General features: G+C 39.7%; 1 protein-coding gene, 1 long non-coding RNA gene and 2 pseudogenes across 27 annotated transcripts; 2 read left to right on the forward strand and 2 right to left on the reverse strand.

Moving 5' to 3' along the window:
• Positions 1-17,833: 17,833 nt before the first annotated feature.
• On the reverse strand, positions 17,834-206,580 carry LOC101726012 (uncharacterized). 26 transcript variants are annotated; one of them, XR_015445556.1, is made up of 12 exons: positions 206,362-206,580; positions 204,452-204,622; positions 177,666-185,517; positions 80,320-80,499; positions 78,429-78,488; positions 78,049-78,106; positions 63,122-63,228; positions 60,242-60,346; positions 38,365-38,400; positions 27,287-27,373; positions 25,714-25,783; positions 17,834-19,930 (listed from the first exon to the last, which is right to left on the reverse strand). It is a non-coding gene; the product is annotated as an uncharacterized LOC101726012 (long non-coding RNA). The 26 variants fall into 26 exon arrangements; XR_015445572.1 differs by having other exon boundaries at positions 25,714-25,827; XR_015445551.1 differs by lacking the exon at positions 17,834-19,930 and adding an exon at positions 23,143-23,228 and having other exon boundaries at positions 25,697-25,783.
• On the forward strand, positions 58,569-60,246 carry LOC110346226 (N-myc proto-oncogene protein-like; annotated as a pseudogene).
• A 1,052-nt stretch (positions 206,581-207,632) lies between the features above and the next one.
• Zcchc13 (zinc finger CCHC-type containing 13) lies at positions 207,633-208,825 on the forward strand. The gene has a single exon (XM_004867501.3). It carries the CDS (start codon positions 207,738-207,740, stop codon positions 208,245-208,247), a length of 510 nt encoding a protein of 169 aa, XP_004867558.2. The 5' UTR covers positions 207,633-207,737; the 3' UTR covers positions 208,248-208,825.
• Positions 208,826-241,958: 33,133 nt separating this feature from the next.
• LOC147822447 (U4 spliceosomal RNA) lies at positions 241,959-242,023 on the reverse strand (annotated as a pseudogene).
• Between the last annotated feature and the right edge of the window lie 46,335 nt (positions 242,024-288,358).

The following is a 288,358-nucleotide window of genomic DNA, read 5'->3' on the forward strand; positions in this document are numbered from 1 at the left end:
CTTTGCTACCATTTGTGCTTGTCTTGACCAATTCTTTGCTCAGGAGAGAAAGAACCTGGAAACAACCTTCAGGAAGAGACTCCAGTGTTCCCAAACACGATAACATTTGGAAAGCCAGCCAAGAGAACAGGTAAAGTCCATTGGGCACATTTTTGTTGCTGTTTTTTTCTCTCTTCCCAGGGCTGGGGAACCCAAGACTTCTAATGGTGCCAGGAGCTGTTTCCTGTGTTTTCCAGCATGTGAGGTGGAAGGAGAATGCATGGCCTCATATGTTTTTCTTCCAGCTGTAGGATGCCTACAGACATGCTTTAAGTTAATCTCCCCTTTTCTTTGTTTTCCCCATTTTTGGTCACTCATTGTGGATACAACTCAGTAAAGAAGAGCTAGAGAGCCTGTTATTAATCCAATAGCAGAACAGCACATTCAAGTACTAAGTGTGCAATCTAGAACTTAGTATGAATTTTTAATTTCATGTTTCTGTCCTCTATGATACTTTGCTCAGCTTTCTCATGCTTTAGAAGAAAAATAGCTGTTGGTGTCTTGGTAGCCTGCCTGAGTAGTCGCCTACCACAGTTTACTCTTTTTTTTTGAGTCAGGGTTTCACTATGAAATTCATACTGGCCTCAAACTCACTATGTAGCCCAGGCTGCCCTCAAACTCACAGCAATCCTCCTGCCTTGTTTCTCTCCATAGGCCCCAAAATGAAGCATTTGAAACCTCATAAACCACACCATGCAGATTCCACCAACTTTACCACTAGGTCATATCCTTAACTAGTGGGCAAAATTTCATCCTGCCAATTAAAAAACACACAGCTTTACTACTATTGTAATATAGCTTGGGTTCAATATGAACTAGGAAATGGTCAGAGATAGATATGTGAAGGCAGTTTAAATTATGAGACTATTTTTCAATTAAATCATTTTGGATTAAAACATAGAAGGTGGAGTGAAATCCCCAATTTGACACTTTTGTGACCCTTATATCAGGAAAAACCTAAAAGCTATGGAATTTAGAGTGGCCCCTGAGGAAGACATATCTTTAATGAACCTGCACTCAGATGCCCATCCGTCTCTAATGGGTGTTATGGCTTATGCCTAGAGTCCCCACAAAGCCTTTTGCAGTCATAGGTGGGGCTTTTCAGAAGTGACTCGATCTAAAGTATGTGACACAGGGATTGATTCATAGTGCAATGCTAGGATTAAGGATGCTAGGATTAAGGGTATGAGTGCTACTCACCTTAAGGGTGCATAGCCTGGATACAATATAAGGGACTGAAAGAGGCTTTTGCTGCTTTTGTTGTCTTCTGCCTATCATGAACTGTTTCTCCTCTGTTATGCCTCTCTGCCGTGCCACCTTGCCTTGGAGCCCACTGATTATGGACTGAAACCTCTACAAACTGTGAACCAAAATGAACCTTTCCTCCTTTAACTTTAGCTGTTGAGTATTTTGTCTCAGCAATGAGAGAAGTAACTAAGGCAGGGGAATATGGGCCTCTCCCATTTGTTTAATGAAGAAACTTCAGATGGGACACCAGACACCTATGACCCAATTGCTGAACATGACCTCTGCTGTGTTCAACAATGAAGATCTGGAGGAGGGTCAAAAGAGAAAATTTAGAATTATACCTGTTGCAATCAGCTGTGCTTTAAATTCATCCAAATCATCTAAGGGAAAACTCAAAATTGATCAAGTGCAAGAAGTCTGGACATTGGGCATGTGACTGCCCAAAGCCACTGCCCGGGTCCTGCTCTGAGTGTGAAGCAGCCAATGTGTTTGACTCATTGCACTAGAGAGTTGACTGTTCCTGCTCCCAGAGAGGGGCTAGGTCATTCAAAACCCTTGTTTCTTGGTCGGGGATTTAGCTCAGTGGTTTCTCCACCTGCTGCGGAAGCATAAGGACCTGAGTTCGATTCCCAGTACCAAAAAAACCCCCAAAACACCCTTGTTTCTTGATCTGAAGAGGTCCAAGAGAACTTACAATGCTCCTGTCCATGGATATTATCATCTCTTATGAGGAATCCTGGGTAACTCTGGATGCCATGGGTGAGGAAATTCAATATATTCTGTTTTGACTTTCTCTCTGGAAAACTTTCCTCTTGATCTATAGCTATTTTAGAGGTCAAGAGAAACTCCTTGTCAGAGATTCTTTACTCTTGCTCTGATGTGTCACTTTGAATGCCAACTGTTTAACCATGACTAATTGTCATGTGATGCCCTACTACCTTGCTAGGAAGAGATTTACTAGCAAAATTGGGGGCAATTCTCAAATTAGACAAAGGCCAAAAAGGATTTTACCTGTTGGGATTATGCCAGATCTCCCAGAACTAATTAGCCAACAATAGGTGGTTCTTACTGCATGGTATAATGGAATGCCTGATTCAAGGAAACCATTAATCCCCTACACATCATAAAAAAGATGAATTACTTTGGGTGTCTTGATCCAAATGCTAGGACAAGAACACTTCCCAGTGACATGCTTTCCCAAAACTTAGAGGAAATAGATGCTGGTTGGCCAGCCTGCCTGACAGCAATAGCAGCTACAGCTAACAGAGGAAGCTGCAGAACTAATTTTAGGACAGAAACTAGAAGTCATGACTCCTCATCAGGTTAGAGCAATTCTTTTTTTTGTTTTGTTTTGTTTGTTTTGTTTTTTGAGACGGTCTTGCTATGCAGTTCAGCCTGACCTTGAACTCATTATGTAGCCAAGGCTGGCCTCGAACTTGCAGTGATCCTCCTGCCTCAACCTCCCAAGTGCTGGGATTACAGGCATGTGCCATCACATCCAGCTAAAGCAATTCTTGAGATCAAAGATTACTTGTGGTTTACAGGGGAATAGCTTGTCAAGCATTAGGCCATTCTCTTAAAATCCCTAAAGTTATCATAAAAATTTGCAGTACCTTTAATACTGCCTCTTTGATGCCTATATTCCCAGAAGTTAGCCACTCTTGTAAATAAGTAATCTCTCAGACCTATGCAAGCAGACAGGGCATCAGTGTCCTGCCCCTCCAAGACCCTGAGGAGGTGTTGTTCACTGATGGAAGTAGCTTTGTCCTAGAAAGACACTGAAAGGCAGGTTATGCAGTTGTCAGTTTGCAACAGATCATTGAGGCCAAACAACTTAGCCCAAAGACCTCTGCTCAATAAACAGAGCTAATAGCTCTTACTGGGGCACTGATATTAGGAAAAGGCAAAAACCTAAATAGCTATACAGACTCCAAATATGCCTTTCTGGTGCTATATTTCCATATAGCAATCTGGAAAGAAATAGGCTTACTGACTAATAAGCAATCAATATAAAACACAAGCAAGAAATTCTACAACTCTTAGAAGTAGCAAGAGATCCCAAAGGGACATGTCTAAAGTCTCCCTGGGAAATCAAAAGGCTGATAGGGCAGCAAAAAGGGCACCCCTACCACCCCCTCAAGACCCTAGCATTATTCCCAGATCCTGAGGAATCATTCTGTTTCTTCCTCAAGGGATGCAGTGACAAGGTATAAAAATCCTACCTGGGAAATGGTCACTAGAATTTTCACAGGACTAAAAAAACAGGTATTCCTGACAACCTATGGAAGATCTGAGGCTCCTCTTCAGAAAGTGAGACTCCAGCATTGCTGTGAATACAGATGAGTACAGTCACTGATGACCCTAATTTGTCACAGTTTAAATAGGCACTTGTATTGAGGCTCCTGTTTTAAATTAGATCCATTACGTGGGTAATCTTGCTAACATTGTGGCTCTCAGCCTCTTGATAACTTATCTAACCTCTCTCTTTGCCATACTTTGTCCCCCACAAGAAGCATGAAAATCTGACATGCTTCTCATATTTGGGTTCTGCAGCCCCAACATAATAGTAACTTTCTTTCTCCCATCAAACAGATAGCTCAGTGATCATTAATTGTTTTCTCATTGTCTTCTAACATTTTTTTCTTCAACCCAGCCAGTGAGCCACAACATCCCAAGATAGTTAGAAAGCACATAAACCCCAGTGGGAAGGGTCTACAGCCTCTTCCAGCTGAAAGAAGAAGCTATAGAAGACAGAGGCCTCAGCTCCCTCAGCACCCCATACAGAATTATGGGGTTATGTATCTCTCAGAGGGAAATGAGGCAAAAAGATAGCATGACTAAAACTGACTGGGAAAGAAGACATAATAAGATCCTGGCACAAAGGCACCAAACAGTTCCCAAAGCCTTGCATGTGGACTTCTTGTGAGAACTCTAGCAGGTATTCCATAGGATGGCCTAATGAATTAGCCTTATGAATGGGTGATACAAAAAGGACAAAAGCAGAAGTATCCGAGTTTGATCCCCGGTACCAACAACAAAAAAAAAAGTAGCAAAAAGGACAAAAAAGGAGTTTTTCTACTGTGTTTTCTCCTGCATGGTTGCTCACCCTCAAACTATAGAGTGTACCTCTTTTCCTACTTTAACATGACTCAAACTTGCTTGGTGGAGCCTGTTTCTTTTCCCACCTTTAATAAAACTTTGCTAGTGTTTGTGCCTCTCTTGACCAATTCTTTGCTCTGAACAGAAAGAACCTAGAAACCACTTCTAAAATGAGACTCCAGCACTCCAAGACCTGATAACATGCTCTCACCCTGTGCAGTATACTTCTTTTCCACCTTCAATAAAACTACACCCTTGCTTCATTTTCTATGTCTTATCTAATTCTTTGTTTGGTATACAAAGGACTAGGAAAGAGGACCCCCAGGGCTCTCATGTGGTAACATATCCACCTAATTTAATTTTTTTTTGGTACTGGGGATTGAACTTGGGACCTTGCGCTTGCAAAGCAGATGGTGGAACCACTGAGCTAAATCCCTGGCCCAACCTAATTTAATTTTTAACAAGTTACCTCAATGTTGCCCACAAAACAATAAAACATATAAAAAGAACAAGGTAAAGTCCCAAACCAATTTTTTGGCTTATGTCATGTGGACTCAAAGACGTTTGGGATAATGACTAATCACTTTTTGGGACTGCATAACTCTGTAATCATAAAACTCCCCTAGCCCCAACTGTGATTGAATGTGAGTAAATAGATAAAGATGCTCATTAGCTCCCGGACACTAGATAAGATCTGTATCAGCCATAAGGTCCCAAAGTAGATTATGTAACTCTTTGTTCAAAAACTGATGATGTTCCGGACACCGCTATCTATAGAACAATCTACAAACATCTGCTGACCATCAGTACGTGTCAGCTGACCACTAACCTTTGTTCCTCTTCTGTAAATTTCACCTGTTAACTTCCCTGCAACCCCCTATAAAAGAGCCTCGGACTCTGGGCTAGTCGCCTCTCTAAGCTACTTTGCTTTGGGAGTGCCATCTGGCCAGACTAAGGTCTGTTTTACTTTCCAACTTGTCCAGTGTGTTCCTTCCCGGGTGTTCTTCGCTGCAGTCAGCTCCTCAGAGTGTTTGGTAAGGCCCTCAGTCTTACATCTTGGAGGCATCGCTGGGATCCCCGGGTGTGCTTCACTGCAGTCAGCTCCTCGGAGCATTTGGTAAGGCCCTCAGTCTTACACTTGTAATCTTACTAGTTGACTATTCTTCTGTCCCACCTTGAACCTGCCTCACCTCCTGGCTTTGTCCCATAAAACACCTTTGAGAAGTTGGATGACTGGGTAAACCATTTTCTGGTCCCTCTTCTGTCTCTCAGAAAGAAGCTATCTTTCTCTCAATAAATTTATCCTACTCTTAACCTCCATTGTTCCTAGAATTCATTCTTCAGTTTTCAAGAACAAAACCTCTCTCTTCAGATATCTAGCAGGTTTAGGAGTTGCATCTATTCCCCCTATATCAATAGCTCTTGGCCAGGGATTTACCTCAGTGGTTCCGCTGCCTGCCTTGCAAGTGCAAGGACCTGGGTTCCATCCTTGGTCCCCCCCCCAAAAAAAAGAGGATTTGGGTATGTAGCTCAGTGTGAAGTGTTCAACTGCTAGTAAAAAAAAAAAAAAAATAGTACATATCTATAGCTCTTAGTCAATTTTAAAATGCTCCTGTTCCATGTTTTAAGGCATTTCCCATTGTACTAAAATTTAGACATAGCTGGTCAGAAGTTTACATATCTTATTCTAGCTCTATGGGTCAAGGCCTCCAGTGTAGAAAAAGAAAGCAGTTTAGGAACAATTCTTCCCACTGAGGAGAACACAAATGCAAGCCATTTCTCCATTTTTCTAGTTGAGGAAGTAGAGGTGGGTGGAAAAGAAAATAACAGTGGATTTCCACCAAAAAGTTTAAAAAATATTTTGAAATACAACCAGTTTAGAATCAACCAAGGACTGTTAGCCAAAATGAGGGAAGTTTAAACCCCAATAAGAAACTCACCCACATTACACAAGTAACTGCATGGTCAGTGGGCTCTTGCTTATGCTTGTCACTATTCCAGAAAAGGTGAAAGAAGGCAGACATAGATATTACCATGGCCAAAGTTACTTTAGAAAATCTTAAAGACAGTTACATAAAATCAGAGTGCATGTTCAGTTATACAGACCATGTCATATCACAATAAAATCACCTTTTTTACAGCACTCTCCAAACATACCCCAATGTCTCTAGTCTCTTTAAAGTTTCTTAATCAAATTTTCTTCTAAGACAAACAGTTCAAGAGCCTTGAACTTCAGATTGGCTCCCAAAGAAGCCTCAGAATGGCTTAAAACCCAAAATGGCTCACCTATAGCACCAAATAGAATGAAAGAAAAGATGAGTTGCTAGTGTTCCTATAGGATGAATTTAAACCACTAATTGATATGGCCTTATGGGATATTGTCCTGCACTAAAATGGGAAGCTCCCTGGCCAAACTGATGCTCTACTGCATCTTGAAAAGTGAATCTTTAGGCCTTACATTTATGTGGTATGATGCAGCACCAGAGGCCCCTTTCATCATAGCTTCTGAGCTGCAAACTGGCTAGGTAGTGTGCAGTTTCTAGACAGTACTGAAACCCTGCTGCCCATCCTAAAATAAAGGTGGTCAGGAGAAGAGAAATATAAAAGAATCCAAAGCATACCAAACCAAAGGACCACTCCAAATGATCATGAACAACAGCATGAAATGCCTGTAAAATATGCTACCTCTCAATCTCTTCTCACACCAGTCAGTGGCATAAAATGTAGCTGGTCCAAATGGTATGGTGCTTACCTCATCTAAATGGCACTGAGAAGCAACCTAAGAGAAGGTCAAAATGGTAAGGGCAGTAGATCCCTAGAATGCACTTTCCAGTGGGAAAGCAGGTCGAGCACTTTAGCACTGCAAACAACTATGAAGAGGAAAGGTGGGAGAATTTCTGCATGCAAAAGTGTCCCTAGCAGCTCCTGGAATGTCCCTCAATTATTGATTATGGGTTCAGCTAGCCTGGATCAATCAGTTCTTTTTCCCAAGTGCCTACTGCCTCCCTAATAGGAAATAGGAGGCCCATTGATCTCAAAAGCCAGGGTTTAACTCCTGGTTACTGAAAGGGTCGCCAAAGATAGGGGCACACACGGGCGTTAAGCAGCAAGCCTTTATTGGGGGCGGCAGTCTGCAGCCTGCTGGGACTGACTCGCAGGAGGGAGATCAGCCACGGTATGGGCTGAACTGGGGGTTTATTTGGGATTTTGCAGGTGGGAGAGCACTAGTCCATTGGTGGGGGGTGAGTAATTGGGGGTGGGGTATGTAGCAACAGGTTTCCATCGAAGGGATGGAGTAATTGCTTTTGGGAAGCCCCTATCTTACTGGAACATCTAAGAATCCGGTGGGGCAGAAAGACCTTAACTAGGCAGAAAGTCACTGACAAAGGGAGGTCATGCCTTAGTTATGTGGAACTTCCCTGTTCCTTGTGGCCTGAGTGGGGCAAGGGGAAAGGAGAGGAGGGGGCTTGCTCTGTGGGGGCTCTGAAGTACCTAACAGTTACTAACACCAAAACTGTTAGTGGCAACATAGGTCTGTATGCTGAGGTTCCTTTGCTCACTGCTGGCCAAATCAAAGGAGACTCTTTATTATGGTAAAAAGAAAAAGGATTTATTCAAAGCTAGCTCCAAGTGGATGAGGGCCCTCTTCACCCACATCACCATCTCACCTTGAACAGATGTGTTAGGGCCTTATATTTAGCAAGAACAGTAAGGGGAGGAAATGCAATGAGACAACAGATATGTCCAGGATTGTTTCACTCCCTTCTAAAACCCAGACCTCTCCCTCCCTTGCCTGTGAAAATAATACTGGACTTGGGCTGGGGATTTAGCTCAGTGGTTTTGCCACCTGTTGCGCCAAGCGCAAGGACACGAGTTTGATCCCTGGTACCAAAAAAAAAGAAAAGAAAAAAGAAAATAATACTGGACTTTGACCTCCAGATGCCAGCACCTATATATTCTGTATATTCATCTGGGCTGAAAAGAGGTAGAGTGGCAGTTTGTGCCCCAAGTCTGAGGAATTTTAGAGAAGCCACTTGTCTCTAGAGAAAAAAAAAAAAATCTAACATTTAAAATTCCATATTTTTCTGCCTGTAACACAGATAGCAAAGGTAATGTTGGCATACATGTCAGCGCTTCAGTGGGACATTTAAATCTCCATCTAAAGGGAGCCAAATCTAAAAATTTGAAATACTTCATGATTTTTCCCAGTAGTGATTTCCTCACTAGTAGTTTGTTTGCAAACAACTTTTAAGCTATATGTCCTGATTTGAAAGTGTATTGTTCACAGGATGTCAGTTTATTTCACAATTGTAACATCAAGGCTGAGTTTGTGAAATTTACATTGACCTGTAGGCAGGCCTTGGATTTGGCAAACTATTATGGGTCAATTCCCTGTTTAGTGATGATATAGGGATGATATAAGGATCTCCAAATGATACAGGGGAAATATTGTAACTCCCAATCTGCTAAATGTCTGATTCTTCAAGTTTGTGTTCTCTAAAATCAAAGAATGAATTCTATGAACAACAGAGGTTAAAAGTAGGAAATATTTATTGAGGGATAGACAGCTCCTGTCTGAGAGGGACAGGAGGGGACCTGGAAAGTGGATTGCCCACGAGCCCACTTCTCAAAGAAGTTTTATAGAGCAAAATCACGAGGTGGGCATAAGGTGGGACAAAACTATAGTCAACCAATAAGATTACAAGTATACTCACTCAGATAATATCTATCCAATGGGGAAGTAAGTCATGTAGCAAGTGTACATGGAAAGAACAAAGGCCTTTCCTGGAAAGGATGGGTCAGGAGGCCTTGGTCCTCCACCCAAGGTGACTAATGCCTATTTAGAATATCAATCATTATCATTCCTTCCTTGGGGAAGTATGTAGGTGTAGTCATTTTTATCTTTATTTTAAGGACTGGCCTTCAACAAATGTACTTCCAGCCACAGTTGTAATGTGTTCTTATCTTCTACACTGACTTCTTCCAGGCCCTAGCCCTCTCTGACTGCCTATAATATTTCCAACTAACTTAGCTGTCTATAACAATATTAGACAAACAGGAAGGTACATGAGCCTCAGCATTTGTTATATCTGATTAAGAAAAATGGATGACTTGGCAGATCTTGTCCTTTAAATTGAAACCACCGCAAACATCCAGAGCAAGCAATGGTAAACAGACCACCAGCCTACAGACTGGTCTACAGCTGCACTTGGAAGACTTTTTGCTGGTAGGGTGGAAGTTGATGCTCAAATTGAAGGAAACCAACTTCCCGGATCCTGATCAGAGAATCCTCTAAACTGCCCCCTCCCAGAACAGCTGACCTGGGGACTCATAATATTATCAGCCCTGATATTGATAGTAGCCACTTCTCCCTGTCCTTTCCCAAGCCTTAACCTTGGGAAAACATTATTGCTTGTGCTGTCTCAAGCCTTGTTCTTGGCAGGTAGTCATAACCCCCTCCCCTTGACCCTACAAAAGACTCCATAGCCTGTATGAGAGTTGCTGGTCTGGTCTCTAGTGGAAGAATGGTCCCTCTCAGGTTTCTTCTGAAATAAAGCTATTCTATTGAGCTTGTGCCTCTGTTTCTTTTCCTTTTTCTTCACACAAATGGGTCTTTTGTTTGTTTGTTTTGTTGTTTTGAGACAGATTCTCACTCTGTAATTCAGGCTGGCTTTGAAGTCATTATGAGGCCTAGGCTGCCCTCACATTCACAGAGATCTTTCTGCCTCAGTCTCCTGAGTGCTGGGATTACAGGTATGTGCCACCATGCCCAGCTCAAATAGGCCTTCTTTCAGATGACCAGCTGCCTGGCCCAAGAGGCCACCCATGGTCAATCAGCCCTAGGAGATGAGATGGAGCCTTCTCCATGGCTCCAGCCCTCATGGGATGGGGTAAGATAGGGTTTGTAAAGACAGGGTAAAGCTCTAATAAAATGTCTCATATAGAAGATGTTATATACACAGAGGCCAGACATACCCCCTTTAGAACCAGGCAAGGTGGCACATGCCTATTATCACAGCACTTGGGAGGCTTAGGCAGGAGGAGTATCAGGAGCTTGAGGCCAGCCAGGGTGAAATAGTGAGTTCAAGCCCAGGCTAAATTACATAGTGAGACCCTGTCTCAAATAATAATAATTTTAAAAAGACATATTCTTAAAGTTGGTGTGAGGTGTGATTCAGCCAAAAGATTTTGAAAAGAGGCTTAAGCCCTGAGGCAAAATGGAGACTCATTGAAGGAGCCATTTGCCTGACATGAATATGAAAGGAAGTAATTTGATAAGACACTTAAATTCCTCATTTTAACCAGCTCTCTGGTACCTGTGAGGACAGTGAAAGCTCCACTGAATGCCTTCTCAAGAGCCCCACCTTGTATACTCAGAGAAGTAAAATGTGTGACTGGGTTACTAACAGTAATCACTGTAGCTCCATTGAGGCTAAGAAGTGCTCTGGTGAGGCATGGTACTTAAACCTCAGAATATGTGGATGCTTCTGTGACTTTGCTTTATCTTTTAGGTATCTGTGAGGCACTCTTTTTTTTTTTTTTTTTTTGGTACCAGGGATTGAACTCGGGTCCTTACGCTTGCGAGGCAGATGGTGGAAGAACTGAGCTAAATCCCCGGCCCTGTAAGGCACTCCTGACAGTGTTTTTTGTTTGCTTGTTTTTTAATTTAAAGGAGACAGTGTTCAAGTACTGTTGATAGTAGATGCATACATGAGAATATTTGTTGCCCAGGGCATCTAGTGCTATATCAAGTGTGTGATGTTTGGCAAAACATTTTGTTTCTTGCATCCCCTCCTTTATTGGGGACATACTAACTCAGGAATGGAAAGCACCAACATTTCAACAAGCTCCACCACAGATGATGGTTGGTTGTCAACTTGGCATGCTCTAAGAACTCCCAGTGAGACAGGAATGTAGGTGCAAGGCTAAAACTGACTGGGAAAGAAGACATAAAAAGATCCTGGAACATCTGGGCAGGGCAATTCCCAAAGCCAGGCACATGGACTTCTTAGGAGAACTCAAGCAGGTTTTTGATCATATGGCCTAGACCTGTCATCAGCCTGAGGAGCAGGTGACACAAAAAGGACAGTAGACACTGAGTTTTTGCTGCAGTGTTGCCACTTGTATGGTTGGTCCACCCTCAAGCTGTAGGGTATATTTCTGTTCCTACTTTTTTTTTTTGGTACCAGGGATCGAACTCGGGTCCTTAGCTTGTGAGGCAGGCGGTGGAACCACTGAGCTAAATCCCCACCTCACTGTTCCTACTTTTACTTGGCCCAAACTCACTCTGCGGAGCCTGTTTCTTTTCCTGCCTTTAATCCATTTTTGCTTGTCTTGACTAATTTTTTGCTCAGGACAGAAGGAAACCTCCTCCAGAGGGAGACCCCAGCACCCCAAAGCCAGTAGCATTATCAATATAAAATAAGCTAAAATTTTTAAAAAGCATACTCCTAATAACAAAAGTAATAACCACATAAGATAAGAAGACATGGCAATAGCAAATTTATATGCACATAAACCTCCAAAATATATTAACTCGGTTGCTATTCACCCTCCCTTGACCTCACTCCCTGCCTGTCATTGGCCAGTCCTCAATGAAGGGGTCTCTGATTTTTTTCCACTCTTGCCTCCTGGGCTACCAGCCCTCATCTCCTAGTTGAGCTCCATAAAAGAGGCCAGACTCAAGAGTTGTCATTTGAGCCTTTCAATTGAGAAGTTGAGGGTACTTTGTACAATTTCTGCCACACAGGCTATGTGTCTTTAGGGTGATAAGACCTATCACCACCCACCACCTCAGCAGCTATTATGTATAGTAGCTGCCCTCTTCCTATGGTGCCTTGCCCCCTCTCCTGTGTGACATCATGCCAAGATGGTTGCTCCCACCAAAGAATAAACCCTTCTTCCCAGCATGCCCCTGTTCCCACCTAGACAGTCACCTAATACTCACCTCCTACCACCTAGTGACATCACCGGCTCCTCCATTCCCTAGTCACTACCTCACTCAACCCCACCTCAGTCCCTACAAACCCCACCCCAGTCTCTATAAAAGACTCTCCCTGCCCTGGCCATATTGCTTTTGTCTCTCCTTTGTTCAGAGACAGCCTGGCAGATCTACTCCCCTAATAAAGGCTTGTTGTGTCCTGGTCTGGTCTTGGTCTTTGGCCCTTTTACCTGACATAGGGCACATTTGTAAGTGATGGCTGCCATCCTGAAGAAACTAGCCATTGCTGGTGAGAGAGTCACTGGACAGGGTCTGAGTTGCTTTTCCAAAGAGGCAATGGTAGACTCAACACAGACTGCCAAGCAGATTCTTGACTCCTTTTCTTTTTCGGGTACTGGGGATCAAACTTAGGACCTTGGGCTTGCCAGGCAGGCGCGGCGCCACTGAGCTACATCCCTGCACCCAGATTCTTGACTCTTGACACCGAAAAAATTCCAGGGCACATTAGTGAGAGTCATAAAGTTTATTCAGCAGAACTTCACATATCCACTCAAAGAAAACAGTGTGGGTGCCAATGTGGGCCCTATGGGCCCTCAAGAGAGAAGCAAAATATAGGCAATATTTTTGTGTTTTGAGGGTGGAAATCTGTGGAATTTGTGAATCTATAGAAATCTCAGGGTCGATTTACAGGTGAAAGGCACAGAAAAGTCTATTTTATTTTTAAAAAACAGATGATCTGCTATCCTCAAAAACATTTTTTGAAATCATTGAATCTGTTTCTCTATCTTAAAGGTTAGTTTTCTGCCCTTTAGTTTAACAGTTAAGCTAATTTATGGCTTTGTAATATGCTTAAGGGATTTTGGGTGTGATGGGCCTGGAAAAAAAAAGTATAAACAAGCCCATGGAGTAAAGGCATGAACTACAGATACGGATAACCTTAGGTAACTGATTCTGTCCTGAGGTTGCCGTACTATTGTATTAGAATATTTTTTGTTTTAGTTTTAATTTTGTTTTTTTGAGACAGAGTCTTGCTATGTAGTTCAGGCTTGTCTTGAACTCACTATGTAGCCCAGGCAGGCCTCGAACTCATTGCAATCCTCTTGCCTCAGCCTCCTAAGTGCTGGGATTACAGGTATGTGCCACTGTGCTCATGCTGTAAAATTTTTAAGTTACATTTTTCTTTGCCTCCTTTCTACTTATCTTTATTTCTTCTATCTTATTCAATAGAGATGTGGCAAGTCATAACTGCTCATAATCTTCAGCAAGGACCAGTTCCCACACTGAGACCTATTTGGCAGATTTCAAAATGGATAAAGAGCATGTTTTGTGAGACACGGGTAGGCAGGAAGATTATGATTGATTGACGCCCCTCTCCTGTCAGACACCAATATAATATTGATATATTTCTCCAACAACAACAATGATACTTTAGAAAACATCCCAGAAAAATGGATGTGGGAAGGCAAAGATTTCTGTTCCAATGTTCTCACAGGTGTCCCAGTTGACCTCATCTAGGTTGGGATGATCTCCCAGTAGGCCAAGCACGACAGGATCATCTGGGAGGGCCTCAAAGCCTGCTGATACTAGCCCAGTCCAGGGCACTGGATAGGCATTGTTCATTTCTGTAGTTGTTAAAGTCTTCGGGAGGCTGGAGGTGGAGGTGATAACAGTAAGACAATCTGACTTTTTAATTTGAATCATTAAGTGCTTTGACAGCCCTCCTAGGTGTTAGGCCCACAGAAGTTTGGGTCAGGCAATAGAGAGCCACAGAAGCCAGAGAAGGCAGCAGCAGAGGAACGGACGACATCAGAGCCACTGTGGCCAGCAAGGTGCTTTCATCTCTCAATGAATGGGCTTCCTTTCAGGGCAGCCTGAAAGGTTTATCCCCAGGTACTGCCTCATCAACTCAAAGTGTGGTCAGAGGGCACATCTGCCTCTTGCAATCTGCTAAGCCTTACAATGGCCCAGTATACACCCGGCAGCCCCTTGGTACAGGTTATCCCTTCTGTCTCTCAGTAAGAAGCCATTGGAGCCTGGGTGAGGCCTTTGAAATTTTTTTGGTACCTGGAATTGAACTCAGGACCTTGGGCTTGCCAGGCAGGAGCAGGCACCATGGAGCTACATGCCTGGCCCTATTTTTTTTTTCTGGTACCGGGGATTGAACTGAGGACCTTGCACTTGAGAGGCAGACACGGCACCACTGAACTAAGTCCCTAGCCTGTCACCTCTCTTGTCATACCAAGGCTGGCAACTGGTGGGAGCTGAGGAGAACTTGGAGTTTGTAGGAGCACTGCAGTTTAAGAGGGGATTTTGGGAAGCACTGGATTGAGACAATAGGCAGCAGTGCACAGTAGCACAGACACATTAGCCAGCCCTGTAGCCATCCATGTGGCGTGGTAGACAGGTAGGAGGCCCACATAAAAAGGCAATAGCAGTTGAAATGCATTTTGTTGTGCCCTCATGGTCATGACCACCCTACCTACCCTCCTTGATGTGTCAAATGCTGTATTTTCCTCTAATTTGATCTTGAGGTATCTCTGTGGAGAGGTCTACCTTATCTCATTGGAACTCTAGGAGTTGTGTTTTTGGCAGAAGTCCTTGTGTCTCTTGTCTGACCTGTGTCTTATTTCCTCGCACCAAGATACCCACCATATGAGAGAGCCCTGAGCAATAAGAGAGTTAGATTGGTATGGGGTTCTTCAATAAGGCAAGATACAAAGGAGACAGCAAAAGACATACAGTGACACACACATCAAAATGAAAGAAGCAGGTCTTATTCCTGAAGAGAGCACCACAATTTAGATGCCAACAGTAAAGAGGCAGTGGTCTGGGCCATGCTGAAAGCCAAAACTTCCATTGAGGTGAGGTCCAAAGTTGTTACCCAGGAAACTTTCTCAAAGGGGTCTCTGCTGGGTTTACATCAAGCAAGCAGGAGCGCCTGGAAGCTCACTGTCACACATATGCACCATCTTTGCAGAGTGTGGAGCTCTGCGGGTGAGGCAAATATGCTGCATTGAGCTGTCCACAGTGGGGGTGGGGGTCATACTGGAATGGGGGCTTCAAGCAGATTTCTAGAATAATCTCACTGAGGTACTGGGTGAGATGGAGAATTGGAAACTGTGTCAAAGGTGATGACACCTTGTTTCTGCCATTCAAGCTATATTTAATTCAGATGGTTAGACTACATTGAATTATCCAAATTCACCACATTATTTTCTAAAAAGGCTGCATGCTTTTTTCATTCCTACCACCTGTGCATGGTTTAAAATTCTCCACACCCTTGCAAATACTTGTGTATTTCTGTTCCTTTTTTTCTCTCTTTTGTATAGATGTTAGCCATGCTAATGTGTAAAAGATGGTATCTTCCTGTGGTTCTGTTTTGCATTTCTGAAAGATTTTTGATGTTGACGATCCGGTCATGTACTTTTTGGCCATAGGTATACCTTCTCCCAGGCAGGCCTTGAACTCACTATGCAGCTAAGGCTGGCCTGGAACTCAAGGAGATTCTCCTGCATCAGCCCCCTGAGTGTTGGGATGAAAAGTGTGCCCCACCATATTCAGCACCATCTTTTAGTATGTTTGGCTTCTTTTTTTTTTTTTGGTACCAGGGATCAAACTCGAGTCCTTGCGCTTGCGGAGCAGGCGGTGGAACCACTGAGCTAAATCCCGGGCCCAGCACCATCTTTTAATTATAGTGTTTGTCATTATTTTTTTGGAATTCTTTTTTTTTAATTTAAAAATAACTTTATTATCAAACACACCCACATACAGAAATTAAAACCATTCAAAGAAAAACAATGCAAGGGAAAAAACCTACAATAATATTGAAATACAGTAGAACTCAACCAAAACAAAACTGCAAAAGCACTTAAACATTTTTCCATATAACTTAATAAAACATCTCAAGCACCAACAAGACACCAGAGGATGTGATTTGTTTCAGAAAGATCCCCAAAACCAATATTGAACAAATAGTGGTCTGGAAAAAAAACTCCAGTTAGTTAGCAGATTCCACATAAGCCAAGCTTCTACCTAATTTAAATTTTGATATAGTCATATGACACACGATGGAAACACAATCCGAGAAATGTGTTATTAGGCCATTTCATCCGTGTGTATCCTTAATTACACTTTCAGTTTCTCATACTAGAGAAACTATTCAGTATTTACACATGTGTGTCCTATTTATTTCACTTAAAAGGATGGCCTCAATATGCATCCATTTACCTGTAAATGTCTCTAGTTTCTGGTTCTTTTTTTTTGGCACTGGGGATCGAACTCTGGACCTTGCGCTTGCAAGGCAGGCGCCAGAACCACTGAAATCCCCAGCCCCAAGTTTCTGGATCTTTATGGCTGAGTAGTATCCCATTTTATTAAAAAACCACATCTTCTTTATGCAGTCTCCAGTTGATGGACACTTGGGTTGTTTCCAAGCTTTAGCGATTACAAACTGTACCGCTATAAACATGGGTCCACATATATCACCGTGGTATGATTCTTTTAATTCTTTTGGGAAGATACCCAGAAGGGGGATAGCTGGGTCAAATGGAACCTCTAGTCCTAGTTCTTTGAGGTATCTCCGTACGGATTTCCAGTGGTTGCACCAGCCTGCACTCCTACCAGCAATGGAGAAGGGTTTCTTTCTCCCCACACCCCCGCCAGCATTTGTCATTGGTTGATTTCTTGATAGCAGCCATTCTTTCTGGGGTGAGGTGGAATCTCAGTGTTGTTTTCATCTGCATCTCTCAAATGACCAGGATGTTGAACATTTTTTCATATATTTATTTGGTGCTTTTACTTCTTTGTCTGAGAAATGTCTGTTCATTTCAGATCCCCATTTTTGAATTGGGTCTTTGAATTTGGGGGGTCTGATTTTTTTCAGGTCTTTATATATTCTAGATAGTAGTCCTTTGTCTAAGGTACAGTTGCTGAAAATTTTTTCCCAGATTGTAGGTTGTCTCTTAGCTCTGTTGGTGGTTTCTCTTTCAGTGCAGTTTTTTTTTTTTTTTTTTTTTTTTTTTTTTTTTTGTACCGGGGATCGAATTTGGGTCCTTGTGCTTGCGCAGCAGGCAGCGAAACCACTGAGCTAAATCCCCGGCCCACAGAAGCTTTTTAATGAGATGAGATCCCAGTTGTTGATTCTTTGTGCAAGTTCCCATGCCACTGAGGTTTTGTTCATAAAGTCTTTTCCTGTACCAATGTCTTCAAGAGTTCTACCTAACTTATCTTCCAGCAAATTTAGTGTTTCTGTCTTAATATTTAAATCCTTAATCCACTTCTATCTTAGTTTAGTGCATGGTGATAGGTATGGGTCTAGTTTTAATCTTTGGCAGGTTGAAATCCAGTTTTTCCAACACCATTTATTAAATAAGCTATCTTTCCTCCAATGAGGATGGTTGGCTCCTTTGTCAAAGATGAGGTGGCTAAGCATATCTGTAGTTGTTTCTGGATGTTCTAATCTATTCCACTGATCCTCGGGTCTGTTCCTTTGCCAGTACCATGCTGTTTTTATCACAGTAGCTTTGTAGTATAGTTTCAAGTTGGGGATTTTAATACTCCCAGCCATATCTCTGTTGCCTAAAATTTCTTTTGCTATTCTAGGTCTCTTCTGGTTCCAAATGAATTTTTGGATTGTTTTCTCTAGTTCTGTGAAATATATTGTTGGAATTTCAATTGGCATTGCATTAAACCTATATAATAGTTTTGGAAGTATGGCCATTTTCACTATATTGGTTCTTCCTATCCAGAAACAAGGGATGTCTTTCCATTTTCTTATATTCTGCTCAATCTCCTTTTTCAGAGTGCTATAGTTTTCAGTGTAGAGGTCTTTTGCTTCCTTTGTTATATTGACTCCTAGATATTTCATTTTTTTGGATGCTATTGTAAAAAAAGGAATTGTTTCCCTAATTTCTCTCTTAGTGAGTCTATTATTTGTACATAAAAAGGCTATTGTTTTTTTCAGTATTGACCTTATATGCAGCTACTCTACTGAATCTGTCAATTAAGTCTAGAAGTCTTTTGGCAGAGTATTTTGGGCCTTCTATGTAAAGTATCATATCATCAGCAAATAATGACAGTTTAACTTCTTCCTTTCCTATTTTTATTCCTTTTACTTCTTCTCTTTTTTAATTGCTGTGGCTAATGTTTCCAGAACTATATTAAACAGGAGTGGTGATAGTGGGCATCTTTGTCTTGTCCCCAATTTTAGCATGAATGTTTTCAGTTTTTGAGCATTTAGTATCACATTGGCTGTTGGTTTTTCATAGATAGCCTTAATCAAGTTGAGATAAAGACATTCTATTCCAATTTTTTGTAGGGTTTTTCAGCTACACATGGGTCATTCTCCAAAATAGACCATATGCTAGCTCATGGGACATGTCTAAGTAAATGTAAAAGAATTGAAGTTACCCCCTGTATATTATCAGACCATAGTGCAATAAAATTGGAGATCAATGACATAAGAAACTGCAAAATTCCCACAAACACATGGAAATCAAATAACACCCTCCTGAACAACCAATGGGTCACAGAGGAAATTAAAGAAGAAATTAGACAGTTTCTACAAGTAAATGATAATGCCAGTACAACATAGAGGAATTTATGGGACACAATGAAAGCAGTTCTACGTGGAAAATTCATAGCAGTGAATGCCCATATTAGGAAAACAGAGAGAATTCAAATAAATAACCTAATGCAGAACCTCAAGCTCCTAGAAAAAGAAGTGCATAACAAACCCAAAGCTCATACAAGAGAAGAAATTATATGTTGTTGTTGTTGTTGTTGTTGTTGGTACTGGGAATCAAACTTGGAACTTGCACTTGCGAGGCAGGAAATGGAACCACTGAGCTAAATCCCCGGCCCAAAGAGAGGAAATTATAAAGATCGGAGCAGAAATCAATGCAATCGAGACTAAGAGAACAATACAAAAAATTAATGAATCAGAGTTGGTTTTTTGAAAGAATAAATAAAATCGATAAACCCTTAGCCAACCTTATCAAAAAATGAAAAGAAAAGACTCAAATCCATGCAATTAAGAGTGAAAATGGGGAAGTCACAACAAACCCAGCAGAAATCCAGAGGATCTAAAAGACCTACTTCAAAAACCTGTACTCTAATAAAATGGAAAACACAGAAGTGGACAAATTCCTAGATACATATGAATTACCAAAGTTAAATGAACAAGATATAGAAATTCTAAACACCCCAATTACAATGAGTAAAATTGAAAATGTAATAAAAAATTTACCAACAAAGAAAAGCCCCAGGTCCTGATGGCTTCACTGCTGAATTTTACAAGACATGTAAAGAAGAAGTATCACCATCACTCTTTAAAGTCATCAAGGAAATTGAAAGGGAAGCAAAGCTTCCAAATTCATTCCTGGAAGCAAGTATTACTTTGATTCCAAAACCAGGGAAAGACACAACCCAAAAAGAGAACCACAGGCCAATCTCCCTAGTGAATATTGATGCAAAAATCTTCAACAAGATACTGGCAAACAGAATACAAATGGTCATTAAGAAGATCATACATCCTAAGCAAGTTGGATTTATCCCAGGGATGCAAGGACGGTTCAACATTCGTAAATCAATAAACATAATACACTATATATTAACAGAGTCAAGGACAAAAACCATATGATCATTTCAATAGATGCAGAAAAGGCATTCAAAAAAATCCAACACCCATTCACGATAAAAACCCTACAGAAAATTGGAATTCTTTATATAGTTTTTATAGTGATCTTTTTTTTTTTGGTACCAGGGATCGAACTTGGATCCTTCCGCTTGCAAGGCAGGCTGCCGAACCACTGAGCTAAATCCCTAGCCCCCAATAGTGATCTTTGTCAGATATATGATTGTCAAACATTTGCTCCACTCTCTAGTTGCCTTTTCATTGTTAGTTATGTCCTTTGATGCACAGAATTTATAAGTTTTGCTTTAGTCCTACTTCTGTATTTTTTTTTGCCTACATCTCTATAGCATAATCAAGAAATTATTGCCACTTTATTGTCATGAAGTTTCCCTCAATATTGTCACGGTTTATACATTTAACTGTTACATTTGAATATTTGATTCATTTTGAGGTCATTTTTGCACATGATGTAAGGTAATAACATTCTTGTGTATATGAGTATACTGTTTTGTCTACACCAACTTATGAAAAGATGTTCTTTTTGCCCATCGAATGGTCTTGACATTCTGTCAAAAGTTTTTTGACCATGTATGTGAGAATGTTTCTGTGCTATTTTATTGTTAGCTGATATGTGTGTTTTTATGCTTGATCATGTTTTATGGTAAAGTTTTTTTTTAATCCCTAAAGGCCCTGTTTTATCTTGCACAGTGCTGTGTTAACTATTTTCATGGGAATTTTGGGGTACAGTTATATAAAGTATATCATTTAACTCTCAAAATTTAAATTTAGTTTTTTATTTATGTTATAGCATAGGTCTCATACTGGATAGTTAGGATACTCATTTTTTTTTTTTTTTGGTACCGGGGATCGAACTCGCATTCTTGCACTTGCAAGGCAGGTGGCAGAACCACTGAGCTAAATCCCTGGCCCTAGTTAGGGTACTCTTGATACAGGGGGAATAGATGTAACTCCCAAACCCACTAGATATCCAAAACGCAAGTTGGTGTTCTCTAAAATTGAAGAATGAATTCTAGGGAAAGGGAGGTTAGGAGTAGGAAAATTTTATTGAGAGAAAGATAGCTTCTGTCTAAGAGAGACAGAAGGGGGACTGGAAAATGTGTTGCCTGCCCACCTTGTTTCTCAAAGGTGTTTTATTGGACAAAGTCATGAGGTGATGTGGGTTCAAGGTGGAACTAAACTATAGTCAACTAGTAAGATTACAAGTACACTCACTTAGGTAATAATGATCCAATGGGAAATCACAAGGCAGGTTTGAGGTGGAACAAAATTATGATCAACCAATAAGATAACAAGTATACTCATTTAGGTAATATTAATTAAATGGGGACCAAATGGGGAAGTGAATCATGTAGCAAGTGTACAAAGGATTTTCAGAAAAGGGTGGGTCAAAGACCTTTCCTGGAAGGGAAGGGTTAAGGTCTTGGTCCCCTACCCAGGCGATTAATGTGTATTTAGAATATCAATCACTGCTATTCATCCCTAAGGGAAGTACATGATGGGTGTAATAGTTTCTCTGCTTTCATAATGCTGAACTTTAGTGAATGTGTCTTGATTGTCCTTCATATTGACTCCTGGGTGGCTCCCCCCCCCCAACTCTCCAGGAGATATCTAATTAACTTACCTATCTACAATACTGAAAAGATTGACTGAGTATGTACATGCTGGCACCAGGAGGTGGATGCCCAGTTTTATTTCCTTAGACAAAAAAGGGAGAAGTTTTGTTCTATGAAGGGATGAAACAAGTTGGACATGTCTTATTAAAATAGTTAATTTCGTACAAATCTGAGTTCTTTGTGTCCTAAAATTTAAGAATAGATTTAAGGACAAATGGAGGAATTGAAGAGAGTGTTTATTAGGAATAATAAGGGAAAGCCACCAGGAAGATAAAGAAACTCAACATGCTTTCTTTGTCTTGGCCTTAATCAGATAGGCAGAGCACAGGGACTTGTTTCAAAGGAGATGAATTCAAAATAGTTAAAAAAGAAATGGTCTGTCTTAGATTTCTAATGTTTTCTGTTTAAACAGAGGTAGGGGAGGAGGTAGGCAGGAGGTGTCAACTAACTTAGCATACCTTATTCCTTGGTGGAAAGGTTCTTATCTCCCTTTTTATTGTATCCTTCCTGTGTTTGTCTTTGCAACTCTAAGCTTAACAAACTGCTTAAGTTAGTTTTTAAAGGTGCGCTATTTTCCTTTATGGGACCCTATAATCAAGCTGCTCTGACTGCATTCTCATAATAATAACTACTAAACTATGATATTTTTGTCTAATTTTATTCCTTCCCTCCTCTCTTCCTTGGTATAAAAGATCCTAATACACCAGCACACTGTGAGATGATGATCTGGGTGATGAAGCCTCTCCATCTCTTCAGAGCTAATTTTAAATAAACCGTTTTTCCTTTTTACCAAAACAAATGCCCTCTTTTTTTTTAACCAGGTTCCAGGATTCTATGGATTCTTTCTAGAGATTCTTTCTAGGGTCTTCCTGTCCTGAACAAAGAATTGGACAAAACAAGGGCAAATGGTAATGAGGTTTTGCATTTATTAAAGATAGGAAAAGAAACATGGCCTATAGAGTGAGTGTGGGCTAATTAAAGGTAGGAAAAGAAGTACACTCTCAAGGTGAGAGTGGACAATTGTGAAAAAGAGAACATAATGGCCAAGAGCTCAGCTCAATGGTGGCCATCTTTTATATCTCCTACTCCTCAGACTGATGTCAGGTCTAGGCTGTCTTATCAAAAACCTGCTTCAGTTTTCATGAGAAGAATTAAAGATAGCATTGTCTAATTGTTCTAATATGCAGGGCTTTGGAAACTTTTTCTGTGTATATCCTAGATCTCCATGATTGACAGAGCATGACCATTTGCTCAGCCAGTTTGCCACACCATAATTCCCTGCCTCATTTCCCCCTGAGAGACATAAATCCTCACAATTCTTTATGGGCTACTGAGGGTGTGGTGATCTCTGTAATCATATAGCTACTTCTAGCTGAAAGGGGCTGTAGGTCCTACCTACTGTGGATTATGTGCTCTCCAACTGCCTTAAGATATTCTGGCTCCCTGGCTGGGTTGAAAAAACAAAACCTATCAGAAGACAATAAGAAAGGAGTTAGTGTCCATGTGTGAGGGTTATTGAGCTGCCAGTTCAATGGGAGAAAGCTCGGTGAATTTGTCAGGAAAGTAATTTTATTGTTATGTCAGGGATGTAGAGCCCAAACATGAGAAGGAGCAGGTCAGATCTCTGTGCTTCCTGTGGAGGAGAAAGTGTGGCAAAAGAGGAATATTAGATAAATTACCAAGAGCCTGAGAGTAATACCCCTTGAAAGATTGCCCACATTATGGATCTAATTAAAAACAGGTGTCTCAGAGCTGGGGATTTAGCCCAATGGTTCCACCACCTCACAAGCACAAGGTCCTGAGTTTGATCCCTGGTACCAAAATAAAAAAAAACAAAAATTTCCCTTTGGGCTGGGGATTTAGCTCAGTGGTTCTGCCACCTGCCTTCCAAGCACAAGGACCAGAGTTTGGTTCCCGGTACCAAGAAATAAAATAAAAACAGGTGCCTCATTACCTCTCCCCATTTAAACTGTAGTATATTGGGGGGCATTAATGACTCTACTTATCTATGCTCAGCGCAAAAGTGGAGTTTTTTTTTAAAGAAGAGCCTCAGGTCTTCTAGAGGTTCACAGGAGTAGCTTTCGTCTTTTGGATGGTCTTTTTCCTCAGACAGTTCAAGTAGAAATGGTTTTATAATTGTCAGTCCTCCCCAGGATATATTCATCTCCTCTGCACAGGTTCTAACAAAGAAGCTGGTTTGAACTTGCCAGGGTTAGTGGCCAAGCTTTGTAGACCTGTCAGGAGGTCACCACTAGTCCTAGTCCTATGAAAATTTGAGTCACCATTTCCCATGTAGAGTTTTGTTTTTTTTTAAAGCTTTCTACTGTGTCCCTTGAGGAATGATCAGTGTACTGGTTTTAATGGTTTCTCAGAAACTGGGAATAAGGTTAGGGTTTTGAGGGGCCATATGGCTGCCCTTTTTGCCTCTTTCATTTTTTGATTTCCTAAGGAGATTTTAGACATGTTTTGTTGTTGTCCTTTGAAGTGAATGACAGTGACCTGCCTGGGAAGATAGAACTACTTCTAATATTACTAGTAAATCTCTTCCTAGTAAGGCAATAGGGCACTGCGGGACAATTAAAAACTCATGGCTGAGGGGTGGGGATTTAGCTCAGTGGCACTGTGTCTGCCTTGCAAGCACAAGGTCCTGAGTTTGATCCCTGGTACCAAAAAAAAAATCCTCATGGTTGATTGTTTGGTCTTTGAATTGACATGTAAGAGCAGGTGCAAAGAAGCTCCGACTAGGGCTCCCATAAACTCAAATTATGACGATAGATATACAGGAGGGTTTTCTACAGAAAAAAGCTAAAGCAGAGTAATTGAATTTGCTTATTCATGACATCCTGGGTCACCTGTGGTTCCTCACAGGAGATGGTGATAGCTGAGAACCCAGGTGGGGCATTGCAGATTGCCCCAGGCCCCTTCAATCTTCTTCTTCAGAGTGGAAGGTAAAGGTTTGGCTTGCCTAGCTCCTCTCTGGGAGCAGGGTCAATCAATCCTCCAGTGCCATGACTCAGGCACATCAGCCACCTGACACATAGAGGAAGGCCCAGGTGGTGGTTATGTGTCCAATGTCCAGTTTTTGTTTCTTTTTTTAAATAATTTTTATTGTTTTTTTCTTTTGTTTGCATTAATTTTATTTATTTATTTTGGTACCGGGGATCGAACTTGGGACCTTGCACTTGTGAGGCAGGTGGCGGAACCACTGAGCTAAATCCCTGGCCCAATGTCCAGTTTTCTTGCAGGCCTTTATTGGCCATGGGTTTTCCCTTGCATGACTTGTGTATGCTTAAAGCATTGCCAATTTGGACAGTCATAATTTTGCTGTCTTTTTTTTCAGCCCTTCTGCATTTTTCCTCATCTAGATCTCAGTTGTTGAATACAGAAATGGCTGTGTCTAGTAACTGGCTCATAGGGATCTGGGGTACATCAAGTGGTGAAAACAAATTGGATATCTTGCCATGAGATGTCCAAATCAAGGGTGAAAGTTTTTTTTTTCAAAGGGTCAAAGTTTGAAACTCCCTGAAAACTTACTAGCATCTGAAAATACTGGGTCTCTCTGTGCTGATAGGCTCTGGTAGGATTCCTGGGTCACATGAATGAAAGGGGACTGATTTACTGGCCTGAAAATTTTGAGGAGGAGGTCAAGCAGACCTCCCTGTAAGGTCATTTTCATTAAATAGGTGGGAGAGAACCATACACCCCTATGAGATAGGTGGGGATCTGAGGATGGGTTTATCATTATTGTCCTCTTTTTCTTTTGTACCAAGGATCAAACTTGGGACCTTGCACCTGCAAGGCAGGTGGTGGAACCACTGAGCTAAATCCCCAGTCCTATTATCCTCTTCTTGCTAAGGGGCCAGGGTAAGTACCATAGATTCTGGGTTTTTCCAGAGATAGAGACACAAAATCTTTAACATAAGGAATTTCACTCTACCACCTAAGCTTTTTGCAGAAATGATTTAAATAAAAAAGAATATTGCAATTTAATCTGCCATCTTGTACCCATCTCTCACCATTCTTTACTTCATACTTAACCCAAACCATATTGCAATGGTAGATAAGTTGTTCCTTTTTCAGATTGGCAGGCTCAAATCATACCCAATGTTGAAGGATACAGCTTAATGGTGACTTTGGTGGGATCTGTGGGGTGCAGTTCATGGTGATTCCCATAGCTCATCTTGGGACCTATGGAGAGAAGGAACTAGGTCTGTGGTCCTTTAGATGGTACCCTATGAAGAAGGAAGCAGACCAGTTGAGTTCACAAGTAGTCCCTTGTGAGACATAAGCACTAAACAGACATCTCTGTCTGAAGCTAGGTTGGTACCAGTGCCTTCCTAGAAGAGTGGAGTCCCATGGGGACACCCTTAGCCACTTGAGAAACAATACATTCTTAAGCAATCAGGATGGAGACCCCAGGGGGCTCCCTCAGGTAGTGCTCTTAAGAGAGCAAAGTATAGCCCCCACCATTCCTTAGCTGCTTAGGAAACAATATCTTATGTCTTACATTTATCCTAATGATACTTTTTTAAGACAGTAGGGGTAGAAATCTCTTTTGCAGTTGACAGAAGAAAAAAAAACTTTAAAAAGTTCTAAGTACAAGGATAACTCTACTTTTGCATGTTCACGGCCACTTGAGTTGTTTACTGTCTGTTCCTTTGTTCTGCACAGGCTCCAAGGCATGTTTCTAAATTACCTGAATTTCTGTTAGAAGAAATAAGGAGAGGATCCAACCTGATTCAGAAGAGTAGTGGGGAAGAGGCTCATATGTTTCCTAAAATCAGAGGCTTACCTCTGATCTACAAGGGTGAGATTTCCTGGTGTTCTTGAAGTCAGTTGAAAAAAAGAAAATTGCAAACAAATATGGCAGAACCACCTAACTGACCCACATGACCAACCCAAGTGGTCAACGTACATGATGCATCCATATACCTCACTTACATAATGAACCAAAATGGCCATCAAACATGGCAGAAAGGTGGGCTGGAATGAAACAAGGCCAAGAGAAAGCCACTCAATAAGGATGCCAGAGACAAAAGGCCATTGAGGGGGATAAGTGTGGATACGACTTTGAGCACAAGTAGGCTCCCAAAACAGTGAGAAAGCTGAACAAAGTATTGGAAAAAACAAAAATGTGAGGCTGAAAAAGGATATTAAACTCTAATTCACACATGTAAAATCTGAATGATCCATTCTGTGGTTGGTTTAATAAAAGGCTCTATGACAGCTCTTAAATGATTCATACCCACAATGAGTGATTGAAAACAGGAAAATGAAGCAGGTAAAAGGGTGATAAACTTGAGAGAGTCCTATGGTCCTCTCTTACTAGCTATGAGAAATACCAAGGCTGTGTGCTTCCTCTCCCCCATCCTACATGGTGGAAGATAATAGGAAACTGTTTCCAGAGCCAGAAGAAAGCCTCCTGAGTTCCTCAGCTTCCATTAATTTTTAACACCCTCTAGGTCCTGCCTCATCCCAAAAACCAACATCAGAAAAAAAGTTAAAAGATTGGAGCCCTCTGACAGATGAAAGGCCAAGTGGGGAAAAAAGGGGAGAAGGAGATCAGAGCTTTTGTAAGTGACAGAGAGAGGAAAAGGAAAAAAAAACCCAAAAGCTAAACCCATCCTTCTTGGCTTAAGTCCATAGATTTCAGAAAGGAAAGAAAGAAAACTGTGCCTAAAAGGGCCTTACCTGTTCCTGTTGGCTTGGCCAAACTATGTTATCAAGGTTCTGGGGTCACAGACTCCTTCTAGAGATTCTTTCTAGGTTCTTCTTGTCCTGAACAAAGAATTGGACAAAACAGGCAAAAAAGGTAGTAAGGTTTTACATCTATTAAAGATAGGAAAAGAAAAATGCTCTGCAGAATGAATATGAGCCAATTAGAAGAAAAAAGTATACACTGCAGGGTGAGGGTTGTACCACTGTGAAAGAGAGAACACAGTGACCAAGACCTTAATGGTGGCTATCTTTTGGTCTCCCAGTCCTTGGGCTGACTTTAGGTCTAAGCCATCCTGTCAAAAACTTGCTTGATTTCTTGTGAGAACTGCAGATAGCATTTGTTGATTGGTCCCAGATGTAGGCCTTTTGGAACTGTTTTGATGCACATTTCTTACATTTCCATGATTGACAGGTCATACCCAGTTGCTCAGCCAGCTTGCCACACACTAATCTCCTACCTCATTTTGATTTGGTCATTAGTGAGCAAACAAACCTGAGCATAGGAACCTAAGTGGCTGGTAACAATAAGTTCAATTTGTGCATTAGAAGATGTAGTTCATGGACCTGATCTGCTTTAGTGCGTACATTGAAGCTGACTGTGGCACAGTGTGCAAAGTCTTCAATATTGGGCTCATTGGTTTGTGTATGTCATATGAGACATTTTATTTTCTGCATGGATACCTACTCAGGCTGAGGCAGGTCTTGATTTTGTGATTGATTGATTGATTGATTTGATTGAGGCAAGGTCTTGATGTGTAGTTCAGGCTGGCCTTGAACTTACTATGTACCCCAAGCTGGCCTTGAAGTTGTGGCAATTCTCCTGTCTCAGCCTCCTGAGTGCAGGGATTACATATATGCCACCATACCTAACTGGTTAGGTGAATTATGATGGCACAATGGGTTTGAACTCCTTGTGTAATTAAAGGCAATGTTAGTCCTCTAGGCTTGCAAATTTCTTTTAATTCCAGTATCTTGGATACAGAGGGAGCAAAAGTGATGTTGGTGTAGCTAGAGCTACACTGTGTCAAAAACAGGCCAAAATACAGGTGGCCAATTTGCAATGTTTCTAGCAGTCTGAATTTTTACCTAGATGATGATGTAAAGAAATTGTTTGGAAACAGGTTTTAAATCAGTTATGTGTCAATTAAAACATCAAGGCTGGGACTGGAGATTCTGCATAGCCCTCTATTAGTCTATCTGCTATGGACCCTTTGCTTCTTCTTCTTTTTTTTTTTTTTTTTTTTTTTTTTTGTGACAGGCTAGCTGGTGAGGTTTTAGGTTGTAGGGCTTGTATTAGCCCAACTGGAAGGCAGATGAATCTCATAATTTGCCTTATCTGATTTATGAATTAAATGTGTTTCATGTATGCAGTATATTGTTAGATCTTGCTTCTTGATCAATTCTGCCAGTCTGTTTCTTTTCATTGGTGAATTGAGACAATTAACATTGATGGTAATAACTGGTATGTATTGACTTCTCCTTGTCATGTTATTTTCCTATTGTTGGTTTGCTTTTCCCCCCTCTGTTTAATTGCTTTCCTTGCCTGGTGGATTCATTCTGTTGGGGTTCATGCAGTTGTAGTCCTTGTTATCTCTTTCTAGAATGTCCTTCAGAACATTTTGTAGTGCTGGTTTGGTGGTCATGAATTTCCTCAGGTGTTCTTTGTCATGGATATATCTTATTTCTCCATCAATTTTGAAAGATAGTTTTGTAGTTTTGAAGGGAGCACAGAAAGAGTTACTCAGATTCATGTGACCAAAGTGTGACCTCTGTATGTGCCAGGCTTGAGGACTGGGTACCCTCCAAGAGTTTGTCCTTGAGGGAATAAACACCTTAATCTGGACTATTTGGTACAAGGACTCTGCCCTAGCTCCTAGCCAGATCCGAGAGCAGACTCCTTCTAAGACACATAGGCCTCATTAACAAGAGGCCACCTTTGTATGACATGCTATATAAGCTAGCAGGGAAAAAAAGCCAGCTTTGGTAGACTAGCAGAACTGCATCCAGGAATTCTGCCCAGCAGGACCCTGACCAACCACTGTCTCAGGATTTCCCCAGTTTTCCTCAGGTGTTGAGGCACTACCCTGACTGGTGGTGTATTACTTCTATCTGTCATACTTTCTTTTCAATATTCTTATTGATTATTGATTGAAACCTTGTACTAAAGCTATCTTTACTTTCACTTTCATGTGGCATGGTGTGACTTTTTTTTTTTTTTTTTTGGTACCAAGGATCGAACTTGGGACCTTGCGCTTGCAAGGCAGGCAGCAGAACCACTGAGCTAAAGCCCCAGCCCTATGCTGTGACTTTCATCAAAGATTGAGCCTCAATTTAACTAAGTGGTGCACCCGAGTAGCTTGGTATTAACCCTTGCTACAATAGGGTTACATCAATCTGTGTTGGAGGTTGTTTTCTTTTAGGCCTTGAAATACTTCACTCCAAGCTCTCCTTGACTTGAGGGTTTGTGTTGAGAAGTCTGCTGTAATTCTGATGGGCTTTCCTTTATAGGTGATTTGTTTCTTTTCTCTGACAACTTTCAATATTCTGTTCTTGAGTTTCTGGAATCTTGGCTATTATATGGTTTGGTGTAGGGTTTTTTATCATGGCTAATTGGAATTCTATATGCCTCGCTTATCTATATGTCAAATTCTTTTTCCATGCTTGGAAAGTTTTCTGCCATTACTTCTGTGAACAGGTTTTTTATATCATTTGTACTAGCTCCCATTTTTTCACTGACTCCAATCACTCTTAGGTTATTCTTCTTTGCATCATCTAGCAGCTGTTGGATTGAGTTTTGGTGGTCCCTTGCTATTTTTAAGAAATATTTCTTTTCATGATTGCTAATCACAATCCTGTCTTCTATATCTGATATTCTGTCCTCACATTGGTTCATTCTACTGTGTATACTTTCAACGGAATGTTTAATCTCTTGGATATCTGTATGAATCAGTTTCACAGATTCCATTTCTTTACCATGTTAGGCATTTACGGTTTCCACATTTTTTTAAGCTCTTCTATTTTTTTATCTGTATCTGCTCTAGAGTCACTAAGCATGTCTTTCATTATTGTCACCATCTCTGTAGTTATCTGAGAAATTATTTCTGATTTGATTTTTTCTAGAGCTTCATATCTGCTTTGTTACCTCTGCTGTTATCACTTTGGAGAGTCCAGATGGGTAGCTTTCAAATTGTTCCACCTCATTCCTCCCTGGGTTTGCCTTTGGTGAGCTGGAAGTCTAGGGTTGCATCTTGCTTCTGTGTCTTCTCATTTTCTATTTCTTTTTAGTTTAATTCCTGGGTTGATGCTTATAAATTGCTTATGTCAGTAGCTTTATTGCTAGTATTGAGAACCAATAGGAAATGACTACTTCTCAGAGACTTCTTCCAGGTGTAGCTGGCTTTTGAGTTTTGAGTCTGTTGCAAGATTCTACCTCCTCAATTTATTAGGGATGAGAAGTTGCTGCTACTTGGCCCAGCCCCTGGTTCTTTGGCCCTGGTATTATTTATGACCTTTAGACAGTCTCAGACTTGGCTAACCAGGAAGAGCAACTGATTAGAACAATTATCTCACTTCAGCTAAGGTAGCACAATCAGCAATAACAATAGCATCAAATGTACCCTAGAAAATAACAAACTATGCTATTAATTTGTCACATTAACTGTGTCAACTAGATTTTTGGTTATATATCAAAATCTACAACAAACCAGAAAATTGTATACAGTAAGTAAGTCCTCAGTATGGTAATTTTACCCTTAGGGGAAAAAAAATGGGGTTGGGGGAAAAATAGAGAAAAAGAAGAAGAGGAGGAGGAGGAAGGAGGAGGAGGAGGAGGAGGGGAAATTAGAAGCAAGGCTGAAGGCCACAGGCAGATTATAAGAACTTTGGGAAACTGATGAAGAAGACTGGAAGGAAAGAGAGTAGGAAGAAATAAAAAGAACAACAAAACAGAACAACAACAAAATTAAAAACAATGTTCACACTCATATAAAAACAAGAACAACCAAGAAAAAACAAAGCCAAACAAAAACAAGAAAAAAGAAGATAAGAAAAAAATGTCCACTTTAAAGTGTGTCTCTGCTGTCACTGGTATACAAAGTGGACAGACAGAGTCAAGATCCATGTTGATTAATCCTAGCAAGCCAGCCATAGGTTTACAGAAGGGTATTGAATAATCCCAGAAAGCCTGCACCTTTAGTCCCACTGAAGTTCAGGCTCATTTCTGGCTGTGAGAGTGGGACCCAATTTGTTTTAGACACTCCATGTGCCTCTTGCCAGATGGAACTCAGCTCCTTGGCCTCCTGCTGACTTAACTCAGCAGCCTCTCCCTGACACTGGGAGCTTCTAGATGGAGCTAGCCTGCAGTTGCTCTGAGTTCTGAGCTCAGTTGGCCCCTCTCCAAGACGGCTACTGGCCAATCGCCCTGTCCTGGGGGCATCTGAACCCAAATAACTCACCAGCCACTGCAGTCCACTGTATCCACCACTCTATTCAACTGGTGCATTTCTTTGTTGAGGCATCTGGGATCACCATTAATCACCATGTATCTGCAGGTTCAAGATGCCTCTCCCACACAGTGAGTCAGGGCTCAAGGGGAAAGCACTGCTTGCCATCTCTTTTCTTTGGGGGGGGGGTACCAGGGATTGAACTCAGGCCCTTGTGTTTGTGAGGCAGGCAGTGGAACCACTGAGCTAAATCCCTGGCCCTTGCCATCTCTTTTTTCATTGAAGTCTCTCTTTGCTCTCCCCATGGACTTCAATTCTCACTTCAGATCCTTCCTGGGTTCTGGGGACCCACTTCCTTTCTTGTCTTCCTCACATTGCTATATTCCAGCATCTGGACACCAAATCTTGGAGAAGCTCTTTCTCTGCTGTTCACCACTCTGTCATTTTCCCAGAAGTCCTTATCTGATTTAAATAATGAATTATTTGACATATTTTGTCCTTCAAATTGAAACCAATGCAAACATTCAAAGTAACCAATAGTAGCTGAACAATAGTAAACAGACGGGTTTACAGTGGCACTTGACAGCCTTTTTTGCTGCTGAGGTAGAAGTTGAGGCTCAAATGGGCCCTATTTCAGATGACTGGCTGCCTAGCCCAAGAAATAATCCACAGCTAATGGGTCCTACAACATGATGTGTTTCTGATATGGTTCCAGCCTTTGGAAAGTTCTTAAAGTTGGTGTGAGGCATGATATAGCCAAAAGATTTTGAAGTAAAGATGTTACTCTCCGGGGCTAGATAGAAACCCATTAAAGGAGGCATTTTCCTGACTTGTATTTGAGAGGAAGTAATTTGAGAAGATACTTAAGTCTCTCAATTTAACCAGCTTGGGCCAGGGATTTAGCTCAGTGGTTCCACCACCTGCCTCACAAGTGCAAGGTCCAGAGTTTGATCCCCGGTACCCCCCCTCCCAAATTTAACCAGCTATCTGAGACTTATGAAGGATATGAAATTTCTACTGAATGCCTTCTCAAGAGATCAGCAATAGCTAGGTGTGCTGATGCATGCCTGTGATCTCAGCTCTCAAGAGACTGAAGCAGAAGAATCACTGTGAGCTTGAGGCCAGCCTGAAGTACATAGCAAGACCCTGTCTCAAAACAAAACAAAACAAAACAAAACAAAACAGCTCAGCACTGTGTACTCAGAGGAATGAAATATGTGACTGTGTTACTGTCAGTAATCACTGTAGCTCCAGTGAGGGTAAAGGGTATCCTGGTAAGGCTTGGTGTTCAGGCTTTAGAATATGTATATGCTTCTGTGCTTTTGCTTTATATTTTGGGTATCTATGAGGCATTTGTTCCAGAGTCTATTTTTTTGGTTATTTAATAGTTATATACAGTGGTTTTGCCGTCTGCTGCGCAAGAGCAAGGACCCGAGTTCAATCCCCAGTACCAAAAACAAAAAAAAAGGAATCTCTCTTTGGCCTGGGGATTTAGCTCAGTGGTTTCACAGCCTGCTGCGAAAGTGCAAGCACAAGGACCTGAGTTCGATCTCTGGTACCAAAAAAAAAAAAAGAAAGAATTCACAATAGTTATATATTAATTTACATTAGTCCTATAATGATTACTTGCATAATACTGTACATATAAGTTATTCATAATTATAACTCACATATAAAGTATATGAACATGCATTATTTATATATAGTTGTCTTAGTCACTTTCTTTGTTACTTGGACACAACACTTGACACCCACAATTTAAAGCAGGAGAGGCTCATTTTGGCTCACATTTTAGACCATGGTCAACTGGCTCCAAAGAACAGCATGGCAGAGTGCGTGGAAGAGAAGTTGCTCATTTCATGGTGGTGGTTGAGAAGCAGAGATGAAGGCAGGAGCCAGAGAGTGAGATACACCCTTCCAGGCCATGCCTCTAGTGACTCACCTATTCTGACCATGTCCCACCTCCTTATTTAGCTATAAATTCATCAGTGGATTAATCTACCAATGAGTACAGGGTCCTTATGACCCAATTACCTCCCCAAAGCCATGCATATAACTGCATGAAGATTTGGGGGGACATCTAGATATGAGCCATAACAATAGTAATATGTGAAAATACAAATCATTGCATATAATATCTTATGCATTATATAATATGGTAATATATAATAAAGCATACTCTAGAATATATGAGTTATTTTTCAATATTTAATGTTTAATGTAGGGCTGGGGATTTAGCTCAGTGGTTCTACTGCCTGCCTTGCAAGTGCAAGGTCCCGAGTTCAATCCCTGGTACCAAAAATAAAAAATTTAATGTATATGTTAACTAATTACTAAAAATACAATTATATACCTTATATATAATAAAATTTTATGGAATATTATATCATTCATATAATCCTCCATATAAAGATATTTTACACAAATACATGTTATATGTAATATATAGTAATTATGTGTTATGATTATATATCATATGTGATGATTTTATTATATACTAAACATAAAAAATAATATAATAGTGTACAATTTAAAATGCTTCATAAAGTTACATATACATTTTTTGTTAGTATGCAAGGTTTGGGCTAAAGCCTTTGCAGTGAGCTACATCTCTAGCCCTTTTAATACTCTTTTTTTTTTTTTTGGACCAGGGATCGAACTCGGCTCCTTGCACTTGCACAGCAGGTGGCAAAACCACTGAGCTAAATCCCTGGCCCACCTTTTAATATTTTTAAATTTTGAGTCAAGGTCATAATTCACTAAATTTTCCAGGCTGTGTTCAAACTCAGGACCTTTCCACTTTACACTTGCAGTGTGTTAGGTTTATAGGTATGTTGCATCATGTCCAACTGAACTTTTATAATCATATATGTTGTATGTTTAATACATAAGCATCATATACAGTAGAAAGTATATATTTCACATGCAATTTTAAATATATAGTATATGTAATATGTGTTATATAATATGTAAAATATATGGTACATAGTTCAATGTGTTACATTGCATGTTCATATTTAATATATAACATTCAAATGTACAATTATATAATTATATGATAACATGATATTTAGTTATGGGAAATTATATGATTTAGGATATATTTTGAAAATTTAGTATATAAAATTACATATCTCTAATATGCACTTATCTATAATATCAAGACACTAATAAAATATATTATAGATTATATAGAATATCATAACATTTTATATAGTTTTCATATTTTTATAAGCATAATTATATAGTTATTACATATAGTACATTACATAGCTATGTATTGTTTATATCTTCAGTTACATATAATATACAGTTATGCATATATGACATATGAGGTATATATTATACATAGTTTCTAATATCACATGTAATATATAATTGTATTTTTGTAAATATAACATGCATGGTTACCTGCGATACAATGTAATACAATACATATAATTTATCTAATATTTAATGTATAATATAACATGCTTTGAAAAATAGAAACATGTATTTTTCTATAGAGTCAATAATATATACTATATAGTTATATAAAATGAAATGTTATATATAAGCATGTCATAATAAGGGATATTATATCACATGTATAATCAATTTATATAATATTTATAATTGTATAGTATACCACTATTGGGATTATATTTTTAAAATACTATTGTGAGTTATAAATGTCAGTTATATATTTCCTCTGCATCCTTTTTTTTTGGTACCAGGGATCGAACTTGGGAACTTGCGCTTTCGAGGCAGGCAGCAGAACCACTGAGATAAATCCCCAGCCCAGTTATATATTATACATGATGATTATATTATTATATATAATAATGGAAATATATCATTATTTTTAGATAGTTCTATACACAATAATTAAAATAAACTGTAGTTTATATGATATATATTTTCACTATATTTAATATTGGATGTCCTCCCAAAGCCTTATACCCTCATAGGTGGGGATTTGGGATGGTGGCTGGATCATGGGTGTGTGATATTGGGATTAAAGTTGTATTAGTCCACTAATTGGTTTAGCACGGTTCTGGGTGTAGATAATGGGAAAGCCCAACCTGGGTGTGAGCGGCACCATCAAATAGACTTGTAGCCTGTATGGGATAAAAGTCCAGGAGGCTCATTGCTTGGCTACTTTCTGCCTGCCTCACCGTGGACTGTTTCTCTTCTGCCATGCCACTCTGCCTTGGAGCCAGCCAACTATGGACTGCAATCTCTACAAACTGTGAGCTGAAATAAACTTTTCCTCCTTTAACTTCTGGAAGTCGGGAATTTTGTTCAGCAATAAGAAAAGTAACTAAGACATAGTTATACATAACTTATACATAGATATAATATTCAATAGATACATTACTACATGTTATATATAATATATAAAATATACATCATACATAATGCATAATTAATGTAATATATGAATTATATAACAGCTCATGTGACATATTGTATATTTATATGTAGCTATATATCTAATTATATTAAATGAATATTATTATTGTGTACTGATTATATGTTACATGCAATCTATATAAAATTTATATAAATGAATATTACACATGAAGATCATACTGGTATTGTAATATAATTATCATAGTTGTGTGAATTATATACTAAAACTAAATATTAATATAATATTGAATATAATATTCATGTATCACTATATATGACATGTAATAATAATGCTGTATAGTATCATATTAAATATACTTTTTTCCTAATACTGGGGTTTAAACCCAGGGCCTCATATGTTCTAGGCAAGAGATCTACCAGTGAACTACTATCCCAGGTCTTCAATTTTTTTATTTTTAAATTTTATTGCTTTTTTTTGAGACAGTTCTCATTAAATACTTCAGGCTGGCCTTGAACTCACAGTCTGGCCTCACACTTGCAGCAATACTATCTTAGCCTCCTGAGTACTGGGATTACAGGGATGTGCTACCAAGACTGGCTCTATTATTTTATTTTGAGATAGGATCTCACTAAGTTTCTCAGTCTGTGCTCAAACATGTGATCCTACTATTTCAGTTTCCTAGATAGCTTGTAATATACAGCTGCCACCATGCCTAGTTTACACCTATATTTTTATAACTGTATATTACATTATATATAATATATAAACATTATGCCAATAACATTGTTTACACAAATTATGTATGTATATTACAAAAATTATCTTTGATTATTTTGATATATACTTATATATTAAACTATATATTATTACATAGTATAAAATGATATATACTTCATATTCCTTATAGAATGTACAATATGATATATGTAAAATTATACAATAAAACATTATACATATGTAGTATATAACTATCTGCTTATATAAAATGTAGTTACATATAACCATGTAATGTTATATAATATGCTTTTGATAAAATCACATAAAATGTTGTATGTTATATGTGATTATAATTATTGCATACTATATATAATTATTTCTACTATACATAATATGTATATTAGAATTATATGCTATACCTTCTAATTATATAATATACAATGTAATGTAGAATGTACAAATGATATAAAATTACACTCTCATTATGATCTATAACATTTATATGTTTAGCCGGGGATTTAGCTCAGTGGTTCTGGCGCCTGCCTCGCAAGCGCAAGGTCCTGAGTTCGATCCCTGGTACAAAAAAAAAAAAAAAAAAAAAAAAAGCTGTAAACATTTATATGTTTGATCCCCAGTACAAAAAAAATTTATATGTAAACTTTATAGAATATAAAGTATTCCCATATGTTTTAGACATAACAGGCTCAATCACCAGCACCATAATAAATAAATAAATAAATAACATAAATATTATCAGTTTAATTAATATGTAAGGAAGCTGTGTAGTATTTAAAATATGTGGTATCCAATATATGTTATACTTGATACATGACTATAAAATATAAATCATATTTAACTTTATGGATATTAACTTTATACAAAATATAAATCATATTTAACTTCATGTGCTATATATTACATATTATTTATAATAGAAATTATCTAATTATATATAATAATTCATTTAAATAATGGTGTTTTATTACACTATATTTCTTTTTTTTTGGTACTGGGGATCGAACTTGGGACCTTGCACTTGTGAGGTAGGCGACAGAACCACTGAGCTAAATCCCCAGCCCCATTACACTATATTTCAATGTAGCTATTTTATTTATTATATATATGTAACTGTATTTTACCTATGAAGTCATCTTACATAAATTTCATGAAATATAAAATTTTGATGTAAAATTACATGTGATATTTGTTTCATATTTCATTATATGTATTTATTAGGCCTAATAGTATCTTTTATGTGTATTGTATGCTTGTATATTATGCATTTTTATATAATATACTTAAAATAGACAATATATATTTTATATATAAAGTCATATATAAACTAGTTTGCACAGCAATGTTTATATATTAACATTTATAATATATATAATAGACACTTAACATTTTGCTTCTAATATATATAATAGAAGATATACAATACATCTAAATTATATGTAATACATACCTCATAATTTATATTCTAGATATTTTTTATTCAGAGCACTTGGTGTATAGCTTAGTGGTAGAGCACTTACCTAGTGTGTATTGGGCTGTGAGTCCATTGTCCAGCACTGAAATCAAGCAAAGAAAGAAAGAAAGAAAGAAGGAAGAAGGAAAGAAACAAAGATTGATTCATCAATAATCACTTTCATTTTTTGCATGTTGAGAAACTGTACAACAGTTATATACTTCAAAAGTGTATAATGGGTGGATATAAGGCAGGGATATATGTGTTCATGAGCTTTTGTCTGCTAAAATAACATAGATTTTGCAATTTCCATCTCCAATTTTTCTGCACTTTTGTTTGTTGATAGAGGATCTTACTATGTACTTCAGGCTAGTCATCAACTCACAGAGTTGCCCAAGTTGGCTTCGAACCCAAGGCAGTCTTCCTGCCTCAGCCTCCAAAGTGCTGGAATTACAGAAGAGCACCACCACACACAGCTCTCTATCAAATAAAAATGACTTTGCTTAATATTTACAATCACTATATATGAATGAGATTATCTAAGCCATTGCAAAATAATAAAATGTATTTTTTCCATTAGAGACAAAAAGAAGTGTTTTTAGGGGCCGGGGATTTAGCTCAGTGGTTTTGCTGCCTGCTGCGCAAGCACAAGGACCCGAGTTCGATCCCCGGTACCAAAAAAAAAAAAAAGTGTTTCTGTTATGAACAAAATGACTGCTGCGCAACGGGAACAAATATGCTGGAAAAAAACATATTTGGATAGAGAAAGTTATAGAAAGAGACACTAATAGAACAAAAAAATTTATAAAATTTTCCAAATCTGATGCATGTTTGATGAAATTATTCATAAAGGACAGAATCAAATACTATATTCCAACAAACTTAGAATATTGGCTGTTCTCTGTGAAAATGACAAGTGTTCTCAGAGTATTGGTCTGATTTTATTTTTAATAGTTTTTTTTTTTTTTTTGGTACGGGGGATCTAACTTGGGTCCTTGGGCTTGCACAGCAGGCAGCAAAACCACTGAGCTAAGTCCCCAGCTAATAGTTATTTTTTTAAGACAGGGTCTCACTATGTAGTTCAGGTTGGCCTTGATCTCTATGGAGCCCAGGCTGGCTTTGTATTTGCAGCAATTCTCCTGGCTCAGCCTCCTGATTGCTGGGATTACAGGTCTGTGCTCACCATGCCTGGCTTGTTCTGCTTTTAAAAGGTGTTAAAAGCCAGGCATGGTGGCACAGGCCTGTAATCCCAGCAATCAGGAGGCTGAGGCAGGAGGATCACCTTAAGCTTGAGGCCAATCTGGGTTACATAGTAAGCTGAAGGCTGGCCTGGATTACTTATCAATATCCTCTCTATAAATAAATTAATGCCTGGGATGATGATGCATACCTGTGATCCCTCACTCTAGGAGGCTGAAGCAGGAAGATTTTAAGTTGGAACCAAGCCTGGGCAATTTAGGATTTAGTGAGATGCTGTCTCACAATACTGTACAAAATAAGAAAAGGCCTGGGTACAGTTTGTAATAGCTAAAGCTTGGAAACAGCCCAAGTGCACATCAACTGGAAACTGGATAAAGAAGATGTGGTTTTTTTTATAAAATGGAGTACTACTCAGCCATAAAGAATGAGAAACCAGAGTCATTTATAGCTAAATGGATGCATATTGAGGCCCTACTCTTAAGTGAAATAAATAAGACACACATGTGTAAATACCAAATAGTTTCTCTAATGTGAGAAACTGAGAGTGTAAATAAGAAATAAAAGGATTAATAACTAATGATTGATACTTGTGGGCTGGGGATTTAGCTCAGTGGTTTCGTCGCATGCTGCACAAGCGCAAAGACCCGAGTTTGATCTCTGGATCCAAAAAAACAAAAACAAAACTAATGATTGATACTTTGAAATAGGAAAAGGTCCAAAGGGATAGGGGTGGTGGGAGGGGAGGGGGAAAGGAAAGAATGGAAAGGAAAAATTATGAGAAAAGAAAAAAAAATGGAAACGAAGTACGTAAATAGGGAAGGGTTTAGGGGTGAAGGGCGCACAGGTAATGGGGAAAAAATAAGAACCAAGATACATCATGTACAGGTACAAGCACCCAAAGATAAATGTAAATGTATTTTATACCTAAAATGTACCCATAAACTTAATGAAAAAAAAAGAAAGAAAGAAAGAAAAGGCCTGGGTGAGTGAGAAGACCCAGTACTTCATTAAATTAATAAATATTTTAAAAGGTTGTTTAATGTTATTCTACATCATTTCCTATGGCTGATGCAACAAATTATCAGAAACCTAGTGGCTTAAAACAACACATATTTATTATCTCTCAGTAGGGATGTCAGAAGTCTGAGATCAGTTTCATTGGAAAACTGATTTACATGTTGACAGGTCCATACTCCCTCTGGAGGCTCTTGTGGAAGATCTGTTTCCTGGTATCTTCCAACTTCTAGAGCTGAATTGCTTGCATTATGTGGCCTTGCTTTTCCTTCCTGCTAAGTCCACAGTATAAAAGGGATTAAGATGCAATATGTCTATGCTCAAATTCCCCATGATGAATGTATTTATTATGTATTGCAAACATTCACTAATGAACAACTAAAGCCAGCAGTGTAGCATTTTTGCTTCAGGTCTCACATTATCTGTTTTTATAATCAAAAATGTCCTAAAATGCAGGCATGGCACCACAATTCTGTAATCCCAGTCCTACCAGAATGCTGGAGTCATGTCGCATGATGAAAAGGTGCAAACAAATTTATTTAAAAGATATAAAGGCAAGCAGGGGATTTAGCTCAGTGGTTTCGCTGCCTGCCTCGCAAGCGCAAGGTCCTGAATTCGATCCCCGGTACCAAAACAAAAAACAAAAAAACAAAACAAAATAAAAGATATAAAGGCAAGAAAGTAAAAGATAAAATGGTACAGAAGTAAAGCTCCTGCTAGCTGGGAGGAGGTCATGAGTAGGATGCCCAAGAAGGCTGTCTAGGAATTTTTGTCTAGGGTTTAGAAGGGAGCTCAGGCCATTATGTAAGCAATATAATCCCTATCTATAGGAGACTGCATAGTTTTCAGGGTCCAATCTATGCAGTGTTCATGCACCTTTGAGTCAACAGCCTGCCTGATGATGCTCTGGGGAGGTTACAGATAGTTGAAGGACACCTGGCAGATACTTTTTTTTTTTTTTTGGTACCGGGGATCAAACTCAAGACCTTGCACTTTCGAGGCAGGTGCTGGAATCACTGAACTAAATCCCCGGCCACCTGGCAGATACTTTTGTAAGATCCTTAGAGGGCAGAGACTCACCAGACTCCATTTTAGGCTTCCTGACTCCATTTTGGGGCCACTGTTCTTACTGTCTAACAGAATCCTAACTCCTGTCTCACTAATTCCTGTTACACTAGTACTCTGTGATCCTGGAGCAGGCAGACTGAAAGTTCAAGTCCAGTCTGGGCAATTTAGAGACTGTTTCAAAAAACTAAAATTAAAAGTGGCTGGGGATATGGCTCAGTGTGAAGGACCTGAGTTCAATCCCCAGTGCCACCAAAAAAGAAAAAAAAAACTGCCCTAGGCTGCCTCTTATCATAAAGACACTTGTGATTACATTAAGAGCCTACTTGAGAGCTGGGCATGGTACTGCACACCTGTAATCTCAGAACTCAAGAAGTTGAGGCAGAACTGTGAGTTTGAGGCCAGCCTAAATTACATAGTGAGACACTGTCTCAAACAAAACCAAATTAAACTTTTAAAAGGGCCCAGTGCACAATAATGTACACATCTGAAAAATTCATTTTACCATTTTCTTCCTCCATTTTGTGATGCTAAGACAAAATACCACAGATTAATTTATTATGAACAGAAATTTATTGGCTTACAATTATGGTGGATGTAAAGTTCAAGATAAAGGGGCTAGAATATGATGAAAGTTTTCTTGCTGCATATTCCCCTGGCAGAAAGACAAAGACTCAGGGAATGCAAAGGATTATGTTTTTTGGGTTTTTTTCAGTACCAGGGATCAAACTCAGGACCTTGTGCTTGCAAGGCAGGCAGCAGAACCACTGAGCTAAATCCCTGGTGCTGCAAAGGATTATATTTGACTCTTTTTAGGAATGGCATTAATCCATTCATGATGATGAAGCCACATGACCTAATCGCCTCTCATTAACCTCCCCATCCTCTCACTGTTTTACTGAGCATTAAGTTTACAACACATACTTTTGGGGGGACACATTCAAATCATAACAGCCATATAAAGAAAGATTTAAAAGCTCCACAGATGAAATATTGAATATCTTTGGGAAATCATTGTTCACCCTATCATCACATTTTTTTTTTTTGGAACTGGGGATCGAACTCAGGTCCTTGCACTTGCGAGGCAGGCGGTGGAACCACTGAGCTAAATCCCCGGCCCTATCATTACATTTTTTATGTAACTTGAACAGATAGCTAAATTCCATATCTCACAACAAAACACTTTGTTCTGACTTTATTAGGTTCATGATTATTCTCCTACAGTAGAAGACCAACAAAAGCTTTGCATTTCTGAATAACCTAGACACTTTTGTATTCTTACTTAAACATTATACTGAACTTGAGCTGTAGCTCAGTGGTAGAGCACTTGCCTAGCATGGCTAAGACCCTGGGTTTAATACCCAGTGCCACAAAAAAGAAATAATGGTGTTTTATCTTTACCTTCTAAAAATCAAATTGTCATTGAAAACCAAACCAAACAAAACATTTATAATATCTTTTGCACCTAAATCTTTTAGATGTGGTTTTTCTATACCATGGAGTACTACTCAGCCATAAAGAAGGATAGACTTGAGGCATTTATAGGTAAATGGATGCACCTTGAAGTTACACTCTTATGTAAAATAAATTGGATGCATGTGTGTAAATATTACATTGACTCTGATATAAGAAATTGAAAGTACAAATAGGAACCAAAATGTATAATAGACAATGTGAAACAGGAAAAAGTTGCTCAAAATGAAGGAGGAACTAGAAAGGGGGGAAGGGGAAAGGAAGGAAGGAAAAAGAAAAAAATGAGAAAAGAAAGAAAAAATGGAAATAGGGCTTCTGTAAATAAGGAAGGAAAACAGAGGTTGAAGGGAGGGCAGGGAAATGAGAAAAAAAAGGAATGAAGATGCATCATGTAATGGTATAAATTCCCTATGATGAACATGATCATTATGTAAATCTAAATTGTACCAATAAAATTACAAATTAAAAAAATTTATCTTTTAAATATCTGAGATTCCCTAAAAAGTTACAAAAAAACCTATTTTTACTTTATAGAAAAAATATGCCAAAAATAGAGTTCTTTTCTATCTTTTCTATCACAGGAATGGTACAGGAAAAATTGTCAAGTCAAAAGAGGTGGTCAAGGGCCAGGGATTTAGCTCAGTGGTTCTACCGCCTGCCTCGCAAGCACAAAGACCCAAGTTCGATCCCCGGTACAAAAAAAAAAAGAGGTGGTCAGCCTTCCCTAGATTACTTTCAGATATGGAAAATGTTATTGATGTTAATATTTTAAAAATTCTGTTCTATATTGGAAGTCCCCAGTCCTCACTGTCCATTATATATTTCAGTTTATCAGAGACTTGCTGGTGTTTTCCATGATTATCAGGGCAACAAAACTAAAGTCCTCAGTAATAAATTCAGGTTTTCAAAATACCTTATGCCAATCTTGGGGTTTTTTTGTTTTAATAGGCAAAATATAAATATATATATTTATTTTTGTGATGTACACGAGTTTTGAAATATATATACATTGTGAAACAGCTATATCAAGGTAATTTACATGTCTATTACCTTATATGCTTAAAATGTTGTTGTAACCAGAATACTTAAAAAATCTATTCTTTTTTATATTTTATTTTTGTTAGTACATGTTTGCAATACATGATTACATTCATCGTGGGAAGTTGGTACATGTATATAACACATCTTAATTCTTTTTTCATCCCCTTCCTCTCCCCTCTGTCCCCCTTAAAATCCATTCTTATATTGTTACTAACTGCAGTCACAATCATGTGACCCATATACAACTGAGTTCTTGAATTTATTTCTCCTATGTAACTGAAATTTTTCATATTTTGACCAATAGCTTCACAAGATCTTCACAACATCACCCTCAGTCCTTGGTAGCCTCCATTCTACTCTCTGCTTCCAATGAGTTCAATTTTTTTTATATTTCACATAAAAGTGAGATCATGTAGTATCTGTCATTTAGAGCCTGACTAGTTGAACTTAGCATAATGCCCTCCAGATTCATCCATGTTAAGAAATATGAGCGGGCTGGGGATTTAGCTCAGTGGTTCTGCGTCTGCCTCACAAGTGCAAGGTCCTGAGTTCCATCCCCGTACAAAAAAAAAAAAAAAAAAGAGCAAAAGTAAGAGAAAGGCTCTAAGACATTGACAATGATTTTTATGGATATGACCCCAAAAGCACAGGCAACAAAAACAAAACTAGACAAAGGCAATTGCAGAAAACGAAAAAGCTTCTACACTGCAATGGAAACAGTCAAGGGCCAGGGATTTAGCTCAGTGGTTCTGCCGCTTGCCTTGCAAGCTCAAGGACCCCAGTTCGATCCCCAGTACCAAAAAAAAAAAAGATTACTCATCTTTTGCCGGGGATTTAGCTCAGTGGTTCCACTGCCTGCCTCTCAAGCGCAAGGACCTGAGTTCGATCCCCAGTACCAAAAAATAAATAAATAAAATTTTAAAAAATGGAAACAGTCAAAAGATTACAGAGAACACCTATGGAATGGGAGAATATATTGACAAACCATATATCGGATATGTGTTATAACTAAAACATGTAAGGAATGCAAACAACCTAACAGGAAGAAAACAATAATTCAATGAAAAAAATAGGAAAAGACCTGAGTAGAAATTTCTCCATAGAAGATATATACATATACAAAACCAACAAGTATATGAAAAAATACTCAAGATCCCTAGCCATCAAGGAAATACAAATCAAAATCAAAATGTGATATCACCTCACATTTATTAGAATGGCTATTAATCCACACTCAGAATGACAATTCCAGTAATAAGTATGCACTCCAAGCATATACCAATAAAAATTTTTTAAAATTAAAAAGTAGAATGGCTACTATGAAAAGCAAAGAAATAAATTCTGATAAGGATACAAGAAAAGAGCAACTCTTACACACATTAGCAGGAATGTAAATTACTACAGCCATTATGAAAAACAATAAAGAATTTCCTCAAAAAAACTAGAAATACCCAGAACATAATCCAGCAATCATACCACTGGCTGTACATAAATAATGTGAAAGTAGTTACATCAAAGATATGTCTGACTTCTCATGTTGTCTGAAGCATTATTCACAATAGCCAAGACAGAGACAATGTAAATGTCTATGAATAGATGACTGGATAAAGAAATATATATATACAGTCTGCCCAAAAAATGTATACACATTTCAGGAAAAGAAAAACAGCATGATTTTTTTCAACAGATGGTGTTACTCTTCTATGGGGGGCCCTAGAGGATGTTGTATTTCACAGAAAGCCCACTACACTGCCAGCCCTTAAAGAAGAAATCAAAAGTGCATGTGCAGTGATCACAATCACCAAGATTACCCAAGCAGCAGTTCACTGTATTAATAAATGCCTGGACACTAATGGTCACCACTTTGAGTGCCTCTTGTAATTGTAGAGGCCAAAGGTAATTTGTATTAATTTCATGATATCTCAATAAATTTAGTATTAAAATATTTCTATAAACTTTTGTTTTCTTGATGTGCATACAGTATATATTTTTTAAAGAAAATCCTTTAATATACAACCTTATTTTAAAATTGGAAGGTAGCATCTCCTAGGCCTGTTTTTTACTTGAGGGTGCATATGAAACTTATTTGTGGATTTTTATGAAAATGAAAGACCTACTCAAGCCTTTTTTTCAGAATAGGCTTGATCATTTATGCTTATAGTTATTTTATCTGAAACTATATCTTTGGATTTGCTTTAAAGTATTATTTTGCATGACCAAAGACAAGAGACAGTCATCACCATAAAAACTACATAAACCACTCTCACACTTTAGTTTTCAACATTTGATTAATCTTATTTGTGCTGAGCTATAGTGTGTGTGTGTGTGTGTGTGTGTGTGTGTGCGTACTGAGGACTGAACCCATGGCCTTCACACTGAGCTACATGTCCAACTCTTTTTTTATTTTCAGATATTGTCTTTCTGAGTCCCTAAAGTTGCAATTCTCTTGCCTCAGCCTCCCAGAGTGCTGGGATTACAAGAGTGTACCACCACATCTGACTTGAGCTGCAGCCTTTAAATTAGCACAGCATTGTTAGGGGTTGGCATGGAAAATGATAAGAGTTAAGTAAGAGCCCATACTATTTCTTTTTTTTTTTTTTTGGTACCGGGGATTGAACTCAGGACCTTGCACTTGTGAGGCAGGCGGAGGAACCACTGAGCTAAATCCCCAGCCCCCCACACTATTTCTTACTATGTGAAAACTCTGATAAAATTTAGGAAATCAGATGGAGAAAACTCCCTACATAACAGACCTTGAGGCTGGAGCTATATCTGAATGGTAGAGTACCTAGGAAGTATGAGGCCCTGGATTAGACCTCCAGATTTTTTTTTTTAAAGCTAAAGAACCAAAAACTCATAATGCTAACACCTAACACCTCAACAGTACTTTACCATTTTACACAGCACTTTCATACAACACTATCTCATTTGATCCCTTGGACAAGTACATGACAATCAGCATTATCCCCAGTTTAGAGTTGATGAACTTGAGAATCAGAGAGATATGGGTCTTGCCCAAGGTACTAATATGTGGCAGAGCCAGGTGTGGTGGTGCATGTCTGTAATCTCAGTACTCGGGAGGCTGAGGCAGAAGGATTGCTGTGAGTTCGAGGCCAGCCTGAGCTACATGGGGAGTTCTAGACCAGCCTGAACTACATAGCAAGACCCTGTCTCAAAAAAAAAAAATTATGTGGCAGAGTAGGATTAGAATTTAGATCATTTTATTTCTATTTCCTGATTCTTTGCAGCATTAATTCCTTTGGTTCCAGGGCAGGACTGCATAGAGTTACCAGGGTAGATATTTGGAGGAGGGAATGACATACCAGCAATACATATTTCTTTTGCTTCAACACTTAGAAAACCTGGTAGGGGCACAACACTTTCCTGAGCTGATGTAATGCACTTTCTACCAGTGCATTCATAATTGAGTCTAATGTCAAATAGCAATCTTTTTATGAAACAATTTATGTAGTAAAAAAAAAAGCTCAAGTTATTTTACCTGCTGAAATAGGTAAACTGTGAAGTTAAACGTAATCTGATGAAAACAAAATGAAATAGAAAAAATCGTGAATTTACACAGGGTCAAAATATATTTAATATACACCTGACACACCATAAACCTTGTAATCTTCCTCCAGCAATTTCTTTTTCCCTGCTGCACTTTGCACTAGGTGCTCTGAAATTTCTTTAGAAAATAAAAGATTTAATAAATAAGAAACAAGTAAGATAAAAACACAGGAAATGTCAGAAAAACATTCAATTTTAATGGAAATAATAAAAATAAATTAAAAACCAGATTTGTTGGTTCAAATATCTTTTGGCGCACCCTTCCCATGAAGAGAAATTACAATCAAGTCATGCCATTCATTTTGTATCCTCCCTAAATTGGCCAGTCAGAATCTTTTTCAATATTTGAAGTTATTAGCTGGGCATGGTGGTGCATACCTATAATCCTAGCACTCAGCACACTGAGGCAGGAGGATCACTGCAAGTTTGAGACCAGCCTGGGCACCATAGTGAGTTTAAAATGAGCCTGGAGTATATAGTGAGGCTCTGTCTCAAAAAAAAATTGATTTGGAGTTATTTATTTTTCTAGCTATGACATTTTGTAGGAAAAAGTGGGAATGAGGCTAGTGTTCTGCTGTATAGCATTGTTACTAAAATCAGCTATGATGTATTTTATTTTATTTACTTTTTAAATTTTTGGTTTTTTGAGACAGGGTCTTGCCAGAAGTTCAGGCTGAACCTGAACTAACTACATATCCCAATCTGGCCACAAACTCAGAGATCCTCTTGCCTCAGCCTCCTGAGTGCTGGGAATACAGGCATGCACCGTCACACCTAGGTAATTATGGTGTATTTTATACATGAAATTTTGTTATGAGGCAGAGGAAGATGACAGTGTGAGACCAAAGCGACTCCATTTTGCTAAAATGCACCACTCTCCTAGTCTCTTACAAATTAATGGTTAAAATGTGCATGCTCTGGGACAAAAGACACAATCTGTACCAAAGCAAAGTTCCTAAGTTAATTACTCAACCATCTGTTTGCCTAGGAAAAGAATGTTCCGGGCCCCCTATCCATAGAACAATCTGTAGATGTGCTGACTGTCAGTACGTAATGGTCGTGACTAATAGTGTGTCTGCTGACCATCAGTACGTGACAGTCGACCACCAACCTTTGTCCCTCATTTCCCTCGTAAAACCTACATGTAACCGCGCCTCAACCCCCCCCCCCGAACCTAGCCAATCAGAAATGTACACTTCATGCTTGCTAAATGCTAACCAATCATGTAACTGCTAAGTGAAAAATCTCCAAACCTTGCTGTAATCTCTATAAAAACCCCTGGTGTTTTAGAGTCGGGGCTCTCAATCCTGATCCGCTGCGCCGGTGACGGTTGTGCGTCCCTGCTCGAGCTTGAATAAACAACCCTCGTGCGTTTGCATCGGAATCAGCTCCTTGGTTGTCTTTGGGGACTTCGCGATCTGGGCACAACAGCTGCTAGGTAAGATGAACCAGCCATCCTATCCACACAGACAATACCTTTATGAGAGCTACAGAAGTCAGATGAGATAATCTAATGCCTGGCATTAGTATAAAAAAGAAAAAAGATACACTGAAGTGGACTGGACAGAAAGAGTTGCAGGTGTCACCTCTCTCCCAACTCCAAGCAACACAGAGTAGGGAGAAATGGCCCAGATTGGGTCAAAAGAATAAAGTAAGACTGAGCCTTTTATTTAAAACCTTGTACCATGGCTGCCACTGTTAAACTCAGTGCCACGCAAAGCCCCACTACCCTACTGGCATCCACTGAACCCCTTAAACTGTATTAGCCAGACGGCAAAGAGACTGGCTCCACTACTCATTCTCTAACTCCAGGCAACAAGGAACAGGATGACACCAGCCAGAGTAGAACTAGAATGCTATAGTTTGAACCTGGAATGTCCCCTAAAGTCCTATGAGTTAAAGATTTGGTCCCTTCCCTGGTCTGTTGAGAGGTAGTGAAAAATTTAAAAAATGGTATCTAAAGGAGGCTTTAAGTCATTAGGGGCATACACTTAGAAGAGACTGTGAGACTTGGTCTCTTCCTCTTTCACTGTCTTTATTTTCCAACCAAAAGTGGAACACATGCACCACCACAAACTCCCCATTATATTGTACTATCTCACCACAGGCTCAAAACAACAGGGTTAATTAATCATGGACTAGATCCTCTGAACCATGAGCCAAATGAAATTTTCTCTTTATGAGTAGGTTACCTCAGCTCGTCACAGTAATGCAAACCTTTCTAACACCATAGTCTTACATTTCAAAGTAAATGCTGTGGCACCAAGGGGTGAACCATAGTGCACTTTAAAATTTTTACACTGCATTGACATCCTTTTTTTGGTACTGGAGATCGAACTCATGACCTTGCACTTGCAAGGCAGGCACAGTGCTGCTGAGCTAAATCCCCAGCCCAACATCCATTTTAAATAGAGTATAAATGCTGTACAAGACAGCATTCAGAGGACCAGTAATGTAGCCTGTTAAAATAATTTACCAATAGGCAACAAATGTAGAAAAGACAAAAGTTTATTTAGATTAGGATACACTGGCAAGGAAGACAGCAAGCAAGTTTCTAAAACTGGAATCCACAGTTAGGGTGAGAGATTTAGGTTTTTATGAGGGTTTGAGGGTATGAAAAAAGGTCTGGATGGCAAATGTAATTATCTAAGAATGTCTTTTTCCTGTATCATTTAGCACCTGGAAGATTTTCCATGAGCATCTGCATTGAGTTTAAAATTTTTACTGTTGCAATTCTGACAAGGCCACTCTACTCTGGCCAACAGAAGGATTCTAGCTTTACATAAAGAAGGTGTGGGCATATCTTTTAGTGAAGATGTGTTGGGATTCTTTGGGAGAAAAGAATGAGCCTGACATTAAAGGTTTATTGCTGTCTTTCAACCACCTACTGAGAGTGAGATGTCTTTAACTGGAGTCCCTTTGTTGTTGAATGACTTGAACAGTTCTGCCCTTCAGGTATTTTTCAAGCATTTTAATTTTATTGCCAATGGAAAGCTACTACATTTTCCCATGGACAAACCAGAAAAGCCATATCACTGACATAGAATAAAGTAGTCATATCTATAACTGTTTCAAGCTGAGTGGAGACAACTTTAAGAGCCCCTTGTGTTTGCTGATTGTTGGAATTGGTAGCCTATTTCCTTTGGCTGACAACTGAGATCTGAATTGGGCAATAAGCTCTAAATAGGGTCTTTCAGCAGATGTAGATGATGGTTAGTCATGTATCATTGGAACAGCTGAATTCTGGAAGAAATAAGTTGAAAAGGATAGTTATATAGGCATGGACTAAAGACAAGGATTATTATGACAATGATAATGATCATTAGCAACCATTTTTACCAACTCTTTGAAAACCAAACCAAGATAATGTTGGAAAATGTTGGAGTTGGGTTGGACATGGCTCTAGGTAGCATACATATAGAAAGCCTGAGGCAGGTAACAGAAAGTCTATACTCCTGCAGTGTGCAACCATGGTGGTGTAGAAAATGAAAGATTACTTGGAGATGAAACAGTTCAATCACTGAGAAGCACAGAGAGCTTGTTTAGCATAAGAGAGCTAAACAGGGAAACAGCCTGAACTGAAACTTCCATGGCTATTTATTTGTAACTCAAGGACCTTAGACCAAAAATGTGAAAGGAAACCCCTTGCAATATTTGTATAGGAGGTTTGGGCATGGGACAGGGACAGAAAGGTATAGCCTGTTACATGATGTATGTTAACCTAGCTTAAGCAAAATTTCAGGCAGGAAGCTTATTAGAGGGCAAGAGGAACACAATGACCACAGCAAACGTCTCTGAGAATAACCTATTATTGATTTTGCTCAGCTGTTGCCCTTGCAGATCTGTTCTAATCCTTAACTGTGCATTCCAAAAGCCTGGGAACTGTTGCTCCCAAGGTCCCTTCATCTTACATTTATATCAAGCATTCCTCTGGTCAGAGTTTCCCACATGTAGTGAATTAATTAATGGTCAACTTGAGTGAGAATGCCCAGCTGAATGGAGTTAGCATGGTTCTGAGCATAGAAGATTGTTGTTGGATTGTTGAGGATTATTGTTGGAATAGTATAAAAGGAGAACAGGAGAGAAAGATTTTGTGGCTGATTTCCCTCAGAGAAGCTTCACCTGTTTTCTTTGGCTGAGCTTGGGTCTTCACCTTCACTGAGGATGGCTGTTGTTCTCTTGGGAGGAGCTCTGGTCCTCACTTTCACCTTGAGCGTCATCTTCTGGACTTGGTACAGACACTTGAGCTGGGAGCTGTAGTCTTTTCTTTAGGCTTGGGCATCATCTGTTTCTCAGCATGGATAATTCAGCTTCCAACATCAGCCTTTCAGCCTGCTGGCACAGACCCTGTAACTGCTAGTGCTGGCCCCTGGACATTCCAACACAGATCCTTTAGTCTTCCATTGCAGATTCCTTGGCCTCCTGGTTCAAACTTGCACAGAACATTGCTGTGGGCTCTAGGCCTTCAGCTGGACTCATCTGGACATTGCCATGGGATTCAGGCCCTCAGCTGGATTTCTCCGATATCTAGGGCATGGACAGATTTCTTGCATTCTTCTACATTTGGCTCTGAGGGCAATTTTTTTTGGTACTGGGGATCGAACGCAGGACCTTGCACTTTAAAGGTGGCACCACTGAGCTAAATCCCTGGCCCCTGGGGGCAAATATTATATAGGCTGCTCTTGTAAATTTCTGAATCTTGTATTAAATCTGTTCTCTTATAAACACTGACTACAACACCACATTACCCTACAAAATTAATGTTTAGTAGCTACAATATTTATATTGGCATTTTATCCTATAGGCAGACCATAAGAAACCAAATTTTTTCCCAAGGGATACTTTAATGTACATCAAAATAACATACTGACAATACACAAAGACAGGGTGAAAGACACATTTGGAAAAGCTAGTGGACTAGTAGTTTGCATTTTTTTGGCTGTAGGTTAAGATGTTACAGGTATGGCTGAATTCTGTTAACAGCTAGTATGGTCCCTTCTTACATCTAATTTAGATCTGTTTTATTGCTATTATTACTTTCCTTTTTGGTTGTACTTTTCAGTTGAATGTTTAAGACCAAGTCAAAGTAAAATGTGTTCATTAAAATTAATCTACCTGTTTTAGTCACTCTCTTTGCTGAGACACAATACTCACCAGCCACAACTTTAAAAAGAAGAGGTTGATTTTAGCTCACCATTTGTAGAGGTTTCAGTCTATAGCCCACTGGCTCCAAGGCAGGACAGCATGGTAAAGTCATTAAGGGGATGCTCGTGTAATGGTGGCTAGGAAGCAGAGAGGGAATTAAGGAGTCCGGGAGGGAGATAAACACTTACAGGCCATACTTCCAGTAACCCACCTCTTTTGACCAGACCCCACCTCCTAAGAGCAAGTCAACTATAATTCCCCATGACCCAATAATCTTTCAAAAGCCCTGCCTATAAGTATATGAGGCTCCTGGAAAACATCTAGATATAAACCATAACACTACCTATATATGTTATGTATTTGTCAAGGACAGTTAAGGTTCCACAAGGTGTATTTTTGTGGCCTTGTGAGAAGCCTCTTAGTTCCTCTATTTTTTTTCTTTACCAGCAGTGTTGTCTGCCAGCATAGGTCACAATCTTATTTGCCCATATGGCTTCTCTTAGAAGCATCAGGGACATTTCCCTCTTTAGTGACCCTTCTTGTTGTAGAATGCACATTGGTCAGGACAATGTGTGACTCATTGGAGTTGTAGGGCCATTTTAGAAACTTCCTGTTATCCTGCTGGGTCTTGGCTGATGTTGGAGGGCCAAAGGTCAAAATATTGACTGTCCTCTTAGCCCTTTTATCAATTTTCATTTTGTCTCCAAGCCCCAGTTGTTAAATACCCAGAAAATCAATAACACCAGTCTTGAAGCGGGAGCAATAGATCTGAATCTTACTATAATTCTTTTGAATATCACGGTATTTTAAATATGAAGTAGGTGATAACCTATGTATATTGGTTAGTGTCTTAGTTACTTTCCTCATTGCTGAGATGAAATACCCAAAAGTCACAGGTTAAAGGAGGAAAGGTTTATTTCAGCTCATAGTCTGTAGAGATTTCAGTCCATAGTCAGTTTGCTCCAAGGCAGAGTGGCATGTCAGAGGGGCAGAAAAGTTCATGGCTTGACAGGCAGGAGGCAGCAAAAGCAGTAAACAGCAGCAAACCTCCCTATCCCTTTTTTTTTTTCTTAAATTCTTTTATTGGTACATTTTAGATATATAATACATTTATATTTATCATTGGGTGCTTGTACCTGTACATGATGTATCTTGGTTCTTATTTTTTCCCCATTACCTGTGCACCCTTTACCCTCTATATGATAATTTGAAATAGGAAGAAAAGGTCCAAAGGGGTAGGGGTGGTGGGAGGGGAAGGGGAAAGGAAAGAAGGGAAAGGAAAAATTATGAGAAAAGAAAAAAAATGGAAATGAAGTCTATGTATGCTATAAATGTCTCTAGTTTTTTTATGGCTGAGTAGTACTCCATTTTATAAAAGAACCACACCTTTATCCAGTTTCCAGTTGATGGGCACTTGGGCTCTTTCCAAGTTTTAGCTATTATAAACTGTGGCACTATAAACATGGGTGCACATATTTCGGTGTTCTATGATTCTTTTAATTCTTTTGGGACGATACCCAGCAGGGGAATAGCTGGGTCAAATGGAACCTCTAGTCCTAGTTCTTTGAGGTATCTCCATACTGATTTCCACAGTGCTTGCACCAGTCTGCACTCCCACCAACAATGGAGAAGGGTTCCTTTCTCCCCACACCCCGGCCAGCATTTGTTACTGGTTGATTTCTTGATAACAGCCATTCTTTCTGGGGTGATATGGAATCTCAGTGTTGTTTCCATCTGCATCTCTCGAATGACCAGTGATGTTGAACATTTTTTCATATGTTTCTATGCTGCTTTTACTTCTTTGAGAAATGTCTGTTCATTTCAGATGGCCATTTTTGCATTGGGTCTTTGAATTTGGGAGGTCTGATTTTTTTCAGTTCTTTAAATATACTAGATAGTAGTCCTTTGTCTGAGGTACAGCTGCTAAAAATTTTTTCCCAGACTGTAGGTTGTCTGTTAGCTCTGTTGGTGGTTTCTTTTGCAGTGCAGAAGCTTTTTAATAAGATGAGATCCCAGTTGTTGATTCTTTGTGCTAGTTCCTGTGCTGCTGAGATTTTGTTCATGAAGTCTTTTCCTATGCCAATGTCTTCAAGAGTTCTACCTAACTTATCTACCAGCAAGTTTAGTGTTTCTGTCTTAATAGTTAGATCTTTAATCCACTTCGACCTTAGTTTAGTGCATGGTGATAGGTATGGGTCTAGTTTTAATCTTTGGCAGGTTGAAATCCAGTTTTTCCAACACCATTTACTAAATAGCCAATCTTTCCTCCAATTAGGGTGGTTGGCACCTCCCTATCCCTTTTATTCCATCTAGGCAACAAGCCTCTTTGACAGTGCCACCAACACCCAGAGTGGGGCTTACCATTATCCACACCAAGAACTGCTAAACAAATTTAGTCACCACTCACCCTTAATCCCAATATCACACATCCTAGATCCAGCCAGCTCTAAAAAGCCTCACTTATAACCACCATAGGCTTTGAGGGGACATGTAGATATAAACCATAACATTCCACCCTAGGGTCCCAAAAGACTCATGTACATCCTTTTATGCCAAAAGCATTTAGTCCAGGGCCAGGGATTTAGCTCAGTGGTTCTGGCTCCTGCCTCGCAAGTGCAAGGTCCTGAGTTCATCCCCTGGTACCAAAAAACAAACAAACAAAAACAAACAAAAAGCATTTAGTCCATCTCTAAGAGTTGCCAAAGTCCTAACAGTTTCAACACTGCTGAAATGTACAAATCCAAAGTCCTCTCTGAGGTTTAAGGCAAATTCTTACCTGTAAGCCCCTGTACAAATGAAAAAAAAGTTAAACACTTCCAAATTACAATGGCATAAGATAAACATTTCCATTCCAAAAAGGTGCAAAGAGGGGAATAGAAAGGAATGAGAATAAAGCAAGTCCAAAATCCAGCAGGCCAAACATTTAAGTCCTATGGTTCCATGTCCAGCATCCCTGGCAATTTGAGGCAAGTAGTGAACTCCAAATGGTTTGGGTGGCTCTGCCCCTATGACATTGCCAGTGGTTGTAGCTCCTGCAGCTTCTCTCTTCAGCCGGCTCTGCTCCCTCCTTGCAGTTTTCCTCAGACAATCCATGTTCCTCACTTCTCCAAACTTCTGGGGTCTCTACTGCACCTTTGGCTTCACACTCACAGCTTCACATCCTTCCCTCTCAGGGCATATTGCCTGACTTCCCAGGCCTTCTTTAGAAATCTGGGTGGACGCCTTCCTGACCCCACAACTCTTGCATTCTGCATGTACCTAAAACCAGCACCACATGGATGATACCAAGGAATGCTGCCAGCTGGAGCAGTAGCTGAGCTTCCTTCTCTCTTGGCTATAGGGGTTAAGTGCCTATGAACCTGATTCCAAGAAACAACTTCCCTAGGCTGCCACCATTCTGGAACATGGTATTCTGGGGCACTCTTGAGGCAAAGTCTTTCACCTTTATAACTCTGAGTCTGCAAAGGCTGAAGTCCTGCTGATTCCTGGGATGTCTTTAGACCCTCTTTTCTGTAATCTTCTGAAATACTTGGCTTTTGTTTTTTTTCTGGTCTTTTCAGCAGCCAATCTCCCCTCGGTTCCATCTTTGTAGGTTGCAACTTTAATAGAGCTTCCTTTCTGGCCAAACTCACAACGCTGAATCATTTTGCTAGGCTCTTTGCTCTTGATTCTCAACATAAATCTGGCTAAAAGTCCCCAATAGTAGCCATGCCACCACCTCAACATTAGACTGCCTTGAAATTTTTTCTGCATGATTAGTTAACCCACCACCCTTAATCTTAGTCTCAGGAAAAATCCCTGGACACAAGCAAAATGCAGACAAACTTTCTGTCAAGCCAGAACACACATTGTCTGGACTTCAACAGTCAATGTAGTCCTTCACAGCAGAAAACTCCTGTATCATTTCTGTCAGTATTCTGGTCTTCTGATCTCTGACTAGACTCTCTCATCAAGTACAGCCGAAGGTGTTCCAGCTCTTTTTCAGTTGGCACCTCCAAACTTTTCCTAACTCTTCCCCTTCCCACAAGCCAGCTCCAAAGGCTCTTAATCTACGCAATCACGTACAGTCACAGCAAGAACCCCACTTCTCTGGTACCAAATTTTGTCTTAGTTACTTTTCTTGTTGCTGAGACAAAACACCTAACACCTACAAGTTAAGAGAGGAAAAGTTTATTTAGCTCACAGTTTGTAGAGGTTTCAGTTCATAATCAGCTGGCTCCAAGGCAGGGTGCCATGGCAGATGGGCATCGCAGAGGAGAAACAGTTCATGGCAGCCAGAAGGTAGCAAAGCAAGCAAGCAAGGGAGGGCCACAGTTCTTTCTATCTCTTATATCTTATCCAGGCTACTTAGGGTAGGTAGCACTCACACCCTTAATCCTAGTGTCCTTGATCCTAGCACTGCACTGTGAATGATCCCAGTGTCACATACTTTAGATCCAGCCACCTCTGGAAAAGCTCCACCTATGACTACATGAGGCTTTAGGGCAACATCTAGATACAAGTCATAACACCCCATTTTAGAGTATTAGTGAATCTCCTATATGAGGTGACTTAAAGGCTAGAAACTGAACCCTTAAAATGGACAGTAGCTGCTCAAGAGGCTTTCAAAGCCTTAAAACAGGCCTTAATGCAGGCCCCAGCATTAGGAATCTCAGACCTAACTAAGCCTTTTTCTCTCTTAATAGCTGAAAGACAAGGAGTGCTAACTCTATCATCTGGGCCAGAAAAACTGACCAGTTGCCTATTTTATAGGGTGGCCTAACTGCCTGTGAGAAATTGCCAATATGACAGTCTCAGTCCAGGAAGTTTCTAAAATAGCTCGGGACAAAAGCTTAGTGGATAAATAGAAACCATCTTGGAATATCTTCCAGCCTTGGGTCTCATTTGGTGGTCACAGCTTCCAGCAGCAGTATGGAGGCCTCCTAGGATACAGGTGACCTGGAGTACCCGGCAAAGCCTATTTCTAGCACCATAGGGTTTGGAGGATGAGAGTCTATGGGTGAAATTGTTGCAGACACCAGTGATATCTCCATCACGGGCAACATGTTGAGCATTGTGATGGTTGACTGATTGTGTCAACTTACTAAATCAGCTCAGCAATTCCACACCCTATGGCATAGAGGACCTGCCCTAGGGTGGCTCTTACATACCCTAGGGTGTAAGAGACGCACCCTAGAGCAGCTTGTGACCTGGAGGGTGTAAAGTGGAAATGAAGGAGGGATCTGCTTCTGTTCCTTCAGAGGAGCTCCAGTCTTTGCCTTGTATGTCATCTCCTGGCTTTCAGTGCACTCTTCGGCTTCAGGCATAGATCCTTCAGCCTTTCAGCATAAATTCTTCAGCCTTCCAGTGCAGACCCATTGGCCTTCTGATATGGACTCACATGGGACACTGCAGTGAGCTCCAGACCTTCAACTAAATCCTGAGGCCTCCAGTATGCAGACAGACCCTCTGTACTCTTCCTCATAAAACTCTGTGGGTGGCCATTGTAAGCCAATCTTGTAAATTCATGTATATTTGTATATCTTGTGTTATATCTGTTTCTCTAGTAAATAATGACTGATACAGGACTGATCTGTAAGAATACAGACCTCAAGTTCACCTCACTGAAGACCTGTTTCCTCCCTGATGAGGATGACTTCTACTTTGGTGGCACAACTCGAAGCTGCTAGGTGACGACATCTAGAAGTTCCAGCTGATGCCCACACTGCTGCTGTCACCAAGCTGCGCATTCCCAGAGACTGCAGACTGGGCCACCAAGATACAGCCTGTGGGGTGACCTGGCAAAGAATGAGGCATTGAGCCTTGCAGAGCTGAGCTGTCTCACCTTGAACCCTGTAATCCTGTAGGATTGCATGTGGAGCAACTTCTCTGTGAGAAGCTGTAGTGCAGGGAGAGCTAGATGCTGTTGCTTGGCAGCATGACCCTGATCCCTGGACTCTCTGACCTAGACCCCAGGAACTTGCATGGGGGGAGCCACCCACTGCATGGATCCAACCATGGTCTTCCCATTTGGGTAGAACCCCTTGTGAGCCTGAGTCCACGGCCTGCACTGGGGATCCAGCAAGGTGCAGCAGTGCTTGCTGGAGTCTCCGCAGTGGCCATAGACCCAAGGGCCACCTCCCCATACTCCAGAGTCCACCCAGACCCCAAGATGCCAAGCACTTCCCACAAGGACATGCTAAACAACTTAGATGACAAAGATGATGAAGAGGAGATCGACATGGTCACTGTGGAAAAGTGGGGATCCTTGTCCAGGGGCAAGGCAATCACCACCTTCACTATCATTGTGTACTCCAAGAATACCACCTTGGCCCTGGGGAAGTACAACCCAGCAAGCTGACCCTCAAGTGCTGTGGCCCCATCCACCAGCAGCACAACTGTACTAAGAAGATGAAGAGCAAAGCGTCACTGTACACCCTCAAGAGTACAGTTTCCCACAAGCCCAAGCATTCAAACCCACAGAACTCTGACTCTGAGCAACCACAACATGCTGGAGCACCAGCATCAAAATGACCTGCAACCTGACTTCCTCATGCTCAGGGATCATGTGCCTGAGCTGGTGAGGAATGAAAAGGCTGCCAAAGAGGTCATGTTAAAGAAGGCCCCTGAGTATGTGTACCCCCCTATAGGCTGAGGAGCACCAGCTGACATTGGAGAAAGAAAAACTACAGGCTGGGCAGCACTGGCTGTTAAAGAAGGTCAAGCTTGTGATGACTTGCTAGGCATCCCTCCAACTGAGGGGTGAATGGACACTCACTACCAAGTTTCTGCTTATTTGATTTTTATTTCTTTTTATTTATTTATTTTTGGTACTGGGGATCAAACCCAGGACCTTGCGCTTGTGAGGCAGGTGGCAGAACCACTGAGCTAAATCCCTGACCCTGATTTTTATTTTTAAATATTGTATTGACTTCAAGAATGTTGGTTTACTTTCTCCAATTGGTTTCCTTTTGTGTTTGGACCTGGGTGGGGCCAGGACATGTGGAGTTCTGCAGGATGTCCAAGAGCTCTCTCCCAGGATGTTGGGTGGCTTTGGCATCTCCTCCACTTTTCACCCCTATGGCAGCCTTGATGTTGTGACAGTTGGGAGCCTCGGGCTGTCCTCACCTTTGTTCCTTACAAGTTTTGTTCCTTCTTTTTACTATGGTGCTTAAATTTGAGCTGTTGCCACCATCCAGGTTGGCTGGTCAATTATTGCACTACCCCCATTTCTGTAAATACCGTTGATACTGTCTTTGGCAAATGTCCTGGGTTATGAAAGGTGGCTTTTGCCACCAGTATTAGATTGGAAATTCATGCATAAGTACTGTAATAATACCTAAATGTTGAGAAGCATGTTTTGTATATATATTGCTAAATTTTGTAATGTACTGTACTAATTCTTATACTGCCTGTATACTTTAGTATGACATGGATATATAACTAAATTTGATACTTACATTTTTGTATAAAAATGAATTGTAAAAGTTTTGAGTACAGGACCGGGGATTTAGCTCAGCACTTCCACTGTCTGCTTCGCAAGCATAAGGATCCAAGTTCGATCTCTGGTACCAAAAAAAAAAAGTTTTGAGTAGATATTACTTTATCACTTTTTGAAATAAGAAACTTTTGTAAAGAAATTATATATATATATATACACACACACACATATATATATATATATATGTATATATACATATATGCCTTTTTCCTAGCCTGTTTTCTCCCCTTAATGTATTTGTTCATGATTGGTACACAGAACAGGGTAAATGCACATCCTGTGTTGAATTTCTTCAAACTATATTATTTAGGACTACATCTTATAGCACTTTGAAATACCCTATGTTGCTGGGGATTTAGCTCAGTGGTTCTGCCACCTGCCTTGCAAGCGTAAGGACCCAAGTTTGATCCCTGGTACAAAAAAAAAGAAATACCCTATGTTTATGAAAATAAATAGCAACTAAATGAGAAAAAAGTTCTTAGTTCTAATCACACATCAAGTTAAGGATGAATGGAGAAAGGCTCACTAAATATCAGGACATTCTTATGGAAAACACAGATGTTTCTCTCCTGTCTTGCACTATTTTAAACCTAGCAAGCCTCCTCCCAACCAAAAAATAGATAAAACATGAGCGTAAATAGACCATCACCCAAAATTATGCTAGCTGCCCTGATCTGAGAGTCTAACCATTAACAGGGGTGGGTAGTACATGGTTCACTAATGGCAGTAGTTTCATAAAGGATGACATTAAGAGGGCAGGCTATGCCACAGTCAGCCCTACCCAGGTCACTGAAACAAGAGCATTCCCCTCTGGGACTTCTGCCCAAGAGGCTCTCCAACTTGCCCCAGGGCAAGAGGATCAAAATACATATACTCAAAATATGCCTTTCTGGTCTTATATGCACATATAACCATCTGAAAAGAAAGAGGACTTGTCCAGTTGCCAATCTCCTAAAAAACATGGACCAGAGATCCTCAACCTTCTCAAAAAAATTTCCTAAGTAAGATAACAGCTGTCCATTGCCAGGGACATCAAGCCTCCTTGAATCCTGTCACCAAAGCACTAAGAATTAAATATCATCACAATGCATGGAGACCCCAGTCATCAGGAAAGTTTGAGAGAGTCAATCAAACTCTCAAATGAACCTTAGTCAAGTTGTGTCAAGAATCTCACCATAAGTGGGTAGATCTCCTTTGAATTGCCTCAATGAGACTTCTGATAGGCCCCAGGACCAAGCTTAATCTTAGTCTATTTGAGATATTTTATGAGAGTCCTTTGTTGACATCTGATCGCTCACTGACAGTGAAATCATACAAGTTCAACATGTGACCCATCTAGAAACTTTCTAACAGGCTCTTCAAAAAAATGTAAGATATTCTCACTCCAAGGGGCTAATAATTGTCAGCTCAAAGTCCACCCTGGAGACCAGGTTCTAGTGAAGACCTGGAAACAGGGTGGACCCTAGGACCAAAACATACACAAATGGAAAGGCCCTTATCAACTCTATTAATCACTCCTTCTGCCATTAGTGTACAGGAATAGCTCAACTGCCTGAGACAGCAGAATACAAAGGAGGGACTACAAACCTCCTACACCTGTGAACAAGTAGATGGCCTCATTTCTTTTCAGAAAACACCAATCACTCTGTTGAAGTAGATCAGTTATATTGTTTGCTCACTCTAAGTAAATTGTGAGTAGTCTCACTACTGTCTTGTTGACTACACTTAAGTCTCTGTTCCAAGTTATAATGTGACTTCTTTTGGAGTTTTTTCTGTTTCTTTTGGGATCATCCTGGATTATTCAAAGATGCCTCTAATAGAGATAATAAACAGTGTTTACTTACAGGAGACCTTAAAGCTAATCACATTTTTCTCCTATCATCAAGAGCTACCTAAGAACTTGACAGATAGCCTAGACAAAACTGCCCAGAGTATTGCTTTCCATTAAGACCAGACACTCACTAGCAGCAGTGGCCATAAAACATCATAGGGGACTTGAGCATATAACAGCTAAAACAAAGGGATTATGTTTGTCCCTAAAAGAAGAATTTAGTTCCTACGTCAATAGGTCTAAAATAATAATAGACTCAGCACAGAAACTGGCTGACTGTGCTTCCAAGATCCATGGAGAACTATTTGAGTCATGGATGTCCTGGCCAAATATCTGGACTTGGGGCTTAGTTATTGTCCTGTACATGGCCTTTATTAATGCTTCTCATAAATTTACTATTTAGATCTTAAATACTTAACCTCTTACTCAAACTTGTTTATTCTTGTGTGACAGCCATCAAACTACTGGAGATGGCCACAACTTAAGACTACAACCTCCTTCCACATCCACAGTTTGTCAAGAAAACCTTGGAGGAAGAGCTCAGCTCACTTGAATTCATAGAACAGTCAGAATTCATAGAACAGGGCCAGAGTTCTTTGGTCTCCTCCAATGCCCATATTCAGTAGAAAGTAGCTATAGAAGATGGGACTTCCTCTTTCAACACCTATCAAAGATCTTTAGGGACTAGGGCTCTCAAGGAATAAGAGTATATTGCCTGGAAGCCACCTGCCTTGCAAATGCAAGGTCCCGAGTTCAATCCCCAGTACCAAAAAAAAAAGGGTTAATTTACCATCGCAACTAGAAGAGGTGAGCCAATCTCAGCACCCAGGAGGAGGCTGCCCCATGGCCATTCCACTGCTCCTAGGGCAGAGGAGGTGAGCCAATCCCAGCACCCAGGAGGAGGCTCCCCTGCGGCCATTCCACTGCTCCTAGGGCAGAGGAGGTGAGCCGCGTGGGTGCCAGCAGCACATCCTCCCCCCATGAAAATGAGAAGACACGTAAACAAACCTCAAAAATAGACTTCCAGATCACCTACGGCAACCCCAAACGGAAACGAGATGGAACAATCTGATAGTCAACCACCTGGACTCCCTGAACTGGCAACAAAAGAGGATCTGGAAAAAATGAAATCAGAAATAATTTCTCAGATAACACCAAAGATTGTGCCCATAGTGCAAGACATGATTAATAAATCTAGAGAGATGGGCCGGGGATTTAGCTCAGTGGTTTCACTGCCTGCTGTGCAAGCACAAGAACACAAGTTCGATCCCTGGTACTAAAAAAAAAAAATTATTGGGCTGGGGTTTTACCTCAGTGGTCTTGCTGCCTGCTGTGAAAGCACAAGGACCTGAGTTCGATCCCAGGTACAAAAATAAATAAATAAATAAATCTAGAGAGGACACAGATTTTAAAAAAAAGGAACTGAGAAACATGATGGAATCCCAACATAGGAAACAAATGGAATCCATAAAACACATGCAAACAGATTTCCGGGAGATTAAAAACTCCATTGAAAGTCTGCACAGCAGAATGAACCAATGCGAGGATAGAATTTCAGACATAGAAGATAAGATTGCAATTAGTGACCAGGAAAAGAAAAATTGCTTTTAAATTGTAAGGGACCACAAGAAAGCAATCCAGCAGCTGCTAGACGATGCAAAGAAGAATAACATAAGACTGATTGGAGTCAATGAAGAAACAGGAGAGAGTGCAGACGACATAAAAAAACTGTTCACAGAAGTGATGGCAGAAAACTTCCCAAGAAGGAGAAAAGAACTTGACATACTGATAAGTGAGGCATATAGGACTCCAACTAGCCTTGATCAAAAAACATCTACACATAGGCATATAATAGTTAGGATTCCAGAAACTCAACAGAAGAACAAAATCCTACAAGCAGTGAGAGAAAAGAAACAAATCACATACAAAGGAAAGCCCATCAGAATCACAGCAGACTTCTCAATGCAAACCCTCAAGGCAAGAAGAGCTTGGAGTGATATATTTCAAGTCCTAAAGGAAAACAGCCTCCAACCCAGATTGATGTACCCTGCAAAACTCTTTCAAAATTGATGGAGAAATAAGATACTTTCATGATAAACAGCACCTCAGGAACTTCATGAATACCAAACCAGCACTCCAAAAAATTTTAGACAATACCCTAGGAAAAGACAATGAGGATCACAACCCCAGAAAGCCCAGCAGAATGAATACATTGGGCATGACAAATTAAATGCAAAGGGGGAGAATCCAACAAAAAGTCATGACAAGGCTTTTAAAACTTTTAACTTCATCTCCCTAATGAGTGTATAATTCAATCTTGTTACTGTACTGATTAGTATTTTTCTGATTCTAGTGTTGCACATCTTTCCTTGTGCTGTACTGGCTATTTATCATCTTGTGTCTACTTTTTAATTGGGTTGTCTATTAATGAGCTGTAAGAGTTCTGTATGTATTCTAGTCATAGGTTATATGCATTGTAAATATGGTCTGTTTAAGGAGTACTTTTCATTTTAATGATGTCATTTAAAGTTCTAAATTTTGATGAAATCTCATTTATCAATTTTTTTCTTTTATACATCATGTTTTTTGTATCGTAGGAAGTTCTTGCCTACCCTAAATTCATAAAAATTTTCCTTTATAATTTCTTCTTAAAGTTTTATAGTTTTACTCCTTCATATTTAGGTTCATAGATCCCTTCAAGTTATTTTTATGTATGGAAATAAAGGGTTGAGGTTAATTTTTTATATAAGGATACCAGGTGTTCTAGTGCCATTTGATGAAAACACTATCTTTTCCTCAGCTCTTGAATTGAGTTTATATTCTATAAAATGTTAATGTTAAATAATCTTTCAAAACTCAGTGGACCATATATGTGTGGTTCTATTTCTAGATTCTGCTTTATTCCAATGATCTATATGTCTTTCCTTATACCAACACTGCCTTGATTACTGTAGCTTTAGAGGAAGTCTTAAAATTAGGCTCTAAACGTCTTCCAACACTGTTTTATTTTTCATTTTCTTTTTACTTTTCTAGGTCCTTCATACTCCTACTTAACTTTTAAATTTCAATATCCAATTCTTCATTTATACCAAGTATCCATAGACCTGAATTTTTATATATACCTTGTGTTTTCTAATCCTGCTAAATTCAAATACAAGTTCTAAGGGCTCCTAGAGATTTCTTAGTATTTTCTCTGTAGATGATCATTTCCTCTACATATAAAGATTTTGCTTCTACCTTGCCAATCCTATTCTAATTGTGTCATTTTATTGCCAGACTATTTTGGTTGGGCCTAGGTTTCAAAGTTTAATGGACAGGTGAAGAGTAGGCATATCTGCCCTTGTTACCCACCTTAGGGAGAAAGCATTGTATCTTCTCCATTCATATAAGGCACTTTTCCTGGAAGTATGGAGCACATGTCTTTAATCTCTTGAGAAGGTTCTGTTCTACTTCTAGTCTCCTGATAGCTTTTACCATGAACAGCTGTAGAATTTAGTCTGATACTTTCTCTCCAGCTAGTGACAGGATCATATGGCTTTTTCCTTTCCTCTGTTAAAATGATGACTTTTGGAGATGGATCTTCCAATGCTGAACCAACACTGCCATCCCTATAATGAAATTACTTTCTACATATTGCCAGATCTGACTTCTAATAGTTTGTTTTGTTAAACAAATTTCTATCTATGTTCATACTTTTTTCTTCTATTATCTTTATCCAGTTTTAGGATTAGCACAATGTTGATTTCCTACAATGAGGGGAGAAGTGTTCCTTTTTTTCTGCTTTAAATGTTTGATATAATTTATTGGTTAAAATGTATATGAGCCTGTGTTGTCATATAGGTAGGTTTTCAAGCTAGGAATATACTTTCTTTAATAGGTGCTATTCAAATTTTATATTTCTTCCAGAATTAGTTTCATTAATTTGTCTTCCAAGGTACTTCTTAGAAGTTGTCAAATTTATTTCAAAACAGATTTTTGTAATATGCTTTGTATATCCTTTTAAATTCTGTAAAATCTGTGGTAATGTCTCCTAGATCTTGATATTGTGTAATAGGAAGTAAAGGTCTAAAGGAGGAGGGGAAGTGGGAGGGGTAGGGGAAAGGAAAGAAGGGAAAAGAAAAAATATGAGAAAAGGAAAAAAATGGAAATAAAGTCTTTGCAAATAGGGAAAGGTGGAGGGGGTGAAGGGAGGGCAGGGGAAGGGGAAAAAAATAAGAACCAAGATATTCATGTAATGGTACAAGATCCCAATGATGTATGTAACTGTATTTTATACCTAAAATGTACCAATAAATTAAATGGGGAAAAAAAAAAGAGTATATTGCCTGGGATTTAGTTCAGTGGTTTTGTCACCTGCTGTGCAAGCACAGGGACCTGAGTTCAGTCCCCAGTACCAAAAAAAAAAAAAAAGAGATACTGGAATAAGAGTATAGTTAGAAACAATGGAGCAGAGGCAGTCACTCCCTGCACTCCATTTAATTTTAAACAGCGCCTTAGAGTTATTCCTGTTTCCATTGTCCTAATAGAGATAGAAAATAACATAACAAAAGTTTAGGAGATTGTCAATGCTCTATGTGACAGCATATGCATGTTGGATCTCCTAGCCTGACCTCCTGGTTATTGTTACCCTACTTCTACTTCATTACAGGCTCATAAATATATACTGTCTTATAAACATAATTAAAATCAGAGTGAATTCTGGGATGAGCATGCATACTAAGTGCCCCTAAGATGACTCAGCATCCTGTTAATCATTTCTGTCAATCACACTCAGAGATTCAGTATGAGGCACCTAACACAGAGGTATCTGGCCTTTAAATTCTGAAAGCCTGCATTATCACCCCACCCCCCTTTTGTCTGTTGCTGTTGCTTGTTTAGATCTGTGTGTAGTGGTTTTCTGTTGCCCTGGCACCTTTCTTGGTCTGTATTATACCTTTGTTGGCATGGCCTGGCCCTAAGCACAACTTCCCATGATCTTCAAAAAACATAGCTGCTTACTGCTTACTACTGAATGTACAGTTGGCAATTCTTTCCTCGTTGTACACAAGAACCTGAACTATTATTGGTCCATTCAACTGTAACAATATGTACATATATTTCCATATAAATATATAATAAATTCATATATAAATAGTACATAATTGAAGTAAAATAAATTTCCATTGTTTGATCTAGTTGGAAATTCAAAATTTATATACTAATTTATACACTAAAGACCTCTCTGTCTCTCTGCCACTTTCAGTACTGGGGACTGACTTAGGTCCTCATACCTGCTATGCACGTGCTCTACCACTGAACTACACACCCAGCCCTATATACAATGGTAGTTTGATTCCTGAACTTAATTCATTCCATGATTCTGGAAAAGATGGCCATGTTTGTATTTATGTGGGAAAGATGACCACAGTCATGTTTTGTCACCTGATGCACACTTCACAAATAAAAACAAAATTTTGCCACACACTTCTCTTTGAGAACCAAATTGTTTGCGATCAAAAGTGTTCAAGAACTGAGGTACCACTGTACTAAAGGTTTGTGGTTTTAAAAGTTTAATACAAGATATTGATTGGGTTTTGTGCCCCTACAACGTAAATTACAGTGTAACCATACATATTGGTAGTAAACTATACCAACTGACAAAAAGTCATGGGATTCATGGGGGCTCAAAGTGGGTATTACATAGTTATGACACAGTCAGAGACCACTTAAGGGACAAAGGACAAATAACCTCCCGGACCCTAAGTCTGTTACTTACTAAAAGCATACTTTGTGTTTTCTCTAAAGTCAGGGACTTGAAAGTTGTTTTACTACAAACCATGACTGTTCACTTGGGCTTACAAATGCCCAATAGGTAAATCAAAGTACAGCAAAGCTTAACCTTCATTTTGTAAAACTCTGGTTCTAGTCCTTCTCAACTATCCATACAAGCATGTTAGACATTTAGGACATATCTGTCTATGAATTGGTAAAACAAGGTGTATTAGCCCTATATCTATGTAGCCTATCTCATTGACCTTCATGACTGAGAACACCTACACCCAGAAATCTCCATTGCCCTAATGCCATGGTCAAATTCGATATCAGCAGAGCTTCACATGACTGAGACTGCCCTTCACGACTTGAGGATTCTTCCCATGGGAGACAACTTGCCCATCAAGTTGATGCAGACATGATATAGTCAGGAATTATGATGGGGACAGGCAAAATCCCAGACCCTTACCTGCTACTCATGAAAATACTGATTTATGTTTTCTTCTGGGTCAGTCAGGGACTTTAAAAAGCCATTTTTGCTAGGAACCTTGGCTTTCCACTTGGGCCTATAGATGCCCAATTGTTAACTAAAACAAGAACAAAGCTTGACTTCATTTTGTATCCTTTTTAAATATAAATTTTGGGTCAAATCTCTTCTCAGCTCTGCATAGGGCTATGTTGATCATTTAGGGACTGTCTGTCTAGGAGCTGCACTGACAGGTTTGATTAGCCATGAATTTACATAATCTCATCCTGAGACAAGATTACTGATTGGCAAAACTGGCTAGGGAAGTAGTTGTGACATGTTAATTACAAAATCCCAAGACACATGTGCAGAGCAGTTCCCATCTGAAGAACTTGAGCAGATTTTTGACAGGATGGGCTAGACCTGCTGTCAGCATGAGGTGTGGGTGATGCAAAAAGGACAATGCACATTGAGTTTTTGTCATTGTGTTATCTCTTGCAAGGTGGGCCACCCTCACACTGTACAGTATACTTCTTTTCCTACTTTTACTTGGCCCAAACACGTTCTGCAGAGCCTGTTTCTTTTCCTACCTTTAATAAAAGTTTGCTACCATTTGTGTTTGCCTTGACCAATACTTTGCTCAGGGCAGAAAGAACCTAGAGATCACCTTAAGAAGAAGACTGTAGCACCCCAAAACCCAGTAACAGCCAGAAGAACAGGTAAGGGCCTTTGGGCCCATTTGTTTTGTTTCTCTGAACTGTCATGAAAGTGGTGGTGGTGGTGGTGGTCGTCGTCGTCTTCTTCCTCTTCTTCTTCTTCTTCTTCTTCTTCTTCTTCTTCTTCTTCTTCTTCTTCTTCTTCTTCTTCTTCTTCCTCTTCCTCCTCCTCCTCCTCCTCCACCTCCTCCTCCTCCTCCCCTCTTCCTCCCCCCCTTCTTCTTTCCCTGTCTCTATCCCTTTAGTTAGGAAACTCGTGACACTCTTCTCATAGCACCAGGAACTCTTTCTTGCTTTTTCCACCAGGGGTGGGGGTAGGATGGGGAAACATGGTCTCTTTGTGTTTTTTCTAGCTGTAGGAGTCCTACAGGCCCACTTGAAGTTTATCTCCCCATTTCTTCTGTTTCATTTTTGGTCACTCATTGTGTATAGAAGCCAGTAAAGAACAGCCAGAAAGCTTGTTATTAACTCATTTGCAGAACAAATCACTCAAGTACCATGTGTGTTAAGTAGAACTTAGTATTGCCCTTTTAACCTTACGTTTCTCTTCTCTGTGATACTTTGCTCAGCTTCTTACTCTTTTTGGGGAAAAATAGCTGTTGGTAACTTGGTTGCCTGCCTGAGTACCCCTTACCCTAGTTTACTTCTTTTGAACTGAAAGTCCCATCTGTGCTTTTCCTCTAGATTACCATTTCTTTTTCAGGGTCGTCATCTTGTCTCACCACAGAACTGGCCACCATCTTGTATTATCACATGACTTGGTGCCATTCTGGATCGGCCACATGAATCCCATCATGTGTGTTTCTCTTCCTTGTTTCTTCTAACTAAGTACAGGTAATTTAGAAACATGCCTTATGGCCTGAACAGAAGAACAGCCAATAAAATTTAAATTCAAGTGACTGTGAGTCATTCTTAGGATTTTAAAAGGTTTTCGATTCAAAAAGAGGTTTCTGTCTCTAGTACCCTACACAAAGTACAAAAGTTTTTACTATAGGGGTAAATGCAAGAGATACTGTTTCTCAAGTGGCACTATTTTGCTTAACTAGATCCACCAAGTGGCACAGCATGGCTAAGGGAGTAACAGTGGGGAGGGACTCCACCCTGATCTCCTGGGAGTTTTGAAGGGCTAGGTAGAGACATCAATCAGGTCAATACCCCTCTCCTTAAGGAGTTAGTGGGCCCCCATGCAGAGACAAAATGCCTTGATAGAGCTTTCATCCCTGGCTCCTTTTATTTAGGACTAGTGATTTTTCCATCCCCCAATGGGGCACCTGGAAGTTGTCACCATCTGATTGGCTCTCTTGGCTGTCTTTGAATCTCTGCTCTCTCTCTTTTTGGTACCAGGGATTGAACTCAGGACCTTGTGCTTGCCAGGCAGGTGCGGTGCCACTGAGCTACATCCCTGGCCCAGCTATCTTTGATCGTAACTTGAACATGTCTGCTTACATTCTTTCTGCCATTTGATTTGATAGACAGGTAGCTTAGACTTAATGATTAAGTATAGGGGACATCTGTACATGTGTGTATCTGGTGCAATAATATAGTGATATTAAAGTGAGAACATACATGTGTATGGGCTTTGGCAATTGTTCTGCACATGTGTCCTGGGATTTTGTAATTAACAGTTCACATCTACTTCCCCAGCCAGCTTTGCTATGCTATAATATCCTGTCTCATTTCTCCCCGAGAGACACATGTCCCCATGGGATGCTGAGGAAGTGGAGGTATCTGTCTTCTATGCATAGCTTCTGGCTGGAAGGGGCTGTAGACCCTACCTACTGTGGAGCATGTGCTTTCTAAATACTTTGGGTTGTTGTGGCTCACTGGCTGGGTTGAAGAAATAAAATCTGTCAGAAGACAATGAGAAAAGTGTTATTGGCCTTTGGGTACAGTTTCATTTCTCTCTAGCTAAAATCTATAGTCAACAAGGGCTACTCTCTCTCTCTCTCTCTCTCTCTCTCTCTGTGTGTGTCTGTGTGTGTGTGTGTGTGTGTGTCTGTGTGTGTGTCTGTGTCTCTCTCCCCTAGGAAAGCTCAAATCTTCTCATCCCTTCTCCCCCAGAAAGGCCTTCATCCATCAAAGAGCTTGAATCTTTTTTGGCTATTGAGGAGAGGCACGAAACTAGAGGCTGGTAAAAATAAGTGGAAGCTGGGAAACTCACAGAGATTTCTTGTGGTTCCAGGAACAGTTTCCTATGGCTCCAGTTTCCTGTGGAACAGGGCAGGGCAAGCACATGGCCCTTGTATTTTCCCCAGCTGGTAAGAGGCCCACAGGTTCACCTCAAGTTAATCTCCCCCTTTATTTATTCCCTTTCCCTCATTTTTGGTCATTCATTTTGGGTATGAGTCAGTTAAGAGCTTCCAGAGAGCCTGCTATTAACAGTCATGGAATGGATCATTCAGGTTCCGTGTGTAGGACCTAGAATTTAGTCCCTGATATATTATTCAGCTTTCTCACTCTTTTGGGAGCCTGCTTGTGCTCAGTCTCATCTACACTTTTCCCCTATATGGCTTTTTATTTCAAGATATCCATAGTGAGTCACTTTCTCAGGGCCTTATTTCAACCCATTGCACCTTTCTGCCATATTTTGTGGCCATTTTGGTTCATCTTGTGGGTCACCCACATGGATTCTGTCATGTTTGTTTGCCATTTTCTTTTTTTTTTAACTGGACTCGTGGTCACTAAGAAATCTCACCCTTGTAGATAAGATCTAAGACTCTAACTTCAGGTAACACATGGATCTCCTCCCCTTTTCTTCTCTGAATAGGTTAGATCCATTCCCTGTTTATTTTCTCTAACAGAAATTCAGGTACTTTAGAAAGTTCAAGTGAGTTCAAGTCCAGCCTGGACTGCATGGCAAGACCCTGTCTCAACCCCTCCCCCCCCAAATAAAAGGTCTTTTGAATGGTAAACATCTTCTGATAGGCTGGACACAGCATACCTGAAGACTATCAAAGTCTGTAGTATAAAATAATTGGTGCTGAGGAGGGTAGCACAAGGCTATAATCCAAGCACTCTAGGAGGTTCAGGTAGAAGGATCTCAAGTTTTATCCCTGCATGGGAAACTTAATGATTTTCAAGACCCTGTCTCAAAATCTAAAATAATAATTAAAAAATGGGGCCGGGGATTTAGCTCAGTGGTTCTGCCTCCTGCCTTGCAAGTGCAAGGTCCCAAGTTCAATCCCTGGTACCAAAAATAAAAAATAAAAAAAATTAAAAAATAACAAGCCTCAAGATAGAGCTTAGTGTGAAGTTCCTAGGTTCAGTCTATAGCACTCAGACACACACACACACACACACACACACACACAAATTGGTGAAGCAAACAGGATGGATTAGCCTCACACTGGGATGACATGCAGTTTCTTGCTGTTTCTGGGAGTTGAAGGCTGAGGCATTAATTAGGAGCAGGAGGTCAAGGCCAGCCCAGCTACATAGCAAGTTCAAAGGAAGCCCAGAGCATAGCGACATCATGTCTCAAAAACAAAAAGTAGATGAAAAAAACAATACAAAAACTCCCTAGAGGGTTGGGGATTTAGCTCAGTGGCACCGTGCCTGCCTCAGAAGCACAAGGTCCTGAGTTTGATGCCCATCCCTGGTACAAAAAAAGAAACTCCCTAGAAACAAAGGTGTCACCTTGCTGCTGTTGAAATCCATCCAATGACACAATGTGTGCTGGTTGATTGATTGTTTCAACTTGAGTAAGTAATAGCCAACTAAATTGGCTCAGCATAGTTCTGGGTGTGGAAGACCCACCCTAGGAGGATTATAATCAGAATGGTATAAAAAGGGAAACAAAGAATGAAAGGTTGGTTCTGTTTTCTTCTGAGGAGCTCCAGTCTTGGCTTTCACCTTAGACATCTCCTGGCTTCTGGTTCAGACTCTTCAGCCTCCAGCACTGACTATTCAGCCTTATTGGAGACCCTTTGGCCTCCTGACATTGACTCACATGGGACACTACACTAAACTCCAGGATTTTAATTGGATCTTTCAGATTCCCAGCGTGCAGACAGGCCTTTTGTACTCTTCCACACCCAACTGTGGGGGGGCCATTGTAAGTCAATTTGGTAAATTCTTATATATTTGTATACCTTATATTAAATCTGTTTACTCTAGTAAGCACTGACTGATACACAATGGGTATAGGAAAACATACTCATTGTGGGAATTAGATAGAGAAGAGTAAATCCTTCCCTGCCTAATGATGTCCTCCCACTGAGGACAGGATGCAATTGATGTAAAGTACTTAATGAATTGATGCTCAAATAATGTGCCTGGACCTTAACTGAATGCTCTTGTTTACCTGCACACCAGGAGCCTTAAGCTAATGATCTGGAGCCCAAAATACTTTTGAGGTCATTGTTACAGTCCTGGAAAAGGATGCAGGCTTCCCAAGGGTCAAATGGAACACACCAGAGAGGGAGGCTGCCAGCCGGAGGCTGGGAATTCAAGAAACTACTTAAGGTTATGGGAACTGTTTCCTGCTCTTCCAAACATGTGGGAGTAGGGAAGAGAATGTATCACCTTTATTTTTTTCTTCCAGCTGTAGGAGACTTACAGGCTCACCCTAAATTTCTCTCTTCTTTTTTCCATTTGTGGCCACTCTGCCAGTATGAGTTATGTAGCTAGAGAACCTATTATCCCCTTTTGTCCTCATGCTTCTGCTCTCTTTGATATTTTGCTACTCTTTTGAGAAATTACCTTGGTCTCTGGTTACTCCACTTTACTTTTGGGGGGGGGGGTTACTGGGGATCGAACTCAGGACCTTGCACTTGTAAGGCAGCTGGCAGAACCCGACTTTACTCTTTTTGAGCTCAAAATCCCAACTGTTCTTTCTCCCTACATGGCCTTTTCTTTCTCAGGGTGCCATCTTAGTTGGGGTTACCATATTGTCTCATCACATGACTGGCTGCCAATCTATCTGGTCACATGATTGGGCACCATTTTGGGTCAGCCACTGCCATATTTATTTACCATTATTTCCTTTTTTTTTGGTTTTTTATCAACCTGCCTTATGCTCCCAGGTAATCTCACCTTTGTAGATAGGAGATGAGCCTCTGATCTTAGACAACATGAGGACCTTCTCCCTCTTTTCTTTTAAATTGGGCTAGATCTCTTCCTTGTTTCTTACAAAATTCAGAGCTATGCCTGAGCAGAACAAAATAACAGCCAGTAAAGCTTAATTTAAGTGACTGAGTACACAAAAGTAGAGCCATAATTGTTCTTAAAACCTTTTAAGGTTTTCTGATTTTTGTTTTTTGTTTTTTAAAAAAGGTTTCCCTCTCTACTGCCTTAAAGAAAGAATCAGAGTTTTTGCTATGGGGTATTGTTTCCCAAGTGGTTCTGAACAGAAGAAGCCTGTGGTGTACCTAACCAGTTAGCAAACAAAGGCTCCTCCTAGCTCTGACCCCTCCTGCACCTAAAACATGTCTGGGTCTTACCCAGACTTGCCAGGCATGTTTTCTTCCATTGTCCTTTGTTCTCAGTAGGGTTTGTGTGACCCCTGGTTCCCACCATATGTAAATAAGGTGAATCCTAGTGTACCTTTCTATCCAACTGTATAAGCTGAATGTATCTACCTCAACCAATGAACTAATGTTGAGTGTCTTGCCACTGTATCCTCACCCTCCTTTTCCCAAATCTATATAAACCCTGTTCACTGCCCAGACAAGGCTGATCACTTTGTGGAGAAGTCCTCAATCAGTCTGCTAGTGAAATAAACCTGCCCAAACTTCCAGGATGTGTGCTCAATTCTTCTCAGTCTGATTCTGTTATACCACCTAGAGCTACAACACTCTGAGTTAGATTTGCTACAATAGTTCCATCCTGCTTAAGCAGATCCATCAAGTAGCACAATGTGGCTAAGGAAGTCCCAGTGGTGAGGGACTCCACTCTGATCTAATGGGAGTTTTGAAGGGCTAGGTAGAGCCATCAAGTGGCTCAATACTCCTCTCTCTCTGAGGAGCTAATGGGCCCCCATATGGAGACAAAATGCTTTCAGTAGGACTTTCTTCTATGCTTCTGATAGCTCCTTAAGATTCTAGCCTTATTCTCAGTTCATAAGGAAACATACTTGGGAAGTCTATACTTCCCAAGAAGATAAATGGGCCTTAGGAAAAAGAGAAATGAAAAAGAGACTCTGCTGGTATTTAGAGAACAAAACAGGTCCTTCCTTAAGGGACACAGTAGAAGGCTATAAAAACCCTTCGTGATTTTTTTCTATCTGGGAAGAGATGCTACATTAGAAACGGTCACTAAAATTTTCGCAGGACTTGGACTGGTGGCAGCCACCCAAGAGGTCTTTAAAGCCCATTATGTGCCTATAATAACCATGGCAATCCCAAACTATCTCCTTTGTTAGAACTTATACAGAGAAGGACATACCCTGGGGAAGAATGGCAGTTAGACTTTACACACATGCCATCATGTGGGGAATTTAACAGATAGCAATCCTACTTGATACCTTTACAGGCTGGATTGAAGCCTTTCCTACTCCTTCAGAAAATGCTATAGTGGTAGTCAAGTTGCTTCATAAAGAAATCATCCTCCAATTTGAGCCTTCTTGGTCTCCCCTTCCACCTTTAATAAATGAGAAACCTTGCCACTGTTTATGCTTCTTTCATTCAGTTCTTTGTCCAGGACAGAAAGGGCCTAAAAGTCACCTCTAAGGGGAGACTCCAGTAGCCCAGAATCCAGGAATAGTCAGAATATAGTAGATAGGTAAGTTAGTTAGATATCTTGTAGGCAGTTAGTACAATCAAGGAGCTATCATGGAGGACAATCAGGAGCCAACATAGAGTACAATCAAAACACATTCACTGAAGGTCAGCATTGTAAAAGAAGACAAACTACTACACCTACATGATTCCCTATAGGGATGAATAACAGTGATTGGTATCCTAAATAGGTATCAATCACCTGGGTGGGGGACCAAGATCTTCCAGGAAAGATCCCTGACCCACCCCTTACTGAAAATCCTTGCTCATTCCTCCTACACTTGCTACATGACTTGCTTCTCCATTTGGTCCCCATTTAATCAGTATTATCTAAGCAACTATATATACCTGTTGTTATCTTATTGCTTGACCACAGTTTTGTCCCACCTCAAACCTGCCTCATGATTTCCCATTGGATCATTAGTACCTAAGCAACTGTACTTGTAATCTTACTAGTTGACTATAGTTTTGCCCACCTTGAACCCACATCACCTCATGGCTTTGTCCAATAAAACACCTTTGAGAAGCAGAGTGGGCAGGCAACACATTTTCCAATCCCCCTTCTGACTCTCTTAGACAGAAGCTATCTTTCTCTCAATAAAATTTTCCTACTCCTTACCTCCCTGTTCCTAGAATTCATTCCTCAATTTTAGAGAACACCAATTTGCATTTTGGATATCTTTCATTCTTCAATTTTAGAGAACACCAATTTGCATTTTGGATATCTAGCGGGTTTGGTAGTTATTCCTCCTATATCAAGAGTACCCTAACTATCCAGTATGAGACCTATGCTATAACATAAATGAAAAACTATTTAAAATTTGAGAGTTACACAATACACTTCATGTAACTGTACCCCAAGAAATCCCCATGAAGGGCTGGGGATTTAGCTCAGTGGCATCGTGCCTGCCTCGCAAGTGCAAGGTCCTGAGTTCGATCCCCCATACCATTAAAAAAAAATGCCCATGAAAATAGTTAACATGGCACTGTGCAAGATAAAACAGGGCCTTTGGGGATTAAAAAACAACTTCTAATATAAAAGACAATCAAGCATAAAAATACATATCAGATAACAGAATAAAATAGAGAGCACAGAAACAAATTCTCATATATATGGAGAAATGCAAATTAAAACAACACTGAGATTCCATCTCACTAGAGAAAGAATGGCTATTGTCAAGAAATCAGCCAATAAGAAATGCTGGCCAGGCTGTGGCAAAAACAGAACCCTTCTTCATTGTTGGTGGAAGTGTAAATTGGTACAACCACTATAGAAATCAGTATGGAGATTCCTCAAAAAACTAAAACTAGTGGTTCCATTTGACCCACTTGTGCCCCTTCTAAGCATCTTCCCAAAAGACTTAAAAGTATCATACCACAGTGATACATGCATACTTGTATTTTCATTTTTTTTTTTTGGTATCAGGGATCGAACTCAGGTCCTTGTGCTTGCAAGGCAAGCAGCAGAACCACTGAGCTAAATCCCCAGCCCCTTTTTTTTTTTTACTTGTGTTTATAGTAGCACAATTCACAATGGCTAAATCTTGAAAAAACCCCATGTCTATCAACAAATGAATAAAGAAAACATATTTATGTACAATGTAGTACTACTCTGCCATAAAAAAAAAGATAAAGGAGTGATTTTTAAGTAAATGGATGGACCTCAAGTCCATAAAGTTTAGTGAAATAAATCAGACATACAAGTTTAAATAACACATTGTTTCTCTTGTGTGAGAAACCCAAAGGTTAAATAAGGAGCAAACCAGAGGATAAGTATTGGGAAGTAGGTAAAACATATTCAAATGAAATGGGAAACAAGTGTGTGTAGGGGGGTGGGGGTGGAAAGGACAAAGGGATTTTAAAAAATAAAATGGAAGGGGAAAAATTGAAACAAAGCATTTGTAATGAGAGGAGAAGTGTTGAAAGGAGTGGAAGGGAATGGGAAAAAAAGAATTATGCACATTATGCACAGGTACAAATGCCCTATAATGAATGTGACCATTATTTATGGCAAATATGTAATAATAAAAAAATTTTTTAAACCCAGGCTTCAGTGGCTTCTTACTGATGGTAATCTCTGCCAATGAGCTGTCAGGGGGACACTGGGCTAGTATAAGTTTTAACAGATTGCAAGAGAAAGATATCCACTCTCACAACCCACTGACTTGGTGAGGCATTATCTGAGGATAATCTTGTAAATGGAGAAGATTCATGCCTCATTCACCAGGGAGATGAGGACATCTTGCTGGCCATAGTGACACTGGGATCATCCATCTCTTTTATTACCTTTGTGGAACTTGGTCAAGGAGTGAATGGTTAAACTGCAGGGCAAAATATGCAGGCTCTGTGAGAAATGAATGGTTAAACAACAATAAGTTTAGTGAAGTATGCCACGTCTGGTTGTCCTTCCCCTTTCCCCAAGAAAACTGCCTAGCCTTGAGATAGTTTCTTGCCAAAGTACTTTTCCTCTCTTTTTTCTCTTATACTAATATTCTAAATAAAAGCCTAAGAATTCTCAGCTTTGGTGCTACTCCTGGAAGTCTCCCTAACACTGGTTGCTCTTGGTTGGGATAGCCCCTCTGGGATTCTTGGTGATTGAACTAAGTCTCATCTCTGAATAATCTTTCATTCTCCACATGACTGTGGTTGTACACTGTGATAGTTACCTTTACTTGCTTCTGTGGTTCTGCATCCCATGGCTCATCTCCTTCTGGATCTAACTCCTCCTGTGAAGTGAAAAAGGATTTAATGAAATAAATTAGAAGATCAAAAAGTCTCACTGTCACTCCCTCTCAAAACTCTGGAGGAGGCTATCAAGTTATATAAAAGGTAAAATGCCTGTACAATGTCCCTAGAATCTGCTGAGAGCTCAGGTGACTCTGGGGCCTTCTGAAATGACTCTTCCACTAATGGAGGCTGATCAAAATCCAGATGCAGTCAGTTTGGACATGCTGGAGAAGAAGGCAATTCCCTATGGGTTGGTTCTATGGGAACCTCAAATTGAGGCCATTGCTCACAATAGGGGGTACTTGGAACTCCAGAAATTTACTGGGATACAAAAAGAGAAGACATTTTTTATGTGATAAAAACAACATTTTTACCACATAAAAATAGAAGATATTCTAAAGACTTTTCTATTAAAAACAAACAAACAAACAAAAACAGCCAGTGTGGTTGTTCATGCCTATAATCCCAGCACTCTGGGAAGCTGAGGTAGGAGAACTGCAAGTTCTAGCCCAATTTAGGCAATTTAGTGTGACCCTGTTTCAAAAGCGCTGCAGATGGAGCTAGGATGAAGGCCTTGGATTCAATCCCCAGTACTGAAACAAACAAAACAAAATAAAAACAACCAAACCAAAACAAAAAACCCTACAAAAATGGGCAGGGGAGGGAGTGATTAACCTGTCACTAGGCAGCCAGCTCCAGGAGTGGCTAATGCATAGATAGGCAGACCAGGTCCCATCATCCTCACCTTTTTCCTCATATCAACCAGAAAGCAAAGTAAGAACTGCTCCTACAGGCAGCTAAAAACTTAAAAAAATAGGAATAAAGTAAAATAAAAGAAAAAAATACTTCCATTTATAAGGCTACAGGTCCAAAAAGAAAAAAGAAAAAAGGAGGAAAAAAGATTAAACTTTAATAAACATCACATCCTATATGCACAATGTTAGGCCTACATTACTTTATAAAGCAATCACTAGAAAAAAAATAATAAAACTAGCCAGGTGCTACAGGACTGCACTCCTAGCACTCTGAGGCTGAGTCAGGAGAAGCATTAGTTCCATCCTTGAGTAGATAGCTAGGTGGTTTAGGGAGACTCTGTCTCAAAATAAAAATGAAAAATGGGCTGGGAATGTTTCTTGGTGCTAAGGCCCTGGTTCCTTCTGCAGGTAACCCCTCCCAAAGAAAACAAACAGTAAAATATAAATTACATATATGATATCTTAATGTAAATATATGACATACTGTGTATAGGTACAAATAATTTATAATGAAATGTAAAATAGATTTATATAATTTTATATAATTGGAAATACAAATTTATGTACTGCTTTATATATTAAATAATTTATAGACTGGAATCAAGAGGCTGGGTTCTCACACTACAAGGAACTGGACACATATTCCTTAATCTTTGGTTCATTGTGCCCTCGATGAAAGATTTCAGTCAAGACACAGGTAGCAGTGTTACCAGTCACTGAGTGCTACAGCCTGCATGGCTGAAAGGTCCAAGGAGTCAGAATCACAGCAGTGGGGGATTAAGAAAAAACAAAGACAAAGAAATACAAAAGAACAAAGAGAAACAAAGCTGGGGACAGGTGGGGCTCTTCCTCCTGATGGGAGAAAAAGACCACCAGGCAACTGCTGTGTGTTTATTTATAGTGGTAGAGATAAGGGAAGTGCAGGGGAAGGTAAAAACAGCTGGTCTGTAACTGGAGTCAGGAGAGTGGGAAGGTCTACAGAATATCATGCTTTAATAGCTTTGTGGGGAATGGATGAGGAGGAAGACACATCCTCTTTTCAGCCAGGCCTTGCTCCACCACACCCTCTTGTCACCTGTTCCTCTTCCATGGGTCCATGCTTCATCCATGGGAGGAGGCGAGTTAGGCCTGGCCATAGTGATCTAAAGTTCAGTGCTCCCAGGATCTCCCCCTGTTCTGTTTTGTAGCTGCAGCTTGTGATGATGCTGTCTCGAGGTAAGTTCAGTGAGTTGTCCTAGGAAGACTCTGCAGAGGACTAGTAAACAAATCATTAGTAGCAACAGGAAAATCAGAATTTCCAGGATCACAGCAATGCTATGTTTGGCCAAATTGAAAGGATTGAATCCATTTAACGAATCAAGAACTGATTTTGCCACATCCTCAGAGGTGAGGAAACTAACATGAACATGTTGAATGGACAAGATCTGCTGATGAAACTTTTGGAGATCTAGGCTGAAATTGGTATGATGAAAGATACCCATTAAATGTACAGCAACCTTTTCCCACTCCCACTATGACTCATTGTAACGAAGAGCAGTGATGAAAACCTGAGGGTATTCAGCATGGCACTGCAATCCTTGACAATATTATAGGGCTTTAACTTGATTACCAATCTCTGCACTGTAGCTTCTAAGGCATTAACCAGCACTTCCAATTTAACATCAACATCTTCCTAGGTCTCAAGGGCACAAGAGGTAATTTTTGCTAAATGATTGACAAACTGTGCATTCTGTACATTTTGTGCTAAGGCCATGGATGCAACCACGGTGGTGGCAAGCACAGTAACTAGAGACATAATTCCTAGGATAATAAGTCCTACCATCCAACGGGGGTGAATGAGCTGTCTGAGTATTTTTTCCAGTACTTGCAGTTCACAGTCATGATGTCAAGAGCCAGAAATGTTAGTGGGTATCATGAGAAAGGACAAGCTATATATTTTTTTTCCACCATTAAGTTTATTGGTACATTTTAGGTATAAAATACATTTACATACATCATTGGGATCTTGTACCATTACATGAGTATCTTGGTTCTTATTTTTTTTCCCCCTTCCCCTGCCTTCCCCTCACCCCCTCCACCCCTCCCCACTTGCAAAGATCCCGTTTCCATTTTTTTGCCTTTCTCATATTTTTTCCCCTTTCCCCTCCCCCCTCCTCCACCCCCCCCCAGACTTTTACTTCCTATTACACAATATCAATTACACATTTTTAAAATTAAAATATCAAGACCTAGGAGACATTACCACAGATTTTACAGAACTTAAAAGGATATAGAAAGCATATTTCAAAAATCTGTTTTGAAATAAATTTGACAACTTCTAAGAAGTACCTTGGAAGACAAATTAATGAAACTAACTCTGGAGGAAATATAAAATTTGAATAGCAAAAAAATAAAAAAAATAAAAAAATAAAATTTGAATAGCACCTATTAAAGAAAGTATATTCCCAGCTTGAAAATCTACCTATATGACAACAACAGGCTCATATACATTTTAACTGATAAATTATATCAGAGATTTAAAGCAGAAAAAAGAAGGGACACTTCTCCCCTCATTTTAGGAAATCAACATTGTGTTAATCCTAAAACTGGATAAAGATAATAGAAGAAAAAAGTATGAACATAGACAGAAATTTGTTTAACAGAACAAACTATTAGAAGTCAGATCTGGCAGGATGTAGAAAGGGGTTTTGTTATAGGGATGGCAGTGTGCCTGATGCATTACGGACAATGACTGTCTTTTCAATTACCTGAAGTGAGAGACAAAGGGAAGATGGGCTGAGACAGAGAGGAAGGCCCTCTGTTCTCCTGGTGTAATTACAGGTGGCAAATGTAGGAGAGATATGAGCATCATATTGGCCCCCCAAGACATCAGACTGATTAGTAAAAATAGGTACTGAAGCAAGTTTCCCAAGGAAATGGATGAGCCAAAGGCAGGTCTGAGTTTGTCCTCTGTAGGAACACAAGCATACTCTGGCTCCTATGTTATTAATTGCACTGAGCCATATTACCTTTTAGTTAGGACATCCTTTGACATTTGTGTCTAGGACATGTCTATAGATTTATCTTAGTATCAATGGAATTTTGATGGAGGATATTTACTTTCCATGAATGGATTTAAAAATTTTTAAGTGAAGGCAATTAGAGAAGGTAACAAAATCTAATTAAGCTTGTAGAGGTAGCTGTACTCCCCCTCTCTTGTTTATGTAAGTGTGTTTTTAGGGAAAAATGAGTACACCCAATAATGGCTTTTCTCTAGGGTTATAAGGACCTATAATCTGTTTAAATGGATTAGTTGTCTATAATAAGTTGTTTTTGAAAAGGCTGTCCCCAACTGTGGTTAGGGGAGAAGGGGCACAAGTTTCATCTAACTGCTTCGAGCTGAAAAGGGTCAATGTAGGGAAGACTGCAGTTAGGGGCTTTTTCTAGGAGCTAATTTAACAGGCCTTAAATAAAAATCATGTGGTAATTTAGTAATTATAAACTCTATAAGGTCAATCTGGTGGATTTTGGTAAAGAAAAATGTCTAGCACATTAATTATTGATAGTATCTGTATGAGCCCTTTTGAGTTTGGCAGCCTATAGGCAAGAATAAACAAAATTTTTAAAGAAATTAGAGCAGGTATAGTCAAGGTAAAAACACTAAAATAAAAAGGTGGTTTCGGGAAAGAGCTTTGTCTAGAAACTGTTTTTTGGAGACTAAAATAGTGAATGTAACTTGTAGACCCTCCACTAATGGAGATTATAAGTCTGATATTTTGTCATAATTTTAATTGTCGTTATAAAAAGACTAAAAAAAAATTTCAAAAAACAATTTGAGCCACAATATTTTAAAAACTATAGTTAAGTTCATATAAATTTCACCATGGTTTTATCCAATGACCCACAACAGTGGCTAGGTACCAGTGTATCTACAAACTGTCAGAAGGGGTCAGCAATTAGAGCTTCTTCTTAAGTCTAGCTATGTAACTATGCTCTTTTTTTTTGGTACCGGAGATCGAACTCGGGTCCTTGCACTTGCGCAGCAGGCAGCGAAACCACTGAGCTAAATCCCCAGCCTCACTTTGTTCTTGATTTTACCTATCTTTAGTTATACTTTTCTACTGGGTGTTTAAGACCAAGTTTCAGTGAGACTTATATTAAATAAAATTAACCTCTTGCTATCTATCAAGGTCAATTAGCTCTCCTCAGGCAATATCTCAGAACCATGTATAAAGCCTCTCAGCTTCTGTCAGTGTCAGGCATCGGGAAGTGTCATGGCCTTGCTTGACCAAGTTGCTTTCTGTGAAAGCATGGGAGATTTTTTTCCCTCCAGGTGACATTCCTTTGTAAACTGCAGATGTTGCTTTGGTGCCCAACAATCTCTCTGCTCAGGAGGTTGAGTGACTTACCAAAAATATAGAAAAGGTTCCTTCATGTCCTGGATCTTTGTTGACCTTGGAGGGCCAAGGCCACAATATTGGCTGTCTTCTTAGCCCAGTTACCTTTCTTTTTTTTTTTTTTTGGTACCAGGGATCGAACTCGGGTCCTTGCGTTTTCGGAGCAGGCAGCTAAACCACTGAGCTAAATCCCCGGCCCCAGTTACCTTTCTAGAGCTGGTCTCTGGATTTTGTTGGTTGAACACCCAGAAGAGAAGATCCATAACATTAGCATTACAATAGGAGTAATGAACTTAACTATTATAATTTTACCTGGATAGCAAGTATTTTGGAATCTAAAATGTAGTTAGAGGACTGTTATTTTTATCAATCATGGTTGTTCTAGTAGTTGAATTCCTGTAGAATATTAACAGAGAAAAAAAACTCCTCTAAATCAGGAGCCATACATAATACTTTAACATGACAATCATGATGACATTATCTTTGTAACACACTTAGATGTGTATTTTAGTATAAAATAGCCATTGTTAAATGTATTCACTCCCTTCAAAAAACACATAAAAAACAGGAAACTCTTACTTAAGTTATTAACTTTTGATAGGATGCTATCTAAGGAAAATGTATGGGCCTATAAATGTACCTGTTACCATGAGTAGCTGGAGCATAAGAAAAAGGTGAATACCTGGATCAAAAGGAGGTTATTACCATAAACAATATGTTGGAAGACCTGCAGAGTCAGAAGACATGAATACATTTTGTACACCAAAAAAGGAGCAATAATAATTATTACAATTATATGAAACCTCATGTCCTATAATGTAGCTTGGTACCAAAAGTATCCTTTTAATAACACCTTGTTCTTCCCATTGAAAATTTTATCTTTTGAAGATGACCAATACAAACATATCACAATAACATATTTAGAACTTAACCCTGATAGCCAATACATTTTATAATAATATATTTAAGCAATGTTTATTGGGGGTGTGTCTTCCCATAAGGCTATGAAAATTACTGGGGCTCCCATTAGTGAACAAAGACCAGAATAACTTTTTTCTCGGCAGCTGCTTCTTTATTCTTTAAGCCCGTCTTTATTCCCATCCAGCCTTCTCCCCAAACCTAAAAGTCTCCATTTAATTACCTTGACAATTTTTTTTTGTATTTAACCTGTAAAAACCAGATTGTAACAATTAACATATTATTTATAACCAATAAAAAATATTTTTGAGTTATTGAAGTAGACAGCAATATGCACTACAATCAAAATCAATCTTTGATGTCATTTTGATCAGCTAGCAACCTGAGAGAAAAGGAAGGCATGCCTTTAACTTTAATAACATTTATCTATAAGCCAATTTAAATTATAGGCAAATATCTTTTAAGAAAAAAATTTTAAGGGCAAAAAGGAAAAAATACTGTTGTTAGGCTCAAACAATTGGACAGACAAACACATAAAACAATTTATGAAGCTAGAGTGCACTCAAATATATTTGGCCAATTTGAATCATAACATCCCTTGTAATTAAGATCAGTCAAAACTTTTGCAGGTAAATTAACAGAGATCTCTTCTAATTAGAATCATAAGGAATAAAAGCACTTTATATCTGTAAGTGTAATCTTTTTCTTTTTCTTTTCTTTTTTTTGGTACTGGGGATCAAACTCAGGTCCTGGTGCATGCAGGGCAGGGGATGGAACCACTGAGCTAAATCCCCAGCCCTGTAAGTGTAATCTTTTATAACATGCTAGTAATAGAACAGTAGCATAATCTTGTGTTATAGTTATTGTCAGAAGTCTGCAAGCAGAAAGTAGAAAGAAGAGCTATTCAAGATTAAAATTCAAGAATTTGCAATGTAGAAGAAATGCTTTAAATACACCAGTTAAACATCTGGAAATCAAACACCAATTAAACATAACTTTACATTGGAGGTGCAAGGTACATTTGTCAATTAGTCAGAATTTATAATTTGATTTTGTTTGTTTGTTTGTTTTTATGTTTCCCTGGCCCAGCAGGACATCACAGCTGATTTTAATATAGAGCAAGCAGAGTGTAGCAGGCACTTGGCAGTAGCTTATGATTTGTTCTTTGAGCTCTGATCTTAACCATTACATTTTGCTCCAGGAAGCTAGATAACAAATACACCACCAATTCTGAGAAGCGTGAACTTATTCTCTCCGCCTCCAAATTGCTAAAGATAGCAAAACCTCCCCTCCCCTTTAAAGCCTTTGTTTTCTCCTCAAGGGCTGCTGACTCCCTTTTTGGACTCAGCTTGCTTTCATCAGAGAGAAATAGACAACCTTGTTGTACACACAAAGCCTGCCTGGGTGGTCTCCTTTCTGTACCTCTAACACACTTACCCAAAATCCAATATGATTAAAATTACTCATGCTGTTCAACTGACAATCAGCAGACATTTTCTTTTGGTTTTTTTTGTACTGGGGATTGAACTCAGGACCTTGAGTTTTCAAGGCAGGTGGCAGAACCACTGAGCTAAATCCCCGGCTCCAGACATTTTCTACTCTACATTTCACTACATTGTGTTCAATGCCTGTTTCAAGAGTCTTTCACCTACAGGTTACATCCAGGTCTAAAGACACAAAAGATATCTTTTCTAGGAAAATCATGATGGTAGTCAGCAGCTTTGTCATTATACACAATTCTTCCAGATAAGATCTTGATGATATCTACTTTTCTCCAGGAACATAGATGTTATATTAATGAATCCTCTTCCAAAGACTTTCATCCAATATGTTGACTGAATACATATGTGGTCAAATACTTTTAGTACTTTCAGGGTTTTGGTGGCAAAATATTCCTCATTTTATTTATTTATTTATTTTTGGTACCGGGGATCGAACTCAGGACCTTGTGCTTGCGAGGCAGGCAGTGGAACCACTGAGCTAAATCCCTGGCCCTCCTCATTTTAAAATTAAATTATAAATTAAAATCTATAGTCATTGTAGTTACTGCTTTTAAAAAATTCTTCATGGTAAAAGGCTTTGGTAACTATTTTCATTCCTCCAGGTGTCTCTGGACCACTCATGAAGTCTAACAGTTACTTTAAGAATTCCTATGCAAGAAGTTGCCCCTCTTGGTCCAATATTATACACTATCAAGGCATTAAGGGATGGATACCTGCTGGTTCTCTTGGAGAAGAAGCTTCTCCCAGACTCTGAACAAGACACCCTCCTTGTCATGGATACATCATCCCAAAGTCTTGCCTGAGGACTCCTTAAGGCCAAAAGCTCGGCCTTTGTTCCATCTGCAGGAAAGGGTGGCTTTTCTTGTTCTCAGTCACATACCAGATGCCATGATGCTGAAAGTCACCCCTAATCAGATCAGTTATCTTCCAAGTAAACACCTTGGGATTAATGGAGTAATCAGTACTGAGAGTTCATAGAGTATGCCAAGTTGACAGCCAACCATCACCTATGGTGGAGCTTGTTGGAATGTTGGTGCTTTCCATTCCTGAATTAGTAAGTATGTCCCCAGTAAAGGAGGGGATGCAGGAAACAAAATGTTTTGCCAAATATCACACACTTGATATAGCACTAGATGCTCTGGGCAACAAATATTCTCATGTATGCATCTACTATCAACAGTAGTTAAACACTGTCTCCTTTAAATTAAAAAACAAGCAAACAAACAAAAAACACTGTCAGGAGTGCCTCACAGATGCCTAAAAGATAAAGCAAAGTCACAGAAGCATCCACATATTCTGAGGCCTAGGTACCATGCCTCACCAGAGCACTTCTTAGCCTCAATGGAGTTACAGTGATTACTGTTAATAATCCATTCACACATTTTACTTCTCTGAGTATACAAGGTGGGGCTCTTGAGAAGGCATTCAGTGGAGCTTTCACTGTCCTCACAGGTACCAGAGAGCTGGTTAAAATGAGGGACTTAAGCTTCTTCTCAAAGTACTTCCTTTCAAATGCATGTCAGGCAAATGGCTCCTGCAAAGGGTTTCCATTTAGCCCCAAGGCTTAGCCTCTTTTCAAAATCTTTTGGCTGAATCACATCTCACATCAACTTTAAGAACTTTCCATCTTCCCATGGGAGGAAGAGGTGAATGAGATTGTATATGATCAAAATATATTATGCAATTCAAAGCCCCTGAAAAATGTGAAACTATGGAGGGGAGCAGGACAAGGGAAAGATGGGTGGGTAAAAATGATCAAAGTATGATATGTACCTGTATGAATCTGTCAAAAATGAAAAACATTAGACTGTTTATTCAATATTAACTAATAAAAATATGAAAATATGTACAGGAGGATACATAGCTTCCATTCAACTAAAAATCTCTGGAGAAAACATATGAGAGGTGGTCCATTAAATTCAGATAATAAACTTGATTTGCTTATATAATTAAAAACATATAATTTTAAAAGCTTCTCTTCATTACATAAACTTTTGCTCATTAGATGATTATACTGTTACTTGAATGTTACATATGAATATAATAGTCATTTTGAATCTACTGTCCCGAATTTAAAAACACTGGAATTTGTGGACATTTGTTCAAGTTGATCTTGTCTAGGATAAGTGTTTGCACATAATACATATTAATGAACACAGTATATGTTGAATGTCTGGAGATGGGGAAATAAATTTGGCAGCTTATTTTAAAATAAAAACAAAAAATATCTTTTTTTTTCAGTACTGGGGATTAAACTCAATTCCTTGTGCTTGCTAGGCAGGTGCAGCACCACTGAGCAATATCCCAGGCCCAACACAAAGTATCTTATTAAACATAATGGAAATAAACTAAAAATCAATAACAAAAGAACAACTGGAAAATTTGCATATATGTAAAAAAAACCCCACATTCTTAACAAATGGGTCAAAACAAAAGATTGCACAGGAAATTACAAAATACCTTGACAGCTAGGGATTCAGCTCAGTGTTAGAACACTTACCTAGTTGTGCAAGGCCCTGAGTTTGATACCCAGATAGAAGAAAATACTTTTAGGTGAATGAAAAGGAAAATACAGCATAACAAAACCTAAAGGATACCGCAAAAGCAATGTTCAAAGGGAAATTTATGACTATAAATACTAAATCTCAAGAAGATATCAAATCAATAATGAAACTTTGTATCTTATAAAAGTATAAAAAAGAGTAAAATAAAACCAAAGATAGAAAAAAATAAATATTAGCATGGAGATAAAAGAAACAGAGAAAGGGAAAGGAATAGTAAAATATATCAGCAAAACCTATGTTGTTTCTTAAAGAAATGCAACTAAATTGACAAATTTGTAGCAATATTGAACAAAGATGACACAAAGTACTTCACAAATGAGGATTGGGAAACAGTTACTCATTTTACAGAAATATGAAAGTATTGTAACAGTGTTTGGATTAAATTAAGTCATTGGGGTGCTCCCTTCGGCAGCACATATACTAAATTAAGTCATTGGGAATAAAAGCCCTATGATTCAATCCTAGTGGCTTAATGAGGAGAAAAAGCACATACACCAATTTCCCCTGTACCACTGTAACTGAGTTGAAAATTCCCTTTTCTTTATAGAGGAAACTGCCTTAAGTAATAGTAATAAAAAGCTAACTAATACACCATGTCTGGAACCTAGCAAACAAAATATTATTTATTTGTAAATTTTCTGTAATTCATCTAGAGATTTAACTCAATCTCAATACATAAAACTAGCAACGTTTTTATAAAATGTATCAAGATAATTCTAAAATGTATAAGCAAAGAACAACACATGTATACAATACCTGATTCCTTTAGTGACTAAAATAGTATAGTCTGGTGAACTGCAATGGAACAGACATATTTGATACACATATCTATATATCAATGGAAGAGAATAGGCAGCCTAGAATGTCCCCCACATATGACGAACAAACTTTTGGAAAAGGTATAAAAGCAATTCAATGAAAAACTGTTTTCAACAAATGGTACGATGACATAGTCATACTTTTTTTTTTTTGGTACCGGGGATTGAACTCAGGTCCTTGTGCTTGTACAGCAGGCAATGAAACCAATGTGCTAAATCCTGGGCCCAACATATTCATACTTTACAATTGAACTTGAACCAGAGCTACAACTTAATGAAAATATTTACTAAAAATGATTATAGCAGCCAGGCATGGTAGTGCAAGCTGCTAAGACCATCTACTCAGGAAGCTGAGGGAAGGAGGACCAAAATTTTGAGGCCAGCCTGGGCAATTCAGTGAGATCATGTCTCAGAATAAAATTTTAAAAATAAGGGGCTGGAAATATAGCTCACCTGTGAAAAACTTGCTTATCAAGCACAAGGCCCAGGGTTCAATCTCTAGCACCAGAAAAACAAAGTATCATAGATATAAATAAACACTATAATACTTTTAGGTGAAAATGATACAATCTTCATTACATTGAAATCAACCACCTGGGATTTAGCTCAGTGGTTCCGCCGACTGCCCTGCAAGCGCAAGGACCCGAGTTTGATCCCCGGTACCAAAAAAAAAAAAAATGAATGAGGATGCTTGGGCCGGGGATTTAGCTCAATGGTTTCGCTGCCTGCTGAGCAAGTCCAAGGACCTTCCCTGGTACCAAAAAAAAAAAAAAGAAATCAACTATACTTTTCATATATCATACCAAAAGCATAATTTATAATGTAAAAATATGATGTAATACATATGAGGCTACTAGAAATCTCATATATCAGGTGACAATGAAAAGTAATGCAAAATATTTAGAAAACCATTTAGTGAGACTTCTAGGAAGATGGCAGAATGATTAGCACAGGGAAACAACCTCTCTGATATTTGGAATCCAGACACTGGAATATAGCAATGTGAGGAAGAGAAGGAGGAGGGAAAAGGGTCCCCAGGGCACAACAAGGAGCTGAAGCTAGAATTGGAGACCATGGTGAGGGCAAAGAGAGGGAGCACAATGCAGAAGGAGCTGGTAAATGACACTTTCTCCCTGAATCCTGGCTCACGGCTTGAGAGAGGGGGCACATGGCACTTTCTCCCTGAGCCCCAGCTTGCAGTGGGGGCAGCTCAAACCTGCAGAGGCACAATGACTACTAGCTATCCCAGAGACCTCCGCAGACAAACACATCAATGAAACAGAGCAGTGGACACGGAGGACTGCAGTAGCTGGTGAGTTATTTGGGTTCAGACATTGCTCAAGAGAGGGTGATTGGCTGGTAGCTGCAGGTTGGCTCCAATTAGTGGCTCCAGGTGTCAGGGTGAGATGCAACCAAGTTCAAGCTGGCAGGAGGTAAGGGAGCCTTGTTCAAGCTGGCAGGACACACATGGAGTGTTATAGGCTAAACAAATTGGGTTCCACCTCACAGCCAGAAACCAACTTCAGTGGAACTAAAGGTATAGGCTTCCTGGGATTATTCACTGCCCCACCACAAATCTACAGCTAGTTTGCTAGGATTAATCAACACACATCTGGGCTCTATCTGCCCACTCTGTCTACCAGAGAAACCAGAGACATGCCCTGAAGTGGACATTTTTTCTTCTTTTTTTTCATTTTGGTTAATTTTTGTTACTTTGGTTTTTTCTTGATTATTTGTTCTTGTTTTTATATGAGTGAAAACTGTTTCTAGGTTTTTGTTGTTGTTCTTCTGTTCTGTTCTCTCTCTGCCTCCTGTCCTCTTCACAAGTTTCCCAAAGTTCACATAATCTTCCTTTGACACCCACCCTTGCTTCTAATCATTTCCAATCCTTTTATTTCTCAATTTCCCCCCTAACCCTTTTAAATTTTCTCCCCTGAGGGTAAAATCATAATTTTGAGGGGATATTTACTGTGTACAATTTTCTGGTTTGTATAGATTGTGTTATATAACCACATTATAGTTTCTATGGTTAAAGGTGACAAATTAATAGTTACTACAGTTTATCATTTTCTAGGCTGTGTTCAATGGTATCATAATTGCTAATTGCACAACCTTAGCCTAGGTGACATAATTGTTCTGATTAGGTGTTCTCCATGATATGCAAAGACTGAGATTGTCAAAGGGTCATAAACAATACTATAGGCCAGTGCCACAGAAGCATGAGATAGGCAGCAACTTCTCATCCCCAATAAATTAAAGTAGGATCTTCCAACAGACTCAAAATCCAAAAGCCAGCTACACCTGGAAGACATCCCTGAGAAGCAGTCCTAAATATTCTCATACTAGCAATAAAATTACCAGCCATAAGCAATTTACAAGCATTAACCCCGGAATTAAACTACAAAAAAATAGAAAATGAGAAGATACAGAAGCAAGATGCAACCCCAAAATTTCCATCTTGCCAAAGGCAAACCCAAAGGGCAATGAGGTGAAACATTTCAAGAGCCACCCGGCTGGACTCTCTTAAGCAGTAACAGCCAAAGTAACAAAGGAGATGAATCAGGATTTAGAAAAATCCAATCAGAAACAATTTCTCAGATAACTACAGAGATAGTGACACATAGTGAATCTAGAGGAAATACAGATTAAAAAAATAGAGGAGCCTAGGAAAATTATGGAAACCATGAACACCCAACACAGGAAACAAATGGAATTCATGAAACAGATTCAAACAGATATCCAGGAGATTAAAAATTCCACTCAAAGTATACATAGCAGAATTAGCCAATGTGTAGAATATCAAATATAGAACAGACAATCAGGGTTAGCAATTAGGGAAAGAAAGATTTCTTAAAAATAGCAAAGGACAGTGGGCATCCTTTTCTTGCTCCTGATTTTAGCATGAGAGTTTTCAGTTTTTGACCATTTAGTACGATGTTGGCTGTTAGTTTTTCATACACAGCCTTAATCGGGTTGAGATAAAGACCTTCTATTCCAATTTTCTGTAGGGTTTTTATCATGGATGGGTGTTGGATTTTGTCAAATGCCTTTTCTGCATCTATTGAGATGATCATATGGTTTTTGTCCTTCACTCTTTTAATATAGTATATTACATTTATTGATTTACATATGCTGAACCATCCTTGCATCCCTGGGATAAATCCAACTTGGTCAGGGTGTAGGATCTTCTTGATGACCCTCTGTATTCTGTTTGCCAGTATCTTGTTGAGGATTTTTGTATCTATGTTCATTAGGGAGACTGGCCTGTAGTTCTACTTTTTTGGTTGGGTCTTTCCTTGGTTTTGGAATCAAAGTAACAATTGCTTCTAGGAATGAATTTGGAAGTATTGTGCCCCTTTCAATTTCATTGATGAGTTTAAAGAGTAATGGTGATAGTTCTTTTTTTTTATTATTAAATTCTTTTATTGGTACATTGTAGGTATACAACACAATTACGTTTCTCATTGGGAATTGTACCTTTACATAATGCATCTTGGTTCTTATTTTTTCCCCATTCCTAGCCCTCCCTTCACCCCCTCCACCCTTCCCTATTTACAAAGACTTTATTTCCATTTTTTCCATTTCTCATCATTTTTCCTTTCCCTTCTTTCCTTTCCCCTGCCCCTCCTACTACCCCTACCCCTTTGGACCTTTTCTTCCTATTTTACATTTTCGATTATTCATTCTAATAATTGGTACATTTTAGGTATACAATATAATGACATTCATCATTGGAAATTTGCACCTTTACATAGTCTCTCTTGGTTCTTATTTTTCACCCTTGCCCAGCCCTCCCTTCAACCCCTCCAGTCCTCCCTATTTACAAAGATTTTGTTCCTATTTTTCCATTTTCTCATATTAATCCCATTCCCTTCTATCCTTTCCCCTAGCCCTCCCACTTCCTTCCCCTTTGCCCCTTTTCTTCCTACTTCACATTACCTATTATACATTTAGTCCTTATTTACACTTTCAGTTTCTCACACCAGAAAAACTATTACATATTTACACATGTGTGTCCCATTTATTTCACTTAAGAGTATTGCCTCAATGTGCATCCACTTAGCTATAAATGTCTCTAATTTCTCATTTTTTATGGCTGAGTAGCACTCCATTTTATAAAAAAAACCACATTTTCTTTATCCAGTCTCCAGTTGATGGGCATTTGGGCTGTTTCCAAGTTTTAGCTATTACAAACTGTGCTGCTATGAACATGGGCGCACATATATCACTGTGCTATGATTCTTTTAATTCTTTGGGGAAGATCCCCAGCAGTGGAATAGTGGGGTCAAATGGGACTTCCAGTCCTAGTTTTGTGAGGTATCTCCATACTGATTTCCACAGTGCTTGCACCAGTCTACACTCCCACCAGCAGTGGAGCAGGGTTCCTCTTTCCCCACAGCCCCTCCAGCATTTGCTATTGGTGGATTTCATGATAGCAGCCATTCTTTCTGGAGTGAAGTGGAATCTCAGCATTGTTTTCATTTGCATCTCTCAAGTGACCTGTGATGTTGAACATTTTTTCATGTATTTATTTGCTATTTCTACTTCTTTGTCTGAGAAATGTCTGTTCATTTCAGATGCCCATTTTCGGATTGGGTCTTTAAATTTGGGAGGTCTGATCTTTTAAAGTTCTTTATAGATTCGAGATAGTAGACTTTTGTCTGAGGAAGAGCAGGTGAAGATTTTTTCCCACATTGTGGGTTGTCTCTTCACACTGCTGGTGGTTTCTCTGGCTGTGCAGAAGCTTTTTAATGAGAAGAGATCCCACTTATTGATTGTTTGTGCTAGTTCACAGGCAACTGAGGTTTTGTTCATAAAATATTTTCCTACACCAATGTCAAGGGTTCTACCTAACCTCTGTTCCAACTGGTTCAGAATTTCTATTTCAATATTTAGATCTTTAATCCATTTTGATTTTAGTTTACTGCGTGGTAAGAGATACAGGTCTAGTTTTAATCTTTGGCAAGTTGAAGCCCAATTTTCCAGCACCATTTATTAAAGAGGCTATCTTTCCTCCAGTGAGGGTGTTTGGCTCCTTTATGGAAGATGAGATGGCTGAGTGTGTCTGGCATTGTTTCTGCATTTTCTAATCTGTTCCACTGGTCCTCAAGTCTGTTTCTTTGCCAGTACCATGCTGTTTTTATCACAGTCGCTTTGTAGTAGAGTTGCAGCTTGGGGATTGTGATACCCCCTGCCATGTCTCTGGTACCTAGAATTGCTTTTGCTATTCTGGGTCTCTTCTTGCTCCAAATGAATTTTTGGATTGTTTTGTCAAGGTCCCTGAAGTATGCTGCTGGGATCTCAATTGGAATTGCATTGAATCTATATAGCAGTTTTGGAAGTATGGCCATTTTCACTATATGAATCCTTCCTACCCAGGAGCAGGGGATGTCTGTCCATTTTCTCATATCATCTTCAATCTCTCTTTTCAAGAGTGCTATCGTTTTCAGAGAAGAGGTCTTTGATTTCTTTCATTAGGATGATTCCTAGGTATTTCAGTTTTTTGGATGCTATTGTGAAAGGAATTATTTGCCCTATTTCTCTCTCACTGAGTCTGTCATTGGTATAGAGGAAAGCTATTGATTTTTGTGTGTTAACCTTGTAACCAGCTACTTGACTGAATTTGGTTATTAAGTCTAGAAGACTTTTGGTGCAGTTCTTGGGGTCTTCTCTATAGAGTATCATGTCATTTGCATATAATGACAATTTGACTTCTTCATTACCTATCTTTATTCCTTTTATTTCTTTCTCTTGTCTAATTGCCGTGGCTAATGTTTCCAGAACTATATTGAACAAGAGTGGTGATAGTGGACATCCTTGTCTTGTTCCTGATTTGAGTGTGAAGGATTTCAGGTTTTAACCATTTAGTATGATATTGGCTGCTGGTTTTTCATAGATGGCTTCTATCAGTTTGAGGTAGAGACCATCTATTCCAATTTTTTGTAGGGTTTTTATCATAAATACATGTTGGATTTTGTCAAATGCTTTTTCTGCATCTGTGGAGATAATCATATGGTTTTTGTCCTTGGCTCTATTGATATAGTGTATTACACTGATTGATTTCCATATATTGAACCATCCCTGCATGCCTGGGATGAATCCCACTTGATCAGGGTGTATGATCTTCTTGATGATCTTCTGTTTGACATTATCTTATTAAGGATTTTTGCATCTATGTTCATTAGTGAGATTGGCCAATAGTTCTCTTTTTCGGTTGGGTCTTTCTCTGCTTTGGGGATCAAGGTGATGCTTGCTTCCAGGAATGAATTTGGGAGTATTGCTTCCCTTTCAATTTCATTGAAGAGTTTAAACAGTAGTGGCAGCAGTTCCTCTCTAAATGTCTTGTAGAATTCAGCAGTGAAGCCATCAGGGCCCAGGCTTTTCTTAGTTGATAAGTTTTTAATTACATTTTCAATTTCATTGGTTGATATTGGGTTGTTCAGAGTTTTTAGGTCTTCTTCGTTCAACTTTGGTAATTCATATGTGTCTAGGAATCTGTCCATTTCTTCTGTGTTGTCCATCTTATTGGCGTATAGGTTCTGGAAGCAGGTATTGATGATCCTCTGGATTTCTGCTGGGTCTGTTGTACTTTCACCCTTTTCATTCCTAATTGCATGGATTTGGGCCTTTTCTTTCCTTTTTCTGACAAGGTCGGCTAAAGGATTGTCAATTTTGTTGATTCTTTTGAAGAACCAACTCTTGGCTTCATTGATTTGTTGTATGGTTTTCTTAGTCTCCATTGCATTGATTTCTCCTCTGATCTTTACAATTTCCTCCCTTGTATGAGCTCTGGGGTTGTCCTGGTCTTTTTCTAGAAGCTTGAGGTTCAGCATCAGGTTGTTTAATTGGGCTCGTTCTGTTTTCCTAATATGCATATTCACTGCTATGAATTTCCCTCGTAAGACTGCTTTCATTGTGTCCCATAGATTCCGATATGTTGTATTGTCATTGTCATTTAATTGAAGGAACTGTCTGATTTCTTCTTTAATTTCCTCTGTGACCCATTGGTTATTCAGAAGTGTGTTGTTCAATTTCCATGTGTTTATGAAATTTTTCCAGTTTCTTTTGCTATGGATCTCTAATTTCATCGCACTATGGTCTGATAATATACAGGGGATAACTTCAATTCCTTTGCCCTTACTTAAATGTGTTCTTGTGTGAGTATGTGGTCTATTTTTGAGAATGACCCATGTGCAGCTGAGAAGAATGTGTATTCTGATTTTGTGGGGTGGAAGACTCTGTAAACATCTGTTAAGTTCATTTGTTCAAGAGTTTGATTGAGTTCTAGTATTTCATTCCTTATTTTTAGTCTAGTTGATCTATCTATTTGTGACAGTGGGGTGTTGAGGTCCCCCACTACAACTGTATTAGTGCATATATGACTTTTCATGTCCATTAGTATTTGTTTTATATAGTTGGGTGCATTAGTGTTTGGTGCATAGATATTTATGATTGTCATCTCTTCTTCTTGGATTGTTCACTTTAAAAGGATGTAGTGTCCTTCTTCGTCTCTCTTAATCAGTGTTGGTTTGAAATCTACTTGATCTGCAAAGAGGATAGCTACTCCTGCTTTTTTGGGGGGTTCCTGTTGCATGGAATATTGTTTTCCACCCTTTAACTTTCAGTCTATGAGTTTCCTTTGGAATGAAGTGTGTTTCTTGTATGCAGCATATTGTTGGATTTTGCTTCTTGACCCATTCTGCCAGTCTATTTCTTTTGATTGGTGAATTGAGACCATTAACATTGATGGTTATAACTGAAACGTATTGACTTGTCATTGCCATGACTTTTTCTTTTTGTTGGGTTCTCCCCCTTTCCATTTAATTTCTTGTCATGCCAGATGGCTTCATTCTGCTTCGCTTTCTGGGATTGTGATCCTCAATGTCTGTTCCTAGGATATTGTGTAAAATTCTTTGGAGTGCTGGTTTGGTATTCACGAAGTTCCTAAGGTGCTCTTTGTCATGAAAGTATCTTATTTCTCCATCCATTTTGAAAGATAGTTTTGCAGGGTACATCAATCTGGGGTGGAGGCTGTTTTCTTTTAGGGCTTGGAATATGTCACTCCAAGCTGTTCTTGCCTTGATGGTTTGTGTGGAGAAGTCTGCTGTGATTCTGATGGGCTTTCCTTTGTATGTGATTTGTTTCTTTTCTCTGCTTGGAGAACTTTGTTCTTCTGTTGTGTTTCTGGAATCTTAACAATTATATGCCTATGTGTAGATTTTTTTTGATCAAGGCTATTTGGAGTCCTATATGCCTCACTTCTCTGTATGTCAAGCTCTTTTCCCCTGCTTGGGAAGTTTTCTGCCATTATTTCGGTGAAGAGATTTTTTATGTCATCTGCATTCTCTCCTGTTTCTTCATTGAGCCCAATCAGTCTTAGGTTATTCTTTTTTGCATCATCTAGCAGCTGCTGGATTGCTTTCTCATGTTCCCTTATAATTTTGAAGCAATTTTTCTTTTCCTGGTCACTAATTGCAATCTTATCTTCTATATCTGAAATTCTGTCCTCACATTGGCTCATTCTGCTGTGTAGACTTTCAATGGAGTTTTTCATGTCCTGAAAATCTATTTGCATCTGTTTTATGGATTCCATTTGTTTCTTATGTTGGGATTCCATCATGTTCCTCAGCTCCTCTCTAGATTTCTTAATCATGCCTTGCACTAGGGGCACAATTTCTCCTGTTATCTGAGAAATTATTTCTGATTTCATTTTTTGAAGATCCCCTTTTGTTGCCGGTTCTGTGGGTCCAGGTGGTTGAGTATCAGAGTGTTCCATCTCATTTCCCTTTGTGGTTGCTGTAGGTGATCTGGAAGTCTGGTTTTGAGACTTATTTACATGTTTTCTCATTTTGACTGGGGCAGGGGGCTGTTAGCACCTGCACAGATTACCTCCTCTGAGCTGGGAGAGGTGGGACAGAGGCTGGGAGCAGCGGTAGGGATGGTGACCCAAAAGCCCTTTCCTGTGGGCTGGGAGCAGTGGGAGAGATGGTGGCGGGGAAGCCCCTTCCTCTGGACCAGGAGCAGTGGGATGGTGGCTCAGAAGCCCCTCCCTCTGGGCCGGGAGTGGTGGGAGGGATGGTGGCCCGGAAACCCCTTCCTCTGGGCCAGGAGCAGCAGGACAGAAGGTGGCCCAAAAGCCCTTTCCTCTGGGCTGGGAGCAGCAAGAGGGATGGTGCCCAGGAAGCCCCTTCCTCTGGACCAGGAGCAGTGGGACGGAGGCTCAGAAGCCCCTACCTCTGGGCCGGGAGCAGCGGGACTCAATACCTTGGCCTGGTCGTCTGGTGTCCTCTGCGTCTTTGTAGTGTGGAACCAGGTGGCTGCCTGTCTGCAGCGGGGTGATTCGCCGTGTTCTGTGCGACTCAGGACCTCAGTAGGGTGTCGATAGTTCTTCTTTAAACATCTTGTAGAATTCAGCAGAGAAGCCATCAGGACCTGGGCTTTTCTTTGTTGGTAAATTTTTTATTATATTTTCAATTTCACTCATTGTAATTGGGGTGTTTAGAATTTCTATATCTTCATTTACCTTTGGTAATTCATATGTATATAGGAATCTGTCCATTTCTTCTGTGTTTTCCATTTTATTAGAGTACACAGGTTCTTGAAATAGGTTTTGATGATCCTCTGGATTTCTGCTGGATCTGTTGTGACTTGACCTTTTTCATTCTTAATTGCACGGATTTGAGCCTTTTCTTTCCTTTTTTTGATAAGGTTGGCTAAGGGTTTATCAATTTTATTTATTCTTTCGAAAAACCAACTCTTCAATTTGTTGATTTTTTGTATCATTCTCTTAGTCTCCATTGCATTGATTTCTGCTCTGATCTTCATAATTTCCTTTCTTGTACAAGCTTTGGGTTTGTTATGCTCTTCTTTTTCTAGGACCTTGAGGTTCTGCATTAGGTTGTTAATTTGAGTTCTCTCTGTTTTCCTAATATGGGCATTCACTGCTATGAATTTTCCACATAGAACTGCTTTCACTGTGTCCCACAGCTTCCTGTATGTTGTACTGGCATTATCATTTACTTGTAGAAACTGTCTGATTTCTTCTTTAATTTCCTCTGTGACCCACTGGTTGTTCAGGAGGGTGCTATTCAATTTCCATGTGTTTGTGGGGGTTTTGCAGTTTCTTATGTTATTGATCTCCAATTTTATTGCACTATGGTCTGATAATATACAGGAGGTAACTTCATTTCTTTTACATTTACTTAAACATGTCCTATGAGCTAGCATGTGGTCTCTTTGGGAGAATGACCTGTGTGCAGCTGAAAAGAATGTATATTCTGATTTTGTAGTGTGGAACACTCTGTAAACATCTATTAAGTCCAACAGAACTAAGAGACAACCGACAGTCTGGGAAAAAATTTTTAGCAGCAGTACCTCAGACAAAGGACTACTACCTAGAATATACAAAGAATTCAAAAAAATCAGACTCCCCACATTTAAAGACCCAATTCAAAAATGGCCATCTGAAATGAACAGACATTTCTCAAAGAAGTAAAAGCAGCAAATAAACATATGAAAAGGTGTTCAACATCACCGGTCATTCAAGAGATGCAGATGAAAACAACACTGATATTCTACCTCACCCCAGAAAGAATGGCTGATATCAAGAAATCAACCAATAACAAATGCTGGCAGGGGTGTTGAGAGAAAGGGACCCTTCTCCATTGTAGGTGGGAGTGCAGACTGGTGCAAGCACTGTGGAAATCAGCATGGAGATACCTCAAAGAACTAGGAATAGAGGTCCCATTTGACCCAGCCATTCCCCTGCTGGGTATCATCCCAAAAGAATTAAAAGAATCATACCACAGCAAAATATGTGCACCCATGTTTATAGTGGCACAGTTTGTAATAGCTAAAGCTTGGAAACAGCCCAAGTGCCCATCAACTGGAAACTGGTTAAAGAAGATGTGGGTTTTTTTTTATTAAATGGAGTACTACTCAGCCATAAAGAATGAGAAACTAGAGTCATTTATAGCTAAATGTATGCATATCGAGGCCATACTCTTAAGTGAAATAAATAGGACACACGTGTAAATACCGAATAGTTTCTCTGGTGCGAGAAACTGAAACTGTAAATAAGGATTAAAATGAATAATTGATAATTTGAAATAGTAAGAAAAGGTCCAAAGGGGTATGGGAAGTGGGAGGGAAAGGGGAAAGGAAGAAGCGAAAGGAAAAATTATTAGAAAAGGAAAAAATGGATATAAAGTGTTTGTAAATAGGGAAGGGTGGAGGGGGTGAAAGGAGAACAGGGAATGGGGAAAAAATAAGAAGGAAGATCCATCATGTAGAGGTACAAGTACCCAATGATAAATGTCAACGTATCGTATACCTAAAATGTACCAATAAAAGAATTTTAGCAAAAAAAAAAAAAAAACAAAGGACCATGAAAAAAATCAATCGAACAGCTGCTAGATGAAAAGAAGAATGACATAAGATATATTGGAGTCAATGAAAAAACAAGATAACACAAATGACATAAAAAACCTGTTTACAGATAATGACAGAAAACTTCCCAAGCATGGAAAAAGAATTTGACATAGAGACAAGTGAGGTATATAGAACTCCAATTAGCTATGATTAAAAAAACCTACACCAAGTCATATAATAGTCAAGATTCCAGAAATTCAACACATAACAATATTAAAAGCTATTAGAGAAAAGAAACAAATCACTTATAAAGGAAAGCACATCAGAATCTCAACAGACTGTGATTTTCAAACCTTCAAGTCAAAAAAAGCTTGGAGTGAAGTATTTCAAACCTAAATAATAAAAAAAAATCATGCAGCCCAGATTGATGTACACTACTAGAATATCTTTCAAAATTGATGTAGAGGGCCGGGGATTTAGCTCAGTAATTCCACTTCCAGCCTTGCAAGTACAAGGTCCCAAGTTTGATCCCCAGTACCAAAAAAAAAAAAAAAAAAAAAAATGATGGAGGGCTGGCAATTCAGCTCAGTGGCACTGGGCCTGCCTTGCAAGCTCAAGGTCCTGAGTTCAATCTCTGGTACTAAAAAAAATTGATGGAGAAATAAGATACTTCCATGACAAAGAACACCTGTAACAGACATCCCTGGCCAGTACTAGCAGGCTATGAGTAGCACCTGCTTCTTGCTTTCCATAATTTGGCTATATTGTTTTATATCAGGATTCAGACCAAAGCTCCATGTGACTCAAATGGGCATGTCAGATGGTGGACTGGGCGAGTATAGCCCCTCCTCCAATGGCTGTCATGAAAACCTAGGCCCTGGTCTATGAAATGGCAGAGCTCTGCTGAGTTATGTGCAGCTGAGGTCAGCATGACCCCTATTAAAATAATTTCCCCTGAATAATGGCTTCTCACTGACACAATGTGTTGCTTGTTAATTGCACCCAGTCCCAGTACCTGTTTGTTCTATCTGAGCAAGATAAGCAGTGCTTACTCCCTAACAGCCTGCATGGTGTGACAGGTGTTTGGCAGTATTTCACTAGATACCTTCAAAGCCTATGTGGCTCCCTTTTCATTCCCATGATTATATTCAATAAATACTGGATGCTCTTGGGGGCCTATGCCTTTGCTGCCATCAGCAGCACTGATCAGGCCCTAATACTCAGCATCACTCTAAGTCTAGTTTTCTGTCTTTATTCTTTTGCCTTGTGCTTTGGTGGCTCACAGGTTCAGGGCCCATGGCACAGGTTCTGGCAATGTCCCTTTTCCTGTTCCCTACAAACACCTAAAGAAATTCATGACCACCAAACCAGCACTGCAAAATGTTCTGAAGGACATTCTAGAAACAGATAACAAGGACTACAAATCCATAAACAACAGAATGAATCCACCAGGCAAAGCAAGTAATTAAACAGAGGAGGAAAAAAGAGAACCAAGAACAGAAAAATAACATGACAAGGATAAGTCATTTTATATATATATATATATATATATATATATATATATATATATATATATCAGTTATAACCATCAATATGAATGGCCTCAATTCACCAATTAAAAAGAAATAGACTGGCAAAAAGGATCATGAAGCAAGATCCAACAATATGCTGCATACATGAAACACATTTAATTCAAAAGGAAATTTGTAAAATGAAAGTAGAAGGATGAGAAACAATATTCCATGTGACAAGAACCTGGAAATAAGCAGGGGTAAGCTATTCAATTTGCAGACAAAGTGAATTTCAAGCCAAGACTGATTAAGAGAAACAAAAGAAAGTCACTACATCCTTGTAAACTATCTAAGAGGAAGAGATAACAATCATAAATGTATATGCACCGAATACCAGCACATGCAACTATATAAAAATATTAACAGACATAAAAAATGAAATAATCACTAATACAAGTATAATGAGGGAGCTCCATACCCTACTGTCACAAATAAACAGATGAAGTAAATAAAAACAACAACAAAGAAAGATCAGAACTGAAACAAACTTTTTTTCCTTTTCTCATATTTATTCCTTTCCCTTCTTTCCTTTCCCCTACCCCTCCCAGTTCCCCTTCCCTTTTGGACCTTTTCTATTTCACATTATGTATTATACACTTTGATCCTTATTTACACTTTCAGTTTCTTATACCAGAGAAACTATTCAGTATTTAAACATGTGTGTCCTATTTATTCCACTTAAGAGTATGGCCTCAATGTGCATTCATTTAACTGTAAATGTCTCTAGTTTCTCATTCTTTATGGCTGAGTAGTACTTCATTTTATAAAAGAAAAAACACATCTTCTTTATCCAGTCTCCAGCTGATGGGCACTTGGGCTGTTTCCAAGATTTAGCTATTACAAACTGTGCTGCTATAAACATGGGGGCACATATATCGCTGTGGTATGATTTTTTAAATTCTTTTGGGGATGAGCCAAATGTTTGAACAAATGGATTTAGTGGATGTATATAGAATGTTACATCCCACAACATCAGAACATACATTCTTCTCAGCTGCACATGGATGTTCTGTAATATAGACCACATACTAGATCATAGAACATGCTTAAGTAAATGCAAAGGAACTGAAATTATCCCATGCCTAATGGAACAAAATTGGAAATCAATGGCAAAAGAAACCAGAAAAACTTCATAAACACATAGAAATTAAATAAACCCCTCCTGAACAACCAATGGGTCACAGATGAAATTAAAGAAGAAATTATACATTTTCTACAATTAAGAGACAACACCAATACAACATATTGGAACTAATGGGATGCAATGAAAGTAGTCTTATGAGGGAAATTTATAGCAGAAAGTACCCATCCCATATCAAAAAACAGCAAGCTCAAACAACCTAATGTTGAAACTCAAGGTTCTAGAAAAAGAGCAAGTCAAGCCCAAAGCTCATACAAGGGAGGAAACTATAAAGAAGAGAGCAGAAATTAATGCAATGGGGACTAATAAAACAATACAAAGAATTAATGAATCAAAGAGTTGGTTCTTTGAAAGACTGAATAAAATTGACAAACCTCCAGGGCCGGGGATTTAGCTCAGTGGTTTTGCCACCTGCTGTGTAAGCGCAAGGACCTGAGTTCAATTCCCAGTACCAAAAAAATTGAAAACCCCCTAGTTAAACTTATCAAAAAAAGGAAAGATTCAAATCCATGCAATGAGGAATGTAATGGGTAAAATCAGAACAAATGCTTCAGGAATCCAGAAGATCATCAATACCTACTTCGAGAACCTATATTCTAATCTATATTCTAATAAGATGGAAAACACATAAGTGGACTAGATACACATGAATTACCAAAGCTGAATCAAGAAGATATAAAAATTCCTAATAAACTAATATCAGTTAATTAAATTGAAGATATAATTAAGAACCTACCAACAATGAAAACCCAGGTCCTGATGCATTTGCTGTTGAATTGTACAAGAAATTTAGAGAAGGCCTAAGGCTGCTACTTCTCAAACTCTTTTAATGAAATTGAAAGGGTAGCAATACTCCCAAGTTTATTTCTGGAAGCAAGCATTACCCTAATACCAACACCAGAGAAGGATCCAAACAAAAAACAGAAATACAGGCCAATCTCCCTAATGAACATAGATGCAAAAATCCTCAATAAGATACTGGCAAACAGAATGCAGCAAATCATCAAGAAGATTATACACTATGACCAAGTAGGATTCATCCCAGAAATGTTTCAACATATGCAAATCAATAAATGTAATACACTATATTAATAGAGCCAAGGACAAAAACCATATGATCATCTCAATAGATGCAGAAAAAGCATTTGACAAAGCCCAACACCCATTCATGATAGAAACCCTACAGAAAATTGGAATAGATGGTCTTTATCTCAATCTGATAGAAATCATCTATGACAATCCAAGAGCCAACATCATATTAAATGGTCACAAAGTTTTTGCACAGTGAAAGAAACCAACAGAATGAAGAGACAACCTACAGAGTGGGGAAAAAATTTTGCCAGCTATTTCTCAATGGACTAATATGTGGACTATATAAAGAACTCAAAAAACTCAGACTCCCCAAATTTAAACAATCTGAAAACAAGCATCTGCAATGAATAGACAATTCTCAGATGAAGAAATAAGAAAGACGAATAAATATATAAAAAATAATCAACATCACTGGTCATTAGAGAGATGCAAATTAAAACAATGCAGAGATTCCATCTCACTCCAGAAAGCATGACTATTATCAAGAAATCAATTTTTTAAAAAACAAAACAAAAGAAATCAATCAATAGCAAATGCTGCAGGGTTTAGGGGGAAAAAGAACCACTCTGAACTGTTGGGAGTGTAGACTGGTGCAACTACTGTGGAAATTCTTCAAAAAACCAAAACTAGAAGTTCCATTTGAGCCAGCTATTCCCCTTTGTTATGGCTTGTGTTTAGCTGTTCCCCCAAATTTTGATGTAAATGAGGTAGGGCTTATTTTGAAGTGGCTGGATATGGAGTGTGTGAGGCTAGAATTGACTCATGGTGCAGTGTTAGGCTCAATGGAACTAGGATTCAGGGTGTTAGTGCTACATACCCTAAGTCTACATAAGATAAAAGGGCAGAAAGTGACTGTTAAGGGCCCCTTCCTTGCTCCCTTTTTGCTTTTGCTACAATGCAGGCACCAGGAACTGTTTTTCCATGTACCACTCTGCCTTGGAGACAGCTAATTATGAACTGAAACCTCTACAAACTGTGAGCTAAATAAATCCTTTCCCCCTTTAACTTCACAGGCCAGATATTTTGTGTCCGCAACGAGAGAAAAGTAACTAAGACACCCTTCTTGGCATCTTCCTGAAAGAATTAAAAGTATCATACTACAGTGATACATGCACACCCATGTTCATACCAGCACAGTTTGTAATAACTAAATCTTGGAGACAGCCCAAATTCCCATCAACCAATGAATGGATAAAGAAGATGTGTGTTTTTTAAATACAATGGAGTACTATTCTATCATAAAGAAGAATAAACTTGAGACATTTCTAGGTAAATGGATGCACCATGACACCATACTCTTAAGTGAAATAATGGGATACACATGTTCAAATATCACATGGTTTCTCTGGTGTGAGAAACTGAAAGTGTAAATAAGTACCAAAATGTATAATAGATACTGTGAAATAGAAAAAAATGTTCAAATGAGAAGGGGAACTAGGAGTGGGGAGGGGGAAAGGAAGGAAGGGAAAAGGAAAGAAAGATTAGAAGGAAAAATGGTAACAAAGCTTTTGCAAATGAAGGGAAGAGGAGTTGGAGGGGAGGGAAATGGGAAAAAAGAATCAAGATATATCATGGTATAAACAGGTATAAATTCCATATGATAAATGTTATCATTATGTAAATCTAAAATGTACCAATAAAATTAATTTTTTAAAAGTTAAAAAAATACTAACACACATTTACTGAGAATACTATTAACTTTGATGGCCAGGATGGAGATGTGAACAATGTGAGTGCAGAGAAACTCTCTTGCTGAGAGACCTGACACACATCCTTCTTATTGGTTAACTGACTTTATACTACAATTTGTATCAGCCTGTAAAAGCTATGTTTTAGGGACTATCACCCATCTGTTAACAAATCCCAGCCAAATACAAGATGGGGGTCAAGATATCATTTTAGTTATTAGATCAAATGCAATTATTAATACCTAGATCATAGTTTGGAGAAAACCAAGTTACTAAAACATTTTCGATATTTGAAATACATTTGGCCTGCAGCATTTCAGTGAAACCCTAAGAGGTACGATTTGGCCTTCTCCACATTAATCACAAAAAAAGTGATACTGAGTGGAAGTATTTTACTCAGAAGAAAAAAAAGAAAATAGTTTAGCACTTATTCTTGCTATTAGATATTTACCTTATGAAATAAACATTTGTGTTTATACAAATGAAATGTTTTAGATACAAAACCTGTATCTGAAAGTTTATAGTAAACTTACTTATAATCACTATAACCATAATTTGTTTTTTTCCAGTACCGGGGATCGAACTCAGGACCTTGCCCTTACAAGGCAGGCGCGGTGCCACTGAGCTAAATTCCCAGCCCTTACTATAACTATAAACATCTCAAATGTTCATCAGTTAGTAAATGAATAAGAAACTGTGGTCCATCCACAATGAAATGAAACTCAGCAATACAAAGGAATGATCTAATGATGCACAAAACAACCTGAATGAATCTTAAGTGCATTTTACAAAGTGAAGAAGCCAGACCAAAGTGTTCATATTAGCTGGGCATGGTGTGCACTGCTGTAATCTCAATACTTTGGAGGCTGAGGTAGGAGAATCACAATGAGTTCAAGGCCAGCATGGGATACATAGTAATTTTACAGCAAGCTTGAACTACATAGTGAGACGCTGTTTAAAAAAAAAAAAAAAAAAAAACTACAGCATTGTGCCTGCCTGGCAAGCAGAAGGTCCTGAGTTCAATTCCCAGTACCAGAAAAAAAAATCTACATGTAAGAAGATCATTTATATGACATTCTGGAAATGGCAAAATCATAGGGAGAAAAAATCAGTGGTTTCCAGGTTTGGGATTAGAAATAGGTTGAATACAAGAAGAGTTACTAATCATATGAAATCATTTAAGTGATAGAACTGTTCTGTATGGACAGAAAGATACATGATTACCCATTTGTCAAAATCCACAGAACTCTACACCATAAAAAATGTTAGGGACCAAGGATTTAGCTCAGTGGTGCCGCCGCCTGCCTCGCAAGCACAAGGTCCTGAGTTCAATTCCCGGTACCAAAAAAATGAATTTATTGTATGTAAATTAGAAATAAAAATGTTAAAGCAACAAACAACAAAGCTACATTTTTATCTTTCAAATTACTAGAAATTTACAAAAAGAAGAAATCATATTTTGATGAATGTATAAAGAAATACTTATTTATCCACTATGTAATTTGTACAATTGTATTGAGAACAATTCAAAAGCACATTTCAGATGCCCTAATAATGTTCTCATCATTCCAACAAAATAGTAACAATTTTTAGAAATTTATTCTAAAGAAATACATATAAAGATTACTGTAGAATGATGTTCATTACATTTAAATGTTATAAGCAAAGTTGGTAATATCAAAAATATTGAACATAGTATCATCAAAATAAATTGTTAGATCCATTAGTACTATGGATTAATTGATCCATATTAGTGATAAGTCATACTTAATATTATGTTTCTCAAAAGATAACAACATGGAAATACGTTTGTTAATTTTCAAATGTAAAGAACTGGAGATTAAAACTATATATACAAAATGTCAATATTACATAATTGTGTTAAAAGGAAAATACAACCATATGTCACGAGTTATTGTTTTTCTGGCTTATAAAATTATATATGTTCTTTAATTTTTTATACTTTTTTAAAGGAAGATCATATGTTACTTTTAAAGGAAAAGGGGAAAAAATCCCTTTACAAAAAGAAGTCCAGCCCAATCTTTCTAAGCCCTTTTTTTTTCAGTTGCTATCTTCACTCAAAAGCTACATTGTTATCCACTGAATATTCCTTTTCATTTTGTTCCTTCAGGTACTGAACTCACTGGTAATGAACACCTGACAAAATGAGAGGATGGCAGCATCACTTTAAGTTAAACTGGCCTAGTAAGCCAGATGCCAAAAGCTAAAATCAATCTCCATGACCCATATAGGGAAAAGCTTTAAAAGCTATGATGCCTATCTTATGTAATGGTGTTTCTCCTCCTCTTCTTTAAATCTTTTTTTTTTGGTACTGGGGATTGAACTTGGGACCTTGTGCTTGCAAAGCAGGCGGCAGAACCACTGAGATAAATCCCCAGCCCCTATTCTTTTTTTTTAACAGCATAATATTTTAACTGTGTAGGCAAATGGTTTTTGTGAAAATACTTATATGAAAAGCAATATATCATTTTGTTTTTACTTTGTCATTACTATCATTATGTTTTGATGAAAATGGAAATTTACAATAAAATGAAACCATATAGGATTGAGAATTGTGTACAATTCTGTGATCAGGTGATCTGTAATTTACCCAGTGTCCTGCTTAAAACAATATCTTGATTTCTTATTTCAATTGTTGCATATGCTGTTTGAGGAAGCAAAGAATACATGGATAGAGAGAAAAATAATTAAATGCACTGGGATAAATAATCCAGACTATTACAAAGAATATAAATAACAAACATAATGTATTACAGTACAAATAAGCAATGTCTTTAGTATAAAAATTGCATTTCAACAAAGAAGCTGTCTAGTAACAAATGATTACACAAAAACATGTCAAAGTTGTACAGGTCACATATATACAGTGTCACAGTCTATATAAAACTTGGCTGAGAATAAGTCATCTGAAGGTTCCATCCCCAGCAGAAGCTATCAAGGCTTTCAATGAAACCTCCTACTTTGGAACAGCTGTTCTTGATGACCCCATTATTTGACTTTTGCAAGACAAGCTGTAAGCGTCTCAAGAGGATCAAAATGTAAGACGGACGTAAAGATACTACTTAAAAAGGAACTTTTTTGTTGGCACAAAATATTTACATGAATACTCTCCAAAATGTTAGTGTCTCAGACAGGATGAGTCTACCATACATCTATAATACTGGCACAAGAAACAATGTAACACAGAGATGAAAGACAGACTACTCATACACAATAGCAAAAGCACAAGTACCTTTGTTTCTCTCACTTCACTCCAAAGACCACATGCTGAAATCTCAGGTTTACCCTTCTTTTTAACCTTTTTATCTCTTGAATGCTTCCCATCCTATAAAGCAATATACTGTACCAGCTTCATACCTGAAGGACTTACTAATAAATTCATATGTAAGTCTCCCTTTAAACAACATTTTAAAATCATCTACCCCAAAGATGTTACAGGATCAGTTCTGCAGACTAACATATACTCAAATCATGTAGCAACATCAGAGCTAACAACAAGGAGTTTGGGCCATAAAAATGTCAATCTGGACACCCTTGTTTACTTTTTACTCCAGTGGTTATTTTTGGCTGACAGGTATCATATTCACAAGATGAGGTTGTGAGTGCAGTTATGCAGTCCACAGCCTGTGAACTGAATAGGCCCTGTCCTTACCCATTCAAAGATTATACCTCCAAGGGAAAGGAAGAAGAGGAACTGTCTGTGCCTTGCTGTAGTATGAGATCTCCAAGCACACTGGCTTGGCTACAGATCTATCAAGAGAGGAATAATGAAAGATATCAACAAAAAGCTAATTTCTGATATTACTTAATGATAAGTCAGTCACCCTGCTCCAACTACCCTGGCCAATCCATTCTATTTTTTGACTATTCAGTACTACTGTACTTGTGATTCCTCCTGTCATGATCCCTTTAACACCCTGTCACAGAATCAGGGAATTACTTAAGTTGCAAAACCTTGTTCTGGGTTGTATTTCAATTAGGTTCACAGAAATCTCCACAAAGTCAGTAATTCTCACAAGTAGCAACAGAGGTAGTGCAGTGCAACTACTTATCTCCAATCCACTTTAAATAGTCTTGGATTTATGAAGTAAGCATCAGTGCTTGCTCCATCAATGTGGGATTTTACAGCCTCTCTCTTTTCCCCTCGCCCTCTCTCCATTCTTAAAGGCAATAAAGAGCTCACTCCTAAATTCACTCACAAACATCAGATACTTCAAGTTTGTTTCCTTTGTTTATGGAAGCTTCTAGGCCCAGCATCTACTACAAATATTTAAGCATATGTTACTCCACTATGACATACCAGAGCCTTCCTGTCCTTCCTCTCTGCCCTCCACTCGTCTTTCCTTATATCCAGAGAACAACATGGATGTTAGTCCCCACACTCATTTAAATTTCATTGCTTCATTTTTTTTCATCCATTCATTTTAATAAAGTTCCTCCTACATAAGGACTGAAGCTGATGAGGCCTAGGGAGAACCAAAGGAAAAGAGACCTGCTGAAACCCATCAGGGAGGGACAAGAAAAACAGAAGGTGGCTAGTGAGAGTAAGAAGTTCACTTGGACTTCAAAGAAAGGAAAGGAAAGGCAAGACCCGGAATAAGGCATCATAAGTTGTGACCAAGGGCATTTTAGTGACTCACTGGGAAAGTATTTGAAAAGCCTAAGAATTTCCACTTTTATGCCTTATCCCACCCAAACTTAATCATACTGATGTTTACTATTAACACATAAAACTTCTCTTCTTATATACCATATGCCTCAAGTCAAAAGGGGAGACTGGGTTGGGGAAAGGCACCCACTGCTATTTCAAGACCAATTGAAAAATCAGCAGTAAATCTGGGAACGGGGTTCACAGAGTTCCTGACCTTCTCTGTAACTTCTCCACTGACTGCCATGACATCACATAGGGACCAGACTGATCAATGTATTCCCCAGCTACAAATGCAATTATGACAAATTCAACCACAACTTTAGCATTCATACCTCTCTAGTCTTAACAGATAGGAAAGAAGTACTAACAAAAGGTGGTGACTCTCAATGGCATATACACAAAACAGACACATGCCAGTAGAAGAAAGTCATGGCTTTTTATTTGCTTTCATCAGTGAAATGTCTTAGACACAGAACTTAAGGAAAAAGAATATGAAAAAAAGGATTGGGCTTTTTTTCAAATTAGTCAACCACCCTCTTACCATGACATGGGGTTCTTTGTTGGTGAAACTCTGATGGTCTATATTGTAGCACTGAGAACACAGGGATTCTTGACTGTTGAAGGCCTAACAGAGAAAATATTCTACCAACTATTAGGAATTTTTTTTTTTGTTATGAACATGGGGAACTCTTTATGGGAAGTAACAGTTCATACACACATAACCATGAGAAAGGAAAAAAGAGAAGGCTAATCGTTTCATTGTAAACAAGCAACCTATAGTCTGGAGAAGGATCAAAGGATTGATCACTTTCTTGAGTAATGCTTTATGAAGCTGAGATCAAGAGAAGCTGTAGTCATCCCTGCTGCTTCTTTCCCTTTTTTCCCCTCTCACAAAAAGTCTTCTTATTCCAGAGGAACTATAAAGAAATCCCTACAGAAGCCCTGGCCACTTTAGCATAACCTTTGTTGAAATAGTGATTCACTTGAAGAGTATAAAAGCAGCCATGAATCTCCAATAAACTGCACACACAAGAAAAATCTGCATGCAGTGTTAGAAGTTTCAAAGACTCTCTTCTAATTTGTGTTGTACTCCAAATCATTAGGGCCATCTCCCTGCTTCAATTTCCAACTCTCTTCTCCAACAGCACAAAGAAATTCTACAAAATGAGCCACTTAACTGAAAGTATCCTGAACCTAGAATGGTTTTTCCAAAGCGGTTTGTTACTCACCTGTGGATGTGAGCTTTCTTTTGTCCATACTTAATCCTAAAAGCCAAATTACGTAATTCATAGAACTCTGTCTTGTTCTGGTTAATCGTTTTTAAAATACTGTACTTGTTTTTGTCACAGAGCAACACTAGTTTACTCCTCAACTCACAGGCTCAGAAGCCAAAATACATTATGAAACACAGCCAAGTAAAACTTGTTACATCTAATGAACTTAGTTCGAGGTAAAAAAAAAAAAAAATTGGATCCTAAATAAATCTTTTTATGATACTTTAAGCTCACTGGCTTGTTACATTTTCAAAGAATTAAGAGATAAGAGATGGCCATAGAACTCCAGAAGTGCTAAGGACCAGCAGTCCCTATAGCTGTCCTCAAGAGATTACAGCTCATTCTCACACATCTGAAATGTGACAGACCCAAAAGAGGTACAATGGATAGCATTTTGTGAAGTGTCAGGCACAGAGCAAGCACTCAATAAAGGATCGCCTGGATCCCACTACTTTTCTAATCCTCATACTACTATCCTACTACATCCTCTCTTCACCAGCGTTGATTAGTTATAACATGCCAACCTCCAAGTCATTCCTCAATTACTAAAGCCTTTTATATCTGGCTCAGTGTACATTCCCAGCCCACTTTCTATAATAATGCTGGGTAAGTTCAATATCTATGCACATGACATGTGATATTGTAGTTTCACAAGTATCATTTTTGTTGGTTTGGTTTTTTTGAGACATAGTCTCACTGAACAGTTCAGGCTGGCCTTGAACTCATTATGTAGCACAGGGTAGCCTCGAACTCAACAGTGATCCTCCTGTGTCAGCCTCCCAAATGCTGGGATTACAGATGTGCACCACTATATGTGGCTCACAGGTATCTTCACCACTCCAGTTTTGAAATCTTAACGCTGCAAAATCCATTCTAATTACAGGTCCTATAATTCCAATTTTCCAAATACTCAACATCTTGTTCACACTAATGCCTCTTTTTGAACCCAGACTAGACCACTTCTGCCCTTACTTTTTTTCCATGTCCATTCTGAATCCTCAAATCCACTTCTATATATCTCCTCTCTTGCTAACTATTGACCCCCTCCATCATTCGAAGCAACCAAATAGTATTTGTGATAAGGATCCAAAACCCATCTTATATTTTTTCTGAGCTTCCATTTAATTTCAAACTTGTTTCTCACTTCAATATATCATAAGCTGTCCTGTTAATTACCCCATTCCAGCCTTTTGGCCTGGATATTCCTCTGGTTCACACCCACCCTGTTTTTCTGTTCCGGAGCTTCATTTCCATAGTCCTGTAACTAGTTACCATACTTTCCATCATTCATCTTTTTTTTTTTTTTTTGGTACCAGGGATTGAACTCGGGTCCTTGTGCTTGCCAGGCAGGCGGCAGAACCACCGAGCTAAATCCCCGGCCCTCCATCATTCATCTTTACAATTACAAATCTTCACCATCCTTGCCAAGTTTTCTTTCTTATTATTATGCTCATCTCTATGCTCCAGTGAAAAGGCAGGTCCTCTCATCTAAAGCTAACCTCCATCTATGTTATACAACAAAAATTTTCACTCTCCTATCCCATCTATATCATCCTTCAAGATCTTACAGCTATTAGTTTGAAAACATACTCAATCTTCTCCCATATTAAAAAGATGTGCCAGGCATGTGCACTTGGGAGGCTGAGCCAGGAGGATCTCCACAAACTCTAGGTTAGCCTGGGATACACAGTGAGTACAAGGCCAGCCTGCACTAAAAATCAAGATACTGTCTAAAAAAAAAAAAGGTGATTATGTGACTCACTGTAAGGCCTTCATGAGGTAGTTTAACTTGTATTCTGGTAGTCATGTCTGCAAACAGAATGGCTTCTCATAGAACAATAAAAATTAAGCAGAGTAAATTTTAAAAAAGAACTAGGAGCTAGGCGTGGTACCACAACCCTGTAATCCCAGGACTCGGGAAGCTAAGGCAGAAGGATCACTGTGAGTTTGAGGCCAGCCTGGGCTACATAGTGAGTTCAAGCCCAGTCTGACCTACACAATGAGACCCTGTCTCAAAAAAACCAAAAAAAAAAAAAAAAAAAGGAATTAGGAGCCTCACAAGTGCTATATAGCAAAGTGGAGAACTATCCATGAATGCAGATTAAGAGGACTGCTACAGGAAAATTCAAATGGGAAAACTATAAATACAAACCACAGGAGCATACTGAGAACTGGGGGGACTGTGAGGATGAGGCTCTTGCTCAGTGATCATTCTGGTCAAACCCAGGCAGCAATTAGTAGCAATTTTAACCAGCAGCAACAGCCATTCAACATCTGCAAGTATTCAAGACTAAAATGCAGGCATATAAATGGAATATTTCATAGAAAACACAATATCAAATGTGACATACATGAGGTACTTGGGCTGCTATTCCCCCTTCTCCTATCCCCAGCAGATATTACTATACAGTTAGACTTTTACATGGAGATAAGACCTGGCTTTTTATAAAACATAATCATATCAATCAACTGGAGATGGTAGTTGAGATGATGTATATTTGCTATTATTGAACTACACAGAAAAGTCCTCAGCACAAGAATCAGAAGACAGTAGTAAGCTTCAGAAGTAAGCATTTTGAAGAGAGCTTGGACGTTGTAGGCAACTGGCAGGGACAAGCTGAGCCCATGGAGATCACAGAGCAGGCACCCAATTAATGTCTGTTGATGATTCAGATTTTCATTCAACAAACATTTAATGAGGCCTACAATGTGCACTGGATTAGGCACTGTGAATACAAAGATGAATAAGGTAGTATTCTTGCCCTTAAAGAATTTATTCTGGTAGACGAAAGCCATAGACTCGGACAATGATAATACAACCTGCTAAGTGCTAGGACACTTAGCAGGTTGTATTATATATATCCAAGTAGGATTTCTTCAGATGAGCACCACTCCAGGTTGCTGCTGGATCCATGAAGTCCTCCTAGGCACAGGGCCTGCTGTTGTTTCTGTCAAGCGGTGGCTATCCCAAGAACTAACAATAATAGCTGTAATTTGTAGAGTGCCTATAACAGATACTTTACATATGTCTTCATGGAAACCTTGAAAATTAATCATTAGATGAAGAAACTTGAGGTTCAATGAGGTAAAATAGCTAACCTGGGTTAGAACACATATCTAGCAAGCAGTTGAATTAACTTCAAATCCAGTTTTTACCATTTCCAAAGCATTTTTCTACACACTTTAAAGTGTAACATAACTTTTCAACAGCTTTCTACTTGGAACTGAGAGCTAAGGCAAGAAATCAATGATGAGAGCATGGACTAAAAGGCTCCATCTGGTTTCCTATTGTACTTGGCAGAAGAAAAAAAACTGGAAGTGCCTTCATACCAGTATATATTGAAAACATTGGGTTTTTTTGTTTTTGGTTTGTTTGTTTTTTTGGTACCAGGGATTGAACTCCGGTCCTTGCGCTTGTGCAACAGGCGGCGAAACCACTGAGCTAAATCCCCAGCCCGAAAACATTGTTTTTATTTTTCTCAATCTTAACATCATCATTAACCACTCAAAAGAGAAGTACTTCTACTCAACTCTCTCCTTTGAAAAAGGAACAACTATAGTCGATTCATTTAGCAAATTCCAAGCCTAACCTAGATAATTTACATAAATAATTTCAGTAAATCCTTATATTTCACAATCCCTCCTCAAATCACGGAAAGCAAATACTATTTCTCTTTTATGTAAGAGGGAACAAAGTTCCAGAGAGGTGAGTAATCCTCCTCAAGGCTACATTGCTAAATGTGAGAGCAGGTCTGAGCACATGTCCAAAATTTCACTCCATTGTTCAAGTCTTCCTTTCCCAACTTCTTCCCTATGTCCTCCAGAATGGCAAATTATATAAGGCCCTCTGAAAAACACTTAAATATAATCATTCTGGTAATACAAAGCCTTTCATCAGAAAATTTTAAAAACATTATTCTCAGATTTTTCATAATTGTATATAATTTTTATTTGCAGGTAAAACATTTTTAAGTCCCTAAAGAAAGTAAAACAGTTGAACCATTAACAATTAAGGCCATTTATTTCTCAAATGATATCAAAGCTTCTACTTTTGATAATTTTAAACTTAAAAAAAAGAAAAACACATAAATCTTTAGAGACATGTAATACCAAGAGAAAGTCTGGTCCTAATGACTAGGAATTAAGTAACACTTATGAAACGGCTGCTGTTACATCTCCTTGTGAATCAACATTTCATAAACTGCTGTTTCTAAAAAGGAATGTTGCAGAATCTGTGCAACCAAGTCATAATCCAAAATGTACTGACAGTACATCCATCCAAAGAACATAAAAAGATTTTTTTCAAAACTACAGTGGAAGTAATGAAGTACACACTCGCCAGAGTCAGAAAGCCTTGGGTTTTTGCTAATTTTACAGTAAATTCTACTGTCTCTATTTTCATAATGTCTTATCTAAAAGGTCATAACCTCTTTTGTACCCTCTTCTGGGCTTTGATCATCTCATTTTAGCCACTACAGTTTCCTTTTAACTCATTTCCCTGTCCAGATTTGAACACCTCCAGAACATACTCCACACTATCATCAAAAAACCCCCTCTAGGCTGGGGATTTAGCTTAGTGGGTGCCACGCCTGCCTCGCAAGTGCAAGGTCGTGAATTCGATCCCCCGTACCACACACAAAAAAGCCCCTTCTATAAACACTCATAATGAAATCAAAATTCCATGGCACACAGTATATAAGGACATATTTCCAGTTACAGATCTAGACTAATTTCATAAACTACATTCAGTTCCCCTAATGTCCATGCTTTTGGGAGAAAGTCCTCTGTTTTCTGCCCAATTGACCTTTACTTTCTTAAAGATATAACTCATACACATCAGTTACTCTAACCTCTGGCATCTTCAGAATCAGTAAAAGGAATCATACATGTACCTCACACATACCTCCACTGGAGAGCATACCACACTGTTGCAATTTTCTGTGTACATATTGATCTCTCACACTAGATCAAGAACTCCTTGAGGACAGGAACTGTGTCTAATTCATCTTTATATCCCCATTACTCAGAACAGTGCCTGATAGTACAAATGGCAACAGAGAAGACAGTAACTGAAGATGCAGGAGAAAATAAAGCAATATTCTTGAGTAGGGATACAATAGAAATATGCAAAATTAGTTGAAGCTATTAAACACATATTTAGCTCAATATTAAAAATGAGTAGAAAAAAAAGACAGACAAGATGACACAAGAAATTCCATTCCCCATCACTAAGTGAAGTTGGTCACAAGTTAACAGACCATTTGTTGCCAGGTGTGGTGGCACATGCCTATAATCCCAACACTTGAGAGGCTGAGGCAGGAGAATCTCCACAAGTTCAAGGCTAGCCTGGGTTACACAGTGAGTTCAAGGTCAGCCTGAACAACACACGGAGACCCTGCCTCAAAAATAAAAATAAAAAAAGACCATTTGTTGTCTATGTTACAAAGGGAATTGAGTTGAGGTCAGATTAAAATCTAGCAACCTATCTAGGGCAGTAGACTTCTAAAGTCCTTCTAATCTATTCCATCATCAAGGGAGTCATCATTCTGAGCCTGTAAGCACAGATCCATGAGTGAACAGTAGCTCCCACAATTCTGGACAAGGGCTCAGGCATCATTCTCATTTATATTTAACTGATTACAAACTTGCAACATAACCCATTCTCAGATGGCCTTCTTTCCCATTGACCCTTGGACCTGAAGTAGAAAATATTTTACACACATTCGAGGCCAACAAGGACCTCATCACTCAAATTTCTTCTACAGTATGCTAAGTAAAGCTTTGACTGATTTTCCTGATCCTTTTTATGCTAGATATTCCAAAGAGTTTATTTCCCACCTATAAATTAGATACACTCATTCTTCCTATTTCATCAAATTCTGGTAAGTCAAGTAAAACCATGCTTGTAAATGGTTTATAGACAATAAAGGGCTATATTTAAGGAATTACTATTAGAGATTAGGGTATATGGAAGGAAGGAGGCAAAAATATGCATTGCCTGTAATATGCTACCTTCTGAAACTTATTTTACCTCTCTAGGAAGCCTGAGAGATTCAGCCAATATAGCCTAAAGTTTTTTTTAATTACAAAATGAAAAAGAACTACTCTCAGTCAAGACAGCAAACATAACTGGAGCCACAAAGAAAAGGAGAAGAAAGAATATATGAATAATTGCCCCAAAACACCCAAATTTGATGCCAAAGTTTAATCAGTGAGTGAAAGAAAAACATATTCCCAAAAAACGATAACCTCAGACAATAAAAAGGGCTGGGAATGTAGCTCAGTTGAGGCTCTAGGTTCAATGCCCAGTGCAGGATTATTATAGAAAGTTAAGTTAATTAGATATTTTGTAGGCAGTTAGACAGGGCCGGCCCTCCAGGGGTCAATATGAGACAATCCAGATACATTAACTGAAGGTCAACATTATAAAAGGAGAAAAAGTACTACATTCACATACTTCCCCTAGAGATAAATAGCAGTGATTGATATTGTAAATAAGCATCAATCTCTGTAGCTCATTTCCTTTCTGGAAATTCCTTGTTTATTCTATGTACACTTGCTACATGACTTGTTTTCCTATTTGATCAACATTTAATCAATATTTCCTGGGTGATTGTACTTGTAATCTTATTGGTTGATCATAGTTTTGTCCCACCTTATGCCTACCTTATGATTTCCCATTGGATTTTATTAGTTGGCTATAGTTTTCTCCCACTTTGTACCTGTTTCACTTTGTGGCTTTGCTCCATAAAACCCCCTGGAAAACAGGGCCCCAGGCAACCCACTTTCTGGTCCCCCTTTTGTCTCTCTTAGACAGAAGCTATCTTCCTCTCAGTATATTTTTCCTACTCTTAACCTCCATTGTTCCTAGAATTCATTCTTTGATTTTAGAGAACACAAACTCGTGTTTCAGATATCTAGCAGGTTTGGAGTTATAATATTTCCCTTGTTTGGATTATTTTTGCTTATTTAGATTACTTGGTCCCCTATAACAGGATGGGGATGGTGGGGTGATGGGTAGGTTTATGGGATACAAAAAAAAACAGTGCTTATAGGGGAAAGTGTAACTGGAATCACCATCACAAATTATTATTTCAATAAAATAAGCTAGCCTTCCAACCTAAGAAATTAGAAAAAGAGCAAAGAAAACTCAAGTGAATCAGTAGAAAGGAAATAATTGGCTAAATTTGAAAAATAAAATAGAGAAAATCAAAGGGAAAACCTTGGTTCTTTGCAATATTGCCAGAATAAAAATGGACAAAACTATAGTTAAACTGAAGACAAAAGAGTAAAAACTTAAATAAATATGATTGTGAATAAGAGGGTGCATCATTTCATTACCAACTCCACATTTATGTGAAATGTTCATGCTAGAAAAACACAATCAAATCTAACACAAGAGGTTGAAAAATCCACATGGACCTCAGAAAAGACTGCATTACTTATCTATAAAATTTCCGTAAAGAAAAGACTTCCTTGGTAATGCTGCAAAATGTTTAAAGAATGAACATTAATCCTTCATATTACCTTCAAAAACAAAGGAGGAACATTAATCGACTCATTCGAAGGCCATTATAGTATTAACCTGATACAAAAACCACACAAAAAAAAGCCAAGAAAACTACAAAACAAGCTACCTTACAGGTATATAAAAAAAGAAAAAGTTCAAGAAAAAAACTAACCAAATCCAGCATCAAATACAAAGTTATACACAATGATCAAGCAGGATATATCTCAGTAAAACAATGGTGGTTTAGTATCCAAAAATCAATCATTAATACATATTTATAGAATAAAAATGAAATCTCATGCTTGTACAGGCAGATATATAGTAAGCATTAGACAAAACTCTACAACAATTCAGGACCAAAAAAATCATCAAACTAGGAACAGAGGAAAGTTTTAATCTTGATAAAAGACATCTATAAAAACTGTATAGCTAAGGACTAAAATATTGGGAAGTAGAAAGAAAATGTTCAAATGGGAAGGGGAACAAGAACAAGGGAGGAGGGAGAAGAAAAGGAAGGGAAGGGATTTAAAAAAAAAAAAGAATGGAGGGCCCGGGATTTACCTCAGTGACACCATGCCTGCCTCACAAACACAAGGTCCTGAGTTCAATCCCCAGTACCAAAAAGAAAAAAAAAAGAATGGAAGGAAACAATAAAAACAAAGTTTTGTAAAGGGAGAGGGGAAGAAGGATTGAGAGGAAGGGAGGGAAAATGGGGAGGAGATATTATGTACAGGTACAAATTCCCTATGATGAATGTGATCATTATGTATGTCAAAAGTATGCCAATAAGGGGGATTTAGCTCAGTGGTGCCATGCCTGCCTTGTAAGTACAAGGTCCTGAGTTCAATCCCCAATACCACAAAAAAAAGTGTACCAGTAAAATTAATTTTTTAAACTGTATAGTAAACTAAATGTATCACTGCTAATGTCAGAAACAAGAATAACTGCTCTTGCCACTTCCATACAGGGAGTTTTAGCCAATGTAATTAGACATAAAAAATAAAAATCAATGTAACTGGAAAGAAAAGCAATTATCTACATTTATATGTGCCATCATCTTAAACATAAAAATCCTATGGAGCCAGACACAGTGGCACACGCCTGTAATCCCAGCACTCAGGAGGCTGAGGCAGAAGGATCACTGTGAGTTCAAGGCCAGCCTGGTCTACATAGTGAGTTCAAGCCCAGCCTGAACTAAATAGTGATACCCTGTCTCAAAAAAACAAACCAAAAACTAAACCAATATCTATAAAAATGCAAAAATATGTTCTAGGGAACTCTTTGGTCTTAACATTTTGAAATTTGGAACATAACACATTTCATGGCATTGTTCATTGGAAACTTAGAAGGCACAGTTGGTAGCCTGTCTTGCATCACCTGCCATTGAGTCAAGGAAATATGTCTTATGAATGTGGATTGAACCCAGGGTCTTGGGCATGCTAAGCACATGATCTATCACTGAGCTCTACGTATCCTTGTCCTATGTGCTTTTCTAAAGAAAAAGAAAATAAAAAGTTAAAAAGTAAAAAAAAAAACAGGGCCAGAGATTTAGCTCAGTGGTTCCAGTGCCTGCCACGCAAGCGCAAGGTCGATCCTCAGTACCAAAAATAAAACAAAAAAAGTAAAAAAAAAATTTTAAATTAAAATTTTAAAAAATGCAAAAATATTGATCAAGTGCTACTGAAAATCTTCCAATGTACTCTTGGCTTACTACAGGATCAGGATACCATATTACTACAACCTCAATCAGATGAGTTGTAGACCGATTTGTCACAACACTATTTTCCAACAAAAATTTGTATCTAAGGCAGTAACACTGAGCAATATTAGGGGGGAATAATGAACATGCAGAGAAGCATAAAATCCATATGATTTATATTGGCTGAACATAACTTTTTTGGTTTTACGATGGCACAAAAGTGATACAGTGATACCTCAGTTGTTGAACAAATTTGTTCCAAATTCATGTTCAAACACTGAAAAATTCAATAACTGAACATATTTTCCCCTAATGGAAAAAAATAATTGATTGTGAGACCCAAAAATTACACTTTTAAATTCATTTTTCCAGGACCTTAATAAATTTTTCAATAATTTCTTTGTTTAACTCTATCATGGTTCTCAGAGTTTTCTTCTTAGCTTTACTGCTGGTATCACTAACTTTCTTTTGATCCATGGAGATGATGTTTTAAGAAAAAAAGCACAATTATGAATGTTTTAATACACTAAACACTAGCACTATACTGTATGTTGTCTGGGTGAGAGCAGCACTTAGACTAAAGTGTCACCTTTTTGTGTCCACAGTGAGATGTGACATGTGACCCACTCTCTGCCCATACAAGTTTTTGCATGTTGGATTTTTGGTTCAAGTATGGAACAAAGTTATAAACACCAAGCAGATTTTTTTTTTTTTGATCTTTGCTATTTGCGTAGTGGAAAGTTTGAAGTTGAAGCTGTTGGACAGCCAAGGTATCACTGTATCTGTACAATAGAAACTGTCCTTGAAAACTTTTCCCCTAGCAATATACTATACAAATAGTTTAATGATGCTGTATCAGGCCCCAGTCAGCCACGTGATCATCAGGGTAACCCAATATACTACAGTGTACTGGTTGGCTAAGATGTTAACTGGGTTAGGTGTATAAATACATTTTTAACCTACAGTGGGATTATTGGGACATAACCCCACCAAGAGTCAAAAAGCATCTGTAGGGGCCGGGGATTTAGCTCAGTGGTTTTGCCACCTGCTGCGTAAGCACAGGGACCTGAGTTCGATCCCCGGTACCAAAAAAAAAATTGTAGAACTGACCATCGCTTCTACAAGGCTCTTCGCTTTTGCAAATAGGAAGAGGACCAAGAGTTGGAAGGAGCAGGGAGAGATGGGAGGGGTGGTAGTGGTAGAAAAAAAGAGGATGTGGTACCTACATGTACCAACTCCCCACAATAAATGTAATCATGGGCTAGGGATTTAGCTCAGTGGTTCCACCGCCTGCCTCGCAAGCTGAAGGTCCCGAGTTCAATCTCCAGTACCAAAATAAATAAAATAAAAAAATAAATGTAATCATGATGTACTCCAAATATGTGCCCAAATGGGCCGGGGATTTAGCTCAGTGGTTCCGCCGCCTGCCCCACAAGCGGAAGGACCCGAGTTTTATCCCCAGTACCAAAAAACAAAACAAAACAAATATGTACCAGAAAAAAAGGATACACCTAGCTGGTCATGGTGATGCATACCTGTAATTCTACCACTCCAGGAGGCTGAGGCACAAAGATCACAAGTTCAAGCCCAAACTAGGCAATTTAGCCACTCCATGAGACCCTGTTCCAAAAAACTAGATCTAGAGATGCAGCTGAGCACAAAGGCCCTGGGTTCAATCCCATGTATACTTACAAAAAAAAAAAAAAAAGAGACGTATCTGATATTGTGGCAGGACCCCTCCCAAAGGAATACAGTGGGGGCCCTCTCAAAATAAAAAAAGACACAATTATTTTCTATTTTCTTTTTTTCTGGATTTATAGCTTCTAGAGATATTGTAAAATTAAGGGAAACATTACAATGGACTAATTACTTGTACACATTTAACATTTCACATGGTGACCCAATTGTTTCCTTAAGAAAATGAAAGAAAAACCTTCTTGAATATACAGTACTATTCTGAACTAAATTTGGCAATATTTGTTGATATCTATACTTTTCTCCAAACTTTAAAAGAAGATAGTTTCCCTTTTAAATATAGGAGATCTAGGGCTGGGGATTTAGCTCAGTGGTTCCGCAGCTTGCCTTGCAAGCACAAGGACCCGAGTTCGATCTCTAGTACAAAAAAAACAGAAAAATGAGATCTTTTTATCTGCAGTGCTTTAAAATAGTTTAATGTGATTCAGGAGATACTGCTTAATGCCATACTAAGGGCTCATGGGACAGAGCAAATAGAGGACTTCCTGTATTCTTTCATTGTGCTCTCTCTCATTATTCTGGCTCTATGCTAACAGCTTCACATGTATTCTTTCCTTCAATCCGCCTGCATCATTCCAGTATATCCTGGGCACAAAGTGGGAGGGACAACTCTCAGTGGATGAGACAGAATTCTGAGGGAGGAGAGTGAAATCATTCCAGGGTGTGGAGAAATGTTGAAGAATAGAATTTTTTCCAGAGGCATGAAGTGTAGAACGTGCCACCTTTGTAGAGTTTGAAAACTACAGTTAAAGACTTGAGTTCTTTTGTGTTACTTCTGATTATGTGGTTTTTGCCCTGTTAACTGTTACCCTATCTTTGAACCATGAGAAGGGGGTCAAGGATACACATGGAACCATGAGAGACAGCTCAAGTACGTGTATAGGCACCCAAAGTTGTTGCTGCAATAAGTGTGGTAAGAGAAGGAACAATTTGTAGGGCCGGAGATTTAGCTCAGTGTTTCCACCGCCTGCCTCGCAAGCACAAGGTCCTGAGTTCCATCCCCAGTACCAAAGATAAATAAATACAATTTGTTTTGGGTTTTACATATCTGTATTTACTTGTATTTCTCTGAAGTGTGCATTACATATGAAATTACTGAATTTAAAGATAGAACAACAAATAAATCATACCTTCCTTATTGAAAAAAAAACAAAAAAAGACAACATGGCATAAATAGCTGCTATGTACACAAGTGAAGTTTTAGTATAGCTCTATAATAGATTGTACCCAATTAAGCTGTAATTTGTGGGTTGTCATAAAAGAGCGACAAAGACACAATAATTATAAAAGACAAAACTTCTCCGTGCTCTGGGTTCAGCCTTTATATATGAATTTGCTGAGTTAGTGCAGACACGAATAAACATTACTTCCTAGAAGACTTGGTGTCCCATCTCTCTATGCAAAAATCCTGCTACATTTCTTGAGGACTTGCCCAGGAAGCAGCGATGGTGTTTGACCCCAATTGACATGGGGACACGAACCTCGGATTACTGGGAGAGGTGACCTCGCCTGGTGCCCAGTGGACCACTTGATCCACAGGAGACTAACCCCTCCTGGTACACTGGGGTGAGGGCTCCCACATGGACAAAGGAACTCAGTGAGGCCCAGGAACTACCTCAGGGAACACTGCTCGTGTCACATTGGTAAGAGCCCAGGTTCATTTTAGTATACCTACCTCTAAAAGGCAGGAGAACCTGATCACCTCCCAGGGTTGCCAAAGTAAGTTCCATCAAAACTGAAACCGCAACATAAGGTGTTGGGTGCTGGGCACTGGATGGCGGGTTGGAATTGTTTGCATGTTATTGAGATGGACAGCAGAAAGGTTCCAATCTGACCAAAAGGGCTGAAGGGAATGTGGAGTCTCAATTCACAGTGACTTCAGACAACTTATGGCAGCATCAGACTTCCTCAGGAGTCTGATTAGAGCCAGGGATTACTGAGCCAACCAATGCTAAGAGGCTCCTGAAATATCTCCATGAGGAGAGAGGATGGAGACAGACAAAGCAAGTATGTGTCCTCTCTGTATCAGCCCCTTCCTTCCCCCTTTTCGTCTCCTGTGAGTGAAAGTTGTCTGCTAGGGTGAGGAGATGGGTGGAAAGGAGAGTAAACCAATTCTCTTAGAGTGTATGTTAAAGAATTTTAAAAAGGAATACTCAGGTGACTATGGTGTTAAGCTAACTCCAGAAAACTCCAGACATTCTGTGAAATTGAATGGCCATCATTTGGGGTAGGCTGACCCTCTGAGGGCTCACTTGATAAGGAACTGGTTAGCCAAGTGTTTAGGGTCATTGTACACCAATTTCCTTACAATTACAGCCAATTTCCTTACATTGACTATTGGCAAGACTTAGTCCTGTCTGGGCCACCTTGGCCAAAAGCCTATGTTGAGGAAAACTACAGGGCAATGATGGATAGGGTAACAGCCACCTCCAAATGTCAGCCAAAGTGAAATAAACCGATTCTTTTGGAGAGCCAGATGTCCCACTTCCACATGACCCCCTGTATCGACTACTGCCACTGCTACATGCTGCCCCCCCACTGCAGAGGACCTACCAGAACTGGTCAGCCCCTCCAAAGATTGCCTGTTTTTCAGTGTCATGAGGCCTCCCCAGAGACCCCACCAATGGCAGCCTCCCCTGAGCCACACATTCTGATTGCTCACACACCTGTGGGGGACCCTTCTGGCAGCCCAACCCTCTGGCACCACTGAGATGCCATGCAGATGCCACTTCAAGAGACATGAGGACCCATTTACTATAACCAACAGAGGCAAATCCAGGGAGGTGAATGAGTGTTAGTGTACCAACCCTTTACTACCACTGACCTCCTTAATTAGAAGAATCAGATCCTTTTCATATACAGAAAAACACCAGGCAATGATTGACTTGATGTAGTCCATTATTCAGACTCACCAGCCCACATGGACTGATTGCTGTCAGCTCCTTCTGACCTTATTCAATACTGAGGAGAGTCGCCTGGTTACTCAGGATGTCCTATGATAGTTGGAAGAAAATGCCCCTGCTGGAAGGTTGGACCCCCAGGCTTACACCTGTGACCACTTCCCAGATGATTCCCAGTGGGATCCGAATGCAAAAGGGGGTCTCACCCTGATCAAGCAGTACCAGGAGGCATTCCTAAATGGTTTAAAGGCCAGAGGAAAAAGGGCCATGAACAAGAGTAAGACCTTGGAGGTATACCAGGGGCCAGAAGAAAGCCCAAACCAATTATTTGAGAGGCTATGTAAAGCGTTCTGTTGATATATCCCCTTTAACCTAGAAGTTACTGAGAACCAACAGATGGTAAATGTGGTGTTCATCAGCCAAGCCCAGGGAGATATCCAGCACAAATTACAGAAGCTAGAGGGTTTCACTGGAATGAATGCCAGCCAACTGTTGAGTTCTCCACAGAGGTGTTTATCAACTGAGATCAGGAGACTCAAAAGGAGGGTTGCAAAATTAAGAAAAAGGCAGACTTCCTAGCAGCCACCCTGGCAGAATGATTGAGACATCCCTGCGAGGACAATGTCCAGGGTTAAAAATCGAAGCCAGTGAGGAGGCCAACGGGGAAGCCAACAGAAGGGGCCACCCTACATGGGGACAAAGCTAGACTGAAACCAATGTGTCCGCTGTTGCAGGTATGGACACTAGAAGAGGGAATGCCCCTAATAGCTGAAAAACTCTCCACCTCCCCTCAAACAAGGGGACAGAGGTCAAGCAGTGGGGCACTGGAGGATGATTTTGTAAGACTGGCTGCCATGAGAAAATAGGAGGACTAAGACAGACCAGGCTCTATTTTGTTAGGCCCCCAACTGCCTATGGTCCAAATAAATGTGAGGGGGACTGGGGATTTAGCTCAGTGGTTTCACGGCCTGCTGCACAAGCACAAGGACCCAAGTTCAATCCCCGGTACCAAAAACAAAAGAACAAAAAAAACCCACCACAAATAAATGTGAGGGGCTGGCCCACTGACTTCATGGTGGACACCGTGGTGGAGCACTCTGTGGTGCCCAACTTGTAGTTCCCCTCTCACAGGCAGGCCACTATCTTGGGGGCCACAGGCAACCCAAAATGCTACCCTTTCCTGCTGCCCTGAAGATGGATTTTAGGGAGGAATGAAGTCCTTCACAAATTCCTATACCTCCCTGACTGTCCCATGGCTTTGATGGGTCAAGACCTATTAGGAAAGCTGCAGGCCCAAATAACTTTCAACTCCCACAGACAGGCTGTTCTAACTGTGTAAACCAGAAGCAAAAATCATGGCTCTTATGATTCCCCAAGGAGAAGAATGGCACCTCTACAGTCTCATAGAGTACACAACAAGAACCTAAGCTTCCCTTCAGAGTACGTGGGGGAATGGGCTAAAAACAATCTGCCCAGATTAGTCCAGAACATACCTCCAGTAATTGTAGAACTAAAGCCAAGGGCAGAGCCAATTTGCCCAAAACAATGTATCATCCCTCGAAAGGCACAGATTGGGATCCAAAAACAGCTGGAGAGGCTTCTAAATTACAGGATCCTTTCACTTTGCCAGTCACCTTAGGACATACTTCTGCCAGTCCAGAAGCTGGGCACAGACAACTATCTGCCAGTTCAGGATTTACAAGTGGTGAGCCAGCATCTGAGGGTGATCAATCCTCCAACTGCCTAGAAAGGAGGATGGTGAGGGCTAAAGAAAATAAGATAATAGAGACTTGCATAATTTCAAAGTATATGGGGGGGGGCAGTAATCAGAAGGAATATCAGAGGACTCAGAGGGCAGTGGTAATCCTAAATTGATGAGGATCTTATGCTGATGAGGATGGTGAAATCAGCAAAACATTTTTACAACAGTAGGTGGGACAGTTAAGCTGATAAGAAATTTGTCCCTCCCAAGGTGAATCCATTCTGCTTTTATTTATTACTAGGATCTTAGGTCGCTGAGGATCTTATGTTGATGAGGACAGTGAGAGGAGCAAAGCATTCTTACAATAATAAGTGGGAGGAAACAGCAGGCTAATAAGGAATCTGTCCTTCCCCCAGGTGAAACATTTCTCTCTCTTTTTTTTTTTTGGATCCAGGGATCGAACTTGGGACCTTGCAAGGCAGGCAGCAGAACCACTGAGCTAAATCCCCAGCCCAACATTTCTCTTTTTTTATTACTATTCGGTTCTCACAGAACCAGGATGTCTTCAGCTGATGTAATCTTGCCCTTGAGCACCACAGCATCACATGACCATTGAGGCTTCAGCTGTGACTGGAGGCAAAGTGGAGTTAAATTTCCTCATACCATAGCAAGCCCACAGCCAAGAAGACTAGGCCTCAGACAGCCCTAATCATAATTTAATTATGAAATGATTTTTCCCCAAAATTATATAGAATGGCTCCCAACAAACCAGGCTACCACCAACCTATACCCAGTTGTCCCAAACTCCTACACTGTCTTGGATCTCATCTCCACCAAAACTGCCTTACATGCCTAGACCTCAAGCATCCCTTCTGCATCCACTTGGCCCCAAAGAGCCAGCCAATTTTTGCTTTCCAGTAGGAAAATCCAGAAAACAGTGACAAGTCCAGCTAACTCAGGCAAGGCTGCCCCAAGGATTCAAAAATTCTCCAACTATCTTCGGCACATCACTGCCTACTGATCTAAAAGCCTTCCCAGCAGACCAACATGTCTGAGTCCTGCTTCAGTACACAGATGACTTGCTGCAGACTGGAAGGTCTCAGGAGGATTACATGAAAAAAACTCAACAGCTCCTTACTCTCCTGTGGGAGGCTGGCTACAAGGTCTCCAGAAAAAGGGCCCAAATTTGCCAGGAAAGAGTCAAATACCTCAGTTTTTAGGGACAGCGCCAACTTGGATCTGAGAAAAAGCAGGCAGTTTGTTCAATTCCAGTTTCAACAACCCAATGCTAGATCCAGGAATTCCTTGGGGCCACAAGTTTCTGGAGAATCTAGATACTTAACTTCTCAGTCCTGACAAAACCCTTTTATAAAGGCACAGAGGGAAGAAAATGAGAACCTCTGTTGTGGGAGCAAGTACAATAAAAAGCCCTTAAAGAGATCAAGCAGGCCTTCACTGGGCCTGGAACTTTTGGATGTGAATAAGCCTTTCTTGTATGACCACGAGTGTACTAGCATAGTAGTGGGTGTTTTAACCCAGGTACTGGGGTCATGGCACCATCGACTGGTAGCATACCTCTTCAAGCAACTCAACTCTGTCACTCAGAGCTGGCCACCTTGTTTGTGAGCACTTGTAGCTATAGCTCTCTTGGTGGCAGAGGCTGACAAACTGACTATGAGACAAAAATTAATAGTCTGAGTGCCACACAGTACTGACATTAATGGAATACTGGCTAACTAATGCCCGGATGGTCAGATATCAAGAGATGTTTGTGAACACTTGCACATTCAACTAGAAATAGTGCAGACCCTAAACCCAGCAACCCTGCTGCCTGTCAGGCTGGGCCAGCCAGATAATGACTGCATTGAGGACATAGCCAAGATGTTCTCCAGTCAGCCAGACTTAAAGGAACCCGATGCTAAGTATTTCACTGACACTAACAGCTTTATGAAAGAGGGAGAATGCCTTACATGGTACTCTGTGGTAAACATGAACTCCGTCGTTGAGGCAAAATATCTGCCAAAAGAAATGTCAGCATAAAAGGTAGAACTCATCGCACTAACCCATACCCTCCAATTAACTGGCAGTGGGGTTGTTAATATATACATAGACTCTAAGTAAGCCTTCACCATCCTCCACGTACATAGGCTTTATATAAAAAGGGTCTAATAAAATATGGCAGAAAAATCCTTCAACTCTTAGATGCTATACAGGCTCTTAAAGGAGTGGCAATCATACACTGTTGAGGACATCAAAAGGGAGACAACACACTGTTCAGAAAAACCATAAAGCAGACTGGGAAGCAAAGCTCAAGGCCTCCAGGGAAATGACAGAATCAATAACTGTGGCTGCTGTGCTGTTCCCTAATCCATTGGCAGAATGTGACCCTAATTACTCACAACATTAGAGTACTTGGTTTGAGACCAAAGATGAATGGTATCTCCCAGGCAGATGGTAAACATTTAATGACAACCGATAGCAACCTGAGGCCCTGGCTCCAGCTTTTGTCAGACAGCTTAATCAGGACACCCATATGGGCCAGACAGTTCTTGAGAACAGTGTAGGACATTTCTGTGTCCCATGGCTCTCAAGCATAGCCTGGGTAGTATGTGAGCAATGTAAAACATGTGCCCACAATAACCTAAGTCAAGAACCAAGGCTGTTCCTGGGGTACAGAATGTCAGGAGAGCCCCATTTAAAAATGGGGGTATAGACTTCATGAACTTCCCTGAATCCGTAGCTAAAAGTACTTGTTAGTCTTTCTATGTACCTTCTCAGGCTGGGTAAAGGCCTTCCCCACCTGCACAGAAAAGGCATCTGAGGTGGCCTGATTTCTTTTGAGGAAAATCATTCCCCATTTTGGAATACCCATTACCAGAGGGTCAGACAATGTGCCAGCATTCATCAGAGGTGGTGTAGCTGGTGGCCAAAGGACTAAAGATTACTTAATTAGATATGGCATACTGTTCCCAAAGGTCAAGAAAAGTAGAATAAATCAGACTAAAGCTACATCTGAGTAAACTGTCAAGCAACTTACCCACACTGAGTCCAACTCTTGCCAATAGCTCCACTGAAGATTAGGTCCAGCCCCACTAAACAGATGGGGTTTTCCCCCTATAAAATTCTCCATGGACAGCCCCTTCCCCTTATTAAAGGTAGAGGGGACTTAAAAGAACTGTAAAATCTCACCTTGAGGCAACAGATACAGGCATTAGGCTAAACCTTAGCCACTGTACACCAATGGGTTAAGAAATGATTGCCTGAAAGTGAGCTCTTTTTTTTTTTTTTTTGGTACTGGGGATCAAACTCTGGTCCTTGCACTTGTGAGGCAGGTGGAGTAAGCACTGAGCTAAATCCCCAGCCCTAAGTGAGCTCTTTTAAACCAGATGCTGTTTGAGTAAAGTAGGAAAATGTCCAACCGCTAAAATCCCTCTAGAGGGGCCCATACACTGTTATCCTATCCACCCCCACAGAAGTAGAGGTGGCCAAAACAGTCCCCTAGATTCACCACAGCAGAATAAAATCAATGTCTCAAATCTGGGAGTGTGTCCCTGACCCATCAGCGCCATGTAACCTAATAATCCAAAAGAGGCTGACCTTTTGGTCAGAGACACTATCAAGATGGCAGCCCTGCTCTAATCACTCCAGAGGCTAACTAGTCTACATATGGCAGAAGCCTCTGTTCCCAACAACTGGCAACACAAATGGATGGCATCCCTTTTGTGTCTGGCCTGTCATGTACTGCCATCTCTGGTTCTTAACTGTACTCAGGTTTCTAGCTCAGCTTTTTGCCATAGTCCTTGCTGAGACTGCCCCAGACAGCTAGAAATATGGTGAGCGATGCCTGCTAACCCTCACCTTTCTCTTGTGTGTAGGGTGTTTTGCTAGTATTAGCTGTTTTAACTAGGGGCCCCATTGGTAGACCTGAGCTCCCCATCATGTGATCCATATATTCACATAACCAGGTCAAGCCAGGGAGTCACTTGAGTCAATACTCTTGTTTCAACCCACAGTACTCCCCAATTAAGAATGGTTAGGGGTCCAACACTCCCAAGAAGAGAGACAATTAATTACCAAAACCCAGGTTAATAATCCCCATCTGCCAGTATTGCTTTTTGATGTGTGTGCAGCTATTAATAAAAACCCTTCACTGGTCCAAAATTGTAGGTCTACCATGGGAACAGAAATACAGGCTGAATGACAAGTATATGAGTAAATAGGCCTCATCCCAATCCACATTAGTGACCACTGGGCTTACTGCCCCTATTAGAGCTGTGTCTCATGGGCCATTTAGAAAGGTAAAGATAAGGCACCTCTCTTCCAAAAGGAGGCTCCCACCTCCAGCTATAAATTAAGAAACTGTAACCTTGTTAATTTTACTATCTTAAATCTAGGAGACTCAAAATGAAAAAAATGGCCTCAAGACTGGTATAAACTGACCCAAGAACCATGTTGTACTTCAAGAGGGTTACTGTCTCACTCTGAGCCTCAACTTACAAGGTCTTCAATTCCTTTCATGAGAAAAATAGATAGTAGCCCCCGCTTCCATTTCAATCACAACAAGAAACTTGTTTCTAGCCCTGGCAGACTATAGCCCAGACCCTAAAGGTCTCTTCTTGCTATATATGTGGGGAAACCAATATGGGAGATCAATGGCCACGAGAAGCTAGAGAACTAGATCCCTGCAAACCCTACAATAAAACAGGGTACCCTGGGCCGGGGATTTAGCTCAGTGGTTCCGCTGCCTGCCTCGCAAGCTCAAGTTCCTGAGTTCAATCCCCAGAACCAAAAACAAAAACAGGGTACCCCAGTCTTACCACAAGAATTTGGCATCTCAAAACCTCAATTATTGAAAAAAGCTGCCTTGCCTGGTGGGGAAAAAGGTTCATTATCCCCGCTAAAAGCTTAACATACCTAGGCCAAAGATTTTATAACTAAACCACCTGGAAAACCCAATGTTGGGGGTTCCCAGATCACCTTGAGCCAAATCCTCACCCCTTGTCCAACCTCTTTCATCTCCAGGTGGCCTGAGATAATGTTGACACAGACATCAAATGGCAGGCCCCAGGCAGGCCCCAGGCAGGCTGTATTAGGTATGCAGAAAAACAGCCTATACTGTACTCCCCCCAAACTGGTAAGGGTTTTGCGTGTTAGGGACTATCTGTCCATCTTTTTTCCTACTCCCTCTCACTGAGAGAACATCTGAGAGTCCAGGTACATGGGGACAGAGAGACCCAAAAAGATTGATGTGTCCTACAAACTGGCAATTATAAATGCCCTCCAGATCATATAATCCAATATTATGGCCCTAGCACCTGGACAGAGGATGGGTCCTAGGGCTACCATACCCCCATTTACATGCTAAACTGCATAATCCAATGGCAAGCAGTTGTAAAAAACTAATAAAACTGCCAAAACCTTTATTAGCAAAACAGCAAACAAAAATATACAATGCTATCAAAACCGCTTGGACCTAAATTACTTGCTTCAGAGAAGTTTGTAAAAAGTTTAACCTGAACACCTGCTGCCTACAGATAAATGATAAGACGTCATAAAAGAGATCACAGACTGGATAAGATTGCTCATGTCCCAGTCCAGACCTAAAAAGGTTAAAACCTCAGGGAGTTGTTAAAAAAAAAAAAAAAAAGGTTTTCGACCTTCAAAAGATTCAAAATCCTCATAGGTGTTCTGCTCTTAATTAAAAAAACTTGTTGGGCCAGGGATTTAGCTCAGTGGTTCCAGCGCCTGCCTCAAAAGCGCAAGGTCCCAAGTTCGATCCCCAGTACCAAAAAAAAAAAAAAAAAAAAAACTTGTCTTGTCTGATCCTACCCTGCCTAGCTCCTCTGGTTATACAGTCTGTCTCCAGCCTCACTGAGACATTAGTCTAAAAAGAGAACAGCCACGCATGTGATGATGCTGTAAAAATAGGGGATCTGAGCATCAAAGGGGGTAATGCGGCAAGACCCTTCCAAAGGAATGTGGCAGGGCCCCTCTCCAAAAAAATGTGGTGAAGGTCTTCTCAAAACAAAAAAAAAAAGACAACATGGCATTAATTAGTTCCTATGTACATAAGTGTAGTTTTAGCATGGCTCTGTAACATAGATTGTACCCAATTAGGATGTAATTTGTTAGTGTTACCATATAAGAGAGACAAAGAGACAAGAATTATATAGAAGGCAAAACTACGCCATGCTTGGGGCTCAGCCTTTGGATGTGTATCTGCTGAGTCAGTGCCCACACAAATGCTACTTCCTGGAAAGAGCCTCAGTGCCCCATCTCTACATAAAAATCCTGCTACAATATTACTGTCTTGATGCAATTGCAAATCAAAAAAAATTATAGAATACATTAATTTAAAAATTACCATATAAAACCTTATTCAGTGGGGCTTAGTGACACATGGCTTGTAATCCCAACACTCTGGGAGGCTGAGGGAAAACAATCACAAATTCAAGCTCAGCCTGGGAAACATCAATACTACATGGTTCAAACTGATTGTCACAGAATTTGTTAGGTACCATGTGTCTATAATTCAAATATGGAAAGGCTCAATTATATTAAAACTTGGGAAAATTGCACATTATCCTGGTATCCCGTTACTCTGAACGTAACAGATGGACATGATCCAGTATGAGTCAGGAAAATCAAGCTCGTATTTATAAATAAATTTACCTGTATGTATTTTGGTGGTCCAAAGTTTAAGAAAATATTTTGTCTGTAGGGCAAGAGTAAGAATCCTGTTAACTAAGACCAGATTCAGATTCTAAAGTTTAGGCTTTGTGATTAGCTAAGCACCAATGTTTTATAAAGAAATTTTGTAGAAAATTTCCCACTTACGGCCAGGGCATGTAGCTCAGTAAAAGAACACTTGCTTAGCATGTAGAAAACCCTAGATTTAATTCCCAGCATCAATGAATCAATTAAAAAAAATTCCTTTCACACTCTCCAAAGAAGCATGAAACTTAAAATGTGAAACATGACACGAAAAGTGTATACTACCAATACAGGGGTTGGGCTTGTTAAAAACATTATTTGCAAATTACAATGAAAATAAATCAAATATGGTTATAAAACGTTGCAGCTAAAAGACCAAACGTATACATACCTCTACATCTTGAAAAAAAAAAGTTGTTCCAGAAAATGCCTTTATTATTTAATTACTGGTTTTCAATGTTGCCAACAGTTCTATACTACAAAAAATTTTCATCATTCTTGAGTTCATCTAAAAAGTAACACTAGGAGCACAACTGGATTATGAGGATTCATGGTAGTCTTTTTTTGTAAAATACAGCACTAAGATCAATTACATGTGTTAGAAGTGTAGGATTCTACTTAACATTACCAAGAACTGAAAGGAAAATAATGGTGTCCCTCCTGTAAAAGAAATCAATATATATGTACGTAAATCTACAGAAATACATTACATTGATAGTTTCCTTTAAAAGTCTGTAATTGGCTGGGAGGCACTAAAGAAACCTACCGAAATGTGACTTGAAAATGTCAGACATTTGCACATAATGTCCCTAAAGGGGCAAATGAGTGGTTAAGAAAACTAATATATTGCATTCAGGTGGCTGAAATTATAGCTATATCATTAGTAATACAAAAATGACCATACAAATTTGGCAAAGTATAAACATTCAGATTGAAGGCAGATCTATTATTAATTTGCCTAAATACTTGAACACATGTCCCAGAGAAAATGAATTTCGGATTACAAAAGCTTTATTAGGGACTATAAATTTCCATATTTATGGTTGAACATTCCAAAATCAAGTGCCAAATTCTCACCTTGTTGGGAAAATTTATTGTTTCCGTGTCTATCTGCACAGGATGAATATAAACATCCCTATAAGCAAAGATGCATTGGTAACTGTAACAACAGTGCACCTAGAAAAAAACATGACTAGCCTATCACTACATATACACAAGCATAAATATGTATCACCTGGAACTAAAGCTCTAAGATGTTTTTTATTTTTCTTCATTATTAGCAGAATTTTCCTGCTAAAATTGCACTAGATAAAAACTTCAGAAAACCATTCTACACCAGGTTATTTCCAAAGGCTAAAGTCATGCATGCAACTGCATATGAAAAATTTCCAATGTTTCCATAGAAATCATAATGAAATGTAATGAAAATTCATTACAATCATATACACTCCAAAATACTCCATTTGCCAAGTTTACTTGTCAATTGGGCTTTAAATCTGATTTGAAAAATCAATGAAGCTAGAATATAGTAACTTTTATCTTACTTCAGAACAATCCTCCAAAGGTAGATGCTAGCAATGCAGCAACAAAGCATGTACAATATACCATGCACAGGAGAGTCAGATGTACAATAATTAGAAAAGGCTTGTGGGGCTGGGAATTTAGCTCAGCGGGCCTCACAAACACAAGGTCCCGAGTTCAATCCGCGATACCAAAAATAAAAAATAAAAAAATCAAAGAAAAGGCTTGTGGTATTACTACCTCTTCAAGCAGCCAAAATACTCCATAAACATTTATGAAAAATTAAGAAATCTTAGCTGCGCTACCAATGTTGAGATTCAATCTTAATTTAACCTTATGAAATTAAATCCTAGACAAGTTACTTGAAAATAGTAAGCAGCTAGATATATTAGGTCACTTCACAGAATAGCATTGTTTTGTTTTTTTTTTTGGTACCAGGATTGCGGGCCAGGTGGCGGAACCACTGAGCTAAATCCCCAGCCCAATAGCATTGTTAAATGATAAAACAAACCCAAGTCTTTCAGGGGGAAGGTAAAGAATTACCACAGAGGATGCCCAGTTGGCTCAAGTGGCAAAAAACTCTATTATTACTAAATAGCTTCTTTTTCACTTGTAGATGGCCTTTATATTGACTATTTCGCCAATGGGCAAAGATATAGTTCCCAAATAGTAGGGGTGCTATGAGCCAGCCAAAACTATCACAACTTCTTCAGGTAGTAAATAATTTGAAGATGGACATTAATCATTGAGAATCCCACCAACATAGGCTAGCCACAGTGACATGTGCTTGTCATCCAAGTTATTTGGGATGCTGAGGCTAGAGGACTGCTTGAACCCAGAAGTCAGATGTCAGTTTCAGCAATGCAATGAAAAGGAAAACAAAACAAAAACAAAAAACCAACCCAGCAAAATTCCAAATATACCTCCTCCCTGTACTGGGGATAGAACCTAGGGCCTTCACAATCAGTTGCATTACACCTCTCCTTGTGAAAAAAGGTCTTAGTCACTGAGTTGCTCAGGCTGGGCTTGAACTCTCCATGCTCCTGCCTCAGCCTCCCAGTGTGCTAGGATGACAGGCATATATCATCACGCCAGGCTAAAAAATCTAGCTTTTTAGAACTTAACTGTCTCATATTTGCTGTTAGTGATGGTAAACTCACATCTAAAGTGACCTTAGTTGACACTTTATTAATGCTGTAATTAGGCAATTCTGATTTTTTCTTAGTATTAAGTGCAATAGGAGGCACTTTATAGTATTCTCAGAGGTCCTAGAAAGCCCTTTCCTATGGAGAGTCTACATGTAGAGACTTTATGGAGACCTATGTGTTTCTATATTATATGCATTACCCCAAGGTAGGAAAGGACCAAGGACAGAAAACTAACCTTAATTTCCAACGATGTAAAATCTTCTATGCTGCAACGTGGGACTTCTTTGCATTAAGATAGCCAAATAGGGAAGTGTCCATGAATCCCACCCACAACCCATGAACACAGAAAAAAGTTTTTATTCCTCCCTTCTTGTGCAAAGCAATCCCAGTCTGTTCTTCCCCTATACATAAAACCCAATGCTTTTCACTTAAAAATAACACTATGTGCTGGAGTCTAAATTTAAAGATTCAAAAGATGCTTTTATTTATCTGTGCCAGTGTGTTACTTCTCTTTTTTGGTACAGGGGATCGAACTCGGGACCTTATGCTTGTGAGGCAGGTGGCAGAACCACTGAGCTAAATCCCCACCCCCCCACTATGTTACTTCTAAAGCTTAAACTAAACCATTCTTTTAACTGCTTTTAACATGCTGATAATGGCATTTGAACGAGCAAGTGCAGAGAAAGCTTTCAGCGCCAAGAACTAAGCATTACTTAAGCACCTCATCCCATCAAAGGACAGATAAACTCATTATAGAAAACAGAAGAAAAGGTACACTGGCCCTTTCTGCTGGCACTGATAAGAGATTTCCTTTCTCAATTGTTGCAGGTATCACAAAGCTGATTTGGGTATTCTTTTCATTGCAAACTTTTGCAGACATTCTTGAGGTCAATGCCCACAGAATCCTCCTGGCACAAAAATCATCACACTACATATTTTGCTACATGATCTTGCCCTACCACAAAATATGGAATTTCATAAATCTTATTTTGGAATCCTGGTAAAGACCCTCTGACTCAAAGTATATACTACACTACTATTAAAGAGCAGTTGTGCAGCAGGTCACTGAGATGAACTGAAAAAATCAGCATAACAGTATCTATCTGAACAGCCGGTCCTGCCAAGCAGAAGCCAGTGAAAAGCATGGTTAAATCAAAGACATCTTTTCTAATTCCTGTAAGGGACACCTGAAATTTCACCTTATATATAGACAACCAAAGGCCTTGCTTATATGGTATACTAGTCCCTGAGGAAGAAATGTTGGGTGTTGCTTATAATCTTGTGGAGGCATTCTCATCTTTTTTGAGTAAGAGTGGCTTCTTCTGTCAGGTGGAAAAAGCTCCGGAATCAAAATTTCTCAGTAAGTTTTTTCTTAACTATGTCATCAATGTAAAAGATGAAAAATAAGAAGTGCTTAAAGTCAAACTGATGGAGAAGATGGCTTCTACTCTTTGTAGTAATATTTGTTGCTTAAGTGTACTTAGCAAATAGTAAGATTCTTTGGGGCCTGTGATATCTACTAGAAATCTTTAGGACCTTAACACAAGTCCCTATTTTAGCCCCTATTCCATCACCCTAGAAATTGACCACAACAGCATGTACTACACTCAGGAAGCACTGGCAGGGCACAGGTGCCATCAATTCCAATAAGGCACTAGAACAGTGGTGGCGAACCTGTGGACAGCGTGCCACAGCTGGCTGTACCATTGAAAGCTCTAAAAGGTTCACCATCACTGTACTAGAAGCTACGGAAGGAGCAGAGGGGAAGCCTCGATATACTGTTGCCATAGCAAGTTGGGACATCTATATAAAGATAGGGGCCCATAAACTTCATTTTCACCCTAATGAGCAAGTTGAAGTAAAACAGGGAATTGCAAAGAAGTAATTTTTTCCTCAAAATCATTGCTAATAACCACAGTGGCTATTAATAGGTCTGCATAATGAAACAGCAGCCATCCCTGACTTGGACAGGAGCAATGGATGGGTTGTAAAAGTCTGCACCCCTTGGTTCTTACAGCATATGCACCCTTCTCATGCCATTCCAACCACCTCCTTTGCTGTGCCCCATCCCCTTGATGCCAGACCCCCATACCAAAGGAAACCACCCTTTCCACCCTGCTCTGGAGATCTAAATGAAGTGGTCCCTCACCCAGTATTTGAATTCACCTCCAAAATACACAGAGCCAGCATTAAGGGAGCAAAGGTGGGGCTATACTTTATCAACAAGGGGCAGAGGTGGGGGGTGATATGAAGATGGCTGATGATGTCACATTTCTTCTTACACAGATGATCAATTTCTTCAAAGGTTTATGCAATTTTTTTTTCTTCTTTGCAACAGATTTCAGATGGATCTTCTTTCCCTTTTACCCAAATCCCTCCAGCCCCCACCCTTAGTATCTCCTCTACCCCAAAATTTTCAAATAGAATTCTGGGAAACATCAATTTACTATCCCACTCCTACTATTTCCATATATATATATTTGGGGGGGGCGGGTACCAGGGATCAAACTCAGGACCTTGAGCTTGTAAGGCAGGTGAGGTGCAACTGAGCTAAATCCCCGGCCCTGTTTTCCTTTTATTTAGTTGATAAGAAGCCAAGACTCAGCTCATGGAGCTTATTTTAGTTCTCAGTCTAGCCCAGAGAAGCCTGGAAAACCCATTACATACATGCCCCACATATCAGTGCTCCTAGCTAAAACCTAATGGGCCTCAGCAAGTAACCACCTATTGAGCTCACACTTTAAAGACTATGGCATTGTATTCCCCCTCTCGATTCAACACACCCTACCTTGGGGCTCAGGAGGGGTACAGCCAAATCCAGAATAGTTCTTGACAGTACCAATAGCCTCAAAGGACTTAGATCAATTTTCTCAAGATGTAGCAGGTGTTCTGAAGCAGCAGCAGGTTGTCCCCCACGTGAAAGTCTAATAATGCCATATGAGCTCTTGTCCTACCACTTTGCCCACTATACCTCAACACACCTCCTCCAAGATTCTGCCTCGGGTTTGGTGTAAGTGGATATTAGGCATCCAATAGCAAGGTAAATGATTATAATCCCTGATACTTGGCATTGTTGAGGGTCCAGAGTGAAACAAAATGACTTCCTGGAAAAATACACTTCTGTAAGCATTTTGAAAATGAGAACATTGATGATGGGTCAAGGCTAAAGATAAATGGGGGAAACCTACAAAGAGCTCCCTAGATTCCTAAATCAGTATTTAAATATATACTTTTGCTAGGCAAAAACTGGGAAACTTTCAAGTGTGTGAAAGTTATTCATACTTCTTGAGTTAATTATATCATAAACAATTCAAAGCTTTCCATGGACTATGTAATATTTATTGAGCCCTTAAATTCAAATTTTAACTTAAAAAGTTTTCTGACCTACTTAAAGTTATTTTCTCTCTATTCATACTTATCTATACACTGTATGTGATATTAATACCAACAATAGTCATTTGAAGATGTAGGGACAGAATTTGGCATGGCCCAAAATAGATGATAATAAATAGAAAGATAGACTTAAGATGTCACCTGGTTTTAGAATTAAAACCAGGACGAATAGGAATTTAGCTCAGTGGCACTGTGCCAGCCTTGCAAGTGCAAGGTCCTGAGTTCAATCCCCCGTACCAAAATAATAATAATAATAATAATAATAATAATAATAATAAGGCAATCATACAATGTATTGAGATTTATAACTTACTCCAAAGCTTAAATGAATTAAAATTTTCACTTCTTACAGAAAAATAGCCCTCTTCAGACCAACATTCCAGATCATGAAATGGAATGACTCCTCAACTGACATCACTCTGCAATCCTCATTGGACAAGTTGGGAAATCAAAGAGAAGCTGAAGACCCGATGGCAGAGGGAACTGAACCTGTGAAAAACATCTATGGCAAAATAGTTGACTAGGTGACAGGTGGAACCTCAGAAATCTGACAGCCAGGTAAAAGAACAAAAAGTTGAGTCTCTATGTGGGAAGTCAATGAAAGGAGTACTTTGAAAAAATAAAAATAAAAATAAAAAAAGGAGTACTTTGGAACAAATCACACATTAAATGGCTTCTTCCATAGAATGTGGTTATATTGCAAAAACATGTCCATAATAAGGTTATTAGGACAGATACATCATGAAAAGAATCACCAGGTCAACGGTATCTATATAGAGAAGTATAGGATGTGGTGGCATATGCCTTTAATCCTAGCACTCAGGAGGCTGAGGCAAGAGGATTGTTTTAAGTTCGAGGCTAGCCTGTACTACAAAGCAAGACCCTGTCTCAAAAAACAAAAATAAACAAATGAAAGAAAGTATAAAGATGACACTGTAGAATAAGAAATAGGAGGAACAATTAACAGGTTAGGCTCTTATACCATAAGACATGGTTCAACAAGAGAAATTATAATTTACTAGGTGGCCATTTTTGGCCAAGTTCTGAACTTCTATCGGTTTGATGATTTGTCTTTGAAATGTAATAAAAACAGTAATATCACAGTTGGTAAGATTAGTGCATTAATTAGAACAAGCCAGAAGTGGTGGCACACATTTGTAATCCCAGCACTTGGGAGGCTGAGGAAGGAGGAACACCATGAGTTCAAGGCCAGCCTGGGATACATAGTAGGTTCAAGGAAAGCCTGAACATAGTGAGACTGTCGCAAAAAAAAAAAAAAAAGAATCAATTAGAAGAATTTATAAGTTTGGCTACCCCTAAAAAAATGAGGCAACATTTGGAGAAAAATGGCATTTTTAATGGTCATTTCTATACTGTTCCATTTTTCTTTCTAGGTTTGAAAATCAAATGTGGAAACAGGGCCGGGGATTTAGCTCAATGGTTTCACCGCCTGCTGCGCAAGCGCAAGGACCCAAGTTCGATCCCCAGTACCGGGGAAAAAAAAAAAAAAATGTGGAAGCAATGGTCACATCTTGGTCTCCTACTAGAAGACTGCAGTTAATCCTAACATACTTTTGCTATAAACTTTTCCATTTCTCTTGTGCTGATATTCCTAAAAGTACAATCATCTCTACATATTGAAAAGGGCCTCACTTTCACCTCCAACTTAAGTATCATTGATAATGAGAGTCTTCACTCTGACATTTCAAAGCAATGTCACAGAATGTAATTTACCTCAATTGCCCCATCTGGAAAATGTATAAATTTGAATTTACTTTCTAACTGTAGTAACTGGTAGTACACATGGAGAAGAGTGTGTAACATTTAGCGTGTGCACCCTTACAAGACTATTATAATAGCCAGGTGTGGTGGTGCATGCTATTCAGGAAGCTCAAGTGGCGGCATCACTTGTGCCTGTGAGTTTGAGACCAGCCTGGGTAACATAAAAGATACCATCTCTGGGCCGGGGATTTAGATCAGTGGTTCCACCGCCTGCCTAGCAAGCACAAGGTCCTGAGTTCGATCCCCGGTAGCAAAAAAAAAAAAAAAAAAAAGATGCCATCTCAAAAATAATAATAAATAAATAAATAACAAAAAACTAATAAAGAAAAAGAATACTATAAAAAGGACTATCATGTAGAATAGAGTAGATGAAAAGTCACTAAGAGGAATTTAAATGAGAAGGAATACATTTACATTTCATAGCAAAATGCTAAAAAAGCAGATTAAGAGGACAAAATAATCTAGGAGCCATTAAGTCATTAAAATTATCCAGTGAGGGCTAGGTATTTATAAAGCACAGTTGCTAAACCTTTGTCTACCTTGCATAATGCCTTGAGTTTAACCTCTAGCAGGTCAAACAGAAAAAGAGCGAGAAAGAAGCAGAAGGTGGGGGGAGAGAAAAAGAGAGAAAAAGAAAAAGTCATCCACCAAAAAATAAATACAGCCATGTCCTAGCATAAGGCTGAAAACAGCAAAGAATGGTGGATGGCAGCAGAGCATAGGAGGTGTTACTGAGAAGAATGAATAAAATGTGAAGCAATGTGTATATATTTCACTAACAGCTATTACTTAAACATGGGTTGAATTACTCACCTTTGTGTTCACATCAGCTAATCAAGAGATACAAATCAGGCAAAACAAAAACAAAGCAAAATAAAAAATCAATCAAGTCTCTAACAAGTTCAGCTTTCTTTTATTTTATTTATTTTTTTTTTTTGAGAAAGTCACTATGTAGTTCAGGCTGCCTTGAACTGTGTATCTCAGGCTGGTCTTGAACTTGTGGCAATCCTTGTGCCTTATCTTCCAGGGATACAGGTGTGTGCTATCATCTCTGGCTCAAGTTCAGGTTATAATAAAACATACTATTAGGGAAATATGCATACAAAAATGCTCCTGTCAGTATATTAATTGTAATTTCTTTTTGAATTTTACAAAAAATAAAATAAAAATACTTTTAATGTTTGAAAAGTACAGAAATGTTCTAAAATAGTCTAAATTGAGATTTCTATTTACTCATATCTAAAGAAACAAAAATATTCTTTAAGAGCCACTTAAAAATATTTTCAACTATGCTTTTTTTCAAACGAATACCAATGCCTTTTGTAATTTTTTAACACATACGATACTGTGGGAAAATAAAATGTTTCTTTGTAACCATGAGTGATAGAGTAAGGAAATGAATTTATTGCTCCCCTAAAGAAACTGAATAGAGGTTTTCAGAGAACATGAAAAGGACAGAATGGAAAAAAGAAAGAAAACAACAGATGACCAGGTGGTAGACATCAATTTTACACAACATAGTCAACATAATAGTGACTATGTTATGTAAAATTGATTAAAACCTGAGGGGGAAGACACCTGGGAATTGAACCCAGGGCCTTCACACCGACCTTTTCATTTTTTATTTTGAGATGGGGTCTCACTTAAGTTGCCCAAGCTGGGCTCAAACTTTTGGTCCTCCTATTTCAGTCTCCCAGAGTGCTAGGATTATACACATGGGCCATCCACACCCAGCAGGAAAATAGATTATTTTTCTTAAATAAAAAATTTTAATAAGGAATTAAATGTTAAAGTACATTTCTGGGGGCCAGGGATTTAGCTCAGTGGCGCTGCACCTGCCTTACAAGTGCAGGGTCCTGAGTTTGATCCCGATAACAACAACAACAACAAAATGTTAAAAAGAAAAAAAGTACATTTCTAAGCCAGGCATGGTGGAGCACACCTGTAATCCCAGCACTTGGGAGGCTGAGGCAGGAGAAGCACCACGAGTTCAGGGCCAGCCTGAACTACATAGCGAGATCCAGTCTCAAATCCACCCTCAGCCCAAAAAAGTACATTTCTAGCCTACTAGATGCTAGATAACATCTACATGTTTGTTATTTGTTCTACACTATCTGGAAGGCATAAACATTATATAAAACTATAACTATAAACCAAAGTGATTGTGATATAAAACTCATGACAAAACAAAAAAAACCGCTCCCACTCACGTTACTATGTCTTTTCTAAATGAGACATGTGAAATATCAGAATAAAAAAACTGTATTGTCATAGAAAAGAGTAATAGGCTGGGGATTTAGCTCAGTGGTATCGCCACCTGCTATGCAAGCACAAAGACCCAAGTTCGATCCCCAGTACCAAAAAAAAAAGAGAAAGGAGTAATAAAGTCAAGTTTTGGAATCTTTCTTTTATCAGAGTTTAAGAATTGAAAAAAAAAAAGAATTGAAAAAAAATCATTATGTCAAACACAAAATTTTAGCTAAAGCATTAATTTTAGCTATCATAAAAATACTATGACAAGACATTTATGGATACTATAAACTTGGGGAATAATAAATAAAGCAGAATTCATGGTTACCATGTTTATACATATTCTATGTTGTGTCAGTGCACTTGGAAGGCTGAGGCAGAAGGACCACTGAGTTCAAGGTAGCCTGACCTACATAGTGAGCTCAAGGTCAGCCTAAATTACAGAGTGAGACCCTGTCTCAAAAATAAATAAATAAAATAAAACTGGTGATACAGGTTTGGTTTGCCTTCTCTCATAATTTTCTACTGCCTGCCTTTCTTTCTATGTTATCCTTTTCTGAAGACAAAAGTCCTCTTTTCCTAGGACTCACCCATTATTCTTGAGTACTCTGCTCTTTCAAATCAATGGTTTTCCTATTATTCTTTCCTTTCTGAATTTGCACAAGCTCTGGTCTCTTCTTTAGGGATCTTGATCTTACTTGAGAATAAGACAGTTCTTCATTGTAAGCAATGCTATGATTCCTTAAAGTTCCACCACAGAAAAATTCATCCAGGCCATTTAACCCTACTGTTGATCTTGTAACACAAATACTGTAGACTGGGCAGCAGCCATACTACAGCAGGTCCCTACAATTCAGTCATCATGATCTACTCATTATGAAACCTGTACAACCAAAGATCTACAATTCTGGAAATACTATCTCTTTTCCTTATATCCTGAAGGTGTAGCTATCTATGTCTAGAACAGAGCTTAAACATCAGGGATTCAGAGTTTCAGCTTCAACCATGGAGACTACTACAAACTTACATTCTTTTAGCTGAGTTCTACTGGTGTTAAGACAGACAGGTTCCTGTAGACATGTTTCTTAATACCTTCAAAAGAGTATTTCACCTAGTATTTGAGTCCAAAGAGTCTGTATTTATCTACCATCATTGTTAATACACATATTACATTGGTGCTTCAGGTATTAATTATATGGTTATACTATCACTATGATAATTTGTTTTGTGGGTAAAATTTGTTAAGGGCACAGTGGCACATACCTGTAGTTCCAGCTGCTCAGGAAGCTAAAGCAGGAGGATGCCAAGTTCAAAACTAGACTGCACAGTTGGGCCGGGAATTTAGCTCAGTGGTTCTGCCACCTGCCTTGCAAGCGTAAGGACCCGAGTTCGATCCCCGGTACCAAAAACCAAAACAAAAAAACCCAAAAAAAACAAAACCAGACTGCACAACTTAAAGACAACCCTTCCACACTCTATCCCCACCACAGCACTTAGTCCAGTGGCCACCACGGCAGGAAGCTGACACTGGCACTTCCAGGTGGGTTCCCACCTCCCACTCCCGCCACTTCCCACAGCACCCACAAAAAATATTTTTAAAATCACATGAAACTGTTTTACTGAGTGTGATTATTTAATTTTAATCAAAGAAGGAAAGAATAGGCAATGATGAAAAGATATCATATCTAAAATAAGAAAACATTTTTATTTTTGGATAGCCTAAGGTAATATTATGATTGCCTCATAATTCCCATAAATCAATTGTATTTAATACTTAGAAGTCTTTCTAGATTTTTTACAATTCTCTATTGTACAATTTAATACAACCAAGTTAATTAACTTAATGAGATATGGAAACGACAAAAGCATTACATGTATGTTCTAGAGCAGTACTACCCACAGACAGACAACAAAATGTGGTATGTAAAACAAATGTATACTAATATCTATGATAGAAATAAAATAAAGTACATAAACGAATGGATAAAAAGTGGCACATACATACAATATTATTCAGCCATAAAAAACTGTTTTGACACATGCTACAACACAGATGAACCTCAAACATATTGTGCTAAGTTAAATAAGCCAAAAACCAAAGGACAAATACTACATGATTACAATTATATGAGATACACAGAATGAGCAAATTCATACAAAGTACTGTAGAGGTTATCAAGAGGTAGGGGTAAAGATAATGTGGCAAACGTACTACACTAGTATAATGGGAATTCTCTGTACTATTTTCATAACTTTTCCATAAATGAAACATTGTTGAGAAAAAGTTTCTTTAAAAAAAATTAATAAGAATGATGCCATCTACACCTCTCCAAAATTTTACTTATAAATAGGTTACCACACATTTTGATCTATGTGCTAAAAATTAGTCTTATTACAGATAAAACAAATTGAATCAGGTATATAATGTCCTGATGAGACCATTGGTATACAAGGAAAAAGTTTTGGAAAACCTGTTTTATGCTAATACAGGTTAAAAAACCCAATATTTCTGCTTTTATTGTTTTGCTGGTGGTGGTACTGGGGATTGAACCCAGAACCCTATGCAGGTTAGGCAAGCTCTCTACTACTCAGCTATATCCCTAACCCTTTTTACTTTGAGACAAAAATGTCACTAAGTTGCCAGGGCTGGCCTTGAACTTGCCACTCTCCTACCTCAGCTTTCTGCCTCAGCCTCCCGAGTGGCTGGAATTACAGGTGTGCTCCATTATACCCAGCAAGCCCAGGTTCTTTTATATTTTAAATTTTTTTCAGTACCAGGAACCAAATCCAGGGCCTCACTCATTCTACATAAGGTATCTAGGTCCAGCCCCTGGAAATTTATTAAGCAATCTATAAAAGGTTTAGCCAGGCATGGTGGCAAAGGACTCAGGAGGATTGTCACAAGTTCAAGGCCAGCCTGGACTATTCAGCGAGTCCCTGTCTCAAAAATAAAAGGAGGGGGAGGATAAGTAAAAATGTTGAATATAAATTCAAACATTTTTGGAAAGGCAACATGAGAGAAATCTTGATAAATAAAAACTGTTCAAATTTTTACCAATTTTTACAAAGTTTTTATCACATAAAAATTGTGTAGAAATACACAAGGATGAATGGATCCAGTTTTCAGTAACAGTATTTGTAAAAGGGATAACCTAAAGACGTGTTAACAAATAAACTATTAAGTGTTAACATAAATTATAATATCCATCAATTTTCATTTCAAATTGAGTCAAGTATTCTGTCACACAGTCCAGAGTCACATGTTAAATGCTAAGTTGATGTTAGTAAGAACATAAGAAACAATGATTTGTATATGAAAAAAGATCTCGTTTAAGCCCTGCAAAAACCAAAAGCAAGGCAGAGGGCTCTATGAATAATAGTTGTGATACACTCAACCAATAACAAAAACAATGTGCAATCATCAGCATGCAAGACAGCATATCATGAAATATTATCTGGTAATGTTTCTGATATAACTCTGCTATTGTTATGTTACATGCAGTTCGATAAAAATTCTCCTGAATATTAATTTTAACATATAAATTTTTCTGTAGCAAAGGTATATAAATGTATATGTACTATGTGACACTTTTATGAGGCAGCTGACAGAAATATGAGTAGTAGCAGGGCAAAATAAAAAACCCAAGTGGAATTAACACAAAAATAGAATTAAAAATAAACATTCAAGGTGGTGACTACACTAGTAAAATGCTAAAGAAGAGAACTCAAGAGTAACAGAGATAAATACTCATTATTGAAAATATTTTAAAAACAGAATTGAGAGGGCCAGGGATTTAGCTCAGTGGTGCTGCCACCTGCTTTGCAAGTGCAAGGTCCCGAGTTCGATCCCCGGTACAAAAAAAACAAAACAGAATTGAGAAATTATAGTATACACAGAATAGCATCACATAAATGAGTTGAAATATAGACAGGTAGTAAATACACACAATAAATAGTAAAAGACTTATAATACTTAATACAATTCAAGTAATTACATAATGTCATGGGAAAGGACAATTAATGACACAAACCACTGAGTCCAGATGTAAATCCAAATAAATGAAAATTTAGTATTTGAGAGATGTAATTTTATTTTATTTATTTTTGGTATCAGGGATCGAACTCAGGACCTTGCACTTTCCAGGCAGGCGGCAGCACCACTGAGCTAAATCCCCGGCCCGGATACATGTAATTTTAAATGACCAAAAGATGGATTTTCAATCAACAGTACTGGGACAACAGTCTAACCATTTAAAATCAAGATTATATAGCTGTTGAAATCAAAATAGAACCCAACTGGATCAATGTTTTTTGTGGGGGAGGGGGTTAGAGACAGGATCTCGCTATGTGTTCCAGGCTGGCTTTGAAATCACTATGTAGCCTAGGCTGCCCTGGAACTCATGACAATCCTCCTGCCTCAGCCTCCTGAGTGTTGGGATTACAGGCATACACCACTGCACCCAGCATCAATTACTTTAAAATACTGTAAAAATCATAAAAGTACTAAAAAGAAATTCAGTTTGTTGAGCTACACATGTGGTATTTGGTTCCAATTACCTAATCAGATTTCCTAAAATCAAAGCATCCTTATATGGTTAGTATGAACATTATTTGTTGTATAAATTTGCTCCTGGATTCTTGTCACCAATTCTTATATATACAATACAACCAAAAATGGGTCTACAGATTTTTCAATTTTTATCAAGCTATTATTTGTACAATATGCTAACTTCATAAGACTATTGTCATATGCAGAGTCTATCTTTGGAAAGTCACACATGAAATTACTGATAGTACTTGTTTATCTGGAAAGGAAATAAGAGGATTGAGGATTAGGAAACCAGTGGCAGAAAGACTTTTATCTAGATCAACTTTAATAAAAATTGAATTTTACACTATTACTATTTGAAATATTATTATTATTTTAATGTAATCTGGGGCCGGGGATGTAGCTCAGTGGCACAGTGCCTGCCTTGCAAGCACAAGCTCCTGAGTTTGATCCCCAGTACCAAAAAAAAAAAAAAAGTAATCTGTAAACAACAGTAAAGCTGGTATATTTTCTTTTCTTCTTCTTCTTTGGAAAAGTTTATTGGGGCACAGTAATAGATTCTGAGACAGGAAGGGTCTAGGAAGAGGGTTGCCCCAAACAGGTACATTTTCAAAAGGCAATCAAATGAATCAAATTTTTAGATTTGTATGTCCTTTACTCATTGTTATGGTTTGGGTCTAGATGTCCCCTAAAGCCACGTCTGGTCATAGGTGGGTTAATCTTGAGTGTGTGATGCTAGGATCAAGGGTGTGTGATTACTAAACCACTACATCCCAGTGATTGCTTTGGCCCCACCCTCATCCGAGTAATCTGAATAAGAAAAGAAGCAGAAAGATGCTGTTAAGTCTCTTGTTGCTTTTGCTACTTCTGCTGCCATGAACTGTTGCCCCTCTGCCACCCTGTCTTGGAGCCAGCTAATTATGGACTGAAACCTCTATGAACTGTAAGCCAAATAAACTCCTTTGAGTGTCAGGTATTTTTGTCTCAGCAATGAGAGAAAAGTAACTAACACACTCATGAATTTATCACACAAAATTATTAGCATAAATACCTAAAAACATGTAAGATAAAAGGGCTGGGGATTGACATCAGTGGCGCCGCGTCTGCCTCAAAAGCACAAGGTCCTGAGTTCGATCCCCAGTACCAAAAAAACAAGATAGTGTAAAAATATAAATGTGTAATTGTTTGCAGTTAGGGGATGATATATATAATATATGAAATGGAAAAGACTGATTATTAATGTTTATTCAACATTTGCTGGGCACCTACTATGTAGCAGAGATAGTTGATAAGAACTAGAGTCACAGCATTTTAAAAGGACAAAAATCTTCTGTTAACATCCTCTTGGAGTTTATATATTAGCAGCCACAACTAAATCGCTACCAGACAATCAATCAAGAACTATAGAGAAGCAAATCAATACAAGATGCAGACCCTTTTACATTATTCCAATGTAATCTATGCCCTAAATGTTAATGTACAGCAGATCTCTACAAATTCTAAAATATACCTTTGACCTCCACAACTACCCACTGGTTTTAAGAGGTTCATGTAATCTACTCAAAGTGGATATGTCTATACCCCACATTAGAGCAACGTCATTTCAAACCCAGGCTATAATGTTTATATAATACGTATATACGCCCATTGTTCAATCCCAGACACTGGTAGATATCATGTAGCCTCTTAACATAAAAAATAATGAATACAAAAGTATCACATTACCAATTGTGTATCAATCACTAAAATAATTACAAAATACACAGACAACTATATTTGGGATAACTATATTTGGTCTAATGCCAGAAGGACCATTCTAGGTCAGAGGAACCCCCAAGCCAAACTTAAATCAGACATTAACAACTACTTAAACAGATTTTTAAATTTCTACAAACTAAAAATATTCTGGAAATTATTCCAGGCTGTCAACATATCATGATTCCAAGACAGAAATATATGACTGCAACTTAGCATAGTATACGGGGGTGGGGGTGGGAGGGGAACGATGAAGAAAAAGAAATGAGAATGAACTACACTTATAGTAAAAATGGCAAATTTCGGGCTGGGGATTTACCTCAGTGGTTTCGCCACCCACTGCGCAAGCGCAAGGACCTGAGTTCAATCTCCAGTACCAAAAAAAAAAAAAAAAAAGGCAAATTTCATATTTTACCAAACAAAAAAGAAAAATGAGTCATTTCTAAATATATCAAGTCTACTACCACCACCCCCCATTGTACATAGAAAATTCTTGATTTTATCCTGGATATAACTGCCCTACTCTCCAAGAATATATAGGTTAACTACTTTCATACCTCAGCATTAATACTTTAAAAACATAACTGGACATGTACACTTTACTCATTTTCTTCCACTAAAAGGTCTATGTAGTACCTTTTACATGCCTTTTTTCAGTTAATATATCCTTGAAATTTTCTATCATTTCACAGACTGATTCTTCTTTCACTTTTATAGCATTCTAGGGGCTGGGGATTTAGCTCAGTGGTTCTGCTGCCTGCCTCACAAGCACAAGGCCCTGAGTTCAATCCCTGGTACCAAAAAAAAAAAAAAAAAAAATCACTTTTATAGCATTCTATTATATAAATGTACCAGTTGAACAAGTCCTTTATAGCTGGGCCCACTGAGTTATTTCCAATCTTCCATTATGATAAAATAATTTGCCAAGTTACATATGTAATTTGTTTCACACTTGTACACATGTAAAATAATTCCTAGGATGAGATCAAATAAAAAGGCAACTATAATTTTCATAAATATCTTAAAGCAACCTTCACAAGTATTGTATTATTTTATACTCTAACAATCTACAAGTGCCAGTTTTCCCACAGTCCTTCCAACAAAGTTCTGAAAACTTTCTGTAGTTTTCTTTTACCTTATAAATGAACTTAAGTATTCTTTCATGTTTAACTGTCATTTGCTTTACTATGAACTATGTTATGTCCTTTGCTCATTTTTAACTATGGTCTTTTGATTTTTAAAAAATGTTTTAAATATTAATGAAGATTAGCACTTATGTAGTAATATGGGTTAAAAAAAATGTTTTCCCCAGTGTTTCATCTTCTGGCTTCATTTTCAGTGATTTTTAATATGAAGCACTTTATTTCTTATACAGTTGCACTTATAAACCTTATAACTTTCTTTTTTTTTTTTTTTTGATCCTTACAACTTTCTATATGAAGAAATAGATAATCTTGGGCTGGGGATTTAGCTCAGTGGTTCCGCCTGCCTTGCAAGTGCAAGGACCCAAGTTCGATCCCCGGTACCAAAAAGAAAAAGAAATAACCTGAGAACAAAAGAGGAATTCATTAACAAACAGAATACATAATTAACCAACTAGACAAAGAAGTAAACCCTTTACACTTAAAAAAAAATTAGATCAAGCCAGGTACAGCTGTAATCCCAGCACCTTGGGAAGCTGAGGCAGGAGGATAACAAGACTGAGCTTACCCTGGGCAATTTAGGAAGGCTTCATCTTAAAAAAAAAAAAAAAGAAAGAAAGAAAGAAAGAAAAAAGGGCTGAGGGGCTGGGACTGTATCACAGTGTGAAGGCTCTGGCTTCAATTCCCATTATAATGCCAAAAAAGGAAAAAGACATTTTGATAGAATAAGAAAAAGTATAAAGCTAATATACCAATTTAGTCTCAGAATTTAGAATTCCTTTCAAAAACTAATCCCAAGTCAAATATTTAAATATGTTACATTCAGTACAACTTTGTTAAGACATTTATCAATCTTTTAAGAACTCTTCTGGTATTAGAAAAAAGACTGACATACTTAAAAGACAAACAGAACTTCCGAGAAGATGGCAGAGCAGTGACCAGTGGCAATTCAGCCCTTCTGAGATTGGGAGTGGGAGTCCAGACTTACTCCTAGCTCATTGGCAAGCTGAGCATTCTTCCTCACTCCCAGCATTCAGCCTGACAAAGGAGTCTTGAGCCTAAAGAGGTATGGTGACAGGGAACCCTAAAGGCCTCTAGGGGGAGATGCACCAGTGGAGCAGAAAGTAGATGCTGTGGGCTGCAGGGGCTGGTGACTTCGTTCCAAACATCCCCAAGAGGGGGTGATTGTCTGGACACCATTTTGAAGTGGGGCCAGCTGAACTCGGGGCTAGGAGCAGCCATGAGTTGGCTCCATCTCAGGGCTACCAGTGCCTGGGTGAGGTACAGCTGGGAGATATCCAGGGTTGGGGAGCAGAGATGAAGCCAGCAAGAAACACGTAAGTGTTGTAGGCTCAACAACTCAGGTCACAGGCCCAAAGTCAGAGACCAGGATCAGGCTGAACTTCGGCAGAGTTGAACCAGCACCCCACCCTATTCCTACTGCAGGCATGTTGGGATTATTCAGTACCCTGCCATAATCCTACTGCAGGTTTGTTGGGAACATACAACACAGATCTGGGCTCTGTCTATCTCCTTTGTCTACCAGTGACAGCAGAGACATGCTCTGAAATGGACACTACCACAAAACTGTAGACCCCAGAAAATAAACACAGGCTTGAAATCACAGAGAAAATCTATCTTTGTTTGTTTATTTCTTTTATGGTACATTCTTGTTTTTTCATGAGTGTGAACATTATTATTTTTTTGGTTTTGTTTAGTCCTTGTTTTTTTTTTGTACCAGGGATCGAACTCAGGACCTTGTGTTTGCCAGGCAGGCACAGCACCACTGAGCTACATCCCTGGACCTTCTTGTTTTTGTTTTGTTTTTCCATTAAGTTTATTGATACATTTTAGGTATACAATACAGTTACATTCATCACTGGGAACATGTACCTTTACATGATGTATCTTGGTTCTTATTTTTTCCCCATTCCCCTGCCCTCCTTTCAACCCTTTCAACCCCTCCAACCCCTCCAACCCCTCCCTTTTTACAAAGACTTTTTCATTTTTTTCCTTTCCCTACTTTCCTTTCCCCTACCCCTCCCACTTCCCCACCCCTTTAGACCTTTTCTTCCTGTTTCACATTATCTATTATACCTTTTAGTCCTTATTTACACTTTCAGTTTCTCACACCAGAGAAACTATTTGGTATTTACACATGTGTGTCCTCTTTATTTCACCTTTTCACTCAATGTGCATCCATTCTTGTTTTTGTTTCTTCCTTGCTTCCCTCTTGTTTTCTTCACCAGTCTCCCAAATCATACATAATACTCGTTTGTCCTTTAGTTTTGTTTCTAATCTCTTTCTTTTCTTCTATTTCTCTATTCTTTTTCTCTTATGCCTCTTAAATTTTCTCACCAGAGGGTAAAATGGCTCAATTGTGGGGATAGTTAATGTATATAAATTTCTGGTTTGTTATAAAACTATAAATCTTGTTCATATAGTTAATGGTGGCAAATTAATAGTCACCACAGTCTGTCATTTTCTAAGCTTTGCTAGATCCTATTACTACTGATTGTACTACTTTAGCCAAGGTGACATAGCTATTCTAATCAGTTGTTCTTACTTGTATGCCAAGACCGAGATTGTCTGAGGGTCATCAACAATACTATAATCCAGTATCAAAACACTAGGGGCTAGGCCAAATAGGCAGCAACTTATTCATACTAAATTGAAGAGGTAGGATCTTCCAACAGACTCAAAAGCCAAAATCCAGCTACCAGTAGAAGACATCTCTGAAAAGTAATGACTTCCTAAGGTGCCCTTGATACTATATTAAAGGTACCTATCATAAGCAATTTACAAGCAGCAATGCAAGCTACACATAGAAATTAAACAAAGCCCTGCTGGGTCACAGATCACATTAAAGAAATTAGACAGTTTCTATAATTAAAAAATAACGCCCATACAACATACCAGAACTTATGGGACACAAGGAACACAGTCCTATGAGGGAAACTTATAGTGGTGAATTCCCACATCAGAAAAACAGAACAAGCTCAAATAAACAATCTAAAGTTGAACCTCAAGCTTCTAGAAAAAGAAGAGCAAGTTAAACCAAAAGCACATGCAAGGGAGTAAATTATAAAAATCAGAGCAGAAATTAATGCAATCGAGACTAAGAAAATAATACAAAGAATCATTGAATAGTTGGTTCTTTGGAAGATTAAATAAAATTGACAAAACCTTTAGCCAACTTTATCACAAAAAGAGATTCAAAGCCATGCAATTAGGAATGAAAAGGATAAAATCACAACAGATCCTGCAGAAATACAGAAAATCAATACTTAACTTTGAGAACCTGTGTTCTAATAAGATGGAAAATACAGAAAAAAAGGGACAGATTCCCAGATACCTATGAATTACCAAAGTTAAATTAAAAAGATACAAAAATTCTAAATGACCTAGTATGATTCAATGAAATTGAAGATGACTCAGTGGTAAATTCTAGAAGAAATTTAGAGAAGACCTTATGCCACAACTCCTCAAACTCTTTAATGAAAGTGGAAGCAATACTCCCAATCTCAATCCTGGTAGAAAACATTACCTTGATAACAATACCAGAAAAGGATCCAACAACGCTGGGGATTTAGCTCAGTGGTGCCACCGCCTGCTGTGGAGAGCGAAAGGTTGAAATAACCTTGAGAGACCTCTGAGTCTCTTGAGAACATAATGAATCCTGGATATGCAGCTGGCACAAAAACAAGGATGGTTACTTGTAACGAGAGTGGTTAAATAGAAAGAGTTCGAATGTCTGCAGCGCAAGGGAACGTTATTCCCGGAGTTGTAAAGATACATTTGACCTTTTCCCTGGAAAATAATTAGTCGCCGAATTATGTACAGAGGAGGGGTTGGGGGTTGTGGAAAAGGTATATAAAGGGCAATAAAGTGGGAAGAGGGGTCTCTCCTCTGCCTCTCTCTCCTTTTTGTTTTCCTCAGAGGTTTTGTTTTTCTTTCATCCTCTCCCCTCCTCTCAGGTACTGTTCGACTGTTGACGGCTGGCACCGTCACAAGTGGCGCCCGAACAGGGACCTGAGCACGGAGGACAAGGTGAAGGACACCGCCAGATTGTGAGCTCGGATAAGTAAGTAGGGGGCAGTGATATAAGGTATAAGGACTACTAGTAGTCAGATGCTATAAGATATGGGGACTACTAGTAGTCGGATGCTGTTTGCTCAGATATTAAAAAGGATGCTTCGGTCCCGTGGAGCTAAGGTAGGGCAACAGCAGTTAGGTCATTTTTTAGAATTTGTGGAGAGTCTGCCCATGGTTTCCCGAGGAGGGATCAATTAATTTGGAACTTTGGCTAAAAGTCGGAAAACAATTACAAGATTATTATGATCAGGAAGGGCCTTCCAAATTCCCTGTTGATGTGTTTAGCCTTTGGGGTCTTATCAAGGAGAGCTTAGATCCTCGTCAAGGGACTTTAGTGGGTAACTCACAAACAGACGCGGTTGCCTCTAGTCCGGAGGGCATTCCAAATATAGATAAAGAAATTGAATGCCCTTCTTCAGCCCCCCCTCTTGTGGAAGGTTTAGATGAACCCCTCGACCCCTCTGGTGCCACAGATTTAGAGGAGGAGGCAACTAAGTATAACTATGAGGAATGGCCTCCCTTTTCTCTAATAGCTCTTACTGAAAAAATGAAAATAAAAGGTAAAAAAGATAAATCTGAAAATACCCATCCCTCAAATCCCTTAGATATGTTATGGTTTAATTGGAAATGGAAACAAAAGGAACAAGCGCTGTTGAAAAAAATGGTCACTTCAGCCCAGCGTCCTGGCAGGGCTTGACCCTTTCCCTGAGGTTGCCCACCCCATCCTCAGCTAGATTCCCCTCCAGTCCCACAACTCTCATCCCCAGCGCCCCACCCTCTCTCGGCTTTACAGGCTACCTTACAGGCAGCCGCCGAGAGAGGGGAATTTGGCTGGTTTCCAAATGGTCTGTCCTGTTTTTTGAGGAACCAGATCAACAAGGGCAAATGGTCCGTGTTCATAGACCTCTCCCTTTTAAACAACTTAAGGAGCTAAAAGTTGCTTGTGCTCAGTATGGCCCTACGGCCCCTTTTACCCAGGCCATGCTCGAGTTTTTAAGTTCGGGTGCTCTCCCTCCTGGGGATTGGAAACAAATAGCTAGAGCTTGCCTCTCTGGTGGAGATTATCTATTGTGGAAGACAGAGTTCGCTACTTCCTTATCAAGGACTTGGAGTTCTTTTTATATTTACAGGTATAAAAGCGCTTTCATTCCTTCTGATTTTAATTTCAAGAGATCTCTGTTAATTGACTATTCCAAAGTTTTTGACCAGTCACACAATTATAAATCTAATAATCATAAAAAGGATATTAAGATTCAATTTGGCTAAATATATTTGAGTGCACTCTTAATTTTATAAATTGTCTTATATGTTTGTCTGTTGTCTGTTGTTTGTACAGTTGAGCTCAATTTTTTTTTCTTTTCCTTTTCACCTTTTGAAAAAATTTTTTTTAAAAAAAGATATTCACCTATTGTTAAATTGGCTTACAGATAAATGTTATTAAATTAAAGGCATGCCTTCCTTCCCAGGTTGCTAATTGATCAAAGTGCCACTGAGATTTATTTTATAAAAGTAATGTGTATTGTCACCTACATGCAATAATCAAATTGCAATAAGTAGTTGTAAAATAAGAAGATATATATATATTCTTATTCCTTGTTTGTCAAAATAGATAGAGATTGTGGGTACTCCCTTTGGTGAATAAAGAAGTGGCCACCCAGAAAATAATTATTCTGGTCTTAATTCACTAAAGGGACCCCCCTAGTAATTTTTATAATCTTATGGGAGACACACCACAACAAATATTGTCTCAATATGTTGTTATAAATTGATTACATTGGTTATCATTGAAGTTTAAATTCTAAATATGTTATAAATTGATTACATTGGTTATTGTTGAAGTTTAAATTCTAAATATGTTATAAATTGATTACATTGGTTATCATTGATGTTTAAGCATTAAATATGTTATTGTAAAATGTTTACATTGGTTAAGTTCTAAATATGTTATTGTAATATGTCCACATTGGTCAGCTTCAAAAGCTTAATTTCTGTGTCATAAAAAAGAGAGTGTTATTAGAAAGATGGTTTTGGTACCAAACTACAGTGAAAAACATAAGGTTTTATGTAACTGTGATATTTATTACTGCTCCTTTTCTGGTGTTCAAAATGTATTCATGCCCTCTAATTACGTGGGTCTTCCAACATATTGTTTATGGTAATAACCTTTTGATTCGGGTATTTGCCCTTCTCTTATGCTCCAGCCACCTATGAAAATAGGCACACTTGTATGCTGATACATAAAACTGGTATACCCTATAATCCCCAGGGACAGGGGATTGTTGAAGGAGCTCATAATGCCCTTAAACATCAGCTTCAGAAAATAAAAAAGGGGGAGTTATACCCCTTGTCTCCTCAGAATCTCTTAAACCATACCCTTTTCATTTTGAATTTTCCAATGTATGAATAAGACACTCACCAATAACAGGATCATACCATGGGCCAGATGTAGAGTGGACCGGCCAGCCATCTATAACTTCACCGATCAACAAGAAGTGCTACAGGATTGGAGTGCCCAATTGGACAATTGTCAAGGTGGGGCGAATACAGAACAGCAGTTGACTGTGGGACTTTGGCGAGTGCCTTCTGGCCCTTTTCAGCCCATGATATGGAAACTTATGGTTGCTATGTGGGAGGAATAAAAAGGATTGGTGTGGGACCAGATTCCGGGTTGGAGGGAAACATTACGGCTTGTGTGCCCCGGCCCTATTTACTATTACTGGAAGGTTTTAAGATTGAATATGAAAATGGAACGCGTCGATTTAATGTAAAATGTGATAGTTGTACATTGTCAAATTGTGTGAAATGTGGGTATCAAAATGTTTTAAGAATTCATCAGCCCTCTTTTGTAATGTTGCCAGTTAACCTTTCAGAACCATGGTATGCAGAAAAAGGACTTCAAATATTGGAGAGTCTAAATGGTTTGTTTAAAAAGAGAAAAAAGGGTGGCCGGCATGATTGTAGCAGGAATTGTCACTTTTATAGCATTTCTGACTAGCTTATCTACCGCTGCAGTTGCTTTATCTCAGTCTGTACAAACCACAACTTTTGTAGATAATCTTTCAATGAATGTGTCTCAAGCCTTAGAGTTACAGGAAGACATTGATGTAAAAATGGAAAAAAAGTTAAATGCTCTTTTTGACACGGTAATATATTTGGGACGCTCCCTTGAAGCTCTCAAACATAGAAACCGTTTACAGTGCCATGCAGAATATCGTTGGATTTGTGTCACTTCACTAGTTTATAATGTGACAGATTATAATTGGCAAATGATCCAGGACCTTCTAAAAGGGGCATGGTCGCATGGCAATGAAACCTCCGACCTAGTAAAGCTCCATCAGCAAATATTGAGTGTCAACAAACAAGAAAAACAAGCCTGTCACCTGCACAGTTGGCACAGTCCCTTTATGACTACTTGAAAACCTTGGTGCCTTCCTCACTTTTTGCTAAACAAATAGTGATAGGCCTTGGGCTGTTGGCAGGTGGATTGTTACTTATGTAACAATCTTCTTTTCATTATATGTATCTTCTTTATATATATTATATATATATATATCTTTTCATTATATATATCTTCATTATATATATCTTCTTTTCATTATATTTGGCCAGTGTGTTCGATCCATGTTCTCAATGATGGCTGTCCAGTTGCATTATCAGAAATTGATCACCCCTAAGCAAGAGGCCGGTTAGTCAATGACGGGTTTGAGACCAGGAGAATCTCTTACCAACCTACGACAGGGAAGTTTCTCTTCCCAATGACGGGTAAGGTAGGATTCTGTCCTAGGATCTCACCTAAGACAGGCACGGTCATCTAATAAATAAAGAAGGGGGAGTTGTGGAGAGCGAAAGGTTGAAATAACCTTGAGAGACCTCTGAGTCTCTTGAGAACATGATGAATCCTGGATATGCAGCTGGCACAAAAACAAGGATGGTTACTTGTAACGAGAGTGGTTAAATAGAAAGAGTTCGAATGTCTGCAGTGCAAGGGAACGTTATTCCCGGAGTTGTAAAGATACATTTGACCTTTTCCCTGGAAAATAATTAGTCGCCGAATTATGTACAGAGGAGGAGTTGGGGGTTGTGGAAAAGGTATATAAAGGGCAATAAAGTGGGAAGAGGGGTCTCTCCTCTGCCTCTCTCTCCTTTTTCTTTTCCTCAGAGGTTTTGTTTTTCTTTCATCCTCTCCCCTCCTCTCAGGTACTGTTCGACTAGTGACGGCTGGCACCGTCAGCCTGCCTCGCAAGTGCAAGGTCCTGAGTTCGATCCCTTGTACCAAAAAAAAAAAAAAAAAAAAAAAAAAGGATCCGACCAAAAAGAGTTACAGACCAATCAGTGTGGAGATTCTCCAAAACAATAAAGCTAGAGGTTTCACTTGACCCTGCTATTCCCCTTCTTGGTGGTATCTTCCTGAAAGAATTAAAAGCATCATACCACAGAGATATATGCACACCATGTTTATAGCAGCACAATTTATAATAGCTAAATCTTGGAAACAGCCCAAATGTCCATCAACAGATGAATAACGATTTTTTATACAATGGAGTACTATTCTGCCACAAAGAAGGATAAACGAGATATTTCTAGGTAAATGGATGCACTTTGAGACCCTATTCTTAAGTGAAATAAATTGGACACACATGTCCAATTTAAATACCACATGGTGGCCGGGGATTTAGCTCAGTGGTTCCGCCGACTGCCTCGCAAGTGCAAGGTCCTGAGCTCGATCCCTGGTACACAAAAAATTAAATAAATAAATACCACATAGTTTCTCTCATGTGAGAAACTGAAAGTGTAAATAAGGACCAAGATGTATAACAGATATTGGAAAATAGGAAAAAAATGTTCAAATAGGAAGAGGACCAGGGGGTGGGGGGAGAAAGGATGGAAGGGAAAAGGAAAAAAAATAGAGATAAAAATGGAAGCAAAGCTTTTATAAATAAGGAGGGAATGAGGATTTGAAGGGAGGGTAGGGAACTGGGGAAAAAAGAATGAAGATATAGTACATACAGGTAAAGTAAATTCCCTATGATGAATGTATCATTATGTATATCTAAAATGTACCAATAAAATTAATTTTTAAAAATCATATATATATAATTTTTTTGTACTGAGAATTTTAAAAAAGAGAAACTGTTTAATGTTTTAGAGTTGTTAATCGTAATAAGCCTGTCCCTGCCTCTTGACTTCTATGGGAAAGTTCTCTGTCCTTAGCACAATTTGCTACTCTCAATTTCCAACAGCCCAACTCACTAGCTTAGGAAACAGCCAGTCAGTCGACAGGCTGACAATTCATAAAATCTCTAGTTTTAAATATGCGTAACCAGATAAGAACTAGAAGTAGAGATCTAAGGATTCACGAGGAAACAGAAACCAGCATCCAAAGCTCTACAGTAGAGAAGGGCAATAGAATGTTGAAAGAGTAAGCAAAACAATCAAAGAGACAAGGTAATGACAACAGAAACAGAGCAAACTTGGCCAAGAAAAGAAACATAGAGAGGGTCTCTCCAAATGCCTAACTTTCCTGGTGGTTTTCTCCTTCCTATTCTTAAGAATCATGGCCACACACCAGTTCCTCTGGTGAGTGGGCTTCCAGTAAAATCTCTTTTGTTGCTTACCAACTTTTGATAGCCTTGCAAATTATAATTTCATTTGATCTATCATTTGTGCACCTTAGTAACAAAATCCTTACTAAAGAGAACAAGGGAACTGGTGAGGGGAGATGATTAAAGTATGTTATATACATGTATAAATCTACCAAAGTGAAGTCCATCAATCTGTACAACCAATATTCACTAATAAATGAAACCTTAGAAAAACCAGAGGCAAAATATAAAAATGTAGGGGCCGGGGATTTAGCTCAGTGGTTCTGGCGCCTGCCTCGCAAGCACAAGGACCGGAGTTCAATCCCCGGTACCAAAAAATATATATATAAAAATGTAACTGTGGTATAATGAAGAATAAATCTGGTGTGTGTCCCTTGATCCTGACACAAAGCTTCATAGAGACTTGGAATTTTCTGATTAATGGGAGTATCTTGTTATTTACAAAGAGTCCCTTTGCACCATACCTGAGTTTACACGAAGGGTAGGACACACAGTGCGCCCTCAGTTTCAAGAGAGGGGCTGGCTATACCAGAAAGACCAAGGTTATTAGTAGAGGGTTGGAACTCTTGGCCCCAGAACCATTACCTCCAGGGAGAGGAGAGGATCTGAAGACAGAACTTAATCACAAAATCAATGATATTCTAAGACTCCAATAAAATTCTACACAAGTAGTTTGAAGACCTTCCTGGTGAGTGAACACTGATGTGTAGGGAAGTCACTATTAACTCTGAATAGTGTCAGTATTGAATTAAACTGCAGGCTACTCACTTGTCAGAAAATTAGTCATTAGGATACTCACTTCTTGTCAGAAAATTAGTTATTAGGATACTATCTGTAATGGGTGGTATCTAGATAACCTCCCAAAGCCTCATGTGGTCATAGGTGGGGATTTCTGGAGGTGGCTAGATTTAGGATGTGTGATGCTGGGATTAAGAGTGCCCTACCCTGGGTGTGGGTGGCACTAATTAATAGGCTTACAGCTTGGATAGAATATAGAGGGGGGAAAAAAGCTGTTTTGTTGCTTGCTGCTTGTCTTCTGCTGCCTCCTACTTGCTCTGCAATGCCCCTCTGCCATGCCACCCTGCCTTGGAACCAGCTGACTATGCACTGAAACCTCTAAAACTGTGAGCTACAATAAACCTTTCCTGCTTAACTTTGGATGTTGGGTATTTTCTGAGCAATGAGAAAAGTAACCAAGACAGAATTTGGTACCAAGAAGTAGGGTCATTGCTATGACTATACCTGACCGTGTGGTTCAGGAGCCTTTGGAACTGGCTTGTAGGAAGAGGTTGGAAAGTTCTGGAGATGGTGGCTGAAGAAGCAGCCCAGGAATGCTTTAAGCTGTACTTTATAGGAAATTCTGGTCAGATCCCAGAAGATGAGAATGCTGATAAAAACGTAGAAGGTAAAGACCAAGCTTAGGAGATTTCTGCTGGGAAGGATTGCATTGGCTCTTGCACTTCAGATCGTGAGTGTTATGCTTTGGCAGAAAACTTTCACTTTGCTCATGTCCAGAGACTTTACCTGAGACTGAGATTAAAGGCAGAGGATTAATTCATCTTGAAGAAGAAATTTCATGACAGTCTAATGTTGAGGTGGTGGCGAAGGCTACTCTTGGGGGCATTTAGCCAGATCAACTATGTTGAGAATCAAGAGCAAAGAGCCCAGTAGAGTGATTTAAAGCATTTTCAGTTTGGCCAGAAAGGAAGCTCCAGTGAAGTTATGGCCTACAAAGATGGAGCAGAGGAGAGCCTGGATGCAGAAAAGATGGCCTAAAGATATCACAAAAACCAGCAGGACTGTACCCTTTGTAGACTTCAAGGATGTTTTCCTTTTTTTTTTTTTTTTTTTTAAAGAAGAATGCTTCAAAAAAAAGATAATAGGAAGTAGGGAGATCTTTTTCAAATGGGAAGGGGATCAAGAGATGGAAGGGTAGGGAAGAGGATGAAAAGAATTGAGATGTGTTACGTGACAGGTCCCCCAAGTTGGACCCCTACCCAAGCAGACCCACTAGCCGCATCCACAGAAGCACAGAGATAACAAGAAGCCAGCAGCCACGCTGCTGCTCTCACCACCACCCTGTTTATCAGCCAGTCCCAGGCCCATCACCCATGGGACTCTAAAATTTTCCACCCTCTTCATCAGAGCCCCTTCCCCTACCTAAAATGCCCCATATAACCACGAACACCCTCCTCTCAGTGCCAACGGCCCTCCTGCTCTTGGCCCATCTGCACCCAGATGGCAATAAACTCATTGCATGTTGCTTACACTTTGCCTGCCTTGGTGGTCTCAATCGTGCCTGTCTGACCTTACATTATGTACATGGACCACCAACTCCCCAAAAACAAATGTGGTAACTCTGCCATTGTGGTTCTCTAGGCCCCTAGAGGCTTTGGCCCCAGCCTGAGCTTTTTCCTCTATCTCCTGTGTCTCCACAGAGTATCCTGCTGAACCCAGCCTCCCCTTCCCCTTCTCCTCCTCTCCCTTGGAGAGCCCCTCCAGGCAGCCACTGCCTTGCAGCCCAGTGACTGGAGGGCACCCCCACCCACACACATACATACACATCAGCATGGCCCAGATTCTTCCAATTCATTTTCAGGAGTGGCTGGGCCTGGGCTGGTGAGGGCTCTGGTAAGGATGGTAGGAAGGAAGAGGCTGGAATCTGAGCCTGAGTACGAACAGGTCTGGGGAGGAAGGGGGGGACCAGACAGGATGACTGAGGCCTCATTGACCTGTTCGGCGAGCACTGAGAAGAGGGCATATAAGCGTGCTAACATGCTACAGGGAAAAGTAAAAACACCTGAGGTTAAGTTGTTTACCCAGAGAAGTACCATGGAAGATAGGAGACAGATGAATCCTGTGGAACTCTAATTGCTAGCACCCATATTTGAGTGAATAAAGCCAAGGTGCACCAGTCATTTAGTGCTCTATGTCGAAGGGAGACATGAGCCCCCTGACCCCCCAGATTTTAACCTCTGTGTATTTTTCATCTTCGTCACCCCTTGGTCAGGTTCAATCTCACCTTGTAGGCTGTTTCCTACAGGAAGGGAGTGTTGGTCTTTGGCATAGAAGGAAATGGGCACTATCTTGAAAGCTTAAAGGGTTAAATAACATGGGGCTTGGACGAAAGTGATGAGTCAGGGTGCAAAGGGTGCCAAGGCCAAGCCCATTTCTGAAGGCCTCTGTCTTGCTTCCTGGGTGGCAAGAACTGCACTTACCCCTTCCCCATTTATTGGGTTCATTCATTTGGGTGGGGGGATAAGAAGGGAGATTCTCCAGTGTTTCTCCCAGAACAAGAACTATCCTCAAGCCCCTGAGCCAGTGCAGAGTATTCACCTTCCCTTGCTCTTTTGCCCTTCGGATCTGCACCCTGGAGTTTTGTGGTATGTGGGTGGAGGAGGAGCAACCTTTTTTATTCCTCTAAGGCTTGCAGCTGAGAAAGGCTGGGAGTAGGGGTGGGGGCTGTGGCTTGTCTCTTGCCTCTCTAGAGACCGTAGAAACAGATAGTCAGTGAAGGAACAGAAAGAGGGCAGAATTGGGGAATGCATTTCTCGGGGCCACGTCAATCTCATAAGTGTGTGGGATCAAGGTCCCTAGTGGACCTATTTAATTTTTTTTTTTCCTTTCTTGATTTCTCTGGGAGTAGTGTGACTCCTAATCCCTCTTTAATTCTAGAAGGTAGGAAGAGTTTTTCCAGAAGTTTTCTTGGGAGCCTCTGGAGTTTAGCAGGTAGTTGTGGGATCATGCCCTGAGTACTTCCTTCAGGACTGCATGGATTTGAACAGGGCCTTGGGAATACAGCACACTTTCGTGCATTCACACAGGGTTAGTTGATCTGTAACTGGCTTCTTTTAGTGGGTTCTAGTGTTCCTTCCCAGGGAGTTTTATCCTGGAGGCAACATGCTATTGTCTAATCTGGCAATGTTCCAGTGCCCTACATGGGCAGGTGACCATTGGGAGGTCTTCTCTGAATTAAGCTACTTCTGATTTTCCTGGTTCAACAATCCTGACTTACTTTAGCTGGAAAAACTTATATTAACACCTCCAGTATCCCTTAAAGAAGCCCACGGGCTAATTTTATGAGATAGGATGCAGTGGTTTGATATATTAATATTAGTAATGTAATGAACATCTTATTCAAGCCAATTTATTTAATTCCCCCCACTGGTATAACATACAAAAAGGATTTTTGCTATTAAAACAGTTTAACACCCAGGCTATGAGTAAAATCATCTCATATTTCTTTACAGGTATTATCACATTTGCTTGCAACAGCAAGAAATTATTTTTCTTTAATACTTACAAAGAATCTTTGCCTGTAAAATGAAAAAGATGTGATCATTATGTAGTGCAAACATCTATGAATAAGAACTGAAAAAAGAAATATACTCATAGGGACGGGGATTTAGCTCAGTGGTTTCGCCACCTGATGTGCAAGCTCAAGGACCCAAGTTCGATCCCAGGTACCAAAAAAAAAAAGAAATATACTCATAAAGAAATATACCCATCAATAAAACCAGAATACTTTTTTCCACATGAAGAGTACATTCTTTTCCTACAGCCAAATTATAATCATAGAATTGTTTAATTGGCACAGAATCAGAACAGGCGTCATAATTAGATAAAAATAAATGCTCAACATCAAAAAAGCCAGACATTCAAGAAGTCCATACACCAAAAGTTCAACAGTAGTTTTACTTGTGTGACAGATTATTTAAAAAGGGCTGGGGATTTAGGTCAGTGGTAGAGCACTTCCTTAGCATGTGGCAAGGCCCTGAGTTCAATCCCTACTACCACACAGACAGACAGACACACACACACACACACATAAGTATCTCTTTACTTTTATTTTTCACTGCTGGGAATGGAACCCAGGGCCTCAAGCATGCTAGGCAAGTGTTCTACCAGTGACCTACACCCACATCCCTCTCTTTATTATCAGGAAATGATGGCATTTCTATTTTTAAATAAGGTAGAAAAAATAACCAGTTATTAACATTAATAAAAAATCTAACTTATGGTTACATGTGGCTTATAATGCCTAAGGAATAACACATGATGCATTAGGGAACTACATGATGACAATTACAATTGTTAGGATACAGAAAGACTTTAATAAATATCTCTAGAAGGGATGAAGAAATATTACAAACTCTAAACATGTTAATTCTGAATGCTATTACTGTATCCCTAAGTGAATTTTTTAGGCAAAGCAGACTTTACAAACTAATTTCAAATTCATGGACTACAAAACAATAGCTAAGAAAATATTTTAAGAGAATAAACAAGGACAGAATAGACCAGAAATTAGCAAACCACGGTCGCTGGGCCAAATCTGGCTACTGCCAGATTAACATGGTCACATTCATTCATTTATGAATCACCAACAGCTAACTAGACAGGTTGAATAGTTTCAACAGAGACTACGTGCTTTAATTTCTTCAAAATTTGTTTATTCTTGCCTAGAGGCTGCCAAACTAAGTGATCATGTAGATAGAACCAATTACAAATGTGCCAGACTCTTTTTACTGGGATCCACTGGACTGACCTTGTAGTAAAAGGAGTTCATAACTGCTAAACTACATGACTTCCATCCAAGGCCTATTAGATTAGCTCTCTGGAAAAGAAAGGCCCCTGACTGGTCTCACACTGACCTTGCTCAGCTCAAAGCAGCTAGATTGAAACTTCGCACATTGTCCCCTAACCACAGTTAGGGATACCTCTTCAGAAGGGGGAATATTATAGACAGCTAAGTTAGAAATTAATAGGTAGTCAGACAAGGCTAGGCCCAGGAAGGAGTCAGAGCAAAAGATGAGAACACATCAAAACTGTGGCTCCAGGAGCATCTGAAGAAGGCAAGACCTCAAGATTAAAATTACAAAGACCAGAGACTTACGTATTTCCGTAAGGGATAAATGGAAAATTGGGATTATACTGCAATTGGTACCACTCAGTCCATTAAGTCCAGACAGACATCAGTCACCCAGGTGGGTGACCAGAACCTCTGTACCTGGCCCTTCCCAAAAATACCTGTTATGTCCATGTATCCTTGCTACGTGACCTGCTTCCCTATTGGATCAATCTTAGCTAAGTGACTATACTTGTAATCTTATTGCTTGATCATAGTTTGATCCACATTGTACTCACCTAGTCATTTTACCCTATAAAACATTCTTAGAGAAATGACCTCGGCGGCAACCCACCTACAGGTCCCCTCCTGTCTCTCAGGAGCTATTTCTCAATAAATCTTTTCTACTCTTAACCTCCATTGTTCCTTAGAATTCATTCTTCAATTTTAGGGACACAAACTCAACATATGTGACATCTAGCAGGTTGGAAGTTATTTTTTCCTGTATCATTACCAAGTAATGAGATAAAGAGTAGACACACCACTGCCACAGCCCAGGCTAGCATATTAAGAGCCTACAGTTACTATGGCAAATATATAAAAATATCTTTGCTAGATACAGAAATATGTTTCAACACAAAGCAATACTATGGCTAAAAAATATCAGGTGATCAAGGAATAAAAGATAACAAGAACTTCTGAAACTGGTAGGTAAATTCTGCAAGTGCCCTCATGACTTTAAACTATAGCATCTGTTATAACTTAAAACGTTATGATTTATATCTGGATGTCCCCCCAAAGCCTCATACACTCAGAGGTGGGGCTCATGGAAAGTGACTGGATTATAAAGGAGCTAGAACTGGCTTAACAAGTAGGGAGGAAGAGCCTGGTCAGAAAAGGAAGGTCACTGGGAGGAATGACCTGGAAGGCCGCATCTCCTTCCCTGGTTCTTACCATCACTCTCTGCTTCTTGTCAGCCATGAGGTGAGCAGCTTTTCTTCTGTCATGCCTGTGCCATGCCTTTTCTTTTTTGGAGCTGGCCAACCATGGACTGAAACATGAGCCAAAATAAACCTTCTCTCCTTTAAATTGTGGGTGTCAGGGATTTTGTCCCAGTGTTTTGGAAAGTAACTAAGACACTTAGTTACTTTCTAACATTTCTGCCTCAGGAAGAGTTAGAACAGTACAACAAAACATCCTTAGAAATTAATATGTAAGATGATGAGCATGTACACAGTGGTCAAGAAATGCCGTAGAGCACATCTGAATCAACTGGTGGTCACACTAAAGCAGAACTTGGAGAAAATCAGCTTTCCTCTTAGCCTTAAGCAGTTTCTCCTAGCTTCATGCAGACTCCCTGAAGGATTCCTCCTTCCTGTAACTACTGACCTCTGCTCTGCTACAGATAAGGTGAACTGCAAGATTCTTGTAAATGGTCCTGTGATGTCCTGGTTTCTTAGGAATCTGTTTTCCTTCAAGGCTGACCTCTGCTGATACTGATAAGGTAGACAATTATATTCCTGTAATCTGAGTCCTGTGACACTATAGTCTGTTTTCTCTTGAGATATTGATAAGGTTGACAACCTGTTTGGTAAACAAGGTCTTATGACATCATGGAATTCCTTATATCTGTTTTCTTTCAAGGGTAAACTATTAAACTGTCACTGAGTAAATAACTGCCTTAAGTCTTGTTTCAGCCAACTCTTTGGACAAAATATATGAAACTGGAGCCTGTGAATGGGGATGTAGCTCAGTGGTGCCACACCTGCCTGGCAAGCTCAAGGTCCTGAGTTCAATCCCCAGTATGGGGGTTGGTGGGGGGGGGGGGGACCAACAGAAACAACAACAAAAGAAACTGGAGCCAGGCCGGGGATTTAGCTCAACGGCACCGTGCCTGCCTCCTAAAGCAGAAGGTCCTGAGTTTGATCCTGGTACCACAGAAAAAAAAAAAAAAAAAAAAAAGACACTGGAGCCTTTCCTTTGTTTGAGGCTTAGTTCTTTGGACAGAAGTCTGGCTGAGACAATGTACCTAAAATCCTGGAATAAAACCCTCCTGTTTCCCAGTGGTCTCTCCTGTCTCCTGAATTCTGCAACAACACTCATAGTCCCATCTAAGATAAACTGTCCCACTCATAATTCTAGAGAAGAGTGTTCTAGGAGGCAGTCCTAGACAGGAATGATTTTTAGAATATTACCTGTCCTGTCATTCAGAGTGTGCCAGATGTAATACATGCTATCCAAATGGTATGTCACTACAAGACACAAAATGTGACTACCCAAGCAGACACTAGTTAAGTCACTAAGATTCTTTATACTAAGGAACAAAGCTTGTGAGATGCAAAAAGAGTGAAGCTTGTAGCAGAAGGAGTTGAATATTAATGGTCAGGAGTGGGAAAACATGAAATACAGCCAAGACACTGGGGCAGTAAGCATAGTTTACTTATGAATTGAAACATTTGGGGAAGCAGAAGGTAAACACAGCTAAGAGGGAAACTAAAGCTTCAGGTGACAATGAGGAAGGCAGCAAAACAGAGACACAAAGGAAGTAAGACATGCTATGGTTATTAGTTACATGATACAAACCCTTCTTGCTGACATTCTCAGATCTGTCTTAGAACCATTTCCATTCTCAGAGAGGAAATTAAATTTCATTTTCTTTAAATTTTAACTGTCTCTATTCCACCAGTTTTCCTATTTGGACTCTTATGTAAGTAGACCCTTGTCTACTTCAGAGGATGGCCATGCCTAACTCTGTGTGGTCTGAATTGCCTGGCTGACCTAAGAGAAGTCTTTTATTTTGGGGAGGAATACAGGAAGCTACCAAACCAGAAATTGCTAACTAGACTGTAGCCACAACTGAAGCTCACCAAGAATGTGAGTTTTGGGCCAGGGATTTAGCTCAGTGGTTCCGCTGCCTGCCTCACAAGCACAAGGTTCCAAGTTCGATCCCCATACCAAAAAAAAAAAAAAAATTTTCTTTGGGCCGGGGATTTAGCTCAGTGGTGCCACCACCTGCCTCCCAAGCACAAGGTCCTGAGTTCAATCCCAGGTACCAAAAAAAAAAAAAAAAAAAAAAAAAAAAAAAAGCATGTGAGTTTTTTTGAAACTGGTTGAAGTTTCACAGTAGGGAGTAAGGAAATGAGACATGCCCCCCCATATAATGGGACATAATGACAATAGCACTCTTCACTCCATGAGACAGTTGCTAATTAAGCAGTCAAGGCTATCAAAAATAATACTGTGAGGGACTTGCCAGCTCTTACAAAAGACCAACCTCAAATATTTTTGTCAATGACCAAGTAGTAAAAATTTTAGGCTTTTGCAGTCCATATAGTTTGTCCCAGTTACTCCATTCTGCTACAATAGCATAAAAGCTACCTACACAATATGTCCATGTATGAATGTTCCAGTAAAACTTTACTTATGAACACTGAAATTTAAAGTATTATTTCTATATGTCACAAAATATTATAATCCTTATTTTTTCAACCATTAAAACATGCAAACAAAAAAAAATGCAAACACCATTTTTTGCTCATAAGGTATATACAAAAACATGGTGACCCGGGCCGGGGATTTAGCTCAGTGGTTCCGCCACCTGCTTCACAAGCACAAGGACCCAAGGTTGATCCCCAGCACCAAAAAAAGAAAAAAAAAAACAAAAACAACAAAAAAAACATGGTGACCCAGATTTGGCCCACAGCCCAGTATGCTAAACTCATATACAGAAATGAAAGGCTATATTAAAAGATGTTCATGCATTTTTTTCTTCTTTGAAGATGCTAAACTTTAATATATTCTGATGGCTGTGTAACTGTTAAATCGAATATTCTAGCTCCATTTTTTCACCATCTTCACCATTTTTGTATACAGTTTAGTAGTACTAAATATATTCACAATACTGTGACACACATCTCCAGAACTTTTTCATTTTGCAACAGTGAAACTCTCTTCCCAATAAACAACTTCCCATTCCCTCCTTTCAGCTACAGGCAACCAATATTCTGCTGTTTCTATGAATTTGGGTCATGTGCCTTTTTAAACTACTTCATAAAATCATTTTGGGGCACAAATGCCAGATAGCAGCTTGGTGCGGTGCCAGACACCTGTAATCTCAGCATTCTGAAGGCTGAGGCAGAAGGACTGGAGGCCAGCTTAGACTACATAGTGAATTTAAGGCCAGCCTGGCCTATATACTACTGAGTTCAAGGCCAGCCTGAGCTACATAGTGAGACTGTCTCAAAAAACAAAAACAGGGCCAGGGATTTAGCTCAGTGACGCTGCACCTGCCTTGCAAGCCCAAGATCCTGAGTTCAATCCCTCAGTACTAAAAAAAAAAAAAAACAGCTACATAGTAATTTGTGTTACTATTTACAGTGGCAGAGGTGAATACATTAGGGATTCTATATATGGAAGTTGCAATATGTGAATGTGCTTTAGGCTAAAAATATTAAGAAATATTTATCTGTCAGCCACAGAGTAAAATACACCTGGTCAGATCAGTCATGGTATCTTGCCATTTACTCCCTCAGCCTCTTCTAAGGAAAAAGAATTGTACAAAATTCCTACTCGATACAAAGCCAAAGAAAAGTTGTTTTGTTTTGTTTTTTTTCACATGGCAGTAGATCAAAAGACAAACATGGAAGGCCAGGGATTTAGCTCAGTGGTTCCACCACCTGCCTGGCAAGCACAAGGTCCCAAGTTTGATCGCCAGTGCCAAAAAAAAAAAAAAAAAAAAAGACAAACATGGAGTACAAGTGAATAGCTCTAGGAAAAAAAAAAAAAAAAAAAAAGATGAGCTGAATCAAGATTTTCTGGTTCCTAGGAATTTGGGAATGTAAAATATTTAGGTCTGGGTTTACCAGGTAGTGGGATAGAGAACAGGCACATCACTGCTACAGCCCAGGCTAGAATATTAAGAGTATTAGATCCTCTGTTCTCACAGAACAAAGAATCAGGTATACACTAGCAAAAACTGAACCTGAAAGGTTTCACAAAATAAAAACGTGTGAGGATAAACTCAAAATTGTCTATTAGCAGAAACTATACATGAACAAGTGAGAAAGCAGAACAGAGTAAGTGAAGAGAAACACTGTCAATAGCAGAGATCTAGAACAATGATTCTACCTAAAACAGTACAATCCCTGGGTAATGCAAAAATTTTGTAGGGACATTTTCAGTTGTCACAATGACTGAGGTCACTACTGACATTTCAGGGAAAGCAACCACGGATACTCTACACGGGGGCATACAACACTTTAAAGAATTGAAATATACCACCAAATTCACTATAAATACAAATTAGTACTTTTGTGTCTAATACTGAGAACTTAAGACATAAAGTGATGTTAACAGCTCCGTAATTCATGCATATTACGAAAGTGAAGTTCAAACAGAATAGTAGTAACTGCCAAGAACAGGGCAACTGAGTTGAACAGGTAGTGTGCTACTATATTCTCATGTTTTGTAACACATGTAAAAAAAGGTAAGATTGCTGGAGCTTTAGCTCAGTGGCACCTCGCCTGCCTGGCAAGCACAAGGTCCTGAGTTCAATTCCCAGTACCAAAAAAAAAAAAAAAAAAAAAAGGTAAGATTCCAAATAAGCCAATATTATGAAAAAATAAAAGTTATAAGGCTATAAAACTATATATAAATATATTCTGTTGGGCTAAAGCTTTTTTTTTTTTTTTTTTGCAATACTGGAGATCGAACCCAGTGCCTTCCCATTATGCTACATACCCACTTTTTTATATTTTAATTTTGAGACAGGGTCATGCTAAGTCACTAAATTGCCCTGTGTGGGCTCAAACTTGCCTTCCTCCTGCTTTGACCTCCTAGAGTGCTAGGATTATAGGCATGCACTACCATGGTGACCTGAAACATTTAAAAAAAAATAAAATTGAAGCTAGGTATGGTGGTGCACACTTCTAGTCCGACCACTTAGCAGGCTGAGGCAGGAGGATTGCCTTGAGTTCAAGGCCAGCCTGGATTACAGTGAGTTCAAGGCCAGTCTGAACTACTAAATAAATAAAGTATTTTTTTTAAAAAAACTGAAGACAATCAGGCTCCAAATAGAGAGCCAGAAATCCTGGCAATCCTAGCCCCACATTTCTATTGAATAACAATTAGCAGCTTCCAAGTACTACTAACAGCCTTTCCCCTTGAGATGAATTGTCTATGTTCATGTTGCCCATATCCCAAACACTTGCTATCTTTTTAGAAGCATCAGTTACCCTTGACCAACACAACTGTACTCTTGTTTATATTTTAGAAAAATCTCAACTAAGACATGTTATGTACCAAGTCCCCATGATTAATGTAATTCATTATGTACTACAAACATGTACTATCAAAAATTTTTTAAATTTTAAAAAGAAAAATCTCTTTAAATGTCTCTATCAAAGGTAGATAAACAAAAAAAGGCAAGGAAAATAAAAACAAAAAACAGCATTTCAAGAAAAAAGAAGAGAATTAATACCAGAACCATCTCACACTTTTAACCCACCTGGGTCCTACAGGCATTTGTAAATAAATGATAGAGAAGTCAGTTGTTAATGGCTACTTTAAAAGCTGTAAGAAACAAGCAGTGTAAAAGCAGGAGAAACTAAGAATAATCATCACATTAACTGCAGAACATGAAGGTGAAGATCTACCAACTGTTATTTCTTATATATACGTAACCAAATTGGGGTAGGGTTACAGTGGAATGGGGCAACAATAGTCTAAGTTCTCATGTATGATAAGCAAAGAATTACCAAGTATACACCCAGGACAGTAGTAAGGTAAGTAGTAAGCAGCTATGTTTACTGAAGAACAAGGAAAGTTGTGCTCAGGGCAAGTCTGTGTCACCATAAGTGAGGGCACAGACAGAAAAAGGTGCTGCAGTGACAGAAAAGCACTGCACACAGGTCAAACCATACAAAAGTAGCAAAAGCAAAAAAAAAAAAAAAAAAAAAAAAAGAACGAATAAAAAAGACTTTCAGAATTTAAAGGCCAGACACCTCCTCTTAGGTGCTTCTCACTGAATCTCTAGATGTGATTGACAGGAATGATTGACAGGGTACTGAGTCATCTTAGGGGCTCTCAACACTCATACTTGTTCCAGAATTCACTCTGATCTTACTCATATTTATGGCATGTATTACATATTTATGAGCCTTGTAATGAGGTGGGAGTAGGGCAAAGGTGACCAAAGGTCAGCCTAGGACAGTGGTGGCGAACCTATGGCACGTGTGCCACAGTAAGCTGTTTCTATGTTTCTATCATTGAAAGCTCTAGGTTTCCCATCACTGGCCTAGGAGATCCAACATCCATGTGCTCTTGCCAAGAGCATCAGCAATCTCCTCAGCTTTTGTTATTTTATTTTCTACCTTTTTTAGGATAATGGAAGCAAGAATAACTGTAGGGTACTGTTTAGAATTAAATGACTCCATTGTTTTTAACTGTACTAGTAGGACAGGCTTAGTTAAAGTTGTGTTCTCAGAAATTAGAAGTAGACTGTCAAGTAATCACAATAAAGGGAACTGAAACTGAAAGGTTTTGCAGCAAGCCAGCACACAACACAGACATGAGGTCATGAGGGCCATAAGAAAGCAAAAGCTTATGAGCAAGTTGAAGTTTTAAAAAAATGGAGAAAAATATGAAATGGAGAAAAAAATCAAGTGGATGTACAGGCTAATACCTAGTAGGAGAAATTATAAGACACAAAAGATAAGCAAAGAGACAGCAGCTAAGTTACACAAATGTACAACCCTACGTGTGAAGATGCACCAACTCTCGCTGCTGAGCTTCCTAGGGCTTCTCTAGACCCAGCTAGCATTCATAAGGGGCTTAACCATATTAAGGTCCCTCTATACTTGAAATTTTGTCATCCCAGTCACCACTGATGAGGAAGGCAAACTTAAAAAGACAAAACCTAAGTCTTAAGTGTTAGAAAAAACTCTAAAGGCCGCAACTAATACTGTCACTTTCTCCCTTAGTCTTCCTCCTCCCTGTGGCTGCTGTTCCTTGGCCTGACAACTCTGTTCCTGCAGATAATGGTTTTGCCACATCCTGCTTTTATGGGAGCCTGTTTTTTCTTCAACCAACCAAGAACATCCAGATGTGCTAAGCTGCAAACTGTCACTGCTTGAATAACTGCCTTTGTTCTGCTTCTATAACTTTGCTATAAAAGAAATTGCATAACCACTACTCAGAGCTCAGAATCTGGAATCACAAATTCCTCTGGGCCCGCCACGTAATAAACCTTAGTTACCCTCCACCTCTCAGAGCATTGCTTGGTTCTTTTGGTTCTTTCGTGTGCTGTTCTGCCGTTACACCATTATCTCCCTACAGGTAGATTGCCAATAACCTGTCATTTGGTGAGCTCACCAGAGAATTTGCTTCAAACAAAGTGCTAACGAATAGTAGAAAACAGAACAGCCCCTTCAAGAGGAATACAATTTAGAGAACTGGTTACAAACTTACAGAGCATCCTCTTTGTCCTGAAGATGTGTAAACCAGTATGTGATATCATGGAACTTAGAACTTATACCTACTAGAAGGTGAATCTTTGAGAGACTGGGTAGCTGCTGTAGTAAGTGCTTTAGAGAGCTAAACTTGACAGAAGTAAATAAATGTCAGTGTCACCCATCCCCAATATCTTTCCAAAGGAAAAACTGTACTGCCAACAACCCTGGCTAAGGCAGCATTCCTATGATCAACTATCCATCCTCCAAACCCATGGCTGATCAAACCAAAGGTAAAGATCAGACCCAAGGACAGGTATCCATGCTGGTAAATAGCCTATGACTTGTCATGACACAAAAGACCTCCCCAGACAAGGACAAGCTGAAAAAATTATAGTCAACTTAAAATTGGGAAAAACAGAAGAACACAAACTCAGCAGCTGAAGATGAATGGATACCCAATATAAGAATATATCACAGCCTATGAAAGAATCATGTAAGATTTAAGTAAGATCAACTTGTCATTAGGCAGAGGAATGAGGAACTATAAAGAAAAAGAAACTATGGGTAATAAGATAGAGGACGAGGAAGCCAGTTAGCAGGAAGGAGAGAACAAAGACATTAAGGAAAGTAGAGTTGCATCGTTTCTGTCAGATGGTGTCAAGCTCCAAAGAGAGTCAAGTATCAGACATTTCTGAATACTCCATGAATGGGTTGCCTTCTAGTTTTAGAGCAATTAATTTATACTGGATATACCTATAGTAGCTATACTATGTTAGGCTAAAGCAATTTTGAATTATGCATAGGAAAAGATAGTTGCATACAGCAATCAATAGGACAAAGTGTCCTAGACCTGCCAAATAGCAGCTCCTACCGGTCTCAGAAACTTAACCACCCACAAGAAATCAGATTCTCAATTTAATGGCAACTGGATGGCATGGACAGCAGCCAGAGCTAAAGAAGACAGTGTGTAGAGAAAGATGAGCTAGGATGAAATGAGAAAAACACATAATATTCAGGAGTTAGGAGGTAAAGGAAAACAAAGTATGAGGAAATTAGCCTATAGTGTAAGCAAGATGACATGCACAGAAAGCCAGAGATAAACTGAATCATACTAATGATACTACATTAAAGAGAAGTTCCATAAACTTCTTAAAATTATCCAAATAAGCCCTTTTCTTACAATGAAGTCTAGAATGTAAGGAACAAACCACTCAAAAGTGTTATGAGGAAAATAACTCCCAACCTGTTAGATGTCATATGTTCCAAGTTCATGGTGTCAAAACAATGAGGAATGAAGTCTTGAACCAAAGAAAGATAGCAGTTTTATTAGAAATAAGGAGAAGAATAGCTCTTGCTTTTCCAGGAGGGGTCTTGAGTGGGTTGCCGCTGAGGCTCTTTGTCAGAGGTATTTTATACAACAAAGTCACAATATGAGTAAAATGTAGGTCAAACTATAATCAACTCGTAGGATTACAAGTATAGTCACATAGCTAATATTGTTCCAACAGGGAAACAAAAATATGTATATGGAGAGCATCATTATAACTTCTAATCATAGAAAGAACAAAGGCATTCCTGGAAAGGGATGGGAGTATAGGTCTGGATGTTCTCGCACTCACCTCTGTATCTGATGCCTCTCTGGGCTCATTGGGCCAGTTGGTGCTAATTGCAGTATAATCTCAAATTGCTGTTTATCTCTAGGGAGGTGAGCAGGCCTGTCTATATCGGTTTTCCACTTTGAAGCCTGGCCCTCTTCAGATTTGCCACTAAGCCACAATTTTGATGTGTTTTCATCTTTTGCACTGGACTCCCACAAGGGCCCAATCACTCTCTCTCTTAAGTTCTAACTTAGCTGTCTACAATAAAATGGAGTTATTTGGAATTAGTTATACAGTAACAATGAGGTGGGCAGCCAAGCAAATCACTGTCACATCCTAACATTACATACTAATAAAATGCAAAGTATCCCATTTAGTTACCACAGATGTTCTCCAAAACATTACAATTATAAAATAGGGAAATAGGTAATCAGTAGCAAAGACTGGAAGTGAAAAAAGTGCTGCAGAAGGTTATAGGAAAGGTTCGGATAGATCACCATGACTAAGCAGAAAATACGAGAGGTTTTTTTCTTTTTTTTTTCTTTTTTTTGTTTTTTGGTTTTCTGAGACAGGGTCTTGCTACTGTAGTTCAGGCTAGCCTTAAACTCACAATCCTCCGGCCTCAGCCTCCTGAGTGCTGAGACTACAGGCAGGGACCACATCCAGAAAGAGCAGAAGGGACTGGGGATTTAGCTCAGTGGTTTCGATGCCTGCTACCCCCCCGAGTTCGATCCCTGGTACAAAAAAAACAAAACAAAAAACAGAAAGAGCAGAAGTTGTAAGAGTAAAATGTCCTAAGGCAGGTATTGGCAAACTACAGCAACTGGCTTTTTTTTATAAATAGTTTTGTTGGAACATAGCTCCATGCACGTCCATTTATGCATTGTCTATAACTGTTTTCATGCTACAATGGCAGAATTCATATGGCCCACAAAGCCAAAACTATTTTCCTGTCATAGAGTTAGAGCATAATCCAGCAATACCAAAATCTCAGAAGACAAAGAAACTAAGAGAACATTTAAGTCATGTTAAAAGCAGACCACTGAAAAAGTTTGAAACTCTTACCCACCAAGTACCTTTATCTCCCAAACCCTGAATGTGCTCCACATTTTGAAAATTAGTTCCATATCACACACCAAAGAGATATAATGGAATAGATTTGTATCAAAGATAATAATAAGTCAGGCTATTTGAAATGCTGAAGCAGGAAGATCTCAAGTTTGAGGCTAGCCTGGGCAACCTAGAGAGACACTGTCAAAATAAAAGAGCACTGGAGGTGTAGCTGAGTAGTAAAGTACTTACATAGCATGCATTAAGGCCCTGGGTTCAATCCCTAGTACAACAATAAAAAATCAGTGTGAAAAAGAAACTCAAAAATAAGAACACAGATTTTTCTTTGCTGTAGTTCATTATGAATCAAGGACATAAAAACTGAAATAGCAAAACCATTTTCTATCTTTGCAACAGGCAAATTTTTTAAAAACCTTAATACAATACAACAGTAAAGGTATAGATAAATGGGCACTTTTAAAGATAAACATGGGGCCAGGGATTTAGCTCAGTGGTTCCGGCGCCTGCCTCGAAAGCACAAGGTCCTGAGTTCGATCCCCAGTACCAAAAAAAAAAAAAAAAAAAAAAAAAAAGATAAACATGGATGTGTAAAAATTTACCTACAGGAATATTCATTATTTACACACAATTATTAAAAGAGAAGGGACTAGAGGGTATAACTTAGTGGTAAAACACTTGCCTAGCATGCAGGAAACTCTGTATTCAATCTCCATCACCACAATAAATGAATAAATGAAATAATTGAAACAAGCATCCAAAATCATGTACAATTAAATTTTTATATTCATAAATGGCATATTATGTGCCAATTTAAAAATATTACTAAAGTATATTTAATGGTATGGGATATATTTCAGATCTGCTTAGTTTAAAAGAGCAGTCAGGCTGGGGATTTAGCTCAGTGGTTCCACCGCCTTCCTCGCAAGCGCAAGGATCCAAGTTCAATGCCCGGGACCAAAAAAAAAAAAAGAGCAGTCAACAAAATATTTCATTAATTACCCTAACATCATCAACTGCCAAAGATTGTCATCCGCCTCCCAAAAACTCATATTTGAACATGGAAAGAAAATACTAATAAATTAAATATAACAAAAAACAAAACTGAAATAATAAATTTAGCAAACATAATTCAAAATCCTTGAAAAGTAGGAATTTTCTTTCAGAAATGCAAGGTTGGTTTACTATTGGGAAAACTATTAAATGTAAAAAATATACCAAAAAGGCCAGAGGAAAAATATTTACTTTCATGTTCAACAATCACTTACCTGACTGAGTGAAATATCTGTTACTTTGTCCAGATCCCCTTTCAAGATATCAATGGGAGGATTACTGTCTCTAAATCCTGAAAACCAAATTTAGGGATTGACATAGCAAATTACCAAAACCATAGCTTCCTATTTCAACTGTTGGGACAGAGATTATAAGCAAAGTAACTTCTGTTAGATTTGCTTAAGAGCCTAAGTAAAGTGGAAGACATGCTGGTGAAGAAGCCAAACACTACAGCTGATAAGACAAGAATAAGAACAAGTAAGGTAAAGACAATGCCACTTCTAAGCTATGCAAAGATAGACTCATGGCAAAGATGTTCCTCTGAAGAGATACTACTAACATCACCCATAAAGATTATATTATTATTCTACCAGTCATGCACATGAGGCACAGATCACAAGACTTTCCAAGGAGAGCTTTATCACTGCTATTGTATTACACACAGTATGAATAAAATCATTCAGAACGTTTACTTACTGTAGGTATGTCTTTTTGTTCTAAACTCTTTGTGTGTATATGTGTGCATACACATACAAGCATCGTGAGTACATGTACACACACACACACACACACACACACACACACACAATAATGTAGAGCAAGGGACAGAATGCTATTGCCTGTGGCCCAAATCCAGCCTACTGCCTTCACACTAATACATCCCAGCCTTTCTTTTTTTTTTTTTTTTAATTTTGAGACAGGGTCTCACTAAGTTGCAAAGTTACCAAAGCTGGGCTTGAACTTGTAATCCTCCTGCCTCAACCTCCCAGAATGCTGAAATTACAGGTGTGCACTACTACACCTGGATCCTACTGCCTGTCTTTATAAAATGAGTTTGTCATGACCATTTGTTTTCATATTGTTTATGGATGCTTTTTGCTACAACCACAGAGTTGAGTAAACTATCTGACCCTTTACAGAAAGTTTGCCAATACCTACCATAGAGAACCTCTTAGGGCTGGGGGTGTAGCTCAGTATCTCAGTATAGAGTACTTGGCTTGTATGCTTAGGCCCTGGGTTCTATCCCCAGCAACAAAACAAACAAACAAACAAACAAAAACCAAGCAAACCCTTTATGTGATGAATACAACCTAGACCTAGAAGAAAACCTAGACCTAACAGAACAAAGGAAATTTATGCTTAGAACCGTTTACCAAATTAATTAGACTATTTCTTTCTTTTTTTTGGTACCGGGGATTGAACTCAGGACCTTGTGCTTACAAGGCTGGTGGCGGAACCACTGAGCTAAATCCCTGGCCCTAATTAGATTATTTCTAATAAACTGAGTTAAGTAGTCAAGTCAGAAGACTATATTATAATCTCGTGTGAAGGAAAGCACATTAAGCGATAAGAACCAATGATGCTTATGAATAAGAATGATAAAATGTATGAGTGACCTCACAAAAGGTTGCTTAAGAAATGACAACCTCCAAAATTAGGTTCTATAAAAGAATACAGATCTGAATGACCTAAAACAAAGCTGAACATTCCTATCTCAAAATCCAAAATCTTCCTAAATTCAAGTAGGAGCATTTTAAATTTCAGATCAGGAATAGTCAACCAAAAAAGTCTATATAAATACTACAAAATCTAAAAACTCTGAAATCTGAAACACTTTTAGTCTGAAATATTTAAGATGAGGTATGGTATTCAGGGCCGGGGATTTGGCTTAGTGGTTCTGCCGCCTGCCTTGCAAGCAGAAGGTCCCGAGTTCGATCCCCGGTACCAAAAACAAACAAGATAAGGGGTATTCAACCTGTAGACATACAATACCATGTTAAAAGTATCACTGGCTAGTAGATGTGATGGTACACGCCTGTAATCCCAGCACGTGGGAGACCAGCCTGGGCTACATAGTATGTTCAAGGCCAGCCTGAACCACATAGCAAGACCCTGTCTCCGCCCTCCCCCCCAAAAAAAATCATTAGCAGAGGTACCAAGGAGTAACTGGTTCAAAGCCTTATATACACTATTTCCTTGCAGATAAATTTAGAACCATCTTCAAGTGCCTCTGCATAACTCCCCATCATACTTTGTTTTCTTTTTCATGAAGACTGTCACAGGGTATTTTGAAAATAAAGTCATGCAATAAGAGTACAAATAAACTGGGTGAGGCACATAGCACACATGTAATCTCAGCTACTCAAGTGGCTAAGGAAGAAAGATGGCAAGATTTAATCCCTAGTACTACAAAACGAAAAAAAAAGGTTCTAAAAAGTAAACAGAATTCTTGAAGGTTCCCAAGCCCTCCCAGAAGCCCGGACATCCCAAAATCATTAGCTATAAAGGTATGAGGGTGAGGCTCCTGATCTAGTCTTTTTGAGCATGAGTAGTTGTTACCTGCCTTCAACAGAATAACATGGTAAGAAGGTTCCTAGACAGTAGGTATGTAACTTGCCTTTCATAGAAAGTAGAAAAGAAAAACTGCTATAAAGGGTTTTAGCTAGAAGAGCATTACCAATTCACTCATATGTTGCTGAGAGGGAATACAATAGGGATTACCAGGAATATACAGTAGACAAGATTTAACAGGGAAGGCTGAAAGAGGTAGAGGAGGATTTCAAGTTCAAGCAGAAGGATTTCAAGTTCAAGGCCAGTGTGGGCAGCTTAGCAAGACCCCACCTCAAATTTAAAAATCTTTTTTAAATGGGGATGGGGATGTGGCCCAATGCTAGAGCATTTGCCAACATTCTTGAGGCCCTGGGTTCAATTCTAAGTACAAAAAGAAAAAAAGGATTCTGACTTCCAATTCCAGAGAACAATTTGTACACATTAACTAAGTGTTTCTTAAAGAATTCAAGGACTTCCCCCCCCAGTTCCAGTATTATTACACTTCGCTATTTTATGCTCATTAAAGACCAAATTCCAAGATTTAAAAAAAAAAAATTAACTTTAGAACACTTAAATAGAAAATGAGAGGGTTCTGGCGCCTGCCTCACAAGCGCAAGGTCCTGAGTTCAATCCTTGGTACCAAAAAAAAAGAGAAATGAGAGGGCTAAGGGTGAAGCTTAGCAGTAGAGCGTGTTTTTACCATGTGCAAGGCCCTATGTTCAATCCCTGGAACCACAAAGGTGGGGGGGATGAGAGGTTAGCCTAATAGTAGAGACATGTTTAGTTTGCACAATGCCCTGGGTTTGATTCTCCAACACAAAACAAAAAGAAAAAGAAAAGAGCATCATGAATTATGCTCCTAAATCCTGGTTCAACTACTAATTAGCATTATGATCTACGTAAATTTACTTAGGCTTCCCAAGACTCATCTTTGAAATGAAGATAGAAACTAACACGTACCTATTTGAGTTTTGGCAAAGACTCAATGACAGAATATATACACATATGGCTCAGAGCAGGTGGTCAAGAAATGACATCAGATTAAGGCTACATGTCACATATTTCTTCAGTACAAACCTGCAGAAAATTAACCTTCCAAGGTGGCTTCTCCCCCAGAAAGGTTAAGACATATAACAGAAATATACAGAAAAGTCTAAGAGGGACGTATACTAAAATCAGGATAAAGTTAAAATTAGGAAATATAAATTATAATTTTGGATACTTATGAATTGCCTAATTTTAAAAGTTAGCCCTGAAAAGGAAGAAATGGGAGAAACATATAGAATAAATGAGTTAATTACAATGAGGCATACAAAACACAGCCCAATTTGTGAATATACTCTTGGTGAGTCAAATTTGAGTGGGAAAAAAAATCAAAAGCTGATCCTCAGCAGTGGTGATTACAGATTGGAGTAACTATATCTATCTAAGCTACACTGAGATTATATTATAGATGTAGAGTATGTTACAGGCTTTGAAAGTCCTGATCTGTCACTTGTACTAGAAATGGCATTTCTAAGAGTTTCCCTGATAGGAGTCAGGGCAAAATCAGCCTTTCTTCCCCTACTTACCTTATTCACAATTACCTTAATCACTGAGAAAAAACCCCCCTCCTCTTCTGGTAGACTATAAAACAGTTTTCAAAGATATCCTTCACACTGGGCATGGTCGCACACATCTGTAGTCCCAGCACTGAGCCGGCTGAGGCAGGAAGATCACCAAGAGTTCGAGGCCAGCTTGGGCTACATAGTGAGCTCAAGGCTGGCCTAAACTACATAGTGAGACCCTGTCTCAAAAAAGATATCCTTCACAATCCAACCTAATGAGGAGTTATAAAAAGAAGAAGATTGCTTGCATCATCTATTACCTTCCCCGAACTCAGCTGGATCAGCCTCCATTGCATTGAGAGACATCAGCAGGTATCAAAAGAGAGAACAGAGGAAAGAAAGAAAACACAAGATGCTGCTTAATTTAACTTAACCATTTTAATGGAATTTTTCATATCATAATGTAAAATCCAATATGACACTTACGATACATTATACGTTTTTAACTTGTGTGTGTATATAGCTGGTGATTGAACCCAGAACCTTGCACATGCTAGGCAAGGGCTCTACCACTGGGCTACATCTGCAGTCCACATTATATACTTACTGGTTATTTATTCCTTTGCCCAACCTCACAAGAATGACAGTTCCATGATGAGGACTTTGTTAATGTATAGAACAGTCTCTGGCATTTAGTAACTACTTATTAACTATCTGCAGAAGGAAGGCTAAGTGTTACACTGTGGTCACTTTCCTCACTGCTCTCTGCTGCCAAATAAGGAAATCCACCAAAACTATGGATAACTTATCAAGACTTCTACACAACGAACATCTGTGATGACAGGGAAATTATCCTGGCACTCCGGAGAATATGCGAAGCAGGAAGCCTCAGTATAAATAATAGATAGATCTTAATGTTATTCTTTTTTTGGTACTGGGGATTGAACTCTGGACCTTTCGCTTGCGAGGCAGGCACCAGAACCACTGACCTAAATCCCTGGCCCTCTTAATGTTATTCTTGACCAATGATAATGCTGGTTGTCTAGGAATCTGCACGTTTAACAAGCACCCCAGGTGATTTTATACATAATAAAATTTTACACCATGGAAATTTCCATCATCTGGAAAGTACAATCTCTGAAGCCATTATAAAAATCTTTTAGTGTAAGATAAAAACATTTCTGTCTCACATAACCAGCCTTTTTGGATTTGGATGAAATCTAGATGAAGCACTGGGTTGAAGCACTGGATAGAAGATACAACAGGGCTTGGATTCAAAACCATATTCTACCCCAACTAGCTACAAATTTGGGCAACTTCTAATTCCCCCATCCATAAAAAATGGGAATGTGGGAAAAGGAAATTAGATTCTTTATTCTCTAGTACAGCTTGAATATTTTAACCTGCTTTCTAATCATAATAGGAAAACATCAAATAATTAGTGCTTGTTATTAAGACCACTTTCTATGTTCGTTCCCACTGTATGGGCAAACCTACCAAAGCCACTTACCAAGATTTCACAATGGTTTGATAACTATGTACATATAGGATACTGATTTGAGACTCTCCCAATTCTCTCATAACCTCAATGGACTAGGCTGGACTCAATATATCTCTTCACCAGTGCCTTGGTTTCTCACAGCATTTGCCATCACCTGTAGAATACGAAGAAGAAACATTTAAGATGGAACAGTCAAAGTTTGAGGTCTAGCTTTAAATTTATTTTTACCACTTTGGTCATCTATTCAGCTAGACTATGAACTTCAGATTTCCATTCTTGGTAAACTTTTACATTAGAATCACAATTATGTTCTTTATCTCACAAAGGCTTATAGTTATTTAATAAAGATTCTTATTCCCACTTTAAATATGATTTACTTGGGTACAGATGCACCAAATGATTATAACCAAAGTGTTAAGAAACTCTCAGATGTGAACTGACCTTCCTAATTCCTGCCAATATCTATCTCTTTGATTAGAGGGTAAACTTGATCCCTTAGCGACCTTTCTACAGCTGGCATTTTATGAATCTACAATCCATACTCCTTACCAAAATAGCCTGTGAAGGTGAATGAAACCTTCATCTAGTCATCAGACAACATCTGGTTCACACCGTTAGGGAAAGTTAACAAAACTCTGGGCTCTGAACTAAGCCCTGTCATTTATAAGTTCAATTTGCACCAGGACTCACCTTGCCATAAATGAAAGGGAATACCTAGCTGCCTAGACTTTCAGAAGGATCACAAAGAGCTAGTATACCAGTGGCTGATCCCCTACCTCCAAGACTCAATCACTGGGGGAACAAAGCTCTGACAGGTGAGACCACAAAGGACAAGCCAAAGACCCCCAAAGATCTTCTTTCTAAGAAGGCAGCTTATTCCTTTGAGTTTTTTTGTTTTGTTTTTATTTTTTGATGGTGATAAAGTTTATTTTAAAAAGTAAAAGTGAAAAGTGAGTGAGAAACTGGCCCTGCAGAGCAAGCTTTGCCTGAGTAAAACAGATAAAAGCAAGATAAAAATATACCCTGGAGGACACTGGGTGGGCTATCAGTGAGGAAAGCCTCGACAGTGAGCTTGACAGTGAGCTTTTCATGGCGTCTGTGTCCTTTTATGCCATCCAAATCTCAAATGAACATGAGAATTTCTACATATGGTTCCTGAGAGGCGGTGCTGGGTGGGATCCCACACCTCTCTTCCTAGCCAGTCTAACCCACACTCTATCTCCTATTTCATTTCCCTCTGAGAGACACAAATCCCCGTAATTCTTTATGGGGTGCTGAAGGAGTGGAGGTCTCTGTCTTCTACAGCTTCTTCAAACTGGAAGGGGCTATAGACCCTACTTACTGGAGATTATGTACTCTCCAACTACCTTGCAGTGCTATGGCTCACTGGGCAGCCTGTTCCTTATAAGCTGCTTAGCATGAACAGCAACCCAGAAATCTAGCAATTCAGTAATGGCCCAAAATTCAGGCTGTAAATTTTTATCATTGGATGTTGTTAATGTTGTTGCTAATACTCTTGTTACTCTGTAAGATCCAGGCAATCCTCAATTTAAGCCTTCTCCCAGGGCCTTTTTTTATTTACCCCCCCCAACTACAGATTGAATCCAGGGCCTCTCCACTGAGCTAAATGCCCCGCCCTTTTTAAATTTGAAACAAGGTCTCACTAAGTCCCTAAACTGCCCAAGATGAGCTCAAACTTCAGATCTTACCTCAGCTTCCCCAGAGAACTGGGATTAAAGGCATGCACCACCATGCTGGGCCAGCCAGAGCTTATATTTAATTCTTTCACCCACCACCCACCAGCAGCAAAAAAGTATCTGTCCTCTAATCTACTAGGGACCATGAGACTTGGACAGCAAGCTTTCTCACCATAGGTGGGGGAAGATCACTGCTTAGCTGGGGGAAGAAGAGTGGAGGCAAAAACCTTGACGGGCTCTCTTTACTGGAGCAAAGAAGGCTGCCATTTACAAAAGCAAAATCTGTACACTCACAAGCAGCTTCTACTACCAGCAATTAATTACACAGACTATTAAAGCTCAGAGGGACAGGGTGGAAAAAGGAATGTATTTAAAGCCAAATTAAAAATAAATATAAGTATAAACCATGATTCACGAAATGCCTGCAGTAAGATCCCAAGAATGAAGAGATAGTTGGTAATTAGTGCCTTTCTCTGATAAAAACAGCAATGTTAGCCAGTCATAGTAGGCATACCTGTAATCCCAGCACTCAGAAGACTGAGGTAGGAGGATCCCCATGAGTTTGAGGCCAGCTTGTGCTACATAGTGAATTCAAGGCCAGCCTGAACTACAGAGCAAGACACTGTCTCAAAAAGAAAGGGCCAGGGATTTAGCTCAGTGGTTCCGCTGTCTGCCTTGCAAGCGAAAGGTCTCCGTTTGATCCTCAGTACCAAAAAAACAAAGAAAATAGTGATGCTATAGTTGGGCATGCTGGTGCATGGTTGTAATCCCAGCACTCTGGGAGGGTGAGGGAGGAAGATGGTCAATTAAGCACAGCACAGTCAATTTACCAACTTACGGAGACCTTGCCCCAAAATAAAAAATACAAAGGGCTAGGGATGTAGCTCAGGATTCCCTGGGTTCACCCTCCAATACCATGCAAACAAACAATAATTTTATTTCTACCACTCCCTTCTCCAATACAATCCTGGTCTTTTCCAAAGTGAATTACTTCAACTTCCAGCCCCCTCACTACCTAGATTTTACTCCATTTTTGGTTCAGTCAAAAATTTCCAGGGCCGAGGATACAGCTCAGTGGTGCCACACCTGCCTGGCAAGTTCAAGGTCCTGAGTTCGATCCCCAGTACCAGAAAAAATAAATCCCAAAGTAAATATACTTTCAATGTTTCTTTAAATTTGAAAGTCATAAATACATATTGTTAAAAAAAATCCAGAATGATATTAAGGATAGAAAAAAGAAAGAAAGAAAGAAGAAAATTACCCCAAATTGTAGAACATGTTAACACCTGGGGTATGATCTTCCAGCAACTATCATGTCCTATACAAATACAAGTTCTTAATTTACAAAAATGAGATGAAACTTGGTGGACATTGTGGTGCATCCCTATAATCCCAGCACTCGGGAGGCTGAGGCAGAAGGATTGCAGTGAGTTCAAGGCCATCCTGGACTACACAGTGAGGTCAAGGCCAGTCTGAACTACACAGTGAGACCCTGTCAAAAAAAGAAAGAAACAAACAAACAAGCTATACTATTGCTCTGTGGCTTTCTGCACTTAATATATCTTTCCAAGTCAAATAGTAATCTACAAGACTTTTTTTTTTTTGTACTGGAAATTGAACAATTGGACCCAGGGAACATTGAGCTATATTATCAGCCCTTTTTTTATTTTATTCTAAGACAGGGGCTCACTACATTCCACAAGCTGAGCTCAAACTTTTGATCTTCCTGTCTCAGTCCAACATATAGCTGAGATTACAGGCATGCAACACCATGAACAGCTAAGACTATTTTTCTTTTTACTGGCTTATATTATGACATGAATACTCCAAAACTTATTTAACCAAATTCTTATTCATGAAACAAGAAAGTTTTTCTATTGTTTACTAGTGCTATGAATATTGTGGGGTTTTTGTGGTTTTAGTTTTGTTTTTTTTGGTTTTTTGAGACAAGGTCTTGCTATATAGTCCAGGCTGGCCTTGAACTCACTATGTAGCCCAGGCTGTCCTCAAATTCTCAGCAATCCTCCTGCCTCAGCCTCCTGAGTGCTGGGATTACAGGTGTGCGCCACCATGCCCGGCTCTGCTATGAATACTATTAACATGCTCATCCCAGTTCGATCCCCGGTACCAAAAAAAAAAAAAAAAGACAATCAGCAAACATGCTCATCCCTAAATCTTTTAGAATACCCTTAAACATATATTTTGGACTATATTCATTGAAATGAATATAACCCCTTATTATTAAGAGAATTACAAAGATGAGTAAGCCATGGTCTCAGGACCTATTACCCATTAAAAGTATATTATGTGTTCTTCCTTATCCCATTATTCTTCTGAAGGATCTCTGTCTCAAAAGCCAAGTGCATTAAAAGGAAAGAAGGGAAAAGAAAAAATATGAGAAAAGGAAAAATTGGAAAGAAAGTCTTTGTAAATAGGGAGGGGTGGAGGGAGGGCAGGGGAATGGGGAAAAAATAAGAACCAAGATACATCATGTAAAGGTACAAGATCCCAATGATGAATGTAACTGTATTGTATACCTAAAATGTATCAATAAACTGAATGGAAAAAAAAAAAGCCAAGTGCATCATTAAAGCCAGGATGCCTTCGCCGTAGTATCTCCAAGAATAAACAACATGAAAAAATAAAACTCCTGGTATCACCACAAAGGGACAGACCTTAACCTGTTACCCATTAAAAGAATGAGTGTTCTTTTCTGAGGCTGGCAGGGCCTTAAAAGATGGTTTTGCTTAAAAAAAAAAAAAAAAAAAAAGTGACTCTTTACTTGCGCCTACAAATGTCCAATCTGTAACTAAAAACAGAACAAAGTTTGGCATCCCTGCCTTTATTTTTGTCTCCTTTATTACCTTAAAACTTTGGATCAGATCCCTGCTCAGTTCTGCATGTAGGTAGTTAATCATTAGGGAATATCTGTCTAAAAGATAGTAATATAAGGTTTATTTGTCCTAAATTTACCTAACTTATCTCATCCCATATCAAAACCCAAGGAATGGGCCGGGGATTTAGCTCAGTGGTTTCGCCGCCTGCTGCGCAAGCGCAAGGACCCAGAGTTCGATCCCCGGTACAAAAAAAAAAAAAAAAAAAACCCGAGGAAAACAAAATAAAAAGATTTGCACAGAAATCCAACTACTCTGCTTTCGGCCCTACAATGGGAGCCAAGAAATCCCCAGTCATCGCCCTAAAACAGCAGTTACCGTGCATTCCCCCAGAGCCTCTGCAAAACTGAGGCTGTGCCCCAAAGCAGGAGCAATCATCTCATAAGAACCAGATTATCCTATCAGCAAGGACTCTTCAGAGAGCTTTGTGGAACCAGGACTGAGATAATTATCAACCAGACTCTAGACCACCTCAAAAAACTGGCCTTTTTCCTTTGTTAAGGGGCCAACCTTATCTTCTCCATCAGCCCTTTGCTATCATCAGCTTTTCTTCTCAGGCTTAAGTCTCTTTCCCATTTTCTCTTATTTTCCAGTATAAACCTCACCTATAAATTCATACTGATGGCTCAGTTTTAATTTTCTTTTATCACTGAAACAAGGACCCTCATTAGCTGGTAACACTAGATGATGCTTCTGTAAAACAGGAAAAAGACTTGACACAAGCATTAACAAATGAAATCAGGGCCAGGGATTTAGCTCAGTGGTTCCACCGCCTGCCTTGCAAGTGAGTTTGATCCCCGGAACCAAAAAAAAAAAAAAAAACCAAAGGAAATCAATAAATATGAGGGCTAGGGATTTAGCTCAGCGGCACCGTGCAAGCACAAGGGCCTGAGTTCAATCCCTAGTACCAAGGAAAAAAAAAAATGAGTTTCTGAAATGGTAAGATCTCTGTTGAATGCAGTAGGGAATGAAACCATCAGCACTGAGTGATGAACCAGAATAGAGTCAGTGATTTTTTTAAATAAAGGCTTTACAGGATGACACTAATTTAGCTACTCAACTCCCCAACCCCTGTTGGGGAGCCACAGGCAAAAAACATCAAAGGATGAGCACGGTTATGTTCCAACAGAAATTAATTTGTAAAAACAGGCAGCCTAGAGGTTGCAGAGATTACTTATCTGATCATAAATGTGGAGTCCTACAAAGAAATACTATTTGGAAGATGACCTGGAAAGGAATGAAGAGGATGATTGGGTTAGAGTGTAGCTCAGTGGTAGACTGCTCACCTAGAATGTTAAAAGGTCCTGTATTCTATACCCAGTACTACAAAACATATATAAATAAATAGATAGAGGGCTGGGGATTTAGCTCAGTAGCACTGCATATGCCTGGCAAGCGCAAGGTCATGAGTTGTATCCCCAGTATAAATGTAAATAAATAAATAAATAAATAAATAAATAAATGGATGGATGGATGAGGTGAGTCTACAAACAGGAACCATTTATTAAAACAATGAGGATGAGGGCTGGGGATTTAGTTCAGTGGTGACAAGCCTGCTTGGCAAGCACAAGGTCCTGAATTTGATCCCTACTATCAAAAAACAAACAGGGCCAGGGATTTAGCTCAGTGGTTCTGCCATAATTGTAAACATGTATGTACCAAATACCAACACATCCAACTTCATAAAACAAGTATTATTGGACATAAAAGATCAGATAAACAACACAATTATAGTGGCAGACCTCAATACCCCACTGTCACAAATAGATCAACTACATAAAATATCAACAAAGGGCCGGAGATTTAGCTCAGTGGTTCTGGCACCTGCCTTGCAAGGGAAAGGTCCCGAATTCGATCCCTGGTACCAAAATAAAATAAAATAAAATAAAATATCAACAAAAAGAACAAGTGGACTTAATAGATATCTATGGAGTATTCCAGCCAACAACAGCAGAATACATATTCTTCTCAGCAACACATGGAACTTTCTCAAAAATAGACCACACACAAGCACATAAAGCATGCTCAAGTAAATGCAAAACAATCAAAATTATCCTGTGCATACATATCAGAGCATACAGCAATGAAACTAGAAACCAATGGCAAAAGAAACCACACAAACTATGCAAATATAAGGAAATTATATAATACACTCTTGAATAATCAATGGGTCACAGACGAAATCAAGAAAGAAATCAAATAGTCCATACAATAATACAATAATGCCAAGTACAATATACGAGAGCCTATAGGGCACAATGAAAGCAGTCCTGAAAGGAAGGTTTATAGCTGTGAATGATCACATCAGAAAAAGAGAGCCTAAATAATGACGTATTTCATTATTAAGTAATAATGTATTTCAATATCCTAGAGAAATAAGAACAATCCATATGTGAAGCTAGTACAAGGAACAAAATTATAATGATCAGAGCAGAAATTAATGAAATGGAGACAAAAAAATACAAAAAAAATCAAAATCAAAGAGCACATTCTTCAAAAAAATAAATAAAATAAGACAAATCTTTAGCCAACCTTATAAAAAAAAACAAACTCAAATCAATTGCAGTTAGAAATAAAAAAGTGAAATTGCAACAGATACCACCCAAATCCAAAAGACTATTAGGAACTACTTTGAAAACCTACAGTCCAATAAAAATGAATTGAAGAATCCAAAAGAAATGGATCAACTCCTAGACACATATGGATTCCCAAAACTGAACCAAGAAAATATAAAAACCTGAATAATCCAATAACAGGCAATGAAACTGAACCAGTAGTAAAAAAACTTCCCCAACTAAGAAAAGCCTGGAATCTGATAGATTTACTGATAAACTCTAAAAGAACCTCAGGGGGAAAAAATAAATAAATAAAATAAAAGAACCTCAGGGAAGATCTAACACTGATACTCTTCAAAATCTTTACTGGGGGGCCGGGGATTTAGCTCAGTGGTTTCACCGCCTGCTGCACAAGTGCAAGGACTCAAGTTAGATCCCCGGTACCCCCCCCCAAAAAAAAGCTTCTGCACAGCAAAGGATACAACCCAGGGAAGAGACAACCTACAGAATGAGAAACATTTTTGCCAGCTATTCCTCAGACAGAGGACTAATATCTAGAATATGTAACAAACTAAAAACATTACATTCCCTAAAATAAAAGACACAATCAAAAACTAGGCAACTGACATGAATATACCAGCTGGGTGTAGTGGTGCATGGCTGTAATTCCAGCACTAGGGAGGCTGAGGTAGGAGGACTGTCATAAGTTCAAGGCCAGCCTGGGCTACATAGTGAGTTTAAGACCAGCCTGAACTACATAGCAAGACCCTTTCCTTTCTCAAAACAAAACAACAACAAGAAAAATTCCATTTGATCCACCCATAACCCTTCTAGGTATCTTTCCCAAAGAGTTATTAAATACATCATATTATGGTGACACATGTATACCCATGTTTATAGCAGCACAATTCTTAATAGCTAAATCTTGGAAGTGGCCTATATGTCCATCAAGAGATGAATGGAGCCCAAGGACCCAAGTTTGATCTCGGTACCAAAAAAAAAAAAAGAGATAAATGGAGGGCCAGGGATTTAGCTCAGTGGCACCAGGCCTGCCTCACAAGTGCAAGGTCCTGAGTTCGATCCCTGGTACAAACAAACAAAAAAAAGAGATGAATGCACAAAGAAAACATGCCCCCCCCAAAAAAAGGAGTACTACTCTGCCATAAAGAAAGATAAATTTGGGGCAACCCACTTTCTGGTCCCCCTTCTGTCTCTCTTAGGCGGAAGCTTTCTTTCTCCTAATAAATTTTTCCCTCTTAACCTCCATTGTTCCTAGAATTCATTCTTCAATTTTAGAGAACATGAACTCTTGTTTCAGATATCTAGTAGGTTTGGGAGTTACATCTCTTCCCCCTATATCATTTTGGAGGTTCCACCAAGATTACTCGTCGGAGGCATGGTCTTCATCATTTATGTGTGCAGGGGAGAAAAATACCTTTTCCGTAGATTTAAAGATGCAGAAAACAACTCCAGACATACTCAGCTACCTCATCATTGACAAAGGAGCCAACCATCCTCACTGGAGGAAAGACAGCCTCTTTAATAAATGGTGTTAGAAAAACTGGATTTCAACTTGCCAAAGATTAAAACTAGACCCCTATCTGTCACCATGCACTCAACTAAAATCCAAGTGGATTAAAGATCTAAATATTGAAACAGAAACACTAAACTTGCTAGAAGATAAGTTAGGTAGAACTCTCGAAGACACTGGCATAGCAAAGGACTTTATGAACAAATCCTCAGTAGCACAGGAACTAGCACAAAGAATCAACAGCTGGGATCTCATCTTTTTAAAAAGCTTCTGCACTGCATGAGAAACCACCAACAGAGCTAAGAGACAACCTACAATGTGGGAAAAAATTTTTACCGGCTGTTCCTCAGACAAAGGTCTACTATTTAAAATATATAAAGAACTCAAAAAAATCAGACCCCTCCCCCCAAATATAAAGACCCAATTCAAAAACGGGCACCTGAAATGAACAGACATTTCTCAGACAAAGAAGTAAAAGCAGGGCGGGGTATTTAGCTCAGTGGTTCCTGCCTCACAAGCACAAGGTCCTGAGTTCGATCCTTAGTGCCAAAAAAAACAGAAGTAAAAGCAGTAAATAAACATATGAAAAAATGTTCAACATCACTGGTCATTCGAGAGATGCACATGAAAACAATGCTGAGATTCCACCTCACCCCAGAAAGAATGGCTGCTATCAAGAAATCAACCAATAACAAATGCTGGTGGAGTTGTGGGGAGACAGGAACCCTTCTTCATTGTTGGTGGGAGTGCAAACTGGTGCAACCACTGTGGAAGTCAATATGGAGATACCTCAAACAACTAGGATTAGAAGTCCCATTTGACCCAGCTATTCCTCTGCTGGGTATCTTCCCAAAAGAATTAAAATAATCATACCACAGTGATATATGCTCACCCATGTTTATAGTGGCACAGTTTGTAATAGCTAAAACTTGGAAACAGCACAATTCCCCATCAACTGGAGACTGGATAAAGATGATGTGGTTTTTTTCTAAAATGGAGTACTACTCAGCCATAAAGAATGAGAAACTAGAGACATTTATAGCTAAGTGGATGCACATTGAGGCCATACTCTTAAGTGAAATAAATAGGACACACATGCATAAATACCAAATAGTTTCTCTGGTGTGAAAAACTAAAAGTGTAAATAAGGATCAAAATGTATAATTGATATTGTGAAATAGGAAGAAAAGGTCTAAAGGAGTAGGGAAAGTGGGAAGGGTAGGGAAAAGGAAAGAAGAGAAAAGAAAAAATATGAGAAAAGGAAAAACATAGAAACAAAGTCTGTAAATAGGGAAAGGTGGAGGAGGTGAAGGAAGGGCAGGGGAATGGGAAAAAAATAAGAACTGAGATACGTCATGTAAAGGTACAAGATCCCAATGATAATGTAACTGTACTGTATACCTAAAATGTACCGATAAACTGAGAGTTTGTGGACTTTGGAAAAACAAAAAAAGAAAGATAAATTTGAACAGGACATGGTGGCACACGCCTATAATTCTGGCATTCAGGAATCTGAGGCAAGAGGATCGCCTTGAGTTTGAGGCCAGCCTGGGCTACATAGTGAGTTCAAGGCCCGGCTGCACTACATAGGGAGACTCTGTCCCAAAACCACAAAAAAAAAAAAAAAAAAAAAAAAAGATATACTTGAGTCATTTGTAGGCAAATGGATGCACCTTGAGACCATGTTAATTAGTGAAGTAAATCAAGACATACAAGCTAAATATAGCACAATTTCTCTAATATAAGAAATCCAAAATATAAATAAATTAACAAGCAAAATAAAAAATGTTAGGAAATAGGGAAACAGGTCTTTTGCAAAAGGGATGGGGACCAAGAGATGGAGTGAGGAGAGGGGAAGGGGATGAAAAAAAAAGAATCAAGATGTGTTACATACACATACCAACTCCCTACAATTAAAGTGATCATTAGTACTACAAACATGTACTAATAAAAATAAATGTAATACATATATAAATTAAAATGTTTAAAAGAAACTTCAGAAGATATATACATAACTAAAAATAAGTATCAAGTTTTCATCACATGAATTTTTTTTTTTTTCATCATCACATGAATTTTAAAGAAACAGTTGGCAGTCCAGGGCCGGTGGAGATCATGTTAGCAAGCACAGAACAAATGTTTGTTGATGACTCATTCATTTATTCATCAAATAACACGTACTGATGCCTACTAATGTGCCAAGCTGATCTCTGATAATGATGACACCATTCCTGCCCTCAAGGAGCTCACAGTCTAATAGCATAAGAAAAGAGACAAGTATATACACAGACAATTACAATACAATCTGATAAATGTAATACTTATCAGGTTGTATTATAATGGCCAGTGTAAAATTTCTTTCCAGAGGGTACTGAATGCTCCAGGCTACTGCTTGCTGTAACATCAAAAGAGCAGAGGAACACTAGCCAAGCGTGCACTCCTGTAATCCCAGCACTGGGGGGCCTGACCCAGGAGTGTTACAGCAAATCCGAGGCCAGCCTGGGCTACATGGTGAATTCAAAGCCAGCCTAAACTACATGGTGAGACCTTGTGTCAAAAAGGAAAAAGAGAGAGGTAGAACAAATTGTAGAAATCAAAATGTGAAATGCTTTCTAGCTATTTCAAATATACAGTCTCCCTAATCCATGATCATAGATAGATTTGGGAATTAAGACATTGGCATGATGTAAAATGGGGCTGCCGTGCTTAAACTAGGCACTGATCTCCAAACAGGCTTTTCTCAACCACCTCTTCTAAAATATGAGCTTTTTTCTCCTTCTCGCTTATATACCTCTCAACCTCCCCACCTTACCTACCATACACAAGCCTGGCTTAATATCTACACCTAGAAAAATGCTGAGAAGTGGGAGTTTAACTGTATTAACTCAGTGTAACTAGGTAGCAAAAAGTAATTCAGCTCACTTGGCACCTCTAAATCCAATGATCCTCACCCTTCACTAAAAACACAACAATTAGAATTTTATTTTAAATGAAAAATAGAGAACATATGGCTGATAAAGTAGGAATAATAAGGTAGGCGGGTTTTTTCAATAAACACAATTAAACAGACTGTGAACCAGAAATAAGAGATTCAGTTTCAGGAAACCAGAGTAAGATACCCCCAAATCTCTAAGAATATCTAATTCACCTACATATTACAAAGAAGAAAAATGAAACAGAGGTAATATACTCTCCCCACTCCCTTTTTCAAAATTGGGTGACACACTGGGGATTTAGCTCAGTGGTTCCAGCGCCTGCCTCACAAGCGCAAGGTCCCAAGTTTGATCCCCAGTACCAAAAACAAAAAAACAAAAAAACTGAAAATTGGGTGACAGTAAGAGACTCCTTGAGGAAAGTTATCACTGTAAAGTTATTTGGTGCAAATAGTTTTATACCAAGAACTTAATTTTTCTATATTCCATGCCATTCTTTTTTTTTTTTTTTTTGGTACGGGGGATTGAATTTGGGACCTTGTGCTTGCAAGGCAGGCAGCAGCACCACTGAGCTAAATCCCTGGCTCCATGTCATTATTTATTTATTTATTTGGTACCAAGGATCGAACTCAGGTCCTTCTGCTTGCGAGGCAGGCAGCGGAACCACTGAGCCAAATTCCCGGCCCTCCATGTCATTCTTATATGGCTTGAATTTTTAATGGCTCCTTTGTCTCTGCTCCAGCAAACTGGGCAGATGACATCAATAATTTGTTGGCAGTTATGAAGATCACTGTTCTGGGACCCCACATCTTCAGAGGCCATTATTTTATAAGCTTAACATACTATGTTCCCCTAAAGTCATTCTTCTGTTCTTGCCTATTCTGTTCCATTCTGCCAACTGTCAGCCCACTCAGAATGCCTTCTCAGATGTTGTTGTTTGTTCCTATTAACATTCCACATCCTGGTGCTAGGAACTAGCTCAGTGGGAGCGCACTTGCCTAGTATGCAAGATGCTGCGTTCCATAGGAGCACTACAAAAAAAAAAAATAACAATGCACTCAGTATTATTTATAAATGAAAGCTATATATTTCATTGTCAGCTGTATTCCTCCTCAGATCACTCATAAATACTTAAAATGAGATGTAGCTCAGTGGCACTGTGCCTACTTGGCAAGCACAAGGTCCTGAGTTTGATCCCCGGTACCACAAAAAAAAAAAAAAGGAATATTTAAAATAAGATCAACCCATGAATGGATGGGGAGAGAGGACAGCCACTTTGTTTCTTGTCTAGTTGCTTTATTATTAGGGACTTTGTTATCTTTGTTTTTTTGTGGTATGGGAACTAAACCCAGAGCCTCCACACTGAGCTACATGGTCTTGGTCTCTCTCTGTCTCTCTCGCTGTGTGTATCTATCTGTGTGTCGGTGTCTGTGTTTCTGTGTCTCTCTGTGTGTCTCTATGTCTCTCTGTCCGTCTCTCTGTCTCTCTTTTCCTTTCTTTCTTTCCTTCTTTCTTTTCCTTCTTTCTTTCTTTCTTTCTTTCTTTCTGCTTAGTTTGAGACACAGTCTGGATACATAAGTCTCTAAACTCTGCGGGCTGGGCTAGAATTTGTGATTACAGGCCTGTGCAACGAGGTCCAGCTCAGCAATTGTCTTAGGAATCACAAACATTTCTTTAGACTCAGTGGCAACAAACATAAGATGTATATTTGCAATAAATGTCATTTACAAATAAGTAACATCCCAAGTTGAATAATCACAAAACAAAATAAGAGCTAATAATTAGGATCTGCCAGAAGATCCTGGGTTCAATCTCTAGCACCAAATAAATATCTGAAAGTCCAGCCTCACCAATAATCAGAGAAATGTATCCAAAAACAAAGACATCATTCTTTTACAGGTTAAATTAGCAGAAATGAAAAAAAATTTAAGTACTAAATGGATGCAAAAATTGATGTGAGTTTTTAGAAAGCAATTATGACAAATATTTATAATGTTCAAATTTTCTTACAAATTCAAACTCTAGAATTTTATAATAATCCAAAATAGATGAAAAAAATATTTATTACATAATTTAAAATACTGAAAATCTGTAAAATACTTCAACAGAATATCATAAAACCAGTAAATGATAATTAAAGAATGTTTAACATAAGCATGTTACCATACTAAACACAAAATACAATATAAAATAGTACATATATATGATTACTGTATAGAAAAACTCATAGAGAATGAAAAGTAATGAACACTGATTTTTTTACTTATTTATTTTTATTTTATTTGTGTATTTACTAATATTTGTTATCTCTGGGTGGTGAAATTATGGATCTTTTTTCCCCCATACTTGATTATCACCAGAAAAGGGTGCAACATTGGGCCGGGGATTTAGCTCAGTGGTTTTGCCGCGTGCTGCGCAAGCGCAAGGACCCAAGTTCGATCCCCGGTACCAAAAAAAAAAAAAAAGAAAGAAAAAGGTGCAACAAAATTTCCCTAATTTCTAGATTAAGGGATCAATCCTTAATTTCTAAGTTGAGGGAACCAGTCAAACTTAATGAAACAATCACAGAAAATGATTTCAAATCTCTACTAACCAAAAATTTTAAAACAAATGATAATAAATTTATTTTTAAAAATGAAACAATAACCTGAAGTAGGAGCTTATAATATATTACATAAATATGAATAACAGCCTTTATTTACAGAACACATTCTGATAATAAAAATAAATGGTAAATTTAATAACTCCAAGAATGAAAAAGGTGAAATCACAACAGACCCAGCAGAAATCCAGAGCATCATCAATACCTACTTCGAGAACCTGTACTCTAATAAAATGGAAAACACAGAATGGACAGATTCCTAGATACATACGAATTGCCAAAATTAAATGAAGAAGATATAGAAATTCTAAACACCCCAATTACAATGAGTGAAATTGAAAATGTAATAAAAAATTTACCAACAAAGAAAAGCCCAAGTCCTGATGGCTTCACTGCTGAATTCTACAAGACATTTAAAGAACTATCGCCATTGCTCTTTAGTTTACTGTAAAACAGTCTGCTGCTATGCCAGTGGTAGCCTCATGTATCTTGTGTTTAACTGCATATTTAGATAATATCAACGGGCCATCACAGATGATTGATGTATACCTTTTCAGTTTGCATTTAGAAGTTGGCACTCTGTGTGGTACTTTGTGATACACATGGATGAAATTGCCTAATAACATATTTCTCAGATTATATTTCCATCACGTGTCACATGACTGTATTGAAATTTAAATCAAAAAAAAAACTGGGGGGCTGGGGATTTAGCTCAGTGGTTTCGCCGACTGCTGCGAAAGCGCAAGGACCCGAGTTCGATCCCTGATACCAAAAAAAAATTTTGGCCTATGTGGAGTCTACTAGTTAATTCGAATTTTTTCTCCAGACCACTATTTGTCCAATATTAGTTTTGAAAATCTTTCGAAAACAAATCACATCTTCTGATGTCTTGTTAATGCTTGAGATTTTTTTTTTTAATTATATGGAAAAATGGGCTGGGGATTTAGCTCAGTGGTTCCGGAGCCTGCCACACAAGCGCAAGGTCCTGAGTTCGATCCCCACTACCAAAAAAAAAAAAAAATACAAAAAATAAATATGGAAAAATGTTCAAGTACTTTTCAGTTTTGCTTTGGTTGACTTCTATTATATTTGAATATTATTATAGGTTTTTTCCCCTTGCATTGTTTTTTTTGTTTTGTTTTGTTTTTGGTACCAGAGATTGAACTCGGGTCCTTGAGCTTGCGAAGCAGGCAGCGGAACCACTGAGCTAAATCCTCGGCCCTCACCCTTGCACTGTTTTTCTTTGAATAATTTTAATTTTTGTATATGTGTGTGTTTAGTGAACGATAATAAAGTTATACATTAAATAAATAAATAATAAATTTAAGAACTCCAACAGATCTGAGCATGATAATTAAAGAATGTTTTACAGGTAGCGCACACCTGTAATCCCAGTACTCGGGAGGCTGAGGGAGGAGGATCACCAGGAGTTCGAGGCCAGCCTGGGTACATTAGTGAGTTCAAGTCCAGCCTGAACTACATAGTGAAATCCTGTCTCAAAAAAACCAAAAAGAAAAAATAAGAAAAAAACAAAAAACTCCCAACAGAAACCAATATATGAACTATTATTACATGAATGAAAATAAAACTGAGTAACATACAGAAGAATCCAATCTCACAACCAAAAACTGAAAAAACAGTACTGGTTTTTATTCATAAAAATAAGGATTTTTGGCCACTGTGTTCTTTTTTGTAAGGGTGGCCTGCTCTCATTGTATAGGGAGGGCAGTGATGGTGAACCTTTTAAGAGACAAGTCCCCAAACTACAACCCAAAATCCATTTATTTATCACAAAATGCCAACAGTGCAACTAAATCTGAATACTGAATACTGAGGATTGGGGTTGGGTTGGGTTTCACTAGTAGTCCAGGCTAGTCTTGAACTCACTATGTAGCTCAGGCTGGCCTAAAACTCACTGCAATCCTCCTGCCTCAGCCTCCAAGTGCTATGATTACAGGCGTGTGTCACCAGGCATGGCTGAGGTTTTAGTTTAGATAAAACAACTCATACATTTACATCTTGTGTTTTAAAAGAAAAACAAATTAACACACGTCATAGGTTTGCCATTACTGCTTTAGTTTGTGAACAAAAACAAATTTTGCTGAGTACTTTTCTTTGCAAACCGAATTGTTTACAAACAGAAGCATTCCTGAACCAAGGACAGAAAGAATCCAGAAAACATCTCCTGAAGGAGACTCCAGCACCCCAAAACCCAGTAACAGTACCATCCGATTGAAAGGCAAGTTCATGTCCTCACCTACCTTATTTACTGGATCTGGTATCATGCAACCTCTCTGGCTCTTCGCCAAAGTCAAAATAACCACAAAAGGGAAATGTTTTACTGGTTCAGGACACTCAGGCAGCCACAATAGTGCAACTAAAGACATTTACGAAAGAGGACTTCCAGAACTGCTTCAGAAAGTGGCAAAGATCATGCGATAAGTGTGCTGGAAGCAAGGAGGGTATTTCAAGGGGATTTAATGGTCATGTATCTTACTGGATTACATTTTTTAAAAAAATTTAAACATTCACTGTATTTTTCTATCACACCTGGTATATCTTTAGCCTATTCACAGAACTGTGCAATCATCACTGCTATCTAAATTCAGAACATTTCCATCATCTACACGAAACTCCTTATTCCTGCCTCCCCAGATCCCAACAACCACTAATTCTCTCGTCATTACGGATTTACCTATTCTGAGGATTTCATATGAATAGAATCATACAGAAAAAACAAAGTTTAAAAAAAACAAATCACTCAATGTTTGTGTAAAAATTGGTACAAACCTTTTGGGAAGAAAGTTAGCAATATATTTGCCAAGTTTTTCTTTTCTTTTCTTTGTACTGGGGATCGAACCCAGGACCTTCTGCTTGCAGGGAAGGTGGAACCACTGAGCTAAATCCCCAGCCCAACAATATATTGAGTGTTAAAAAGGTAATTACTAAAAAAAAAAAAAAAAAAAGGGCAAGGAAAAGGCACATACTCTCTGATGTAAATTCCAATTCAATGAATGTATCCTAACCAAGTAAGAGAAATGCTTGTATCTTCAGTCTTTGATTACAAGAAAAAAGGCAATAATATTTCCTTTACAAACATTTGGATCAACATGTGAAAATATTAATAGGTTAAAAAATATCTCTACTTCACTAAAAAATGGCTGTCACCTCCAGAGAATAAATTATAAATCAGGCAAAAACAAAATGGGTATGTCCAGCTGCTGTAGTAGGCCATTTTAGACTCTCTCTCTACAGAACAACAATAACAAAAAAAAAACTGCAGGAGACAACTGCAGGTGATAGTCACTTTAGCCACCCAGGAACCTCTGAATCAACAATTCTTTACTTTTTGTATCCTACACACATAACCAGGTTCTAAATATTGGGTCAAAAGCAGGAAAGGGGTAGGCCAGGGATTTAGCTCAGTGGTTCGGCCACCTGCCTCACAGGCGCAAGGTCCCAAGTTCGATCCCTGGTACCAAAAAAATGAAAACAAACAAAAAAGCAGTAGAGGGGTCTGCTTTTCTTTTCTTTTTTGCGGCACAGGGGATCAAACTAATGACCTTGCACTTTCAAGCCAGGCATAGCACCACTGAGCTAAATCCCCCACCTGGGTCTGGTTTTCTTAATGGCTTAGGTGAGTTTTACAATTTCAAACAAAATTTGAAATTCTAGGAAAAGATTCCAAATAAATGTCCTCCCTCATGTTAGAGAATAAAGCATGATGTTTAGGAGCATAGAATTCTGGAGCTACAGTACCTAGATAAAAATCTAGTCTCAGCCATTTAATTGGCTGTAAAATCCTGGACAAATTAATGTGCACCCTTCAAATTTCTCATTCATAAAAAGTGAATACTAAGGGCCAGGGATTTAGCTCAGTGGTTCCGCCGCCTGCCTCGCAAGCGCAAGGACCCGAGTTTGACTCCTGGTACCAAAAAAAAAAAGTGAATACTAGTACTGATATTCCATAGGATTCTGGTAAGTACTACATGAGTTAAGGCATATGTAAAAGCACATAGATGAGTACCTTGCACTAGTTAAGTATATCAACATTTAATTATTACAGATAAATAGGCCCAGAGAAGGAAAAGCACTAGTACAAGATCACAGCTAGGATTACTGAAAAAGGTCTGGCTCCTCACTTTTGAATCCTGTGCCCTTCTACTACATGTCTACATGTAATTGCTAAATCAATGTTGGTGATTAACAATAGATCCTCACTGGCAGCCCTCAGAAAACCATGACAGTATAGCTATCAAAAAACCTCCAGAGCCAGGGATTTAGCTCAGTGGTTTTGCCACCTGCTGTGCAAGCGCAAGGACCCAAGTTCAATCCCTGGTACCAAAAAAACCCCAAAAACCTCTGATCCCCCCCCTAGACAAAACCGTGTAAAAGGCTGTAAAGAAAAAATAATTCAGAGAAAAAGATTGAAACTGAGGTGACCTTCATATCCACATTACATTATTACTTTCAGTCTCTCTCCGTGCTAGTTATTATTACTGGCCACTTAAGCAAACTTTGCTGAGGTTGGTCTGCTCACCACTGACCAAATCAAAGGAGGCCACATATTTGCTTTTTTGTTTTTTGAGACAAGGTCTCACTCGATAAGTAGTTCTGGCTGGCCTTGCATTCACTATGTAGACCAGGCTGGCCTTGAACTCCTGCCAATCCTTCTGTCTGAGCCTTCTGAGATTATAAGTATGCACCACCATGTCCAGCTAAGGCCACATATTTGGGTAAAAGGTTTTATTCAAAGCTACCTCCCAGGAGATGGAAGGGCCTATTTGCCTTGAATCACACACCTCTTGGTTTACAGGTGGTCATGACTAATAGAAGGGAGTAAGAACACTGAGCTAATGCAGATCTTCACACTTGCCTCATCACTTTTGTATTCTTCAGCTCATCATGCTCTTTCTTGTGGAAAAGAAACCAGGCTCCTGGCCTCCTGGGGCTGGCATCTGCATATGCTGTCTCTTTTGAGCCAAGAAGAGGGAGTGTTGATGGCTATATGCTCAACAGGAGTTAAGTTTGGAAAAGTTGCTTGTCTCTATAAAAACAAAACAAAACAACAAAAAAACACCTAACTTTTAAAGTTCCATTTTGCAGTGCTGGTTACAGTATGAGTCCCAGACAGCATTTGCTCAAATCCTAGCTTCCAAAAAAAAAAAAAAAAAAAAATCCCAGCTTCCAAGTGTAACAAGCATTTGGAAACAAAGCCAAATCCTCACGTCTACTTTCTCAAAGGGAGAATAATCAGGAGTTTTCTTCAGCCAACAGATTCTTACGACGAAGATGCAACCAGTATGTTCCGAAACTCCAACTACAATAGCCCAAGACTAGCAAATCAGATTCAGAGAGCCTTTTTTTTTTTTTTTTGGTACCGGGGATCGAACTCCGGTCCTTCCGCTTTCGAGGCAGGCGGCGGAACCACTGAGCTAAATCCCCTGCCCCAGAGACCCTTTTGAATGTGTGCTGCCCGAAATGTGGCCGGTCTCTAAGCGCTTTTTACACATTTCCTTTACACAGTCAGCTGCAGTAACCTTTTAGAGACTGGATATCGCTAATCTGCCCAGGTTAGGCTCGAATTTGCAATCCTCCTACCTCAGCCTCCCTACTAGCTGTGACAACGACGCCCAGCTTCTTCCTCCGCATTTTTAAAATCACATTATTGATACGCCAGCGAGAGGCCTATTCTGGGTTAATTCATAGAGATTTGGTAACAGCCTAGGACAATTGCCTTCAACAAGGAGAAAAGTAGACCTGCTTCTCCGCATACCCTGCTAGCCCAAAATAATTTACTGACAACTCCCTCGCCATTTTGTAACCTTAATTATCCATAAACGCCCGCCTCGCTCCCTACAACGCAGTCATTTCATCTGAAATACGCATGCGCACCACTCCCGCCCTACAGCGGACTCAATCGTCACCATATTGTCCCAAATACACATGCGCGCCCTACGCTCTCCAAATTGCCAGGGTAATTTTGCCCACTTCCATCCCTATGGATGTCTTTCCCTTTTCCATATCCCCCCAACCCAAGCCTTGTGGCTGCGCGCCTCCCTCCCAGCAACGGAAGGCTTCTCGCTTTACGTCAGGCCTTCTCAAAAATTAGCGCCCCGCGTTTTCTCATCCATTCCCTCAAATGCCCGGCACACCGTACAAACCCTCCCTATTCTCCCCACTCCCGCTACTACTTTGTACATATAATATACATATGCCTGATGATATCCGGGCGTTCTTCTTGCCACAGTTCTGCCTCAATGCCCAAAATGAGTCATTCATTCTTTCCTAATACGGTTGGATATGATAAACTAGGGAAACTGAATATGCAAAAAGGCGCTGCGGCTGATCGGAGCAGATCCCGGATCGAGACAGAATTCGCCCGGACCCCAAGGGAGGGACCAGTGAACCCGCAGATCCATATTATGTAGTAGGACCCCCTCAACCTGAACAAAGGCAAAGAGAGCTCCACATAAAGCCTCGGATGAGCCCAATCTTAAAGCCTCACCCTTTAGATAAACGTGCTACAAATGACGAACCCCAACTTTAAACAGAAAGTTATGTAAAATACCATGGTCAGGTGCCTCGACCCTGCTTGGAGAAAAAATCTGTATCCTTTTCGCAATGTAAGTAAATGCTCAGCATCCTTTTGGAGGTCTGAGGCCTATACTGACCCCCATTTTCTCCTCCGGTCAACCAAGAGAATGCACACATTAAGGATTACCCTGGCCCGAGTTCCCTCCGCCGCCCTCCATGTTATATCCTTGCCTTAAATCGCTCCTTTACCTCCTGGCTGAGTCGAATGTCGTGGCAACAATTCTTAGAGCTGGCAGTCCCAAAACAGTGTGGAGAGAGCGGCGAGACAGACAGAAATATCTAGATGCCAGCCGCAGGTATGAGCAGCAGGGAATACGAGGCAGAAAATATCCTGCGTCCATTCGCAGCGCTGACGCCAAAAGCCGCCAGCCTCTCCCTGGAGCGCCGCAGTGAGCGTTTGGCGCATGCGCCGCGCACCTCCCCACCCCTAACCCCACACCTCTAGGAGTCTAACCTTTAGCAATCCTCCAGCAGCTTTCACCCCTTCCCCAATACTCAGGTCCCTAATTCCTCTACCATCCCATTCCCCTTGTTCTTACCAGCCTCCACAAATCATCGTATCCTCGGCCCATCTCTTTCGTCATTCCTCTTTCTTTCTTAGCCCAGTATTCCATTGAAAAGTCTCATTCTGTTTAGTCCCCGTTTTCCTTAATAGCCTACCCTCTGATCCTTGGCCTTCTCTGCTTCTCTGCAGACCTTCTGGGCCTCTTCTGCTGTGCTTGATTTTACAAATTTAAAAAAATCAATTTTTGAAATAAATAGAGCCAGGGATCTAGCTTAGTGGCGCCGCGCCTGCCTGGCAAACACAAGGTCATGAGTTCAATCGCCGGTACCAAAAATAATAAATAATAAAATAAATAACGTTCAAAATCTATTGTTTAAAAAACAACAACAGCAAAAGAAGACAATACGGCCCTGTCTCAAAATAAAAAAGGAGGCTGTGGAAGTAGTTTAGTGCGAAGGCCCTGGGTTCAATCCCTAGTCACACACACACACACACACACACACACACACACACACACACGGCTTTAAAGGTTGGGTTTGAACTTGCAGTCTTCCTGCCTCAGCCCCCTAGCGTGCTGGTATTACAGGGATGCACTACCATACACCATACACTGGCCTTTATGGGGTTTTTTTGTTTTGTTTTGTTTTGTTTTGTTTTGTTGATGGTGGAGCTGGGCTGGTGAAACCAAAACCTTGCTCATGCGCCCCACCACTGAGCTGCACCCCTAAGCCAGGAAAGCCAAACTCTTAGAAACTCTACAGATCACAATATCGGAATAGGAATGGATTCAAACTCACATTTTGTGACTCAACAACAAACAAAAAGAGAAACAACGCCTCTAATCGATTGTTGCACTTTTGGTTTCTTACATAAAAGGAAAGTCAGGCTGAAAGAGAAGCTGGAACACCTGTGAATGAGGCCCTGGGCAAGCCTCCTGTGACGTCATAGAGGCCCCTGGAGGCAGAGTTATTTCCGTCTAAACCACATTAGAGGAAGCTGCCTTGGGGCCTGTGTGGCAGCGGAGGCTGGGCTTGTTCCTCCGAAGATCTCACCCGCAGCCATGAGCGGTAAAGAATGCTTCAAGTGTGGACGCTCTGGACACTGGGCCCGGGAATGCCCTAAAGGAGGAGCTCGAGGGAGAAGACCTAGAAGCCGTGGCAGAGGTCCGCAGTGCAGTTCCACCGCCCAATCTGACATCTGTTACTGCTGTGGTGTGGCTGGTCACCATGCCAAGAATTGTAACCTTCAGGACATCTGCTACAACTGCAGGAAAAGTGGCCACATCGCCAAAGACTGTCCTGAGCCTAAACAAGAGAAAGACCGATGCTGTTACACCTGCGGCAGACCAGGCCATCTGGCTCGTGATTGTGACCGTCGGGAAGGGCAGAAATGCTACTTTTGCGGCGAAATTGGGCATATCCAGAAAGACTGCTCCCAAATCAAGTGCTACCGGTGTGGTGAGACCGGCCACATGGCCATGAACTGCAACAAGGCAAGCGAAGTCAACTGCTACCGCTGTGGAGAGTATGGACATCTAGCCCGAGAATGCCCCGTTGAGGCCACAGCTTAGTTTCCTCCCCTAACCCCCTCTCCACTGCTGATTAGTTGTATTTTCTCTAAAATCTCTTTGCTGATCAAAAGATTGATAGATGGAGGTTACTCTGAGATCATCAAGCTTTAATTGCTGTGTTAAAGGAGGAAAGGGCTGGAGGAAAAAATTCAAAAAAAGTTTATTACAATTAATGCACTGTTTCTGAGCCACTGAGAAATCCAGATATTGAATAGTCATTCAAAGCACTAGACAATTTCTTGGTTCTTTTTTTTGGTACCAGGGATCAAACTCAGGACCTTGTGCTTGTGAGGCAGGCGCCAGAACCACTGAGCTAAATCCCCAGGCCATGGCTTTTTTGAGTGTATTTTGATTTAACACATTCAATTAGAAGTTACTGGTGAACAAATCAGAACAACTTTTGGAACACAGCCGCCCTTGAATCTATTAAACTACATAGTGTGTCAGATAAAGGTAAATTGCCACAAAGAAAAGAAACACCAAGTAGAAAAGAAGAGAAACTACTGTGGAGCAGGGAAGACAATGTCCTTTTAGGTATCCAAGACCACCCTGAGGAGGTAACATTTCCTCAGATTGATAGAGCAAATAAAGCTGGTTCTGGAAATGTCTATGACTTTCTCAACTTTATTATATTTAACTTTCTTGTATTGATAGCTTTGAATTAAAAGATGTTAAACATTAAAAGACATCTCTGGCCCTTCATAGAGTGTATAGTTTAATAGAAATAAATGAGAAAAAGACATATAATGTGCATCAGTAGCTTTGAGAAAGAAAGAGAACATCAAAAACAAAACAAAACAGGGGCTGGGGATTTAGCTCACTGGTTTCGCCGCCTGCCTGGCAAGCCCAAGGAATCGAGTTCGATCCCCGGAACCAAAAAACAAAAAACAAAAACAAAAAGGCTTACAGCAAATTGTGGATATACATATATTGATAACAAAGTTTATACCTACGTATTTTTAAATATCTAAGAAAACAAATGAAATGATTAAGATTAAGAAGAAAAAATGCCAGGGATTTAGCTCAGTGGTTCCAGTGCCTGCTTCAAAAGCCCAAGGTCCCGAGTTCAATCCCCGGTACAAAAAAAAGAAGAAAAAAATGATTTAGCATAGCTTGAGTGTTTCATAATTTCAGAAATACTCCTTCACAGAAATGAAAATTATACTTAGGAGCTTCTAAAAAATGTTTTTTACAGATGTAAAAATGTTGGGCCGAGGATTTAGCTCAGAGGCACCGCACCTGCCTTGCAAACACAAAGTCCTGGGTTTGATCTCTGATACCAAAAAAAAAAAAAAAAAAAAAACAGATGTAAAAATGTTGAGTTTGGAGCTGGAGGTGTAGCTCAGGGGTAGAGGTCTTAGCTAGCATTTGAGATGCTGGGTTTGATCTCCAGCAATCCACCCTAGCCCCCAAAGAAGATTGAGTTTCATATAAAATCCAGTTTTGAAAATCAGATCTAAAAAACAATTGAACTTATATCAAATACAAAAAAACACCTTTTTTTCCCCCCTGAGGTACTGGAAATCACACTTAGGGCCTCACACATGCTAAGCATCCTATAGCTGTAGCACTGAGCTACATCCCTAGCCCAGGATTGTGCATTCGAGTAGCTCAAAGCCATCTGGACTTTCCTTTCCTATGTGCTCAGGAATTTAGGTCAGAATCATAGGGGGAAAGTGATTGTGTCCCATTTATTAAGGACACACTCAATATTTACTCTCCATTTCTTTTCTCTAGGCAATCTTTTCTAGTCTCAAGGGAAGGAAAGCCTTATTTTGACTCATCAGTATCCCTACTCCAGAAGACAAAAAATAGCAGTCTTCCCTGGGCATGCTGGTTCATGCCTGTGATCCCAGAACTCAGGAGGCTGGAGGATCGCTGTGAGTTCGAGGCTAGCCTGGACTACATAGTGAGTTCAAGGTCAGCCTGAGCTACATAACAAGAATCTACCTCAAAACAAACAAACAATCCCCCCCCCCCAAAAGAGCAACGTTCTTACTGAATCAGGCTCACAAATGTGTTTTATTTGAACTGCACATTGTTTAACAATATCTGTGAATTAGATGCCAACATCTAAAAAGTGAAACATTTCAAATAAAATTATTTATTTTTAGTCTTTCTGGAACAAAGATAAGGCAGCAACAAGCACACTTTCCTGTAGAGAAACTTTGCTACAGGTGAGTAGCACTTTCTTCCTTCAGACGAGTCACAGAGTCCTCCATTAATTCCAGGCCCCACCACTCCCTGTAGTCTTCAAAACACTCAGACAGCATATTTTATTCATTTACTTTATCTGTCAAGCCCCTATAGCCACTCTAGTCTCTAGCCCTTGCTAATGCCTGAGAATTGTTATTTATATTCCTCACATTAATAAATGCAGGGCTGGAGATTTAGCTCAGTGGTGCTGCGCCTGCCTGGCAAATGCAAGGTTCTGAGTTTGATTCCTGGTACCAAAAAATAATAATAATAAAGTAAAATAAATACAAATGTGGATCAGGGGTATGTCACAGTGGTAGAGCACTTGCCTGACATCATGTATGAGACCCTAGGTTTGATCTCCAGCACTGAGGGAAAAAAAATTGGTGGAAACAGGAAAGCATATTGTATTAATATAGATTAAAAAGTTATTTTATGAAACTGAAGCTTCCTCCTGATGTTTATTTGGTTGTTTTGTGTTTTGTGTTTTTTTGCAACTGAGATCGAACTCAGGACCTTGCGCTTGTGAGGCAGGCGGTGGAACCACTGAGCTAAACCCCCCAGCCCCTGTTTGTTTTCTTTTTTCTTTTTTGGTACAGGGATCAAACTCAGGTCCTTGGGCTTTCAAGGCAGGCGGCAGAACCACTGAGCTAAATCCCCGGCCCTGTTTTCTCTTTTGAGACAAGGTCTTGCTATGTAGTTCAGGCTGGCATCCAATTTGAAGTAATCCTCCTGCCTCAGCCTCCCAAGTGCTGGGATTATAGGGATGCACCACCATGCTCAGCATTCCTCCTGATTTAAAAGAAAAATAGCAGCTGGGCATGGTGGTACACACCTGTAATCTTAGCTCTCAGGAGGCTAAAGTACAAAGATCAAAAGTTCAAGGCCAGTTTGGGTAATTTAGTGAGATTTGGTCTCAAAATAAAGTTAATGTGGCTGGGGATGTACCTCAGCCTGGAGGACTTGCCTGCCACACAAAAAGCCCTTAGTTCCATCTCTAGTATAATAAAAACAAAACAAGAATAGCAAAGCATTTGTTTAAAAATAACTTAAAATACATCAAGCATAGTGGTACATGTCTGTAATCGTAGCACTCTAGGAGGCTGAAGTAGGAAGATCATAAGTTTGAGGACAGCCTGAACAACTTAGCGATATCCTGTCTAAATAAATAAATAAAATATTTCTGGGGAGGTAGTTCAGTGTGAAGGCCCTTGGTTCAATTCCCAGTGCTGAAAATAAATAATAAAAAACTTTTTAAAAAACCTTCTCTTGCATCCAAAATGAAACAGACATGCCTATTCTTTCCACTAAACACAACTAAAAGCTGGGCGTGGTGGTGCATGCCTGTAATCCCAGCACTTGGGAGGCTGAGGCAGGAGGATTGCCATGAGTTCGGGGACAGCCTGGGGTACATAGTGAGTTCAAAAAACAGCCTGAACTACATAGTGAGGCCTTGTCTCAGAAACAAAAAGCCCCATGACTAAAAATTCAAAACATTATTTATAAAGCACATATCAGAAGACTGAGGATGGCAGGAAAAATGCAGATGAGCTAGGGACCTCTGAACCAAAGGAACCGTACAGTAGTGAGTTCCCTGAGTTTTCTTTTTGCCTCATATATTCCAGAGTTGAAGATAAAGAAGACATTAACTCAGAAATTTTGATAGGAACTGACATACATACATAAATAAATACATAAACAAACTGGCTCTGGTTAGCCAAAGGGCAGGCAAAGATGCAGCCTAGAAAGCCAGAAAACATTTAAACAATAAGTTCTCTCCTTCAACCAAACACCACAGAAAGTAACATGGCCTCATCACCATCACCACAGCTTAGTGGTGAGCCCAGACTTATACCCTCATTAAATGACAATCATGTGCTCCAGTACTCTTTCTGAGATGCAGTCAGAAAAGCTCTAGCAAGAGCTGGGGATTTAGCTCAGTGGCACGTCACCTGTCTCGAAACCTCAAGGTCCTGAGTTCAATCTCTGGAACCAAACAAACTTCAGAGATATGACACATAAATGTAATGTGTTGTCCTGGATAGAATCCTGAGGTTGGGTGTGGAGGTACATACATGTAAAACCCCCCACCCCCCAGTACTGGGGATTGAACTCAGGACCTTGTGTTTTCGAGACAGGTGCAGCATGGCACCACTGAGCTAAATCCCAGGCCCTCTTATAATCTTGATATAGGAAATGATATAGGACCTCCAAATGATATAGGGGAAATATAACTCCCATCTTGCGAGATGTCCGACATGCCGAGTTCATGTTCCTCAAAATCAAAAAATGAGGGGCCAGGGATTTGGCTTAGTGGTTCTGCCACTTGCTTCACAAGTGCAAAGGCCCGAGTTTGATCCTTGGTACCAAAAAAAAAAAGAAAAAAAAAAAAATTAAAAATTGAATTCCAAGGAACAATGGAGGTTAAGAGTAGGAAATATTTATTGAGGGGGAAAGATACAGCTCCTGAAAGGCAGGAGTGAACCCGAGAGTGGGTTGCCGAGGACCCCACTTCTCAGGGGAAGTTTTTTTTTTTTTTGGTACCAGGGATCGAACTCAGGTCCTTGCGCTTGCGAGGCAGGTGATGGAACCACTGGGCTAAATCCCCAGCCCTCAGGGGGAATTTTATAGAGCACAACCACATGAGTACAATGTGGGTTACAACTATGATCAACCAATAAGATTGTAAGTATAGTTGCTTAGGTAATATTGATCCAATGGGGAAGCAAGTGTACATGGAAGGAACAAAGAACTTTTCAGGAAGGGATGAGTCCAAGTGTCTTGGTCACCCACTGAGGTGACTGATGTCTATCGTTACACTAGGAGTTATCACTTATCTTAGGCCTGGTCATTTCATCTTTATCTTGAGGCCTGGCCTCTAACAGATGTGCCTCTGGCCACAGTTGTAATGTGTTTTTACCTTTGTCCTGACTCCCTCGAGGGCCTAGCCCTGTCTGACTCCCTATAATATTTTCTGCCTAGTTTAGCTGTCTATAATAATCTCAACTATTTGGGAGGCCGGGGCAGGAGGATTGCAATTTCAATCAAGCCCAGCCTGGGCAATTTAGCAAGACATTTGCTGAAAAAACTAGGGATGGGAGACACTCCTGGGGATGTAGCTCAGTGTTAGAGAAAAACAAAAACCTTAAGGAAATCTAAATGAACTATGAACTTTAGTTGATAATTACAGTTCATTAATTGTAACAAATATACCACACCAATATAAATTGTTAATAATAGGGGATATGGAGTGAAGAGTTTATGATAACTGTTGTTAGTTACTTTTCTCTCATTGCTGAGACATAATACCCGACACCCAAATTTAAATGGGAAAGGATTTATTTAGCTCACAGTTTGTATAGGTTTCAGTCCATAATTAGCTGGCTCCAAGGCAGAGTAGCACATGGCAGAGGGGCATCACAGAGGAGAAAGTTCATGGTGCCCATGTAGCAAAACCAACAAGGGACCTTAGCAGTGTATTTCTGCCCCTTTTATCTTATTCAGACTCTTAGGGCAGGTAGCCCTCATATCATTAATCCCAGTACCCCCCTCCAGCCTAGCCCCATCATGAATCAGTCACACACTCTAGAGTCAGCCACCTCTGAAAAAGCATGAGGCTTTGTGGGGACATCTTAACACAAGCCATAACTATACTGTCTTCTTAATTTTTCTCTAAATTTAAAACTGTTCTAAAATCTAGAGTGCATTTTAAAATTTAAGAGCTGGGTATGGTGGCATATACCTGTAATTTCAGCTATGTGGGAGGCTGACACAAAAGGATCTGAAGAACACAGCCTGAGCAATTTAGTGAGACCTTGTCTCAAAATTCTAAATAGGGCATGGTGGTATACACCTATAATCCCAGCACTTGGGAATCTGAGGCAGGCAGGAAGATTGCTGAATTCAAGGCCAGACTGAACTACAAAGTGAGACTGTCTCAAATGCAAACAAAAACACCAAAAAAAGTAAACATGTGGTGTGGGGATATAGTCCAATGGTAGAGTTTGCCTCATATGTGTGAGGGCCTGGATTTGATACCCAACACTGAGGGAAAAGAAGAGAAATGTATAGCTATCTTAAACTAAAAGTCAGGGGTCTAAGTGAGTTAGCATACCAAACTGGACTATCAGGGCCTAATGAAATGCAAAGGACAAAGAACAGATCCTTAAGCAAATGGGAGAGGCCATGGAGAAAATAAAATATAAATGAAGCAGTTTGCACTTGGTACATCAAAGGCCTACCAGCAACCAAAGCATCCCTGCTTTCTGTCATGCACACTGGAACCAAAAACTATATAAAGACCCCTGAGTCTGAACATCCACGGGGTCTGTCTTACAGAACACCCCTCTGTTGGGAGCAATGCTACATAATTCTAGGGAAAAATCATTTGAGTAGGCCTAGTTCTCCTGCCTATAGGCCAGCTATAACACTCCAAGACATAATTCCATTTTGGCCTCAGGTCACAAGGGAGATCTCAATGATCCCATGATGCTGTAATGCTCCAGGACAAGACCATACCTGCAAGAGACACCCTGGGGGGAACCAAATCTTCATCTGTGTAGTTCCTGGGAGGAACTAAATCTTCATCTGCATAGTTCCTCATTGTTCTTAGATTTCCACCGCCCCCACCCAGTCTTTTGTTACACCTTGTTCATCCCAAAGTGATACTGAAATCTACATATTCATTTGTTACATTTGTTTCTTCGGATGTACTAAATAAAAGGTGCTGCAAGCTAGGGGTTCTAGTCTTTGCCGCCCAGAGCAGCACTGATCAGACCCAGAGCTCAGCTTCTTCTCAGTCTCATTTTTCTACCTTTCCTGTAATTCGCCGTGTGCTGCCGTGGCTCGCAGGAGACTAGGACTTACTGCAGAGGTTCTGGTAACATCCCCTTCCCCTGTTCCCTACACCCCTCTTCAACCAGTGAAGAGCATTTCTACTCTTTCTAATAGAAATGCATTTAGCCATTGCTCACTACTTGCTGTTTTGTTAACTTCAATCTTCATTGCCTCAAAACAAGGACCAGAGAGCTAGAGGGATCTGGCTACACTTGCTTAGCTTGTGTGAAGTCTGGGGTTCATTCCCAGAACCAAAAATAAATGAATAGTGATTTTTTAAAAATAAGAGCTAAGGGGGCCGGGGATTTAGCTCAGTGGTTCCAGCGCCTGCCTCTTAAGTGCAAGGTCCCAAGTTCGATCCCCAGGTACCAAAAAAAAAAAAAAGACCTAAAGCTATTCTTCTTTAAAATGATTAAAACAATGAAGAACATCTTTTTGGTTTTTTGTTTTGTTTCCTTGGTGCTGGGGATCTAACCCAAGGCCTTCCAGTGCTAGGCAAGTGCTCTAGCCCTGAGCTACATTCCTAGCCCTCAACAGTATCTTCAGCCAATCACTAACTTTGTGTTTTACCAGGGCTTGTGATCAACAAAGCTTTGAGATTGTCTGCCTTCAGAGAGAGAGGTGTTCCTGTCATTGTTTGAGGAATGTTCATGCTGATTAGATAAAAGAAGCAGATAAGGCCCTGGTAGAGTTTTGATAACATTTAGGGGTTTGTTTGGTTTTTGCTGTACCAGAGACTGAACCCAGGGAGCTCTGAGTTACATCCCCACCTTTTAAAAAATGTACTTTAAAAAAAAAAAGTACTTTAAATTGACCAGGCTGGGCTCAAACTTGCAATCCTGTTGCTTCAGCCTCCTGGGTACCTGGAATTACAGACATGTGCCACCTCTTCTGGTACCTTTAGATCTTAATTCCAATTGTCCCTTAGGCTTTTGTTCCTACCTTTAGCAGATTATACATATCATTAAACTATTTTTCAATTATTCTTTTTTTTTTTTTTTTTTGGTACCAGGGATTGAACTCGGGTCCTTGCGCTTGCGAGGCAAGTGATGGAACCACTGAACTAAATCCCTGGCCCCTTTTTCAATTATTCTTGAATGAGTCAAGGTTCTGTGCCTTGCCATCATTGTTCTGGCTAAGGTAACTACTTATTATTTGATAAGAAGATCACTGCAAATAAATGGAGAACAATTCAATTTACAATGTTGGGAGAACTGGCAAAACCTGGCAGAAAAGTGAAATTGTAACCAGAATGGCAAAATGGGTCTTTAAAAGTTAGATGTGTGTGTGTGTGTGTGTGTGTGTGTGTGTGGTTAGAGATAAGCAACTTCTCCAAACTTATTCCTGTTGAGCACATAGCCAACACTCCTCTCCTCAGCATATGCAGATGCCAGCCCCAGGAGGCCAGGAACCTGGTTTCTTTTCCACAAGAAAGAGCACAATGAGCTGAAAATGGCTGGAAGTGATAAAGCAAGTGTGAAGATCTACATTGTCTCTGCATACCCACCCCCTCTCTGTTCTTACTAGAAAAGGCCTTTGCCCACCTGTAAACCCCGAGATGGTAATTTTCGGCAATAGGCCCCTCCATCTTCAAGGAGCTTGCTTTGAATAAGTCCTTTTTACCCAAATATATGGCCTCCTTTGATTGGGTAGCAGCGACCAGACCAACCTGAGCTTATGAGCCTAAGGGGCCAGTAACAGTTTTGGTGACCATGGAGGGATGTAAGTCCCTGTTCCTAAGAGTTGTGCATACTAGCAGTCATTTGGGAAGAGGGACTGACTGCTTGAGGCTAACTAAACTTTTGGTCAGGACTCTGGACATTCCAGCAGCTGCCACGGACAATTTTGCACCCAGGAAGGTCCCTCCCTTCCTGTTCATGGCATCAGTTGCCTATAAATACTTTTGTTGGTAAAAGGAAAAAGGTTGTTTGGTGGGCTGATGAGCTGAGCTAAGTGGCGGAAGAGGCACGTAACCAAATTAGATCCCTATCTCAAACTTTTCATAAAATAGCTTCTAGAGGGTTACAGATATACGTATAAATTGAAATTATTAGTTAGGTATGGTGGTGCAACCTTGTAATCCCAGTATTTTGGATGCTTAAACAGGAAGAGATTTAGTTTGAGGCCAGCCAGGGGATACATAGTAAATTTGAAGCTAGCCCAGGCTACACAGTGGGACCCTGTTTTAAAGGAAGAGGGAAGAAGGAATGAGAATGAAGGAAAGAAAAAAACAAAAAAAGATGAAAATACTATGGGAGGCTAGAGTTCCTAGCTACGTGTGGAGATGCATGCCTATAATCCCAGCACTCTGGGAGGCTGAAGCAGGAAGATCACAAGTTCGACCCTAGTCTGGACAACTTACCTGTTTTGAAATAAAAAGGGCTGAGGATGTAGCTCAGTGGGAAGGCTCTGGATTTGAATCCCAGTACCAACATAAATAAATAAAGTAAAATACTAGGGGAATGCTGGGCATGTAGTTCAGGGATACAGCACTAGTCTAGTAGGCTCTAGGACCTGTGTTTTATCCTTAGCCCTGCAGCTTCACCAGCATTTGTTATGTGATTTCTTGATAATAACCTTTCTGGAGTAAAGTGGAATCTCAGTGTTTTATTTTATATTTCTCTAATGGCCAGAGATATTGAACATTCTTTCTTATATTTATTGGCCATTTGTATTTCTTCTTCTGAGAAGTGTCTATTCATTTCAGTTGCTCATTTTTTGATTTGGTCTTCTATTTTGGAGGAGTCTAATTTTTGTTTTTGAGTTCTTTACATATTCTAGATATTAGTCCTCTGTCTGAAGAATAGCTGGCAAAATTTTTTCCCATTCTATAGGTTGCCTCTTCACTCCTTCACTCTGTTTGTGGTTTCTTTTGCTGTAAAGCTTTTTTTTGTTTGTTTGTTTTTGAGACAGTGTATTGTTATGCAGTTCAGGCTGGCCTTGAACTATGTAGCCTAGACTGGCCTCAAACTCACAGTGATCCTCCTGCCTCAGCCTCCAGAGTGCCAGGATTATAGGTGTGTACCACCATGCCCAGGGAGAAGCTTTTCGATTTGATTGATCCCTTGGGTTAATTCTTGGCACTATTTCTTGTGCAATTGAGGTTCTGTTCAAAAAGTCCTTTCCTACACCCATGTCAAGACTTTTATTTATATATTTTATCTTCTAGCAAGTTGAAGTGTTTTTGTTTTAAAATTTAAATATTTGGTGCATTTTGATTTTAATTTAGTACGTGCTGAGAGATATGAGTCTAGATTTAATCTTCTCCATGTGAATAGCCAGTTCCCCTAGCACCATTTGTTAAAGAGACTATCTTTCCTCCAAGGAAAGTATTTGGTCTATTTGTCAAAAATCAGATAGCTGGGCTGGAGATTTAGCTCAGTGGTTCTGTCGCCTGCCTTGCAAGTGCAAGGATCCGAGTTTGATCCCCGGTACCAAAAAAAAAAAAATCAGCTGAATGTGCCTGCAGTTGTTTCTGCATGCTCTATTCCTTTGATCGCCTTGCTTGTTTTTGTGCCAATATCATGCTTGTTTTTTTTTTTTTTTTTCAAACACTGTAGCTTTGTAGTACAACCTGAAGTCCAGGATTGTGATACCTCCTGCTTTGCTCTTGTTGCCCAGCATTGTTTTTGTTTTGCTTTGTTTTGGTTTTGGTACCAAGGATCGAACTCGGGTCCTGGAGCTTGCACAGCAGGCAGCGGAACCACTGAGCTAAATCCCCTGCCCGACCCAGGATTGTTTTTGTTATTGTGGGTCTCTTGTAGTTCCATATGAATCTTTTGCATTGTTTTCTCTAGTTTTGGGAGGAATGCTATTGGTATTATATGGCCATTTTGACAATATTGGTTTTGCTATCTAGAACAGGGGATATCTTTTTATTTTCTTTCTTTTCCTTTTTTTCTGTTCTTTCTTTCATTTTTTTTGAGACAGAGTCTTGATTTGTAGGGTAGGCTGACATTGAACTCACTATGTAGTCTAGGCTGGCCTCGAACTCACAGTCCGCCTCCTCCCAAGTGCTGGGATTACAGATGTGTACCACCATGCCTGGCTCTTTTCATTTTCTGATCTTCAATTTCCTTTTTCACAGTGCTGTAGTTTTTGTTATACAGGTCTTTCGGTCCCTTGGTTAGGTTAATTACTAAGTACTTAATTTTTCTTGATGTTATCATGAAAGGTATTGTTTCACTAATTTATTTCTTGGTGAGTTTATTATTGGTTTATAGGAATGCTATTGATTTTTGTGTGTTGATTTTGTATCCTGCTATATTATTGAATTGGGTTATTGGATTTTTTTTTCCAGTACTGGGGATTAAACTCAGGGCCTTGAGCTTGCCAGGCAGGTGCAGTACCACTAAGCTACATCCCTGGCCCTGAATTTGGTTATTAATTCCAGGAGTCTTTTGGTGGAATTTTTTTGGTCTTCTATATGAAGGATCGCATCATCTATGAATAATGTTAAGTTGACTTCTTTCTTTCTTATAAATGTCCCTTGTATTTCTTTTTCTTTTTTTTTTTTTTTGTACCAGGGATTGAATTCGGGACCTTGTGCTTGTGAGGCAGGCGGCTGAGCCACTGAGCTAAATCCCTGGCCCCTCCCTTGTATTTCTTTTTCTTGACTGATTACTCTGGCTACTGGTTGCTCTGGGTATTTCAAGTACTGTAATGAACATGAGTGGTGATAGTGGACATTCTTGTCTTATTCCTGATTTTAGAGGAAAAGCTTTTAGCTTTCCCCCATTTAATATGATGTTAGTCCTTGGTTTGTCATAAATGGCTTTTATCAGATTAAAATGAGTAATTGGAATTAATTTTTAAAACAAAAATAAGTGAATTATTTCCTGCTGTGTGTATTTTTGCAAATGTCCGAGGCTGCAGGGAGTAGGCCTGGGCTGGGGCAATTTGCCTGTAATGGATCCTGTAAGGGAGCCACAGAGACAGGAATGCAAGACAGGAGCGTGGTATAAGAAGTAAAGAGAGGCCCAAGAGGAAAATCTGATTTGTTTCAAGCTGCAATACTATAGTAGCTGCAGGTGTGGACAAGAACTCCCCCATTCCAAGACTTGGAGGGTCTGTTGCCCTCCCTGCACCCCAACCTTCCTGTTCATTCCAAACTTGGCCTTTCCTAACAGAGAGTATAGAAAAGCACGGTTTTGGGTTCCAGCTCTTATGCTCACACAAACCAAGTAGACTCACTCTACCCAGAGGGCCATGTGCTGAGACTGAAATGGGCACCCACTGTGCTCTTCATTTCTGCTGGCACTCCCCATGTGGAGAGGCCTTGGGGAGACCTATAAGGGTTCCCCTTCCCAAACTGCATCCAGCTTCAAGCACATGTCTGCCCCTAGAAAGATTTAGCAGCTTTGGAAAGTGGAGAAGTAAACAATGGGCAAGCACCGTGGGAACTGACCTCAACTGTTTTATTTTTTTATTTTAGGTACTGGGGATCGAACTTGGGACCTTGAGCTTGCAAGGCAGGTGCTGGAACCACTGAGCTAAATCCCCAGCCCGCCCTCAACTGTTTTACATGGCCCCTCTACCTTCCCCTCCAGGACCCCAAGGTCTGCATTCTTGGGGCTGCCGGCAGCTGCAACTAGTGCAGATGACTTACAGCTTCTGCTCTGACCTAGAACCACCTGGCCCAGAGGTGGGCTTTTCTCTGCCTCTTCCTTCCCTAGCTTGGGCCCAGGTTGAGTTGGAGCCCCCAGGGGGCCCATTGGGGACCTGCATCAAGCCTTCCTGAGGCTGGGAGGAGGCCATGCAGCAGTGGAGAGGATGATAGGTAAGCTGTACTCTTTGCCTCACTGGAGTTTTCCTTCATCTGCTCCCCTTACCCAAATTTCCACTTTAATTTGGCCATCCCTAGGGCCCTTTGGGAGATGACACACCTGTTCTGGCTGTTAATAGAAGGGTTCTTTCTCCTCCCTCCACTCTAATGTGAGCACGGCACACCCCACCCTCAGCCAGAAGAGGAAGGGGAGTGTCTGGCTGTTGGAATAAGTGATCCTGCAGACAATGCCTGACTCCTGCTCAGGTCAGTACAAATTCCTCAGACCTCTGTTTTCTAATTGTTTATGATCAACGCCTGTTTTGTTTTTCTGGATGAGGAAGCCAAGAGCTATAGGTAAAATTTAAATAACAGTAATTAAATGTGAATGGGATCTGAGCTTTTTCTGTGCCCCTGGCAGGCCAGTCCAAGCATTATACACTAATGTGTCCTGAGGTGGATATGGTTAGATGTGTTACAAACTTGTGTGGCCAATGACTGTACTTGCCAGGAAAGATCCCTCAGCCTCCTGAATCTACTGCCTCTCATACTGGCAATGGACCTGGGCTCAGAGGGGCTTCCCAAGGTGCTTTAGTATTTTTAAATCATTTTTCTCCAGGAAAACTAAATAAGAAAACTAGACTATCTACCCTCCTTTGTTTACAAGATGATTAAGGGCTGGGGATTTAGGTCAGTGGTTCTGCCGCCTGCTTCGCAAGCTTGAGGTCCCTAGTTTGATCCCTAGCACCAAAAAAAACCAAAATACAAGATGATTAATTTCAGAAGCAGGGGCTATGTTGTATTGACACTAATTCATCCAGACCATGTACGGAAGAGAGGTGCCCCTCAATATTTAGGGGACATCTGTACCTTTTTCTAAACTTGACTACTACCCATATGAATATACTATCTAAAGCCTAATATAGAACTAAGTTATATCCACACCTTTTGGGAACTTGACTGTGTTAGTGCCGTTGAGGCTGGTAGCTGGTCCAGGATCAGTCAGCAGATGTCCAATTTATGTAGTTTTTCCTCAGTGTGCTACAGTTTAGAAGTTCTGCTCAAATATTCCTCAAGTCAAGCTTAGAATCTGTCTCTTCATCAATTTCTCCAATGACTGCAACATTATCGCCTCTTATGAGGTATAATCCTAGTATCACTTGTTCTGCACCATATGAAAAGTTGACTACTCAGTCATGGCTGTCACCCAACACCAAATAAATTATTGGTCTGGTCAAAACCTTTCAATATATCCACAATTGGTCTCCCATCCAAAGTAATAACTGCAACAGTTCAGCTAATGTTGTTTTCATGTTGCTTGGCCAAGAGGTTCCAAGCAACAACAGAGCAGTGCTGGTGACGAGTAGAGCTGAAAGGGTCACACCTAAAAAAAAAAAAAAAAAAAAAAAGGGTCACACCTCATGGGGTTTTTTTTGGTTTTTTTTTTTGGCACTGGGGATTGAACTCAGGACCTTGGTCTTTCAAGGCAGGCATGGCTCCATTGAGGTAAATCCCTGGCCCACCTCATGTTTTTTTTGTGGTTTTTTTTTTTTGTATCAGGGATTGAACTCGGGTCCTTGAGCTTGTGAGGCAGGTGGCAGAACCACTGAGGTAAATCCCCGGCCCCACACCTCATGGTTTTTTGAAATAGTTTCTCAAAGTAGCCCAGGCTGGCCTCGAAACCAAGATCCTCTTGCCTCAGCCTCCTGGGTAGCTGGGATTAGTATGCCACTGCATCCTGGGTTCTTTTTTGTAGTTTAAGAAGGAGGAACCCTAGCTGGATATGGTGGTGCACACCTCTAATCTCCACACTAAGGGAGACTGAGGCAGGAGAATCCCAAGTTTGAGTCCTGCCTGGACAATTCAGTGAGACTCTCCCTCGAAATATAAATAGATAGATAGATAGATAGATAGATAGATAGATAGATAGATAGATAAATAAAAAGAGCTGAGGGCCGGGGATTTAGCACAGTGGTTCTGCCACCTGCCTTGCAAGCGCAAGGACCCAAGTTCGATCCCCTGTACCAAAAAAAAAAATGCTGAGGATGTAGATCAGTGGTAGAGAGGCCCTGGATTCCATCCCTGGCACTAACAAAAAGAAGGAAGCCTGGGGCGGGGATTTAGCTCAGTGGTTTCGCTGCCTGCTGTGCAAGCGAAAGGACCTGAGTTCAATCCCAGGTACCAAAAAAAAACAAAAAGAAGGAAGCCTTTGTTTTACTCTTCCTGCCTCCTTACTCCCTTTTATTAGATGTTATTGACTAGTCAAAATTGTTACTTTTTAGTGTGGCTGACAACATTGTATCAAAAACTAAAACAAGAGAAATATCTGTAAGCAACCAGGGAAATCCTAGGTCTTCAAGCTTGCTCAGAGCCATTTCATAAGGTGGAAATCTATTACAATGTTATCATTAATTGTAAAATACTTTGTAAAATTCACATTTATGAAATAGTGAAGTTAGCACAAATGCTCCCCCAAAAGAATGAATTAGCAGGCAAAAACAATTTATAAACAAAAATTATTCCTTGAGAGGGCCGGGGATTTAGCTCAGTGGTTCCTCCACTTGCCTTGCAAGCGCAAGGACCCGAGTTCGATCCCCAGTACCCCCCCCCAAAAATTATTCCTTGAAAAAATATTTAAAATAAATAAGCTTCAGGCAACTGTGGTTTCTTAAAGAAAAGGAAAAAGTATATACACAAATTAGGAATATGGAAGGGTACATGAAAAAAAAAAAAGCCAGCACCAGAGAGGCAGTATACCACAATTATAAAAGAGCATAGATTTCATAGACTTAGATTTAAACCTTTGTACTATGTGATCTTAGGTAAGTCTCAATTCTTGTGAGACTATTTTCTTGTCTGTAAAATAAATAATGATACCTCAAAAGGTCACTATAAAATTTACTTGAGATAGTACCTCAAATGCTTGGGTTAATTCTAGTATCATTTTTACTCACTATGAAGAGCTGAATATTCTGTCATGGCTTTCACCCAAAACCAAACTAATGGTCTGGTCATTAATGAAGAATGGTTTTGAGGACAAACACAGCCAGGAATAGCACAGATTCCAATATATTTCTCATAATTTGTTGCCCCTAGAAATACATTAGAGTCAAGCCAGGTGTGATGGCGTAGGCCTGTAGTCACAGGAGGCAGAGTGGAGGCAGAGGCAGGAGGATCGCCGGGTTCAAGCCCTGCCTGGGTTACATAGTGAGTTTAAGGCCAGCCTGAATGATGTAGAGAGACCCTGTCTCAAAAAAAAAATTAAGCCATCTGAAAATTTGTTGGAATATTCAGCCTTGATTAATGATATAACTGGGGTAGGATCATGGCTTTTTCCACTTTTTCTCCTCTCCTCACCATATAGTACTCTTCTCACCCTATACTATAGAGCCATTTACTTACTATGTTGCACCTTAGGTATCTTTTTAAAAATATCCACATTTTCTTTTTAAAATTTCAGTAAGAGGGGCCAGGGATTTAGCTCAGTGGGTTCACCGCCTGCTAGGCAAGTGCAAAGACCCGAGTTCGATCCCCGGTACCAAAAAACCCCATAAAATTTCAGTAAGAGGACCAGGGATTTAGCTCAGTGGCACCATGCCTGGCTTGCAAATGCAAGGTCCTGAGTTTGATCCCCAGTACAAAAAAAAATTCAGTAATAAACAAATAGCATAAATTTACCATCTTAAGCATCTTTTTTGTTTTTTTGAGACAAGGTCTCACTATGCAGTTCAGGCTGGCCTTGAACTCACTATGTAGCTGAGGCTGGCCTTGAATTTGTAGCTATCCTGCCTCAGCCTCCTGAGTCCTGGGATTACAGGTATGCGCCACCATGGCCAGCTCCATCTTAAGCATTTTTTAAGCATACCATTCAGTAGTAGTAGTTAACTGTATGCACACTGTTGTATAACAGATCTCCAGAAATTTTTCATCTTCACAAAATGACTATATCTTTAAAACAACTTTCCATTTCTCCTTTCCCACCAGTCCCTAGTAACCACACAAAAGTGTACACATAAATGAAGATATTAAATCAAATAGGATAAAATGTTAATAATTGTTGAATCTTGTGGGGAGCAATGCTACATAATTTTAGGGTAAAATCATTTGGTTAGCCTAGTTCTTTTGCCTACAGCCCAGCTATGGAATTCTGAGACATAACTCCATTTTGGCCTCCAGTCACAACAGAGACCTCAGTGATCGCGTGATGCTGTGATTCTCCAGGACAAGAAACATCCTGGGAGCTGAAAACATCCTGGGAGGAACAAACATCTACTCAGTTCCTCATTGTTCTTGGACTGTTACCGTCTTGTTTACGCGGATGTACTGAACTCTCTGCCAGTCATTTGTTACATTTGTTTCTCCCGATGTACTGAGTACTGAATAAATGATGCGGTAAGCTGGGGGCTTTCGTCTTTGCCTCCCAGAGCAGAACTGATCAGACCCAAAGCTCAGCTTCTTCGCAGTCTCATTTTTCTACCTTTTCTGTAATTCGCTGTGTACTGCCGTGGCTCGCAGGAGACTAGGACTTAACTGCAGAGGTTCTAGTAACGTCCCCTTTCCCTGTTCCCTATAGAATCTAGATCGTATTCATAGAGGATATTGGGGGCTGGAGGTACAGCTCAGTGGGAGAGGGCTTGTCTACCATGCACAAGGCCCTAGATTCAATACCCAGCACAGAAAGAGAGGGAGAGAGAGAGAGAAAGAACTTAATAATGAACATTAATGCGTAAAACTATTGCATTTAGAAGCTGTATATGTAGCCAGAACACTTTATGGATTGTTGAAATGTCACATTAAATAAACAAGTATAATTCAATTATTTAAAACTAGAAATGAGAGTGTATGGTTAATATGATAATTACTGATAGGGAGAGTCAAAACATCTTATTTTGGTTGCTGGCTATAGATGAGATAAATAGTGAGAAAAACACTGCTACATATCCATATTAACAACTTAGGGTTTTGCTTTTTCTTGTGAGCACAAATCATTCCTCCTTGACTAACGTGATATTAAATCACAAGTGGTAGAAATAAAAATTTCACCATGAAATAAAAGCTTATGTAACGTGTCTTTATTGGACACACCCATTATGTGTGGCAGCAACATGGTGCTGTAGAAACAAAATTGAACGAGGCCAAGAACCGGAAGGTAGACACTGACAGCCACTACCTGGTGGTATGACTGTGAGCAGTTGCTCAGCCTTCTAGGGTCTCAAAGTAGTGGCCTAAACAAAGAGGGAGCTTGAGTACAAGGGGTAGGTTCTCAAATTCTGTTTCATACTTGCAGATAATGTTAATTTGTAACTCCAGCATTGATGTATTCCATTCAATATGAAAAATCCAAGGAAAAAGTCTGAGACTGCGGATTAGTAGAAGAGCCAGACACCAAGAGAAAATTAGTTGTCATCTTCCTCTTATTGTTAAGGTGGGATGGGATGTACATACCATTCCTTGTCTGGAATACGAAATTGCTGTGATTGTAAATTTGGCAACAGTAATGGGTTAAAAAGACAGAGTTTAAAATAAAGGAAGATGGTTTGTTTGGAAAAAAAGACAGAAAAAGAGAAGATAGACAGCTACTCTAAAGAGTAGGTGGTATCAAAAGTGAATACCCACGGGGCTGGGGATTTAGCTCAGTGGTTTCGCCGCCTGCTCCGCAAGCACAAGGACCCAAGTTCGATCCCCGGTACCAAAAAAAAAAAAAGAAAGAAACAAAAGTGAATACCCATGGGTTTTTGTCCTCAGCTCCTTTTATTTAGGACTAGTGATTTCTCTTATCCTTCAGGTGGGCACCTGAAAGTTGTCACCATCTGATTGGCTCTCTGGCTGTCTTTGATCCTGAGTACCTCTATCTACCCTCTTTGTGGCCTTTTGATTCTTTCCTGGGCTTTTGTGATGGGTAAGTGTGATGGGGGGAAGCCTCATAAAAGGGCAGCTCAGAGTTAGAAATTAAATAAAGGGTACCTGTGTATATCTGGTGAAGTGATTTAGTGATGCTGAACTAAGAATATACATATAAGTATATATGTATAGGTGTGTAAATCTTTTATGTATTAAATAAGGGTCCTTAGGTGGCTGCCCTTGTCTCCTTTGTATTTTATTGGGTGAGGGGGCTAGTTTCCCTGATCTTTTGTTTCTGGCTTCCTCCTGGCCTTGTTAACTCTTTCTGATAAATTCTTATGGTAATTGTGTCACCTGGTATCTCTCTCTCTCTCTCTCTCTCTCTCTCTCTCTCTCTCTCTCTCTCTCTCTCTCGTGTAGTTTCTGTCTCTTTTGTCTTTCTACTTGGTCTAACTGTAGCCTCTACTTGTGGAAGCAGAAGCTGCTTTTAGTAAGATTCCCTATTAATTTTTAATAAAGCCTATCTTTTCCTTGCCTAGGAGCCACCTTTCCCATTATCTTTTTTTTTTTTTTTTATCCTGAGGATAGAACCCAGAGCCTTGAGCATATCAGAGAAGAAAAACACAATCTTTTAGTCCTACCCACACATGCAGAGCTTCCAAACAGCTTTTTAGCTTCACAAGCACAAGGTCCTGAGTTCGATCCCTGGTACCAAAAAAAAAAAAAAAAGAGGGCTGGGGATTTAACCCAGTGGTTCCGCCACCTGCCCCGAAAGCTCAAGGACCTGAGTTCAATCCCTGGTATGAAAAAACAAAAAAAACCCACCAAACAGCTTTTTAGTGTTATCATGAAAATATCTCCAGAATAGACATGAATAGACAATTATATATAGAAGACCAGAATATGCCACCCCAAAATATAAAGCATGTGAGCTGAAGGCACTTAACCCTTAAATGCCTAGTGTTCCATTTTTGGAACACCCATAATACAGTGGGGCATAATAAAATTTTTTCTCTTCAAATACTTGTTCCTTAGGGCCGGGGATTTAGCTCAGTGTTTTCACCGCCTGCTGCGCAAGCGCAAGGACCTGAGTTTGATCCCCAGTACCAAAAAAAAAAAAAAACCTTGTTCCTTGAATTTTTCTAGGTGACATATATGCATTTCATGCAAAAATTTAAAAAAAATTTGTAATCTTTAGCATAAATAGATTAAGACAGATGCAGGAAAGCCCTCCTTCTATTTGCCTAAAAGCAGGACACAGATTAATTAGTACAAAAAGGAAAGCTATTCTGCCCCCTCTCTCTACCAGAGAACAAAGGTTAACAAAGGTTGACAGTTTTAGACCCTTATCATCTGGAGATGGTTCTGAGGTAGAAGAAATAAAGATAGTGTAGAAAATACAGTACTTTATTTAGTTAGATTATGAGTGAGGCAGCTAGGTAGGGGAAGGGCCAGAGGGATAGGAATTAAAATAAGAATAGACAGTGAGCTAGGACTTTGAACCAAGAATGAATTTCCCCAGACAACAGGGAATACAGACTATTCCCTCCTAAAGGAAGCTGCATCCACTCCCTACTAGGTTCCAGAGTTCTGAGGAAATTACTATATAATACAAATTAACTATTTTTTTTTCTATCTTGTAAATCCTACATGTTGAAGAACTGGATTTGAAGTCTGAGTTCCAATTGGTCATTTTAAATGCAGAGAACCACCTGTCCTATGTGGCCACTAAACAATTGGGGAATACCTGTGCTCTATCTATAATTAGCTCTGGATCCAGGGGCCATGTGGCTACCCACTTGGGACCCCTCTTGGAAATCCAGGAGCTGTTCTTCTTATATCAAATAAAAATTTTCCTAACCTCCTCCTTTGGTTCATGACTTCATTCCTTCACATTTGCGGAACCATGAGCTCAGTACATACACTAACATTTGGTAGAAAAAAAGACAAGGAATCTCAATTTTTTTGTTTTCCTTATTACCTTGAAACTCTGGGTCAGAGCACTGCTCAGCTCTGCACGTAGGCATTTTTTTTTCGGCTATAATTTGGATTTTATTTTATTTATTTTTAAAATATATATATTTATTGGTACATTTTAGGTATAAAATACATTTACGTTTATCATTGGGTGTTTGTACCAGAACATGATGTATCTTAGTTTTAATTTTTTCTCCCATTACCTGTGCACCCTTCACCCCTTCCACCCTTCCCTATCTACACAGAGTTTGATTCCATTTTTTTCTCATAATTTTTTTAATCACTTAACGAGTGCCTATATTGTAAGACTTATCAGCCCTAAATTTACATAGTCTATCTCATTCCCCTGAAAGATGAGAACAAGAATAACTAAAGTAATTTTCAAGATTTGCAGGGACTCTTATTGCCAGAGCAAAGGCAAATTGAAGAACTTTGGAGGAAACAAAGCCCATTCACAGAGAGTAAAATTACATTTCTCTAACACAACTTACTCTTAAATGTTTTAAAATTAGTAGTAATGATAATAATGGTAAGATATATGAGAATTTTCCATCTATTATAGCAAATTTTCTGTATGTTTTACATTTTTAAAAAACAAAATGTTATTATGCATGTCATGGTACTGCACTCCTATAGTCTTAGCTACCTGGGAACCTGAGGCAGAAGGATCATTTGGGCCCAGAAATACTGTTATAGAAAATGATACTGGAGATGATAGGAAATATTATATCTCCCAACCTGTTAACTGTATGATATGCTGAATTTTTGTTTTTTTAGAAATTGAAGAATGCTAGGAACAACAGAGGTTAAGAGTAGGAAGATACTGGGGCCAGGGATTTAGCCATGATCATCCAATAAGGTTACAAGTATAGTCACTTAGGTAGTAGTGGTCCAATTGGGAAACAAGTCAAGTAACAGGCATGGATAGAAAGAACAAAGATTTTTCTAGGAAATGGTGGGTCCAGAGGTCTCTGGTCAACCACTGGTGTGGTTGATGTTTATCCAGACTTTATTAGGCCTACCGTTTGTTTTTTTGAGGAAGTATGTAGATCTGGTCATCTTGTCTTTATCTTCAGGCCTGGTTTTTAGCTGATGTGTCACCAGTCACTGCTGTGATGTGTTTTACCTTTGTCCTGACCCTCTCAAGGACCTAGCCCTATCTGACTGCCTATAATATTTTTACCTACCTCATCTATGCATAATAGTACAACACAGCAAGACCCTATCTCAAAAAAAAGTTTAAAAAATTAGGTTAGTTGACACAAATGTATACACACCCTGTATCATTTAGGGTTCACTAGAGGAACAGATTTAATATAAAAATATGTATATCTTATATAAAGGATTTACTAAGTAGGCTTACAGTGGCTTTCTGCAGAATCAAGGGTAGGAAAATGCAAAATGGTTGTCTGCACCCTGGAGTGCTGGAGGATCCAGTAGAAGTTTGAAGGCCTAGAATTCACTTCAGAGTCTGTTGCGAGTCCATGTTAGAACGTTGAAGAGTCTGTTGGAAAGCTGAAGAGTCTGTGCTAAAAACCTGAAGGAACTGTAGATGAACTCCAAAGGTAATAGCAAAGACTGGAGCTCCTCAGAAGAAGCAAGAGAGAGACTTCCTTCCTTCCCTTTTTATTGCATCCAGGGTATAATCCTATTTGTTGGTGCCACCCACTTCTGGGTGGGTTTTTCCATCTCAGTGTGCAACCTGCATGTCAGTCATCCATAGACCCACCTACAACTGTGCTAAAGTAATCCACAAGTCATTTTTAATCCATTCAAATTGATATCACTATTAACTGTCATGTAACCCTATATGTGGCCCACATAACCATTCAATTATTTTTTTCTTTTTACAGTGCAAGGAATTAAAACCAGAGCCTCACACATGGTGGGAAAGTTCTCTACCCCTGAGCATCATCCCCAAACCCCAGCCTTTCGCTTGGCATTTCTCATAGGAAGTTTTATTTAGAAACTGCTCAACAAGCATGAGTCCTGTTTTCCACTTGAAACACTCCCTCTTGATGGTCACTGCACCTATTACTAAGGCAAAGAATTCAGCTCTCTCCCATATCCATTTCCTCTGGCAAGGATATTTCAGACTCCGTTCTTGCTCATGTTGAGTGTATCTCAATTTCTTTGCATGATTTTTTTCTAACAATATAGATGGACATTTCTTGGCTAGATCTACGGCGTGTTTAGATTTAGGGAGAGTTGAATATGTCTTTGTAACAGTTCATTACCATGAAAATATCTCCAGGAGCTAACTATTATAAATACTGAACTCCTGTGATCCAATTATTGCAAAGGGTTGTATTCAAAGAAGTGTATTCACTAGGCATACTAAGTGGCGCATGCTTATAATCCTAGCATTCAGAAGGCCGGGGCAGGAGGATCACAAATTCCAGGCCAGTTTGGGCCACAGAGTTCAAGGCCAGCCTAGACTACATAAGGAGACTATGTCTCAAAAAAGTATATTAAAAAAAAATTTATGTCTTTATTTGTTACTAAGGATTGAACCTAAGGTATCACACATACTAGGGAAACACTCCACCACTGAGCTACAATGCTCCCTCTCCCCAACCTTTTTTTAGAAGACATGTTCTCCCTAAATTGCTTGAGTTAGCAATGAATTTACCATACTCCTGTCTTAGTCTCCCAACCAGATAGGATTACAGGGTATTCCAGTGTACTTGGCTAAAAGTTTAAATAATTTAAGATGCTCTCCAGGTTTTTTTTGGTTTTTTTCCGATACTGGGAATCAAACTCAGGACCTTGCGGTGCGGTGCCACTGAGCTAAATCCCTTGCCTGATGTTTTCCATTTTTATCTTACATCTCTTTCAAGATATGAAATGGAATCCAATTTTTATACATCAATTTATTTATTTATTTATTTATTTGGTACCAGGGATCAAACTCGGGTCCTTGCGCTTGCGCAGCAGGCGGCAAAACCACTGAGCTAAATCCCTGGTCCTATACATCAATTTTTATACATCAGCAAACTTTTTATGTCCTCTTTTTTTTTTTTTTTTTTTTTTTTTTTCCGGTTCCAGGGATCGAACTCAGGACCTTACACTTGCAAGGGAGGTGCGGCGCCACTGAGCTAAATCCCCAGCCCTCATGTCCTCTCTTTTCAACTCTCTTACACCTTCTGTAGCTTTGGTGCTTCTTTTTTCTTCTTTTTCTTTTTTTTGGTACCGGGGATCGAACTCAGGTCCTTGTGCTTGCGAGGCAGGGAGCAGAACCACTGAGCTAAATCCCGGGCCCTGGTGCTTCTTGCTTACAAAACATGCCTCCAGGCCCGGGGACTTAGCTCAGTGGTTTCGCTGCCTGCTGCGCAAGTGCAAGGACCCGAGTTCGATCCCCGAAACAAAAAAAAAAAGCCTCCAAATATTCTTGTGTCCTCGTCCTCCCCCCCACCTTTTCACTCTTTAATATGTAGATTATTAGTTTAGCTTCTCTTTACTTTCTGGTTGGGGAAACCAGCTGAAAAACTTGAAAAACTGGAAAGACTGGGCCAGGGATTTAGCTCAGTGGCGCTGCGCCTGCCTGGCAAGTGCAAGGTCCTGAGTTTGATCCCTGGTACCAAAGGAAAAAAAAAAACCTGGAAAGACTGCATTTGTTTACTTCTTGGGGGAGAATGAAGAAATTGGAAGCTTTGATATCTTAATTTTTTGTTCCTTCATCTAGGGAAAGGGAGAGAAAGCTTCTACAAACCATCTGTCTTTGTTACTTTTCTTTCATTGCTGAGACAAAATATCTGATACCCAAAGTTAAAGGGGGAAAGATTTATTTAGCTCACAGTTTATAAATGTTTCAGTCCACATTTGGCTGGCTCCAAGTCAAAGTAGTACATGGCAGAGGGGCACCACGGAGGAGAAACAGTTCATTACATTCAGAAGACAGCCAAAGCAACAAGGGATGTTAAAAATGTCTTTCTATCCCTTTTGTCTTATCCAGACTACTTAGGGCAGGTAGCACTCACATCCTAGTGCCCTTGAGCCTAGCATTGCATCATGAATCAATTCCAGCATCACACACTCTAGTTCCAGCCACCACTGAAAAAGCTCCACCTATGACTGCCTGAGGCTTTGGGGGTACATCTAGACACAAGCCATAGTACCATCTGATACTTCTCTCCTTTGTCTGACTCATCTGAATTTGCTTTTTGACTAGACTTCACCCTTGGGTTCTGTCCTTGTCCCTCTTAGTATAGTTTTAGCAAGTACAGTGGACCCTCAAGTTATAAATGGCCTGACATATGAATAACTTGGGTTACAACTGGAATTTTAGTTTTAACTTACGACCAGAGTCTTGAGTTATGACCCAAATGCTGGCCTCTTATGCTTTCAGATGGTCTCAGATACAGATTTAATCCTTAAAGAGTTCTGGAAGGAACATTACAACATCCTTTCCTGTGTGGGGTTAATTGAGAAATTCTGGGCCAATGTCTAAGGACACTGAGATCTGCCTGTATACAGGAGAAAGACTTTGAAGGCTGTGTAGAGGAGCCTGAGCCATCAATTGACAAACTTGAGTTACAACTAGGTCTCATGAACAAATTGAATTTGTAAGTAAGGGTCTACTATACTAAGAATTTAGCATCTAACTGTATCCTGTTTGGTCAGTTTAGCAAGATTTCCCCCCACTTTGATATCTTATTACCCTGACCAACCTTCAGCAAATATACCATCCAGTCAGTTTAGACAGAATCCTTACTCCTGATATTTCTTTTTCTTTTTTCTTTTTTTGTTTTTGATTTTTGAGATAGGGTCTCACTATATAGTTAAAGATGGTCTTGAATTCACTATTGTAGCTCTGGCTGGCCTCAAACTCACAGCAATCCTCCTGCCTTAGCTTCCAAAGTACTGGGATTACAGGATTACAGGTAGGTATCACTACACCTGGTAGTTTTACCCCTGCTATTTCATTTTAGTAACTTTCTACTCACTGACTCCCACCGTTCTCTTTAGCTCTAAATTCCCTCTTGTTCTTTTTTTTTTTTGGTACTGGGGATCAAACTCGGGTCCTTGCGCTTTTGAGGCAGGTGCCGGAACCACTGAGCTAAACTCCTGGCCCTCTTGTTCTTGTTATATCAGAATGGAGGTCAGTTCTGTACTAAGATCTCTTTTTTTTCTATATTTTAATAGTTCTTGAATAAAATTTGAATTTACTTCTTTAACTTGTGTCTGGTTCTACTTTTCCTTGAATGTGTGATGCAGTCATTAAGCCAATCCAATGAAGTCTGCCTGACAGTTTTTTCCCTGGTACTGGGTATTGAACCCCCAGGGTCTTTTCACTGAACTACATCCTCACTCAAGGTGATCCACTTGCCTCAGCCTTCTAAGTGCTGGGATTACAAGGCATGTGCCACTATTGCAGATAGCTAAATTTGGTAAAGATTGATAGGCAGTTAGAATGGGACCAGGTCCATGATGGAGTCAGGACAGAGATGAGGCAAACCAGGCTTGTGGTTGAGGGCTGAGTTGAGAAACAAGGCCCCAGTATGGAGACACAATGACTAGGCCTACAAGCCTCCCCAGAGATAAACAACAGCTCAAAGCTATACTGTAACTAGCACCATCTGGTTCAATAAGCCTGAAAATGTAACAGACACATAGATAGATGAGTAGAACACTCTGACACTCAGTTCTACCCCTTCCAGAAATGCCTTTGTTCTTCCCAGTGCTATGTACCCTTGCCAGGTCCCTTGTTTTTGCATTAGATCAATATAAGCTAAGTGACTGTACTTGTAATCCTGTAGGTTAATTATGGTTTGACCCAAGGTAACCTGTGATGTGATTTTATTGTATAAAAAAACCCTAGACAAGAACCTCAGTGGCAATCCACTTTCAAGATCCCTCCTGTCTCTCCGGAGCTTTCTCTCAATAAACTTTTTCAGGCCGGGGATTTAGCTCAGTGGTTTCACCGCCTGCTGTGCAAGTGCAAGGACCTGAGTTTGATCCCTGGTACCAAAAAAAATAAAAATTAAAAAAAAATAAACTTTTCCTACTCTTAACTTGCTTTTTCCTTGGGTCTATTCTTCAGAGTTGTGAGACACAAACTTGGCATATCTAACAGGTTGAGAGTTACTTCCCAGTAACACCACCATGCCCAGTGAGAACAGGGTCTTGATATGTAGTCTAGGACAGCCTTGAACTTATTATGTAGTGTAGGCTGGCCTGGAATTTGTGATCCCCCTTCTTCAGTCTCCCAAGTGCTGGGATTACAGGCTTGGGTCACCATGCCTGGGCCCCTTATTTTTCTTATGAAACAGACTCTATGTTGCTCAGGCTGTCCACTAACTCACAATCTTCTTACCTTAACTTCCAGAGTAGCTAGGACTATAGGGATGGACTATCATGCCCAGCTATTATATTTTTAAATAACAAAATGAATACATGCATAGGGTCATAAAATTCTAAAAGAACAGAAAATGATAGAATTCAGTATACTAAAGGTACTATACCCCCAAACATGGGATCTTGGCATTTAAGAAAAAGGCAGAAGCAGGAAGATCACTTTCACTTTCCCCTCTTCTCCTCTGAAGTGGGTCACAAGATTCTTATTTCAGAGGTGCTTTCCCATATCCAGAGAAAAGTAACTAAAGATACAGGATTCCCAGAAGAATCTGAATGAATAAGCCATGCTAAACTCTTCTCAGTTTAATGTCCTTAGACCATATTCCATCTGTCTAATCATATTTCCTCACAGTTGTCCCCTCTTCATCAAACCTAAGCATAAAAATACACAAAAAGGGGTGGGGGATTTAGCTCAGTGGTTCTGCCGCCTGCCTCGAAAGTGCAAGGTCCCAAGTTCGATCCCTGGTACAAAAAAAAAAAATACACAAAAAGGGCTGGGGATATGGTTCACTGGTAGAACTCTTGCCTAGTATATGCAAGGCCCAGGGTTTGACCCTAGCTCAGAATAAACACACACACACACACACACACACGAATGATGAAAGATGAATGATATAAATCTAATAATTTAAGGCTGGGCATGTAGCTTAGTGGTAGAACACTTGGCTAGTATGCTGGAGGACTTGGGTTCCATTGCCAGTAAGATAGAAATAAATAAACACAGGTTTAGAGCAGAAGAAAGGGAACAGCAAGAAAAGATAGAAGGAAGGGTGGATATGATCAAAGCACAATATATGAATGTATGAAGATGTCATAGTGATACCCACTAATTTATACAATTAATATGCATTAATTGTAATTAAAACAAAATAAAGGAACAATAACACACAGAATTGGTTCCGGTCTAGCTCACTGGTAGGAGGGGTTCTTAGAAGGCATCAGATCCTGAGTCTAATCTCCAGCTCCAAATTATCTATCAATTTATCTAATCTATCTATCTTTACATATGCCATATATATATATATATATATATTACACACACACATATATTTCCATTTGTTTTCAAAGCATTCCAAGTCACACAAAATGCATATTAAGTAAATTTATATGATTCTCTTGTTAATCTGTTTCTTATTGTAGGAGGCTGGGGCATGAACCTAGCAAGAAGTCTTTTCTCCCCTACAAAAGGTATAAAAAGAAAAGTTTTCTGTGGGCCAAGAATTTAGCTCAGTGGCACCCCACCTTCTTCGAAAGCACAAGGTCCTGAGTTCGATCCTCGAAGAAAAAAAAGAAAAAAAAAAGGAAAGTTTCCTTTCGCCATCTTGTTCCTCAATTTTCCTCTTCAAAGATAAAGCAGCTAGTAACAGTTTCCTATGTATTCTTCCAGAGAAAGACTTTTATGCGTATAATCACACATACTTGTATGAACTCCATAGTATTAATGGAGTTTAGGCCACTATAACTCAAAATATGGCAGCTTGTCATATTGGATATTTTAAGCTGTAGGCATTTGAGAAAATAGCAGAAACAGGAAGGTCACAGTGATTTTTGCCTCAACTTTTTCCCCTGAAGCAGGTCCTAAAACCTAGAAATTATTTTCTGACTTTCCCCTAAGGGAAATCAAGTGATCCTCATGTGAGAGGTCCTTCCCTATATGTGGAAGAAAAGAACATCCTTATCTCTGGAAGCTAACAGAAAAAAATATGAACAAACCCGCCTCGCTAAGTTTCTCCTAGTTTATCACCATTAGATCATATCCTTTTTAGCCTTCCTTATATCTCCATGACTATTCACTCTTCATCAGAACTGCTATAAAAATTCAATAATAATTTCTTCAGGCATTCATTTCCTTATGAAGTTTCTTTCATTACATAAAATTTAAATAAATTGTGTGTTTTTCTCTAATTAATCTAATTTTTTTTCTGACAGTACTGAGGATCAAACCCAGGGCCCCTCATGCTAGGCAAATAGGCTTAGCCACTAAACTGCTCCATCACACCTTAATCTGACTTTTGTTACATATTCTTCAGCCATTAACCTAAGACTGTAAAAGGAAGGAGAGTTCTTTTTCCTGCAGTATTATTTCAAAAGCTCTAGGCAACAATGTACTCTGAAAATTCTTTTGAATCAAGATAATAAGAAAAAGCTAGTGACAATGTTTAACTATGTGGAAGCCCTGTGCTCCAGGACATAAAGATAATGGAGAATTCCCCACCCCCATCCTTTTGTGTTCTGAGGAATGGATAACCACAAAGGGCTATGCTGTTCCTCTTATATTCCCTCCACTTTTCTTCAAAACTTAGATGACTCTCTTGCTGTCTTGTTTAATTACTTCTATAAAACACCAGCCCCTCTTCCTCTTCTCTGAGACATTCTTCCACAGAAATAAACATTTCCCATACTACTTCCCATTTCCATTTACTTTTTCTTCTGCTTTTTCTTCTGCTGGTCCTGGGTATTGAACCCAGGGCCTTGTACATGCTAGGAGAGCACTCTACCAACTGAACCACACACCCAGACTCAAATATGTCTTGCTAACTCCTCTCCCTCCCCCTTTCTCCCTCTCTTTCCCCTTCTCTCCCCCTCTCTCTTTTTTTTTTTTTTTTTTTTGGGTACGGGGGATCGAACTCGGGTCCTTGCGCTTGCACAGCAGGCAGCGAAACCACTGAGCTAAATCCCCGGCCCTTCTTTTTTTTCTCTTTTAACGAAATCTTGGTATGTAGTGCAAACCAGCCTTGATCTTATCAAGTTATTCAGGCTGACCTCTCCAACATACTGTATATTCCTGTTTGTCTATTGTTTGTTTTCCCACATTAGAGTGCAAGATCTATGAGTGCAGATTTTGTCTATTTTTATTCATTATTGTATTTTAATATCTGGTATAATGCCTGACAAACATTCGATAAACATCTGCTGAATAAATCAATGAAATGAGAGATTAGCATTACATTGTCCTTTCTTGAAATACCAAAGCTTACCTTTAAAATTCATTCACGCCTTAGGGCTGGGGTTAGAGCTCAGAGGTAGGGCCCATGCTTGGCGTGCATAAGACCTTGAATTCAGTCCCCAGTGTAAGAAAAAAAAGAAAGAATGACAAATGAAAAAAATAGAATTGCCTTGTATTTTCTGGAACAAGAGCAAGTGTTCTCTGAGTATTGGTTCTTAGAAATGAGAAAGAAGGCACTGGATGTTGTCAGAAAATCAGAGCTAGAAACTACAGTGGCAAAGATAGACTTTATTCAGAAACTATTGCAATAGAAGAAAAGAGATTTCATTATGGAACTGGGCTCAATTCCAAATACAACAAAAACAGCCAAGGATTTTATAGCTAAGGAACAAAGTATGGGGGTGGATGGTTAGGGGTGTGCATGTGTCAGTGGGTGGAAAATTACTAAGTGGAGACATCAAAGGTAGGGAAGATTCTTAGCTAGACTTACCAAATAGGATTCTTGCTGAGGGCCAACTAGGGTGATCAGATATAAAGGGCAAGGGTAAGGAATTTGAATAGCTATCAAATGATCAGTTATGAAGAGTGAGGAATTCTCTCTAAACTGACAGAGCAGCATTCCTGTTAAAATTAGACTATGGGGGCAGGAGACTTAGCTCAGTGTTTCTGCTGCCTGCCTTGCAAGTGCAAGGACCAGAGTAAGATCCCTGGTACCACCCCCCCCCCCAAAACCTAGACTATGCAGTTGGGCATGGTGGTGCATGCCTGTAATCCCAGCACTCAGGAGGCTGAGGCAGGAGGATTGCCCTGAGTTCAAGGCCAGCCTGGGCTACATAGTGAGTTCAAGGCCAGGCTGCACTACATAGGGAGACTCTGTCTCAAACAGCAACAACAACAAAAAACTGGACTGTAAGTCTGGCAAGGGGCCAAGATTCTTGGCTTGAGCAAACTTTATTTGGACTCTTAAGCCTTCTGTCATAAAGAATCCACTTGTCAAAAATAGGCTTTTGAAAAAAAAAAGTTTATTTCAGTTAACAGGGACTAAAATCAGGGATATTCTAGCAGCTATCTGGGAAAAGCCAAGTTTATCACATCCATGTGTGGATGGGCTGACAGTGGGAGAGAGAGATAGCAGCAGCTAGCTGGGAGAGATTTCATCCTTGAGTGGATGGGCTAACACCAGGGAAGAGAGATATTAGCAACTAACTAGGAAAGGAATTGGGCTTATATGGGTATTGAAGAGGCTAAGAAATTTGGGGTGAAATATTTATGACTTGGATGCCCAAGGTCTGTTCAGGTGTGTAGACAATTACTGGATCACTCAGGGTCAGGGTGAATTGTGTACTTCCTTTTGAGTCCATTTGCCCTATTTACTGAGAAGCTGCTGTTGTTTGCTAAAAGCAGCCTGTTTGCTTTGTCCCATTTGTTTGTGAAGGACTCACTTAAGTCAGGCCTGACATCTTCTCCTAAGATCATCTGTGTACTTCCTTGTAAAGTCTGGTTTTAGCAATTTCTAAGTCATTTTTAGCAAGAACCCCTTGATTGCTGATTGTCCTTGATATCCAAACAGGTTCCTCATCCTTCATAATTATATCAATCAGCTTGATCTTTCTTCAGCAAGAATCCTGTTACATGGGCCTGGGATTTAGCTCAGTGGTGCCGCTGCCTGCCTCGAAAGTGCAAGGTCCCAAGTTCCATCCCAGGTACCAAAAAATAAAAGAACCCTGTTACATTAGTTTAGCCAGAATCCCCCTTAACACTGGTGCTTCTTCCTAGTAGTCTTCCATCCACTAACTCCCAATCTGCTCTTTGTCTATAAATTCCCAGCTACCCTTGTTTTATTTAGAATTGAGCTGAAACTCTCAAGATCCCATTGCAGTGGTTCTTATACAGAAAAAAGTTTTCTTTACCATGTATGTATTTATTCATTTTTGTGGGACTGAACTTAGGGCTTTCACACTGAACTACATCCTTGGCTTGCTTATTTGTTTGTTCATTCATTTAGAGACAGAGTCTTGCTAAGTCACTAAACAGCCTAGGCTGGATTTGAAATTGCAATCCTTCTGCCTCAGCTTCCTAAAGTGCTGGGATTACAGGTATATACTACAACACCCAGCCATTTTACTGTGTTTTAATAACTGTTATTGGTGGGAGATGTAGCTCAGTGGTGAAACACTAGCACACCTAGCATACTGAATCCCCAGCACCACAAAAACAGAAGAGTGCCATTGAATAACTTTTTCTTTAATACTGGTTATGACAAAGATGTCAGGCAGATGGCTAGAGACAAAGGTGCAGCAGTCATTTCCAATCATATCAAATACATGCACCTTTTGTTGCCAGGATTCATATCAAATTCTCTAGCTATTTTTTCTAAGTATCCTTTCCAGGGACTAAGATTATCTACAAGGGGGTCTGTGATGTCCTGTACAACTCTTTTGTTTCAATGGTGAGAGTGAGGTAAACTGAGGGAATAGATGAGTATTTTAAAGATAGTTTAAAAAGGAACTGGCTGTAGTGTCACACACTTGTAATCACAGCTACTCAGGAGGCTGAGGTAGAAGGACTGCAAGCTTAAGGTCAGACGGGGCAATTTAGTGAGACATTATCTCAAAATAAAATTTAAAAGGGCTGTGTAGGTAAGGGCACTGTGTAGGCACTTACCATATGCAAGGCCCTGGGTTTGATCCCCAAGCACCACATGCACAAAAAAATTATGAGAAGTTGAGTATGATAAAGGGATTAGTAATATTAGTAAGGTATGAAAATCAGGTTCAGTTGGCTTAGGAAGGTGGTGGCACATGCCTCTAATCCCAGCACTCTGGGAGGCTGAGGCAGGAGGTTCTCTAGTTTTAGCTTAGCAAATTAGTGAGGTCCTGTTTCAAAAAACAATGTCTGGGGATGTAGCTCAGTGTGAAACCCATGGATGGGTTCATCCCTAGTATTGTAAAAACAAACAAATAAAACAACAACAGCAAAACACCACTGACAAAACACGCGCGCGCACACACACACTATTTTGGGTAATCAGAGGAATATGAGAAATGTCCAATGTGCCAATGGGAAAGAAAGCATAGTACTAACATTCTTTGGCATTATAGGAAGTGGTTACTAGTTCAGTTCAGGCTTCCCAAAGTTTCTATGGGCAAAATAGTCTTGCAGAGAGGGAGGAAAGGAGAGGAGTCCATGTTGAGGTGTAGAATAGGAGAAATAAAGATAGGTAGGAAGGAGACAAGGAAAACCATAACTAAATATTGTACTTTTAAAAAGACCACAGGGCCGGGGAAGTAGCTCAGCAGTGCCTTGGCTGCCTGGCAAGTACGAGGTCCTGAGTTTGATCGCTGGTAGTGGAAAAAAAAAACCCACCAAAATTTCCAGCACACTGTCAAAGTTACCTGAAGCTATCCATATTGGCATTCTTTTGGTTAATTTTGTCTTCTCTCCTTCCAGACCCATCATTCCCCAAATTCCTCAAGAATACCGTAAACCCATAAATTGGCTTAGTTGAGAAAGTAAAGAACAGGAACCTGATCCTACGATAAAGGAACAGGTTGAGGGAATTCAAAGAATGCTTAAATTGTCCATCTTTTAAAAAATACGAGTACATATCTATAAATTTGACCAGTGTCCTTCTGGGAGAGGGGTGGGCCACTTTGTCATTGAGTTTCCACCCCCTCAAGAGAAACATAAATGTTCTCAGTTCCAGAAAATAACTTGTCTCATTTCTCTGAACACCTACACTCTATTTTTGTGTATGTACTTTTAAAATTCTGTCTAATAAATTTTTTCTGTGCCTATTAGCAATAATCGTACCTCAGATAAACCTCATTGGCTATGATACTGCCACTGCCAAAAGCTTTTTTCAGTATCTACTACTGACAAGTCCTGAAAATGCTTTTTTTGTGACAGGAGTCAGTGAGTCTGCAACTTAGTCTGTGGGTAGGATAGCTTTATGTTCCTTATATTTGCTTTGGCAACCTTCTTAGAACTTGTCTGGTAACAGGGTAAGGCAGGGAAAGAACAAGAACTCCTTAGTTCAGCCCAGAAAAATGAAATTGATGATTAACCTAAGGCAAGGAAGAATCATAGATGTGGGTCTTCATTGAGGAGATGGGAAGAGCAGGATGGACTCTAGGCAAACAGCAAGGATAAAGAAACAGGATATAGGAAAGGTAAATATTAGATGAGCCTTATTTCCATGATCCTGGTGGAAATTGATTACTTTGTGATAGTCTGTACTTGTTCCATGATTATTAGGAGAATTCTGTGCCTGGTTCTTTTCTCATTCTAGAAGGTCTGGATAGAGTTTCAGCTTGAGGTCTCTGGTTGAGAACTTTCTCCATCTGAATGCGCTTATATTTCTTTAGTTGTGAAGCGTAAACCCAAGGTTGAATACCTCGTAATTTGACAGGGGTATTAGCAATAAGTTAAATTATATGAAGTCCTTTTTTACTTTTTTAATGCTGTGGTAGAGATGGAACCTAGGGCCTTCTGCATGCTAGGCAAACACTCTAGCACTGTGCTATGTGCTACACCTCTAACCCCTATAAAGCCCTTACCATCTGGGTTCAAGATTAGTTGTTTTTTTTTTTGGTATGAGGATTGAACTTGGGACCTTGGGCTTGCAAGGCAGGCAGTGGAACCACTGCCCAAGATTAGTTTTTTGATGATTTCATTTCCAGAAAATCATGTCACCTACTTGTAGTTATGAAATTTATGGCCTAGAAGATTAAGAGTAGGGCCAGGAATTTAGCTCAGTGGTTCTGCCACTTGCCTCTCAAGCATAAGGACCTGAGTTCGATCCCTGATACCGCCCCCCCAAAAAGAGGAAAGGTAGCCTTGATTAGATTATAGGACTGAGTATATTTTATTAATACTTGATTATATGTAAAGGATGTAAGATTGAATCGAGTTAGAATTTTCTGATAAACAACATGAATAAATACACATCTTCATGAGCCTTCCCTTGATAATTTTTTTTTTGGTACCAGGGATCGAACTCAGGACCTTGCTCTTGCAAGGGAGGTGTGGTGCCACTGAGCTAAATCCCTGGCCCTTTTGATATTTTTTGGTTTATTTTTTATTTAAAAAATTTTAAAAATTTTATTAGTACATATTTGCAGTTCATAATGATTACATTCAATGTGGAGAATTGATACACGTCCATAATACATCTCAATTCTTTTTTCCCCTTCCCCTCTACTCGCCTTTTAAAAACATTTTTTCTTTGGTACCAGGGATCGAACTTGGGACCTTGCACTTGTGAGGCAGGGAGCGGAGCCACTGAGCTAAATCCCCGGCCCTTAAAAACATTTTTTGCAGCATCAGATTCATTTATATAAGCCCTTATCAGATTAATTATCATAAATACAGAATAACAGGCCACAAAACATTAAAAAAAAGACAATTACACTAAATCAAAGTATACTTTGAGATACATTGTCCAAGCTAGATTACAATAACATTTTTTTTGGTACCGGAAATCAAACTCAGAACCTTGCACTTGCCAGGCAGGCCTGGAGCCACTGAGCTAAATCCTCAGCCCTACAATAACATTTTTATCTCTTTTTTTTTCCTACTGTCTGCCTTTTATCTTGAACTTTATTTATATATTAGGCTTCTCAAATGAGAGAAACCGTATGATATTCAAGCCTGGGTGTCTGATTTACTTCAATAAACATATGGTCTCATGGTGCATCCATTTTCCTACAAAGGACTCAAGTTTATCCTTCTTTATGGCAAGGTAGTACTTCATTGTGTACAGATACTACATTTTCTTCACCCATTCATCTGTTGATGAACATATAGGCTGCTTCCAAGACTTAGCTGTTATGAACTGTGCTTCTATAAACATGGGTATATATGCATCATTATGATATGATGTCTATAATTCTTCCAGAAAGATATCTAGAAGGGGAATAGCTGGAGCAGATAGAACCTCTAGTTTTAGTTTTTTGAGGAATCTCCATACTGATTTCCATAGTGGTTTTACCAATTTAAACTCCCATCAACAATACAGCAGGGTTTCTTTTTCCCTCACAACCTTGCCATATTTGTTATTGATTGATTGATTTCTTTCTTTTTTTTTTCTTTTTGGTACCGGGGATTGAACTCAGGACCTTGCGCTTGTAAGGCAGGCACCGGAACCACTGAGCTAAACCCCCGGCCCCCATTGATTTCTTGATTATAGCCATTATTTCTGGAGTGAGATGGAATGTCAGTGTTGTTTTAATTTGCGTTTCTCAAATGGCCAGTGATGTCAAATACTCTTTCATGTACTTATTGGCATTTATAATTCTTCATCTGAGAAGTGACTATTCATTTCAGATGCCCACTTTTGGATTGGGTCTTTAAATTTGGACAAAGGTCTAATTTCTTTTAGTTCTTTATATATTCCACATATTAGTCCTCTAAGAAGTAGCTGGCAAAAAATTTTCTACATTCTGTAGGTTGTCTCTTCACTTTTTTGGTGGTTTCCTTTGCTGTGCAGAAGCTTTTAAATTTGATGCAATTCTATTTGTTGATTCTTTGTATTATTTCTTGTGCAACTTGGATTTTGTTCAGAAGTCAGCCTACACCGTATGTAATAATTTTACCTATTCTATCTTCCAGCAGATTTAGTGTTTCTGTTGTAATATTTAGATCTTTGAACCATTTTGATTTAAATTTAGTGCACAGTGATATGAGTCTAGGTTTAATCTTTAGTATGTGGAAAGCCAGTTTTCCCAGCACCATTTATTAAAGAGACTATGTTTCTTCTAGTGAAGGTGCTTGACCCCTTTGTCAATGATAAGGTGTTTGAGTGTGTTTGGAGCTGTTTCTACATTTTTTTTTTTTTTAATTTGCCAATACCATGCTCTTTTTATCACAGTAGCTTTCTTGTGTTATTTCAAGTCCAGGATTATGATGCCTCTGACTTGCTTTTGTTGCCCAAAATTGCTTTTTCTATTGTAGTTTCTTCTGGGTCCAAATGAATTTTAGGATTGTTTTGTCTAGTTCTCTGAGGTATGCTATTGGCATTTTGATTGCAACTGCATTGAATTTGTATAACAGTTTTGGAAGTATGGGCATTTTCACTATATTGGTTCTACTTACCCAAGAACAAGGGATATGTTTCCATTTTCTGACATCCTTGTCGACCTCCTTTTCAGAGTATTTTAGTTTTCAATGTAAAGGTCTTTTACTTCTTTAATATTTAGATCTTGTTTTTTTGGTACTGGGAATCGAACTCAGGACCTTGTGCTATCGAGGTAGGCATGGTACCACTGAGCTAAATCCCTAGCCCTTTAATATTTAGATCTTTGATCCATTTTTATTTCAGTTTAGTGCATGGTGAATCAGCTACAGTAGTACTGATCAAGACACATTGGGTAGTAACATACCATAAGAACCAATTATGTATCACTCTTAACTCTAGGGAAAAAGCATTAACACAACCCAGGTTTTGACTTACAGATGTTATGTACTAAATGCAACAGTTATATCTCTGCTAATGGTGGAAAATAATTCAATAGTTTTACAGAGTTAATTAATGTCTTACTTTTCTCATTGTGGGACAAAACACCCAACACTCACAAATTAAAGAACAGGTTTATTTTTGCTCACAGTTGTAGATATTTCAGTTCATAGTTGGCTGACTCCATGGCAGGGCAGCATAGCAGAGGGGCATTGCAGAGGAGACAGTCTGTGGCATGGCATGGCAGGCAGGAAGCAGGAAGCAGCAAGGCAGCAAGCTTCCCTTTCCTTTTTATTCCATTCAGGCTACAAGCTTATTGGTTGGTGCCACCCATACCCAGGGTGGTGTGTCCCACTATCCACACTCAGAACTATGCTAATTTCAGTCAGTGGACTAATTTAGTGTCACACATCTTAGTCTCAGTATCACATGCCCTAGACCCAGCCAGCTCTGAAAATCCCCACCTATGCACACGTGAGGTTTTGGAGGGGGGAGATCTAGATACAAGCCAGAACAACTAACTATTCAAAGATTAACAAAACTTTATGGTTATGCTATAAAAGATGTAGGGTATGAGAATGGGGGAATGCAAGAAGGAAAATGTGAAATCTTAAACAATATGATATCAGAAGAAAGAGTGAGAAGTGGTAAAAAGGATCCTATTGGGAGGTAGATGGATGTTTATAGAATTAGGTAAAAGTAAGAGAAAAGTCTAATGAGAAATAGAAGATAAAAAAGAGGGCGAAACAACAAGAAATTGTATAGGGATTATGTGGAGGTCAACTGATTAATTGTCAAGTTGAGTGGGAAATGCCCAGCTGAATTGAGTCAGCATAGTTCTTGGGATGGAAGACTAAGTTTAAGGAGGATTGTTATTGGAATGGTATAAAAGGACAATGAGAGGGAAGGATTGTAGCTGATTTTTCTTGGAGGAGCTTCTTTGAGATGGCTTTTCTTCTGAGGAATTTCAGTGGTTTTTCTTCAAAAGAGCTTTGGCTGTTTTCTTTCTTCAGGGGAGCTTCAATCCTCATCTTCATCTTGGACCCATCTCCTGGCTTCCAATTTTAGTATATGTGCTGCCAAAGTGAGCACAATCTCCTGGTTTCCAGTGCAGATCCCTCAGGCTTCTGGCACAGATTCTTCAGCTTCTGGCACTGGCCCTTGGGCCTTTTCAGTGCAGATCCTTCAGCCTCTTGATACGGACTTGCGTGGGACATTGGTGTGGGCTCCAAGCTCTTGACTGGATCCTTCAGGTCTCCAGTGCACAGACAGACATTTTGCCTTCTTCTGCATCTGACTCTAGTAAGCATTGACTAATACAGAGTAAAAATAAGAGAGAAAAATAAAGGGAGAAAAATTAAAATGGGAAAGAGGAAGAAAAAGATAAGAAGGAAGAAAGACAAAGGAAAATCCCCAAGCCTCAATAAATTGGTGAAGAAGAAAGGAAAGAAGAAAAGAAGAGAAAACAAAAGAACTCCAAAAACTAAAAATGAACACATCCACAGACTACAAAATCAAAAACAATAACAAAAGAAATAAAAACCAAAACCAGAAATAAAAATCCAAAACTAAAACCAAAACCAAAACCAAAAACGCAAAACTCAACAGAAAAAAAGGAGAAAAAAGAAACTTCTCTGTGATTTTCTTCCAGGATCTACAATTTTGGGATAGTGTCCAAGTGAAGATATGTCCCTGCTCCTGTTGGTAGACAAAGAAGACAGTCAGACCCCAGATCCTAGTTGATACAGTTACCAGCAGGCAGTAGGATTAGGATGAGGGGATCAATGTCCAACTTTCTTTTTTTTTTTTTTTTGGTACTGAGGATTGAACTTGGGTCCTTGCGCTTGTGCTTGCACAGCAGGCGGTGAAACCACTGAGCTAAATCCCTGGCCCCCAACTTTCAAATGTAGAACAATTCAGGTTGAGCCTAGCCTCTGGCTGTGGGGCAGGGCCTGTGTCCTTCAGCTTAAACCCCTCAGTGGGTCTCTTTCTAGCTGACTCCCTGACCCTGGCTGTCTCCCTTGTCTGTCTGTCTCCTGATCACTATGGGAATATAACATCGGGAACACTGAACTGAAGCTGTCCCATGGCTGCTCTGAGTCCCTGGTTCAGTCAACCCTTCCCCAGAACAGCATCTGACCAAACATTTTCTCTAGGGTGATAGATCTCCCACTACCTCAGCAGCTACTATGTATAGTAGCTGTCCTCTTCCTATCATGCCTTGCCTCCTCCCCTGTGTGGCATCATGCCAAGATGGTTGCTCCCACCAAAGAACAAACCCTTCTTCCCAGCATGCCCCTGTTCCTGCCTAGAGAGTAACCTAATACTGGCTCACCTCCTACCACCTAGTGACATCACCGGCTCCTCCATTCCCTAGTCACTACCTCACTCAACCCCTCCTCAGCCCCTACAAACCCCACCCCAGTCTCTATAAAAGACTGTCCCTGCCCCGGCCATATTGCTTTTGTCTCTCCTTTGTTCAGAGACAGCCTGGCAGATCCATTCCCCTAATAAAGGCTTGTTGTGGCCTGGTCTGGTCTTGGTTTTCGGTCCTTTTACCTGACATAGGGGATATGGTGGGTGCTTGGACTGAGTCACTCATGAGCTATTAAAGGATACACATGAGAGCAGAATCCTGTGCTCTCCCTGCAGATCACAGCACCTGCCAGTCCATTCCTTCTCCTGCATTTCTTCCTGAAGCCCTATGAGGTCCCCTCCTTTTATGCTGTCTCTGTAGATTTGGTCCCCCTTTACTGTGAGCCAAGAGCTGGGAGCCCAGGAGAAAGTGCAGATTGTCCCTTCCCTTCTCAGCTTTGTGTTATGTCTCTTCAATTTCTCTGTAGGTTTTAATTTTCTTGTCAGATCCTTCCTCGTTCCTGGGGATCTACTTCTCTCTTTTCTTCTTCCCCAAGTTGTTATTTTGAAGTGTCTGGATTCCAAATCTTGGATAGGCTCCTTTCCTTAATAACAATTTTTTTTAAAGGAGATAGTTTATATAGAGTTAAGGGTGAAGATATGAGAGTCATAAGAGAAAATGCTAATATTCCTGGCCATGTTATATCCAATTCTTCAACTAGTTTAGGTAGTTTGATCTTGAGGATGCCAGTAGCTCTTTTTTTTTTTGGTACCAGGGATTAAACTCAGGACCTTGTGCTTTCAAGACAGGTCCCTGGCCCCCCATTAGCTCTTTTTATAGTGCCTCATGGCTGAGGATGGGAAAGGCAATTGGATCTTTGGTTAATGTACATTACATTTTCAATTTCCTGTATAATTCTACCAATGAAATGTGATCCTCTGTCTCTAGTGAAGGGATATCTCAAGTGGAGATTTATTCTAGGAAAACTTTGGCCAATGATGTTGCAAAAGCATTTTGGCAGGAAAAATCTTCTAGTCATTAAGAAAATATGCTGATTGGGGTGAGTGCCTATTGGTAACATTGTGCTTTTTTTTTGGTACCAGGGATTGAAATCAGGACCTTGTGCTTGCAAGACAGGTGCGGTGCCACGGAGCTAAATCTCTGGCTCATATGCTTTTCGGTAATTGGCATTTTTTTTTTGGTACCGGGGATCAAACTCGGGACTTTGCGCTTTCGAGGCAGGTGGTGGAACCACTGAGCTGAATCCCTGGCCTGCTTTTTGGTAATTGGGAAAAAAATTATTTTACAGTGATGAAAGGATCTAGGGAAAACTGTTTTCCTTTCTCCCCTCATCTCTACGTGTTTTCCAGGGTTATATTTGTGACAGATGAGGCGATTTCCACCTTTTTGATCCAAATAAAACTAAAAGGTTTTTTGCCCTTCCTATGATGAAACATGCAATGATTTAGGTGATAGAGTTAGAAGTTACCTCTCCTAACACCTTTAATATGTTTCTAAAATCCGTCTATGTGAATTGAAAATATGATTTTTCCCATTTGATTGCTTCTGTATCTGAAGTTTTACTTAGGCTATATGGCTCTCTTTTATATATTCCTTAGTAGTCATCCTAAAGAGGTTGTCTTCCCTCTGCGGAGGTTTAATAATCCCATCAGTGGTCTAGGCCCTCAAAAAATGATGCAGGAGTGTATGCTCAAGGTTTTGAAACTGCCTGTATTTCTTGGGTGTTTGGGGAAGAGACTGCTAATTTATCATATTTATCAACCAATCTATTCCCTTAGGCCTTGTCTGAGTTTTCAGTACTATTTCTCTTTGTCTTAACTATAGCCATCTGTTGGGATAATAACAATGACACTTGAAGTTCTACTATTTGGAGTTCGTTTTGTTTTATTTCATTTTATTTTTGGTACCGGGTATGCAACTCAGGACCTTGCGCTTGTGAGGCAGGTGGCAGCACCATTGAGCTAAATCCCCGGCCCTGTTTTGTTTTATTTTTTGAGGCAGGGTCTCCCTTTGTAGTTCAGCCTGGTCCTGAACTCACTATGTAGCCCAGGCTGGCCTCAAACTCATGGCAATCCTCCTGCCTCAGCCTCCCCAAGTGCTGGGATTACAGGCGTGTGCCACCACACCTGGCTCAGTTCATTTGTTTTTTAAAGAGATGGGGCCTTCTGATGTTGTTCAGGTTGCTCCCAAACTCCTGGGCTCAGGTGGTCTTCTACCTCAGCCTCTGGAGTAAGTGGAACCACAGGCACTTGTGGTGATGTTGGAGTCCATTTTTGACTGGGTTACTGGAGGTTTTAATAAATCTTCTCTGTTTGCATAACATATCAAAATCATGTACCATCCCTGAAACATAGCAGCTATCAGTATAAAAGTTAGCTTTCATTTCTTCTGCTCTTATTCAAGCCCAAATAAGAGCAATTAGCTTGGCTACTTGGTCTCATTTAACATTTAGCAGGGCTTGACATTTGAGAGGTTTGTGCTATTCAGTGATGGCATATCCTCCCTGAAATGTCCCATTCCTCTTCTGCAGGTAGCAATCATCAATATAAAGAATGAGGTCAACCTAGGGAAGATGGTTTTCTGATAAATCTAGCCTAGGACAAGATACAGATATTCTGTTAATGATATAATCCTAGGGCATTGTGTCAGTGGGTAAAGGACACAAGGTAGCAGAGTGAAGATTTGACAGCAATGTATGGGTGATGTGAGAGGGGAGAGCTGTAAAACTTCTTCTTCTCCTCCTCCTTTTTTTTTTTTTTTTTTTTTTTTGGTACTGGGGATTGAACTCTGCACCTTTTGCTTGCCAGGCAGGCACTGGAACCTCTGAGCTAAATCCCAGGCCCTAAAACTTCTTAAGTTGTAAGATACTCAGGGGCTGGGGATTTAGCTTAGTGGTGCTGCACCTGCTTCACAAGCGCAAGGTCCTGAGTTTCATCCCTGGTACTGGGGGGAAAAAAAGATGTAAGATACAGAAAAGTGATGTATGTTTTCATTGAGGAATAGGATTTGCACAGCATGAAGAATATGTATGTTAAGCAGATGGAGTAATACTAAATCAAAAGTAGTGTAGCTACACCACTAAATCAGAAGTAGGGTGGCTGCAGCTACAATTGACAGAAAAGAAGATATTTCCTAGCTACTTGATTTAAGGCCAAACTATATTATTACAGAGGTCTATGCTGTCCTTTATGCTTTTGGAATAGTATACTCTAAGGATATGACTCTCTCATTCATGAACATGGAAAAAGGCAATGCACAGTGGAAAGTTCAAGGCCAGGGGGTGAAAGCAGAGAACACTTAAGGTTTGCAAAAATACCATTGGATAGAGGGCCCCAGACTACTGGTTCTGGGGATGATTCCCTAGTCATGGCATAATAGGGTAAGGCAATCATGGAGAAGAGAGGGGAGAAGGGAGAGGGTATCCCCATCCTACCATATCCCACAAAATCCAAAAGTCCCTCAATTGTTATTTTGTTTCAGGAAGAGGAAAATAGTTAAAAGTAGAGGCTGTATAAAACACTTCTACCCATGGCTGAAAAATCATGACCCAGATATTGCACATGCAGAGGGTATAATTGAATTTTATCTCTAGCTACTTTGTGATCCTTTCTTGCTAACACCTTAACATAGTGTTCAGTTTCCAAAAGAGAGTTGTCATTAACTGTCAGAACATAAAGATCATATACATATTGAACTAAAGTGGCATCTCCTTGGAATTTTAAGACCCCCAAAGTGGCATTTAGGATATGTAAGTGACAAGTAAGAGTCTCAGAAAATCACTGGGGGGCATAACAATCCAAGTATATTGCTGGTTTTCTCAGATGGATCAAATAGGTTTTGGGATTCCTTATGAAAGGGAATATTTTTTCAAAAGGTGGACTATAAATCAATGACCATGAAGTATTGGGTATTGGAAGGTGTAGAAGACAGGATAATGTTAGGATTAGACACCAAAGAAAACTAGGAGTGACACTTTTACTGACAGATATAAGATTTTGTATATGTACTGCTGAAGTGAGCACAATGATAGATATAAGATTTGGACTAGCCAATATCCTTTCTCATTTTAGCTTTTAAAATCTAAGATGGGGGGGCTGAGGATTTAGCTCAGTGGTTTTGCTGCCTGCTGCACAAGCGCAAGGACCCGAGTTCGATCCCTGGTTCCAAAAACAAAAACAAAAACAAAACAAAACAAAAAATCTAAGATGGGAATATTGCCTGGACTAGGAGTGAGGACTACTTTTTTATCTAATAAAGTTTGGATTATTGGGCAACACTCTTTAAGTTTAAGGGGCTTCTGGTTTTAAATGATATTGGGGAAATTTAGGGGGGAGCATGAAATCTATTTCTAGTTTAAGGGGCTCTACATCCCATATGGTTCCAATATTGGTGGAATTTTTCCATAAAAAAGGAATTCTGTCTAATAGTTGATTCTATTCTGTCTAGTTAAATGGGTGCTAGGTTGAAGGGGCAAGGAAACTTAGGGAAGTCAGATAAAACTGTTAGAGAACTTAGACATGAAGAAAAGTCAGACAAAACCTCAGTTGCCAATGAACTAGCACAATCAACAAGTGGGATCTCTTCTTACTAAAAAGCTTCTGCACAGCAAGAGAAACCACCAGCAGTGTGAAGAGACAACCCACAATGTGGGAAAAAATTTTCACCTGCTGTCACTCAGACAAAGGTCTACTGTCTAGAATATATAAAGAACTTAAATAAATCAGACCCCCCAAATTTAAAGACCCAATCCAAAAACGGGCATCTGAAATGAACAGACATTTCTCAGATAAAGAAGTAGAAATAGCAAATAAGCATATGAAAAAATGTTCAACATTACTGGTCATTGGATAGATGCAAATGAATACAACACTGAGATTCCAGCTCACCCCAGAAAGAATGGTTGCTATAACAAAATCAACCAATAACAAATGCTGGCAGGGCTGTGGGGAAAGAGGAACCCTGCTCCACTGCTGGTGGGAGTGTAGACTGGTGCAACTACTGTGGAAATCAATATGGAGATACCTCAAAGAACTAGGACTAGAGGTCCCATTTGACCCAGCTATTCCACTGCTGGGTATCTTCCCCAAAGAATTAAAAGAATCAGGCTGGGGATTTAGCTCAGTGGTTCTGGTGCCTGCTGCGAAAGCGCAAGGTCCTGAGTTTGATCCCCGGTACCAAAAAAAAAAGAATTAAAAGAATCATACCACAGTGATATATGTGCACCCATGTTCATAGCAGCACAATTCATGATAGCTAAAACTTGGAAACAACCCAATTGCCCATCAACTGGAGACTGGATAAAGAAAATGTGGTTTTTAAAAAATAAAATGGAGTATTACTCAACCATAAAGAACGAGAAACTAGAGACATTTATAGCTAAATGGATGCACATTGAGGCGATACTCTTTTTTTTTTGGTACTGGGGATGGAACTCGGGATTGACAGAATGGGCCGGGGATTTAGCTCAGTGGTTTTGCCACCTGCTGCACAAGTGCAAGGACCTGAGTTTGATTCCCGGTACCCACAAAAAAAAAAAAAAAGATTGACAGAAAAAATTATGAGGGAAACTATCAAAACCCATCACTACTAAAGTATGGTGATTCCAAGGAAGGGGAAGAGAAAATGAAGTAATGTTAAGGGTAGAAAGCATTGCCTCAGTATCAATGTTGCAGGATAAAAGAAACAAGAGAGACTACTGGAAATTAGGAGGATTTTAGTAGGTGCACCTTGACTCAGTTGGGGACACCTGTCCAAAAAGACTGAGTAGAGAATAAACATATTTTCCAGCTTATATGCATTTTCTGTGGTGGTAGGCATGGAAAGGAACAAAGACAGTTTTTTTTTGTTGTTGTTGTTGTTTTTTCACTCAGTGACAATTTTACAGTTTAGCCTTGAGAGCCAAATATCAGGAGTTTCAAGATATTGTGAAACTTTGTTTATAGGAATACAGTAACCTTGGGCCAGGGATTTAGTTTAGTAGTGCTATTCCTGCCTTGCAAGTGCAAGGTCCTGAGTTTGATCCCTGGTACTGCAAAAACAAAACAAAACAAAAAAAACTGATACAGGAACATAGTCACCAACCTTATCTGTATCTTTTGATGACATATAATTCCTTAAAGGTTACAAGACTTTACTTACAAAAATATATCTGTTTGCCCTATCAGTACCAGGGGTAAGTCAGCCTTGAAGGAAGGCAGATTCTTGAGAAGTCAAGTCATCACAGGACTCCACCTTTGCTGTTTACTTTATCTATAGCAGAGCAGAGGCCATCAGTTACACCGAAGGGGTGGGAGGAGGTGGGGGAGTGGTCCCTGCAAGAAACTGCTTGCAGTGAGGAAAACTGATTTTCTTTTAAGTTCTGCTTCATCAATTGTAGGGTTATTTAATCCCACAAATGTAGTGGCAGTTGAGGGAACTGGACATTTACTTGTTCAGAAAAGAGTTAATAATTTTCTGATGAGGTAACCAGAGCAAAGAAGGCTCAGGTTTTATCCCTTATCTTACCTTTGTTAACAATTTTGGTAGGTGTCCCAGTCAACGGGAACCTGACATTTGAAGATTGCTATCGATTTAAATTTTCAGGTTTTTCTGTTTTTTTAAATTGTAACATCATAATCTGGTATTCTGTATTTTCTTTGGTTTTTTTTGGTTGTTTGTTTCATTCTGTTTTTTTTTTTTTTGTACTGGGAATTGAACTCAGGGTCTCACTTGTCAGGCAGGTGCTGTGCCACTGCGCTACATCCTCAGCCCTGTTTTTTTTGTTTTTGAAACAGGGTTTCGCTATTAGTCCAGGCTGACCTTGAACTCACTAAGTAGCCCAAGCTGGCCTCAAATTCATGGTGATCCTCCTGCCTCAGCCTCTTAAGTGCCACCACTCCTGGCTTTTTTTTTTTGGCATTCTGTATTTTCTAATTTTTGAAAAATATTGTTTTCATAATGCTAAGGCTATATATGGAGCTTAGGCATGTTTGCATTTTGGCAGTTAATGTAACTTTTCTAGGAATAACTTGAGCACACCATGGTCCACTTATTTCACTTAGTATGGAGAAGTCAAAAGACCTGGTATAGTGGCACATGCCCATAATCCCTGCTGCTTGGGAGGCTAAATGAGGAGGATCACTTGAGCCTAGGAGTTCAGACAGGCCCGGACAACATAGCAAGACCCAGGTTCAAAAAAATTTTTTTAAATTTATTTTTGGGCCAGGGATTTAGCTCAGTGGTTCTGCCGCTTGCTTCGCAAGCGCAAGGACCCGAGTTCGATCCCTGGTACCGAAAAAAAAAAAATTTATTTTTGTTCTAGGGCTTCTGTTAAGTAAACCAATATGGGAATATCCCAGGAGCCCCAGAAGGCCATTGCTCAGGAGAGGATTTTAGTAAGATTTTTCCATCAAGAAGGTACAAAAGGACAGGGATTTAGCTCAGTGGTTTTGCTGCCTGCTGCACAAGCACAAGGCCCCAAGTTTGATCCCGAAACAAAAGAAAAAAGGTGTGATTGGGCTGGGGGATTTAGCTCAGTGGTTCTGCCGCATGCCTTGCAAGTGCAAGGACCACAGTTCGATCCCCGGTACCAAAAAAAAAAAAAAAAAAGAAGGTACAAAAGTGTGGTGATGTATGTAGCTCAGTGATAGAACACTTCTCTACCATGTGTGAGGCCCTGGTCCCAACCCCAACCTGGGGGAAAAACCCCCAGTAAAACTATTATAGATAGATAAGTTAGGTAGAAATATTATAGGCAGTCAGAAAAGGATAGGTCCTCCATGGAGTCAGTGAAGAAGATGAGAATACGTCAAAACTGTGGGTGGAGGCACATCTGTCAAAGGGCTGGCCCCAAGATAAAGATGGAATGATCATACCTACATTTCTCTTTGAGGGATAAGCAATAGCTTGAGATTATACTTTAATTGTTATCACCTGGTCCAATGGACATTAGTCACCCAGGTGGGAGACCATAACCTCTGGACCCATCCTTTTCTAAAAATGTTTTTGTTCTTTCTATGTACCTTTGCTGCATGACCTGTTTCCCTACTGGATCAATATTAGCTAAGCTGGGGCCGGGGATTTAGCTCAGTGGTTTTGCTGCCTGCTGCGCAAGCGCAAGGACCCGAGTTCGATCCCTGGTACTAAAAAAAATATATATATTAGCTAAGCAGCTATACTTGTAATCTTATTGGTTGGTTATAGTTTGACCTACATTGTACTCACCTTGCAATTTTGTATCCACTTCATGATTTTGCTCTATAAAATGTTCTTATAGAAATGACCTCAGTGGCAATCTGCTTTTAGGCCCCTCCTGTCTCTCAGAAACTATATCTCAATAAATCTTTACTACTCTTAACCTTCATTGTTCCTTAGAATTCATTCTTTGGGGGTCAGGAATTAGCTCAGTGGTTCTGCCGCCTGCCTCAAAAGCGCAGGGACCCAAGTTTGATCCCCGGTACCAAAAAACAAAAACAAAAGCAAACAATATAAATAAATAAATACAACGAAAAAAAAAGAATTCAGTCTTTGATTTCAAGGGTTATGAACTTGGTATATCTGACATCTAGCAGGTTGGGAGTTATATTTACCCCTATATCAAAGCAGTATAAGAGCCGGGGATTTAGCCTAGTGGCACTGCACCTGCCTCGTAAGCACAAGGTCCTGAGTTTGATCCCTGATATGAAAAAACAAAAACAAGAACAAAAACAAAACAGTATTACATCTTGTGGTGAAGTGTTGTATATAGTCACCAGGAATTTAAGGAGGGATTTCAAATGGTTAACTGTCTATGTTCTTTTTTGTTGTTGTTATTGTTATCATTGCTGCTTTTTGAACTTTTTTCTAGTTGTTTTATTTGAAAACCCTATTTATGTCCCCTTGTTGCCACACTCATACCTACTCTCAGTCCAGGACATAACAATGCCACACACACACACACACACACACACACATGCGCGCGCACACACATACCAAAGGCTATGAGCTGCACAACACAGGGATACAGGAATTGCACTCATGGCAACATTGAAAAAATATAAATTATAAACAGAGTCAGCCAAAAAAATGTATATACACTTCAGGAAAAGAAAAGCTTGTATAAATATTTTAATATTAAATTTATTGAGATATCATGAAATTAATACAAATTACCTTTGGCCTCTACAGCTACAAGAGGAGCTCAAAGTGGTGACCACTAGCTTCCAGACATTTATTAGTATGGCGAACTGCTGCTTGGATAACTGTGGTCATTGAGACTGCTGCACATGCATTTTCAATTTCTTCTCTAAGAGCTAGAAGCGTAGTGGGTTTTGTATGATATACAATATCTTCTAGGACCTCTCATATGAGGATAACAGCATCTGTTGAAAAAAATCATGCTATTTGTTGGGAGCAATGCTACATAATTTTAGGGAAAAATCATTTGGTTAGCCTGGTTCACCTGCCTACAACCCAGCTATGGAATTCTGAGACATAATTGTATTTTGGCCTCCGGTTACAACTGAGACCTCAATGATCCGGTGATGCTGTCTGTGATTCTCCAGGACAAGAAACATCCTGGGAGCTGAAAACGTCCTGGGAGGAACAAACATATACTCAGTTCCTCCTTGTTCTTGGACTGTTACATCTTATTTACGCAGGATGTACTGAACTCTCTGCAAGTCATTTGTTACACTTTGTTTCTCCCAATGTATTGAATAAAAGGTGTGGTAAACTGGGGGCTTTTGTCTTTGCTGCCCAGAGCAGCACTGATCAGACCCAAAGCTCAGCTTCTTCTCAGTCTCATTTTTCTACCTTTCCTGTAATTTGCCATGTACTGCTGTGGCTCGCAGGAGACTAAGACTCACTGCAGAGGTTCTAGTAACATCCCCTTTCCCTGTTCCCTATAGCTATTGTTCTTTTCTTGAAGTTTGTATACATTTTTTGGTAGACTCTGTACATAATACACTTGGGGCTCCTGCTCCCCATCTTGGCCCGACATCCTAGCTACAAATAAATCATGGAGGAAGGGGTAGGACTATAGGACCCCAGGACTGCAAGGGCAGAAGAAGAAAGAAGACAGCAAAAGAAAGGAATTCAGGGCTGGGGATTTAGCTCAGTGGTTTCATCACCTGCTGCACAGGTGCAAAGACCCGAGTTCTATCCCCGGTACCAAAAAAAACAAAAACAAAAACAAAAAAGAAGGGAATTCAGGGAGGTGGAGGAATGGAGATCTCCAGAGAGAAATTAAAGTAGAAATAAGGGGATCAGAAGAACAGCAGGGAAGGCCCAGCTGTAAGTCCCAGGAAGGACAGCCTCCTGTGGACAGGACAGTGTAGAGAAAGGTAGGGTGGAGGATTCCCTTTATCCCACCCTTGCCCAGCCACAGCTATTAATACCTTCTCCCCAGTACTGCTTGGGGGCTGGTTGTGAAGGAAACAGACATGGAGGAGGTAAGGTGACCTCTGCCACAGGGGAGAGAAAGGGCTGCTAAAGTCATCCAACCAGGTCTGAATGTGGCTCAGCAGCACAGAGCCTTCCTGGCAAGCATAAGGCCCTGTGTTCAATTATTGGTACCAAAAAAAAAAAGAATATTAAAGTCATTCAACCACCCTGGGTGCCATAGGAGCAGCCAGGGAAGGACAGCCCAAGCCTGGTAGCCATGGAAATAGTGCTGGATCAGTAAGGGGTCTCCCAGGATAGGAACACAGGGACAGACTTTGTGGGGAGGGGTGATGAGAGGAAGAAAGAGGAAAGGAGGGAACGGAGAGGGGGCTGTGGGAAAGGGGAAAGAAGAGAAGCCAAATTGATAAAATAAGGTGAAATACGATAATGAAAAGAGATGAGAAATGAGAGAAAAGTGAAAATAAGGGATAGGTTGGAGATGGGGGAGAGATGGAACAAAAGACAGATTGAGGCTCTAGCTCAGTGGTAGAGTATTTGCCTACCATATGCAAGGCTCTGGGTCCCATTCCCAGCACTGCAAAAAAGGAGGAAGAAGGAGAGGAGGAGGTGCAGAAGAAAGGCTACAGCCAAGGAAAAAGAGGTGAAAAATAGCTATGTTCTTGATTAAGGATACCTTTACAGTTATAAACAGAGGAACCTGAGACTTCAACCCAGCAACAATCTTTTACAGAAACTAGCCTCTTATAAACAGGGAATCCTAGGACTTTAATTTACTTACCTGGGACTCTACTTGCTTGGGACTCTACTCTAATCCAGCTTTTAGAGTATACTTAGTTTTTTCTTCTTCTTCTAGTGTATACTTAGTTTCTTCTTTGTCTTCGTCTTCATCTTTTCTTTTCTTTTTCTTTTTTTTTTTTTACAGGGACTCACTATTTTACCCAGGCTGATCTTGAACTTGCAATCATTCATCCAGAATAGCTGGGTCTATAGGTGTATACCACTGGCCACACTTATATACTCAGGATTTTAAGACTAAAAATCTACTGAGAGCCATGCATGTGCCTGTAGTTTCAGTTACTGTGGAGAGTGAGGCACAAGATTAAGCCCAAGAGTTTAAAGCTTGTTTGAGAACAATCTCAAATAATAATAGTAATAGTAATAATAATAAAAAATTGCTTTAAAAAAATAACTAAACTGGATGTGGTGGATACCTCTGTAACCCCAGTACTCTGGGAGGCTGACAAAGGAAGATTGCATGTTTGAGCCTAGCTTGGGTAACTAAGCAAATTAGTTAAACCTTGTCTCAAAATTAATAAAAAAAGAAAGAAAGATAAAGGGATGGGGATGTAGCTCAGTGTGAAGGCCATGGGTTCAATCTCCTCTAATAATGTGTAAATTTTAAACTTTTAGGCCTTCAAGCCTTAAGAAGACTTATTTTGTTCCTATTTACCCAGAAACAGGCAGACCTGAAACCCCTCCTAGTAGGTGATACTGTTGTGCCCAGATTGCGAAGTCCCCAAAGACCACCAAGGAGCCGATTCCAATGTAAACACACGAGGGTCGTTTATTCAAGCTCGAGCAGGGGCACTCAACCATCACTGATGCAGCGGATCAGGATTGAGAGCCCCGAATTCCAAATCAGCAGGGTTTTTATTGTGGCTACCGCAAGGTTTGGGGATGTTTCATTTAGCAGTTACATGATTGGTTGATATTTAGCAAGCATGGGGGGTTGAGGGGTGGCTACATGTAGAGTTTATGGGAAAAAGGAACAATCAGCACATTGACAGAATGTTCTATACATAATGGGCCCGGGAGCGTCTGTTTTCTGGGCAGACAGAGGATCGAGTTAGGAGCTGTGTCCTTTTTTTATCTGTTGTCTCACAGCAAGGACATTTTATCATTAGTTTATGGGCACAAAGGAGACTAGGGGAATAGTTGACTTTAGTGAAGTGGAATTTATGTCAAGGCCACTTTACTGTCTTATTCTAAGATGGAGTCAAATTTTAAAATGGAGTTAGTTAGGTCTCACAATCCCCCCTTCTCATGAAGCTATAGAGGACCAATCATGGGCCTCTGGGGGCCAACTTTATTAGGTCTTCAGAAACTGGTTGGTACTGGGACCTAAGTACCATCAGGTGTACTGTGTTAATGTGTTCTCTGATGAAGGATACCAGCCTGTTAAGTATGTAAGGTCCAAATGTTAACAGGAGTAACAAAATGAGTAACGGTCCCAGCAGGGTAGAGATCAGAGTGGTCAACCATGGGGAGGAATTGAACCAAGATTTAAACCAACCTTGATTTTGTTCTCATCTTTGCTTTCGCTTAGCAAGACCTTTTTTGACTTTGGCCATAGATTTTTTTTTTTTTTTTTTACAAAATGTCCACAATACATGATTTGTAATTTTAGCAGAGCTTTTAACCTTTGGCACAATCATGTATTACCTCTGTAGAATCAAAATACTAAAAATTATTTCAAGCATTAGCTTCAGAAGGCACCTCTTGGTGTTAGCTGTTGTATTACAAACATTTTTTATACATAGCTATCTTGGTACTCTAGACATTTAAAGTTGAAAATAAAACGTTTTAAATTTATCATGTTTCCAAGATTCTTAAATTACTAGCAAAATACAAAAGAACAAGGACATGTATTTAAATAATCTTCAAAGACAAAAGTCTAACATTAAAGAATTTTATAATCTTATATATTTTATAATTTAAATGTAGGGCTTTATCTTTGTTACTGTCTGTCTCATCATTACATGGTAACAATTTTTACAAACACAATGGCAATAAAGTAATCTTGATTTAAATTCTGAATTGTTAATTGTAAATGATGGAAACATGATTTGCCCTGTATCAAACTGAAAATATTATAAATGTTAGGGTCGGGGATTTAGCTCAGTGGTTTCATCACCTGCTGCGCAAGCACAAGGACCCGAGTTTGATCATCAAATTCGGCAAGTACCGCAGATTGAAGGTTAGGGATAATGGGAGGAGGTATCCCAAACATGATCTCAAAAGGGGTTAGCCCCATCTTATAGGGTGAATTGCATACCCTATAGAGGGCATAGGGAAGGAAAGTCACCCAGCCATCGCCAGTCTCTAAGGCTAATTTAGTTAAGGTCTCTTTTAAGGTCCTGTTTATTTTTCTATCTGTCCTGAACTCTGGGGTCTGTATGTACAATGTAATTTCCAGTTTGCCCCCAGTACCTGCGCTAAACTTTGACTCACCTTGGAAACTAAGGTGGGTCCATTGTCTGACCCTAACATTATGGGGAAACCATACCTTGGCAAGATGTCTTCTAGCATCTTTTTGGCCACAATCCGTGCTGTCTCAGGTTTGGTAGGAAAAGCTTCTGTCCATCCTGAAAAAGTATCTACAAAGACTAGCAGGTATCTGTAACTATATCTTCCAGGTCTTGCCTCAGTAAAGTCTAGTTCCCAGTATACGCCAGGTCGGTCTCTTTTCAATCTTCTGCCAGGGTTAGCCTTATTTGAGGTAGCATTGGTCAGTTGGCAGGCTTTGTAGGTGGCAACAATACGCTCGATCTTGGAATTAGCTTCTCAAATCTTTATCTCTGCATGTCTCAGGAGGCCCTGCATTTTTTGGGTGCCTATGTGGGTGGCTCAGTGTATTTTGGAGAGAACTTGCTCTCCCAGTGTTTCAGGCAGGATGACTTTATAATCAGAGGATTTTCATCACCCATTGAGGCATTGGGCATGGGTAATTGTTTCATCTATCTTAAGTCTTCTTCAGTATACTGGGGTTTTTCTGGTAAGGCAGCACTTTTTGGATCTGGCAGCTGAGTGGTTAGTGTCAGATCAGTCTCCAGGGCTATTTTTCGAGCTGTCTGGTTGGCCAAATTGTTTTCTCGGGTAATTGGGGTATAACTCTTTTGGTGCCCGGAACAGTGGATAATAGCCAATTTCTTTGGCAGCCATAGGGCTGTCAATAGGGCAAGAATTTTTTCTTTGTTTTTAATAGTCTTTTTTTAGCTGTTAACAGTCCTCTTTTTCTGTAAATGGCCCCATGTATGTGAGCAGTGGCAAAAGCATACCTGCTGTCTGTGTAAATATTTAGCTTTTGGCCCTTTCCCAGAGTCAGTGCCTTGGTTAATGCTATAAGCTCTGCTCACTGTGCTGATGTTCCAGTGGGCAGGGGTTTAGCCCAAACAACTTCAGTCTCAGTGACTACAGCCGCCCCGGCATACCTTTGGTCATCCTGAATGAAACTGTTCCCATCAGTGTACCAGGTATCTTCAGCATCTGGCCATGGTTTATCTCTCAGATCTTTTCATGTCCCGTGTACCTGAGCCAGGATGTCAGCACAGTCATGCAGCGGGGCTCCCGAGTCCAGATCAGGCAGTAGCATAGCTGGGTTTAGAGCGGCCGGGGTCTGGAAGACAACTCGGGTTGGGTTTAAGAGCAGGCCCTGATAGTGAGTTAGGCGGGCATTGTTGAGCCATCTATCTGGAGGCTGTTTTAGACCCCCTTCAATGGCATGGGGGTGGTCACATGTAGTTCCTGGCCCAAGGTCAACTTATCAGCATCTTTGACCATCAAGGCTATGGCAGTGATCATCCTCAGGCATAGGGGCCATTCAGCTGTAAGAGGATCAAGTTTCTTGGACAGGTATGCTACTGGTCGGTGCCATGGGCCTAGATATTGGACTAGGATGCCCTTGGCAACTCCTTTGTTTTCATCAGTGTAAAGGTAGAAGGGCTTAGTGACATCAGGCAAGCCTAAGGCTGGCGCTGACAACAAAGCAGCCTTAATTTGATCAAGGGACTTTTGTAGTTTTTCTGTCCATCGAAAGGCCTGATTGTTTTTAGTTATCTCATAAAGGGGCCTCCCAAGTTCCGTGAACCCCGGTATCCATAAGCGGCAGAAGCCAGCCGATCCTAGGAATTTTCTAACTTTTTGAGGGGAGTCTGGTGTAGGTATCTTAAGAACTGTCTTTTTTCTAGCGTCTGATAGCCATCTTTGCCCCTTTTTAAGTATGTACCCCAGGTAGCTTACCTCAGGTTTGCAGATTTGGTCCTTTTTGGCAGATGCCTGGTATCTCAGTTCTCCTATAACTGTTAAGAGTTTTTTGGTTCTATCTAGGCAGTCCTCTTGCGTCTCAGCTGCTATAAGGAGATCATCTATGTATTGTAACAGAGTCAATTGGGGGCTTTGGAGGCGGCTTTCCAGCTTCTTAGGGCATTCTCTGGCCCAGTAGCCTTCTTCTTTGCAATAAGCACACTGGTTCTTCCCCAATAGGGGGGGGTTCCCTATGTTCCCCCTTACCTTGTCCTTTTGCCGCAATATTTTTCAGTGGACGTTCACGTTCCTTTGGCTCTCCCGTAGTGGAATTATAAATATGTTATGTACATGACCAACTCCACATAGGCAATGTAAACATTATGTACTGCAAACATGTACTAATAAAAATAAATTTAAAAATAAGACTCCTTTCCCTTTCCTTCAGGCCACTGTGAATTGTTCACTGGCCTACTTTCACTCTGTAGAGTGTTCTTTTCCACCTCCAGAAAATCTATACCCTTGATTCCTTTTCTGTGTGTCTTGTCTGATTGTTTGTTCATGACACCAAGAACCTGGAAAAAATTCTCTGACCCACCATCTGGTAACATTACTGCTCCCCAGGTCCTATCCACCCAGCAGTATTCCTTCTTTTCTGCTGGCTCTGAAGAGGGCCCTAAGGCCATGGAAAACCATTGTCCAAGTGGGTCTCCAGTACCTTGGGCCCTAGAACTCCATCTCCCTTCTCTTATTCTATGCCAAGCCACACCTCTGCCAGACTTTACATGAGGGGACAATACAGGTGTAGTGGCATTGATGAAAATTCTCTTCTTCAGCAAACTTCAGTCAGGCCTCTTGACTAGGCCTCAACCTTGGCCTTTTGCTCTCCAGACCTGCATAGCCTAGTTTTAGCAAGAAACCTGGTAAATCAATTTAGAATTTCTTCAATTCTAGGGTCTGGGGATGTAGCTCAGTGGTAAAGCACATGAAGCCCTGGGTTCAATCTCCAACACCAAAAAATGGAGACAGAGAAGAATCTCCCACACATCTTTTTTTTTTTTTTTGGTACTGGGGATTGAACTTGGGTCCTTGTGCTTGTGCAGCAGGTGGCAAAACCACTGAGCTAAATCCCTGGCCCTGAGTTATACTTTTTTTTTTTTTGGTACTGGGTATCGAACTTGGGTCCTTGCACTTGTGCAGCAGGCGGCGAAACCACTGAGCTAAATCCCCGGCCCCCCTGAGTTATACTTCTGATATGAAAAAATTTTGTATGTTTTTCTTTTTCTTTCTTTTTTTTTGGTACCAGGGATTGAACTCAGGTCCTTATGCTTGCGAAGCAGGCAGCAAAACCACTAAGCTAAATCCGCAGCCCTTGTATGTTTTTCTTGTTGGCTTCAAGTTTGCTATAAAAGGTTTACATTTACAGGCATAAAGAAATATATCAATGAATATTACTTAAACATGTTATTATACTATGTTTACATTGGTTGTCATCAAAAGGTTAAGTCCTAAATAGGGTATAGTGATATGTTTCCCCACTTTTGAGAAGTGGGTCTGACTGAAGCCTATGTGCCAAGGTCAAACTAATTCACACCCAAGTTCCATTCCCAGGGCTGGAACCTTCAGACTAGAAGGACAATGTTCTAATTACAACCATATATTTGTTATCTCCCTTGAGAGTTTAACTGAGACCCTGACAACTTGGAGCCTTGTGTGCTCTGTTTTGCAGCCTGAACAACTGAGTCTGGGAGCCACTCAAACTTCTGCTTTGTGGCAATCAGCTGCTGGGGAGCTGTTTAGTTTTGGTCTTAGAACAACTGCTTGCCAAATCTGGTGTCTTTCACATGGTGGACTTGCCTCTCTCAGCCTGTTACAATATGTAGATGACCTCCTCCTTTGCAGTGAGTCAGAGAAAGACTGTTGGGAAGGGACCGAGGCCCTGCTCGAGTTCCTCCAAGATGAGGGATATAAAGTCTCATAGGAAAAAACACACATCTCTCAGACCAAAGAGCAGTATTTGGGATTTGATTTAGAGAAAGGACAAAGGAGACTAAGTCCAGAGAGAAGGAAGTCATTTGTTCTCTGCCAAGACCCACAACCAAATAAAAGCTCCTAGAATTCCTTGGGACAACAGGATTCTGCAGAATCTGGGGTCTGGGGTTCTTGGAGAAAACAAAGCCACTATATGAAATGCTGTGAGGCAAGGAAAAGGAACATTCCAACCTAGAATGGAAAACTGAGTAAGATTCATCCTTCAGAGGACTGAGAAAGGCTTTAAGTGAAACTCTTGCACTTGGCATACCAGATGTCACCAGGCCCTTCAACTTGATTTTAGATGAAAAAAATCATGTTGCCTTGGGGGGTCTTAACTTAGAAGATGGGCCCTTGGGAAAGACCTGTTGCTTACCTCTCAAAAGCTTTAGACCCCATGGCAAGAGGATGGCCTCCCTGTTTATGAGCTGTGTTGGCTGCAGTCACATTAATAAAAGAAGCTGACAAGCCTACTTTAGGGGAAGAACTAACTGTATACTTCTCATTCAGTAATGGAATTGTTAAATAGTAAAGGCCAAAATTGGCTGTCCAGTAGCTGCATCACTCAATACCAGGCACTGCTATGTAAAAATCCTCACCTGACCATCATGGCTGTAAAAGCTCTGAACCCTGCAATTTACCTTTCCTCTGAAATGGGTCCACCTGACTATGACTGCCTGATGACTATTGATGAAGCCTGTGCTAGCTGACCAGACCTTCAGATAACTCCCCTGACTGATGCTGAGTACACCCTTTTTACTGATGCAAGTAGCTCAGTTAGGGAAGGAATCCACTGCTCTGGATATGCAGTGGCTGCCACCGAAGAGATGCTCCTAGCCGGACCTCTTCCAGCTGGATGGTCAGCACAAAGGGCTGAACTATGGACATTGATTCAGGCACTCAAAGGTCAAAAGGAAAAAAGTCAATATATATACTGATTCCAGATATGCTTTTGCCACTATACATGTTTGTTGCATGCTGTACAAAGAGAGAGGATTGCTCATGGCAGAAGGAAAATAGGTTAAAAACAAAGAAGAAATCTTGCAGCTCCTCAATGCAGTTTGGGAGCTGCTGAAGGTAGCTATCATCCATTGTGGAGGCCATAAGAAAGTGAAAGATTCCACTACTCTTGGGAACTCAAAGGTGGATGAGGCAGCCAAAAAGGCAGCCAACTCCAGCACTGAACTTATAGGGAACCTACAGAACACCCAAGAGGAATCCAAAAAGGCTGACTTGTACTACTCAGACAAGGAAGATGAATGGGCACAGAGTCAGAAAGCCCATAAAGGAGAATACAACAACTGGGTGCTCCCTGATGGAGGGTAGCCATTCCAAGGAGACTAGACTATGTGTGGGTCAAGAGACATCATGATCTCACACATGCAGGAAAAACTGCTCTAGATGAACTCCTTCAGAAATACTACAACATTCCTCAACTCTCCACACTTTGTGTCCTTGTCTGTCGAAGATGCAGCACCTGTGCCAGAGTAGAAACCAGCCAAAAGTCTTGGCCAGCACCTAGAATCCAGCACATTGGAAGCTCTCCTTTTGAAGACATACAGATAGACTTCATAGAAGTGAAGCCCTACAAAGGGTACTGATATTTATTAGTCTTAATCTTTACCTACTCAGGATGGGTTGAAGCTTTCCCCACTAAGACAGAAAGGGCCCAAGAAGTGTGCAAGGTCCTCCTAAGAGAAATCATTCCAAGATATGGAATCCCTCATCAGCAGTGACAATGGTCCAGCCTTTGTAACAGAAATAGTCCAAAAATTGGCTAAGCAGCTAAAAATAAAATGGAACTTGCATGCTGTCTACCATCCATAAAGTTCAGGAAAAATAGAAAGGATGAGCAGGACCATAAAGTTAGCTCTCACCAAATATTGCTTAGAGACCAAGGCCCTTTGGTTAGATCTTTTACCCTCTGCCTTGATAAAAATCAGAAATATGCCTAACAATGGAAAATTCTCCCCATATAAGACCCTGTTTGGAAGGCCACCACCATTGATTAAAAGCCTTAGAGATAATACACATGAAGTAGAAAGCCTAATGCTTAACCAATAGCTTGAAGCTTTAGGACAGGTTGTCCATCAGCTTCAAAAATATTACAGGAAAAGGGGTAACATCCCCACAGACACTCCTGCTCATTTATTTGAGCCAGGGGACCAAATTTATATAAAAGACTGGAAAAAGGGCTCCTTCACCCCAATTTGGAAAGGGCCTTATGTTACTGTTATGACAACTCCCACAGCAGTTAAAGTTGCAGAAATCCAGCCTTGGATCCATCATTCAAGAATCAAGGAATTTCATCAGGAGACTCCTTGACATGGCAGCCAGATCCAGCAAACCCGCTAAGGTGACCCTACTGAGACGGTGCTCTCAAAGCCCTGCTCTTCTCACTCCAGAAGCTGACAGGTCAATGCATGGCTGAAGAAATTAAAGGAGACAATGTTCTCAAAAACCCTGCTGACAGGCTGATGTAAGGCTAAAAGCTCATAAATACTTGTACTGCCTTGTTGACTGGGACTTTCCTACCCACTATTGTGTTGTTTAATTTTATTATTGTTTTGTTATTATTGTTGTGTGTTCAGTTCTAATTCAGTTCCTCTTTGACATTGCTCTGGGTGCTAGTGCCCCAAAAGACCGGAGCACATCCCAAAATGCTGACTTGCTATATATTGGTGTATCATCTCACTCTTCTGGGTTCTTATATGTTTAAGATAAGTGCAGGACATTGAAACTTTGAACTGAGTATGTGCAAGCCTTCTTTGTGTGTAAGGATGGCTTATACTGAGTCTTTTCCTCAACATACAGGGTAATTGTGCTGTAGGCATACTTATCCCAGACCTAAAAGTATATTCCCCCAGTGCCATTGATAGAGAAAATTTAAACTATAGGTTAGTTATTAAGGTAGCTGAAGTAGAATAAGTAATCTGTTCCTTTAAGATTTACCTTTCCTGTAACTCTTATTGTTTAAGGTGATGGTTAACTGAACCTTTGACCTGTAACCTAACTGTACATAACATTTAACCTGGAGAAAAGCAAAATAGAAATGTTTGGGTAGTTTACAATGTATGTGTTTTAGGCGCCATCTGTTTGTTATATGTCTGTGACTATAACCATTAACAGGAACTAGTTGTAAAAGAGAAACAGAAATTTTACTAAGATCACCAGAAATGAGGTAATGGCTAAAAGAAGATATAAAAGGAAATGTTAAAACAAAGGACCGCATGGACATTGATCAGATGAGTTTCTGATGGTCACCCTTGCTAGCGATTAAAGGCTTTGTTTTTTTACCCAACTTCTATGTCTCCGTACATTTCTTTCCACAATTCCAGAACACCATGAGACAAGTTCCCATCCAAATAGTGTCCCCTGAAGGAGGACTAAGTAGAAAAATGAGGGAAAATTGTGCTCCCTATGCTGGTGGGACTAGGTATAGCAGGGAGCCTGGTATTCAGCAGCACAGCACTTGGGCTCGGACAGCAACAGTACCTTTCATTAGGCCAAGACATTGAAAAAGGGTTAGATAAAATACAAACCTCAAGCCTGGGGATTTAGCTCAGTGGTTCTGCTGCTTGCCTCACAGGCACAAGGTCCTGAGTTTGATCCCCAGTACCAAAAAAAAATACAAACCTCAATCTTCACTCTACAAGGACAGATTGACTCACTGGCAGATGTAATGCTACAGAATAGAAGAGCCCTCAATTTGTTGACTGCTAAGTATGGGGGAACTTGTCTTTATCTAGGAAAAGAAAGCTGTTATGCAAATCAGTCAGGAGTAGTTAGGAAATCCATGACCTGACTAAAACAAAGATTAAATCAGATGGAAACTAAGTATGGCTCCTAGGATATCAACCCTTGGTGGAATTGGCAGTTCACTGGATGGAAAGTGTGGTTATGGGCCCTGATGGGACCCATAATGATGATAATATTCCTGGTGACTGTAAGGCTGTGCTTAGTTAATTGGATCTCCAAATTTATAGCAGAGTCCATTCCATATAATCATATCAAATGCTTTTGAAAACAAAAGCCCCTAATGTTTGTCCTGTTCAAATCAATGAAGATTCTGTTTGATGTAACAGCAGGGGGGAATGAGGCAGAAAGAGCTGCCAAACATAATTTGGAATGGATAATTATTGCACAATATTTGTTAATGAACTCTGTGCTGAAACCCTGTTTGAAATTTGTCCCTGCTTGGAAACTCTGGGTGGGCCTTCTCTCTTGTGGGGCAGCCTGTTCCCAGAGACATTGGAAACTAGCCTTGAAGTGTGTTTATCTAAGTACCCTTGCCACCTAATGCTGCTTTATCACATCTCTGCCACATTCTGCTATGTAACTGCAACTTAAGCTACCCTGTAGGAGGTGTAAAAAAGGAAACTTTGTTTTTTGGTACCAGGGATCAAACTTGGATCCTTGTGCTTGCGAGGCAGGTGGCAGAATCACTGAGCTAAATCCCCAGCCCAAGAACTATGTAATATTTAAGCTTGTATGTTTGATTTATTTCACTTAACATTATGATCTCAATGTACATCTATTTTCCCAAAAGCGATTCAAGTTTATCTTTATGACAGAGTAGTAATCCATTGTGTGTAAATATTGCATTTTCTTTATCAGTTCATCTGTTGATGGACATATAGGCTGCTTCCAAGATTTAGCTATTGTGAATTATGCTACTATAAACATGAGTATGCATGTATCATTGTAATGTGATGTCTTTAACTCTCTCCCCCCCCCCCCCCAAACTTGGGTCCTTGCGCTTGTGCAGCAGGTGGCAAAACCACTGAGCTAAATCCCTGGCCATCTTTAACTCTTTGAGAAAGATACCTAGAAGGGGTATAGCTGGGTCAAATGGAATTTCTATTTTTAATTTTTTGAGGAATCTCCATACTGATTTCCACAGTGGGTGTACTAGTTTACATTCTACCAACAATATAGAAGGGTTTTTTTTTTCCTGCAGCCTCACCAGGATTTGTAATTATTTGATTTCTTGATGATTGTCATTTTTTCTTGGGTAAGGTAGAATCTCAGTGTTTTTAAAATTTACATTATTCTAATGGCCACATAGGTTTAACATTCTTTCATGTGTCAATTGACCATTTGTACTTCTTCTTCTGTGAAATGTCTATTCATTTCAGTTGCCCATTTTTTTTTATTGGATCTTTTATTTTGGAGGGTCTAATTTTCTTGAGTTCTTTATATACTCCAGGTATTAGTTATCTGTCAGATGAATGGCTGGAAAAAATTTTTCCCCATTCTGTAGATTTTCTTTGTACTCTTGTTTATTTCCTTTGTTGTGCAGAGGATTTTTAATTTGATGTGATCCTATTTGTTCATTCTTGGTACTACTTATTGTGCAATTGGGGTTTTATTCATAAAGTCCTTGTAGGCCAGGTATGATGGCACATGCCTGTAATCCCAGCACTTGGGAGGCTGAGACAAGAGTATCACTCTGAGTTCAAGGCCAGCCTAGGCTACATAGTGAGTTCAAGGCCAGTCTGAACTACATAGTGAGACTCTGTCTCAAACAAACAAAAAACTTGCTTATTCCTATGACTTCAAAAGGTTTATCTATTTTTCTCCCAGCAAGTTAAATGTTTTTAACATTTAAATCTTTGATTAGCTTTGATTTTACTTTAGCACATGGTGACAGATATGGGTCTAGATTCAGTCTTCTACATGTGGATAACTAGTTTTCCCACACCATTATTAAAGAAGCTATCTTTCCTCCAGTGTATATTTTTAGTACATTTGTCAAAAATCAAATAGTTGAATGTGCTTGAGGTTGTTTCTATATCTTCCATTATGTTCCATTGATCCTCATGTCCATTTTTGTGCCAGTATCTTGCTGTTTTTATCACTGTAGCTTCATAATATAATTTCAAGCCTGGGATTAAGATGTCTCCCACTTTGCTCTTATCATCCAAGATTTCTTTTGCAATTGTGGTTCTCTTCTGGTTTCATATGAATTGTAGGAGTTTCTTCCTCTGGTTCCGCAAGGAATAATGTTGGTATTTTGATTGAACATTAAATCTGTATATCACTTTTGGATGTTTGGGCATTTTGACTATTTTGACTCTACATATCCAGGAAAAGGGGAAACTGGATCTTTCCATATTTTTTTTGGTAGCAGGAATCTAACTCAGGACCTTGCACTTGCCAGGCAGGCACAGTGCCACTGAGCAAATCCCTGGCCCCTTTCCATTTTCTGATGTCCTCTTTGATTTTCTTTTTTAGAGTACTGTAGTTTTCACTGTAGAGGTCTTTCACTTCCTTACTTAGGTTAATTCCTAAGTACAATATTTAATTTTATTGGTCCTATTATTGTAGATAGGTAAGTTATTTAGATATCTTCTAGGCAGGTAGACAGGGCTGGCCCTTGAAGAGGCAATATGGAGGACAACTGAGACACATTCACTGAAGGTTAGCATTGTAAAAGGAAACTCCCACACCCACTACTACCCAGGGGATGAATAGCAATGATTGATATTCTAAATAGGCATCAATCACCTGTGTGGGGCACCAAGAGCTTAACCCATCTCTTCCAGGAAATATCCCTGACCCATCATTTACTGGAAATCCATGTTCTCTCTTTATACATTTGTTATATTACTTGATTCCTCATTTGATCCCCATTTAATCAATATTACCTAAGTGACTATAGGTGTGGTAATCTTATTGGTTTATTGTAGATAGGTAGGTTAATTAGATATCTTTTTTTTTGTATGAAGTAGATTTATTATCCCAATTTAACAGCAAAGTAAATTGAAGTAAAAAGTAAATTCTTATCATCAATAAGGCCATGCTACTATTAAGTATTGAACCCAGAAGCCCAACTCCAAAGCCCAAGCTTTTAATCACAATACTACACTGGCTCTTGACATTCCAATGTGAATATATCAACCCAAACCCCCTCTGGAAATGGAAAAACCCTCACAGAACAGGGTTTGATCAAAGGATTCCTTTGGAAATCACTGCCATTTAGTCTGAGTTCCAGAAAGCCTGGTGTAAGACTGAGGGCCTTACCAAACGCTCCAAGGAGCTGACTGCAGTGAAGCACACCCAGGGATCCCAGCGGTGCCTCCAAAATGTAAGACCCAGAGCCTTACCAAAAGCTCCGAGGAGCTGACTGCAGCGAAGAACACCCGGGAAGGAACACACCAAACAAGTTGGAAAGTAAAACAGACCTTAGTCTGGCCAGATGGCACTCCCAAAGCAAAGTAGCTTAGAGAGGCGACTAGCCCAGAGTCCGAGGCTCTTTTAGAGGGGGTTGCAGGGGAAGTTAACAGGTGAAATTTACAGAAGAGGAACAAAGGTTAGTGGTCAGCTGACACGTACTGATGGTCAGCAGATGTTTGTAGATTGTTCTATAGATAGCGGTGTCCGGAACATCATCAGTTTTTGAACAAAGAGTTGCATAATGTACTTTGGGACCTTATGGCTGATACAGATCTTATCTAGTGTCCCGGAGCTAACAAGCATCTTTATCTATTTACTCACATTCAATCACAGTTGGGGCTAGGGGAGTTTTATGATTACAGAGTTATGCAGTCCCACATTCCCCACTGATTTTACAATTTAAGTAATCTTACGTATAAATGTAGGCATCCACTGTATACAAAAGCATGACAATAGTAAGCATATACACACAACTATAACGATGAGAAAAAGTTGTTTTAACCATTGTAGGTTGGGCAACCATTTAGTTAGCCATTGGAACAAGTTCCAGCCATCTTCATTATGTACTCTTTGAGCCAGGTCTTCCAATTGTTTTACCTTTTCTTTGATTTTTGGACTATTGTCAGTAAGATCGAAACAAAACATATTTCTTATTTTCTCACAACCTTGGTGGTGGAAGAGCAACAAATAGTCTATCGCTGCCCTATTATCTAAGATTGCCTGTCTCTGTTCTTGTAACTCTTGGTTAATTAATGCCAAGGCTGATGAGGTAGCATTTAACCCTTTGACCACCTTGCATGCTAATTTCCGTACTGCCTTCTCAGCATGGACTCCTATAGAAGGCAAGGCAACAAAAGATGCTATCATAGTTATTACTTCAGCATCTGTTAACAGACCTACATCATCATCACACCCTGGTGCAGTGTAAGGTGACCATCGTCTCATTCTATTAGCCACAATCAAATCAGTTCTATCTGGCAACACTACAGCTAGACAACTCAAGCAGCAATGGGTCTTGGTCAAATTGGATGGAATATAATTGAAGGTTATTCCTTCACAGGTATAAAACCATACCATTGGCAGGGAGATATGGCAATTGTTATATACAATTTTCTGTTTTATATGGCAGGACATCCCTTCCGACAGTTTTATCCTCAGACATTTGGTTGTACAATTTTCATACATAGCACATTGGGTATTATTTGACATAATTACCTTGGGTGTATATAATTTGACAGCATTTTTAGGTTTACGACATGAGGCATGTCCCCAATACATGACGGAAATTTACATCAACATTTAGACAGAATTCAGACAAATTAAGTGAGTTTGCCAATTGAATCCATACTTTTTTTGTGTGATCTAGTCCTCTTGGGGGCAATACTGCCAGTGTCCCAGAGAATATTATCATGAAGGCAAAACATCTCCAACCCACTCCAATCTTAGCTTTTGATCACTTGGTTGGCTGATAACCTTCCATTTGTCCTTTTTGACATCCACGGGGGGTCCTGCTTTCAGATGGTTGCGATGTATCCAGGCAGAATGTCCAGCCACTTTCACCGCCAAGGGAGTTGACAGGACAACAGGAACCGGTCCCTTCCAACGAGGTTCCAGGGTCTTGGAATCAAACTTCTGGAGGTTTTCTGAGGTCTGTGCCTGAGAGTCTCCTGCTGGATCCCACCACAGAGTCTCAGCTGAACGGGGGTTCCTTACCAGGGGATCTCGCTGGGGCCTCCAAGATGTAAGACCGAGGGCCTTACCAAACGCTCCGAGGAGCTGACTGCAGTGAAGAACACCCGGGAAGGAACACACTGGACAAGTTGGAAAGTAAAACAGACCTTAGTCTGGCCAGATGGCACTCCCAAAGCAAAGTAGCTTAGAGAGGCCAATTAGATATCTTATAGGCAGTTCAACAGGGCTGGCCTGAGGAGCTAAGGTTGAGGAGAATTGAGACACATTCACTGAAAGCTAGCATTGTAAAAAAAGAAAAACTACCACACCCGCATAGCACGAACAACAGTGATTGATATTCTAAATAGGTATCAATCACCTGGGTGAGGGACCAAGATCTTCCAAGACAGATCCCTGACTCACCCCTTACCACCAAAAATCCTTGCTTATTCCTTGTATGCTTGGTATGTGATTTGCTTCCCCATTGGATCCCCATTTAATTAATATTACCTAAGTGACTATACTTGTCTAATCTTCTTAGTTGTTTATAGTTTTGTCCACCTTGTGATTTCTCATTGGATCAGTATTACCTAAGCAACTGTACTTGAAATCTTACTAGTTGACAATAGTTTTGTCCCACCTTGGACCCACATCACCTTGTGGCTTTGCTCCATAAAAAACCCCTGAGAGGGCTGGAGATTTAGCTCAGTGGTGATATGCCTACCTTGCAAGTGCAAGGTCCCTGAGTTCGATCCCTGGTGGGGTTGAACAACCCTGGAAAACAGGGTCCCCGGGCAATCCATCTTCTGGTCCCCTTTTCTGTCTCTCTTAGACAAAAGCTATCTTTCTCTCAATAAATTCTTCCTACTCTCGACCTCTGTTGTTCCTAGAATTCATTCTTTGATTTTAGAGAACATTAACTTGCATTTCAGATATCTAACATTTGGGAGTTACATTTATTCCACTTATATCACTATTTTGAGTGCTATTTTTCCCTAGTTTCTTTATCAATGGGTTCATCATTAGTGTACAGGAATGCTACTGATTCTTGTGTGTTGATTTTGTATTCTTCTACACTACTGAATTTGGTTATGGATTCAAGGAGTGCTTTGGTGGGCTTTTTTGGTCTTCTATGTAGAGGATCATGTCATTTGCAAATGATGATAATTTGACTTCTTCCTATGCATACCCCTTTTATTTCTATTTGTTGCTTAATTGCTCTTGCTAATGTTTTGGATACTATGTTGAACAGGAATGATAATAGTGGACATACTTGACTCACTCCTGATTTAGACAGAAAGTTTTCAGTTTTTTTTCCATTTGATAATGGTATTGGCAGGTTTGTCATAAGTGGCTTTTATCAGATTGAGATAAGGTTCTTCTATTGCAGTCAGGTAAGCTAGTTAGAAATTATGACAGTTGGGCAAAGCTTGGCCCTCAGCATAGAAGACAATTGAGGTACATTTACTGAAGGTCAACATTAAAAAGAAACAGGGCTGGGGATTTAGCTCAGTGGTTTCACTGTCTGCTGCACAAGCTCAAGGACCCGAGTTTGATCCCCAGTACCTCCCCAAAAAAAACAGAGAAAAAAGAGAAAGAAATACTACAGCCACATACTTACCCTAGGAATGAATAGCAGTGATTGATATTTTAAATAGAGCCTGGGATTTAGCTCAGTGGTTCTGCAGCCTGCCTCACAAGAGCAAGGTTCCGAGTTTGATCCCTAGTACCAAAAATAAAATTGTGAGGATATTTTAAATAGATACCAATCACCTTAATTTGGAACCAAAACATCCCTAGCTAACCCATTCCTTCCAGGAAAACCAAGTATGCTTGCTATGTGACTAGCCATCCCATTTGATCTCTATTTAGTCTAGGTGACTGTACATGTAATCTTATTGGTTGATCATGGTTTTGTTCCACCTCGTGCCCATCTTGTGATTTTCCATTGGATCTTATATTTTTTCCCCACTTTGTACCCACTTTACCTGTGGCTTTGCTCCATAAAACACCTTTGAGAAGTGGGGTGGGTGGCAACCTACTTTCTGGTTCCCCTTCTGTCTCTCTTAGAATCTTTCTGTCAATAAATATTCTTTACTCTTAACCTCCATTGTTCCTAGAATTCATTCTTTGATTTTAGAGAACACAAACTCATATTTTGGATATCTGGCAGGGTGGGAGTTATAATATTTCCCTTGTTTGGATTATTTTGCTTATTTGGATTACTTGGTACCCTATATCACTTCTATACCTATTTCTTCAGTTTTTTTAAAATCATGAAATGGTGCTTGATCTTGTCAATGGCTTTTTCTGCATTTATTGAAATAATAATTGGATTTTTGTCCTCTTTGTGTGGTATAGTACATTTAGCAGTTTGCATATATCAAATTGTCCTTGCATCCCTGGGATGAAGCCTTTTTAGTCATGATGTATGATCTTTTTCATGATTCATTGCACTCTGTCACAATCTTTTCTTTTGCTTTTGGTACTGGGGATCAAACTCAGGACCCTACGCTTGGGAGGCAGGCAGGGTGCCACTGAGCTAAATCAATTGCATTCTGTTTGCCAGTATCATTATATGGATTTTTACATCTAAACTCATTAAAGAGATTGGTCTATAGTTCTCTTTTTGGTTGGCTCCTTGACTGGTTTTGGAATCTGGGTAATGGTAGCTTCCAGAAATGACTTTGGGAGTATTCCTTACCTTTTAATTCCCTTAAAGAACTTGAGGAATATTGGTGTTAGATCTTTCCTGAAGTTTTTATTGATCAACCAATAAGAGTACAAGTATGGTCACCCAGGTAATATTGATTAAATGGAGATCAAATGGGAAGGCTAGTTACATAGGAAGCATACTTGGAGTTCCCAGAAGGAATAGGCTAGCTAGGGATGTTTTAGTCCCCAGTTAAGGTGATTGATGTCTATTTAGAATATCAATCAGTGCTATTCAACTGCAAAGGCATTCAGACCTGGAGTTTTCTTAGTTGATATGGTTTTTATTACTGCTTCAATTTCATTGCCTGTTATTGGATTATTAATGGTTTTTAAATATTCTTGGCTCATTTCTGATAATTTATATGTATCTTGGAATCTGCCCATTTCTTCTGAATTCTGTGATTTATTGGTGTACAGGTTTGCACAGTAATTGTTAATAATCTTTTTGATTTTGGTAGTGTCTATTGTGATTTCATCTTTTTCATTTTTTTTTTTTTTTTGGTACCGGCGATTGAACTCGGGTCCCTGTGCTTGTGCAGCAGACGGCAAAACCACTGAGCTAAATCCCCGCCCCACTTTTCATTTCTAATTGGATTGACTTGGGAATTTTTTTGGGTCTTTTTTGGGTTATTTTGACTAAGGGCTTGTCTATTTTGTCTATTCTTTCAAAGAATCAACTCTTGCAAGCACTGATTCATTGAATTTTTTTTTCCCATATCAAGGATCGAACACAGGACCTTGCACTTGCAAGGCAGACAGCAAAACCACTGAGCTAAATCCCCAGCCCTAGTCTATGACTTTCTTTCTGGGTCAGATATGAAGTGTCATGGAGAGGTTCTTTTCTGATCTTGCCTATTTGGGGTTTTATATTCCTCACTTAGATGTTTGTTAAGTTCTTTTGCCCCCATCTGGAAAGTTTTCTGCTCTTATTTCAAAAAACAGGTTTTTTATGCCATTCATTCTGTCTTCTGATTTTTCACTAATTCCAATTGATCCTAGTCTTTGCGTCACCTGGGAGCGGTTGAATCAATCTTTTCATGTTTTCTTATTGTTTGAAAGGTATCTCTCATTAATTGTTCATTTTATGACACTCTGTCCTGTACTTTGTTTTATTTATTTATTTATTTATTTATTTATGTTTGTTTGTTTTTTGAGACAGGGTCTCACTATGTAGTTCAGGCTGGTTTTGAACTCACTAAATAGCTGAGGTTGTTCTTGAACTTGCAGTGATCCTCTGCCTCTGCCTCCTAAGTACTGGGATTATAGGCATGCACCACCATGTCTGGCTGCCTGTACTTTTTTTTTTTCCAGTACCAGGAATTAAAATCAGGACCTTGAGCTTGTAAGGCAGGTGCGGTACCACTTAGCCAAATCCCCAGCAGCTGCCTGTACTTTTAACAGATTTTTTAATCTCTTGAATTTCTCTTTGTAGCCTTTTTATGGGCTCTAATTTTTTTTCTGTGCTGATCTTTCATGTTTTGTTTAATTCTGTTATCTTTGTATTAATGTCTTCCATAGACTACTGATTGTTTTGTGACAAGGTCTCCTTTGTAGTTCAGGCTGGCTCTGAACTCACTATGTAGCCCAGGCTGGCCTTGAATTCATGGTGATCCTCCTGCCTCAGCCTCCTGAGTGCTGGGATTACAGGTGTGCCCCACCATGCCTGGCTGATTGTTTTGTTTATTTGACCCAATATTTTATTACTCATATCATCTGTGAGGTTGCTAAATGCCTTATTGATCTGTTTTTGTTATCTGTCATGATATAATTTCAAATAAGTTGGGTTTGTGGCTCTTGGTTCTTCTCCTTTGATGCCTCATGGATCATCTTTGGGGAACTTGGGAGTTTTTGGAGACATTTTGTTGGCTGCTCTTTTCATGCTTCTATTTGTTTGTTTTTGTGGTGGGGCTTGTGCATTTATCATAGAGGAAAGCTTTGTTTCTACTATGAAGGCCCCTTTAGTTGATACCTACTTTTCAGTGATGTCCTCTGGGTATGGCTAACTATTGGCCTTTGCCTCTGTCCCACAGTCCAGTGACCTCTACTTACTTAGAATGGGAGCTTGCAGCATATTTGGCCCAGTACCCAGTTCTCCAGGAATGGGCCATAGTATTGTTAATGACCCCAATGCAATTCAGATATTGGCATCCTAAGAGAACCAGTTAATAGCAACAGCTATATTACTTTGGCTATAGTAATAAAATCAGCATCAATTATAGTGTTAAATACAAGCCGAGTAGTGACAAACCATGAGGACCAATAATGTACTACCCTTACCTATAAAAAAGAAATCTATAATTATACTATGAACACTAAAACAAAGTAAATATTGACCTACAGTAAATATCTATTAAATGGAAAAACTTTACCTCTACTAACAATAGAATAATATTCAATGACAATAGTATAAAGTTAACTAGCTATCTGGCCAGGGATGTAGCTCAGTGGCTCCACACCTGCCTGGCAAATGTAAGGTCCCGAGTTCAATCCCCAGTACCAAGAAAAAATGTTAACTATGGGCCAGGGATTTAGCTCAGTGGTTCTGCCGCCTGCCTTGCAAGCACAAGGTCCCAAGTTTAATCCCTGGTACCAAAAAAAAAAAAAAAAAAAGGAAGAAAAAGAAAAAGAAAAAGAGAGAGAGAGAAAGGAAACTAAAGGAGGAAAGGAAAAAACAAGAGAAAAAACACAACCTCCAAAAGACCTGGTGAAAGAAAGATAAAAATAATAAAAAGTAGAAAAATCAAAAAGGATCAAGTCAAATAAAAAAAAATTCCTGTTTTTGAATGAGTGGCTTCTTTCTAAGTTCTACAGTCTTAAAATTTAGCCGGTTATGACTTTCTCTGCTTAGCTTTTGAGGTGCCCTCCCTGAACCAGAGGCACTTCTGTCTGTTCACCCCAGATTGTGGTTACTGTACAAGCCAAGGCATGTTCTTGCTCCCACTGGTAGACAGGAAATTCAATTAGCCCTCTGATCTCTATTGAATGTAGGTCACAGGTTCAGTGGACTGTTGGAATGAATGTCAACAATCTTGGGATCTGCTTCCTTCTGTCCCTAGCCATTGTCCTTGTCCAGGATCTGGTCATTTTGATAGTCCTTGCCTCTGCTGCCTTGTGCCAAGGGAAAGCAAAATGTAGAGCCAGCTTGGAGTTGGTGGGTGGTATGCCCTTGTATTGGGATTGAGGTGGGGCACTGTTGTCCTATATGAGCCTGTTTGGCTGTCAAGGGAAGAGCACCACAGGTTAGGAAAGTGGTGCCATGTGTTCAGTGTGGGCCTGCTTGCTCATATCTTTGATTGTCCGGGGAGGGACTCAGCAGGTTTGGTGCAGGCCTGCTTGCCTGTGTCAGGGGAAGGGTGATGTAAGTCTGATGCAGGCCTGACTGCTCATGTCCTTGCTTCAGTCATGGGAAGGGTGCTGCCAATAGGGGTCTTTGTACTCAAAATTCCTGGATTGGCTTCTTACTCATGCAAATAAAGCACTGAGAAACTTGTCTTATCAAAAACTTTCTTGTCCTAGCACCAGATTTAAACTGCCCAATAGAAAGACTCACTTGGCTTCCCGTCAGATATAAATGAAGAATTGAAAATTGAAAATAGCATTTTTCTTATTGGTTCCATGTACAATGCTCAGTGCAGAGTCATCCTGGATACTGTATTCTGCACATGTCTCCTGAGTCACTATGAATGACACATTCTACCCAGTTGCTTGACTGGTGTGCCCCAGTCCTAATTTCCTACCTCAGTCATGCTAGGGATCAGATACTTCTCTTCCAAAAAAAACAACAGCTCTTTCAAAGCTCAGTATTTACAAAGCAACTTAGAAGGTAAGGAGACTCAGAAACTAAATAATATGACTGATCAGGCAGCTAAAAACATTTCCTTAGTTTGTCCATGGAAGTTTCACTCAAACATCTCTGTGTGTCACAGCTCAGAAAATACAAAGTTCACAGGACATTTTCCCATACTTTCTTCTTTCTAGGATCACCCCAATTCCCCAGCATATGTAGGACAAAAACATGAGGGATGGACAAAATGGGCATCATGCTCAGGCACCTTTATGATAATTGTCAAGGTCAATGGAAGCTAAATCACAGACATAAGTTTGAGGTAGAAAATATTTTGGTTCTCTGCATCAATGGGGGTAAAAAAATTTCTTAGAACCATTGAACTTGACCATGTTTGGAGGGCCCTAAGCCCACACTTCACATCAGCACAGCCAGTAAGAGAACAGATGCCTGGTTCATATGCAAGTTATGGGGCTGGGGATGTAGCTCTGTGGTAGAGTGCTTGCCTGGCATATGCAAGGCCCTGGGTTCAATCCAAAGTACAGAAGAAAAAAGCAAAAAACAACTTCTGCGTGGAAAAGACCATGAAGCCTCAGCAATGAGCTTTGGGCTTCCAACCCACTATTTAGAGAACCCCTTGTCTAACTAAGGGGAGCCTCACCTCTCCTCCAAGCCACAGAAGCTCCTCAATATTTGCTGACATGACAAAAAATAGCTAAAGTTAATCAACATCCTCAAACTGGCCTGAAGAGGGAAGACCAACTACTCCTCAAGTCTCCCCTCTTCTAACAAACCAGAACTGATGCCTCCAAAAATGAGCTCAATCACAACAATTTCTGCAGCACACAACTTCCACTGACTCCCCCCAAGATAGGCTTTCCTTGGTTCCCTCTGCCTTCTGGCCTACTCTAGCCTAGGGAGAAACTTGGGTGGCAATGATTTCCCTACCTGGGTTGTACACTCTGAGAGAGTGAGGGCCTTATGCCTCTAGTTCAGGGTTCAGTTTTCAGTAACTCCTGGGTGAGATACTCAAGTCCTTGTAACAGATAAGCTTGTCACTTCTCTTCTTGCGGTGTGTGTGTGTGTGTGTGTGTGTGTATGTGTGTGTGGTGTGTGTCCATCCTGTTTCCCTGAGGAAAACTCAAAATCTTCCAAGGGTGGTTTTCACAAAGTTATTTTGGGTCATGCTCTGACTCTGTTCCTTAGGTGACTGGCTCTAAAGGATCTCCACCCTTGCACCAGAAAGATCCCCCCTCCCTTCTGGCATCTACCTTTCAAGCTCAAGGTCCTGAGTTTGATTGCTGGTACCCCCAAAAAACATCCCTCCTGAGGGGATCCCTAGCTCCTCCCTGCCTGAGGCTCCCCACTGTTTCAATTTGATTTCACCTAGGGCAGGTTCCTGTTTGCTTGTCTGGAAGGTAGAAGACCAGTCTAGTGGAGGGCAAGGAGCCAGACTGTTCTACGACTGTTCATCTACATGTTGTGTGAACATTGCTACCTTCTGAATCTCAGGGATAAGAAACAGGGATGTGAGGTTGTAGGCACCACTATCCTCATTGTGACTTAAATTGCAGTGATGAAAAGGCCTGCTACTCACCCAGGCAGTTTGAGAATGATCAACATACTTATCTAGACACAGGTCTTGGTCAGAGGAAACAAGTGTCAGAAACAGTAGGAAACAGGCAAGAAGACCTCCTGCCAGGAAAGGTAGTTAAGACACTTACACAGGAAAGTGTGGTCTCCTTTTGGAGGAAATTTTAGAGGAAACTAGGAAGCTAGTAGTCCCCTAGAGTTCATCTGATCTAGTTCTTTCACTATACAGGTAAGGAAACTGAAACCAGAGAGGAAGTTGTCTGTCAGGGTCATAAAGCTGCCTGATATAAGAGAACAGGTTAATCCCTGCTGCTGAGCCTCCTGGCACCATCAGCAAGTTTCCATTAGTCCAAGCTGAGAGGCCCCCTCAACCACAGTTCATCCCATGTGGAGTATCTGGAGTGATTTTACTGTACATGTGGAGTGTCTGGAGTGTCTTTGATGTTCAGAAGAGGACTTTCTGCAGCCCTCAGATGGTAAATGACCAGTGGGAGGAGGGTAGGATCAAAGCACTTGTCCTTAGGAGAGCTAGGCCCTGACTATTCTCTGGACACTCCCTTGCCTCCTCTGAGGAGAAGAAGGACTGCTATCACTCTGGGGTGTCTGATAGCTGGTTCCAGCCCAGGGTCCAGGATCTCTGCACAGATTGGCCTGTAATTCCTGAGCACCCCCTTCCCCCAAAGATCTCTCAGACAAACAGGCAACTGGTCCCCATTTAGGGGAGACCATTCCAAATCTGGGTAAGGCTCAGCTGGGGATGGGGGTACAGATATTCAGGAAACAAGGTCTCTGCATTCACAGAGATTCTGAGTTGGGGGATCCTGAAGCACATACACCCAAGGGCAGGTACTTGAATGGAGAGAGATGGGCCAGAGTTGAGATGAAGTCAAGGGAGCTGGACTGCATTGGTCTTTGACAGATGCTGGTAGGACCTGATAGGCAGGAGATGGGTGGGGGGCAACAGTGGTGGAGCCCTTCCCTGCCCGTTTCCTAAAGGCTTTCCTCACATTTTTGGAAGCGGGGCAGACTGGGCATCAGGGCACACATGTGTGGGACTGCATAACTCTGTAATCATAAAACCTCCTAGCCCCAACTGTGATTGAATGTGAGTTAATGGATAAAGATGCTTGTTAGTTTTGGGACACTAGATATAATCTGAAACAGACCTAAAGTCCCAAAGTAAACTACTCAACCCCTTGTTTGCCCGGAACTGATGTTCTGGACACCACAATCTATAGAACAATCTACAAATGTCTGCTGACCATCAATACGTGACAGTCGACCACTAACCTTTGTCCCTTTTCTTTAATTCTATATGTTAACTTCCCCCTCAACCCCCTATAAGAACAGCCTTGGACTCTGAGCCAGTTGTCTCTCTAAGCTATTTTGCTTTGGGAGTGCCATCTGGCCAGACTAATAAAGGTCTGTTTTACTTTCCAACTTGTCTGGTGTGTTGCCTCCCGGGTGCTCTTCGCTGCAGTCAGCTCCTCAGAGCATTTGGTAAGGCCCACAGTCTTACACATGGTTAGGAGTCTTGGGATGCCTGACATGAATTAACAACCTAGCCCAGTCCCTTACCAGGCAGGTGATGTTGAGCTGCTTATTTCACCACTTTGAATCTCAGTCTCATCTCAAAATCTGAGAAGCTGGTTTTGCCTCAAGTAGCACAAGGCAGAGCTCACAGAGTTCTCTGGAGGCACTTAGGGGTCAATGGTTCCAGAACAATCCCAGTTCCTGTCACTTCAGTCTATTCCAGATGCAAAATTTATGTGTGGACTTTATTTAGATCTTGACTGAAATAAAGCAAAAAAAGCAGAGGAATACAATTTTTTTTTTGACATTGATGAGACATTCCACATTTGCACAACTGGGTTCTTGGTGATATTTGGGAATGATAATTATTTTAGGTGTTACAATGACAGTGCAGGTAAATTAAATGAGTTCTAATCTTTCAGAGCTACATTCTGTAATTCTTTGGGATACAATGATGAATGGCTAGGGGATGGATGATATGTTTGTTTGTTTGTTTTTTGGTACCAGGGATTGAACTTGGGACCTTGCGCTTGCAAGGCAGGTGCTGGAACCACTGAGCTAAATCCCCAGCCTCAAAGGGCTGGGTGATATGTACAGGAGGGCTCATTATATGATTCTACTTCTGTGTAAACTTCAAATTTTCCATAAAATCTTGTACCTGGGAAACAGTGAAGGGTGCAGGAGGAAGGTGTTCATGCAAATATAGCTTATCTACCTCCATCTGGAAAATGTTTCTCATGGGAAGTGACATTCACAAGGTGAGAAAAGCCTTGTATGTGATTGTGAACACCAGAGACACTGCTGGCTGGAAGCTTGAGCCTGGAGATTGCAATCACACCCCCTTATTCAGCCCCCTTATTTGGCAGCATCTGTGCTTTTTCTTCCAGCTCATGTGGGAAAGTTTGCTTGACAGGCAATGGAAAGCTTGGTCCCCAGCCTTTTCCTTGGGAGGAAGGAGGGGGAAAGGGAGGTAGAGAAGCAAAAGAGAAGCTGCAGAGCAGGCTAACCTCTGTGGCAAAGCCTGGACTGGGGCAGGAATGGAGTGGGTGTTCCTTCATGCCACTCTCTGGTGGCCCCCCACTCTGTAGTTTTCTCCTGCTGAGTAGCCCCTCTCAGAGCCTAAAGCCCCAGAGAATGGGTAGAAGAATGTTGGCACCTGTAGCTCCTGTGAGAGCCAGGGAGCTCTGACTAAGGAAGACACCCTTTAGCAGCTGTGCAGTCAGAATTCTGGAAAGACCTTTCCTAGGTTCTTCCAAACTCTTAATTATTTTCAGAAATCTTAGGAATGCAGCTCTCTAAATGGAAGATCTGGATTGTTGATCACCCTGAACCAGGACAGCCCCAGAAGGAAGATTTAGAAGTTGCCCTGACTTTGAGTGGAGAAGGCTGAAGCCTCTGGCCCTGAACTGTGGTCTGGCAGTTTCATGGGTGCTGACCAGTTTGGGGAACCTGTGTTGTGGCATTGCTTCAGTCCTGGCTGTCAATGAAACATTGTGTTGGCCTGAGCCCAGCTATAACAGTTTCCTGTCCTTTAGGAGGAAGCTATTTTGCATGGATCCTTATCCTTTTTAGGCTAAAATGGGCTGGGATTAAAATGGGCCTCCAACACCCACCATGGGCAGGAATTACCCTCACTCAGGGTGAAAGGAGCCTGGCCTTCCCTGTGGGACTGCATAACTCTGTAATCATAAAACTCCTCTAGCCCCAACTGTGATTGAATGTGAGTAAATAGATAAAGATGCTTGTTAGCTCCGGGACACTAGATAAGATCTGTATCAGCCATAAGGTCCCAAAGTACATTATGCAACTCTTTGTTCAAAAACTGATGATGTTCCGGACACCGCTATCTATAGAACAATCTACAAACATCTGCTGACCATCAGTACGTGTCAGCTGACCACTAACCTTTGTTCCTCTTCTGTAAATTTCACCTGTTAACATCCCCTGCAACCCCCTATAAAAGAGCCTCGGACTCTGGGCTAGTCGCCTGTCTAAGCTACTTTGCTTTGGGAGTGCCGTCTGGCCAGACTAAGGTCTGTTTTACTTTCCAACTTGTTTGGTGTGTTCCTTCCCGGGTGTTCTTTGCTGCAGTCAGCTCCTCGCGTTTGGTAAGGCCCTCGGTCTTACATCCCTACTCTGAGTACCTACCATGCCAGGCTGGAGGCATCAATTCAGCCAGTGACTGCTGTTTCTGTTCAGTGAGAATTTCTTAGAGTTATCCTGTTGTGATCAAGAGGATTCAGGTCTGGGGATTTAGCTCAGTGGCACTGCACCTGCCTCAGAAGTGCAAGGTCCTTAGTTCCATCCTCCATACAAAAAAAAAAAAAAAAGAGGTAGGACTAAGAGAGGTTCCAGGCTGGCAGGATGGTGGGGAGTATGGTAATTCATCTTCCTGAGAGATCAAGACCTGACATCTGAGAGGGAAAGGGTATCATGCTAGACAGGAAAAATGTCAAAGTGTCCAGCAGTCAGTAGCTGAGCAAAAGAAGGGCAGAGACAGCTCCCTCTTTCTGCAACATCTTCAAGGCTTCTGGTTGCTAGGAGCAGAACTTTCAGTGCTAAGCAATGGGAGGCTGGTGGATTAAGATCAATTTTCTGAGCTCAATGGAAGGGGGAGGTGTAGGGAACAGGGGAAGGGGACATTACCAGAACCTCTGCAGTAAGTCCTAGTCTCCTGTGAGCTGTGGCAGCACACGGCGAATTACAGGAAAGGCAGACAAATGAGACTGAGAAGAAGCTGAGCTTTGGGTCTGATCAGTGCTGCTCTGGGCAGCAAAGACGAAAGCCCCCGTAGTTTGCAGCACCTTTTATTCAGTACATGGGGAAACAAATGTAACAAGTGAAATACAGAGTTCAATAGTTCACATTGGGATAAACAAGGTGTAACAAAAGGCTGGGGGGCAGTGAAAATCTAAGAACAATGAGGAACTATGCAGATGAAGATTTGGTTCCTCCCTGGCATCTCCCGCAGGTGTGGTCTTGTCCTGGAGATTACAGCATCCGGGGATCACTGAGGTCTCAGTTGTGACCAGAGGCCAAAATGCAATTATGTCTGTAATGTCCTAGCTGGGCTGTAGGCAGGAGAACTAGGCCTACTCAAATGATTTTTCCCTAGAATTATGTAGCATTGCTCCCAACAGGGAGGGAGAGAAGTTGGACTGTAGATGCCTTGGGGAGGCTCATCCCTGCCTCTAAGCTTTGTTGAAAGGTGCAGGTACAGGTATTCAGAATAAGACCTAAAATAAGACTGGCAATTAAGATGCTGATTAAGCATTAAAGAATGCTAATGCGAGTCATTTGTGAAAGAAACTCCAGGAAATGCCTGTAGTCCCTGGGGTGTTTCTGAGTCTGAAGGCCAGGGCTGATAGTACAGAACAGGGTTTGTGATCCAAAGAGAGAATCAAAGAACTTTAAAGTCAAATAGACTCCCAGAGTCCTGGGATCCAGTCTCTTGTTAATCTGTTCTTACTCAGTGTCACAAATACCCATACCATACTTTGCTAATGAAAATATGTACTTTAGGGCCAGGGATTTAGCTCAGTGGTTTCGATGCCTGCTGCACAAGTGCAAGGACCTGAGTTTGATCCCTGGTACCAAAAAAAAAAAAAAAAGAAAATATATACTTTAGCATAATGGTAGCCAGCTATGGGTTTCATTTGCTGTGGTGGGGGAATACAGTAAGCAATCTCTGTGTTCATCCACTTGTTATCATGAACAACAAGGCGTATGCATGTGTATCAAAGTGTAAACAGGTGAGGGCCAGGGATTTAGCTCAGTGGTTCTGCTGCCTGTCTCACAAGCGCAAGGTCCTGAGTTGATCCCAATACCAAAAAAATAAAATAAATAAAATAAAATTTAAAAAGTGTAAACAGGTGAGTTTTACCTGCATTATGCACTGTTACATTTTTTTGTGTATTTATAATTTTTTAATTAAATGTTTTCTTTTGATTTTTCTTGTAGAATTAGCCCTATTCAATACAATGTCTCATGAAAATCTTGTTTTACAAGTTTGGGGGGGTTGAAAGTGAGTCATGAGGTGACTAAGCTACTGATGATGACTTGGATCATGTAGGCCAAAGAAGTTAGCAAGATATGACAGAGAAATACAGAATGAAGACCTTGATTCAAATGAGGGAGAAAGGCCAGGGGTTTAGCTCCATGGTTCCCCTGCCTGCCTCACAAGTGCAAGGTCCCGAGTTCGATCCCTGGTAATGAACAAATGAGGGAGAAAACAGTAATGTGAATAAATATTTGACTAGTTAAAATGCTACAAAATGGTCATGTATACCTGAATGATCCAACATTAGAACTAGATCAGAAAATGTTATTAGGTTCTTGCCAGGGGTGAAACTTACCGGATGGAATGCCAACACTATGATTCAATGTTGGAAATTGTAATGGACAATATTCTACAAGATGTTTTGAAATACACTAATAATGAAATACAAGTAAAAATTCTGTATGCATCAA

Source organism: Heterocephalus glaber, unplaced genomic scaffold, assembly GCF_053883595.1.
Source record: "Heterocephalus glaber isolate CG9 unplaced genomic scaffold, H.glaber_assembly_v1.0 deba00001613, whole genome shotgun sequence".
Taxonomy (NCBI): domain Eukaryota; kingdom Metazoa; phylum Chordata; class Mammalia; order Rodentia; family Bathyergidae; genus Heterocephalus; species Heterocephalus glaber.

What these genes read in the sequence shown, in the direction of transcription:
- Zcchc13 (XM_004867501.3), top strand. Translation starts at nt 207,738, where the DNA reads ATGAGCGGTAAAGAATGCTTCAAGTGTGGACGCTCTGGACACTGGGCC.